The 288358-nt window shown below is 45.0% G+C and overlaps 6 protein-coding genes, 2 long non-coding RNA genes and 1 other non-coding gene across 15 annotated transcripts; 6 read left to right on the top strand and 3 right to left on the bottom strand.

Moving 5' to 3' along the window:
* The first annotated feature begins 1616 nt into the window (after window positions 1–1616).
* ADGRE1 (adhesion G protein-coupled receptor E1) lies at window positions 1617–40759 on the top strand. 4 transcript variants are annotated; one of them, XM_014553143.2, is made up of 20 exons: window positions 1617–1689; window positions 2767–2829; window positions 7692–7838; window positions 9611–9766; window positions 10550–10696; window positions 15419–15559; window positions 15747–15893; window positions 17028–17116; window positions 18426–18509; window positions 21723–21900; window positions 23242–23361; window positions 24763–24962; window positions 25414–25584; window positions 27768–27962; window positions 29257–29492; window positions 30000–30066; window positions 32005–32096; window positions 34727–34895; window positions 35008–35112; window positions 37710–40759. In XM_014553143.2, the coding sequence occupies exons 1-20, from the start codon at window positions 1641–1643 to the stop codon at window positions 37713–37715; spliced, it is 2562 nt and encodes an 853-aa protein (XP_014408629.1). In that variant the 5' UTR covers window positions 1617–1640; the 3' UTR covers window positions 37716–40759. The 4 variants fall into 4 exon arrangements, with proteins under 4 accessions (XP_014408629.1, XP_014408633.1, XP_014408631.1 ...); XM_014553147.2 differs by lacking the exon at window positions 10550–10696; XM_014553145.2 differs by lacking the exon at window positions 15419–15559.
* Window positions 40760–44763: 4004 nt separating this feature from the next.
* LOC102510972 (putative adhesion G protein-coupled receptor E4P) lies at window positions 44764–74438 on the top strand. Of its 2 annotated transcripts, none has more exons than XM_032465740.1 (17): window positions 44764–44827; window positions 49161–49261; window positions 50118–50168; window positions 51917–52036; window positions 54151–54303; window positions 57010–57050; window positions 57687–57822; window positions 59035–59139; window positions 60787–60971; window positions 61591–61758; window positions 63628–63822; window positions 65600–65835; window positions 67706–67772; window positions 68349–68440; window positions 69652–69832; window positions 71857–71952; window positions 73537–74438. In XM_032465740.1, the coding sequence occupies exons 2-17, from the start codon at window positions 49207–49209 to the stop codon at window positions 73615–73617; spliced, it is 1962 nt and encodes a 653-aa protein (XP_032321631.1). In that variant the 5' UTR covers window positions 44764–44827; window positions 49161–49206; the 3' UTR covers window positions 73618–74438. The 2 variants fall into 2 exon arrangements, with proteins under 2 accessions (XP_032321631.1, XP_014408628.1); XM_014553142.2 differs by having other exon boundaries at window positions 73533–74438.
* Window positions 74439–93895: 19457 nt separating this feature from the next.
* Window positions 93896–100005, top strand: LOC116659046. Its single transcript, XR_004314327.1, has 3 exons — window positions 93896–94126; window positions 97614–97744; window positions 99533–100005. It is a non-coding gene; the product is annotated as an uncharacterized LOC116659046 (long non-coding RNA).
* A 24244-nt stretch (window positions 100006–124249) lies between these two features.
* LOC102510736 (adhesion G protein-coupled receptor E3-like) lies at window positions 124250–143738 on the top strand. Its single transcript, XM_032466376.1, is given in 11 exon segments — window positions 124250–124372; window positions 127927–128121; window positions 129392–129556; window positions 131563–131757; window positions 133141–133155; window positions 133157–133377; window positions 134257–134323; window positions 135306–135397; window positions 137670–137850; window positions 141835–141930; window positions 143090–143738. Coding segments are annotated over 11 exon segments (1392 nt in total). The 3' UTR covers window positions 143132–143738.
* A 3086-nt stretch (window positions 143739–146824) lies between these two features.
* LOC102510499 (heterogeneous nuclear ribonucleoproteins A2/B1) lies at window positions 146825–148430 on the bottom strand. Its single transcript, XM_014553141.2, has one exon. It carries the CDS (start codon window positions 148312–148314, stop codon window positions 147283–147285), a length of 1032 nt encoding a protein of 343 aa, XP_014408627.1. The 5' UTR covers window positions 148315–148430; the 3' UTR covers window positions 146825–147282.
* A 7010-nt stretch (window positions 148431–155440) lies between these two features.
* On the bottom strand, window positions 155441–158565 carry LOC102510273 (methyl-CpG-binding domain protein 3-like 2B). Its single transcript, XM_006177576.2, has 2 exons — window positions 158524–158565; window positions 155441–156040 (listed from the first exon to the last, which is right to left on the bottom strand). Exons 1-2 carry the CDS (start codon window positions 158563–158565, stop codon window positions 155441–155443), a joined length of 642 nt encoding a protein of 213 aa, XP_006177638.1.
* Window positions 158566–160027: 1462 nt separating this feature from the next.
* LOC116659108 lies at window positions 160028–170392 on the top strand. The gene is made up of 3 exons (XR_004314416.1): window positions 160028–160106; window positions 160884–160976; window positions 167345–170392. It is a non-coding gene; the product is annotated as an uncharacterized LOC116659108 (long non-coding RNA).
* TRNAA-AGC lies at window positions 168945–169016 on the top strand. Its single transcript has one exon. It is a non-coding gene; the product is annotated as a tRNA-Ala (tRNA).
* A 619-nt stretch (window positions 170393–171011) lies between the features above and the next one.
* INSR (insulin receptor) lies at window positions 171012–285502 on the bottom strand. Of its 3 annotated transcripts, none has more exons than XM_032466237.1 (22): window positions 284828–284927; window positions 268812–269363; window positions 215972–216293; window positions 210353–210501; window positions 209555–209699; window positions 207320–207534; window positions 206215–206341; window positions 205070–205320; window positions 203785–203952; window positions 199190–199391; window positions 197487–197522; window positions 192806–193080; window positions 191767–191906; window positions 187618–187777; window positions 184139–184241; window positions 182937–183004; window positions 180077–180321; window positions 178942–179052; window positions 178694–178853; window positions 177131–177260; window positions 176699–176833; window positions 171012–176056 (listed from the first exon to the last, which is right to left on the bottom strand). In XM_032466237.1, exons 1-22 carry the CDS (start codon window positions 284925–284927, stop codon window positions 175702–175704), a joined length of 4149 nt encoding a protein of 1382 aa, XP_032322128.1. In that variant the 3' UTR covers window positions 171012–175701. The 3 variants fall into 3 exon arrangements, with proteins under 3 accessions (XP_032322128.1, XP_032322129.1, XP_032322130.1); XM_032466238.1 differs by having other exon boundaries at window positions 175702–176056; window positions 184139–184238; window positions 284828–285502; XM_032466239.1 differs by lacking the exon at window positions 284828–284927 and adding an exon at window positions 280862–280881 and having other exon boundaries at window positions 175702–176056.
* Window positions 285503–288358: the final 2856 nt, after the last annotated feature.

Raw genomic sequence — 288358 nt, 5'->3', positions numbered from 1 at the left:
GTCATGGGGCCCATTTTACAGATGGGAGTGTTGAGGCATAGAGAACTTGAGAACTTGCCCAGGACCACACATGACTAGCAAGTGGTGGAGATGGGATTTGAACCCCTGGCGATCTGGTGCCTGAGTCTGTGTTTATCATCCAGTGCTTCCCCCAGACATAACACAGCTCTGTTTATCGTTCTTCTTGGCAGACTTTGCTGTGTTTTCATGCTGGCTCCTAACTGCAGCCTCACCAGCTAGGGTCTCTGGATGCACAGGTGGAACCATTAATGAATCTTCTTCAGTGACCGTAACTCCAAGGTGGATGTTTTACCTTGCATGGAACAAAAAGCAGAATACAGAAACAAGTGTGGCTCTTCATCCCAAGAACTCGGGCTGGCCTTTGCACCTCACTTTTAGCTTCTAGGGGATGCCTTTGGTACCTGCCCACAGCTGTGACCCTCAACCCCTCACGGCACACTAGACCGACATTTGCCAGCCGTTGTGTTTTGTTATCAACAGGATTACTATCTGGAGTTCATTCTACCTGCTTGGAAGCCGAGCCTGAGGTGTCTTGGGTTGGCACAAGCCTCGTCAGTGACTGACAGTAGCTGGTGGATAAATACCTGAGCTCCCTCAGCCCTGAGTTTGGTTAACTCTAAAGTGTGTGCTCTTCCAAAAGTGCCTAACCAGGTTAAGTTTCAGTTTTGTATTGGGTAACTTGCTTGATAACACATTTACTGTGGGGGTCTCTCTCCTTCCCACTCTCACTTCCTCCAACCCTGGCTGGAGTTTCTTTGGGTCATTTCCCTGATGAACTACCTTACTAGAATCCTTGTCTCAGCATCTGCATCTGGGAGACCCTAACTAAGACATTCCTAGACCACCATATTTGTGAGATGGAGCATGCTCGTGTGTGTGTGTGTGTGTGTGTGTGTGTGTGTGTGTGTGATGCGTTGGGGGTGAGTGCTGGAAATGAGGGGGTGTCACTGTCCAGTGATGAGATATAGTGGAGAGCTGAAGGTAAGTAAAATAATGAGAGCTCTAGATCTTGGAGGCAAAGGGTCCTGGATTCAAATCTCAAGTCCAGGCAATCTTGGACAAGTCACATGTCCTCTGCAAGCCTCAGTTTCCTTTTTTTTATTGTATTTTAAAAAAAAACATCATGGGTGGGGGTAGGAATCCTTACTTTATTGACATAATTAAATTAAATTTTATTGGAAACATGTCTAGCTTGGTGCCTGGTACTTGAAGGCTACGGTGGTTATTTTTATGGGACAGGCTGGGAAGGCACCCATGAGTTTGGGGCTCGCTTCATTGGGGATGGGTAGCAGAAACCCCTCTATTACTGGGTGGAGTGGAATAAGGTGATGAAAGACGGGAGATAGATGTTGGTGGGGAAAGAAAAAAGTGAGCAGGAAGGCAGAAGAGAGGGAGGTAGGAACACCCACACAGGGATCCACCAGCCAGAACAACTTCTCTTCACTGCGTAGAAAGGGGAAAGTGAGGGGTTTACCACACTGCCTTTCTGAGCGGTGGCCACTCAGCAAAAAGCCGTGGTGCTCTGGCTGGGTTGTGCAATTCTGGGTCTGTCCTTCCCCTCTCTGCACACCCTCTGTTATTGAAAACCCTGGGAACAGAGAGAAGGTTCTCCACTCTGAATGACAGAACACAGCGTGATGCGGGGCTTCAGGTTCCTCCTCTTTTGGGGTGAGTGTGAGGCCGAATGGGGGATCTGGGAGAAACCTGCACCGGAAACAGATTGTAGGGGAAAAGGAGGGCCTCAGACTGTCCAGCTAGGAGATCATAATTCTATGCTGGACACTGCAAACGCTTTCATGGGGGAACCTTTGACAAAAATCATTCAGTTCAGGGACTTTACCTGTCAAGGCAGAATTTCATCATAGTCATTGGTTTGATGTGGGTTTCCCGAGCACCTACTATGTGACGGCGCTGTTGTAGGTACTGAGGATAGAGTGGTGAACAAACAGACGTGGTTCCTGCCCTTGCGAGGCTGGCTTACTGGTAAGATGAGGCAGGCAGAAAGGAAGCCGCTAGTGTAACAGCCTCTGCCCACTTAGCACCGTCCTAAGTTCCTCAAACAGAGAACGTATTCAGTCTTCACTAAATCCCTCTGATGCTGGGTCATTAGCAGCTCATTTTACAAAGGAAAAAATGAGGTGAAAGGCATTAAGGACCACTTAGCTAGCAAGGAGGAGAGCCCGGGGTTAAGCCCAGGCAATCGCAGCTTTATCTACAAAGCAGAAACAGACTCACAGACACAGAGAAAAACTTACGGCTACCAGGGGTTAAAGGTGGTGGGGGGGAGGGATAAACTTGGGTTTTGAAAATTGCACCTCTTGGGGGAGTGATGGAAAGTTAGCCACCTTGATTGTGGTGGTGGTTTCGTGGGTGTAGGCACCTATCAGAATTCATCAGTTTGTACACCTGAAATATGTGTAGTTTACTGTACAGGAATCGTGCCACAATAAAGGTGTTTAGAAAAATAAATAAGTGTATTTTTGAGAATTAGCTGGAATTCTTTCTATTTGAAAAGAAAATGAAGATAATACGAACAAAACGAGAAAGAAAAAAAAAGCTTAGAGCAGGAAAGCAGGAAAGGTTGCTGTGAAGACTGTATAAAGTACCTTAGGTTTGTCACTCAGTTGGGGTTTTGTAGGCTCATCAAAGCTGATCCTTTGAGGCCACACCAGGCATAATTGTTCAGGTTGAGTCCAAGGAGCTTCCTGATGGGTTATGGTGTTTTTTCCTTTTCTTTCTTCATAGGGTATTGTGGCGTGTGCAGCTGGGGAATGTCCACGTTATCCCCACTGGAATCCGTGACATGGGGTAAGTCGGACAAAGAGAATTCACATGCCCAGCGTGGTGGGGAGGAGACCCTTCTCTCCTAGGAGGCTGAGCCGCAGCTGGACGCTTGCTAGGAGCTAGTCGGTGGCCGAGCAAGGGATAACATCCAGGTCTCCTGGCTCCCACCCAGGCTCTTTCCTTTGTGCCTTAAACTGGCTGTGTGACCTTAGGCAAGTCGCACAACCTCTCTGATCTTCAGTTTCCTCAGCTGTGAAATACAGGTAACAAGAGATCTATCTCACTGGGGTGTTGTGAAGCTTAAAAATCAGAAGAGGCCATTTTGTAAACTATCTAGTATGCATGATAAGATAAATGCCGGTGAGGTGGGAATGGGGTTGGAATGACTCAAACTACAGCTCAGTGTGAGAAAAGTTGTATTTTTTAGTGTTCTGTTAAGTATTCTCACCTTTCACATAAGCTCCTGCTGGACCCAGGAGGAGAAACCTTGTCGGTTCTCAGCGTTCTCAGTGCCTCAGTTTCCGGGCTCAGTCTCGCTTGGGAAACTGTCTACATTGAGTAAAGAGTTGCTCTTTCAAACTGTCTACTCTTGTCCCTCCCAAGATGGCGTGTGGGTGTTGGCACAGGGGCAGCTTGCAAGTTGGGATCTCGGGGCTGTGGAGTGTGGACTCAATGAGGTGTTTTGTCCTGGTGGGGCCATGGTCCCATCTCATTTGTCCAGCAATCCTCTTGGAAGCTTTTTATCTCCCAGGGTCCATGTAGGAGCTCCTGGTTTCCATGTTCAGGCTACAGCAAACCGGACAGGTTTTCTTGGGCCACCTGCTAGCTATCTCCTTCTGCTGGTTCTAACCCTTGGCTCACACATCATGTTGGATGCAGCAATAGCAGGAAGCAAGATTCTGTTGGAAGAGGTTGGCCCCTAGCCTTGACATTCCTAAATGTATCCATTTCTATCTGGAAGTTTCTGAGGTGACCCATCTCATCTGACATTTAACCCTGGGGCGAGGTGGCAGAAGATGAGGAAGTCCTCCTCCTTCTAACTCTCCATCAGCTCCCCGCAGCTTTCTTCCTTCCTATATTACAGGCATTTCCCTTACAGCTCACCCCGAGTCTGCTCTACATCACAGCTCAATGCAAACTCTATCTTCCACTCCTTCAGTCCTGGCAGCTGAAAAAAAAATTTTTTATTGAGATATAATCGAGATACAACATTGTGCAAACTTAAGATGTACACTGTGTTGATTGGATACACATGTTTTGCAAAATGATTACCACCATAGCATTAGCTAATATCTTCATCGTATCATATAATTACTGTTCTTTTTTTTTGTGTGGTGAGAACTTTTAAGATCTACTCTCTTAGCAAATTTCAAGTATATCATACAGTATTGTTAGCTATACTCACGATGCTGTATGTTAGACCCCCAAAACTGATTCGTCTTATTTTAAAATTTTTATTGTTATTTATTTTTGTTGTTGTTGTTGTTAATGGAGGTTCTGGGGATTGAACCCAAGACCTTGTGCGTGCTAAGCCTGCACCCTACCACTGAGCTCTACCCCCAACCCCTGATTCATTTATACAGCTTTGCTTTCAAGACTATTCTCTTGCTGGGAATGCAACATCCAGTTTGGTAATTAAAACCTGAACAATACTGTTTTGCTCTCATTGTGTGTCTGCTGCTAAGACTTCTTTTTTTTTTTTTGTTTGACAACACAACATGATTATATTTCAATACACAACCAAAATATAAAACACTATTGTAAACTGATGGTAAAAAACATGGTTGCTAAGACATCTTAATTTTTCCAGAGTGAGAGGAAATCTTTTGGCAGAATGGGCTTGGGGAGGGGGCTCACATCCATATAAGTGGAAAACAGAAGTCACATCAATGTATTTCCAAAGAAATATATGTGTTTTAAATCAAGTCATCCTTGATTTAAAAAAAAACTATCATTATTATCACATTTTTTCTGCTGTAAGCTACCACAAGATCTTGTATATATTTCCCTGTGCTACACAGTATAGTCTTTATGTATTCTACATATGCCTGTCAGTATCTACAAAGTTTGAACTCCCAGTCTATCTCTTCCCATCCTCCACCCCCTTGGCAACCACAAGTTTGTATTCTATGTCTATGAGTCTGTTACTGGTTTGTATTTATGTTCTTTTTTTTTTTTTTTTTTTAGATTCCACATATGAGCGATCACATATGGTATTTTTCTTTCTCTTTCTGGCTTACTTCACTTAGAATGACAATCTCCAGGAGCATCCATGTTGCTGCAAATGGCGTTATGCTGTCGTTTTTATGGCTGAATAGTATTCCAATATATATATATATATATATACCACAACTTCTTTATCCAGTCATCTGTTGATGGGCATTAAGTTACTTCCATGTCTTGGCTATTGTAAATAGTGCTGCAATGAACATTGGGGTGCATGTATCTTTTCAAATTATAGTTTTCTCCAGGTATATGCTCAGGAGTGAGATTGCTGGATCATAGGGTAAGTTTATGTTTAGTTTTTAAAGGAATCCCCATACTGTTTTCCACAATGGCTGTACCAAACTACAGTCCCGCCCTTTTCTCCACACTCTCTCCAGCATTTATTGATTGTAGGCTTTTTCCCCCTAATCTGCAACCTCAATTCCCCCATCCCTGTAATGTAACATATTCACTGGTGCCAGGGGTTAGGACGTGGTCATCTTTGGTGCAGGGTAGGGGGCATTGTTCTGCCAACCATAGGAATGATAGTACTGGATGAATCTCTTCCCAGCTATGGCTTTGCCCTCTTTCAGCTCATAGTAGGGTGAAGATGATCACTGAAAAGTTAATCACTCAAAGAATTGATCAATTATAATTGTGATAAGTTTCATAAAGAAGGGACACAGGGAGCTATGGGGGAGTCAGGGAAGTCTTCTTAGAGGAAGTGACATTTAAGCAAGACCTGAAGAACAAGTAGGAGCTGGTCAAGCAAAGCAGCGGCAAAGGGAACAGCATGTGCAAAGGCCCTGTGGTGGGAAGGCTAGAAATGGAGTGAAGGGAGACACAAGATGAGGCATAAGGATGTGGTTAGGTCTGGTCGCTGGGGGCTTTGTGGGTCATGTTGGATTTTAATTCTAAGTGCATCAGAGAGTATCATAGGCAGTGGTGGAGGGTAGATGATCACATTTGCATTCAGAGATGATTGCAGGGGACAATGGGGGATGTAGGCATGTGGGATCTAGAAGAAGATCTGTACCAAGCATTGGTGTGGAGATGGAGAGAAGTGGGTAGATATCAAACAATAATTGGGGGAGATCATCAGGCCTTGGGGACCAACTGGATGTGAGGGTGAGAGCTAAACAGGTAAATGGAGGTACAGAGAGGTGAGATCACATGCCCCAGGGCTGGACTGGATAGGATGTAGTTTTAACTGTTTCTGTAGAAACCGAATACTAACATCTGAGAAGTGTATTTCTTAGAAGTTTATTTCTCTCCCTCTGATAAATCTCCAACTCATAGATGAGATGAGTTGACAGGGCAACCCTGCCTAAGAGATCATCCTGGCTCCCAGGTGTCTTCTGACACATTACCTCTCCATCCTTTGGAGTTTTAACAAGTCATCACTCCCGTGGTTAAAGGATAGACCCCCTCACTCTATCCTGTTCCAGTCCAGGTGAAAGGGGAAAGAGGAAAGGGGAGGTGGGGAACATGCTCTTCCTTTGTACAAAAGGTGCTCAAGTCCCTTCTGCTTATTTCTGTTGGCCAGAATTTAGCCACATGTTCCCAGCTAGCTGCAAGAGAAGCTCAGACTACAGTCTAACAGGATGGTCATGCTATTAAAAAGAAGAGGGGGAGATGTGTCTGCGGGGGTAGCCATCAATCTCTGCTTTGAGTTTTACTGTTGGTAAAACAGGGCTAACCCAGGTCACTCTTGCTCCAAAGGCTGCAGTTTGGACTCTCATAGTCTTCTGTCTAGAGCTCTGATGCTAATGGCATGGTCCAAGGACCAGTGTCCTCAACATCATTCAGGGGCTTGTTAAAATTGCAGGATCCCTCCCCAGACCTTCTGAATCAGCATCTGATTTCCCATGATCTCCTGGGGGTTCCCGGTGAAGCAGATGCTCCTGGTCTGTGGATCCCGCCTGGAATAGCAAGTGTTCAGGACAGTGATCCTCACACTTTCATATGCGCAAAAGGCACCTGAGATGTTGCTAAAACACAGGTTCTGATTTAGTAGACCTGGGGTGGGGCCTGAGACTTTGCATTTCCATCAAACACCCAGGCGATGCTGACGCTACCGGCCCATGGACCACACTTGGAGCAGCAAGGGTCTGGGGTCTACAACGTTTTTCACTGAGCATGCATAGTCACTGCGTCAGTTTCCCAGGGCTGCTGAAATAAATGACCACAAACCAGGCGGCTTACAACAACAGAAAGGTGTTCTCTCACAGTTCTGGAGGCCAGAAGTCTGAGATCAAGGTGCTTTCTCTGAAGGTTCTAGGGGAGAATCTGTTCCAAGGTCTCCAAGTGTCTCTCCGGTGTTGCCTGTAATCCTTGGCTGTAGAAGCATAGAAGCAGCCCTCCCATCTCTGCCTCCGTCTGCACGGGGTGATCTCCCTGTCTCTGCGCCTCTTCTCTTCTTGTAAAGACATCAGTCATATCAGATTAAGGGGCCATCCTACTCCAGCATAAACGCATCTTAACTTACATCTTAATTGCATCCACAAAGGCCCTATTTCCAAATTAGGTCACAGTCTCAGGGATCAGGAGTTAGGATGTCAGCATGTCTTTTGAGGGGGACACAATTCAACCCACAGCAGTCACCTTCCTCTTCTCACGCTGGCTTCCCTTGCAGCCCCGCTCAGTGCTCTAACCCCACATCTTTCTTCTACGCCGCCTAGATCCGAATGGGTGCAGAGATACCACCGTGTGCCCAGCGTACGCAACCTGCACCACCACTTCAGATAGTTACTACTGCTCTTGCAAAAACGGCTTCCTGGCCAGCAATGGACAGAAGCAGTTCAGGGGCCCAGGAGTGGAATGCAAAGGTGAGTTCCTGCCTCCTCCACAACGCTCCCCTCCCCCCACGCCGCATTGGGTAGGAAAATCAGGTGGAAGCTGGCTAAGCTGCAGATACAGGTACTTTTTCTTTTTTCTTCCTTCCTTCCTCCCTTGTCTGTCTTGTCTCTCTTTCTTAATTTCTTTCTAGTATAAAATGATCCCTGGTCTGTGAAAAATTCCAATGCTAGAGATTAGCAATAGAATAAAAATAAAATTATGCTATTTGTCAATATCCAGAAATAACCACCAAATTTTTTTTTCTGGTCGCCTCTCCATGCAAATAAGAATTTTCTACTGTTTCTGGAGTGTCAGGGCCCCAGGGAAGGGCTTTATGTGCATTTTCACATAAAACGGAGTGTAGACATTGTGACGGTCTCCACTAAACGGATGAGGAGATGGAGCCTTGGAGAGCCTTTATGATACAGAAATGAATGGAGGTGGCTGTGTTCCAATAAAACTTTATGTATACAAACAGGCAGTAGGCCTGGATTTGACTCAAGGGCTGTAGTTTGCTGAGTTCTGAATAACATAATTTATTTATATTATTACAGTTCCCAGGCTGCCCCAAACTTTTTTTTTTTTTTTTTTTTAATCTTTGGATTACACTTGATGGGTTATTCAGTAAACACAGTAGTGTTGTTGGCCACTGGCTTTAAAACATAGGGTGGGGTGGAAACAACATTCTCCATCTAGAAAATGATGGATACTCCAGCACAGATTTTGTCCTCTCTGTGTCCTTGACCCCTAGTATAGTGCCTAACACATTGTGAGTATTGAAGATATTTATCAGATGAAAGAACGTGCCACCTTGTGCTTTATGTCAACTCCAGATTCAATTACTCCTGTACCTGACGGACACTTAGGTCTTTCTGATGTTTTGTTACTTCAAACAAAGGTGGAATGAACATTCCTGTGATCTTATCTTGATGTATAGTGGCCGATGGATCCAGATTTCTCTCTAGCAGAGGAGTAGTTTGCTGGGAGGGCATTACAGCAGAGTTGCCTTGAAGTTGTATTTGCATGGCAAGTGTTTCTTTAGGGTGACTTGCAGAGTAGGGCTGAAGGATATTTGGGAAGGACCTCCCCGTGGTACCCTGACTGCACAATTTTATGGGTGCTTTGATGAGCAAATTCCTAGAGGATGGTTTGCAAAGTGTTCTGATTGTCCGCTGCTGGGTAACAGCAAACTTAGTGCATTAAAACGCAAGCAATTGTTTATTTTTGCTCATGAATGAATCTGCTTTTGGGGCTGAGTTTGGTAAGGAAAACTTTTTTCCACATAGCATCAGTTGAGTTGGCCCAACCAGGGACTAGAGGACCCACTTTGAAGGGGGCTTACTGATGTGGCTGGTAAGCAGGTGCTGGCTGCTGGCCGGCTGTCCCACCAAGGCCGTGGGCTGGAGGTCTCAGTTCTTCTGTATGTGAACTGCTTTTTCATGGCTGGTTGAGCTTCCTCACATTATGGCAACCGAGTCAAGCATGAACATCTCAAGAGAACAAGGTGGAAGTGTAAGATATTTTTGTGACTTAACAAGGTATTTTTATGACCTAGTGTCGCCACCACCATAGTCACAAAGACGCTCAGATTCCAGGGGAGGAAATATAGACACCCCTGCTTGATGGAAGGAGTACCAATTGAAGGGTATTGAACGAAGGGCATATGGAATGGTAGTCATTGTTTCAACCATCTTTGGGAAGTACAACCTGCTACACAAGATGAGGCAAATTTGTAACTCTGTAACTCTCTTTTTCTGTTCAGACATAGATGAATGTTCTCAAAGCCCCTCACCATGTGGTCCTAACTCAGTCTGCAAAAACCTGCGAGGGAGGTACAAGTGTAGCTGTTTGCCTGGTTTCTCTTCTCCCACCGGAAATAACTGGTCCCCAGAAAAGCCTGGTCATTTCGCCTGCACAGGTAACGCTCTCGGGGTCTCGGCACGGGGCTCTGTTGGACAGCTCCCGCTGGGTTGGGTGCGTGTATTTCTAACCTTAGACACTCAGGCTTTTACCTGCTCACTCTCCTCTGCTGCTCGTCAGACAGTAACAAATGCCTCTACAGCTGGGTCTGCCCAGAGCGTTCTAAGTGTACTAGCTCTTTTGGAAGCCACAGTTGCAGTTGACAAGTTGGACTCATCTCTAACAACTCCATCTGTGAAGGTATAGCGGACCTGGTCTTCTTTATTTACCTACTCGATTTGTTAAGAATTACCTCATTTGATGATCCTATGTGATAGGGATTATGATCCTTGTTTCAGGAATGGTAAAATTGAGGCTCAGAGAGACAAAGTCACTTGCCCGAGGGTACACAGCTATTAAGTAGAAGAACCTGGCTTTGAACTCCTGTTGAGAGTCTACTATGAGTTAAGAAGTGGGTCCTGCAGTATGAAGAGTAACAGGGGGCTCTCTCCCTAGAGTGATTCCCCTCTCCCAGGTGGGGATATTAGCAATGTCTGGAGACACTGGTGTTGAGGTTGTTTGTGTGCTGCTGTCAACTGGTGGGCAGAGACCAGAGATCCTGCTAAAAATCCTATCCTACAGAATTTATCGCTGTGGCCAAGCCTAACTGCAAAGGAGGTTAGGAAGAAGGGGAAACATGGGTGCTGGGGGCATCAGTACTGGTGCCATGGGCAAGAATGGGTGGTCTCCTGTCCTCACTGCATCCTCTGCCTTGACCCGGGGTTCCATTTACTCTCACCAGATATGAATGAATGTGCCAGTCCCAGAACTTGCCCAGTGCATGCGACTTGCCACAACAGTTTAGGGAGCTATTCTTGTGTTTGCAACCAAGGATTTGGATCCAGCAATGGAAAAATGAGTTTTCAGGGCCCAGGAGAGACATGTGAAGGTAGGTGCAGAGGTCTGTTGGGCAATCAAGTCCTATCTGCTTGCAAAGACAGCAGTGGTGGGGGAGGAGTTGAGGAGGGTCTCAGCCGAGTTCAAAGCCCTCATCTGCAAAGCTGAGGCCAGTGATCATTCAGTCATGCACTCATTCAACATACACTTCTTGAGTACCAGGCACTATTCTATGGATGGAGGATACAGCAGTGAGTAACACAGACAAAATATTTGTTCTCCTGGAGCTTATTATCTAGTGTTGGTGGAGACAGATAACGAACAAAATAACTGCAGGAACATACTGTGTGTCAGGGACAGTTAAGACAGATGAAGGCAAAGAAGGCAGGAAAGGCGGGTAGGGAGTGCTGGGGGTGCGGTTCCCCTCGTAAGAGAGTGGCAGGGAAAGGCCGTGCTCAGAAGCTGGTATTTGAGAGAAGATCTGAAGGGAGTGAGATATTGGGTATCATGGGGACCGACGTTCCAGGAGCGGGGAACAGCAGGCACAAGGGCCTGGAGGCAGGATCCCAGGCATGGCACTGAGCTCTTCCGTATGTAGCTCATGAGTTCTCCCAAAAGCTTGATGCTACCAGTGATATTTTGTTATACCCATTTTACAGATGGGGAAACTGAGCCTCCACTGCGGTGGAGTCACCTCTCCCAAGGTCAGATAGGAAACAGGACAGTCAGGATTGAACCGTGCCTAGTGTGACTTCCGACCCCAGGCTCCCAACCACCACCATGCTCTTCTGCCTCTGAATGGGGCTGAAGCCCCCGGTAACTCAGGGTGGACTTGTGCAGGGCAGATATCAATGTAATCATCAAATTCTCAGACTCTGAGACTTCAGATAGTATGGAAATCTGTCCTCTAATAGTTCCAGAGACAAGTGGAACCTGTATTTAAATCCTGGTTGTGCCTTTCATAAGCTATGTGACTGCACAATTTTTTCCCATTTTTGACTTGGCACAGTTTTGAAGCCTCACTTTCCTTCTCTGAAAAATTGAAAACATTAGTTTGCACCTCAAAGGGCTACAGTGAGCATTTGTTGAGTGGATACATGTAAAGGGTCTTCCTCATCGCCCGCCATAAAAAAAAGTGCAACCTGTTTGCAGTTAAGTATTTTAAAATTTAGTTAAGAAATACTTACGTGGCTCTTGTCACATCCCAGGTTCTGTTCTGAGTGTTTACAGGTACTGTGTCATCTGACTTAATCCTCTCAACAGCCCTGTGAGGGGGGTTCTATTATTATTTCCGTTTCCCAGATGAGGAAGTGGGGACTCACAGAGATGAATTCTCTTGTCCAGTGTGTTATTCAGCTCAGGCTGCTGTAACAAAGCACCATAGCCTGGGTGGCTTAAAACAACAGAAATTTATTATCTCACAGTCCTGGGGGCTGGGAGTCTGAGTCAGGGTGCCAGCACGGCAGGGTTCTGGAAGGAGCTGACTTCCTGGCTCGCAGACAGCTGCCTTCTTGCTGTGTCCTCACACGGCAGAGAGAGCTCCTGTGTTTCTTCCCCTTCTTGTAAGGACACTCATCTCATCATAAGGGCCCCACCCTCACGACCTCATCTAAACCTAAAGATCTTCCAAAGATTCTGCATCCAAACGCCATCCCATTGTGCGGTAGAGCTTCAGCATGTGACCCTAGGGGGAGGTACTTCCCTTCACGGCACCCGGCAACACACAGCTCACAAGGTGGCAGAGCCGGGCTTTGAGCTCATGACGCCCATGCTGTCCACCCCTCCGGTCTGATACAGCGATTCCTTGGAGAGGAATTGAGATTCATCAATGTAAGTGGGGAGCAATGAGCTTGAGGCTGAGGGAACCCAAGGAATCTGGACCATGAATTACGAAGGACTTAGAAGCAAAAGATGAGCTCAGCTGGGAACAGACCCTCAGGGTCTCATATGTTCTAATGAGGAGTGTGCACTTAATCCTGGGCCATGAGGAGCCTCATCAGGAAGTTGGCATAAACATGCCCCTGGATGCTTCCTTTTCCTAGTGATGAAATGTGTTTAAGAAGGAAATCCATTGGCTTTAGTCAGTGCTGGGGCTCTGAATGGCTGCTGTAGCCTCGCATCCTTCATCCTTTTGATTTTCTGCTTCGATGTGGATGAATTTTCCAGGAACTCAACTCTCTGTGGCCCCAGTGCTGTCTGCACTAACATCCTGGGAACATACAGTTGCTCCTGCTTGCCTGGGTTCTTTGCACCTGTGTTTTGGAGCCCTCAGAAACCTGCGGCTTTCAAATGTACAAGTAATTCTTCCAGCCGTTTTGGGGACTTCTCAGTGGATGTCAAACTACTCTGAAACAAAGTGGTTTACAACAATCATTGGTTCTTGCCCTTGAGTCTGTGGGTTGACCACCTGGTTTCTCTGGGGCACTGGGATGGTGGGCGGGTCCAAAAACGGCCTTGCTTACATGGCTGTCGTTGGCACTTGTCTCTGGCCCCTCAGTTTTCTTTATGGACTTTTCCTCATGGCTGCTTGGGCTTCTCAGAGTATGGTAGCGGGTTTTTAAGAAGCAAAAGCTCCAAGAGGAAGAAAACAGAAACTGCCAGTCCTCAGAAGGCCTGGGCTTGGAAGTCCCTGAAGATTTTTTCTATCACACTGTGTTGATCAAGGGTCAGCCTAGATCAGGAGGCAGGGGGTGTAAACCCCCCAGCTCACTGGGGGGATACCATGCATGTAGAAAGCGGAAGGATCGATGGGTCCATCTTTAGAGTATCTTCTGTATTGCAGAACACAATTAATATTCTTGAACCCCCAGAGGAAATGCATGCTTCTTCCCATTTAAAACATTATATTTCTTCTTATCTGTTGCTTTGCACAAGCTGCTGACATTGTTAGTAGCAAAACAATGGAGGGGCCAAGCTGAAAGGGCGCCTTAGAGAGATTACTCCGTCTCTGAGGGCTCCTGGGAGCCAGTTCAGAATCCCCATCGTGGGCAAGAAAGCAGGGCTAAGGACTTCCACCTCTCCTTCAGTCAAATGCTTCACCCACACAGGTTTTACCCATACAGACTTCCTTGACCAAAAATGTTTTGGAAGCTATGCACCTAGTCCAGATCCAAGTGCAGAAAATGAATTCCATCTTTTCTCTCTGACAAGAGCTCACCCAGTCGATGCTTCACTGGTTGTGGATGTGGGGAGCTTACTGTTAGATGAAGTCCACTCCTTGGTTAGAGGTGTTTTCTGTGATACTAAGAGAAAACCACTTCCCCATATCTTCCAGCTATGATCATTCTTGTGTCCTTTGAAGCCTCCAAATTAGTCTGCATTCATATCACAAAGACTTCTCATCCCAGCTCTCCATGGTAATGGCCAGTGCAATATACCATATACCTGCGTAGGCTGCTAGAGCGGGTGTTGCCTATTTATTCTTCGTGTTTTGTGAGTTGACATAGAAATTTGAAAAATTGTGTACTTACCTCCCTCTAATCATTTTTCCCCTAGGACGTTGTATTTCATATATCCTCTATAAGCTCAGAAACCCTCAGAGGGAGAGGTAACTATGTTGCCACAGTGACCTGACATCACGCTGTATTGTTAGAGCAGGGTTTCTCAGCTTCAGCACTAGTGACTTTTTTTTTAAATTGAAGTATGGTTGATTTACAATGTTGTGTTAGTTTCTGGTGTACAGTATAGTGATTCAGTTACACACACACACATATATATGTGTGAATATATATATATATATTATTTTCATTATAGGTTATTACAAGATATTGATTGTAGTTTCCTGTGCTATACATTAGAACCTTGCTGTTTATGTATTTTATATATAGTAGTTTGTATCTGCTAATCCCCAAATCCTAATTTTTACCTTCCGCCAACACCTTCCCCTTTGGTAACCAGCTTGTTTTCTGTCTGTGAGTCTCTTTCTGCTTAGTAAATAAGTTCATTTGTATCATTTTTTTAGATTCCACATATAAATGGTATCATATGATATCTGTCTTTCTCTGCCTGACTTACTCCGGTTAGTATGATAAACTCTAGGTCCATCCATGTTGCTGCAAGTGGCATTTCATTCTTTTTTATGGCTGAGTAGTATTCCATTGGCTATATATACCATATCTGCTCTATCTAATTATCTGTCGATGGACATTTAGGTTGCATCCATGTCTTGACTATCATGAATTGGCACTATTGACTTTTGGGGCTGGTTAGCTTTATTGTGGGGATGCGGAGCTGTCCTGTACATTATAGGATCTTTGACAGCATTTTTGGGCTATACCCATTGGATCCCAGGGACCATCAAAAATATCTCCAGACATTGCCCAAGATCCTCTGTGGGGCAATTCTCCCTCAGTTGAAAATCACTAGCTAAACATAATAGAAATTTCTTACTCTCATAATAATTCAATATGGGTATACTTGGCCAAAGGGCAGCTTTCCTCCACAAGGTATGTAGAGATCCAGTCTCCTTGTATCTTTTGGTTCTTCTGTCCCTTAGGACATTGGAATTCCTGGTTCCAGCCAGCAGTGGGGAAAGAGGGAGAAGGCACACCCACTTCTTAGCCACCTTGGCTCAGAAGTGACATATGTCACCCTCCCTCACATCCCATAAGTGAAAGCTAGTCACATGGTCCCACCTGGATGCAGAGGATTCTGGGAAATGTAGTCCCTGGTTGGGTTGCCATGTTTTAGTGACAACTCTATGCTTTGGAAGGGGAAGCATGACTTTTGTTGGATTGGTGGCCCACTCTGCCCCGTGCCTAATTCTGCTCCGCAGATATTGATGAGTGCCGTGATAGGTGCCTTTTCAATGCAACGTGCACCAATACCCCAGGGAGCTACTACTGTACCTGCAACCCTGGCTTTGCAGCAAACAATGGAAAGCTCAATTTCATAGGCCAAGAAGCAGACTGTACAGGTGAGCAGAGGATTTGCTGGACATCCCTGGGGAGAAGGGTCTACATGTTCCTCTGGATTGTTTGATATTCTTGAATTCTTTGCAGGTATTGATAAGTGCTTCCAAGATCCATCACCAAGTGTCCCAAATTCTGTCTGCACCAATGCCCTGGGCTCCTATTTGTTTGACATTCTTGAGTTCTTTTCAGATATTGATGAGTGCCTCCAGGATCCATCACCATGTGGCCCAAATGCTGACTGCACCAATACCCTGGGCTCCTACAGCTGTAGCTGTGCTGCGGGCTTTCATCCCAATCCACAAGGCTCCTGGAAACACGGCAACTTCAGCTGCAAAAGTAATAATCTCCTTGCATGTCTTGGCAATGGAATCTGGGTCTTGCTTTGGGTGTAGAATCTTCACTTTACCCAGCCTCTGGATCTTCCTCTTCCTTTCCCCTCATCCAATATTCTCTTTTCCCCCCTATTCACTTATTCATTAATTCACTCATTTGATAGATCATTTTTGGAGCATCAGTTAATTAATTAATCAAACAGTCCTCCACACTAGGTACTAAAGGTTTAATTGTGGATGTGATGAACATGATAGTTACCGTCGTGTAGCTTATAGTCCAAGGAAGGAGGCAGAGAGCACATGCATAATTATTTAATAACCACAATGAGTATGACAATAGAAAAATCGCAGTGCACTTTGGAGTGACTAATAGGATATTTAATATGCTCTGGGGAAGGACAGTTAAGCCAAAGCTTGAAGAGTAAGGATTATCCAAATGAAGAGTGGAGATCAGTGTTCCAGATTATAGCATGTGCAAAGGCCCTGAGGCTAATGCAGAGTGAGGGCATGGAGGAAGGGCATTAGCTGCATCTGAGGAGTGGGGCAGAGGTCAGATTCTGCAGGACCTTGTGTGCTGGATAAAGAATTTTTGAGTCTTTTTGCTGGGAAATAAGAAAGTTTAAAATTTTTTAAATTATGGATTTTTTGACACATTAAACACATAGGTAACTTATATGAAGTTGGTGAAGTATAATAATGAGTATATCTGAGGCTCTTGCCAACATTAGAACTAGAATATCATCAATGCCATTGATTTTCTGCAAGCTTCTTTTCTATCTCGTATCCCTGACTCCTCCCCAGAGGGAAACACTTGGAATGTTGTGTTTGCAATCCCTCTACTTAAAATATTTTCCCCCTAAACTGTCCTTGCTTGGTTTAGTTTGCTTTGAAGCTTTATAAAAATGGTATTATACTACCATTTTTATACATATAGTCTTTTCTGATTTTCTCTTTTCACTCAATACCACGCTTTTCAGAGTTGCTGGTTTTATAATGTGTAGCTGTAGTTTGTTCTTTTCCACTGTTTTGTAATATGACAATGGATGGATTTCGAGCAGAGGGTGATGAAATCAGACTTGCCTTTAATCACATCTTGCTGTGGTTAAATTTGGTGTAGTTACTTTTGTCTTCTCCATAGGGGCTCCCTTCAAGTGTAGAGAAGATGTGATACCCAACAATGAGTGGGTCCAGCTATGCCAAGTGGGAGCAGCGGTGGAGGCTGAATTCGTAAGTATTTTTCAAGGTTCCTAGCTCTTGAGGTTTTCCCAGAAGGCACTTAGGTAGGATGTTGTTTTGCAGCTTTAACAGAGACAAAAATAACAGTATCCTATACCAGATAGAAGTTCATTTCTCTCTTTGTAACAGTCTGAGTGTAGGCTGATGAGAGCTGTTATGATGGCTCCAGAATACTCTGCCATCATCAACACAAGACTCCCTTGCTATGGTCCAAGATGGCTGCTCCAGCTTCTGCCATCAAGCCTGCATTCCAGCTGGTAGGCAGGGGCAAAGGGGGAAGTGAAAGGCACAGTACTTTCCTTTTAGAGTTTGACCCACTATCATGTCTGCTTATACCTAACTTCAAGGAAGGCTGAAAAAGAAGGATATTTTCCTATCTAAAGCTTGGGGATTCATTTACTAAAACAGGAAAAGATGTTGCAGTCTCACTATTAGTGAAGCTTTATGTGCTGCATCTGTGTGATATGGAATGGGTGATACACAGCCTCCAGGTCAGGAAAAGATGAATCTGGATGTCTTGATCCTCTAATGAAGTCATTCTCTTGAGTAAAGACTCCATTAGCATCTTCAGGAATTGATGTCACTATTTTAAATCTGAGCTTGTAAATTAGCTTTGGAATTCCCATGCACTTTGGACTGCTTTTAAAAAATTGTGAAATACACATAAAAATTCACCATTTAAACCATTTTGAAGTGTATGATTCGGTGGCATTTAGTACACTCACAGTGGCCTGCAACCACAGCTTTGATTTCCAAAATGTTTTCATCCCCAAAGAAACACCCCCAAGAGAAACCCTGTGCCCATTAGCAGTTACTCTTCATTCCCTTCTGGCCTTAGCCCTTGGTAAATGGTAATCTACTATTATCTCCATAGACTGACCTATTCCGGATATTTCATATAAATGGAATCACACACTATGTGTTCTTTTGTGTCTGGTTCTCTTGTTGAGCCTCATGTTTTCAAGGTCCATCCAAGTTGTAGCGAGTGTCAGTGCTTCCCTCCTTTTTATGGCTGAACAATATTCCACTTGGACCACTGGTCTTTTCACACATTCCCCCATCTTTTTTACCCAACTAAATAGTTCTGCTATTTGTTTATATTTCCATTTCTTATTCATGGAAGAAAATGGTGCTGTGGTTCCAATTCTGGTCAAAGGGTGAGTTTTCATTTTCCTGAGAGTTCTAGAGACTTGTGACAGCTCAGGAACTCGGGACCACCCTGAATGGTGGGCTTGATGGACCAGTTTGTACATTTTATGCTTGATCAACGCTCACAAATGCTCTTCTCTCTGGGATACAGATTTCCTTTTGTTCACTAATGAATGCCACCTTCAATGTTCTGGATGATGTCTGTAAAAAGGAAACCACCGTTGTTTCTCTGAAGGTAATGATAAAGTCTTTGTAATCTTTGTTGAGTTTCAAACATCTTGGGGGTACAACTTGGATGCAGGAAGTCCTCTTTATAATTAATGAGTGTGAGTTAACATTTAACCTATTCCGATTGTAAGGTTTGAAAAATTAACATGCGGTAAAACTGTCCTTTTCTGTACAGTTTGGCGAGTTTTATTACCCAAATAGATTTGTGTAACTACCACCAAAATCAGATAAAGACCAGTTCCATTCCCCCATCTTCCCCCAGCTCCCTCAGGCTTCATCTTTATAGTCAGATACTCCCTCCACCACTGGCTCCTGTAAATCTCTGATCTGTTCTCTGTCGTCATGGCTTTGTCTTTTTGAGAATGTTATATAAATGGAATCACAGTATGTGGCCTTTTGAGGCTGGCTTCTTTCACTGAGCACAATGCCTTTGAGATTTCATCAAAATTATGTTTACCAACAGTCCTATTGCATTTTTGCTCTTTTTTGAGTAACCATTGGTGACGATTAATGCATTCACAATGTTGTGCAACCATCACCACTGTCCTGTTCCAGATCATGTTCATCACCCCAAAAGGAAACTCCCTACCCGTAAATAGCTGTTTCTCATCCCTCCCCCCTCAGCTTCCTGCAACCACTGTTCTAATTTCTATCTCTGTAGATTTGCTATTCTGGGCATTTTATGTAAATGGAATTGTGCAGTATGTGGTCTTCTGCATCCAGCTTCTTTCACTGAATGTCATGTTTCCAAGCTTCACCCACACTGTGGCGTGTGCTAGTGTTCCAGTCCTTTTCGTGGCTGAGTAGTATTCCACTTTATGGATGCCCCACCGTTAATTTATCCATTCATCTTTGAAGGATATTTGGGTTGTTTGCGCTTGACCAAGATCTCTTCATTCTCCCATCCCCACCCCAACTTTTGGCGATTGCCAATAGAGCTGCTATAAACATTTATGTACAATATGTATGTATGTGTGTGTGAACCTGAATTCTCATTTCTCAAGGGTAAATACCTAGGACTAGGATCACTAGGTCATTACAATTGCATATTTTAGGGTGAGGGGGGGTATAGCTCAAGTGGTAGAGTGAGTGCCTAGCATACATGAGGTCTTGGGTTCAATCCCCAGTACTTCCACTTAATAAATAAATAAATAAATAAATAACCTAATTACCCCTGCAACAACAACAACAAAAATTTTAAAAAAGATAAAATTAAAAGAGAATAACATTTTGCTTGTATTTTGATTAATTTTAAGTTGATTTATTAGTATAACATGTTTATTCATGAAATGTATACATTCATAGGGTTTTCAGACTAAATTTCTATAAATAATAACAAATTTATTTAAATTTTGACAAATTTATTTAAATTCCCTCAAACGTTTTCTACCATTTACAAATATTCTCATTTCCCTCTAAATTTCAAATACCTAATAGGCACGATTTAAAACCTAAAAGGCAAGGTCGCTATGCCCTTAAGGGATTCATAAATCGAATCAATCAAATGTATGAATATAATAATTCAGAGTTTTTAAAATGTTCTATACAGTATATATACAACCACCTTCTCTTAAACTGTTTGTATCGAAATCACAGGTCTAATTGCTTTTTGCAATGAGATCATGAGGTTAACTGGTTCACTTCTCTAATGTGTCAAATTGTTCCAACCCTTTAAACAACAGGTTTATAAATTATTCCAAAGATTACAGAACCTTCTAAAATTAATGCAGAAGTGTTACCACTATGGAGTTTTAGCTTGCCTATGCTCTTTTCTTTCCTGAGGATATAAAATAACCTTCCCAGCTAAGGAGAATAGATTTAACACATCAAAGAGGGTTTTAATGGGATTTCAACACCATAAAATTCAGGGCCGCTTTTTTCCAGGGTGATTCTAGCTGAGAGTTTTCCGCTGTGTTGGTGGGAAGGGACCCCAAAATTATGCCGTTCAGTTGGGACGTGGTTACAGAACTCAGCATCCTGTTTTTCCTGGACAAACCTTTCTCAAGTTTCACCCTGACTCAGTTCTTCTTGAAATTCTTTTCATCTTCTTATGATCAAATTTGGATAGATAGAAATGTACCTCTGCCAAATTTCAGTTAATTTCCTTCACCAGTGGGCTGGATTCAAACCAGGTCCTCAGAAATAACCAATGTTAACATTTCAATGTGTGTCTTTCCACATCTTTTTACTTTGTGAATGCATGTATAACACACACACACAGACATTGAACCCATTTATTGAGTACCCACTGTAAGGGCTTTAGAGCAGTGATTTAGGATTCCCCTCTGAAGCCAGACTTCCAAGTTTCAAATCTTGGTTCCGCCATCTACCAGATATGTATCCTTGTTTCCCCAACCAAACTGGAAATAATAGCCTCTATTTCATAGGTATCTTCATAAAGTTAAATAAGTTAATATATATGACACTTCATACTTGGCTCACTAGAGGAATTAATTACATTTATCTTAAAATCTCAATTAGTGCCAGAAACATAAATACCATAAATATAAAATTTTAAATGAAAGTGCTTATTCTTTAAAATTCAATATCTTGTAATAACTTTAATGCAAAAGAATATGAAAATGAATATATGTACATATATGCATGACTGGGGATATTATGCGTACACCAGAAATTGACACAATGTAACTGAATATATTTCAATTAAAAAAAAAACCTAAATGAGGCAGCATATACACGATATTCTGTAATTTGCTTTACTTGACAATAGCTCATGGACATGCCGGCTTGTTGATACATACAGATACTCTACATCAGTCTTTTATTAACAGCTGCATGCTACCCCATGATTTGATTTTATCATAATGTATTTAACCAACCTGTTGGACATTTGGGCTTTCTGAATTCTTGCTATCACCAGCCACACTGAAGTGAATATTGTTAGACAAGACTCTTGCACAATTTTTAAGCATTTCTGGGAGGATTGATTCCTGGAAGGGAAATTGCTGAGTCAAAAGGGTACGTGCAATTTGTGCTGTGACAAGTGCTGACTCTCTGCCCGCCTGTCATAAAGGTTATAAAGGTTATACCAATTTTCATTCCCGGTGGGGCTTCTTCAATCAGGAGAAGGCAGCTAAGTGAATGTCCTTTTGATTCCTTGTTTTCCTAAACTGTCAATCCATTCTCTTGATGAGAGAGAGGGGACAACTGCTGTTTCATTGATGGGAGAGAGAGAGGGCAAGCACATCTTTCCTTGCAGAGTACCGCTGAGAGCTTCGCCTCTGTGATTGAACAAACATCCACATGGTCCAACTTCACTAAAGAGAAGACATCCATCCTGGCCACAGTCCTGCTGGAGAGCGTGGAGAGCACCACACTGGCAGCTCTTCTGAAACCCTCGGAGAACAGCAGTCAAAGTATTCAGACGGAATACTTGGGTAGGATATTTACTTCATGACAAGGTCACACTTGGGCACTGCCTTAGAGGGGTGACTTTGGCAGTGTGAGTCTCCATATACCATTTCCCCAACTGTTTCTAACCACTGAAATCACAGCAAAGCAAGTCTAATCATCTTAACAACACCTTCCTTTTATCAAGTGCCTGGCATTGTGTTAAGTGTGTATTACTGAAAAAAAAAAAGTGTATTACCAGGCACTGCTTGCAGTGTGTCATTAGTTCATTCAACAAATATGTGTTGACTGCCTGCGATGTGCCAGGTGTTCAGGTATGATCGCTATTTTCCAAGTTCAGATATTCCCAGCTCCCTCTTCCCCTGCAGGACTGTACTTTCTGGCTTGGGTTTAGGTGGGGGTCGTGACTAGTTCAGGCCAATTCGTTGTGACTGCAGTTGTTGCTGGCGTGAGACCATGAAGGGCTTTCTTCCCTCTGCCCTAGGGACTGGCCGTGCTTCAGATCAGTTTGTCCATCTGCCTGGGTCTCAGGGTAAAGCTAACACAGAACACAGCCCCAAGTCAGTGCATTAATGGGAAATAATTGTTATTTTTAATCCACTAAAACTTGGGGATGTTTGTCACTGCTGCTTGCCTGACCCTCTGCTTACTGGCACAGGTATGGCTTCACTGCCCTGAACATGCTTGATGGGGACTGCTTGCGAGTACTGGGGGCTATGCCTGCTTCACGGCAGCACCCAGCTCCTGGTACTGCTTCCAGTATCAGTCACATAACCCTAGGAAGTTCCGTCCTAACAGGTGCCCAGGAGGCCAGGGTGGAAAAAAAACATTTGGTGGACTGCCACCAGGAGTGAACAAAACTGGCCCCATGCGTCTTACAGTTTAGTAAGCTGAGTCAGGCAATAGACAAACAAATGGCTGGTTTACCCGGCAGAGCGTGCGCGCTTGGGAAAAATCCAGCAGGGCGCTGGATTAGGAGGAGGCTGGCCCCTTGTCCGCTGCGCTGTGCTTGCTCCAGACCTTTCTGATTTCCTTTGGCTTTTGGAAAACTTGTCTAAATGTGGAGTAGCCCGAGGGTCATAACTCCGCTGCCCTGCATCGCTGCTGACTTCTCCCCCGCCTTTCCCCCGGGCGCCCCCGAGACGTGAACACTCACTCCTGATGTTCCTGCTGCGTTTCTCGTTTGTTTGCTGCTCCCATCCTCCTGTCCTTCATCCAGGGGCTCAAGACCATTCCCGCGGCGAGCGGCCCTTTCCATTCTTTGCAAGAAAGCTACACTGGGGGTGTGTGCCTTTCCTGGCCAGAGACCACATTCAGGATCCACTTTCTTGGGTGACTCCGGGCAAATTCTCCCTTTCTCCTTTCAGATATTGAGAGCAGAGTTATCAGTGAGGAATGCTCTGAAGAGAGCGAGACCTTTATCTTGAAAGCAAAAGGGGATGAGATGAAGATCTGGTGTTCCACCATCAAAGAATCTGAATCCGCAGGTACAGGGCCACTCCTGACAACAGGGGAGGGCGGCTGTGGTGTGTTCAGTCAGCGGATACGGACTGATGCCCTGCTAGGTGACAAGCCCCGTGCCAGGTGGTGAGGGAGTCAGCAGTGACGGGGCCAGAAGGAGCCCGTGCCCTCTGGGGGTTTCCATCTGTGAGGGGAGTCGGACATTGGACAGATTGTCTCACAACGCTGGGGCGCCAAGACATTCGACTGTCCAGTACGGCAGCCACTGGCCACGCTTTGTCACTGAGCCCTTGAAGTGTGGCCAGGCTGCGAGTCTAACACACATGCCAGATTTCAAAGGCTTGGTACAAAAAAAAAAAAAAAAATGAAGGATGTAAAATATTTCATTAATAATTTTTATACTGGCTACATGTTGAAATGATAATATTTTGCAGGTATTGAGTTAATATGTAATTAAAATTACCTGTTTTTTTTCACTGATCTAAAAAGTGGCTACCATACATTACTGTATACAAAACAGGTAAAATCAGGGACCTCTTGTAGAGCACAGGGAACTATATTTAATTTCTTGTAATAACATATACTGGAAAAGAATCTGAAAAAAATATATCTATGTGGATGTATAATTGAATTCCTTGGCTGTATACCTGAAACTAATATTGTAAATCAACTACATTTCAGTAATAAAATTAAACACACACACACACAAATATAATGTGGCTACTAGAAAATTTAAAATTACACCTGTGGCTCATAGTGTATTTCCAGCAGTCAGCACTAATCTGTATCGGGGATTGGCAAGCTTTCCCTGCAGAGGGCGGTTAGTACGTATTTTAGGCATTTTGGACAACACAACCTGTTGCAACTATTCAGCTCTGCTGTCGTAGTGCAAAAGCTTTCACAGGTGACATGTAAATGAATGGGTAAGGTTGTGTTGCAATGAAACTCTTATTGACAAGAAGAGCCAATGGCCAGGTTGGCCTGAAACTCCTGTTTGTCACCTCCTGGTCTACATGCTGTCTTGAGGGCCCAGGGAGCAAGGTGAGGACACATCTCTGGGGACCACCGACATTGAAAGGGGAAGCCCACCAAGGAGATTGAACAAGAATAACCGTAAACGTGGGCAGGAAACTAATTTCCCACTGCAGAGCTGAATTGTTCCTTAAAAATGCAAATTTGAATTTGTTTTTAAATGTAGCCAAGATTTCTCCAGGTAAATAGCACCTCAAGATTTTTTTTTTATGGTTCTGGTGAAGGTCACCCACCTGGAAGTCTGCTGGTGTTTCAATCCTCAGAGAAGGCCAGTGATGGCATAGAGATAAATGGGATATTAAAATGTGGCTGAGTGTGGATGTATTGGGTCTTCTGTAGTAACTACTAAGCAAATGATCTCCTTTTTTCTTCTTTGCATTTGGGGGAAATTGCAGATGTCAACGGGGTGGCCTTTGTCTCCTATGTGGGTATGGAGGCTGTTTTAGATGAGAGTTACTTCCAAAACCCTCAGACTCCCTTCGCCAACTCCCAGGAGAAGCTGAAGATGAATTCTCGTGTCACTGGGGGCATCATAACAGGAGAGAAGAAAGATGGGTTCTCTAAACCTGTCATCTACACCCTGGAGAACACTGAGGTCTGTGAAGAAGTTTCCACTGGGCCCCCAACTAACTATTGGGAACTTCCCATCTTCTAATGGACTTAACTCTCATTTTTGACAGGGACTCATTAAGACATCAAGTGTCCGCAATTTCTAGCAATTTAAGCTGATCCTCAAAAACCCACCACTAGAAGGATTAGTTCTCCTGCTTCTGTGTGGCGCTTTCCCATTCATCAGTGGACAAGGTTTAGGTTAGATTAAGTAATACCGATGCAGGAACATTTACACAGACTTTATTTACACGAGCTATGACTAAGTCAGTGGTAGAGACAGGTCTGGCACCCAAGATGTTTCTTTTCATCACTGCATGTAGAGACAGCAGCATTTTCCCCATTCCTTGTAGGACATACCCTCATCTTCTTGAGGTTGGTCAGATTGAATCCATTCAAGAGGGATTCTCAGGTAACCAAAGCCTTTGAATTTTCAGCGAAAGAAGAATTTTGAGAGACCTTTCTGTGTTTCCTGGAGCACAGATGTGGAGAGAGGTAGATGGACAACTTCTGGCTGTGAGTTGCTGGAAGCTTCTGAGACGCATACCGTCTGCAGCTGTAATCGAATGGTGAATCTGGCCATCATCATGGCTTCTGGGGATCTCACGGTCAGTACTGATGCTCTGGCTTTGACTCCTCAAATCCGATGGCTAATATTGACTAAACATTCACTGGGCGCCTCTCATGGCATTGGGTGTTGTGGGAGGGGGCCATGGCGGACAGACAGGGTGTGTGCCACACCTTTGCTCTGTGAGAATTCACAGTCTGGTTGGGAAGCCATGACACGCATATATTGAAGTGAGGAATGACCCTAAACAAGTGTGGGCACAAGAACAATTACGACCCCATTACTGAACCTACTCTATGCTGGACTTTTTAAGTTAGATGTTTTCAGACCCATTTTACAGCACTGAAGCTCCGTAGCCTGTCTCACCATGAAACTAGTAATCGGTGGAGATGGGGTTTGAACCCAGGATGGTCTGGGTCTAGAGGGCTCTTCCTGCAAAATCGCCCACAGGCATACCTTGCTTCATTGCACTTGGCTTTATTGCACTTTGCATATACTGCATTTTGTGTGTGTGACAAACTGAAGGTCTGTGGCAGCCCTGTGTGCACCAAGCAGGTCGACCAGCATCATTTTCCCAATAGAATGTGCTCACTTCATGTCTCTGTGTCACATTTTGGTAATTCTTACAATATTTCAAACCCTCCACCAGCAAAAAGATTATGACTCAGTGATGGTAGCATTTTTTTTTAGCAATAAAACATCTTTAAATTAAAGTCTACATTTTTTAGACATATGCTATTACACACTTAGTAGAGTAGGGTGCAGTGTAAACACGCGCTTTACATGCACTGGGAGAGAAACAGTGGTGTGGCTCACTTTACTGCCAATATTCGCTTTATTGCAGCGGTCTGGAATTGAGCCTTAATATCTCCGAGGTATGCATGTCAGTGGTGCAACAGGTTGTACCACAGGAATTAGAGTTATGCAGTGAGAACTGGGGATAGATTGGGGCGAGATGGGACCTGAAATGAGCCCTGGTGAGTGACTAGATTTGGTAGAGAGGAAGGACCTGCTCATCAGTGCTGTGGTGAGCATCCTTGCCTCTCACGCCAGATCTGAGGTTCAGTTCTCTGAGGGAGGTCCTGAATGTATTTAGAGGAATGTGAGACTTAGGACTTAAGAGATTTGGATTCAGTGCAAGACTGACTTAGTTTCAAGTCTCATCTCGATCACTTTCTAGCTGTGTTTCCTAGGGCAAGTCACTCAACCTCTCTGAGCTGTGCCCAGGTCTCTCATCTCAAAAATGAGCACAACAGAAAAATAATGATGAACACTAATGTTTATAGAGGGCATAATATGCTTCCTGCTCTGCTGTGAGTACTTTCGGTATTTTCTTTGAAGTCTCCTGGAACAGTCCTGTAAGGTAGCTACTGTTAGCAGCTATCCTCTTTTTGACAGATGAGGAAACTGAGGCACACAGCAGTTAAGTGTCTTGCCCAAACTCATACAGCTAGAAACTGGCAGAACCGTAGTCATCCTGAGACCATAGAGAAGAGGTAGTGAGATGGTGCCTGGCATATCTTTAGCACACAGAAAGCACCCAAATAAATTTAAAATTTATGATTAATGATGGCATAGGGGGAGGACTCAACTGGTCATGTCCACTCTCAGAAGCTGGGGCATCTCTGAATGGCTATAATCGGTCCTGGTCCAGTTCAGGAAACAGGAACCACTCTAGGTATTTCAAACAGAAAAGGATTTAATACAGGGAACTAAATGCTCAAAGAATCGTGGAAGGGAAGGAGGAGGCTGCCACTTCGATTTTGGCTTCAAGATCACCCCTCTGCAGCTGTAATCCAGAGGTCAGAAATTACTGCAGACAGGTCACCCCACAACCACATAATTAAAGACTGGACAGTTGGAATGTGGAGTCCAGCCACAGCTCATTCCTGTCTGCAGAAAACTGGTATCTGCTTCCATTCGGCCTTTCAAAACTTTCATGTGTGCATCTCACTGGAAAATCTAAATGACATGCAGAACCTTAGCCCCAGGAGATTATGGGAAATGTGGTTTGTAGACACCTGTCCTACAGGGAAGGGGCACAGGGCAGGGGTGAGGATGGGCGCTGATGGATGCCAAAGGACGATGGTGACCAATATCTAGTTCACTCTGAGTATCAGATGGAGACAAGATCCCCAAGCAAGGAACCTAGATAATTCTTTTTTCTGCCTGGGGGAATATTAGTCCCTCTCTGAGGCCAACAGTGTGTCTCTTTCCTGACAGATGGAGTTTGCCTTGTATGTCATCAGCCATGTGGGCCTCATCATCTCCCTGGTGTGTCTCGCCATGGCCATCATCACCTTCCTGCTGTGTCGCACCATCCACAACCAAAACACCTACCTCCACCTGCACCTCTGTGTGTGCCTCTTCTTGGCCAAGCTTCTCTTCCTCACCGGTGCAGACAAGACTGACGGAAAGGTCTCACAGCCCTCAGACTGTGTCCCCATTCAGCCCCATCATCCCCACATCTGCCTCTGCTCATCCCTCCCTAACTCCTCTATGCTTGCTTCCACCTCAGGACCTTTGCACATGCTGTGCCCGCTTTCGTTACTCATTCCCCAGCTTCTCACCTAGTTGACTCCTCTGAGTGATAGGTCTCAGCTGAAAATAATTTTCCTGATCATGTTATGTATTGTGATGGCCCGTCCTATTATTCTTTAAGCCGTTGGTTCTCACCCAGGATGATTCTGCCCCCTTGGGGACACTGGGAATATCTGGAGATATTGTTAGTTGTCCACACTGGGAGAGGACGCTGCTGGCATGTAGTGGGTGGAGGCCTGGGATGCGGCTAAACATTCTGCAGTGCACAGGACAGCATCCCTCCCCAGGACAGAAAAGAATCTGGCAATAGTGTTACAAATAGTGGTGCTGCCGCAGAGAAGTTCTACTGCTTCTCATTCTAATTTGCTTCCTTTCCCAGCACTGATTTGAAACTATGTTGATTCTTTGTTTCACTTGTGTATCTACTTCCCCCAGTAGCCTATGTGCAGGAAAGCAAGAGCATTACCCAATTTGCCCCCAATAACTGCCAGAGACAGTAAACTCAGCGTTTTTCCAAAGGAAGCACTACCAGCATTTGGGGTGGTGCGATCATCCTTCCTGCAGAGCTCCCCCTCTCACTGCGGGATGTTTTTCTCTCCAGGCCCCTTGAACTCTAAATGCTAGTTGTGCACCCCACTCCCATCATGTGACCAAAAGTGGGCAAACTTCTTCTGTTAAGAGGCCAATATAAATATTTTGGGCTTTACAGATCCTATGTTCTCTGTCAAGACTATTCAGCGCCATTGTTTCACTGCGAAAGCAGTCATAGAGGATGCATACATGGGGGTAGCTGTGTGACAACGAAATATCATTCACAAAACAAGCAGCCAGCTTAAGGCTGTAGTTTGGGGACCCCTCCCCTCCCCCCCCATATCATCAAACATTCCCTAAAGTCGGGCGATCAACTATCCATTTTCCCCCAGGCTCTCCCAGTGTTAGCACTGAAAGTTACACGTCCTGAGAAAGCCCAGTTCCAGGCAAACCAGGACGACTGGTCCCCCTACCAAAGGGATGGAACCACCTGTGGTGAAGAATTCTCTCTAAATATTTGTGGGATGAATGAAGGGACCGTTCTGGGGAGCTCCAATCAAAGCAGCCCCTGCTCTGCCCTCTTACTCTGAGCACACCGCCTGGCCCCGGGGAGCCTGAAGGTGCGGCCTCTCCCCTGTAGGTGGGCTGCGCCGTCATCGCCGGCTTCCTGCACTACCTTTTCCTTGCGTGCTTCTCCTGGATGCTGGTGGAAGCCGTGATGCTCTTCCTCATGGTCAGGAATCTGAAAGTGGTGAATTACTTCAGCTCTCGAAACATCAAGATGCTGTATCTCTGTGCCTTTGGCTACGGGCTCCCAGGGCTGGTGGTGGCTGTCTCTGCCAGCATGCACCCACGCGGTTACGGGACGTATAATCGGTAAGTGACATCCTTCTATCTCCCCGAAAATTCTCCCCCTCCTTCTGCAGCTCATAGTCTAGAAGGGGAAGATGGACAGTTTACAAATAACTGAACAAGGTAATTTATGATACTGATATTAGATGTTATTATTATTATGTTATTAGATGTTATTATTATTATTATTTTTAAAGCAGCAAGTTCTGCTAGGGAAGGACCAGGGGTAATGGCTTTTCAGAGGAGGTGACATTTGAGCTGAGATTTGAATGACAAAGTGTTTCAGTGGAGGGGGATTATAAAGGTGATGAAGTGAGAAATGAGCTCTACCCAAGGCATTAAGTGAATATTTCAGGAACATTCACCCAGGAAGAAGGTCTGAAAGAGGAAAGCTGAAATCTGGCCCATCATGAAAATGTTCATCTCAGTCTTACCTCCTAATATTCTCTTCCATGAGTGCATTTGACAGGGCGTGAGTAATTTTGGGGTTGGGACTCTGAGACAAGCACTGACTCCTGTTTCTCTCCGTAGCTGCTGGCTGAATACAGACAGAGGGTTCACCTGGAGTTTCCTGGGGCCCGTTTGTACAATTATTGTGGTAAGCCAGTTGCTCGGTGTAGTGTGTTCTGGAGAGGCAGCCGGGAGACCCGAGGGATCAGGAAGTGCCAGTGAGAACTGCAAAGCTCTGGTCACTTATTTCTCTCAAACGTTCTCCTTTTGGACCCTTGATTCCTGAGATTTCCAAGTTAGAGTGTAATTTCTTTGATTTGTGATTTTTTTTTTTTACATCAACTGCAAATCCCCTGGGAGGGAACACTTCTTATCTGTACTTCGTGTTTCAGTAAAAATGAGTCTATAAATCTCTTTTGAGTAAAGGTCTTGAATAAAAGAAGAGGCAGGAAGAAATTGAGAACAGTTCGTTGGTGGGTGGTGTTGAAGGGAGGTAAATGTGGGGTGGCGGCCAAAGGACGCCTGGAGATTCTTTTTTCAACTTTATGAAAGTTTAATTGACAAAAATTGTATATATTTAAAGTGTATAATTTGATATTTTGACATATGTATACATTGTGAAATGATTGCCACAATCAAGGTAATTAACAGATCCATCACCTCACATAGCTGCCATTTTTCTTTCTCTTTTTATTTTCTTTCTTTGTTTCTTTGTTTGTTTCTTTTTTGGGAGGTGGTGGTGAGAACTACCCTTTCAGCAAATTTCAAGTAAATAATACAGTGTTGCTAACTGTGGTCACTATCCTGCACATTAGACTCCAGAATTTACTCATCTTGCATAACTGAAACTTTGTTTCCTTGAAACTTAGACCAATGTCTTCCGAGTTCCTCCTTCCCCAAGCCCCTGGCAGCTCCATTCTACTCTCTGGAAAGCCTGGGGATGCTGGGCACCATCTCCTTGCTTCCTTGCCTCCAATCTAGATTCTCCAGTCCTGCAAGATGAGAATCTTCTGACTCTCACTCATGGTGGCTTGTTTCTTTGTCACTTGTAATTGTTAAATTGCGAGCTCGTATTTGACTGATCTAAATTTTGGGAAGTCTTGAGGTTTTATTCCTTCAGAGGGGTTTTGCTCTTATTTCTTTCAGGTTTGGGGGGTCCATGTATCACAAAGTGGGTAGCTTAGAACAACAGAATTGACTCACAGTTCTGACGGCTTAAAGTCTGAAGTCAAGGAGTCAGCAAGCCACGCTCTGTCTGAAGGCTCTAGGAAAGTGTCTCTTTCCGTTCTGTCCAGCTTCTGGTAGCCGCAGGCATTTCTTGGCTTGTAGAAGTCTGTCTCCTCCCTGAATCTCTTCGCATTGTCTTCCCTCTGTGCATGTCTGTCTCTGTGTCCAAAATGCCCTGTTTTACAAAGACATCAGCCATATTGGATTAGGGCCCACCCTAAAGGCCTCATTTAAGTTTGATCACCTCTGGAAAGACTGTATCTCCATAAAAGGCTGCATTCCGAGGTGTGAGGGTTAGGGCTTCTACATACCTTTTTGTTGGGAAGGGGAACAGCCCCATGACAAGGAACTAACTGGTCTTGATTCTAACTTCCTAGATGCATCCAATGAAAATAAAGGAAGATCATTCAAGAACAAAGAAAGGCTGTTTATTAGGAGGTTGCTATAGTAGGGGAGTCAGTCTCCATCAGCACTTGTCAGAGACTCAAAAGCAGGCAGAGGAGTAGGAACGCACCATAGAGGGAAAAAGGGACAGCTTCAGGTGTGCCCTGATTGGAGGCTTAAGGTAGGCATGGGACGCTATAGGTAGGCTATCAAAAAGCGGGGCGTCCCATGTGTTTCGTTAGGGGTCCATGATTGCTTTCTCCGTTTGGTCTTGCATCGGAAGCAAGGGCAGAAATTAAGGAAGCTGTCGATTACTAGTCAAGTTCTGGTCTTTTTTGGGTCAGTTGCTACACGAGTTAATATTCGGCTTCCTGGAATGGTTACCACAGACTGTGGGTCAGAGTTCTGCTTTTACAGGTGGTCTGGTCATTGTCCATTTCTATATCTTCTTGACTCCTTCTGCTTGACTTTGTAGGTCAATTCCTTCCTCCTGACTTGGACATTGTGGATCCTGAGGCAGAAGCTTTCTAGCGTCAATGCTGAAGTCTCGACACTTAAAGACACCAGGTTTAGTCCCTCCTTCCTTTTCCTCTCCTCTTCTAGTCTCCTTTCCTTCTTTCCTCAAATGTTTATTGAATACCTTTTGTAAGCCTGGTCCTATGTCCAAAACAGAATAGCACAGTGTTAGATCAGGGGCTCTCAAACCTCAGTTCTGCCATTTAAAACTGTGTGACCTTAGGCAAGTTACATAACCTTCCTGAAACTCAGTTTCCTCATCTGTAGAATGGGGATATTAATACCACCTACTTCATGTGGCTTATGAAGCATTTAGCCCAGTTACTAGGAGGAGTGAGTGTTTCATATATTAAAACTATTAATAATTTTTCTAATTCTCCTGATACTCATGTGTACATATTTACAAAGTCAGACTCATACTATCTTATTTTCATAGCCATTTCCCTCTTAATAACATATTTCTGGGAAAACGTTTCCATTTACAGTAGTGTTTTTTTATCTGCAGCTTTGCCAACACTAGGATTTATCATTTTTGTTTTTTGCTGATTTAATAGATGACATTTACAATCTCATTATTTTATTTTCATTTTTTTAATCTTATGGGTATAGAACTTTTCCGTATTCCTGTAGACCATTTGCTTTCTTAACTTCTTCATTCAACTAAGGGTCACTTGAGGAACCAGCTAAACCCACACGGTGTCCAGGTTTTATTGTCAGGAACCTGATGGTGTCCTTTGCTTGATTTCCTATCAGTGTCTAATTCCTCACCTTTCTTGAGTGCTTGTTTCTAAAAGCTATTTTTTAAAAGTTAATCAGAAAGTTAAAATGTGCGATGGTAAGAAAAATTAAGTAGTAAAAAAGTACTATGAAGTCATTCCCTGAGCCGCTGGGTCCCCAGATCCCTCCTGTCCTAAGCAACCATTATCATGCTATTTAAGCTTCCTTCTAGAATATTCCATACTTACAAGTCCGTCTTCTATTACATAAGTGGTAGGATACTGTACCTATTATTCTGCACCTTGGCTTTTTTCCACGTGATATGTAGCTTACTTCATATCAATACTTAAGGTTAAAAACAGCTAACAAAAATATTTATTTTGTGCCGGATCCTGTTCTAAACATCCTTAGGGTCTTCCCATCTGATAATTTAATCTGAAGAACAAGAAGGCCGGTGTGTAGGTGTTGTATTAGTATTGCTGTGTCTGTTTGAGGAAACTGAGGCACAGTGAGCTAAAGTAACTTCCTAGGGCCACAGAGTTCATGAATGGATTAGTTACAATTTATTTATAGGCAGTCTGACCCAGAGCCTGGACCCTTGCCCACTCCAGGACACTGTCACTCTCATCTCATTTAAAAAATGTTTTTAGAGGAGGGCAGAGCTCGGTGGTAGGGTGCCTGCTTAACATGCACAAAGTCCTGGGTTCAATCCCCAGCAACCTCCATTAAAAAAATAAACAATGAACCTAAAATTAAACCCAATTACTTCCCCCCCAAAATTTTTTTAAAAATAAAAATAAAAAAATGTTTCTATAATCTACTCCCTATCTCTGTAGATTTGCCTATTCTGGACACTTCATGTAAATTGAATCATGCACTATGTGGCCTCTTGTGACTGGTTTTTCTCACTGAGCATCACGTGGTCAAGGTTTATCCATGTTGTAGTGCATGCCAGGGCTTCATTCCTTTTTATGACCAAATAATATTCCACTGTAAGGATGGATCGCATTTTGTTTACCTGTTCATCTACTGATGGACATCTGGGTTGTTTTAGTTGGCAGAGAATGGAATGGAGGGTTGCTTAACAGGTACATAGTTTGTTAGGGGGGCTGATGAAAATGTCTTGGAATTGGAAAATGGTGCTATTTGTATATTGTGAACGTGCTAAATGCCACCAAATCACACACTTTAAATGGCTAAGATGGTTAGTCTTATGTTATGTGTCACCTCAATAAAGAGGAAGACTTCGTAGTATTTCATGCGATGGCTTCACCATTCACTTAATGTGTCCCAAATTCTTGGACCAGTAGGTCCTTCTAGCCCTTTTTTTTTTCATTTTTCATTTTTATTAGGTAAAGTTGATATAATTTGACTGCACATATGCAATGTACTGCATGTAAGTACATATATACAATGTACTGCACATATTTAAAAAATTTACATGTATGTACTGTTCATTGTTTCTAAGGACAGTTTAGAGCTTTAGCTTTTTAAACTTACATAGTCATCAAGGAATAAAGCCACCCACAAAGTGGGAATCAACAGAATGCAGTAATCCAATCATAAAGGACCGTCAAATGTGCTCACACATATTTAAAAATCAATCATCTAAGTTAGAAATAATAAATAGTTCATTTGTGTCCATTTTTTTAAGATTCGACATATAAGTGATATCATATGACATTTTTCTTTCTCTTTCTGGCTTACTTCACTTAGAATAACAATCTCCAGGTCCATCCATGTTGCTGAAAATGACATTATTTTATTCTTTTTTATGGCTGAGTGGTATTCCACTGTGTGTGTGTGTGTGTGTGTGTGTGTGTGTGTGTGTGTGTGTACCACTTCTTTATCCAGCCGTCTGTTGATGGACATTTGGGTTGTTTCCATGTCTTGGCTATTGTAAATAGTGCCGCTATGAACACTGAGGTGCATGAACCTTATCTGCCTCAAATCGTCCCTGCCAGGTTACTGACATTCAAAGCCTTTGCCCAGATTTTTATCTTGGGGTGCTCCTGGGTGCTGGGCATCTTCCAGTTTGGACCCATGGCCAATATCATGGCCTACCTGTTCACCATCATCAACAGCCTGCAGGGAGCCTTCATCTTCCTCATTCATTGTCTGCTCAGCCGCCAGGTACGTAGCTGCTTCCCCCTAGACCCTCTCCTTCCAGGGGACACGCCTCTGCCCACACACTTCCCTGCAGCTAAGAGTGATTCATCTCCCCCTAATGTGCCTCCACCTTCAGGTACGGGAAGAATGCAGGAGATGGGTCACCAGGAAACCCAAACCCAGCTCCCAGTCCATCACCTCAGGGATCTTACTGTCATCCATACCCTCCACTTCCAAAACGGTGAGAGACTGTGTGTTTCACTCAAGTTCTGGTCAGATGGAGTGTCTGCTTCTGAGCAATGCTAGACACCACCATACACTGAGTACCTATCAAGAGCTGACCACATCCCCTGTGTATTAGCTCATTTGATAAAGTACAGGACCTAAGGGTAGGGATTTAAGAGCCAGGCTGCCTGGGTTTAAATCCCAGCTCTACCCCTCAGTAGCTATGCAAACTAAAAAGATAAAATCATGACTCATAAGGATATAAAAAAAGCGTACGTTAAGGATTTTATCCTGCTCATTAATCAGTGAGGGAAACAGCAGATGTTATAATTGGCTCAAAAGAGAACCCAGAGGACAGACATACATATGTCTTACATCATACATATAATGCATGCAGTGTGTATAATGTATGCATAACACATAGCACACATATAACGTATACAATGTACACAATGTTTGTAATGTATACACAACACATAGTACACATATGACGTATACAATCTATACAATGTTCATAATGTATACATAATACACAAGATATACAAATGGTCTTTGTGTTCTCTTTTGAACCAATTATAACAGCTGCCTGGTTCCCACATTGATAATTATGTATAACTACATGTTATATACATATAATTATATGTTATATAAATATATATAAATATATTATATAATTATACATAAATATATGATATTATATAATTATACATATACATGTATTATATATTATATAATTATTAACTATATATAAAATTCATATAGTATATGTAAATTATATACATAATTTCAAGAATATTGAAATGAATGTGCAAGTAGAGGCAAAACTGATTTTTCCATGAAATTGTTTTCCATCCTTGTCAGTTATTTAAAATTTACAGCATTGTAAAATAACTCCACTGTAGGTCAGACTCGAGTAACCTGGAGGGGTATCCTTTGACAATTGCATCATTTTTCCACCGAAGCACACACTTCTCTCTACACAGTGGATCTCATCCAATCTCATGGCTACAAACATCATCTGTTAGCAGTGACCCCCCCAAGTTTTAAATAATGTGCAGTCCAGTCCCCTCTCCCGAATTCTAGACTCATACAACCTACCACATACCAAACATTCCTGCTTAGACATCTAATGGATGTCGCAGACATGACATGTTCCAAAGGGAGCTTCTGACCCCCCACCTTGCATTTCTGTGAGGGTCTTCTATTTTTCTGTTCAAGGCGAAGCCATGACGTTAACCTGCCTCTGCTTTCCTTCTCACCCTCCCCCATCTCTGATCCATTAGCAAATCCTGCTGACTCTTCCTCAAAATGGATCCAGAATCTGGTCGCTTCTCTTTCCCTTCATTCCTTCCACTGTGGTCCACGTCCTATTGTCTCTACCAGGATTATGGAAACAGCCTCATAAAGGGGGTCTTGCCTTTTCCTTGCCACATCTTTGGCCTGTTCTCCCTGCAGCAGCCAGAGGGCGCTCGTGAACACCTGACTCAGATCATATCCCTTCTCTGCCTGCAACACTCTATGGCTCCTACCTTCCTCGGGGTAAAAGCCTGTGTCCTCCTGTGGCCCACAAGGCCTTGTCTGATCTGACTCTCTTTTCCTTCCTGACCTTGTCTTCTATTAGTTGAGCCCTCACTTCACTGGTCCACCCACACTGGCCAGATCAAGATTCTTCAAATGCACCAAATACTCAAGGAACCTTGAATGGGATGCCCACTCCGCCTTGAATGTTGTTGCCCTGACACCCACATGGCCAACTCTCTCACTTCCCTCACCTCCTTCAAATCTTTGTTCCAGTCATTTCTTATTAATGAGATTTCCTCCGACAACTCATTTTGTAGTTTCCTACTCTCCCACCCTGATATTAATGCCTCTTCTGCTTCCTTATCTTCATTCTCTTTTCATAGTGCTTTCCAGTTTCTAACATACTATAACCTTTTTATTTATTTCATTTATGGTCTTCCATCCCCTACCAGAATGTTTTATTTTCTCACTGATGTATTCCAAGCAAAGGTAACTAAGCTCCAGTGGCTTAATTAAATAGGAAATTATTTTTCTTGCAAGAAGAGAAGCCAGAGTTAGGTGTTGCTGGATTGGTTCTATCCCTTAGTGTTGTTCTTAAGGATCTAGGCTCTCCTTAGATTTCCATTCCACTGACAGTATATTGGCTTCTCATCAATTATTTTCATGATTGCAAGGTGGCTGCCATAGCTCCAGACATCAAGACCATATTCAAGGCAAGAAGAAGAGGGTTGGGGCAGAGTGGCAAACTCTCCTTCCAATCCTCTCCCTTTGACAGGAAACAAAACCTTCCCAGAAGCGCCTTAGCGATTTCCCTTTCACCTAATTGGTCAGCACAGCATCACATGACCACTCATAGTGACAAAAGAATTTGACACAGCAAGTGTCTGGCTTTCCAGCTTGGAGAGTGGGAATACCAACGGTGAAAAGGTTGAGGGATAATCCCTGCTAACATTTTGATGTTTATCCTTCTCATTTTTGTTGCCATATTCACCTCCCTCTGTATTTATAAGACCCATGTCCATATAGATATGACCCCTGAACTTGCATTTATAGTAAGCCTGCCACTGATTCAGATTCTGATTTCTCTCACAGGGTTAAAATCCTTTCTTGCTTTCAAATATGCAGTGGAACAACATTTCAGGAAAGCAGGTGCCTGCAGGAACCTACTCGGAAACCTCCTCTTCTCAGCTTACTGTGGAAACGCAGGATCCTGCCAGCGCCACAGCGCTCTGGGCAGCTCGGAGCGCAGATGCGTGGGGCAGCCTTCCCAGGGCTTCACGCCCTGGTGAGAAACAGGAGTTTTTGTTCCAGGTCACCATTCTACTTTCTGTGTTCTGCAGCTCCTTGACTTTGGTGGGTTTTGGGAAGATAATAGAGCGCAGGGCAATAATAGTATTACCAAGGACTTCTGGCTGCCGAAGCTTGCTGATGCCTGGCTCCAAGCAATGCCTCTCCGGCACCTGTTACGTGCTTAACACACAGGGTAGCCCTCAATACGTGACTTGTCTTATGACTGGCTGGCTTACTTTCAACAAAGAACCCTCCAGCTTTTAAAGAAATGGTCAGTAAAATTGTCTTGAGAGCCCCAGGGGGGTAAATAAAGCTCGTGGGCTTAGAGGGCGCTTTGGCAGAAACACTTGAAAGTGTCGTGTCGGTAAGTAGAAGTGGTCGGTGAAGCAGACTTCCAGCGTTTCACAGAAAGCTGAGCCACTTGATGACAATAGCCTTTGGAAAATGTTTTGGTTTCCTGAAACCTTGCAAGGAACCATCTCCTCCCACCCTTCCAGGAACATTCTTATAACTTGGTGACGATTGACACTGCTCACAAAGTTACTGCCATCCCATCTTGCCCCCCCCCGTGCCCCCTCCCCAAAACCTTGAGTCCCAGGGAAAGAAAAAGGGAATTAAGAGGTACAAACGACTAGGTGTAAAATAAGTAAGGTTCACGAATGTAATGTTCAGCACAGGGAATATGGTCAATGTTTTATAACAACTTTATATGGAGTATAATTTATGAGAATATCAAATGACTATGCTGTGCCCCTGAAACTAATGTCATATTGAGAATCAACTACACGTCAGTTGAAAGAAAAAGGAGATGAAAATTTAACATGTTGATGTCCTCCCTTCCGTGGCCAGGAGCATTAATACCTCCCTCCCTGCTCAAAGTGGGCTCCGTGAGCCAGGAGCATCGGCGTCACCTTGCCAGAAAAGCAGGATTCCAGGCCCCACCCCAGATCTGCTGGACCAGCGCCTGCGATTTAACCCGACCCGCCGAGGACTTGTGTTCACTCATGAATGTTCTAGCATATTCTAGAATATTCGGTTTGCCATGCTGATAGTCCTGCTTGTCTTTAAAACCAGAAAGGAAACATTGACTTGGAGATTTTACACCTGCCAGTCCTTCTTCCTATGACACCTTTTCTCAAAATCTTACTCAGTACTACCCTCCCTTTGAGTGTCAGCTGAGTCATCACTTCCACCAGGAAGCATTCTTTGAATCTCTCTCTCTCTTTTTTTAAGTTAAAATATAGTTGATTTACAATATTATATTATTCTTTAAACCTCTTGAAGTAGGATTAGCTGTCATGTCTGTGTGTCTACTGAGGCTTTGTTGAGCTGAAGCAAGTAGACCGCCAGATATTTCTCTAGCGAAGATGAGTTTACTCAGAATCAGTGGAGAATTGCAGTTCAGGGTCTGCAGCTGTGGTGAGCCATGTGAGAGTTCTTGAACGGCAAGGGAAAGAGAACAGTTTTGCAGAGGGGAAAAGGAAGTTGGGAGAGCTATAGTGAAAAAAGAGCCCAAGGCTCTTCACTGGCTGCGTCCTTGCCAGGAAAGAAGAGGAGACGTCTTCTTGGGGACTGCTGTCATCACAGGATGTGAGAGCTTCCCTTTCTGGTCTTCTGACTGTATTTACTTGAGGTTTCTGTTTATTAATTTTTTTTTTACATCTTCGTGCTTTTAGCGTGTGTTATAATTTCTCATTTTCTTGGGTGTCTCCAACTTAAACTTTGAGCTCCATCAGTACAGGGAATTGTAATTAGTAGGTTCTCCATAAATACGTTGAATGAATCAGTGAATGAATGATTTCTCTCTATTTTGAAGAGGAGGAATGTGAGGCCCAGAGAGGTTAAGTAATTTTCTCAGCATCACACAGCTGTAGGTGGCTGAGCTGGGTTTTGAGCTCCTGACTGCAGAGTTCCTCTTGCAGACCTTTAGACCCTCTCCTTCTTTTCCTTTGACCCCAGGAATCCTTGGGGATACAGAGAAGAGACTAAATATTTGCTTTGAATCAACTTCCCACTTGGGATTCAGTTAGCTCAGTAATGCTCATGATTGGGACAACTTGATAACAACATTAAACCTGGTTGGCAGAGGCTGGACTTTTGCTCTTTGTGACAGCTACAACTTGGGAGGGGGCTGAGACGTGTTTACAGACAGGAGCGTCGTTTATGAGACTGGGCCGGTCTAAAGTACCCCATACGGAGGTAGCAATTCTAAAGGACATTGAAACAGGAGACCGCGCAGCGCTTACCAGAGCCAGCTGCGATAGATCAGTTGCATCGGTGGCCTCAAGAAGGGTCTCTGTGTCCCCACACCCCTTCCTTGTAACTTCGTCACCCCTTCCTGCTCTGGCTCTGGCTTGGTCTTGAGACTGGCTTTGGCCAATGGGCTTCAGCCACTGTGGCTCCAACGGAGGCTCCTAAAGTGAGTCTGTAATCCTTTTTGTCCTTTTTGTGATTAGTCTTGCTTCCTCTTGCATCCCTGCCCCAACTGTGAGAATATGCCCAGGATAACCTGCTGGAAGGCTGTGAGAAACATGCGGAGGAAAGTTTAGACATCCTCTCATACGCCTGGGGCTCTCCCTAATCGGCCACTCAGCCAGCTTGTAACTGACTACAGTTACCTGAGTGAACCCAGCCACGATCAGCGGAACTTCCCAGCCAAACCACAGACTCAGGAGCAACAATCTAGCCTCCTTGCTTTAAGGCACTCAGTTTCAGGAATGCTTTTCTAGGAAGCATTATTTGGGGGCAATTGCTAATTGATACAGTAGCCAATGGATTATCAACATTTTGCGATTGATTGCAATAACTTGGAATATAAAAAGAGAAGGGTTTGGATTTTCATTTCCTCTTAGTCATCAGGGTCTATAAATCTGTGATGCTTGAATTAAAGTTCTCTCTGAGGAAGACCTGCACAGGGCTTTATCTGTGTCTGCAACAGTGTTACATGTTGGTCTAATACAGTTGCCTTCAGGAATCACATATTTCTAAGGTAGACGGATAAAGTTGTGACCTCTACAGCAGGACTTTTTCTTACTGTAAACAGCAAGCCATACTTGGTGTTCCTTCACCCCCATGGTCTCATATACCACTAGAGGGAGAAAAAAGACTTAGAATAAAATATACATGGTTCTTAAATCCTATAAAATGAAATAACTTTGTCCCCTGACAATCTAAATAACTTATGGTTTCCCCCCCATACAGATCCATTCATTTCAAGGAATGTTTTTGGTCACCTACAACGTGACTTTTCTCCTCAGAACACTGTAGTTGAAAAAAATTGAAAAGTTGAAAAGAAAAGATATTAGAATGTAAAACATTTTAAGTTTAAATATTTTATTTATCCCTAAACAGAATGTATGAAATTTTCTTGGTTTTCATAGGAGCAAACTCATCAGTAATATTTTCAAAATCAAGTTCTAGGAAAAATTAACCATTACGAAGCACGTTAAGGGGGAGAGGGATAAATTAGGAGTTGGGGATTAGCAGATGCAAACTACTGTATATAAAATAGATAAACAACAAGGTCCTACTGTTTAGCACAGGGAACTATATTCGATACTTTGTAATAACCTATAAAGAAAAAGAATATATATACAGTGGAAAATATTTTTATTTCTTGTTTTTTAATTGAAGTACAGTCAGTTTACAAAGTTGTGTCAATTTCTGGTGTACAGCATGATGTTTTAGTCACACATATGCATACAATATATATATGTTTTTGATGCCCCCTTAAATTTTGTGCCTGAGGCAGGTGCTTCCTTCTCCCCACCCTGGTGGTGGCCCTGGTCACGGGCTTTAGGGGGCAGATTTATAGCTGTTTTTTAAGGAAACAGGATAACATCCCTGTCACCCCTTGCTTAAAAACACTTGATTATTAAAGAATGAAATAATACCATTTGCAGCAACATGGATGGACCTAGAGATGATCATACTAAGTGAAGTCAGTCAGACAGAGAAAGACAAATATTGTATGACATCACTTGTATGTGGAATCTAAAAAATGACACAAATGAACTTACTTACAGAACAAAAACAGACTCACAGACATAGGAAACAAACTTATGGTTACCAGAGAGGAAGCGTGGGAGGGGTAAATTAAGAGTTTGAGAGTAACAGATACAAATTGCTATATACAGGATGGATAAACAACAAGGTCCTACTGTAGAGCACAGGGAACTATATTCAATAGCTTGTAATAGCCTATAATGAAAAAGAATATCTAGACATTTACAACTGAATCACTTTGCTGTACACCAGAAACTAACACAACATTGTAAATCAAGTACACTTTAATTTAAAAACACCCGATTATTAATAATATTCCATTAGTGACACTTTCCTGCACGTACAGGGAGAACTATGAACTATATTCAGTATCTTGTAACCTACGGTGAAAAATAAGAGAACGAACGTATGTTTAAAAAAATTTTAATGTAAAAGTCACGTAACATAAAATTCACCATTTTAGACAATACAGCTCAGGGATAGAGCATGTGCTTAGCATGTACGAGATCCTGGGTTCAGTCCCCAATACCTCACCATTTAAACTATTTTAAAGTGCAGAATTAAGTGTCTTACAGAAAAGTCAAAATGTGCAATCATTACCTTGTGGGGTCATTTAAAAAAAGTAACCTTGGGTTCCAAGCATACTTGGCACAAGAGGTTTGCAGTGGTCTATTCTAAGGGCAAGCTTCAGTTGACTTCCAGTGAGCCAGGCAAAAAAAAAAAAAGAACATTTGTGTCAGTCACTAACCAGGACTGTATGGCATCAAATCTAAGCTGCCCTTCTGATAAGACACATACTGGGCTCTACTTGATTCTCGTGTCCTACAGGGTGTCCCCCAGGGTGAACCACCATCACCCTAATTCCAGCCAATTCCCACACCAGACCCCACCATTTCAAGCTGTGGGAAGTTTGCTGAGAAACCATCGTTTTTAGGTGACTGGCAAAGGAGGAAGTGGCATTTGTGTTTTATGCTTCAGGTCTACGTGTTGCTAAAAGGATAATATTTCCTCCTTCTCTTGAAACGTGGCTTCCTCTTCTGTGACAGTGAGGAGGGTTTAGCATTTGTCAGAGTGGGTAGAGCTGATTACAGCGCTGGGGTGTGTGTTAGCTGACGACTTGGCGAGCAGCAGCTGGCGCGGTCAGATGGATTAAATGAAGAGGGTTTCATGAAGAGACCATCTAAGTGTGGGCAGGTAAAAGTGGTTCCGGACCCAATTCCAATGTGTGTGGCTTTCACAAAACAATTCTCTGACACCAACAGGGTGTCCAACAATTCAACTCAGTTGTGACACTCTCCACCCAGAGGTAGCACCACAGGTTAGAGGCTTGGTCCCACAAGACTGCCTCTCAGCCCCTGACCAGCTTCAGATGCCAATCACAAGCCCCAGTGTCCCCTGTGCGTCTGTCCCACTGGCTGTAGACCAGAGGTTCCAACTTCTCTCTCCTCGAGTTCCATTAGTTTGCTCGAGCTGCTCACAGAACTCAAGACAACATTTTACTTACTAGAGTACCAGCTTATTATAAAAGGATACAACTGAGCAACAGTGAGATGGAAGAGATGCGTGGCTCAGAGTATGAGGAAGCAGCATGGAGTCGCTGTGCCCTCTCCAGGCACGCTGCTCTCCCCAGATCTCCGGTGCTCACCAACCCGGAAGCTCTCTGACCCCTATCCTTTTGGGTTCTCATAGAGGCTTCAATACACAGACACGACAATTAGATCATTGGCCATTGATGATTGATCTGACCTCCAGCCCCTCCCCCTTCCCTGGAAATCAGGGGGTGGGGCTGAAAGTTGCAACCCTTTAATTACGTGGTTGGCCCCCTGGCAACCAGCCCCCATCCTTAGGTGCTTTCCAAAAGTCACCTCTTTAACATAAACCCAGTTGTGTTTATGGAAACCCATGGAAAGGGGCTTGTTATGAATAGCAAGACACCGGTTCACCTCTATGGCTCTGAAGTGGTTTCAGGAACCGAAGACAAGATGTTTTAACACAAGACGGTTTCCTCACTCATCACTCAGGAAATCCATGGGTTTTTTTTGGAACTCTGTGCCAGAAATAAGGTGAAGCCCAAATACATATTTCTTATTATAAAACACAATATCCCCAGCAGGTTTAAGGGAAACCAGTAAACAAGTTTTGGCCATTCCTGAAAAAACCTTTCTTGCTGGTAAAATGATTGGCAGTTTTATTTGAAGGTGTGCAGGGTGATAAGGCTATCTTCACCAAGGTATAGAAGCAAGCCAAGGGGCCAGTCACTAGGTGTGTGTCTGGACTTGTCAAGCCAGGAGGTGTTTGCCGTGTTTGTGCTGGACCTTATAAAAGAGTCTTTTAACGTGGGTGAGAAGGCAATTTCAGGACCCCTCGCTAATGGGACCAGTCAAGAATTTTACCAGCCAAGTAGATGAATGTAATTGTATTGGGTGACCCTGTCTCAAAGATCAGGAATTATTTTCCCAAGGTGGTGAGCCGAGAAGTGATAGGGTCATAGGGAACTGGGTAAATACAGGATTGATCGCACTCTGGACTTCAACCCTCTCCCTAACAAGTTCATCACGTTAAAGGAGCCTTCTCAAAACTGGATCCACCTTCTTGACATAGATGGTGGTTGGCACTCGCCGTTACCAGGTTTTCCCCACTGGCCACCACCAACATCTCCAAATTCATTTTTGAGGTGCTTTAATACGGTCCACACTGGTGATGTACTATTTAAATGGCTCAAATGAAAAGAGAACAAATGGACCCTGCATTGTGCAAACTCTCCAACCAATGCCCCCAGCCGTCACATCCACCCACAAGACTCCTTGAGAAACTTGAGTTCAAGATAAGAAGCCGTGCACTTCCTTTTTCTGGTTGTTGTTCACTCTGAGGAGCTGCCAGACGGGGTGACAAGCCAAGGGCTTTTCGTCTTGTGGGTAAGGAGGAACTGGTTTTGTGTCTTTCCACGGAAAATAGAAAATGTTTCGCTTGTGACCTTGGGTCTAGAAAAATATCCTGGCTCTGGAAAGGTTTTCAAGGCTACCTTGTTACATGTACAAGGCTGCTTTGTTTCTTGAAAGCTGCTCTAGGGGCATCTGCCTCATGTTCATTTTCCCATCTCCGCTTGGGCAAGGGCTGTGTGTGTTGCATGGCGGGGTAGAACATACTGGGATGCTTAGGCGCACTCAAAAGAGGTGGTGAATTGAATTGTAAGGGGTTTGAAGAGAACTGAAACAGGAAAGTTTCAAGAACAGAGTCTGAAGCAAATGCTGGTTTGTGAAGCTTGGTTCATTCTTCTCTCTGTCTCTCTCTGTCTCTGTGATGTAAAATGTATTTCTTCCAGTGGGTCATGGTAAAAAAAAAAAAAAAGAAGACCCCCAAATCAGCATTGCTAGATGTACGAAATAAATCAGGCACAAGGACAAATGCTATAGGATCTCACTCATGTGGAAGCTACACTAATCAAAGGCACAGAAGCGGAGAGCAGAATGGTGGATTCCAGGGACTGGGGAGAAAGGAACAGAGGAAGTGAGGTCGAAGGGTTATGAAGTTTCAGTTACACAAAACGGATCGGTTCTGGAGATGTGTGATACAGAAGTGCCTGCAGCTAACAATACTGTATTGTGTGCTTAAAATTCCCTAAGAGTGTGGATCTTCTGTTAACACACACACACACACACACACACACACCATACAGGGGCAGGAGGAAGTCCTGAGAGGTGATGGATATGTTCATGGTCTTGATGCAGTGATGGCTTCATGAGTATATAGTTCTTCCCAAACTCAACGGGTTGTATACACAAAATATATACAGATTTTTCCACGCCACCCATAGCTCAGTAAAGTGGTCCAAAAAACCAAAAAACCTAACTCAGCATTGCCAGGGGTCTCAGCTGTGCTGAAAACATTATCACTTCTTTTACATAAAATACTCACTTCAGTTAAACTGGTTTCAAATGAGTCCTCAAAAAAATTACCCCTATTTAGACTGGGTTTCTTTATGTTGGGAGATTGCACAGTGCATTTTAGAGTAGGTTTTTGGAAGGGAGGATCAGTGCGAATGAAAAAGGGAAATGAATTCTGGGGGAAGAGAAAGCATCAGGAAATAGCCAAGTGTAACTCCTCAGAGATTCCAACACACAGGACTGAATTTTCAATCAGGCAAATCCTGTCTGCTGCAGAGATTGCAAGCAGTCTTTGTGGCCCGCTGGCTCTGCATTTAGGGGAAAAGTGGATCTGAATGTCTTCAGGCGAAGGCCAGGGTCTCCACATCTCCACTGTCTCCTGACTCGCCTCAAATTCCCCGGTGGCCTCCCTTACTTATATTACAAGTTTAGATCTAGGGGGCAGTGGGGTTTGGGATCTTGGTGCAGGAGTTATGTGTGGTCTTTGGACTCAGACTGACTTTTTCCAAGTCTTAGCTTTGCATTTTATGAGTAACACCACTTTGAGCCAGTGGTATAACTGAGCCCTCATGTCTTCATCTGAAAAATGGGAGGATAATTATGAGATCTACATCATAGGGTGGCTGTGAGCTTTCAATGAGATAGTACTGTCAAGGCATTTAGTTGGGTGCTTGACACACCATAGAAGTTCCATAAGTGTTTTTAGGAACTGATAATAGAAAGGTTGAGAGAACTGTCTGCAGCAAAATTTGATCTACATACTAGATACCAGTGTGTGAGTCACAAATGTGTGACTAGCCCATTGAGGGCCATCAGAAATAAGAGACTTTTTCTGGGATGGGACTTCTCAGACCACTGCTTTGTTCCTGTGGGGGCTTCATGGGGCTCTTACTAATTCTCATCACCACTGGGTAATGGATATGTCCTTAGCATGCAGAGGCCTGGTTATACATAACGGGAGTCACGGAAGAGGCATGAGAGCTCTCCATGACCACCATCATCACTGCTACCTCCACCACCACCATCACTACCACCACCATCCCCATCATCACCATTCCCACCACCATCACCACAACCACCATCATGACCATGACTACCACCACCATCCCCATCACCACCACCATCACCACAACCACCATCATGACCGTGACTACCACCACCATCACCGTTACTATCGCATCCACCATAATTACCACCATCACCATCATCAAAACCATTCCCTTTGCTGTCACTACTTCCAAGTACATTACTTTCACCATTACCACCATCATCATCTTTATCCCCATGATTAATATCACCACCACCACCACCATTACCGCCATCATCATATCCTGTTCTCATCGGTTAACTTTATTCAGCACCTGCCCCGGGCCAGGCAGGTGTTGCATGATCTGAAAGGTTATTTCACTGAGTCAGCACAATTCTGTGAAGTATACGCTCTTTCTTTGCTCCAGTTTGCAGATGAGAAAAACTGAGGCTCAGAGGCATGGTCCTTACACCAGAGTCACTGAACTAGTAACTGAAGATTTGCAATTCAAACTCGGGGTTTCCTGGGCACAAGTTATGTCATCTAACTGTGCATGGCCAGCATCTAACTGTGGATGAGGCATTGAGAGAGAATTGCTCCACAGTCTGGCCTTAAAGGATTCCAAACGAAGAGATCAAAGCAGAATGGAGATATAAAAACAGCATAGAAAAGGCAAGGAGCTGCCAGAGAGAAGCCAATTTTTAAAGCCATTTTGTTTTCCCTTCGATTAAAATATTTTGATTAAAATTTTATCATTGTTTTCTTATTGCTAAAGTAATGTATAAAATTTAGAATTACAGTTAAATAAAAAAGAAATTTAAAATCACTCACAATGCCATTTCCTATTCACATTTATAGTTCCTTTAAATGTAATATTATATATTTTGCTCTACTACCTGCTTTTATCTTCATGCCGTACCACAGTCACTTTCCATGTTATTTTAATAGCCTCCTGCAGCGTCACTTTTTATTATAATATTGAATTATTTGCATTACACATTGTTAAATACTGTCTTTCTTCTTACTTACATTTTATGAACTATTTTCTTCAAATTCTTTAGATATATCTTCCCAATTGATGCCTTTATCATCCTTTGAGCATTATGTACTGTCTTTCTTTGTCTCTTGTAATAGTCTTTATTTTATGATCTATTTTATATGATATAAGTATTGCTACTCCAGCTTTTTGTTTGTTTGTTTTTGGTTTCCATTTGCATGGAATATCTTTTTCCATCCCCTACTTTCAGCCTGCATGTGTCTCCAGCCCTGAAGTGTGTCTCTTGTAAACAGCATATATATGGGTCTTGTTTTTGTATCCATTCAGCCAGTCTATGTCTTTTGGTTGGAGCGTTTAATCCATTTACATTGAAGGTAATTATTGATACATATGTTCTTATTGCCATTTTGTTAATTGTTTTGGGTTTGTTTTTGTAAGTCTTTTTTCCCCTCTCTTTCTTCTTTTTGCTCTCTTTTCTTGTGGTTTGAAGACTAGAGAAGTTCCTTTAACATTTATTGAAAGCTGGTTTGGTGGTGCTGAATTCTTTTAGCTTTTGTTCATCTGCAGAGCTTTTAATTTCTCCATCAAATCTGAATGAGAGCCTTGCTGGATAGAATATTCTTGGTTGTAAGTTTTTCCCTTTCATCACTTTAAATATATCGTGCCACTCCCTTCTGGCCTGTAGAGGTTCTGCTGAAAAATCAGCTGATACCTTATGGGAGGTCCGTTGTATGTTATTTGTTGCTTTTCTCTTGCTTATTTTAATATTTTCTCCTTATCCTTAATTTTTTGTCACTTTGATCACTACGTGCCTTAGTGTGTTCCTCTTTGGGTTGATCGTGTGTGGAACTCGCTGCGGGTAACTTTGTCATCACTGGCACCACTTTTTGAGTGGTTTAACAGAGCATATTACAGAGTACATTGTGTTTGCTAATATGCACTGGAAGTTCTTACACAGTGTTGTTTTTTGTTGTTGTTGTTGTTGTTGTTGTTGTTGTTGTTGTTGTTGTTGTTACTGGAAGAAACTGGATAGTTTGTCCTGTGGAGTTTCTTACCGTCTGGATCTTGCTGATTCCAATAGTCCAGGATTTCAAATTCTAGCAGAATATTCCATCGGAGACATGTACTCTTTCCCACTTGTTGGGTGGTAACACTTGCTTCCTATAAGCCACCTGCTCTGATCATCCTTGCCGAATCTTTCCTTGAGATAATTTCCCAGAAGTGACATCATTGAGTCAACAGATGGGCAGAAATGGAAGAGTTTTGGTAAACACCAGTCACCTGGCTTCTCAACTTTGTGGCCATCAGAAATTGATTCTCATGGGGCTGATTCATTCCAGGAGCACTTGCCACACCTTGCGTGAGAACATTTCTCAGATCCAGCTCATGGTTCCTGGAATCTCAACTGCTATGGGAAACAGGTGCCTGTCCCTGCTCTTAGGTGAGTGGAACCAAGAATTCCCCTCTCTTCTCCCTGTGCCCTGGATATCCAATTCCGGCTTTGGTTGCTCTCTCAAATTTGGCACTTTCTCCAGATAGTACTGTGCACACATATCCTATGAGAAACTCTTATATTGAGTCTCTAAGTTGCTCTCTCTCAAGGCAGAATGGAGACAAAGACTTGGGTGTAAGTAACTTACTGGGGAGGGAGAGGGGGATGTCAAAGAGGGAAGGGAGAAGAGTGAATGAAAGGAGGGCTAATGAGGGGTTACCACTGTCTGTAACTGGCACTCAAATCCTACTGGGGACCCTTCCGGTATGTGAGGTGACTTAGAAGGGCAAGGAGCCCTGATCCTGGACCACTTGACCTTGTCACAGGCTGCAGGAAAATGCCATTTTCTAGAGTAAAGCAGTGAGCTTATCTGAATGCATAGGAAAGCTCTCTGGGATAGGCGCAGGGGACACGTCAACCGTCTGCTATGCTGACTGACCACCAAGTGGGTCCATGCCACGGCTTATTACATTACAGTGACCTGGACCTACCCATCCTTCTGCTCTGGGCTTGAGGGTCCTCAAGGTCATAAAAATACCCTCAGAGGACTTGAACACAGACTAGAAGTCTTGTCAGGAGTTGGGTGCAGAACCTCTTATAGCTGTAATCAGATGCAGCTCACGTTCCAATAGTGTAAGATGCCCTCCTGTGACTCTAGTGTTTCTAGCCTGCCAGGAGGAACCCACAGTGAAGCCAGCACACGGATGACTTGGCAGGAGACAAAGCCCCCAACTCACTCAGGTTTCAGCCAAGCAGAGCCTCAGGGCATCCCCCATCTGCACCATCCCCCCTCTCTCTGTTCCAGGTCTCAGTGTCCTGCTGGCTCTGTCAGGATCAGAAGCAAAGAATTCCGGAGGTGAGTTTACTCGTTGTGAGTTGGGATGTGGAACCTGCCTCCAGGGGAGAGCAGGAGCCCTTCTGGAGAGAACACCCAACCTCTGCTACTCTCTGCCAATTCCTGTGGGGCGCCCAAGCACTGTTACCCTTTCTTCATCATCAATGTCACCACCCCCATTTGTTAGCTCTTGCATTGCACTGGGATCAGTGCTGAGCAAATTACATGCACCATTGCATTAAATCGTACTGACGTTCCTTCAAAGGAGGTTCTGACGTTAACCCCGCTGGACCAATGGCCCTGTAGAGAAGTAGCTGGTTCAAGGTCACAAGGCTGGTGGACATTGGACTATCCCGTTTCCTTCCCCAAAGCCCACCTTTCAACTCATGTTGGGAGGTACCTTTGCCTTTATCCCATTTCATGGGTTGGGTCTCCCCAGAAGCAGATTCTGAGATCAGGACGTGAGAACAAGTCATTTACCTGGAAGGCAATTCCCAGGAAGCACCAGCTCGGAGGGGAAAATTACAGGCAGAGGTGGGGCGTCAACACAGGACCCGCTGTCAAGCAAGTGGCACGTGGTGACCGGAGCTCGCTGCCCTGGAGACTGCTGGACAGACCAAGGACAGTGCAGCTCAGTGGATAAGGAGGCTGTTTTCTTACTGTTTATTTTTTAAAATGGCTGTACAATACAAATCACACAAAATTTGCCATTTTAACCACTTTAGGTGAGCGTGAAGCACATTCACATGGCTGTGTAACCACCACCGTCGTCCATCCACAGAACCTTCCTCCTCTTGCCAGACGTAAACGCTGCGCCCATTAAATAATGAATCCCCATTCCTCCTCCCAACAGCCCCCAAACCTACCATTCTGCTTTCTGTCTCTATGAATGTGGCTGCTCTAGGTACCTCATATAAGTGGAATCACACAGCAGTTGTCCTTTAGTGATGAGCTGATTCACTTATAAAAACGTCTTCAAGGTTCGCCCATATTGTAACATGTCAGAATCTCCTTCCTTGTTAAGCCTGGATAGTGTCCCATTGTGTGAATGGACCACATTTTATTTACCCATTCCTCCACTGATGGAAACTTTGGTTGCTTCTGCCTTTTCGGCTTTTGTAAGTAGTCCTGCTGTGAACATAGGTAAATATCTGTCTTCAAGACCCTGCTTTCAATTTCTTGGACTATGTACCAGGAGTGGAACTGCTGGATCCCATGGTAATTCTAATTTAAAAAAATTTGGTTTACAAATTGCCACACAGGTTTCCACAACAGTTGCACCATTTTACATCACTACCAGCAGTGCACTAGTACAATTTCTGTACATCCTGCCAACACGTATTTTTCTCTGTCTATTTTTGATAATAAGAAAGATGTTTTTTTTTCAATCCACTGTCATTTAATACATCCAGTCAGTCATTGATCGAGGGAGCTGCTCCTGGGTGAAGAAGGCATTGCTAACCTGCCATGTGGTGAGCAAAGAGGATGCTGGCGGCCAGAGAAAACCCTCGGTAGAGAAACACAGGTGCCGGCAGTTGGAAGTTGTACTGTCAGGCAAATGCGGTGTTGGTGGCAGAGGTGGGATAAGGGTGGGGCACTGCGAGCATCTGTGTTCAGCAGTAAGATGGGTGCGAAAGGGGTGCCAACAGAGCTATTCCCAGGAGGACGTTGTTCCAACCACAGCATGAGGAACATCATAGGTGTTCAATGAATATTTCTTGAATGAATGAATGAGCAAATGAACAAATGGATCCCATGTTCAATTGCAGCTTTCTGTCCGCCGTGCCCAGAAAATGCCGACTGCTACAACAGCACCCACTGTACATGCAAAGGTGGATTTCAGTCCACTTCTGGGAGGAGATACTTCAAGCCCAATGAGAAATGTGAAGGTAAAAAGCAGTCCACACTCACCTTGGAGTTTGGAAAGGGTCAGGGACATCCTTCCTGGCCCCAAATACTGTGTTTCATAGGGGTGCTGGTATTGTAAAGATGCAAAAATATTACAAGATGAAAAAGTCAGGGCTGCCTCAGTGGCCTTAGGGAAGTCCCTAGCCCTTGTCTCCTTCTCACTCTCATCTTAGTACTGGCTTGATGATCCCTGATACTGGCTTGGTTTTTCTTGAGAGGAAAGCGGAGTTCCCAGGACCCTGGGCTCTTGAAGGCTGAAGCGCTGATTTTTTGTTTTTTGTTTGTTTGCTTGTCTGGGAATTCCACAAGGGCAGGGATCTTATCTGTTTTGTTTATTGCTGTACGCCTAAGACAGAGAATCATGTCACAGAGCAGATACCCTACAAATGTGTGTTCACCAAGAGAAAAAAATGAATAAATTATCTTGGCACTCCATGTCCTCCATGATCTGGTCCCACTTTTCACTACTCCCATCTGCTTGAGCCAAAATCCTTTTTCATCTCCAAAATTCTAAAGGTCTATTTGAATACCAAGGGAAGTACCACTCCTGAGCATCTAATTGCTGGAACTGGGTATCTGATTGATGGAGTTGTAGTGTCAGTTCAGAAGGTGAAGCAGAAAAGAGTAAAGCATTTAGGATTTATTTTATTTCATTTCACTTCATTGTTTTTTTAGTTTTTGTGGGGGGAGGGTAGGAAATTAGATTTATTGATTGATTGATTGATTGATTGATTGATTGATTTTTAGAGGAGGCACTGGAGGTTGAACCCAGGACCTTGTGCATGCTAAGCACACACTCTGCCACTGAGCTACACCCTCCCCCTCAGTTCATTTTTATTGTGACAAAATATACATAACTTACAGTTTACCATTTTAGTCCATTTTTAGGTGTGTCTTTCAGTGGTACTAAGTACATTCCCATTGCTGTGCAACCATCGTCACCATCCATCCACAGAATTTTTTCATTATCCTAAACTGAAACTGTATTCATCAGGGACTAACTCCTCCCAGTCCTTAGCAACCACCATTCCTGCCTCTGTTAATATGACTCCCATAGGGACCTCCTATAAGCAGAGTCATACAATACTACATTTATTTATTTAAAAATTTTTTAATTGTAAAATATGCGTAACATAAAATTTACCATTATAACCATTTCTAAGTGAACCATTCATTATTATGAGGTACATTTACTCATTTTTGTGCCATTATCACCACCATCCGTCTCCAGAACTTTTCTATTTCCTTTTTTTTTCCCCCGCTGGGGGAAGTAGTTAGGTTTATTTATTTACTTTTTTTTTTTTTTTTTTTTGATGGAGGTACTGGGGATTGAACCCAGGACCTCATGCATGCTAGGCATGTGCTCTACCACTGAGCTACACCCTCCTGCCTTCCAGAACTTTTCTCATCTTGCAAAACTGAAACTCTGTCCCCATTCAACATTCACTTCCCACTGCCCTTCCCCCAGCCCCTGGTACCCACCACCCTACTTTCCATCTCTGTTAGTTTGACTGTTCCAGAGACTGCATATAAGTGGAATCATGCAATGTTGGTTGTATTTATTTTTTTAACTTTTTGTTTTGAACTGTGTTTTTTAATTGATTTAATAAACTGTGTGATTCAAGCATTAAAAAAAACCAAGCCTCTATCCTTACTGCAGTGTTTTGACTTGCCACCATTGTTGTATTCCAAAGCCCCACGTATACGCGGGTGGGTCTACTTCTGGATTAGTTGGTCTGTTCCACAAGTCTATTCATGCACCAGCAACTCATAGTTTTATTGAAGTTTTATAGTGTGATTTAATGTTTGGTAAGGTCAGTCCTCATCTGGTAGTTTTTCTGATTATTCGTGTATGATAATATCAAGGCATCTCTCTCCATAAAATACATGTAGAAATTTTTTTTTTGTCGGGTCGTATTGGCTTTATCAATTAACTTAAGGAGAACCCACGTCTTTATAATACCGAGTCATCTTAACCAAGAAGAGACATCCTGGGTACGTCTCTGGCTGATGTTGGATAGTAGAGACGTCACAGGCAAGGGAAGGTGGTATGGTTTTATGAGAATAGAAAATGACATTTTCTCTTGATTCACAGATATTGATGAGTGTGAGACTGGACTGGCAAAGTGCCAACAGAAGGCATATTGCAGAAATCAAATTGGAAGTTACTACTGCAGCTGTGTTCCAGATTTTCCCATCTTCAACTGGGTGGCTAGCATCGTTAAACTGAATCATGACAAATGTTATGGTAAGAACCTCCGAATACTCTCGCCGCTGTGAAGAGGGAGGCAGGGGGAGAGCTTTTGAGAGTTCTGCCAATTTCAGGTCAGGGTAAGAGAGCAGAGATCTGCCCTGGCTTCTGTCACGCTTCAAGCCACTGTTGTCCTTGGTAATCTTTTCCTGAGAGATCTCATTCAAGCCCATGGCACCGACACCCATCTCCATGTAGATGCCTTACAAATTTCTGTCTCCTGCCCGGACCTCTTTCCTGGCCTTCCTAAACGACACTTCTAATTTTCTGCTGGGCTTCTCTACATGTTCCTCTCTGACTCTCGTTAAGTTCAGTTTCTGCGTCTGCCTGCCTGCCTGCATACTAACACCTGTGACTTCCTGCCGGGACCTCTGCTTCCAATCCAATGCCAAGGTTGATCTAGTGTTCCTCTTTCCTTATTTGTAGCTCCTTTCTCCAACACTGAGAAACCTGGTTCTCACTGTCCAACCTGTGTATTAATTTGCTCATTCCTAGTATAATTCCAAGTTTTGAGTTAGATGGATTGGATTTAATTTTTGGCCCTACCACCTACCAGCTGCATTTTGGGCGATGACTTAACTTCTGTATGCTCCATCTGTAAGTGAGAATGCTAACAGTGTCTGCTGTATTGGTTATGGGTTGTGATGTAACAAATTACCCTGGCGCCAGTGGCTTTAAACAACATACAGTTGAATCTTGAACAATGTAGGGGTTGGGGCACTGGCTTTCTGCACAGTTGAAAAATCTGTGTGTAACTTGACAGTTAGCACTCCTATCCATGGTTCCACATCTGCAGATTCAAACAACCATGGATTGTGTAGGTCTTCCATACATATTTGTTGAAAAAAGTCTGTGTTTAAGTGAACCCATGTGGTTTAAACCCGTGTTGTTCAAGGGTCAACTGTATATTTGACCTGCATATTTTACAGAGTCTCACAGCTTCTGTAGACCAGGAAACGAGGTATGGCTTACCTGGGTTCAGGGTTTCTCACAGCTGCAAAGTGTTGGCTGGGGATGCAGTCTGATCTGAAGGCTTGATGTGGGGGCAGATCTACTTCCAAGCTCACTCACGTGGTTGCTGGCAGGATTATGTTCTTTGAAAGCTATTGGCCTAAAGACCTCAGCCCCTTTCTGGCGGTTGGTGAGAGGCTGCTCTCGAGTTCTTACACAGGTGGGCTTCTCTAGTTTGCTGTATTACAGCTAGCGCAAGAGAATAGCCACACAGAGACAGTAAGCAAAACAGAAGTCAGTTTTTTTTTAACCTAGTCTTGGAAGTCACATCCTCTCACTTTTGCTGCATTCCGTTCATTGGAAATGAATCACTGGGTCCAGTTAGGAGGGGAAGATTACACAAGGGTGTGAATAAAAGGGTGTGAGGTAGGGATTGTTGAGACACATTTCAGAAACCTGCTCATCTCAGGCTGTAATGGGTGGAACGTCACCCCCTGGCCCGATTCCTGTCCACCTGGAGCAGGTGAACGAGGTCCTATTTGGTGACAGAGTCTTTGCAGACAGAGCCAAATCAAGACGAGGTCATGCTGGATGCAGTTGAACCGAGCCCAGTAAGCCTGATGTCCTTATGTGAAGGGGAAATGTGGGCATCGAGACATAGAAAGACGTGCTGAGCCAAAAGCAGAGGCTGGAGTTACAGCGCTGTCAGCCAGGGACACTGGAGACGGCTGGCAAGCCCCTGAAGCCGAAAGAAACAGAGAAGGGTCTTCCCCAGAGGTGGCGGGGGGACCACAGCCGTGCTGACATCTCGATCTTGGACTTTCAGCCTCCAGAATCTTGAAAGAACCCACTTCTGTTTTTTTAAGCCACCCGGTCTGTGATACTTTGTCTCTGCAGTCCTGGGAAGCGAATACACCCCACTTGCGATGATTAAGGCAGGCAGGAGAATTAGCACAGTGCCGGGAACCTAGGGGAGCGCGATAAATATTAGCTATTATGCTATGCATATCTTGGTTCTAGAATCTTCTGTGTTCCTTTAAATGAGATAGTGGATAAGAAGGCACTTTAAATACCATGCTGTTGAGGGGAGGGTTTAGATCAATGGTAGAGCGCATGCTTAGCACGCACGAGGTCCTGGGTTCAATCCCCGGTACCTCTGTTAATAAACAAAAATCAAACAGACAAACCTAATTACCTCCTCCCCCAAAATAAATAAAATCAGAAGTTGGAAAAAATAAGTACCATGCTGTGCAGACAACAGCAGGCATTATTGCTGCCTGTATCTTATTATGTCAGTTAACACTCATTCCTTTGGGACACCTTCTCTGTGCCCCCAGTGTGACCCTTTTCAGTATGTTCCCAACTCATCTCATCCTATTTATTAAGAACATGTTGACTCTTGCAATAACTTAATTATTTATTTGTCATTATTTGCTTGGTGACTTTCCCACCTGACCTGCAAACTCCACAAGGAAACACCTTTTGTCTCTTTATTAACTTACATCCATAAGATTTAGCCTGGCTTTTGTAGGTGCTCCATAAATACTATCAACTGAATTGTTTAGTTGGAAACTCCATCCTAATTCCTTTTAAACTTCTACTGTGGAAGGCATTTGGGCCTTCCTAAAGGGGAGTTAGGAGACGGTGTGGACACCTCGGGGAAACAGCCAACGCGAGGATGGTTGGAAGAAGGATGTGTATCCGGGCGTGTTGTCTGTTATAGTCCATTGAACTGCTGATTTTCTTTCCCAGAGGATGCTGGTGAGCAGCCACCGCTACCAGGGAAGGTTTGGGTGAGTAAGGTGTCGCCTAGGTTTGGAAAACAGCCGATCAGTCTTACTATGTCATTCTCCTGCTGAAATACTACCATGGCCCCCTCTGGCTTACAGCACACAGCACTCCTCACCCAGGAGTGATCTTGTCCTCTATCCCAGGGGACAAATGGCAATGTCTGGGGATATTTTGAGTTGTCACAACTAGGGTGCTACTGGTATCTAGTGTGTAGAGACCAAGGATGCTGTTAAACATCCTACAATGCGCTGGGCAGGCTCCCGTGACCATTATCTGGTCTCAGATGTCAGTAGAGAAACCCTGGGGAAGGGTTTAAATGCCTCAGCTGTCATTCAAACACCGGTATCTAGAGCTGTGTTCCACCCCCTCTCTCCATCACCACTTCCAACGCACTCTTTGCAGGTTCCAGACAGCTCACCCTTTAAGCCTTCCTGTTCTCATAAACACAATGGACTGGTGATACACCCTTATGGGCTGTGTGTCATAGACGAGAAAGTACATATCCGCTTGATAGCACAGAGCCCAGCGGCACCTTAATACATGCTATTGCCTTCTGGGCTCACCCAGCCACGTTTAATGTGTCTTCCTGCTTTCTTTAGTTTCAACGAGTCTGCTTAATTAGCTTTTTTCTTTGAAAGGAAATTCTAAGGAACAATGGCAGCAAAAAACACATTGCAGAAAAGGCTACCCAACTTCTTCAACAAATAGAATTGCTCATATGGAATAAGAGTTTTGTTTCTCCCGGAAAGCATGAAAATGCTACGCTTGACATAGGTAAGAAACAGTCAGCATCTTCCTTATGCCCCGAAAAGTGTTTGAGGGTGACCTTCCATCAGACCTTGTGTTTATATATTTATATGACATGGAGAGAGTTCACCCAGGGGATTCTTCCCAAATGCAGATCTGCTTCTAAGTGATGATTTCCTTGGAAAACTTCTATTTTTTATTTTTAAATTAAAAAATTTGAAATGTAGTGGATTTACAATATTGTGTTAGTTTCAGGTGTACAGTGTAGTGACGGGTTTTTTTTTTTTGGCAGATTATATTCTGTTATAGGTTATTACAAGATATTGGGGGTAATTCCGTGTGCTATGCAGTAAATCCTTGTTGCTTATTTATTTTATGTATAGTAATTTGTTAATCCCATATTCCTGATCTGCCCCTCCCTGTCCCTTTGGTAACCATAAGTTTATGTTCTGTGTCTGTGAGTCTGTTTCTGCTTTGTATTCAGATTCATGTGTATTAATTTTTAGATTTCACATATAAGTAATATTATATAGTATTTGTTTTTCTCTGTCTGACTGATTTTACTAAGCATTATATTCCCTAGGTCCATCCATGTTGCTGCAAATGACAAATTTCATTCTTTTCATGGCTGAGTAATATGCCACTGTATACCACATCTTAAGCCAATTGTCTGTTGATGGGCACTTGGGTTGTTTCCATGTCTTGGCTATTGTAAATAGTGCTGCTGCAAACATTGGGCTGTATGTGCCTTTTCAAAGTAGAGTCTTTTTTCCAGATGTATACCCAGGGGTGGAATTACTGGGTCATATGGTAGCTCCACTGCTAGTATTTTAAGGAAATTTCATACTGTTTCTGGGACACCTTTAAATGCTTAGCTTTTCTTTCTTAAAAATTAAGTTCTCCCCTCCCCAGACACTCCATTACACATTATTTTTTTTTTAATTTTTGCCCTTTAAATATTCTATGGTAAAGGCTGAGTTTGCCTACCCTAGCTCCAGCTCTGGGAAGCCTGGCCATCTCCTCTCTCCCCCTGAGCTGTGTGGCCAGTGCAGGATACTCATATCATGTTAACCACTTCATCTCCCTTGGCCAGAAAGGAGAGAGTAGTACCATCTGGTCTACCTTGCCTGCAGTAAATGAAATCACCAGTAGGGGGTCTTCCAAAGAAGAGTGATCTTCAGCAAGTTTCTTAGGCAGGAGATGTGCCCGAAGCAGGACTCACTTTCTTACCGTTTTCAGTCTATGAAACCAAGAGGTGCAACGAGACAAGTGAGACTATTCTGGAGGCTGGAAATAACACGATGAATATCGACTGTTCTGCCGCCTTCAAAGGAGCCACAAGAGGTACTGTGTCTAAGACGGACTCTCTTGACCTCCAAATTCTAGGCACTGCTGTGTCATTTCTGGGTGGCTGGGCCAAGAGATGGGGCTTCTAAAGGTTTCAAGGTAAGGAGATGCTGTGTGGTGGAATTAAAAGGTCTACCTTGACCAGTAACCAGGCAATTTGGAGGACACACTTGTGACAAACACACAGGTTCAGACAGAGATCCCTTGATATGCTTCCTTAAAAGGGAGGGGCTGGTGCATGCTGTTTCCACGTGATGATCCAAAAAAACTCCCTCTTGATGGTGGCAGATGACTGTCGCCTTAAACACTCTTTCCCTGGGGAAGCATTTTATGATCCCTCTATTTAAAATAGCCATCCAGTCTTCCTCTATCCTGCAGGTTGGCAAACTTCTTTTTGTAAAAGGACTAGGTAATAAATATTTTTGATTTTTCGGCCAGATGCTTTTTATTATACCTACTCCACTCCGACATTATAGTGTGAAAGCAGCCATAGATGACACATAAATGAAGGGACCCGGCTACGCGCCAATAAAACTTGATGTGCAAGAACACGTGGTAGGCGGGATTTGACCCCCAGGCCATAGTTTGCCACCCCTGCTGTATTCCATCACTTTATTTAAGTCTCTGCATCACATCCACACTATGCGATCTTTTTCTAATTCATTTATTTGCTTGTCCATCTCTCCCACTACAACATCGGCTCTCTGATACAGGGACTCTTTTTTCCCCTGTCATGTTACAAAGTCTGGCACATGGTAGTTGCTCAGCAAATATTTGATGAATAAATAAATTAATTCATGCATGAAAAATATTTTAAAGAGAAAGACCCAGTTGCCTTGAGAGTGTCTTCACTACCACTGCAGTTCCTCTAGAAACATTCCTGGCTACTGATTGATCTTCACTCTTTACTGTGAGCTTTAGAATATCAGAGGGGGAAGGAAAAGATCTTAAAAGCAGTTGATTTTTTTTAGCGGAGCAAATAAAAGTGCAGGTGGCAAGTGTCTCTGGGTAAACCTGAGATGGTGGCACATGAGTGACTGCAGCTGAGGAAACACTGCAGCACGCTGTGCATTGAACTTCTGGGACTTAATTATTCTTGCGTGAAGGAGGGGACGGGAAGAGGATGGGAGGGAGATAGAGGGAGAGAAAAAGAAACAGAGGCAGATAGAGACACAGAGAGGTAGAGGAAGGGAGAGAGGGGAGGAAATTGAGAGAATGAATTAAATAGAGTGAGTCATCCTGCGAAATTTTCCATTAAGTTAGACACCCCAGAGTGAGCTTGAGATGGAAGAAGGGAATGTTTGGTTTCTTCATCCCACCTGAGTTTCACCTTCTGAGGATGAACATCTTGCCTCATGATTCTAATTTTGATGTCGAGGGCTCATATACATTTTTACCACACATCAATGGGATATTTTGAGTATAAATCCCTTATAATGTGTGGTGCATTATAATACATATTACACAGGCAAAACGCTACTCCCCAAGCCACATGTGATAGGTGAATTAGGCAGTGGAAGGGATTTCCAAGGAAGATTTTGGCTATACCTAACGTTTGCCGTATGACCCTCACACAAAACACTAGCGTACCCATTCCGCAAATTCTAGACACCCTATAAAATGATTTTTCTTCCATTTTCTCAGATAGCAATGTTGTTGCACTGATCACTTACCGGTCTCTTGGGAATATTCTAAATGGATCCTATTTTGGCAATAGAAGAGGGGCAAAGGGAGTCAAACTGAACTCTCAAGTGATGAGTGGCTCCATTGGTGTGAAGGAAAGAAAGGATCTATCTAAACCTGTGTTCCTGACCCTCCAACATACTCAGGTGAGCAAAACCTAGGCTAGTTCTGTGTGCATTACTTTGTGTGTGTGTGTGTGTGTGTGTGTGTGTGTGTGTGTGTGTGTGTGTGCATTACTTTAAGGGATGTATCACCACAGTCCTGGTAGGAAACTGAATTCTGTTCTGATCATTCAAAGAGAACCAACGGGAAATGTTGAGGTACTGTGGGAAACTATTATCACATTCAAACTTAAAATTGCAATGGAGGAATGAGCATTGCTGAGCCCAGGGCAGGCTGGAGGCATGGAAGAGGGATTGCCCTGGAGATGGAGGTAGCCTGCAGCAGAAAAGGAGTCTGCGAAGAAATACGCATTCTGCCTCTCCTATCATCCAATGTTCTCTCACCAGTTCCTCTCATTGGTCCTACCAATGACAAGCAGCGTGAGTCAGGTAGTTCATAAGGGTCAATCCTGGGAGATCTGAGATGACCAGAGATGGGCAGAATAAAGGCAGAATAAACCCCACGGTCAACATGTGCTATGAAACTCTTCCCCACAAGCATTCCAGAGGAGAGAATTTTCCCAGTCCAGGTTCCAACCCAGTGCATCCATGATTAGCCTGTAAAACCAGAAGGAGACCCGCTTTTATGCTATTCTCTTTCCAGCCTGGCGGTAGCAGGAAAAAACATCTCTGTGTCTACTGGAAAGGATCGGAGGAGGGAGGCAGCTGGTCGACAGAGGGATGCTCTCACTGGGGCAGCAACGATTCTCACACCAAGTGCATGTGCTCCCACCTCTCCAGCTTTGCTGTCCTCGTGGCTTTTGCTCCCAAGGTACCACGAATCATGGGCGCGTCCCGTGAACGTGACTGTGTCCAGGAAGCTGTGAGGTCTTCCTCTCCGTGTCTTAGAAAAAGACTGTAAGATAAGGAGTCAAGCAGAAGTAGCTTACTTGAGAGGTAATTCCAAGAAGTACCAGTAGGGGGCTGGGGAATGGACGGGAAAAGGACAGAAGCCAACGCAGAGAGCATTGCCAAGGCAGTTACCGCTTTGGGTAACCGAAGGTTACTTCCCTCTGGGGGATGCTTGGAGTCCACGCAGGAGACACACCTCAGACTCATCCTAACTGAACAGTGAGAAAGCTGAGGTATTTACACACCACCTCCCCTTCAGCCCTTTGCTGAAAGCTGCATCCAGGGGCTGTCCATTCTCCGACAGCTCATTCAGAGTGGCCAGAACGAGCTCAAGCTGACAGAGGAAGCCCTCAGACATTGAAAAGCGGGGTTGTCAGCTCCGACAGTGGGAAAGTTCAAGGTGATCTGAGATCAAAAACGCCTGTTACTCTGCTAGAGAGAGTTAGAGAAAGCCCCTCCGTAGAGAAGACGACTGACTATCATCAATGAAAGAGCCTAGCCCCCCGATCTTCCCAGATCCCAACCGTGTCTCAGATAACTCAGGATTAAAGAAATCTACCTAACTTCTTTCCCCATTTCCTTTTAGCACCCATTTATTGAGCATTTACTATAAGTCAACCATCATATTGCATATTTAAGTGCACAGCTTCATTTTATTCATTCAACAAATTCATGAGTACCTACTATATCAGATGCCACCCTAGGCACTGTAGATACAGCAGAGAACAAGACAGATAAAGAAATCCCAGCCTTCATGAGATGACTTTTGAGTGCCGTTGCCCAAAAGGACCACCGGTCACATGTGGCTATTGAACACTTGAAATGTGACATGTGGGACTGAAGAACAAAACTAAATTTTACTTAATTGTAACTTATTTAAATTAAGAAGCAGTGCAAAATATTTTTGCATTAAACTCAACTTTACTGTTTGACCACGTTTTACTTTAACCATTGAAAGCAGAGCATCTGAGCTGAGAAGCACTCAGTGTAAAATATACACTGAATTTCTAAGGCTTAATATGGAAAAAAAAGGATATCAAATATCTCATTAATAATTATTTTGCATTTAACAACAAGGTCTCACCTGTATAGCACAGGGAACTATATTTAATGGTTTGTAGTAACCTTGAATGAAAAAGAAAAAATATATATATATATAACTAAATTGCTATGTTGTACGCCAGAAATTAATACAGCATTGTAAATTAACTATACTTCAGTTTAAAAAAATAATTGTTTTACATTGACTGTAGTTTGAACTGATTATATTTTGTTATATTATTATATTAATTATATTACATTCAACACGTTGAACTCAGTCTTTTGAACATATACTATTAAATTAATTTGGCATGTTTCTTTTTACATTTTCAAAAATATGGCTACCAGAAAATTTAAAATTGTGCATGTGGCTCACCTATTTCTTTTCTTTTAAAAAATATTTATTTATTTAGTTTTTGGGGGGGTTGTTATTAGGTTTATTTATTTATTTAATGGAAGCACTGGAGATTGAACCCAGGGCCTCGTGCATGCTAAGCATGTGCTCCACCACTTGAGCTCTGCCCATGTGGCTCACCTACTTCTATTGGACACTGCTGGCTTTAGTTTTTCAACAGCCCTGTGTGATAAATGCTATCGCTGCCCCTATTTTGAAGAAGGGATCACCAGATCTCAGTGAGATTAAGCCACTTGTTTGGGAGACTGAACTGGGAAGCCCATCTGATGCTTCATTAGAATCATGACAATAGAACTGGAAATTATAATGGATTCCTCCTTTGGTGGCTCATAGGAAGATCCTGTGCTGACTGTGATCACCTATGTGGGGCTGAGCCTCTCTTTGCTGTGCCTCCTCCTGGCAGCCCTCACCTTCCTCCTGTGCCGGCCCATTCAGAACACCAGCACCTCCCTGCACCTGCACCTCTCCATCTGCCTCTTCCTGGCCCACCTCCTCTTCCTCACAGGGATTAACCAAACTGAGCCTGAGGTAGGTGATTTAACCAAATTGCCTTGTTGTCATAATCCAATCTAGCCATCTTGATTTGAGGAAAGATGGGGAGAGAGGCAATGATCAGCAGTGATGGTGTAGGGGGAAAAAACAAGCATTTCCATTTCAACTCTCCTCCTATATAACTTTGAACAAGACCTGTACTTTCTGAAGAGCCATTTAGCAAAGTGACTGAGCGTCAGACTGATGGTGTTAGATAGTGTTACAACAGCTGCTGTAACAAATAAACTCCAAAATCCCAGTAGTTTATCAAAAGAGTAGTTAATTTTTTCCATATGGATCAGTAGAGGGTAAACAAACAGGTTTGAAGGGTGTCTCTCCTCCAACTTCAGGCCAGTGGAGGCTCTTTTATCTTCCATGCACAGCTTCCAAGGTCATCCTGGGGTCCTTTCCATCTTGGCCAACTGGCCAAAGAGAAAAAACACGGTGGAGTCCTAGGAGAGAGATTTATATGGACCACCTCAGGAAGTGGTGCATGTCACTTCCTCTTAAATTCCACTGGCTAGAATTCAGTCACATGGTCACACCTAACTGCAAGGCATGCTGGAAAATGTAGTCTCTGGCTGGGAAGGCATGCCCTAGTGACAAATCTATATTCTAGAATTGGGGCTGGAAGGAGGCTTGAATTTTTGGTGGACGGTGGCTTTGCCACACTAATCTACCCGTGAATCTCAACTCTTCATCCTACTTGCTCTATGTTGTTGTTAAAGTAGTTTTCCCATTTAAAACTTCCTCTCCAAAACAGAAGCATTGTCATAGAGCTTTAGTAAGGACCTAGCAAGATAAAACATTGAAATCATCTGGATTAATCCCTCAGGGAATGTTACCTTTTATCTTCACCATGATCATGATCATCATCACATACAGGAAGATTTGGAACTAGATGTTCTCCAAGGCTCCTTTGAACCCTAAAACACTATCATCCCATAGTCTGAAGGTTATGAAAGCACAATAATTTTTTTGAGAGGCAGTATAGTGCTATGGTTATGAGTAATTATGGTCTCTGGAGATAGTTAGGGTTTCAAATCCATTTTTTTTTTTTTTTTACTAGCTGTGTGACCTTGGGGGAGATTTTAACCTCTCTGGGCCTCAGTTTGTTTATCTGAAAACAGGCAGAGGTTGTCAAACTACAGTGCTCAGACCCAGTCTGGCCCCTACCATCTGTTTTTATAAATAAACATTTACTGGAACCATGACCTCTGATGTCTGAAGGCTGGAGAAGATGGATGTCCCAGCTCAAACAGAGAGAGCAAATTCTCCCCCTCTCTAACCTTATGTTATATTCAGGCCCTTAAGGATTGGATAATGCCCACCTTTACTGGTGAGGGTGATCTTTCTTAGTCTACTGATTAAAATGCTAATGCTAATCTCTTCTGGAAACAGCCTCACAGACTCATCCAGAAATAATGTTTTACCAGCTATCTGGACATCCCTTAGCCCAGTCAAGCTGGCCCATAAAATTGACCATCATATCCACCCTAAAGGCTAGGTCAATAGAGTATTTATTTACTACCCTTGCCTATTATGGCTTTGTGGACTGCTTCATTTCTTGGCACTTCTGGCCTGCCCCATGCATGGGAAAAGCACATTTCAATGGCCAGTGAGAGCCCCCAGAAAATGTACTGCCTGTGGGCAAAAAGCCACAGGTGCTAGAACTGAAATCCCAGACCAGCATCCAGGAAATAACAAGTGCCAAGAATATAACCAGGGACAGACCACATGAGCTCCACACCCCTAACTCTTGCCTCTCTTCCAGGTGCTGTGCTCCGTCATTGCAGGTGTGCTGCACTACCTCTACTTGGCCTCCTTCACCTGGATGTTTCTCGAAGGGCTCCACCTCTTCCTCACTGTCAGGAACCTCAAGGTGGCCAACTACACCAGCGCAGGCAGATTCAAGAAGAGGTTCATGTACCCTTTCGGCTACGGGCTCCCAGCTCTGATTGTGGCTGTCTCTGCAATAGCAGGACACAAAAATTATGGAACGTATACTCAGTAAGCAAGATGAATTCATTTATGGTGGAAGTGGTGTCCATGGCCAATACATAATCCGAAACAATTTTTTTAAAAATAGATTTTCCAATTATGAATTATAGTTCCAACTAGTCCTTCCTTAAGCCTGAATTCTATTTTCTCTTGGAAATCCCTAGAGCAATATTTCTCAGCATCTTTGGGTTGGATCCTTTTGAGAATTTTGGTGAAATCCAGAGGCTATCTCCCCAGACAAATGTATGTACACACTAAATATTGAAATATAACTTTGGGAAATTCAGGGATGAAAAAAGCAAATCCATGACCCCACGTTAAGAACCTGTGAGCTCTATGTTTGTAGGATTCTGAACGAGTAGGTTGAATAGGTTGAGGTGAATCTCCAAAATATACAGAATAACAAAGTCTTGTGATACATCAGAGATAGTGCTTCCTGTAGCTAGTGTCTCATCTCATTCTCTTCATTATCTTACAAAGTTGTCACTGTTCATTATCTCATGCACAGGAAATCTAGGGCTTAGTGTATCTATTCAAGCTAAAAAGAGAGTAAGTCAGAATTCCCAAGGCAGCGTTCTGCAGGGCAATGTTTTGCTGCTTCACTAAAGAAGTTTTCAAAGCTCCACAAAGTTAGTTGAAGAGGTTAGTATTTTGGTAATGAGGCTTGAGTTCAGAAGCAGGTATGCCTGTGCTAAAACATGTGTGAGAATGTCCCTCTTTAAGTCCAAGAGATGCCCTGTCTCCAGCTTAAGCCCTCTGTCTAGCCAGATGATTCTGGCGATATAACGATGGGGTAGATCAGGGGTTGGCAAACTTTCTATAAAGGGCCAGATGGTAACTATTTTTGTTTTGCAAACCATTTGTGGCAATTACTCAACATTGCCCTTGTAGTGTGAAAGCATCCAAGTCATAGACAATATGTGAATGAATGGGTGTGGCTGTGATTCAGTAAATTTTTATTTACAAAAACAAGGGGTGGACTGGATTTGGCTTGTGGGCCATTGTTTGCAACTCTTGGAATATGTCTAAGTGTGGGAGGTTTTCTGCTGACTAAGTGTTGGCAATTGCTTGTTACTTTTACCAGCTTCATACCACTATGTCCCCTTTCAGAATAAATTATACCACCTTTGCAAACATAAACCATGATAGAATAAGAAATATTTGGTGACTAGAATACTTGGTACATGGACTATGCTTAATTATTAGTGTTGATAGTTTTTTGTAGCTATCGTTTGTTATTTTTACTCTTTTTTATTTTAGCAATCATTTATTATTAAGATACCTGCATTTATTGATCTTAACTCTGCCAGGAGCTGTACTCAAAAACTGTATGAACATTATCTCACTTAATCTTTCCAACAAGACCTATATGAGAAAAACTTTGATAAAAGAAATCAAAGAAGATTCAAATAAATGAAGAGATAGTCTATGTTCATGGATAGGAGGACTCAATTTTGTCAAGAAATCAGTTTTTCCCAACTTGATCTATAGATTTAATGTGTTCCAAATCGAAATCCCAGAAAACTATTTTGCAGATATTGACAAACTGATGCTCATGTTTACGTGGAAAGGCAGATGACTCAGAATAGCTAACACAATGTTGAAGGAGAGAAACAGAGTCAGAGACCTGATACTTTCTGACTTAAAGGCTTGGTATATAACCATGGTAATTATTTAATCTTCCCAATACTTCTGGGGAAACTGAGGCTCAAAGCATACAGCTTGTATGAGATGAGGATCTATGTCTAATCCCATGGAAAATCCGAGTCTGAAATAAACAGCTGGACGTACTGCTCAGATATCACTACAGGAGCCTGAATTCAAGTCCTTTGCCGTCTCCTAAGGAGTAAGCAGCTAATGCTTATCTTTCTCTCAACAGCTGCTGGCTCAAGCTTGATAAAGGGTTCATCTGGAGCTTCACGGGGCCAGTGGCCCTCATTATCTTGGTAGGTGACCAGTGATATTTACTGGTGTGTCCAACCTGGGTCAGCCAAGCATAGAGGGTGTTTCTTATCTGTGAAGGTGGAAATGAGATGAAGATAAGGGAATATAGCTTAATGTGATCAGCCCCTCTTACTGGAAATACTGTCTTCACATGTCTTTCCTCCTCTTCCCCCAGCCCACTGGTTACTTTGATATAAGATAACCCTCTGCAAGGGATTCTTTCAAAAATCTGGTACTTGTTCACTTAACAAAATTTAGTAATTCTTACTCTACATAGAGTGATGTTGTTCTGTCTGCCGGGAGCTTTCTGATTCCATCTGTTGTCCTGGTGTAAGTATGAATAGCATCCTTTTACTCTCAGGGCGTCCTGGCTTGAATGACAGGTATGTCGTTCTCATCGTCCATCGAGGGCCACAGGTTATACGCGTGTGCTGTACCCAAGACCAGAGCCTGTGTCCGTATCATCCTTATGAAGCCTGCATCTTTTGGGAAAGGATTCTTAGGTTTACCTAAAGTTGGGTTGCATGACAAGGATTTAAAAGAAAATTCCATGTCAATTTTCCATGCTGTTTCTACAGATAAACTTGGTGTTCTACTTCCAAGTTCTGTGGATTTTGAGAAGCAGACTTTCCTCCCTCAATAAAGAAGTTTCCACCATTCAGGACACCAGGTAAGACGGTACCAGAACCAGTGGCATCCACAAAAATTTTTTTTCCCTACAGGACCACACTGCCTGGGAAAGGAAATCCTATATAAAAATATGATATGAAAGTTCCTAGTACTAGAGAAAGAGTATATGAGGGCCAACTTATCGAGGAAATAAAAACTATAATTTTCAGTTAACTTAATGTACAACATCATCTCTTCAGTCAACAAACCCTGCATTGGGTGCCTCCTCTGTGTCATGTACTCTTCATATGAAGTTAATGCCCAGAGCATTGAGAAAATACTTCATACGAAATGCCCAGAGTATTAGCTTTCTCCTTCCGGAGAGTTTACCCCCTTCTGCTCTCCATTCTCCTTGGTTGTAGTAACTCAGTTCTCACCAATCATGATCTAAAGGCTTAAAAATAGTGCTGACAACTAATATGAACTAGGAACTTAGATGCTGGGCATTTATCAATATTATTTCACTGCATGCTCACAGCTCACACCTGTGTGTGGGCACTACTAATATCCTTATTGAGAAGAGGAGCAAACTCTGCACCTTGCTCAAGGGCAGGTAAGACTGTTGCATCAGAGAGTCACATGGACATGACTTAAAGGAATATCTGCTCAATTTCAGACCCTGGCTTCGATCTCATCTACTTAACAGATCAACTTAATGTTAATCTCTTAGCCTCGGGGTCTTCCATCCTGGAGAGAGAGGGCGTCACCTTTCTTCATGTTTCCTCCTCCCTCTGTACCTCTGTGGATGAATGCAGGCTCACACACGTGCACACACACACACTCACACTCACACACACACACGCACCAGCTCTCCCAGTCTCCATCAACAATACCACTCCATTTCACAAAACACATGTTTTTTTTTTTTGGAAGAAACCCAATACTATATTATATTCTGGTCATGATACTATCATCATCTAAAATTTTCAATAGAAATTTCTAGAAAGCCCTTTCCACGAATATTTCGATAGGTCCAGGCAAAAGGCTTTGCAGAGAAATCATTTCCAAGAGAAGGAGAAAGCATTATTCCCAGAGGCAGGGATTAGAAACATGGGTTCTACTTTCTTCAAGTTGCATGACTTTAAGTCACTTCGCCACATGAGGGTGTGAGGTTTACTGAAGGCAACGTGTGCAAAGCATCTGGCATGGTGCGCAACATGTAGTGACAGTGATAAATGATAGTTATTGTCATTCTTTTTCTTCCCTTCTCAGAGCCATGACATTTAAAGCCATTGCTCAGCTATTTATCCTGGGCTGTTCTTGGGGCCTTGGTTATTTTATGGTTGAAGAAATTGGGAAGACAATGGAATCGGTCATTGCCTACGCCTTCACCGTCATCAATATCCTGCAGGGAGTTCTGCTCTTCGTGGTACACTGTCTCCTTAATCGCCAGGTAAGGCAGATTATTTTTTGTGTCTCACCAGCCTCATCCCAGAGTCTTCTTGACTTCTTGTTCATATTCTTGCTCTTCTCTGACCTTTTGTATTTGTATTTCTGGTGTTGCCTTGATTCTGGGAAGAGAGTTTAGAAGCACATGCTTGGGTAGGCCATCTGCTCTGAGTCTCATCCATTCAGAATCCTAACATATCTCTTAAGAGCATGCAGTGTCTGCTGGCGCTGCCGTAACAAAATACCATAGACCGCCACAGTGGCTCAGGCAACAGAAATTTATCTCCTCACAGTTCTGGAGGGTGGACGCCTGAGATCAGGGTGCCAGTGCATTTGGGTTCGGGTGAGGACTCTTCTTTGTAGATGGCCACTTTCTTCATGTATCTTCATGTGGGAGTGAGAATGAGAGTGAGCTTTTGTGTCTCTTCTTATAAGGACACTAATCCTGTTGGATCAGAGCTCAACCTTTATGACCTCATTTAACCTCAGTTACTTCCATAAAGGTCGTATCTCCAAATATAGTCACGTTGAGGGGGTTAGGGCTTTCACATATGAATTTCAGGGGGGACACATTCAGTTCATAGCAGAGCATGTATCAGTCTGGATAAGGTAGATTATGCTGCAGTAACAAACAGCCCCTCCGTCTCTAATTTCAGTAGCATACGACAACAAAGGTTTATTTCTTGCTCATGTTCAGAGCTACGGCTTGATCTATATTGTCTTCACACTGTGATAGAGGCTGAAGGGGCAGCCCCTATTTAGAACATTGGTGTTCTCATAGCGAATGGAAAGGAGATTGTGGCAAAGCACAGCTTAGCTCTCTTTCATTGGCCAAAGCAATTCACGTGGCCATTCCTGGATTCACCAGAGAGAGGCTGAATAACCATCCTGCAGTCAGGTGCGCTATCGGAGGGACACTGGAATATTTGGCATAATCTACTACCAACTCAGAAAAACTTCAGTTCTAATCCCAGTATTTCCACTGACTGGGCTGCTATGTGACTCTACACAGGTTCCTTACTCTCTGAGCCTCAGTTTTCTCATCTGCAAATACGGCACTACATACCTTGCAAGATGGAGAATTAAATGAGATAATGTAATATAAATCTCCTAGAAGTTTGATGGTCCACATTAAGTTCTCAGTGAGGGCCATTGTAATTTTGCTCTTTATAAAATAAAGATTGGGAATAGTTTTCCTGGTACCCCCTCCTCCCCCCTTTGCTGTTGAGTGGAGCTACCGGCAGTTCAGATGCTGGTAACAAAAAGACCATCTTAACACATCATTAATTTCTATTTCACCTTTTAGTTCCTTTTTAATGCTTGGGCCTCCTCACACACAGAAGAAGTAAAATACAACTTAAGTGTCCTGGTGAATTAATGTCGAGTATGAAATATTTAGATGTATTTAAAATAATATGTTAATGAAGTTAAACGGAAGCCATTCATGGAACCAGTGGGTGATCTAGTGTCAGGGCTCTGGGTAAGAATGACAAGGTTTTGCATGCTGGCTATGTGACCTTAGACAAGTCAGTTTACCTCCAAGAACCTCAAATTCTTCATTAATTGGGAGTAAGAAAAGTACCTTTCTCATTGGATTTATGCAAGTGTTAAATGACATATTGGGTATAGAGTGCATCAAACATAGTTAGTGTTCAATAAAGGATGACCTTCATCATTGTCATCACCACCACCACCACCACCAGCATCTTCATTATCATCATCCTTATGACCATAATTCCCTTCATCATTACTGCCACCACCACCACCATCATCAACACCATCAACATCCTGATTATCGCCATATATAGAATCCTTATAGAGCCTGTCATTTAGTAAACACCTCTTCAACAGCCAAGGAAGTTGAATTTAAATCAAATGAATCAACATGAGCACGGCCAGGATTATGCAGAGAACCAATGGAAAGGCAGTAGAGAGCAGGGCTTGGCCTCTATGCCTTCAGTTTCTTATCTGAGAGTCCTTCCTCCCACACCAAGCTCTGCATGTAACACGAGCCTCTGTATCCCTTAGGTGCGAATGGAATTCCAGAAATGGCTTAGAGGGTTGCGGAAAGAGGCCGAAACTGAAAGCACTGAGGTATCGCACGTCGCCACCCACACCAAAACGGTACGATGTGCTCTCCTGCAATGCCGTGCGCCTGTCTCTGCCCAACATCTTGTCTTAGTCTTTAAAGTGTTTTGGTCAATCTCCTCTTCCTGTAAGTTTCATTGTTTTGGCCACTGTTGTTTCCTTTCTGCCTAGATAATGCCCGGCCCATGGAAATTGCTCACTTAATTTGAGTATCTAAATTCCTTGCGTAAGGATGGGGAACAGAAGCTGGGAAAGCTCAGGTGGTTTGCTCACAGCTGCTCAGCAGTCAGAGGAATTCAAAGTCAGATCTGTTTTCCAAAAGTTGACAGCTTTCCTTGGTTGCCACCAGTTGTTCATTCCTTCAGATGGTCAACACATTTAGGGACAAGCTGTTCATGGGACACACAGTTTCACACTGAGGATAATTCTGTTTAGTGGCTGCTGACTGTCCTAAAATTTTTCTATTTTCACAGCTAAATGCCACTGGTCACGCCTTGTCTGGAATCACCAACGGTCAAAGGATATGTCAACTCGAACTGTGTAAATGAACTGTCTCAACAACAGTGGTCACCAAAAACATGTCACATGGATTCTGGGGTTCACCAAATCTGAGTTCGAATCTTGGCTCTTTTGTATTCTCCTGGTAGATGCCTAGGAAGCAGCTTAACCTCTCTGAGCCTCAATTCACTTGTCATTGAAATGTCTGATTGGTTGGGGATCAAAATAATATACCTGGGATGTGAGGGCGATCTGGCTGCAACATCTGTCACCCCATGGATCGCCAGGTTTGATTCGGTTGATCTGGCTGGCTAGGCAGGTGTCCCCTTCCTCCCTCGCCGCTCCATGTGCGTGCCTCCTGAAGCTGCCAGCGCTCAGGTCAAAGAGGACGACCATCCTCAATAGAGGAGGCCCGTTCTTCTCGGTCAAGGGCACACGAGTAGCTGCCTTCCCCTGCTAGACCCTCCAAACAAGCTCCCAAAATAATGTACCTGGAAACACTTCGCTGTACACTGAACTGCATCAGCATCACTTTTTATTAATTCCAAGTGATCAAGAGTCAACTATGTAGAAGGTCCTGAGCAATAATCATAATCCTGTATCTTTGGGCAACACTTTACATTCTGAAAAGCATGTAGTCAATTTTATGGTTCTCATTAATCCTCCGTAGTGTTTCAGTGATCCATCACTGTTGTGTTTAAATGGAACCCAAGTGCCCAGGTTCCAATCCCAACTCCACCACCTCCAGGCTGTGTGACTTTGCACATGCCACTTAGCATCTCTGAGCCTCAGTTTCTCCATCTGTAAAATGGGAATAATCATGGTATCTTTCTCATCATGATAATTAAATGAGGTTATATATGTTAAGTGCTTAGAAGGCTGTCTGCCACACAGCAAAGACAGGAAAGGTTTGTGAAAAGGTAAAGTAATATAAAATTTTAAAAACCCCATCATAGTTGGTGTTTGAGGGGTGGAGGGGAGGCTGTAGAGTCAGATATTAGGGCCTCATTCCTGAGCTCAGAGAAATTCTGACTTATCTCTAGGCATGCTAGAATTTTTGGTTAATTTCTGAGGTGTTCATTTCTCTTCAACGTTTTCTGCATTTTGTTTTCCCCAAGCAAGAAAAACTGGACAAGTCATCGGAGCTCTTCTGTGGGAGAGACCCTGCGTCTGTCCAGCCGCAGCCTAGAGCTCAACTTGTGACTGTTTATTGGCAAAAAACAGAAAGTTGAGCGGCGCGTGGACGACGCCCCCTCGTGGTCACACATGGATTGGACAAATGGCACCGTCCACCTACCATTCCCGTGAAAATGACTCCTTCCCCTATTTTGGCTTCTGTCTCCATAGAGAGAGGGCACATAGGGGAATTCTTAGATCCAGAATCTGTATTGTACATCACGTGCAATTAAATGCTCAAGGAATCGTTCTTAACGATGAGGGAAAATAAGCGGATTTTCTTCTTCCAGCCATTATTACCACTTAGTGGAAGACGAATTGGCTGACATCTGCATTCAGCTTACAGATCCCTCTCTGGCCTCTCTGTTGCATTCTGTGCTCCCAAAGATCTTGCATCACTTGGCATTTGCATAATGCAATAATTTCCATAGGGATTCATATTTAAAATGGGGTTGCAGTCTTGCAATGCAAAAATATACCACCATCCCCACTTAGGGGTGAATTGTCACCAGGAAGGATTTTGTGGTCAGGTCGCCAGACCTTTCCTGTTTTCTTTGCCTGATAACTGTTTTGAACCTACCGGAGAATTTTGTTTTCTTAGTGTCGTCTCCAACATGTCCTAGTATAAATGTTCCCAAATCAAAGCAGTGTGGCACGTCACAGCAGTGATTTGATCTCATTTGTTTTGTTTCTATCTGAAATGTTCCTATTTTACTATTATTTTTAACCCCCTTCATTTACTAACACTGAGATGCATGTCCTAATATTTAATATCCTGTTCTATGGCTTTGATTCAGTTTATTTTTAAGTTTATTTGTTTTTCTTTTCTCTCCCCGGCTTTTCTTGATTGACAAATAAAAATAATGTATATATTTAAGGTGTACAATGTGATGATTTAAGGTGTACAATGTGATGATTAAGGTGCACTCTATACATACATATACATGCTATATATATATCACACATATATAGTACACTTATATATATAGTAAAATAACCATCATAGTCAAGCCATGATGATCATAGTCAAGCTAAATACCTATCCCCTTAAATAGTTAGCATTTTTTATTCTTGATGAGAACAATTAAGATCTACTCTCTTAGCAAGTTTCAAGTATACAACACGGTATTGTTAACTATAGTCCCCATATGGTACGTTACACCTCTCAAATTCATTCACCTTGCAGTAAAAAATTAAAACTTTATATCCTTTGACCAACATCTCTCCCCACCTCTCAGCCCCTGGCAACCACCACCCTACTCCCTGTTTCTGTGATTCAACTGTTTTAGATTCCACGTGTAGGTGAGATCACGCCATGTTCGTCTGTGTCTGGTTTATTTCACTTAGCGTAACGTCCTCTAGACTCTTCAATTTGTCATAAATGACAAGAGTTCCTTTTTTAAGGCTGAATCACATTCTCTTGTATATGTATTACAGCACATTTTCTTTATCCATTCACCCAGGGATGGGCACTTAGGTTATATCCATATCTTGGCTATTGTGACTAATGCTGCAATGAAAATGGGAGTGTAGATAGATATTTTTTGAATTGCCAAGCATGCAGTGTTGGCATAGTAGTTGCTGGCTTGGCTCCTTAGCACCCTAAATTTGTCAACAGACTACCTGCCTAATCCTTATCTCTGGATTCATTGAGTGGCTTAGGTGATCAGAGAATTCTGCAAAGGAAAGGATGTAGAAGCTGATGGCTTACAGATCTTGCACTCACGACCCTGCCTTTAATTTGACTTCTTGTTGACCCATGAATATTACACCAACGAAGACTGCCCTTCTTGAAACCCCCAAGACTCTTTAAGAAATAGGAAATAAGGCTTCGTAGTTCCCCCTCTGTTATCAGTTAGAAGCTGGGGGAGCCATGGCCAAGAGTACAAACGTTTTCCTGTGTGGTGAGTATTAAACATTTTATTTTCTTTGGTTCTAAGACAGTTACATTGTATTATTCAAGTAGAGATGGTGCGAAGAGTTCAGATGGAGTTGACTTGTGCTCAACCGCAACTCTGTAATTAAATAGCTGTGTAACTCTGGGGAAATTGCTTTAATCTTCAAAGTCGGACGTGGATGGATATTCATAGACCCTCCTTCCCTGTGGCTCCCATTCGTCCTTCGCTAACACCTCGTTGGGACAATGCAGGTCGCTTTGCCCTGGAGATTTTTCTCCCATGGCGTCTGTGCAGTGGAAGCAATGTCTTTAGCATCCGATGTATCACTTCGGAAGTTCTGTGGGTCTCTTCTCTGGGCTCCATGGGACTGGGAATCTTCACACAAGCCCTTCACCCAAATGCCCATAATGTTAACAACTTAGGGAACTGTCAGTGAAAATAATCAATAAACAGCTTATAATAGGAATAGAAAAGTTTTATCTGAGCCAAACTGAGGACTACAGCCTGAGAGGCAGCCTCTCAGAGAACTCTGAGGAACTGCTCCAGAGAAGAATGGTTTTCAGCACAGTTTTATGTTTTGCCAGAACAAGGAACATCAGACAAGTCAAGGATACATTACTTCAAGGTTTCAAAAAAAACCAGATCAGTATGTACACAGGGGGTCAGTATGGCCTTGGTACCTGGGAAGGGAGTCGTATCATCCAGAGTACCAGCCTTGGTGCTTCAGGAAGGGAAGCACTTAATCTTCAATTTTAACGTGGACGGTCTTGACTTCTGGTCAATGCACCTTTTTTCTTTAATAATAGAAGCAGATGTACATTGTATGTTTGATAGGTCACAAACAAGCTATTCTAGAAAGCATAAAATTCAACTTAACTCATGTGTGAGCCTGGATGACTTCCCCATACCTTAATATGTGAAGATCTCTTTGATCAGAATCCTAGTACAACTCTTAAAACAGGAAATGAACACTGATACAATGAAAGCTATATTTCAAAATCTCTAAATACCATATGATATCACTTCTATGGGGAATCTTAAAAAAAAAGAGACAAAGGAAATTATTTACAAAACAGAAACAGACTTACAGACGTAGAAAACAAACTTGTGGTTACCATGGGGAAAGGGAGGGGTGGAGGGACAAACTGAGGGTTTGAGATTTGCAGATACTAACTGCTACATATAAAATAGATAAACAACAAGTTGCTACTGTACAGCACAGGGAACTGTATTCAATACCTTGTAATAGCCTATAATGAAAAAGCATATGAAAAGGAATATATTCATGTATGTTTGTATAACTGAATCACTATGCTGTACATCAGAAATTAATGTAACATTGTAAACTGACTATACTTCAATTTAAAAAGGGGAAAAATTCTTAATAGGGGCCCAGTGACAGCCTTCCCAGCTACTTACTTATATCCCCATTTTTGACTTTTAGAATGTAGGATCCTGCAAAGATTGTGGAGACAGAGCTCTTCTAATTAAAGTAGCAAAGCACTTTCTTTCCTGTGATGAGTCTGTGTCATTAATCTGCCTCATCCCTTTTCTGTCCTAGAAATCAGAAGTAATAACTGCCTTAAACTTGGCCAGAGGGATGCATTTTGACAAAACTGTGAGAATCAGGTAAGCATCACAACTTGATGAATTTGCATCTGCTTGGATAAAAGGCACACGGAAGGAAGATACTGTCAGAATGGAGTGGGGTACTGTTGAGTGGGCTTTTTTTCCATGGTGCCCATGTGTATTCGTCATATATTGCTGCATAACAAGTTAACCCAGAACTTACTGGCTTAAACAGCAATCATTACCCTCCAGTTTCTATGGATCAAGAATCCAGGGGGTACTCAGCAGGGTGCCCTGGTGCAGGGTATCTAAGAAGGCCGTAATCAAGGAGCGATGAAGACATGGAGAAACTGGAACCCTCATCCACTGCTCGTGGGAAAGAAAAATTATACAGCTCCTCTGGTAAACAGCCTGGCAATTCCTCAAACGTTTAAATATGGAATTACCATATGATCCAGCAATTCCACTCCTAGGTACACACTCCAGAAAATTGAAAATGTAGCTCCACACAAAAACTTGTACATAAGTGTTCGTAGGGACATTATTCACAATAGCCAGAAAGTGGAAATAACCAACACATGCATTAATTCATGAATGGATAAAAGAAATGTGGCCTATCCATATCATGGACTATTACTCAGCCATGAAAATGAGTGAAGCCCTGACTTGCACTACAACATGGATAAGCCTTGAAAACATGATGCTCAGTGAAAGAAGCCAGACACAAAAGGCCACCTATTATATGATGCAACTTATATGAACTGTTCAGAATTGGCAAATGCCAAAGACCCCGAGAGTAGACTGGCAGTTGCCTCAAGACTTGGGGGTAGGTGGGTGGAAAGGCTGAGGAATGATAGCTGGGGAATGCACGGTTCTTTGGGGAGTGATTAAATTGCTCTAAAATTGATGGTGGTGTTGGTTGTACAGATTTGTGTATATACTAAAAACCCATTGAACTGTACACTTCAAATGGATTAATCACATGGTATGAGAGTTATATCTCAATAGTACTGTTAAAGGAAAGAAAAGACATTGGCTGGAATTGGCCAATGTGCATGGTTGGTCCCCCTAGTATCATCCAAGATTTTAGAGCCTGAAGATACAATCAAGACCATCCATTCTACCCCTTGTGTTTTCAGATGGGGAAACCGATGCCCAGAGAGATTTAAATGACTTTTTCAAGGTCACACTGCTGGATGGTGGCAAAGCTGTGTCTTGGTTGCATGTTTCAAGGTGTGCGTTTGGAGCTCGTCCGCAAAAACGACTAGACGGACAGTACAGCTGATGAAAAATAAAAAAAATAAAAAGGAAAAATAAATCATCTTCTTCTCTCTTAGTTAAAGGAGACCAATTCTCAGAACAACAGCAGAGAGACTTGCACCCGTTTGTCAAGGCTGTCCCATGACTATGGAGCAGGGAAGACTGTCCTTACAGGTCTGAGGTTCCTTGGCTCTGGTCTCAGATGGACAGTTTTTCCCCCCTACCCTTTGAAGTAGACTCTATGTTTCAGAGCAGTGGTAGGTTCACAGCAAAACTGAGCAGAAAGCACAGAGAATTCTCATGTGCCTTCTGCCCCGACATGCACGCATCCAGCACCAGATGGTACTTCTGTGAACCAACATTGACGTATCAGTATCACTCCAAGTCTGCAGTTTATGCTGGGGTTCAACTCTTGGTGTTGTATATTCTGTGGGTTTTGTCAAATGTACCATGACATATATGCATCGTTACAGCATCATACAGAGTAATTTCACTGTCCTAAAAATCTTCTGAAAAAGCCACCTATATATATATATATTTAATGGAGGTACTGGAGATTAAAATTGGGACCTCATTCGTGCTAAGCACGTGATCTACCACTGAACTATTACCCTCCCTCCTCACATAAGTTTTAAGAAATGTCTTTGAATGACCATTTTACCTATCTCAGGAGTACGACGCGGCATTTTGATACACATATACATAATGAAATGATTAATTAGCATGACAACAGTCAAGCTAATTAACATATCCATTTCTTCACACATTTACCTTTTTTGTGTGTGTGGTGAGATGCCCTGAAATCTACTCTTAGCAAATCTTCAGTATATGATACAATATTCTTTTTTTTTAAAATATGGTATTCTTAACCATTTTCATCGTGCCGTTCCTTAGATCTCAAGACTCCTGCATCCTGCCTAACTGCAACTTTGGACCCTTTGACCAATGCACAGGGATATTTTTAACAAAACAAATACTATAGGTCTGAAAAGTGTTGGAAGACTCCCTGGGGGATCGTCTACTGAGACAAAGTTTAGCACACGAGTCCTGTAAAAGTTCTCAGAATGGGTCATGACACAGGGTTTGCACATTCGGGGCAATCTCATCTCAGAGAGGTACCTTGGAGTTTATGTGTAGAGGTGGGTGGGGTTGTTCAGGCAGAACTTTGAGCCCCCTCAAATCTCCGTCAATGAGCATAGATGCCTCTTCTTTTTACACTTTAAAATTTTATTTTTTAAATAAATCCTGTGGCAAAATGTCAAGGAAGTGTCCTGCAAAACAAAATCTTCTCCCTCCCCAGACCAGAAAGGCGCTCTACGAAAGTAGAAGAGAAAGAAATCAGTTTTATTATGGAATTAGTAGGCTGGAGGGGTGGGGGCTATTGGTGGATTTGTTTGGGTAAAACTCAAGTTCAGATTTATTTGAGTAAAGAATCTGGACCTCACAAAGCCTCCTGTTCTTATAAGCAACCTTGTTTCTAACAGGGGATAAAGGACTCGTATCCGATCCTCACAAACCTCACTTCCCAGCTAACCGCTGGGAAGCAAAAAGAGAAAGCTCTGCTGGTGATGCTGTACCTGCAAAGGGTGGAGGAGGCTGTCTTTACAGCTGCATCCGGAGATGGGAAAGGCAGGCAGAAGGTGGAAGGGCAGTTTATGGGTAAGGAATCGCAACGCTGGTGAGTGCAGCTCCGGTTGTGTGTCGCCGGGCTGTGTCCTGGCCAGTTGGTGCCTCACCTCACAAAATCCCCCCAGCAGTGCTGGGACACAGGAGTGGTCACCTCCTCCACTTCACAAGGAGTCTGAGGTCTAGAAAAAGGGCATGAGTTCCTGGCTTCCTAAATGGCAGAAGAGCCAGGGATTGGACCTTCCAACCAGGTCTGAGCACAGACTCTTCTCTGAACCAGCACACGGACCGCCAGCGTTCACTGTCGGGGACCATTTTGGATTTCATCTCTTTGATTTTTTTCTGCAGGGACCCACCGTCAAGAGTTTGGAAGTAGCTCATTTCATTAGGCACTAAAAATGCTGCAGGGAGTGAAGAGGAGGTGGCTTTAATTTTGGAGTGGGGAGATCTCTTTAGTTCTTATTGTAAATAATTGAGGAAGCACAGATGGCTATTGTCAAAAGACAGAAAATAACAAGTGTTGACAAGGATGCAGAGAAACCAGAACATTTATGCACTGCTGGTGGGGATGTAAAATGGTGCAGCCTCTAAGGAAAACAGGATGGTGGGTCCTCAAAATTTTAAACTTAGAGTAATCACAAGATCCGACAATTCCACTTCTGACTATATACCCCCGAAGAACTGAGAGCAGTGTCTTGAGATGTTTGTACATTGATGTTCCGTATTTGTAATAGCCAAGAAGTAGAAACAACCCAAGTGCCCATCAACAGATGACTGGATAAACACAATGTGGTCCATCCACACAATGGAATGCTCTTCAACTTTAAAAAAGAAGGAAATGCTGACACCTGCTACAACATGGTTGAATCGTGAGGACATGATGCTCAGTGAAATAAGCCCATTACAAAAGGGCAAATACTGTCTGTTCCACTCATAGGAAGTCCCTAGAGGACTCAAAATCATAGAGACGGAAAGTAGGATGGTGGAAGCCAGGGGCTTGGGGAGGGGCTGGGGAGTCAGTGTTGTCCTGGATAGAGTTGCGGTTTGGGAAGATGAGAAAGTTCTGGAGATGGAGGGTGGGGACGGCTGCACAGCAGCATGAATGTGCTTAATGCCACTGAGCTGTGCACTTAGACATGATTTATATTATGTGTTAGTCCCTAGTTCACTGTTTGAACTTGGCCAAACTCTCACTGGGTTTGAACTCCGTTTCTCCAGAATAATCAGGAGGCAGACTTCGCTCTCCTGTCCCGAGCTGAGTGTGATCACACTGGAGCAGGTGGGTAAGTGGATGCTGGTGTCGACCACACGTGCTCTGTTTTTTTAGCCATTGAAACGCTGAAGGTTAAGCAGAGCTGCTCACCGGAGAAGACATTCAGGCTGAGAGCAGAAAATCAGACGGTGACCATTCACTGCGCCACCATCGCGGAGGGGCGCGTGGGAGGTAGCGCAGACGGGGCCCTGGGACTTACAAGAAACAGCCCGACAGCTTCCCCAGTGAACTTCCATGTTGCTCCTTTATAACACATTCCCGGAATCCGTTCATTGTCACCTAAGTTCCACGCTTTTGTAAAGCCGCCAGGATCTAAGTCCACATGCAGCCCTCACAGCCAGGAAAAAAAAAAAAGATAATAAAGCAATTTCCTATTTTGTTTATTTGCAATGTTTCACAGTAGGAATAGAATGCTGGGTTTCTTAATGACTTCCTCTGTCTGTTCTTTGCGTTAACTCGCCTTTAACCTTCACGATGCTACAGGGTAATGTCCTTAAAACACATGTGTTGGGAAGGGGGGTATAGCTCAGTGGTAGAGTGTGTTCTTAGCATGCACGAGGTCCTGGGTTCAATCCCCAGTACTTCCAGTGAAAAAAAGGAAAAAAAAACAAACTCCCCCCCAAAAACAAAACAACAACAAAAAACACATGTGTCATTCCCCTGCACATGAGCAGTGAATGGTTTCTCATTGCCTACAGGAAAACCCCAGAAAAACTAGCCTTTTAGCTCATTTTTTAAAGTCCTATCTTTGTAGCAACATGGATGGACCTAGAGATGGTCATACTAAGTGAAGTAAGTCAGACAGAGAAAGGCAAGAATCATATGTCACTTATGTGTGGAATCTAAAAAAGTAATACAAATGAACGTATTTATGGGACAGAAACAGATTTACAGGCATAGAAAACAAATTTATGGTGACCAAAGGGGAAGGAGGGGGAACCTGTAAATTAGGAGTTTGGGATTAGCAGATACACACTACTATATACAAAACAGACAAACAGCTAGGTCCCAGTATATAGCACAGAGAACTATATTCAACATCTTGTAACAACCTATAATGGAAAAGAATCTTAAAAAAAATATATATATATATATTTGTATAACAGAATCACTTTGCTGTACACCCTGAAACCAACACAACACTGGAAGTCAACTGCACTTCAGTAAAAAAATGATAATGCAAAAAAATCCTAACAATTTTAGTATTTATTATTTATTGACTTATTTATGCTTTGTTTTTAATTTAAACATTTTAAATTGAGGTGTAACTGACTATTAGTTTCAAGTGTGCAACATAATTATTTGATATTTGTCTGACTCATTTTTATTAAAAAAAATTTTTTTTAGTGAAGGATAGTTGATTTACCCTGTTGTGTTAGTTTCAGGTGTACAGCAAAGTGATTCCATTTAAAATATATATATATTTTTTTTCAGATTCTTTTCCATTTTAGGTTATTACAAGATATTGAATACAGTGCCCTGTGTTGTACAGAGGTCTTTGTTGTTAATGTCTTTGACCTTCATTTTCCCCGAATTATAAAACTAAACTGTGATTATTTATGTGAGTGACTCACTCAGAACACTGTCCCAGAGCAGAGGCTCAACAAATGGGAACGCAAATTATTTTTTCCAATGGCCTGGCATCCCATTCACAAGTGAGATTTAACATGATGATCCCTTAAATTGTTGACCTGGCCACCAAGTGGGCATCACTGAAACCCAGTGGGGCCTTCTTCTTTATCTCAGGTGCTGTTGCATTTATATCCTATGCTTCGATTGGCTCCATCATCAATGAGAACTTTGTGTCTGAGGAGAACCTAAGGATGAAGGAAAATCTGCATAATTTCTACCTGGACTCCAAGATAGTGAGTGGTACCATGGGATCCAGGAAGAATGCCTCGCTCTCCAGGTCTATTAATTTCACGTTTCAGCATGAACAGGTGTGTTGAAACCAGGTAACTTTATTATTACATCTGCAGGGGTTTTGTCATTAAATGGGAGTGTTTCCGTGTTGATAATTTCACGGGTAGAAAGTCTTTAAAAACAAGTTGGGTTCTCATATCTCTAAGAGAGTTTGGAACATGGTGTTGAAAAGTCCAAAATGAGCCAGAAGTATGATGTGGCTGTCTGGAAAATTTGCATACCCATTGAGGCGGATTTTCAGAAGAAGCCTCTCAAGGGTCCACCAAGGCTCTGGACTGGTCACACCCAATCTGGAGCAAAAGACTCAGTCCTGGGGCCACACAATTTTAAGAAGAAACAAACATGGACCAGCATATGGGATGAACGATAGTCATTAAATTTTTTGAAGTGCTTACTGAGTAGCCACACCAAGGCATCATACCAACGACGTTTCAGTAGAAGAGCATCTTAGGTTTCAGGACAATGTCTAAATTTAAAAATGATTCCATCTTCTTCAAGGGGGTTATATTTGCTGTGTCACAATGACCTCAGAACTCGGTGACTGAAGGCAATAAACATGTATTAGCTCATTCAGATTCTGGGGGTCAGGAGTCTTGCAGTGGCTTAGTTGGGGTGGTTCTGGCTCAAGGTTTCTCGTGAGTAAGTGCTGTAGTAAATGCTGACCTGCCTCCAGTCACCTGAGGGCTTGACAGGGGCAGAAGCATCTGTTTTCAAGACGGCGCCCTCACATGGCTGGTGGCAGGCGGTCTCAGCTTCCTGCCGCGCGGGGCTTGCCAAAGGGCTGCTTCAGTGTCCTCACCGCATGGCAGCTGGCTTCCCCCCGAGTGAGTAATCCATGAGCACGAAGGTACGAGGAGGAAGTCTCCTTGTGCCTTTTATGACAGTCTCAAAATTCACACTCTGTCACATCTGCATTCTAGTCATTACAAGTGGCTCGCAAAGTGCAGCCCACACTGACAGGGAGAGGAGTTAGGCGGGACACTTTGGAGGGAGTGTCAAAGAATTTATGGACAGGTTTTAAACCACCACAGGGATAGTATAGCGTCTGGAACTGAACAGTCTGTGTTCAAATCTCAGCTCCCTTCCTGCTCACCCATTAGGCAAGTTATCCAAACGTCGGTGCCGTGCTCAGCCTGGCAAGCGGAGGTTCTGCTTCTGATAATTGCCATGTGTCTTGTTGACACGTGGGTTAAATGAGTTAATGTATATAAAGTGCTTAAAATCATACTTGCCATCAACAAAGGATGTTGAGAAGACTGGATATCTCCTGCAAAAGAGTCAAGTTGGACCCTCACACCAAATACAACATTAACACAAAATGGATCAAAGACATAAGTGTGAGACCTAAACCTGTAAAACTCTTAGGAGAAAACATAGTGGAAAAGCTTCATTACATTGCATCTGGCAAGAGTTTCCAGGGTATGACACCAAAAAAAAAAAAAAAAAAAAGGTGAAGTAGAAATAGACAAATTGGACTGTATCAAGCTAAAAGCATCTGTACATCAAAGGACACAAACCATGGAGTGAAAAGGCAACCAACGGAAGAGTAGGAAATATTTACAATTCATGTATCTGATAAGGAGTTAGTATCCAGAATACATAAAGAACTACTACAGCCCAACAGCAACAACAATGAATAAATTAATTTTTTTTAAAAAATACGCAAAGGACCTAAATAGACATCTCTCAATACACAGATGGCCAAGAAGCACATGAGAAGATGCTCAGTATTACAAATCATAGGAAACTGTCCATCAGAACCACAGTGAGATCTTACCCCACCCCCATCAGGATGGCTACTATTTAAAAAAAAAAAAAAAGCATGCAACAGAAAATGATAAGAAAGGAAAGTTGCTTTTAATCAGAATGCCTGCAGTCTGGGGAGATGGCGGACTCAGTGTCTCTCAAAGGCCATCTCCCCAGATTCTGCTCATCCGTGAAAGTTTTAAAGGGAAAAGGGGAAGTAATCTCAGTTAATCACTGAGACAGGAGGTCAGAGCTGTCTCCACCCCCACTGCCTGCAGGCTCGTCAATGTCTCTCGTGATCTTTCCTTGAGATGCTGTTTTGTTTACGACAGTCTTTCCCCGAGATCACTGGAGGCATGGGCTCAGGATGAGATCTGGTCATCTGTTAATGCCTTAGTCTCCGTTCCTCCTTCTTTTATCTGGGAAAGAACCAACACATTAGGCAGGGTAGGGTGATCAAAAGATTTGAAAAGTGTGCTTGGGCTGGAGGTGGGTAGACCATGCGGGCACCTAGTTCAAGGTTAGTGACCAGACAACAGGGACCTCCTGCAGAAAGCTCTTTCCCACAAAGAGCTCTTTCCTGCCAAAAGCTGCTGACAAGAGGCGGTGTGATTGTTCTCCAGGGGAAGAAGGAAAGCGAATGGGCTCTCTGCGTTTACTGGCATCGGTCATCTTGGTCTACAGAGGGCTGCCAGGTCTTTTCTTCAGACGAAAATCAAACCCTTTGCAGCTGCAACCACCTCTCCAGCTTTGCTGTACTCGTGGCATCAACTGAACTGAAGGTAATCTCTGCTTTGGGTAAACAAAATGAACTTTCATTGACATAGAACATTATCAAGTTCCATAAAGAAGAGGGTTGATTGCATTCTAACACTGAAAGGAGATGAGGTTTTCTTTTGAACACTTTAATTTTTTTTTTTTTGCTTTGTTTTGGGGGATAAGGGGGCAGTAATTAGGTTTATTTATTTATTCATTTTAATGGATAAATTAGGTAATTAGGTTTCTTTATTTATTCATTGTAACAGAGCTACTGGAGATTGAACCCAGGACCTCGTGCATGCTAAGCACACGCTCTACCACTGAGCTATACCCTCCCCTCCCAACAGATAAATAGGACAGATAAATAACAAAGACCTGCTGTGTAGCACAGGGAACTATATTCAATTTCTTGTAATGACATATCATGGAAAAGAATCTGAAATATATACATATGTATGTGTATGTATAACTGAATTGCTTTGCTGTACACCTGAAACTAACATTATAAATCAACTACACTTAAATAAAAAATAAAATTAAAAAAAGAAAAGGAACATATACATATATGTGTAAGTGAATCACCATGCTGTACGCTGGAAATTAACACAACATTGTAAACCAACTGTACTTCAGTTTTAAAAAATGAAATTAATCCTCTGAGCAGATTTCAAGTGTACAATGCAGTACCGTCACCATATACCTGAAACTTTGTACCCTCTGACCACATCACCTCCTTTTCCCCTCCCCCAGCCCCTGGCAACTACTATTCTGCTCTCTGCTTCTGTGAGTTTAACTAGCCTTAGATTCTACATACAATTGATATTATGCTATGTTTGTCTTTCTGTATCTGGCTTGTTTCAGGGTTTTTTTTTTGTTGTCTTTTCAGCATTTTTTAATTACAAAAGAGTTGTCAGCAACTGGGTATATCCCCCAAAGAGTTGAAAGCAAGATCTCAAAGAAATATTTGCATGCAAGCATATCCACGACAGCTAAAAGGTCAACCGGTAAACAAAATGTGGTCCATCCACACAACAGAACACACTCAGCCTTAAGAAGGAAGGGGATTCTGACACCCGCCACCAGGGGGATGAACCTTGAGGACTTGATGCTCAGTGGAACAATCCAGTCACAAAAAGACAATACCATGTGATTCCACTTCTGTGAGGTCCCTGGGGTCATCAAAACTTCAGAGACAGAAAGTAGAATCGTGGTTGCCTCTAGGGAGGGCGGAGGGGGATTTGTCGGTTAATGAGTGTGGAGTTTCAGTTTTACGAGATGAAAAGAGTTCTGGAGATGGCTGCCGGTGAGGGTCACAAAACAATATGAACAGACTAAACATTCCTGGACTGTCCCCTCAAAAATGGGTAAGGTGGTAAAATTTGCATTATGTATATTTTACCACAAATTAATAATATAGTCCCCAGCATTTAAAAATTGAGAGATTTTGCACAGCCATCCTGATTTCCAGCTTTTTTGAAAGGATGAAAGTGATGGCCATTTGGGGCTCAATAGAAACAGTCGCTTTTTTAAAAAAATTGAAGTATAGTTGGTTACAATGTGTCAATTTCTGATGTACAGACCAATGTCCCAGTTATGCATATACATACATATATTCGTTTTCATATTCTTTTTCATTAAAGGTTATTACAAGATATTGAATAGTTCCCTGTGCTATACAGAAGAAATTTGTTTTTTAAATCTATTTTTATATACAGAGGCTAACATTTGCAAATCTCAAACTCCCAAATTTATCCCTTCCCACTCCCAGCAACCATAAGATTGTTTACTATGTCTGCAAGTCTGTTTCAACAACAGTTGCTTTTGATACAGGAAAAACGGGGCGAGAGAGGACGGCCAGGTCCCCGGTCCCCGGTCCCTGGCGAGTCCCTGGAATGTGCCCCGTCAAGCGAGGGTCCTTGGCTTCACGCAGGAAAGGATTCAGGAGCAAACCATAGTCGAGAAAAGGTAGATTTATTCAGAGAGATGCACATTCCATAGACAGAACACAGATCTTCTCTAAAGGCAGAGAGAGAGAGAAGGGGGGGGGTGGCTCTGGGATGCGGGATTAGACGCTTTTACGGGTCAGTAGCTTCATATGCTAACAAATGGGAGGTTTATTCAACTACCTTGGGGAAGGGCTGTCGCCCACTTTTTGACCTTTTTTGGCCATCCCTGAAGCTGTCCTGGCTTCTGTGGGGGGACCCTTTATCAGCTTTGTATTTCAACGAGTGTATATTAAAGTTCAAGGTCTACCGGGAGTTGAATATTCCACTGTCTTGGTGCTAATTGCTCTGTCATTCTTTTAATGGCTGTGCCCTGCCCCCTTCCCTCCTGTCTCACTTTTAAGAAGGGTCATGGAGCACAGTTTCAAACAGTGCCTATCCCCTAAATCTAGTCTGCTTCTCAAATATATTCCTCCTCCCTGACCCTCTGTGAGTATTTGAGGTTGAAACCTGTAGGCTGACTCTAAGAAGTGCAAGAACTCAATCTAAGCATGTTGCTCTGGACCACTATGTTCTACGGACCTTGTATCCCATTTGCCCAAAGAATGGTGGGCATTGCTCTCCACGTCCCCTCAAACGCCCCTCCCCTCCAGGTGCTGTGCTCCGTCACTGCAGGTGGGCTGCACCACCTCTACTTGGCCTCCTTCACTGGATGCTCCTCGAAGGGCTCCACCTCTTCCTCACCGTCAGGAACCTCACGGTGGCCAACTACACCAGCGCGGGGAAGTTCAAGAAGAGGTTCCTGTACCCTTTCGGCTATGGGACCCCAGCGGTGATTGCAGCTGTGGCTGTCGGTGTGGGACACGAACTCAGTAAGCACGATGACTTTGTAATGAGGAAGTGATCATCTCCGTATGAATTCATATGTATCAAAATTCTGCCACCAGCATCGTTCAAGGTGCTGTGGGTGCCCCAGGAAGCAAAACGGACAATAATCAAATAGACATGCCCTATAACGTTAGGTACCATTGAAGAGAAGCAAACAAAGAAATGAGAATAGCAGTGGGGTGGTATTTTAAGTAGTGTGGTCGAGGGGCGCCACTGAGAGGTAAACTTTCAATGTCACATGTTACTTCATTTTTTGTATGTCTTACTGTACTAGTTTCCTATTGCTGTGCTAAGAAATTAGCTCAAACTTGGTGGCTTAGGACGGTGCAAACTGATGCCCTTAGAGTTCTGTAGATCAGAAGTCCAACATCGATCTCACTGGGCTAAAAATCAAAAGTGCATTCCTTCTGGGGGCTCGAGGGGGAAAGTCCATTTCTTCTTTGTATGAAAGGCTTTTCCAGCTTCCGAAGGCTGCTGGCGTCCCTTGGCTGGTGTCCCCCTCCCTCTGTCTTCAAAGCCAAACCATTGCATCTCTGTGCCCATCCTTCACATCTCCTTCTGCCTCCCTTTCCACTTCTAAGAAAATCTGTGATTACATTGGATCCACTCAGGTAATCCAGGATAACCTCTCCATGTCAAGGTCTGGAAATTCAATCACACCTGCAGGGTTCCTTTGGCTGCATAGGGCAACATAGTCACAAATTCTGGGGATTTGTTCGTGGACATCCTTGGGGTGGGGAGAGGGTCACGCTATTCTGTCTACCACACCTGCAAATTTACTTCTTTCCTAATTTCTTTTAATTTGAAAGATTACATTTAGTAACAACTGAGCACTCCTGGGTTGAGGGTTGAGGTAACATTCGGAAAACACACAATGTACAAAAGACTATCCACTGAAGCAAGCAATCAGCAATTTATTTTTGAAGTCCCAACTGGAGAAAAAGCACACTGTCGTTTATGGATGAAAGTCAGAGTTAAATCTAAATATTACTGTTAGTAAAAACCTGTTAGTGGTCTATCCCAGTGGTTCTCAGTGAGGGGTGATTTTATCCCTCACCGGGGATATGTGGCAGTGTCCAGAGACATTTTTGGTTGCCACAACTTGGGAGGGGGGTTGGCCAGAGAGGCTGCTAAACGTTTTGTAAGGCAGAGGGCAGCCTGACCATGAAGAACCATCAGCCAAGGTTGAGGGACTATGGTCTATTCAAAACCACTGCTCTGATTGCCATTGAATTCTATAATATAATGACATTGCAACTCTCAGTGGATCTTATATGCTTAATCGAATGGCTTGGTCCACAACGCCTAGAACATAATATGTCTTCAGTGAACGTTAATCACTAACTTTTCCTTAGTGTTACTGTTGCTACTATTATTATTATTATTTCTTCCTCCCTGACCCAGTTCCTGTGCCAATGTTTCTTCGTAAGTTTCAGTTTAGGAAAGCTTTTTTCTTTTTCACTGAAGTACAGTCAGTTGCAGTGTGTCAGTTTCTGGTGTCCAGCACAATGTCCCAGTCACACATATACGTACATATATTCGTCTTCATAGTTTTTTAGGAAAGCATTATTTTGAAGTTTCATTGCATTTGCTTCTTCTTATGAGGAGATGGGAAATTGTTGATCTATTTTTCCTTTCAGCTGCTGGCTTAACTTCCACAGAAGTTCTCTCTGGAGTTTTATGGGACCAGTTTTTGTTATTATTTTGGTAGGTTTCTAATTTTCATTTTACTTTGGATATAAAAAATACCAAATTTAGTTGATGTGGTAGAGGGATACTTTGAAAAAGACCTATTTAAACTTCCTGGTGCATTCTTGGACTTCTTAAGACAGCACATGCCAAGGAATTATAAACCTTTTTATTTGTGGAAAGAATCCCACAGAACCCGACTGAATCAAAACTGAGATGTTCCATGAATTGAAGTTTCTGACATTTACCTTCCTTACATCACTGATGCTTTGACTTAAAAAAAAAAAGATTTTAGGCCAAGGCCAATCAGCTTTTTAAAAATTTTTGGTGAGACCATTTAACAGGAGATCTACCCTTTTAACAAAAATGTAAGTGTACAATACACTGTTGCTAACTGTAGGGGGTGGGGAGGTAACTAGGGTTATTTATTTATTTATTTATTTATTTATTTATTTATTTATTTATTTATTTATTAATTATTTACTTTTTAGTGGAGGTGCTGGGGATCGAACCCAGGACGTCGGACATGCTAAGCACATGCTCTGCCCCTGACTGGACCCTCCTCAATATTATTAACTTTAGACGTGACCACAGATCTCTAGGAGTTACTAATTTGCATAACTGAAACCTTTTACTTATTGAAATACAGATCCCCAATTCACCCTCCCCCCAGCCCCAGACAAACACCATTCTACTCTCTGCTTCTGTGAATTTAATTTCTGTTTGACTATCTTAGATACCTTGTATAAGTGGACTCAGACAGTATCTGTCTTTCTGTGACTGGCTTATTTCACTGAGCATCATGTCCTCAAGGCTTGTCTCTGTTGTCACATACTGAAGGATCTCTGTCTTTTACAACGCTGCATAGTATTCCACTGTGTGTGTGTCTGTCTGTCTACTATCATCTATCTCAGTCCATATCACATTTTCTTAATCCATTCATCTGTTAATCCACATTGAGATTATTTCCACTTCTTGGCTATTGTGAATAGTGCTGCAGTAAACATGGGACTGCAAATATGTCTTCGAGATTCTGATTTCAGTTCTTTAGGCTAAATACCCAAAAGTAGGGGTGGCGGAAGCATAGGGCAATTCTATTTTTAATTTTTTGAGGAACCTCCACGCTGTCTCCCATAGCGGCTGCACCAGTTTGCATTCCTACCAACAGTTTACAAGGTTTCCAATTTTCCACATCTTTGCTAACACTTGTTGTTTTTTTCATTTTTCAAATAATTTAAGACTCACAAGAAGTTGCAAAAACAGTACAGAAAGTGCCAGGTACCCTTCCCCCAGCTTCCTCCAGTGGTAACATTTTGCATAACCGTGGCACAGTATCAAAACCAGGAAAATGATTTTGGTACAATAATACTGACTGGACTCCAGACCTTATTCAAATTTCATCTATGATTTAACAGAATGTGTTTTGCAGACAGAATTTGATCATCGATCTTGGGGGTTTTTAATGGTCATGCAAAAATGTTTAGTACATAATTAAAACATTTTAGTATGTAAAAGGAATAACAATGACAAAAAGAAAAATTGAAAAGATATAACACCAAAATGAAAATAGTGTTTCTCTCTGTGTATGGAAGGACAGATAAGTTCTGTATGTTTTTCTGCATTTTTCTGACTTTTGATAATGACCATGTATTACTTCTCTGATCAGGAAAAAAAAAGAAAGAAAGAAAGAAAAGGAAGCGAGTTTAAAGAATCACTGTGTACATCCAGGGAGTTTCAGAAATCTTAAGCACATATTGTATGTTTCTGGAATAAATTTCTATATCGTTTCTTATTGAAGCATTGGGTATGAGCCTACGCTAAGCTCCATCCTTCATGTCACTTCTACAGATCATCTTGTCCTTCTGTCTAACCACCCTGTGGATTTTAAGATACCATCTTGGTTCTCTTAATAGTGAAGTTTCCAGAATGCAGAACACAAGGTAAGTAGGCATAGAGCCAGAAAATGCAAAGGAAGGAAGGGGTTTTTTGTTTGTTTGTTTGTTTGTTTGTTTGTTTCTTAGAAATTTTCACTGTACAAATTTAGGGCAGTGAAAAGTTAGGGCAATTTTCTGGGGATATTTTTGGTTGCCCTGACGCGAGATGGGGGATGAAGGGATGGGTGCTACTGACATCTAGTGGAGGGAAGCCAGGTTTGCTGCTAAACATCCTATAAGGCACAGGACAGCTCCTCCCCCTACCCAACGTCAATAACACTGAGGTTGAGAAACCCTGAATTAGGGGAATAATGCCTGTGCTGTTTGCCCCATTTTTATGATTTGGGAAACTGTCGACTGAGAAAAAAGAAAGTATAACCTAAAAGTTGAGAATTATGTTTTATAGAGAGGACAAAACTGAGGACATGAGCCCAGAAGGCAGTCTCTCAGACCAGATCACTCTGAGGGACTGCTCTGAAGAGGTAAGGGAGGAGACAGGATGTACAGGAGTTTTCTCAACAAAGATCAAGTGGTCAGAACACCAAAAGATTTAGCGCTTTTCTATGAATGGGAAGATGCAAGAGTCTGTGAGCACTGAAATCGTTCCTTTGACGTGCACCTCAGCTAGCTGGGGCCAGCATCCTGTTCTCTCCCACCCTGAGACCCCTCAGGGTGCGCTGTTAGGGGCGGCTGCAGTGGCTGCGGGCTTGGCAGTGGGCAGCTCCTTTGTCTCCATCCTGAGTTCCCTTGGGGCTCACCCTCAGGGCGGCTGCAGTGGCTGCTGGCTTGATGACCACAGTGTCCTTTGTTTGCTGATATGGCAGGAAACTTCTTTCATTCACAGAACTGTATGGTCCATGGGAAAACTATCTGAACCTCCGAGGATGTATTTCCACAGTACTTAATATTATGAAATATACATTGTAATTAATATGATTGTGTTAACTTATTGCTGTATACAGATGTTTATTAAGTACAGTAAGGACAACCGATCAGGAGATGGTTGCACTGAAAAGATAGCTTGTTATACTCACAGATCCCAAGAGGAAGGGCGTGCTATGCTGGGAGGACCTGGGGAAGCACCAGAGTCTGTTAGGAGGCGAGGGAGAAGGAGAAATTGTGGACAAGAGCCTTTACTGTGGTGTCTGCGGGAAGGGACGGACGAGGAAGGGGAAGCAGGTGTAGCACTGGCTGGTTAGAATCATTGCAGCAGGCTGTGGGGTGCAGGGGCTGAAATGAGTTGTCTGGTGCCTGGCTCTGGGACGATCAGGGCAGCAGGACAGTGCCTGGGACTGCGGGAGCCGGACAAAGGAGGTGGGTGAGGCCGTGGTCTCTGGACTGGTTTATTTGCATTTGAAAGGCATGCAAGTGGCTGAGCTGTTTGTTCTCTCTGCATTGGCTAAGCCCCAGGAGGGAAGGGCAGCCCCTCGAGGGCAGACCCGCTGTTAAAGCAACAGAGTATAAACTTTAAAAATAATAAAATAGAAATAAAAGACATAGTTAGTACACTTATAGTATATAATTATAATACAAAGCCATTGTGTTAATATTATGAACACTAGAACAGAAGCGACTTCATTATACCCAACACAAATATGTATGTCTCTGCATGTACGTATTACCTTCTGAAAATGCGTACTCAACATATATTATCCATTATATGCCAGCATGACGTACCAGTTAATCTCTTTAATATTCCTGCCAATAGTAATCATCTTTAACAGTCTGACATTCTAAGGCAACCCAAGCCTCGAAGCAAGTAGAAAAGCATCGTATCGTGTGATGCGGGTACTGAGATGAAGCTCGGAGTTGTGATGGATGACACCCTTCCGTCTTGGTTTTGGCAGGATGCTGACGTCTAAAGCCATTGCTCAGCTCTTCATTTTGGGCTGTTCTTGGGGCCTTGGCTTCTTTCTGGTTGAAGAAATCATAGACCCCATCAGAATGGTGATTGCCTATTCTTTCACCATCATCAATGTTCTCCAGGGCGTCTCCATCTTCCTGGTCTACTGCCTTCTCAATCGCAAGGTAAACCCATCTGCCTATCTAGCCAGTTTGATTGCCTCTGGGTGTCTCACTTTTTACCAGTATTTTCTTTTCTCTTGGGTTTTTCTATTTCTTGGGGGATGGGTGGGGGCTCTTTCTTCCATACTTTATAATTGTCCTGGGTACCACTTGTTTCTTGCTTCTGAGACAGGAGGGAAGGTGGCAGGGCACATCTATTAGGGGAATAACACAGCAATTAGTACCAAGGTGGCGGAAGATTCCACTCCCAGTAGACCTTGAGACCCAAGATGGCGGGAGAGTTGACTTCCAGTAGACCCTGAGCTTCATTATATGCTCGTTGTAATATATTAACAAGGTAAATGACACACCACAACTGCCATGACAGTTCTGAGGCTGACCATAAAAGGTCAAAAGCGGGTGGTGGCCCGATGCCTGGGAATCCCCGTCCATTCCCTAAAATAGTTGGAGTAATCCTCCCACTTGTTAGCATATGAAGTTACCCAGCCCCAAATCTAACAGCCCTGCACCTTGTATTCACTCTCTCTGGCCTTCTACGGTCCACACTCTGTCTATGGAGTATGTATCTCTGAATAAATCTACCTTCACTCTACTATGTCTCACCCTTGAATTCTTTCCTGTGAGAAGCCAAGGACCCTCACTTGTTGGGACGTGTCCCAGGGACTCTCCTGGGGCCTGGGACATAGCCATCCTATCCTATCATCCCATTTTTCCTGTATCACTTCCAGTCATTTGAATCTGCACCAAAATAGCAGAAACTAACTAGAGCCACATAAAGTCCACATTATCTGACAAGAAAAGAATAAAAAATGGGGACAACTTAGTAAATACTAAAAAAAAAAAAAGCCTTTTACTTGGAAAATACTGAAAAAGACTTTATCATGGGGGAAAAAACCCTACACTCTGAAATAAGTTTGGGTTGTTAAATTTGAAAACTGAGTTTAAATCTGAGCTAATTCTTAAGATGAAAAGGGAATTAATTGAATGCTGATTTTGGAGGGGTGTAATTTTATGCAATGATGCGGGAGTAATGATACAATCTTTTTAATGTGATGCTCAACTTTTGCAAACTGCGGTTTTGCATAAGCATTTTGGGATTTATTAATTTTCCAATGGTCTCTGAATCCTTTGATAGTCTTTAACTTTTTGTTTAGCATGTCTATCTTGTCATGATTCTTTTTAGAATTTCACTTCTTAAATGATCTGGTGTAATTTGCCAGATTCTTATTTGCTTCTAAGAAGGGTTGACAAGTGCTTCTTAAAGGATCAGATAGTAAATATTTTTGACTTTCCAGGCAATGAGACTTCTGTGAGAGCTCATTCTGAGTCCATTCTTCTCTTGCAGCATGAAAGTTGCCATAGGCAATATATCAATGAACAGGCAAGGCTGTGCCAATAAAACTTTATTTGCAAAAACAAGTGGTGGCGTGCATTGAGCCTGGGTGTGTAAGTTGCTGACCCCTGGTCTATTGTGTCTTAAGCAACTCTCCGAGATCACAGTCAATGACTTCATGAGCTTGTGCGTGCTTTTTAATAAAAATTTCCATTTCTCTTTGCAATCAATTTGCATTGGGATTCATGGATTAGATGTTTTACTGTGCGATGGGATTATAGGTGTAAAGAACCAAAATAAGCACTGCATGGGAGGGAGGGTGTAGCTCAAGCAGTAGAGCGCATGCCTGGCATGCGCGAGGTCCTGGGTTCAACCCCCAGTGCCTCCTCTAAAAATAAATAAATAAATAAACCTAATTATCTTCCCCTGCCCCCACCCCCATTTTTTTTTTAATTTTTAAAAAGCACTACTTGGAATGCAGTTAATGCTCAATTATTAAACATATCTACCTAGTCATCAAATTGAAGTAAATTAATTTTCCTCATTTCATTACAATTTAAATTTAAAATACAACTACAAATTGAAGGCAATTAACCTGTTAGAAACCATGAAAAATAAAACAGCAGGCAAAATGCACACAAATACAACTATTACAAAACTTGTTAAGTTTAAATGTGTTTTAAAACACTAACACCAATGTTCAGTTATGCTTTTGAATAACCCTAGACCTGGTCTTTAGTTTCCAAAGGCTATGGTAATGTTACACTGTACTTATCTTGATAACTTCCTAGCATTATGGTAATTTTATGAGATCCAAAAGGATAAAAAATACTCGGTCCTAAAAGGGAATCCTCCTACGCTGCCGGTGGGATTGTAAATTGGTACATCCACTATGGAAAGCAGTATGAGGTTCCCTGAAAAACTAAAAATAGAGTTACCAAATGATCCAGCAATCCCACTCCTGGGCATATATCTGGAGAAAAGTCTAATTTGAAAAGATATATGCACCCCAATGTTCACAGCAACATTGTGTACAATAGCGAAGACACGGAAGCAACCTAGGTGTCCATCACCAATGGGTGAATAAAGAAGATGTGGTGTATATATATAATGCACTGTGTGTGTAGACACACAATGGAATATTACTCAGCCTCATAAAAGGATGAAATACTGCCATTTGCAACAACACAGATGGACCTAGAGATGATCATATTAAGTGAAGTAAGTCAGAGAAAGACAAATGGAGTCTAAAATATGACACAAATGAACATATTTATGAAACAGAAAGAGGCTCTTAGACATAGAAAACAAACCTATGGTTACCAAAGGAGAACGAGGTGGGGGAGGGATAAATTAGGAGTTTGGTATTAGCAGACACAAATTACAAAAAAAAAATAGATAAACAAGTCTTAATGTATGGCCCAGGGAACTACATTCAATATTTTGTAATGACCTATAATGGAAAAGAATCTGAAAAGGAATATATATATATGTATGTGTGTGTGTGTGTGTGTATATATATATATATCACTTTGCTGTACTCCTGAAACTAACACAACAGTGTAAATCAACTATACTTCAATTTAAAAATAAAAAAGAAAGAAAGAAAACCAATTTTGAAAGATTAAAAAAAAAGTGGGGGGAGGGTATAGCTCAGTGGTAGAGCGCATGCTTAGCATGCACGAGGTCCTGGGTTCAACCCCCAGTACCTCCATTAAAAATAAGTAACTAAATAAACCTGATTACCTCCCCTCAAAAAAAAAATTAAAAATGAGAGAAGTTACAAGAGGCTGTGGGAGTGGAGTTGGGAATTTATTGCTTAATGGTTACAGGAGTTATGAAACATTTTGGAAGTAGATAGTGATGACAGTTGCCCAATATTGTGAATGTAATTAATGTCACTGAATTGTGCACTCAAACATGGTTGCAATGGCAAATTGTGTGTTATGTATATTTTACCACAGTAAAACTATAGGAAAAAAAAAAGAAAAAGGAGTTGACAATAAAATGCATTTTAGAAAACATTTATGGGAGGGCCATTATGGCCAGTGAAAGAGATTGCAAAGGTGACCTAAGGAACTTTTGAGAGAGGGGAGGCAGGAACGCACGTCTCCGAGCTGCTGCTTTATAGCTCTCATCTCTAACTCACACTCCCAGAAGCGATGCCCACCTCTATGTGCTTGCGTGCTCGGGTTCGAGGAGAATACAGAAAATGGTTCAAGCAGATGGAGGAGAGGACAGAAACTGATAGCTACGACTTGCTTGGCTCCACCACCCGCAGCAGGACGGTAGGATTCTCCCTCCTCTCATCTCCCACTGCCTCCCGTGTCTGCCCCTTGTGATTTCATTCATTTGAGCATCTTGGTCCTTGCTTTTCAAGAAAGAAGTGGTCTTCACAGACCAGTACCATCAACCAAGGATAAATCTTTCCAGAATCACTTGTGCAAAACTCTGCTTTCCTATTTCATGTCATTGTGAGCTGTTCTGGGGGCCAGAACATGGAATTTTTCTCTTTACGTCCCGATGACCTAGAGCTGGTCTGGTTCACAAAAGCAGACACCCGAGGGCCATGAGCAACAGAAACATTAAAGAAAAATTTCTTATTTAAGTGCAATTTCTTCGCAAGTTCAGGATGGTTACTAACCTTGATGGATTCAAATAAAATTGATCTGTAAATTTTCTTAAAAAGAGAGATTGGGTCTCAAGACAGCAGCCATGGAAGGGACATAACATAGATGCCATTCCTGGTCCCTCGATATTTTACTATGAAAAAATTCAAATGCAGAGAAAGTTTTAATAATTCCACCATGAACACCCATATATACACCACTTAAAGTTCATAACAGTTTAATATAGTGGCTTTATCTCATATCTGTTCATCGACCCCTCCCTAATCAAAGCGTTAACCTTTATTTTTACATCATCTGTATTTTAATTATTCAATCTGTAGCCTTCAGAAAGTGGAATCTGTTGCTTTGGTTCCTTTGAGGCAAATTATCCAAGAACACATAAATAAATCAGATATATATATAAAATAGCCATGCATTGTGCTAAATCCTGGGGAGTCAAAAATTTCCCTGAAGATTAAAATCTTCCAATGAAATGACTTAACACTAGGAAAGCAGGTGGAGTAACGCTGGCACACCGTAGGAGCCGTGTAAGTCTTTGTTAGATAAAAGCAACAAAAATAACAAAAGTTGGGTAAAACAGCAGTCTCCGCAGTGAGGCTATGGGCAGTGACGGCGTGTGCGCCCCGCTCGGTATTTCTGTCCCCGGCTCTCTCATAAAGCCGAGGAGGCTGGGATGCCTGAAACCCACGCATGCGAGTTTGTTTCTACATGAGGTACATTTTTATCTTTTGACCCTGAGTCCTTCAACGATTGGCCAAGCATTTCTCCCACTTTTGCTGTTTCAGGCTTTGAAAAAGGTCAGTGAGGAGTAAATGGTGTCAATCAGAGGCTAAGAATGAATGCATTGCTATCTATGTGCACAAGCTAGAGCAGCAAACTGGGAACGGTGCGGTTTAGGGGACAGCAGAGTGCAGGCGAAGTCGCATACAGAGAGAGGACTCCAACGGGAGGTCCTTCCGCTGAGAATGGATCTCACCAGCCGGAAGCTGTTGCAAGTGAAATGCTTCTAGTTCAGCCCAGCAAGCCTGCCTTTCCCTGACCTTGAGCAGGTGTTTCAGCTCCGGGGTCCTCAGTGCCGTCTGTCCAGTGAAGAGGCTGAAAGCATTTGATCTGGTAACAAGTACTCAGGGACAGCCTTCTCTGTGCGAGGCATCGTCCTGAGCCTTGAGAGGACAGTGATGAGGGGCAGAGGCTGTTCTTGCCTTCAGAGAGCTCAGAATGCGTGAAAAGATGGAAACGGAGTAATTCCCACACAAGCAAGGGCCCCATGGGTTATCACTGTAGCAGCCAAATTCCTTGCAACCTGCTGCAGATTATCGTTTGATGCAATAACTTCTATGGCTCTTAGATTTTAATCTGGCAAACACCGGCTCACTTCTTATTTCATTTATAATTTTCACACTTGTAACGTGTTTTCTTTCCCTTCTGTCAATTTCCCAAGTGAAGATGGTGAAAATGGTGGACTTTCCTGGGAAGAGCAGCAATGGATCCTCATAACGTAACTTAACAAATGCTCCGGATTCATCACCTGGCTTCCCTGGTGGTAAAAAGGAAGACTGAGTATCAAGCAACTTGTTAAAATGTGTTTGGAGAACTTTGCATCACACACTGGCTGTGTGGACAGAAATTATGTTTTCGTTCTCTAACGTGGCTTGTGAAACTTCGTCATAAAATCTTGACTCAGACTCTCACACTTGTTACATATTTAGCTTATTTTTTTGTGGAAGCAAACTGTTTTCTTCCTTTTTAAAAAAGATTAAGGCTCTCTGCCCACAGATTCTCCCAACATGCTTGTCTGGTTTAGCACGAGTTTCAGCTCCTCGGTGTATTTTTCTGTTCTCCCTTATTGCTTGTAAATTAGATATTCTGATCCTTTGAAGAAGGGTGGGTCTTTGATGCTGGAGACTCAAGAGGAAAATATAAGGGAGAGAATTTTTTTAAAAAGCACTGGTTGATTGGCTGACTTGCACAGTGTTTTCTTTTTTTAATTGAAGTATATATAGTCAGTTTACAATGTTGTGTTAATTTTTGGTGTACAGCATAGTGATTCATTTATATATATTTCTTTTCATATTCTTTTTCATTATAGGCCAATACAAGGTATTGAATCTAGTTCCCTGTGCTGTACAGTAGGACCTTGTGATTTGCGCAGTTTTGAGGAACTGGGAAATACCGAATACTGACATCATTGCTACTCCTAGCAAAGAGTGTCTCCAATTACTTTTACATTTTACTCGCATAATATTAGAACTTGAAGTTATCTACAGTGTGAAATTTACACATCTGTGGCACGTCACTGAGGTATTTGACGTGAATTTTTCCCATTACTCAGGACAATGCAGTTCTCCAGAATTAACACAACGTTGTAAATTGACTATCCTTCAATTAAAAAAAAAAAAACCTTTAAGATTGGGATTAAAAACAAACAAAACAGCTTTAAGATTGGGATAAAAAATGCAGTTCTTTTTTTTAAAAAACAGTTTATAATAAGAACTGAATGATGTATAGTTTTTCTGTAGCCACTTGCTCACGTAGTCTGGACGTGCTCTCCTGTTCTTAACTCTATTTACAATCTAAATTTGTCTTCTTTTATCAAAGCCTCACAGAATTGCTGTGTGTGTGTGTGTGTGTGTGTGTGTGTTAAATTTGCCTCTCTTACAGTGCTAAAAAGTGTAGCACCAGCTGTCGAAAACCATCTTGCAAGTTATCATCATGGCCAGGGTGATGACCCTAATGTATATGCTGATAAAGGCTGATGTGACTTGAGTAGGGTGTGTGTCTGTAATCAGAACTGATGAGGTTCGTTCTTTCACGCACTCATTGCTAAAAGAAATACTGTTTCTTATGTTCCTATTCTACGTTTTTCCCACATATAATGTTTAGGAGGGTGGACAGAATATATAATAAAACTATACTAATCTACAAAAATCAGTGTATTATTTCTACCATTCTATGGCTATGGGTCACTTTTTTTTTTAAGTGTTTTTTTAGAGCAGTTTTAGGCGTGCAGAAAAATTAAGAGGAAGGTACAGAGATTTCTCATGTGCCCTCTGTCTGCACACACGCATAGCCTCCCCTGTAATAAACATCCCCCACCAGAGTGGTACTTTTGTGACAACTGATGAACCAAGATGGAGACATCTGTCACCTCCAAAAGTTTCCTTGGATCCCTTTGGGGTTTTTTTTTTTTTCCTCTGTGATAAGACCACTTAACAATCTACCCTATTAGAAATGTTTTGGGCCTACAAAACAGTGCTGTTAATTACAGGCACCAGGCTTATACAGCCACTCTCTGGAACACATTGACCTTGTAGAATTGCAACTTTATACCCACTGAATGATTTCCCGTTTCTCCCTCCCCCAGCCCCTGGCAACCACCATTTCGTTTCTGCTTCTCTAAATAGGACTGTCGTTACGCCCTTATCAATGGAATCATGAATTACTTGTCCTGCTGGGACTGACTTTTTTCACTTTGTCTTTTGGGTCCCTCCATGCTGTTTGCAAATAATAGGATTTCCTTTATTTTTTTCAGGCAGAATAATATTCAATTGTATGAGCTCCCAAATAGAAGATTTGTTTCCTCTTTGTTACAATCACTGTTTATTTTTTAGATTCCATATACAAGTGGCAAGTATTTGTCTTTCTCTCTGTGACTTACTTCACTTAGCATGGTAGCCTCCAAGCCCATCCACGTTGTTGCAAATGGCAAAATTTCATTCTTTTTTAAAAAAAAAAATTCTTTTTAAAAAAAAAAGTATGTTGATTTATGATGTTAGTTTCAGGTGTACAGAAAAGTGATTCAGTTATACATTTACATATAATACATATATATATTCTTTTCAGATTCTTTTCCATTATCTGGTATTACAAAAAATTGAATACAGTTCCCTGTGCTATACGGTAGGTCCTTGTTGTTTGTCTAGTTTATATACAGTGTGTGTGTGTTACTCCCCAGCCCCTAACTTACCCCTCCCTGCTCTTTCCCCTTTGGTAAGTGTAATTTGTTTTCTATGTCCATGAGTCTGTTCTGGGTTTGTAAATAGAATCTGTATCATTTTTTTTTAGATTCCACCCATAAGTGATATCATATGATACTTGTCTTTGTCTGTCTGACTTATTCCAGTCAATATGATCATCTCTAGGTCCATCCATGTTTGCTTCAAATGGCGTTATTTCATTCTTTTTTGTGGCTGAGTAGTATTCCATTGTATAAATATTCCACATCTTCTTTGTCCAATCATCTGTTGATGGACATTTAGGTTGCTTCCATATCTGTTTTGGGTTTTTTTTTTTTTTTTTTTTTCCGATTCTATACCCAGAAGTGGAATTGCTGGGTCAGATGATAGTTTTCAAATGGAAGACCTTTATTTCAAAAGTTATCCAGGTGACCTGGGACATAACATAATACCACTCAGAGTCAGTTCTCCTCTGCCTCCACCCCAAGACCAGATAAAGATTCTACAGAAGGAGAGGAAGTCTTTGAGGAAGTTAGACCATGAGACATTCGTGGGGCTCTTGTCCACAACCACTGCCTGGGGGTTGTAGCACATGTGCAGAGCAATCTCTATGTAATTTGGGAGATGCAGGAGCAGGAGGAATCTGTTCCAGAATTAACTGGCCACTGCCATCCCAAACAGGGTCCCCTGTAACCAGGATGTATAGGAGTTTTACCACCAAGACCAGGTAATCCGAACATTGAAAGATTACTGTTAGCTAAAGAAAATCAGACATCTCAAGAAAGAATTTAGCGCTTTTCTATGTATGGGAAGGAGCAAAGGTCTGGGCTCATTGAAATCATTCCTTTGACAAGCACCTGGCTCTCTAGGGCCAGTATCCTGTCCTTTCACATTCTGAGTTCCCTCAGGGGGCACCGTTGGGGGTGGCTGCCTGCTTGTCTGCATCCTGAGCTCACTGTCAGGGGTGGTGGCAGCGGCTGACGACTTGATGGCTTCAGCATCCTTTGTTCACTGATGGGTCCTGCAGTATTTTTTGTTACATAAGCACTTGTTAAGAGCTCCATCAATGTTTGAGAAATGACGAAAGAAGAGAGAGCGTGAGGAGGAAAGGAAGAGGAGAGAGAAGCAGCTGAATGATACTTATGAAATCTCGATCTTTGGTCTCTCACTATGTTGGGAGTTTGAGATTTGCAAATGTTAACCACTATATATAAAGACAGACAAAAAACAAATGTCTTCTGTATAGCACAGGGAACTATATTCAACATCTTGTAATAACCTTTCATGAAAAAGAATATAAAAATGAATATATGTATATGTATGCATGACTGGGACATTATGCTGTATGCCAGAAATTGACACATTATAACTGACTATACTTCAATTTAAAAAAAAAGAAAGAAAGAAAAGGAAAGAGAATAACATTTTACAATTAGAGCAGCTCCTTCTAACTCCCCAACCCTGAGTTCCATTTCTCTTCTTTCCCTTCCTCCAAGCAGGCAACTATCATTATTTATGTAGCGTACACCCTTCCCTTCTGAATTTCACATGTATATGCATTATATACATCTAAACACGTATGCATCTAAACATATATTCATGCATAAAACATCCATATTCATGAACAATATGTAGCATTGTTTTATGCACTTACATTTTCACCTGTACATACCTACACATGTGTAATGAATGGATTTATTTATTTTTCCTTTTTAATTTTCTTTGTCATTATAAGTTATTACAAGATATTGAATGTAGCTCCCTTCTAATGAGTGTATCAACATTTCATCCTGTTCTTTTTAACTGAAGTGCAGTCAGTTACAGTGTGTCAATTTCTGGTGTACAGCACAATGTCCCAGTCATGTATATTAATACATATATTCATTTTCATATTCTTTTTCATTAAAGGTTATTACAAGATATTGAATATAGTTCCCTCTGCTATACAGAAGAAAACTTGTTTTCATCCTATTTTTTTTAATTAAACTAGTTTTTAAAGATGACTTCTGTGGAAATGGGACTTTCATGCCCTGTATTATAATGAACACAGACACGTATTCATGACTGGTTTGCACCCAGTACCCACAGGAAGAGAATGGGGGAAGTGGGTTTTTGCAAGAGCATGCATTGAGGCTCCACCCTTACAGAGCTAAACAATGTAGTCTGGGAGGTAACCCCTGTCGGTGTCCAGGAAACAAGGTTAGCAACCAGATAACACAAAATTAAAGCACCACTTTTTTGCAGGAGGCGCAGATCATTTAAGAAATGTGGGAAAAGACTGAGTGTTGGTATGAAAACTTTGAGAAATTATTTGGCTCCATCTACTATATCTCTATGGTTTCTCTGTCTATTTGTAATCATCTCTACCTCTGTCTCCACCTATCTATGTATATTTTGTGCTCTCTTTCTGTATATATATACATATATGTGTGTGTGCGTGCACACTCATGTGCATGCAAATTCATTCCTGGGCACAACCCCAAGAGAAGTGCGTACCCATCTACACCTTTAGATATGTATGAATATTCACAGATAAATAGATGATGGCATAATCATGCAATGGAATACCACACATCAATGAAAAAGGACAAAGCACAGCTACATGCACCAGCACAAATAAATCTCACAAACAATGATTAGCAAAAGAAGGCAGATCAAAAGGACAACAGAGTTGGGGGAAGGGTATAGCTCAGTGGTAGAGGGCATGCTTAGCAAGCATGAGGTCCTGGGTTCAATCCTCAGTACCTCCATTAAAATAAATAAATAAACCTAATTACCTCCCCACTAAAAATTTTTTTTACTTTGAAAAAAAGGTCAACGGATGGTATGAGTCTCTTTATATGAAGAACAGACAAAAATAATCTCTGGTGGTGGAAGTCAGGAGAGTGGTTAATTCCAGGGTTGGGGGGATGGGACTGACCCATAGACTCGGTGCCTGTGGGGAGAGGGGCAGGAGCTGCTGCAGAAGTACCATCGAGGCCAGGGGAGTGCAGTGGAGGAGGCCTCCAGCCAGCTCTGGTTTTGCAGACCTCGTCTCTGGCCCGGACCTGGCACTAGTTGGCCACACGTGGAAGCTAAGCATGAATGCCAAGAAGAACCCAGGGGTCTTCTGGCCACGGGTGGCAGTCTTTCCCCCGAGACTCCACAGCCCCCATGGCACTGGGACAACTGGTGGCAAACATCTCCTGTCCCCTCCCCTTCTGGGTCATGAGCCCAGGCCTCTGGCCTCCCTCCTGCCCTTGTGCCACCCACAGACTGGCCTCTCCCTCCCAGATCCGTCCCCCTGGCAGCCCACAGACAGGCTGTAACAGGGAAGAACAAATCTGACTCCGTAATGACTCGATTCCTTTAGCTCTAAGCTTTGTGCTCTGCTGCCTGTGCTTAGCCGTGGTAGCTCTGCACCTCCACGGACGAGTGTTGCCTCGAGCCTGAAATATATAGAAGAGCCCATTCTCCAGGCTCTGACCTTTAAAGGTATAACACTTTTCCATTAAAAAGTTGCAGAAGTGAGAATAGCATTCATCTTGTTGGAGGTTTACAAGGACATCGTGACCTGACCTGCATGGCTAGCTGCAAGAACAAAAGATTCTGAAACCAAGAAGTTTGCAACAACCAGCCACATGCCCTCCCCTTTTAGTATAGAAGCCTGAGCTCTAACTCAGGGGAGATGGTTCTTTAGGGACACCAGTCCACCATCTTCTCTGTCTGCTGGCTTTCTGAATAAAGTTCGCTCTTCCTTGCCCCAAGAGCTAGTCTCTCGATTTATTGGCCTGTCATGCAGCGAGCAGTATGATCTTGGACTCAGTAACAAGGCCAGCAGAGCTCTGGACTACCCAGTCCCCCTGGCCTGGAGGAGGATGGCCCCAGGATCTGAGGATTCTGAGTGTGCAGCCCCTGTGCTGTCTCCTAGCAGGTTGACCACCTCCCCAGCTGCTCCCTGGGTTCAGAGTAGCTGTCAGCCAATCTGCTCTCAGTTGCCAAGACACGGTCCCCAAGAGGACTTGCAGGGAGCTAGTCCACCGTCCTCCCCCACCCTCTGCCAGCCAGTGGGGGAGCCAGCTGCACCTGATGGGTCTGCCTCCTTGTCTCCCAGACCCAGTCAGCACCAGCAGAGAACTGCTCCTGTGAGCCCCCAGGGTGGGAGGACACACACTCTCCCCAGGACCTGACAGCTCCAGGCTCGAGGGCCAGATACACAGGGCAAGTTACACCTCTGCTGAGGGCGGCATTCCCAGCCAGGGCTGACCAGACACTAGGAGAGGCCTCCCCACAAGAGCCAGGGGGAGTCCCTGGCCTGGCCTTTGAGATCCACTATCATTTTGTTCCAATAATCCAATTCTTTCACTTACATTCTGCTCTTTTAAGAAAGATGACTTCATAGCCTCAATTTCTTTTCTTTTTAATTGAAGTATGGTCAGTTACAATGCTGTGTCAGTTTCTGGTGTCCAGCATCATGTTCCAGTCATACTTACACATACATATATGCGTTTTCATGTTCCTTTTCATTATAGGATACTGTAAGATACTGAATATAGTTCCCTGTGCTCTACAGTATCTATGTTATATATAGTAGTTAGGATTTGCAAATCCCAAACTCCTAATTTATCCCTTCCCACCCCCTTTACCCCTGGTAACCATAAGTTTGTTTTCTATGTCTGTGAGTCTCTTTCTGTTCTGTAAATAAGTTCATTTGTGTCATTTTTTTAGATTCCACATATAAGTGATATCATACCGTATTTGTCTTTCTCTTTCTGGCTTACTTCACCTAGTATGACTATCTCCAGGTCCATCCATGTTGCTGCAAATGGCATTATTTTGCTCTTTTTTATGGCTGAGTAGTATTCCATTGTATAAATACACCACATCTTCTTTATCCCATCATCTGTCGATGGACATTTAGGTTGTTCCCATGTCTTGGCTGTTGTAAATCGTGCTGCATAGCCTCAATTTCACATGTTGTACCCTTCCCAAGCCCACTGTTTTTCCTTGTCATAATTTTCTTGGCTAGTCTAAGGCATTTAATCTTTTTATACGAACTTAAAAGGATTTTGTCCTATCCCACCACTAGCAAAAAACCCCCAAAATCCAAAAAACAAAAATAACAGCAAAAACAAAACAAAATAAAACAAAACACTAGCACCATGTTTCAAAATATAATTTCATTCACTTTTCATATCAGATTTGGTCCAATAGACAAATGCATTCATCCTAGGATAGAGATGTCTTTCTTTTTGTTTAAACCGTATTTAGGTTTTTAGTTAAGATTGTATCACTTTCTTGCAGTGTATATGCATTTTAATGTGGAAAGGCATTTATAAGTTAGAACACTGGTTCTCAACTAGGAGAAGAAGCGGTCATTTGGCCACGTCAGGAGACACTTTTGGTTGTCACAACAGGGGTTGGGGGAGGGTGCTTCTGGCATCTAATGGGTGGAGCCCCAGGGCCGGCTCCGCAGAGCAAAGAATAATCTGACCCCAATGTCAGTAATATTGAGATGGAGAAACAATATGTAGACCACAATTAAATTTTTCTAAAATACTAGTAGGAGTGCTGAGCTTAGAGATTAGATATAACTTTTTTTATTTTCTTCTTTCTAAAATTTCTATGATCGGCATTTTTGACTTTAAGATTTTTTAGACAATATTTCATTATGAACATTTGCAAACATAGGGCAAAGCTGAAAGAATTTTACAGTGAACTCCCATATACTCACCACCTGGAACTTACAATGAGCCCTTTACTTGCATTTTCACGTGTGTCTCCATTCCTGCATTCCTCTGTCCATCTATTCATCCATCTTATTTTTTTAAGCATTTCAGAAGAAGACGCTGCCTACAGTAGACTTGCCCTGTTTCCCTATTAAAAAAAGAAAAGAGAGGAAAGGACAAAATTTGCTATTCTCTTCAATTGCCCATTACAATACTAGAAAACTCTCCCATAGCAGTTGTTACAAAATCCCCAATTCTCCTTGAGAAACACCAAAGAAAGATAAAAGACGATGCAAGTTCCTATTTTTGCTTCCATTTCGTCGTCATGGCTAGAAGTCACTTCTTGCCTTTGGGTGGTAAGTCTTTCAAACATTTTATTCTCTTCAACTAGAAACAGCAAGGACTCTTGGCTTCTCATATTCTACTTCGTTTTCGACGTTGTGACCTGGGCAGTGGGGGGCCGGGAGAGGGAATCCACTTTCTTTGTTCTTTGAAACCACAGCTGGGGTGTCTTCTATGGAAATACCTAGAGGAATTAAGAAGAAGAAGTAATTCAGAATGATTCCTAAGGAAATGGGAATTTTTTTCAAAGCCTACAATCTCTAATATTCAGTCAAACAAGGATTGGATGGAAGTGAACCCCTAGGCATCACCCTTCAAGACATGAATCGCTTTACCCTAAGAATGGATTCTTTTATGTCAGGGCCAGACTTTCGGCATGGAAGGCTGCCCCGCACTCATTTTTCTTCCTGAAACTGAGATAGAATCTCCGTCTTTGGGACCCATTTACTTAGACAAGCCAGAATTCCCACAGTGTGTGTCCTCCAGGTTTTAGAGCTGACTGCAGCATCCAAAGAGCTCATCAAAGCACTGCTTTTCTCTTTCCATCTGAACATCCTGCGGTTGGAACTGAAAACTGAGAGAGAGCCTTCCTCTCTTCCAGGGAAAGTATAGTTGCTTTCTGCTCCTGATTTTGGAAGCTCCCAACCTCCCAATTATATAAAACATATTAAAATTCTTTCTCATTCCAGGCTATGGTTGGGGGGGAGGGGGTTTTGACTATAAATACAAAGAGGTATATATAGTTTTCTATGTATTTCTATATAGCATTTCCATAACTTTATTTTTTAATTTACTAGCCAGGTGATAAACTCACATCTAATTGTTCAAGTCCTACGACTTTTATGAAACACTTGCCAGATGAGAAAACCTGACCTATGTATTCTTTTCTTTTTTTAAAAAGTTTTAAGTAAAAAATTTTTATTATCATTTTTGTTTGTTTTGGTGGGGTGAGGTAACTAAGTTTATTTATTTATGTATTTTTTAACAGAGGTACTGGAGATTGAACCCAGGACCTGGCCCTCGTGCGTGCTAAGCACGCGCTCCACCGCTTGAGCTACACCCTTCCCCTCTATTTTCAAATATAATAAAGTGTTAATGCCTGAAAAATTCAACAGTTGATTAAGTCACATGACGTTACCTTTTGCAGGCATTAAAGTGAACATTTATCTATTGATGTTGTTCAGTTTTCTAATTTTACCCCCTATTTTATCTATTTTTCCCCATGAGGTCTCAAATATTTTTATGGATCTGTGAACACTTTTAGCTCTAAATGATAAAACCGTCGCTAGAGGGCTAAAAGTACATTGGACGTACCCCGTGCCTTTGGAGGAACTAAGCACCCAAGAGCTATTTGAGGGAATAACAAAAAGTCAAGTCAGTCTCAAGAGAGTCAGATCCTCAGAAAACACTTAAAACATTAAATTCCCCTTTTGTTTTCTCTCCCAGGGCTTTCCTGCTTCATTTTCTTCACGAGCATTCATAATTCATTCCAAGGTACGTGGGTGACAAGCAGAGGGAATCCGAAATGACTCATGGAGCTTGTGTTTCTAAGATACTTATTTACAACGCAGTTTGGGGATAAGCAGACCAACTTTTGCTGTCCCCCAAATTCACACCTAGAAAGAGAAGTATGGAAATGGTGAGCACTGGCTCAAGTTCATGCAGCCATCCAGGGACACAGCCAAGTGTAATTCCAGCCCTTGTAAGTTTTCTCTCCACACTGTACTTACAGCATTTGAAAAGAAACAGCTTCATTGGTTTATTCTTACTATTCCTTTCTTTCTTTCCTTCCTTCTTTCTTTCTTTCCTTCCTTCTTTTTTCTTTCCTTCTTTCTTTCTTTCCTTCCTTCCTTCTTTCTTTCTTCCTTTCTTCCTTCCTACTTGCCTTTCATTCTCCGTCCTTCCTTCCTTCCTTTTCTTTCTTTCTTTCTTTCTTTCTTTCTTTCTTTCTTTCTTCTTTCTTTCTTTCTTTTCTTTCTTTCTTTCTTCTCTTTCTCTTTCTTTCTTCTCCTTCCTTCCTTCCTTCTTCCTTCCTTCCTTCCTTCCTTCCTTCCTTCCTTTCCTTCCTTCCTTCTGTCTTTCTTGGTTCTTTTGTGGAAGAGGTAATTAGGTTTACCTTTGTTTTTCTTTTGCTGCATAAAGCTTTATTGTTTTTGTTTGGTCCAAGGCTTGGGAGAGGGCTCCAGGACGGTTAACAAGCTGCCTGGTGACTGCAGAAAGAGGCTCCAGGCAGAAGCCCTGACACCAGAGGGGCACAGAGGCCGCTGGGGTGCAGAGGCTCCTAGTCATGCTCGAGGGTGAGCCTTTCAAAGAGATACTCGCCCAGCCCAGCCTGGGGACCAGAAAGCCTGTGGGGGTTGGTCAGGTGGTTGCCCATCTTCTTGATGAGTTTCACCTCCTCATCTAGGAAGTGGCTCTCCAGGAAGTCACAGAGGCGTGGGTCTGCGTGGGCAGAACCCAGGGCATGCAGATCCAGAAGCGCCTGGTTAGGGGTCTTCTCCATACCTACTCATTTTTAAGAGAGGCATTGGGCCTGAGCTCAGAACCTCGTGCATACAAGGCACACACTCTACCACTGGCTGCGCCCTCCCCCCTTATCCTTACTGTTTAACTTACACAGGCTATTTACACAAAGAATCCACAAACATCAGGAGAAACGTTATATGGAAATAACAGATGACCACTCTTTTTATTACAACATTTATATACATATATACCCATTTAGCTATTTATATATACCTATATATGTGTGTATATAGATACCTGTATGTACTTATTTACCTATTTATGCATGTAAATGTATAAAATATGTTTATTTGCATATATTTATATAGATATATAAAATATATAAAATATGAATATAATTTATATTTATATAAATCAAATATATAAATGTATAAAATATATTTATATTATAATATATGATAATATACTTTTATGTTAATCATATATTTATATTATAATATATTAATATATTATTTATATTATTATAATGTATACTGTATAATATAAATGTATAAAATGTTTATATATTTTGATATATTTAATATATAAATATATATAAATTTATATATATTTATACAGATGTAAACATATATTTTATATATACCTATTTATGTAAATATATATAAATAGATAAATAGGTATATATAATATATACATATTTGGCATAGGAATATGTAAACATATATTACATATATTTATAAGTAGATAAATGGGTATATATTTAAACTCTTTAAAGCTCTAATAAAAAGTGACATCTACTTATTATTTCCATATTATTTTTCTCCTGATTTTTGTGACTTCTGTGTGAATAGCTTGTGTATGCTAAATAGTATATGCACAAATATGTACATGCATTTTTACATATATAAACAGGTATAAATACAGACCGAGATTTGATAGATGCAGGTTTGACCACGTACATATTATTTTACCGAATGCGGTCACAGTTTATAAAGTGTCCTACAGTGGGCTTTTATTTCACCTATTATGTGCTAAAAATCCTCTCTTGACAATAATCAGTGAGCCGTCTTGTCGTTAGAGGCTGAGTAGCATGATATTGCATCTCTCTATTTATTTATGAATATATTAATCTCATAATATAGAGAAGCATAAGATTCCATACCGCGCAAAAAGAATCTAGGCAAAACCCACGCAGAGAGAAGTATAAAGGAGTACGGCAGACTGGGCCGGCGTGGACGACCCCCCTTCCTCACCCCCACCCCAAGATCCCATTGAAATGCTGGGCAAAATTTAACATTAACGTTACCGTCTGTAGACAGTCAGCCAGACATGTGCTGCTTTCTGCTTTTCAGTTTTCTATTTTCACTGTGGAGCCAAAGACGGAACGCAAGGAGGAGGAAGGGATGGAGAAGGAGGGGGCGGGGAGGCTCACCAGGCGTCTGGCATGTTTTCCCTGTGACAGGCGCCGCGCGAGCTGTGCTCGTGTTTAATTACTGATACTCCTGTCACGCAGGCACACACTGTGATTAACCTATTTGGCAAATTTAACACAGTTACTAAGTAGAGAAGGCAAACTTTGAACCAAGGTGGATTGGTTCCGGGGTTATTTCTCTTCAAATTTCCATCCTCAATTCTCATTCCAAGACAAGTAACATAGCGTTGTGCTGACTTGAGGTGAGGAGCTCGCTCTGGGTGTTCTAAATTCCAAAGCTTCCAAGGGCTATCCTGTTCACTCAGAGTGAACTAGAAAAAACCCCATCCACTAACCCAGAAGGGCAAAAAGAAAATTTTCTAGTGGCCCCTGCCCCTAGGTGGGGGGGAAAAAAAGAAAGAAAGAAAAGAAAAATCCACTGAAGCCTCATGCATTGGCCAGGATCGGGTCTAAACTTACATATTCAAATAGCAGGGATCACAAACTATCACAATAGCAGGAGAAATTCACACGCCGTGGGTCCGCAGGGAAACTTTCAGGACCCAGTACGTGCAGAATGCCAGCAGAAAGAAAACAAAAAGTAACAATTCTCACTGCAGAGTCATCACTTGTAACGTGTTTATTTAACGAATCCCCTCGGCATCGGTGCTTGGGTTACGTCTTGTTTCCCTCTAGGGGGCAGTAAGCCTTCTTGAGTACACATGTTCACGCACTAGAAATTAAACTTCCTGAAGTTAACCTGCAGAAAGAGGAAGGACTTACATTTAAGACCTCTGATAACTATTATGAAATTTCCTCTGGAAGACTCCTTATCAACTTAGGCTTGCAATTGTGTCTTCTGTAGCATAGGAGGGACACTTTTGCCTGGTGGCTAAACAACTTCTCTAGGGTTCGATAGAACTGACTTTCCCATTTACCTGCTATTCCATCTCAGACAGGTCAGATTTTGGCTTCATTCCACCCTCCCCTAACATTTTATGAAAATCTTTACGGAAAACTTTTAAAGATCCTGCGAAAGCGAATGAATTAGATGCACTCTGAAACCCGGCATCATGCACCTGATTAATTACAGAGTTCTCTGTCTGTTTCTTTTTCTTCTCCTGAAGTCAACAGAACATACGATGAATTGCCAAAACCTTAAGTGGACTTATTTATGAGTTCTTCATGTAACTGTGCAGCTCAAGCCCCTGTCAATATATAGAGCATCAGAATTACCCCCCAGAGCTCCCTCGCGTCCTTTCGCAGACAACCTCTGCCCGTTCCACCTAAAGGTAGTATACCTGGAGGCGACCACCGTACACTAGCTTTACCTGTTTTGTAGCGTCATATAAATGGATTCATGGAGTATCTAATCCATGCCTGGCTTCTTTCATCCCGCATAATGTTTCTGAGATTTATCCACATGGTTGATTGCACCAGTAATTTTTTTCCTTTTAATTTTGAGTAACATTCCGTTGTGTTAGTAAACCACCATTTGTTTATCCATTCTCCTATTGGTGGAGTCTTCTATTTGCTTTCTGATTGTTGACAATTATGAATGGGGCTGCTATGGACATTCTTGTACAAGTCTTCCTGTGGACATGTGTTTTCATTTCTCTGGGGTAAACTTCTCTAAGTGGAATCTCTGGGTCATGGGGTGAATTTATATATTTAGTTCTATTTTTTTTTAAGTCAGAACTTTATCCTCATCTGCAGAAACTTTTGGTATTGTCTGTCTTTTTAATTCTAGCCATTCTGGCAGGTGAGTAGTGGGATCTCATTGTGATTTTTAATTTGCATTTCTCCAGGCTGATTTTTTTTTTTTTTACTTTCATTTGATCATTTACAAGATGGAGTAAATTATTCTGCATAGTTGGGGGAGTTTTTGTGAGATTTCATGGAAACCACACAAATTAAGTACTGAACATAATGGCTGACACCTAGTACATTTCAAATATGTGCTGTTTCCCCGATGCTTATGGTACCCACTGGAAACTGTCAATAGTAGGGAAGAATTATTTTCAAGAATATTTAGTGGGAGATTGCCCTGGGACATTAACTTTTTAAAATTACATTTTGAACTCAGGGATGATCGTTCCTTCTCTCCCTGTTCACTCCTGTCCAGCTCTACACTCTGAGTTGGTCTCCATCACAGCTTCTGCCTCGGCTCAAAAAACCCTTCTGTCAGATTTTCCCATTCTCTGCACAAAATCATCTCCACCACACTTGCTCTGATCCTCCTACGGACTCTCCCCTCCTAGCTCCCTCTTAGCCTCTGGCTCCTTGCACTGTGTTTATTTGCGGTCCTTTCCACACAAGATAATTTGTTCACATGCCCCCCATAAAACTGTAAGCTCTGTGGAGCCAGGAACTGGAGTGCTTTCATCAACTGATGGGTCAGAGAGCAGTAAAACTTAGTGCCTGGCACCGAGCGACTGCTCCATCAATATTTTTTTTTTCCTGTAGGCACTCTTCTTTCCATTTAATTTTTTTCATGATCTTTTTTTTACTGACGTATAGTCGATTTACCATGCTGTGTTAATTCTCATGTACAGCACAGTCCACCAGTATTTGTTGACAGAACGCCTGCATGACAGGTTGGTGACATGGACTGAATCCACCAGTTTGACCTCTTATTGATTCTTAGTCACAGATGTGAATGAATGCCTGAATGCCGCGACCTTGCCCTTCGAAATCCACCTGCAGTAACACCGTGGGAAGCTACTTTTGCACCTGTAAACCCGGATTTGAGTCAAGCAGCGGGGAACAACATTTCACTGACATCGGAGTGACTTGCAAAGGTGAATGCCCTTTAAGAATGTTCTCGGAAAAGTATGTAAACTTATCCCACATACTTGAAGTTTGGACCCAGATTTTGATAATAACTGATCAAATCAAGACCTTTGAGAGTGGAGACCTACATATTACGCCTGAATAATATTTTTTTGTTGATTATCATAAAGATTCCTTAAATCCTTTAGTTCAAGGATTTTTGATCAGATCACAGTCTTTTTTTCCTTTTTAAATTTTTCATTACATCATTCTTTTTCTTTTTTTAATTCCTATTTTTTATTGAAGTTTACAGAGTTTGTTTCAGGAGTATAACAAAGCAATTCAGTTATACGTACACATACTTTTTTTTTTTTCAGATTCTTTTTCATTATGGCTTGTTACGAGGAGTTGAATACAGTTCCCTGTGCTATACAGTAGATGCCCGTTGTTTATCTGTTTTCCACATAGTCTTGTGTATCTGCTAATCTATCCCTCCCCTCCGTTTCCCCCTGGTAACCACAGTTTGTTTTCTGTGTCCAAAATCACATAGTCTTTTGATCTCATGGGCTATCTGCAAACAATAGATGGGGGCTGCCTGGATCTACTCTCTTTAGCACCGAGGGAGAAGGAATGTTAGCCAGGAATAAATAAAGGGGATTTGTCCTCAATTTGGAATACTTTAAAATTCCATATTAACAAGTTCATAGCAAGCCTGTTTATCATAATGATTTTTCTTCTCATTTGGAAACACATCTTCAAGTATTCAACTAAAAATGTATTTTCTCACCAGTTTCCTAATACATTCAAAAAATACAGATTATACAAAATTTTATTGTTACCATTTTGCATCCGGGGGTTTTCAAAAAACCTCTCTCAGTGCATAATGTATATTTATAGAAAAAAAATGTATTTTTAGGAAATATATGTATTTATAGGAATATATTTATAGGAAAAAGTACATGAAAAAGTTATAAAGATTTGTGCATGGGAGTTTGTTTTCATTATATTTTCTAACACGCTATGGCTGGTGTTTAGAAAATCATTTTTTTTTTTAAGTGTTTTCCTGGAACTCAACTCCTAAAACACAGTAGTGATTTTTCAAATGTTGCTCCCAAATTTTTCATATTGAAAAATCAAATCATATAAAAAGGATTATTTATATCTTTTTTTTTTATGTAAAGAGAGTTTTTGTCTTCTCAGCATATTGACTGGACCCTTCAGAGCTCATTTGGAAAAATGGCTGCAAGTAGCCAATTGTATTTATCTGACTTCAATCGGAAAATCACTAATATTTATTTTTAAATAAGACATTTTCCGGGTTTTTTTTGGGGGGTTTGTGTTTTGCTAAATACTCTTTTTCATTTCAAGGTCTTTCCCCCTCTATTATTAGTTTAATAAGATTTTTTTGATTCTCAGAACCATGCATTGAATTTTGTGCCACTCTTGTTGACCTGAAGATGTTTTCATTGAATATATAGTCAAATAATCCTAAAGACTGCCTCTGTGAATAGCTAACTTTATCTTGTTCAGTATCTACAAGGGATATGGCTGCAGCTTACTTTTTGCGGGTTCTCTTTCCCTGGAAATTCTCAGATTCCCAGAAGGCAGCCCTCCATCCACGTACAGCCTCCATGCACAGTGACAACACTGTGCTAAACTGGGAAATGTCCACAAACGCCCACACACTAATCTTTTGAATTGGTGAATGTATTACTGTCTTAGTCTGTTTGGGCTCCTCTAATAAACTATCGTAGATTGTGTGGCTTATGAACAACCAGCATTTATTTCTCACCATCCTTGAGGCTGGAAGGTCCAAGGTCAAGGCACCGGCAGACGTGACGTCTGGTTCCATAGGTGGAACCTTCTCGCTCAGGGAGCTCTCTGGGGTCTCTTTTCTAGGCACTAATCCCATTCATGAGGGCTGCACCCTCTTGACCTAATCACCTCCCAAAGTCTCCATCTCCTAATATCATCACACTGGGCATTCAGTTTCCAGCAAATGAGTTTGGGGGCAGGGACACAAACAGTCAACCTATAGCAATTACCTTACACGTCAAAAGGGGTTTTCACAGATGTAATCAAGTTAAGGATCTCAGATGGGAAGATGATCTGAACTATCCAGGTGGACCCAGGTAATCAATGGTCCTCAAGTCATGGAGGAAGGAGGCAGAAGTTCAGAGTCTGAAATGAACTGAGTGATGCTCAGCTGCTGGCTTTGAGGAGGGAGGAAGGCGCCAGGAACTAAGGAATGTAGTGGCTTCTAGAAACTGGAAAAGGCAAGGAAATAGATTCTCCCTTGGAGCCTGTCGAAGGAATGCAGCCCAATTGACACCTTGATGATTGCCCTGTGAGATCTATGTTGGAATTCTGACCTCTCAGACAACAAGATAATACATTTGAATTGCTACAGAAATCATGGGAGGCTCACACAACCAGTGACCTCTGTAGATCCCTTGTATTTGATTCAAGCTGGTGAGTCTCAGAACTGATGACCATGTTTTTCCTCCTTCCCAGACATAGATGAACGTCAAGGTGTATGACTTATATCTTCCTACCTGTGCCTTGAAGAACTCTTGTAATTCTTAAGCATTGTAGCCAGCTCCTGCAACCATCTTACACTCTTAAACACAAGCCTACCACCTGTGATCAGGACACAGAAAGCAGGGACTCATCCCTAAAGCCTTAATTCTTCTGCACAGGCGTGCTCCGTTCTGCATCCTGACTCTTGCATCACTGTTCCTTTTGTCTGGGAATTTCTTGTACAGTGTTTTCTTATCCCCTTACATTTTGTCTTAAGTGTCACCTCTCCAGATAGACCTTTTCTAAACTTGCTCTCTAAAAATCTCTACTCATTCACTCTCTTCTGCCTTCTGCTTTTTGATCTTCCTTTCTGGTAGTTGCCCTTCATTAACAGGGACTCCTTGTCCCTGTCCTCACGGTGAGCCTCCAACATTAGAAAATAAATGCTGATTATCCTGTTCACTGTGCTGTTAGTGGCTGACAGTCTTGGTTTGGCTGGTACTTCGTGGATTTCTGGATGCAGAACATTCCACTTTATACCAAGACAGGCTTGAGCAAATTAAAGTGAATTGATCACCCCAGACATACATAGGACTGTGACTGGTGTGAGGTGGACATGCCACAAGCATGTGAATGCAGATTAGAGAGACGCCTCAGAGCGCTGTCATTGATCCCTTTTTCATCTCTTTCCTGCCACAGATAAGGATGAATGTAAGAACTCCACCTTGTGCCCACCTACAGCCACTTGCAAGAATGTCCCAGGAAGATACTTTTGTGTCTGCAAACCTGGATTTGTGTCAATGGATGGGAAGAATCGGTTTACTGGCCCTGGAACTTGCAGGGCAGATTCAACGACTCCTTCAGGTGAAAATTTTCCTAAAAAAAGAGTTGAGCAAAACAAAGAAACGAAAACAAACCAACAAACAGAAAACTCATCACTATGAATTTGACTTCAGTTACTCTAATAACCTTTAAGTTCTTCAGTTCTGAAACATTGTTATTTGATGCATGTTATGTATGTGTGTGTGTATAGATATAGATATAGACACATAGATGGAGTTTTAAAAAAACACCCTTATGACACATGACCTCCATCACTGGAGCACATAGCCAATCACTAGGTGTATGAGTGAGGCCATCTGAAATCAGGCAACACTCAGGCAACCTGCCAATTTCTTAGATATTCATAAGTGAGTCCAGGTCGGTTGATAGCAGACAAGCCCAACTCAGACCAGAATAACTGCCCAGCTGAGCCCTGCCCAGATCACTGTGTGCCTGTCTAACTAGAGCCATCAAAGTTTTCTTTCTCTATAATATATAAGAAGATCAATGCAACCATGACCTCTATGAATTATAGTGAAATAAAACAAGAGTATTTTCATAGGAAAGACCAAATAAACAGAGGCATTGAGCTAGCTTGAAAACAGCAACTGAAAAAGCAGACTTTCTGTTTTTATCTAAATCACGCCTAAATTTTTAGGCTATACGTTGCTTACAGTGTCTTTTTCTTCTCCTCCTTAATTTCCTGTGCTAGGAAAAAATAAGTGTCCTCCTGTTGTTTTCCTGTCATTAAATTTTCCTTTTCATAGCATTTTCGCTATTATTACTTCTTATGTTGCAATATACAAACACCCCTACATGGGTCTGAGTTAAAATAAATCTTATCCTGAGAAATCTCTTTCCCAACTATGAAAGATTGAAAGAGGTATGAACGTTAAAACCTGAGGTAAAAACCCAACTTTAGTAACTACATAGGCCAAGATTATTAAATATTTATTTTAACAATTTGGTTAGTATTGTCGACTGGGGCGGGGTGGAGAAGCACAGCCTAAAAGCTGAGAGTTAGCTTTCTGCAAGGGGAATTTCTGAGGACTTAAGCCTGGAATGCTGCCTCTCAGATCACACTCTAAAAGACTCCTCTAAAGAAGCAGGGGAGGAGCAAAGAGCAGGTAGTTGAAACATCAAAAGATTGCTGTTAATTAAAGAAAACCAGACTATGTCAAGTTGAAGAATTTAGCCCTTTTCTGTGTATGGAAAGATGCAAGAGTCTGGGCTCATTTGAAATGATTCCTTTGACGTGCACCTCCACTATCTAAGGCCAGTATCTTTCCCTGTTCTTTCCCACCCTGGGTTCCGTCTGGGTGCGCTGTTGGGGATGGTGGCAGAGGCCGGGCTGCCTGCTTGTCACCATCCTGAGTTCCCTCTGGCTCACGGTCAGAGGTGGCAGTAGTGGCTGACAATTGATGTCTGCAGCGTCCTTTGTTTACTGACATGGCAGGCAATGTTTTTCATCCCCAGTACATAAGCATGATTTTCCTGTTGCTTGCATAGCAAATTACCAGACCTCTCATTGCTTGAAACAACACAAACGTCTTATTTTACTGAGGGCTGTAAGAAATCACGTGGAAGTCTGAAATGAGTCTCACTGAGCTAAAATCAAGATATCTACAGGGCTGAGTTCCTTCCCTGAGTCTCTAGGGAAGAATCCATTTCCTTGTTTATTCCCCACATTCCTTGGCTCACAGCCTCTTCCTTCATCTTCAGAATCAGCAGTGCTGCATCCGTCTGGCCATTCCTCCCTAGTCATCTCTCCCTCGGATTCCTACCAGGAAGTGTTACCACTCTTAAAATCCCTGTGTCAGGGTATTAATATTGGATCCATCTGGATAATCTGGATAATCTTCCCACATCACAACACCAACCTAATCACCTCCGAAAAGTCCCTTTTGCCACGTAAGATACTATAGTCCTGGGTTCTGGAAATTAGAACTCGGACATCTTGGAGGGAGGCAAATTTTGCTGACTGCAACATGTTAGACAGGTAACAGAAGGGACATACAACAAATTGCATTTTTTTAAACTTGTCATCTGATTCTAAAAATCATTGTCAAGATAAAATGAATGAACTCATAATATTATTGTTGATAAAATCACATTGTTAACTATACACTGTTGGCTTCCTAACAGCACGACTCCCTTCCAGACACGCAGCTCCTGTTACAGTAACACCAATGACTCCCCCTAGTGGCTGCCAATGATGTATTTTAACTTGTCATCCTGACTCCTATTGAAAAATCCAAAGATGGAGCAACCCAGTTAAAAAATGGGCCGAACACCTGAATAGATGTTCTTCCAAAGAGGACATACAGATGGCCAACAGGCACATGGAAAGATGCTCAACATCACTAATCATCAGGGAAATGCAAATCAAAACCACAATGAGGTATCACCTCACACCTTTCAAAATGGCTATCATCAAAAGAACACAAATAACAAATGTTGGCAAGGATGTGGAGAAAAGGGAACCCTCATACTCTTGGTGGGAATGTAAATTGGTGCAGCCCCATGGAAAACATGGAGGGTTCTCAAAGAAGTAAAAGTAGAGTTACCATATGACCCAGCAATTACACTCCTGGGTATATATCTGGAAAAAAAAAAAAACCAAAAACACTAATTCAAAAAGACATATGCACCTCAGTGTTCATAGCAGCATTATTTACAATAGCCAAGATATGGAAGCAACCTAAGTGTCCATCAACAGATGAATGCATAAAGAAAATGTGATATATTTACACAATGGAGTACTAGTCAGCCATAAAAAATAACAAAGTTTTGCCTTTTGCAATAACATAGATGGACTTGGAGGATGTTATGCTTAGAGAAATAAGTCAGAGGAAGACAAATGCTCTGTTAGCACTTATATGTGAAATCTAAAAAATGAAACAAATGAATGTATATAACAAAACAGAAACAGACTCACAGATATACAGAACAAACTAGTGTCTACAAGTGGGGAGAGGGAAAAGGGGACCAAGATAGGGGTAGGAGATTAAGAGACACAAACTACTATATATAAAATAAATAAGCTACAAGGATATATTGTATAGCACAACGAATATAGCCAATATTTTGTAATAACTTTAAATGGAGTATAATCTATAAAAATATTGAATCACTACATTGTGCACTTGAAACTAATATAATATTGTAAATAGACTATACTTTAATTTTTAAAAATAAACAAACATAGGGCGACCAGCAGGCATGACTGAGAAGCAGGAATCCCATTTGGAAAGAAAGTTGGGAGGGAAGTTGGGGAGAATTTTCCATCTCTTAAGGTAAAGTCACAATTTCAGACCATGAAGAAACATCTCTCTCTCTCTCTCTCTTTTTTTTTTTCTGCTCTCTCATTCTATTTATAGGAATCAACCCTACTTCCTCTACCCTGAGCCAAGATACATTTTCAAGAGACTATAGCCAACCGGTAAGCTTACATCTTATAAATGTGTGTATGATGCACACCATCAGTATGTGGAAGGAAGCAATAATTACAAATAAAATACTCTCTAAGTATGAAATACAAAACAAGGGTTCAAAGCATCTTCCCCCACATATACACATAAAAAAGTGATCTCTGGGGGAAAAAAAGTTTCCTGATACTTAATATTTTTACATCCTCTCATATACCTTCCATATTTTGTGCTTTATCAATTGCTTCCATTTTGAGCAACAAAGTATTATTTGAGAATAGATCGGAGCCACTAAATGTCCTGAGTCAACACTAGTTTTGTACAGGATTAATTATTTAAAAAGAGGCAACCCCAGGCACCCCTACAATTTAAACATCCTTATGGTGGATATAATTTCACTGTTGCAAGTTGCTGTGTGTTATTATAAGCAAATCTTTAAAATGTGACTTACAGAATAAACATATGTTACACCAAGATATTAGGGAAATCAGGACATACACCCATAAGATGAATTTTTAAAAATCCAAGCCTTTGCTTCATTAAAAGTTATTTGTAGTTTGGCCTAAATTGTCCAAGCTCAACATCATATGGGACTTAAAAATGCTGCCTTTTAGGCTGTTTAGGTGACCGCGTGCTTTTGGAAAATAGTGTGTCTCTAGTCACAGCCAAGAGTAAAGATCATTATGCTTATGAAGATTGTTTTTATTAAAACTGAGAGTGGAAAAACATTTCTAAATTATTATATTTTGCATACAAATATTATAGAGAAATATGAACATATTAAAATATTTTTATAAAAATACAAATAAATTTTAACATATTGATTATTATGAAAGGCATTAGATCTTTTTACCTCCATCCCCCAGCATTGAGATATTTGAATTGCCCCTCCTCCAATTTTAATTTGTTTCAATTTTCTCAGTGAGAAAACAGAGACTAGTCTGATAGTTGGGATTTTATTATATATATCTTATTATATACATTTATTGTAGATATTTTTAAACAGAGGTACTAGGGATTGAACCCAGGACTGCGAAGCGTGCACTGTACCCCTGAGTTATACCCTCCCCTCCGGGGATTATATTATATCTAGACATTAGCTTTCCAGAAATTACTTTTGGGGATAATGAGGTAGTTACTGAACTAATTTACCTTTTGCAAATGAACATCTACTTGTCCTAAAACAATTTATTGAAATCTATTTACATCGTGTGCATGTGTTTATACTCCCAAACCCTTTGCTTATCACGTTAAATTCCCTTAAGTTATTTTTAATTTTGCAGTCTTGCATTCACACGTACACCAGAGTATTTCTCCACCAGGACCAACTGTTTTCATAAAGCCTATATGAATTTAAGAACAATCTCTGGATGCTTTTAGCTTAATGAAAACTGATGAAATGTTCGTACTCTTTCCTTTTCGGACACCACTAAGGACCAGCGTATCAGCCAGACGACTTCCTCCGGTTCAATGAAGATAAAAGATGTATTTGAACATAGAAATGCTACAATTTCTTTACAGGTTTGAAATCGTTCCCAGTTTTGGTTAATGTTGTCTCACGCTAGATAATTCTCCATCTTTTCCATCCTCCAGTACCCTGAGGGAACTGACGATCAGGTAGGTGGGACCAGTCCTTTTTCCCTTCTGTCTTCCCATCGCGGGAGAAGTGCAATCCCCACGTGTAGATTTCTGCCTCAGTTCTATTGGCCATAGAGCGCTCCCTTCCTAGTTCTTCTCTGAAAATAAACGTCTTTCCATACTGGATGACGATTGAGCGTGTCCCCCTGGGGTTTACCAGAAAGCCGAAAGAGAAAGTACAAACGCAGGGAAATGAAGAAGAAACACAAAGGCGAAACAAGATAGAGGCAAAATCTAGGACAGGTGGATTTAAAATGCTCAATTACTTCACACTGGAAGGGGATGACTGTACAAGGTCCGAGTCCCTTCCTGCCGTGTGTAAACGTTCACACCTTGCTCCTAAGCCGTCGCCTACATCTCATCCCCTTCTTCCGCTGTTAGGAAACGGAAGTCGCCCCAGAGAAAGGTTGCAGTTATCTAAGCTTTCAGAAACGGTCTATTCGCCCCCCCCCCAAGTGTTTTAATTAAAATTTTTTAAAGTTTAAAAATTAAAATTAAAAATTTTTAAATGTATATAAAAAGATTTGGAAAATTGGATCTGTAGTCTATTTCCTTCTACCATTTCTTCCAAAAGAATAGGCATTTTTCACACTCACTATTTTTTTCAATGTGAGCTTCTGAAATAAAACTTGTCAGTTGAACTGAGCCAAAACATACTATTTTTTTTCACATTGTACACATGATTTTTTAAAATTGAAGTATTGTTGATTTACAATGTAGTGCTAGGTTCTGGAGTACAGCAGAGAGATTCAGTTATACATTTATATACATAATTTTTTAATTGAAGTATAGTTGGTTTACAATGTGTTAATTTCTGGTGTTCAGCACAGTGATTCAGTTATACACATATATATTCTTTTTGATCTTCTTTTTCATTGTAAGTTATTATGCTATTGAATATAGTTCCCTGTGCTGTACAGTAGAACCCTGTTGTTTATCTACTTTATCTCTAATAGTTTGTACCTGCTAATCCGAAACCCCTAATTTATCCCTGCCTTCCGCTTTCCCCTTGGATAACCAGAAGTTTATTTTCTGTGTCTGTACACTTGATTTTTTTATGGCAGGAAATAGCTAATTCTATTGGCCACATCAACAACATCATGACCCAGTCATCTTTGAAAAACAGAAAAGAAACTGCCCTTTTAGCGACGCAGTATCTTCACAGAGTCCAGCTGGCGGCGTACGAATCTGCCCTCAACCAGTCCACAGAGGGGATACAGAGGGTAGCGTTGCCATTCGTGGGTAAGCTATGGTTATCCATCCTCAGGCTGGCATTTAAATTTAATTTGGGTTCAGGAAATGCTGGTGGAGATAAAATTCAAAAGCCACGACTGGCATGAAACAGCCTTCTCTGTTCTTACACTGGCGAGATCCCTGTGTGTACTTGGTGCAAAATATCCTGTTTCTCTCTAGAATCCTAAGTTTGTGTTGGAGGAGGCTTAGAAGTTCATCCTGCTGAAACATCATTCAAGTCTAACTTATTTTCAAAATGACTCTTTTGTGGCTGTATGTACTGTCCCTTTTAGTCTAAGAGTCACCGTACGGTTGTCATGGACACATCTTTATCAAGGATACATTGAGGGATAAAGCATTCTGGGCTTTTAGAGCTGACAGGTGTTTCCATGGGGGGAGGGACTAAACAGTGCCTGATAAAGTGCCTGATGCCTGAAAGTGTTTAGTAATTTTCCAATGAATGAATGAATGGCTAAATACATGGACACAAAAAAAAAATATGGTGCTGTCATCAATTAGAAGACAACATCCTGCTTTTTTAGGTTAAAAATATCCCAGGGAATGTCAGAGAACAAAATAACAACAGATTTTATCTCCCCCAGGATGAGTGAATGTTGTGCCTTGTACAGTATTTAACTACAGTATTTTCTATATACGAAGTAGAAGGCTATAGAATAATTCAGAATACTTTTCCCCTCGCTCCACCCTATGCTCTTTTCTTCCTTCTCGAAGGCATGTAGTAGCAATTTTGCGTCCCTTGAGTCTGTGCGTTTGTATTTTTTATTACACATTTGTGTTCCCGGAGTAACTGGTGCTACCTATGGGTGCTTGTAAATTTCCATAAATAACCTCATAGCGTATGTTTCTCCAAGCTGCTTCCATTAGTCTACATTCTTTTTTGCATTTTTATAGTGGTAGGAACACTTAGCATGAGGTTTACCCTCTTAACAGAATTTTAAGTACAGTATTAACGATAGGTGCAACATCGTACAGCACCGCTCCAGAACTCACTCATCCTGCATCACTGAAACTACACACACACTGAGCCCCATCTCCCCAGGCACCTGCCCACCCGACCCCTGGAAACCACCATTCTGCTCTCCGTTTCTTGGTGACTATTTTAGATTCCTTGTATAAGTGGAATCATGCGATATTTTTTCTTTGGTGGCTGGTTTACTTCACTTGGTGTAACGCCATCCAGGTTCATCCATGTTGTCACACATGGCAAAATGTCCTTCCTTTCTAAGGGTAAATAATATTCCACCGCGTGTATATGCCACATTATCCATTCATCTGTCAAGGGGTGTTTAGGCTGTGTCCATATCATGGCTGCTGTGAATAATGCTGCAGTGAACGTGGGCTTGCACAGATCTCTTTAATATCTTGATTTCCATCCTTTTGGATTGAGTAGTGGGATTGCCGAATCATATGGTAATTCTATTTTTAACTTTTTGAGGAACCGTCATACTCTTCCACAGGGGCTACACCATTTTGCATTCCAGCCTACAGTGCACAAGCATTCCAGCTTCTCCCCAACAGTCTCATGTTTAGAAAAGATGACAGGGGGTCATGCCAGCCCCACCATATTGAATTTGTTCCTTCCAATGAGAGACTGGGTCCCCAAGTAAGCCAGCACTCTCAGGTGTCCACTCTAATTCCATCACCCAAGCTCCAGTTTTTAGTTGAACCTCCAACTCTCATCATTTTTTAATGAGATCGACAATGAGATTATATTTTTAAATAACTGATTACAAAGATATCCAATAGTCACATTGACTCTCTGTTTTGTTTGGGTTTTTTTTTAGTTATCAAAACACTGACCATCAAGAATGGCTGCAGAACAGAAAATGAGATGTTTAAATTAAAGACTGAAAAGGAGTCGATGGACATTGCCTGCACCTCCATCACTGGAGGAGGAATGGAGGGTAACAGAAATTTCTCACATTCTCTAGAAGTCTCTAGAATTGGAGGGAAGGGAAATTTACTGTTTTTATTGAGTTATGATTAACATACAATATTCTGTTAATTTCAAGTGTACAACATAGTGATTCGATATTTTTATACATTATGAATGGTCACCACAATAAAACAAGTTATGATCCGTTACCATACAAAGTTGTTACAATTTACTGACTATATTCCCCTCGTGTACATTTTATCCCCAGGACTTACACATTTTGCAGCTGGAAGTTTGTACCTCTTAATCCTCTTCACCTGTTTTGTGTGTCTCCCTTCCCCTTTCCCCTCTGGCAGCCACCTGTTTATTCTCTGGGTCTAAAACTGTGTTTCTGTTTTGTTTTGTTTGTTCATTTCTTTGTTTTTTGGATTCTGCCTATAAGCGAAATTTTACACTATTTTTCTTCCTCTGTCTGACTCATTTCACTTGGCCTAATACCCTCCAGCTCCACCCATGCTGCTGTGAATGGCAAGGCTTCATTCTCTTTTTATGGCTGAGTAATATTTCTATATAAGTACATATAAATTTATATTTAGATTTTATAAATGGAGTTTATCAATTTCTTGCAGTGGCTTAAAAGTAACTCAGTGCTTAGTACATTCAGACAGCAAGTCGTCTCATTTATTTTGGCATACTATTTACAAAAAGAATTTTTTAAGAGAATATTTATAGCAAAAAGTTACACTAATGAAAGGAAGTATTGGAGGCACTTTATTAAGATATTTTTTCCTTTACAGCTGGGGTGGATGTTTGAATTAATCTAGTTGGAGTTCTGATTAGTATTTTGTTAAGAATACAGTAGGAGATATATACATACACACACACACACACACACACACACACACACACACACACACACGTATATATGTATATCACATCTTTTGGGGGCGATTTTAAAAATTTTATTGAAGTGGAGTTGATTCAGTTTCAGGTGTACAGCAAAGTGCTTCAGTTGTACGTACACATACATGCAGATTTTATTTTCAGATTCTTTTCCATTACATGTTATTACAAGAAATTGAATATAGTTCCCTGTGCTGCATGGTAGGTCTTGGTGTTTATCTATTTTATGTATAGTAACGTGTGTCTGTTATTCCCCAACCCCTAATTTATCCCTCCCCACCCCTTTCCCTTTGGTAACCATAGTTTGTTTTTTATGTCTGTGAGTCTGTTTCAGTCTGCAAATAGAATTTGTATCCTTTTTTTTTTAGATTCCACATATGAGAGATCACATCTTCTTTATCCATTCATCTGTGGGTGGACCCTTGGGTTGCGTCTATATTTGGCTATTGTAAATAGTGCTGCTATGAGCAGAGGGGACTTAGCAACTTGGAAATGGCAAGACTTCAGAATCTCCCCCAATCTGTTTTATACGGATTTATGGTCTAATAAAGTAGGATTCAGAATCCTACATTCTGTACACCAGAAGTTGACACACTGTAATTGACTATTCTTCAATTAAAAAAAAAAAAAAGAATCCTACATTTTGTGTTTGACTCCTAAGAGACTTGCCAGATAAACCCTTAACTTTGGCTAGACCGTCCCCCACTTCCTCCATAGGCTGATGGGTTCCTTGTTTCATTTCAGGTGCCTGTGGCCTTTATTTCTTACAAGTCTATCGAGTCCTTCTTAGACAGCTCGTTTGTATCTAAGGAAAACCTAATTCTCGATGAAAAGGTGGATCGCTTTCAGCTGAATTCCAAGGTGGTCAGCAGCACGACGGGGTGCCGGAAGACCTGCTCCCTGGCCACCCCCGTGAACTTCACTTTTCTGCACACACAGGTGGGCAGTTACCAAGCTGCTTGTGCACCAAGACGTTTCTTATGATCACACCTGTAAGCCCAAGGGTGGGAAAGTGTTGTTTTTCACAGTCGGTGCTTTCTGCCTGAGCTGGTCTGCCAGAGGACTGCGCGTGGAGGCTGGAAATACAGCCGGTGCTTGGTTAATGGCTACTCCACAAACATTTGCATGATGAAAGCCATTCTTTCAACAGACTGAGAAGCTGTATATCCTGTAGCCGTATTTTTTAGGGAGGAGGTAACTAGGTTTACTTATTTATTTTTGGAGGAGGTACTGGGGATTGAACCCAGGACCTTTGTGTATGCTAAGCATGTGCTCTACCGCTTGAACTATAAACGTCCAGGAAAGTGAAGGAAAAAGACACATTTGCATCCTGGCAGTAGAGTACCTATCAAAAGTCAGAAAATATTATCATCATTCATGATGGTAAAGACCTCGAGTGGAAGTTTCTGGTTTGATTTGGGTTTGATTACTTTTTAAAATTTTAAATTTATTGCTGTATCATTGATTCACAATATTGTGTTCGTTTCAGCTGTGCAGCATAGTGATTCTGTGTTTTTGCAGATTATATTTCACTATTGGTTATTACAAGATATTGGGTATGGTTCCCTGTACTATACAGTAAATCTTTGTTTCTTATCTATTTTATATATATTAGTTTGTATCTGTTAATCCTATACCCCGCATTTGTCCCTCCCCTTCCCTCTGCCCTTTGGTAATCATAAATTTGTTTTCTAAGTCTGTGAGTTTGCTTCTGTTTTGTATATACATTCATTTCTTTTTTGGATTCCACATGTAAGTGATAGCATAGAATATTTGCCTTCCTCTGTCTGACTTATTCCCCTAAGTATAGTGTTCTCAGTAGAGTCTTCTCTAGGTCCATTTGTGTTGTTTCAAGTGGCAGTATTTCATTCTATTTTATAGCTGAGTAATATTCCTTTGTAGATATATGTATATATACGTTGTATATATATGCACACACACACATTTCTTCTTCTTAAGCCATGTTTTTGTTTTTTGAGAGGGTAATTAGGTTTATTTATTGTTATTATTTTTATTTAATGGAGGTGCTGAGGATCGAACCCATGACATCCTGCATGCTAAGCATGTGCTCTACACTGAGCTGTACTCTCCCCCGCCAATTGTCTGTTGATGGGCACTTGGGTTACTTCCACATCTTGACTGTTGCAAATTGTGGGAAGTTTCTGATTTTAAATGATGGTGTCTCATGAATGAGCAATTCTCTTTCCAGTTGACAGGGGAAAGCAAAAAGCCTCTCTGTGTCTACTGGAATGACATCTCATTGGGCTGGTCTAATGAAGGATGCCACGCCATCTTTTACAACGGAACTCAAACCATTTGCAGCTGCAGCCACCTGTCCACCTTTGCAATTCTCATGGCCTCGGTGGTGCTGACGGTATGTGTATAAACGCACTTAACGCTGAGATTGGCTCCCCTGCAGAATGGTGTTGGGCTGGGTGGGACAGGCGACTGTATCTTAAAAAAGAATGATATTTGTGTAGCCCCTTCTCTTTTCTTCTTCCTTTTTTGGTCTTACTTTAAAAATTGTCTCTTTTTTCTTATTAGAAAATATAGCCCTTTCAGGAGTGTGTATGGTATCTCTGTGGTTTGAGTTTGTGTTTCTTTGATGACTAACGGTGTGGAGCATCTTTTCATGTGCTTTCATGGGGAAGAGCTTGTGAGCGAGAGCAGCACCCCTTGTGTCTGGGAACCCAGTCACTCAAAACTGATGGAATTCGGTGATTCCACCAGCCTTTTGGAATTTGGTGAAATGCTGGTAGATTCCTTCACACTCGCTCCTGGAACAATGACCGCTTCCCTCTGTGATCTGTCGGAAGTGAAATAGTTCATCTGTCTCCTCTCTCCTTGGAGGATCTTGAATAATATCGCTTGTTTGCTGTGTAGATGCAACTTTCTGATGGACTTGAGAAAAGTTAATGATTTTGTCGGTTTTCTCATTGTTACGATGGGAGCCATGTTCTGTTGTGACTTTCTACATCTTAACCATCATAGAACCCTCTCTTTCTATTTTCAACGTTCACCTGAAATTTGTTTTTGTTAATTTTTTAAAATGTATTTATCCTTTAATGGAGGTACTGCGGATTGAATCCGGGACCTCTTGCATGCTAAGCGCACACTCCACCACTGAGCTGTGTCCCACACCCCCACCTCAAATTTATTTTTATGTGTAGAGTGAATTAGAGTTAAATTTTCTTTTATTCCCAATTTTATTCAGTTGTTGCAGTGCTACTAAGGCTTCGTTTCCAACTGGTTGAAATTTCCAATTTTTGAAGAAGCACAAGCTCCTTAAGGAGGTTATCCAAAACGCTTAAAAATTGGAATGAAATGGAAAGCTAGCCCCGCCCCTTATGCAAATCTGTACTCCTATGTTAATGTCCTTGCCCTTCAGACGGCCACCTTCTCACTTGTCCTTCACTCAGCAATAAAACTTACTCTGAAAACTCCCGTCTTCACCTCTCCCTTGTACTCACTGCCTTGAATTATCTTTTTATCTTTTCAAGCCATCAGCACACTGGGGAATTCGTATTCGGCAGGGGTTTTCCTTACGTGGATGATAAATAATGAATCTGCTTGAAGGTTGCACATGTCATCAGATGTGTACCGATTCCAACTGGAAAGATATTCGTGGGCAAAATGAGGAGGACAAAGACAGCAAGGATAAAGGAGAGGCAGATGTCCAGGGAGGAAGCGAATGCTGGTATGTTTTCTGCTCATTGACATTCTGTCTTGGGCATGTGCAAGATGAACCAAATGAGAAAAAAACAGACTGCATTCTGAGCTTGCTATAGCAAGGAAGTCTGTCACCATCGCTTGTGTTTTGGCAGAGACTCAAAGGCAAGTCGAAGCCTAGGGGAAATTTATAGTGGAAAGAAGGGACAGCTTCAGGCGTGCCCTGATTGGAGGTTGATGGACCGGTGAAGCTGAAGGCAGGCTATCTGGAAGTGCGGCATCCTATGTGATTGGTTAAGGAAGTACTTTTTGTTTTCTCTGGTCGGTCCAAGTTGAAAGTGGGAACAAAATTGAGCAGAATTGTCAGTTACTAATCAAGTCTTGGCCATTTGGAGCCAATTGTTCTGGAAGTTATTGCTGGACGTCCTGAATTGTCACTAGAGAGAGCCCCCTGGATTCCTGCCTGTCTAGCACACAGCAGGCTGGCTTGCTGGCTTGTTCATTGCAGCTAAGGGGTTTGGTTTCCTGGGCACGTGGCTGCAGGCTGTGGGTCAGAGTTCTCTTTTTATCTATGGTCTGGCCGTTGTCTGTGTGTTCGGTCTCTCAGGAGGACATTCCTACTAGGCGATGCAATTGCTAACCTGGGTTGTTAGTGACCACAGCATCCCAAACAAAACTGAGTTGGAATCTCTTTTCTTCTGCTGGATCCAGGAGGATCCTGTGCTAACTGTGATCACCTACGTGGGGCTCAGCCTCTCTCTGCTGTGCCTCCTCCTGGCAGCCCTCACCTTCCTCCTGTGCCGGCCCATCCAGAACACCAGCACCTCCCTGCACCTGCATCTCTCCATCTGTCTCTTCCTGGCCCACCTCCTCTTCCTCACAGGCATCGACCGGACGGAGCCCAAGGTAGGAGAAGTAGCCAAAACTCTTTCTTCTTTAAAAAACAGCTTTATGTGTTGCAGAAAAGTCTGTTACAGCTCAGTGTTACAGCTCGGTGTTACAGCTCAGTTGTAACAGCAACCTGGATCCGGGCCAGAGACCAAGCAGCACGTGGAGAGTTAGAGAACTCAGGTTTATTACGCCAGCGGGCCCAGAAGAGTTAACACTCCAAGCTCTGGACCCCGTCTGCAGGTTTACACAAGCTTTTATAGGCTACCAGTCTAGACTTTGCTGACATTTTGTAAAATCATATGCAAATAAAGTATAATAAAAGTGACTAATTAGGAACAAGCTTTGTAGAAATGAACCAATGAGGAGTGAGAGAAATGGACCAATCAGGAGTTAGCTCAGGGAACCAAGATTTTTAGGGGCAAGTTCCACTTTCCTAGAAGTAAGCTGTTTCAGAGGCAAAAAGTGAGATAAAGCCGCTGGGCCAGGGAACCAGATGGTGACAGCAGGAGAGTAGTGGCCCTTCCTGGGGGTCCTGCTGGTCTTTTTTATGGGGCTTCCCACCTCATATTGAGATATAATTCACACCTATCTAATTTGCCCTTTAAAAACAGTACATATCAGCGGCTTTCAATATATTCACAGAGCCGTGTGCCCATCACCACAACCCATTTTTTTTCTTTTTGCTAAATCTGTTGCCACACAGAATGTTTAATTGCATTGTAGTTACCCTTACACACTTTCTCTCTCTCACTTCTCTCTCACTTTTTTTTTAGTTGAAGTATAGTCAGTTTACAGTGTTGGGTCAATTTCTGGTGTACAGCATAATGTTTCAATCACACATGTGCAGACATATATTCCCTTTTATATTCTTTTTCTTTCTAGGTTACTACAAGATATTGAATATAGTTCCCTGTACTGTACAGTAGAAACTTGTTTATCTATTTTATATATAGTAGTTAGTATCTGCAAATCTCAAACTCCCAATTTATCCCTTCCCACCCCTTTTCCCCTGGTAACAAGTTTGTTTCCTATGTCTGTGAGTCTGTTTCTATGTTGCAGTTCATTTGTGTCTTTTTTTTTTAAGATTCCACATATAAGTGATGTCATGTCATATGATAGCGTTTTTCTTTCTCCCCTCCCCCCCTCACTGAACTTGAAACATGATTCATTTTCATGTTTCTTCCGTGGCCTCAATGACACCCTGCCTGAGGCATGGAAACAGATCAAGGGGCTCCCTCCAATCCATCTGAGGGCCAGACTCTAAATAAAAGAAGCACATGCTTAGCAACACCTCCCACTCAGTGTGTCCAGAGGCAGCCTTAGTGACTAGCGGATGCTGGGACGGCCGTGCCCATCAAACGCTCCAGGGGCTCTCCTCTCCCCGCCCCTCCCCTCCAGGTGCTGTGCTCCGTCACTTGCAGGTGTGCTGCACTACCTCTACTTGGCCTCCTTCACCTGGATGTTTCTCGAAGGGCTCCATCTCTTCCTCACCGTCAGGAACCTCAAGGTGGTCAACTACACCAGCGCAGGCAGATTCAAGAAGAGGTTCATGTACCCTGTTGGCTACGGGATCCCAGCAGTGATTGTGGCTGTGTCTGCAGGGGTCAATCCCCGTGGATACGGCACACCTTTGCAGTGAGTACGACGCTGAACTCATGCTGATGGGACCATGTGGACACAGCCGTCTCCGTGTGACAGTGAGGCAGAAAGGGAAAGTTGAGCTCATCCTGCCTCAGGTTGATAATAAACATGCTCACCATTTACTCTTCCAGCCCCCGTGTGAAGTGTTTCATAGACACCATTTCTCATCTCTCTCCAGGGAGGAGGGTAAAAGCTCAGTGGTAGAGCTCATGCGTGAGTCCTGGGTTTCATCCCCCACCACCTACAGAAAGAAAGAAAGACAAGAAAGAAAGAAAGAAGAAAAGAAAGCAGAAAGAATAAATAGAAAGAATAAAGAAAGAAAGAAGAAAGGAAGGAATACTGATGATAGTAGGAAGGACGTAATGAATTAACGGCACTTATGAAGTACTTAATGCGAAATACGAAAGAAGGAAGTGACGAAAGACAGAAAGAGAAGAAAGAACGAAAGAGAAGAAGCCGACGATGAGGAGGGTGGGAGGAAGGGGGGAGGGAGGGAAGGAATCTTATCTTTCATGAAACAGCTACAGGGGAAAATACTCCTATTTATTTTGTAGGCTAAGTGAGGTTTAGAAACAGGGTGAATGACTGGTCTAAAGGAACACAGACAATAAACTTGGAAGAGCATGAATTCTGGGCTTGATTGCCTGGTTTCATGTTCAAGGTCCCTCACTCACTAGCCTGATGACTCTGGGGGAAGTTAGTTAAATTCTTTTCTGGGTTTTCTTATCTTTGAAATAAAGATAATGATAGTATCCACTTCATCATACTTAGACACAGTGCAAATGCTCTATAAATATTATCTATTACATATCATTTATTTTATCACATTACCTTTTTAAGTGCTACTAATATCGTTTGTTTGGTTTTTATCAGTTGCTGGATCAACCTACAAAAAGGATTTATCCTGAGTTTCATAGGACCCATATCGGTAGTCATCCTGGTAGGTTTGTAGTATGTGTGTGTGTGTGTGTGTGTACACGTGCTATGGGCACTAAATGTGTATACAGTATGTGTGCGTAGTTTGTAGTGTTCAACTTAATTTGAAGATCAAAACAGGTACTATCTTAACAGTCATTTGTTTCCTTTTAATTGCTGACATTTGAGCATATTGACTGGTTGATTTAAAAAGATCTTTGAGCCTATTTAAATGCTGATGTATAGAGAGGAAATCAGCCCTGTCTCTCTAGTACCTAGCATATCTCATGTACTTAATAAATCTTTCTTGAATAAGTGAATGAGTTGATGTGAGAAAAGACCATTGTTTGTATAATCAGTTTAACGTGATCTGGAGGAGATACCACTCATGTCCTTAAATTTTCTTCCATCTTTGTGCTTGTTCTACTGTTAGGATAAAGTCTGATGATTAGTCAGTATAGGCTAAAACATGCTGCAGCAACAAATAAGTCCTGACTACTCAGTGACTTAACACCACAAGTGTTTGTGTGTCTGTTCTTGCAAAGTCCACTGTGGATCAGGAGGCTCTTCCCCTTTAATTTTGTGGCTCTCTTATTCTGACACGTGGCCTCCTGGGTTGTTGCTGGAGGGGAAGAGAGCTGGAAGACTGTGTAGACCTCAGGCATACATCACTGCCACCAACATCCCACTCACTGGAATTCAGCCACGTGCTCCAGGCTATCTGAAATGAGCCTGGAGATGTCTGCCTGTGACCCATGTGCCCAAGGAAAGGAATTGATGGAGACATCACATTGCATTGTCCCTGGACCACCTGATCATCCATTCATAGTTCTTTTGTGGACTTCCAGGAGTGCTTAGCAGTATCATATAATATCCACAAGCCACTGAAATGAGTTTCAACATCTTCTAACTAAAAACCTCACACCTTTCCCATACCCACTCTCTATACCGACTGTAGGTATTTGTCCACAGCTGTTTGTGTTTTATGTGTTTTTTTTTCCTTTCAGATAAACTTAATCTTCTATTTGATAACCCTATGGATTTTGAGAGATCGACTTTCTTCCCTCAATAGAGATGTGTCCAAGATACAAAGCACAAGGTAAGACAGTTTTCGATAGTTAGACGGGCTTAGCATGAGTTGCATTTCTCTAGGATTTTTTTCTGACACTACTGCAACATGGATTTTCCAGATATCCATGAAACTGAGTGTGTGTCTGGGGATGGAGATGAGTGTAGGTGGGAATAGGAGAAGGGAGGGAAGTGTTACTGAACACCTACTGTATGCATCAGACACTGTATTAGAAGCCTATGAAGCAAACATATGTATGCACATGAATGCCTGAAACATGATGCTGTACACCAGAAACTGACACACTGTAACTGAGTACCAGAAAAATAAGTACACTGAGATAAAGCACAGGATGTTCACAGACACAGCCAAAAAATATAAGCCTATGAAGTAAATACATTTATCCCACTAAACAGATGGAGGTTGAATACATTTAAGGGTGACAACAACCTATGTTAGAGGATGATTTCCACTCTACATAAGGATTCTTCCTTTTTCCTCTATATTCCTTGAAATCCAGGTCTAGCAAACTACAGTTCATGGACCAGATCTGGCCCTCTGTCTGTTTTTGCACAGCCTTTAAACTAAGAATGACTTCTGTGCTTCTCAAATGGTTGGTAAAAATCAAAAGCAGAATATTTAGTGACATGGGAAAGTTATATGCCAATCAAGTTTCAGTGTCCATAAGAAAGCTGAATTGGAAAACTGCCACATGTATTTATGGAGAGTTAATCTATGGATGTTTTCCCACTACAATGATAGAATTGAGTAGTTGAGACAGGGACCCTGTGGCTCACACAGCTGAAAATAATTTCCTATCTGGCCCTTTGCACAAAAATGTACTAAACCCTGCTTTAAATAACAAGGCAACAATTATTGGACCTTATTTAAGGATACAATTAAATGCAACCACATAAACAGTCATTTATAGAGAGTTGGCTGATATGTCAGGAACCAGTATTAAAAGAGGATCAACCCTAAAATCATGTGTATTTGACAAATAATAAATGCTGGAGAGAGTGTGGACAAAAGGGAACCCTCCTACACTGCTGGTGGGAATGTAAATTGCTGCAGCCACTATGGAAAACAGTATGGAGATTCCTTAAAAAAACTAATGATAGACTTGCCACATGGTCCAGCAATCCCATTCCTGGGCATATATCTGGAGCAAACTCTAATTTGAAAAGATACATGCACCCCAATGTTCACAGCAGCACTGTTTACAATGGCCAGGACATGGAAACAACCTAAACGTCCATCAACAGATGATTGGATAAATAAGTTATGGCATATTTATACCATGGAATACTACTCAGCCATAAAAAAGAATAAAAGAATGCCATTTGCAGCAATATGGATGGGCCTGGAGATTGTCATACTAAGTGAAGTAAGCAAGTAGAGAAAGAAAAATACTGTATGGTATCACTTACATGGGGAATCTGAAAAAATGACACAAACAAACTTATTTACAAAACAGAGACAGACTCACAGACATAGAAAACAAACTTATGGTTACCAGTGGGGAAGTGGGTGGGAAGGGTTAAATTGGGAGCTTGGGATTTGCAGATACAAATTACTATATATAAAATAGATAACCAACAAGGTTCTACTGTACAGCACAGGGAACTATATTCAGTATCTTAGAATAGCCCATGATGAAAAAGAATATGAAAAGGAATATATATGTATGTATTTATGACTGAATCACTATGCTGTACCCCAGAAACTAACACAACATTGTAAATTGACTATACTTCAATTTTTTTAAATGTATATTTGAACCCTTAAGATTAATGAGAAAATTCAGAGAGACAGAACGTAGAATTGTTGTTGCCAGGGGCTGGAGGGAGAGAGAAATGGAAAGTTATTGTCTACTGGGAGCAAAGTTTTGGTTTTGCAGGTTGAAAAAAGCTCTGTCGATGGGAAGTGGTGGTGGTGGGATAACAGTGTGGATGTTCTTAGTGCTTCTGAACTGCATTTTAATATAGTTGTGATAAACTTTATGTGTCTTGCCACAAATTTTTAAGTCCTGATTAGACACCATTCCAGTTGCAAACATTCACATTAGAGGAATAGACCCAAGGAAGAAACACATGATCATTTATTATAAGAGTTTTCACATTTAAAGGGACAGCCAAATAAATATTGTACACACCACCAGAGTTTCTCCAAGTCCATCCCAGCTTGAGAAGAGCTCACCAGTAATTGTAGGGAAAGGCAGATGGGTACCTGAAGGCAGGACAACAGACTACTCAGGGGAGAAGGTGAAGAGGTTGGTGACTCTCCTTCTTGGTGTTACCAGGATGCTGACGTTTAAAGCCATTGCTCAGCTCTTCCTCTTGGGATGCTCCTGGTGTCTGGGCTTCCTTCTTGTTGAGCTTATAGAGGAACCATTCAGGTCGGTCATTGCCTATGCTTTCACCATCATCAACGTCCTGCAGGGGGTCTACATCTTCGTGGTCCACTGCCTCCTCAGTCAGCAGGTAACGTGAACCGCCACAGTCTTCTCCCCAGCTCCCCGCTACAGTCCCTTCCCGTTGCTCACACGGCTCATCCTCCTCTCCCACATTCGAGCCCTCCTTTCTGTCGCCTACATAACTGATGGCCTGTTCCCATTTTTCCCATTCCTCCTATTCTCCACTGAGTCTAGGGAGTTCATGCCTCTGTTTTCCAAGTTTCCAGTTTCCCGATACATGAAAATGCAGTGGGGATTGGATGGTAGCTTTCCCGTTCATCCTCCCTGGGTCAGAAATATGGGGTCTGAAAGTAACAACACAAAGGTTTGGGGGACAATGGTTTCCATTTCTTAATATCCAAATTATATTTTAATGATTATTACAAACCTGGCTTTGAGAGGATGCAGTGGCTGCTTCCTGAAGAGGGAAGAAATCAGAAACAAGACAGAGCATAAGCAGACATTGAATTACCATCTGTGATTTGCACCATGGGGAAAAATGTAGGCAACATTAGACAACCACGTGAGGCTTCTTTAGACTTGAGAGCGAGGGGCTTAAGGTGGGTGGGAGTCAGCCAGGCAAAGAAGGGAAGGAAAGCTGGTGTGGAAACTTGTAAGAGTTCCAGAACCCAAAGAAGGGCAGTGCTGTGAGCATAGGACAGAGTGGTGGGGTGACGGTCCAGATGTCAGCGTTGGCTGGACCACATAAGACTTTTTAAGCAGTGATATTGCATTGCATTTGGACCAGATAAATAGGTAGCTATAGCTAAGTTTCGCTCCATAGGGGATGTATAATTTTGCATTTTGACTAGTAATGAGTAAGAATCCTTGTTTTCAGGGGTTGGGTGTGTAAGTAAGTGGTAGAGCATGTGCTTGGTGTGCATGAGGTCTGGGGTTCAATCCCCAGTGCCTCTGTTAAGGTGGGGGAAAAAAATCCTTGTTTTCCTCCAGAAGCACCAATGGAGGGTTTCATCCAAGCTTTGAACAACCAAAGAGAAATAGAGAAATGCAAACTAAAAGTACACTGACAGATGAGATAATATAAAATATTATATAGAAACATATAAAATATTATATCATGTATCAGTGATTCCTCTTACTATGAATGATCTTGTTTATCTTTTCACATATTTAAAGGTCATTTCTTTCCTCTTCATCATTTTTCTATTGGTGTTGGCCCTTTGTCCTCTTGATTTCTAGGAGCTCTTTACATGTTAAAGACACAAGCTCTTTGTCTTTGATAAGTTACTGATACTTTTTTTCAGTTTGTTGTTGTCCTTGAGATGTTAAGTCTTGAGAATTTATTTTATACCATGTTCTTTACAAGATAAGTCACTTCCCATGTGACCTCATCCTTTGTTCCCCACACACACTTCCTTCCAAGAGAGACCATGGTTTCCTCTGCCTCTACTGATGATTTATTTTGCGTGTGTCTTTTTTCATTATCATGTCACTAAGAGGAGGGGGTTCATACAATTTGGTCTCAGCAACTTTCTGCACTTGATCAAACTTCAGTTATGTTCTTGGCTTGTCTCTAATGAGTACAAACACATAAACATATAAACCTGCCACTATCTACGCTTCTCTCTCCTGGTTTTCCAAATGTCTGGGTAGACAGGACATATTCTCCTAGACTCGCTAGCTTAACAAGATTATATTGCTACTGAATTTTAAGTTACAGATCATATCTCTACAAACCTAACAAATGTATTTTCTATATATGTATCAGGGAACATAATTGCATTCATTTCCTAGTGCTGCTATAATAAGTCACTGCATACTAACTGGCTTAAATAATACAAATGTATTATCTTAAAACTCTGGAGGGCAGAACTCTCACTGGACTACAGTCTATGTGTCGCAGGTCTGTGTTTCTTCTAGAGGCTCTCAGGGAAAATCTGTTCCCTTGCCTCCTCTGGTATCTAGCAGCTGCCTGCATCCCCTGGCTCATGGCCTCTTCCTTCAAAGCTGGCTATCGTATCTCTCTGTCCTCTGCTTCTCTCTTCTCGTCTACTTCTCTGATGCTCCTGCCCATTCTTTCCCTAATCAGGACCCCTGAGAATATATTGTCTCACCCAGATCATTCACGATAATCTCCCCATCTCAAGAGCCTTCACTTAATCCCATCTGCCAAGACCCATTGCCGTGGAAGGCAACATATTCCTATGTTAAGTGAATTAAGATGTGGATTGACTCTTAGATGTGGGGGTCATTATTCTCTGTACCACAAATCCATAGGATGTTTCCTTTTTCCCAAACACCATATCTCCCTATGGATTAATACGACCCACCACGAAGAAGACCTAGAATACGCATTAGGTATGGTTTTATGTGACATTTTAATTTTGTTATCTCAGCAGCCATTTAGAAAGAGCTATTAAGTTACCAGGGTTGCTCTGAGAGATTGGCTGGTGGCTATTGGCTCCAGAAAATCTGCCAGAAATTAATATGCTTGCATTGATTTGTGTTGAAATCTATAACCCCATTCAGATGAGTTTCTAGTGATTTGCTGGATTCAGAGACAGAAAAGGACTCTGAGCCTAACCTCTGTCGTATATTTTATCAGCGTCAAGGTTTAAGCCTAAGACCTAAAATTTGCATTTATTTGCATTTCTCATTTAGTTTTTTCTTTTTAAAGACTTCATTTGCATTTTATTTTTTTTTTTACTCTCCATCTTGTATGAAGAAAACAGAGTAGGTCTTCCTTAAATGAGACTCATTTTTCTGAAGCTAACATTTTTACCAAAAAAATTTTTTTAAACAATACTCTGATAATATTCTGAGCATGTCTTTCTCCTAACAACTGAAAGGACTGGAAACATTAACGTCGTTTTACAAAGGAAACGTAAGACTGGTCAGGTAAGCAACTTGGTCAAACTCGGTGAAAATCATTCCATAGAGACATCCTACCATTTGTGCTCCCAAAAATCCAAGCACAGACTCCATACATCCTACTCATCTTGGCGCTGGTGCCTTATCTCCAGTGACGGGGGTCACTCTGTCCTCCTGGTACAGGAGATGGGAGGAAAATATCTCTCCTTCACAAAGGGAAATTTATGCCCCCGTTTTAGGCAAATGAGGGGAGGGCAGAGAAATCTTCTTGCATTTATTGATTCTCAGTTGTCTTGAGCTCAAAATTATCCATGTGCCAAAGTGGCTTATTTGTGAACCCCCTTCGGGATCTCTGCTGAGCACAATACTCAAAATCCATTAGCGCACATGCGTTGAATGAAGGAATACGCCTGCGCAATGAGAGACTAAAATCAACAAAGAATCCCAATTCACACGTATTCAATATCTGTTCAGCTAAACGATGGATGTCTGCTGTGTACTGGGCTCTGTGCATAGAAAGAATTCTTCCTCTGAAAAGTTAAGGAGTTAAACCCATAATGTCATTAGGTAGAGGCATAAATTAAGGTTGAATATCCATCATGGCTATCCATTTGACCAAGTTCAATAAGACCCAGAAAGAAAGAGATTAAAAAATCAGATCTCAGGGAGGAGGGTATAGCTCGGTGGTAGAGTGCGTGCCTAGCATGCACGGGGTCCTGGGTTCAGTCCCCAGTACCTCCACCAAAAGAAGTAGGTAAATAAATAAATGAACCTAATCACCTCCCCCCCACCAAAAAGAAAAATTGGATCTCAACTTCCAGGTCAGTGTTTCTACTAAGCAAGATTTGAAAATGTATTGATTTTCATTTAATTACTAAATTATTTATCTTGTCATTTGAGGTTGCTCTGTTAAGAGGAGGTCGCAATTCTCAGTGGTTACAGAAAAGTGCTCAGGTTCTTAGTCATACATCAGTGCTGTGTGATCGTTAGCGTAAATAATGCACAAATAATATCTCTTACCCACTCTTGGATAAAACTCTTGAATATAGCCTATATGAACCATTGGCAAAGATTAATGGAGGAAAAAAAGCCCTATTTTTTGGTAGCATCCTTTTGTAGTCTTCGTGCCTATAGCAGGAAAGCATTTAAAGGCAAGATTTTCAGTTACAATCTTTTTCAGGTGAGAGAGGAGTATGCCAAGTGGTTTAGGATGATGAGTAAAGTGCCCGAATCCGATAGCTACGTCCTGTCCAGCTCCACCGCCCACACCCACGTGGTAAGGCGATCCCTCTCCCCGTCCGTGCGGTTTCTTTTTTGTGTTTATTTTTCTAAATTTCTTTTGTTTATTTGTGTGTGGTGGGGGTAATTAGGCTTTTATTTATTTGTTTGTTTGTTTGTTTGTTTCAATGGCGGCACTGGGGATTGAACCCAGGACCTCGTGCATGCTAAGCAGGCGCTCTGCCCCTGAGCTGTATGTACCCTCCCCCCCACCATGCTGTTTCCTAGTTGGAGATGCTCTCTCCTGCCTGCAGCTGGGTCTGCCACCCCGATAGTGATGGAGTCACACAGTGATTCTTGGTAGAGGAACCTGTTAGCATTTCTGTCTCAGCTGAGTATCTCCCACCTGACTGTGAGCGCCCCTACGTGGGGGGATGGTACTACACTGTCTGCACACCGAATTATTTTGCTTTTCTAGAATATGGTTCTATGTGAGTCCAAATCTTGGAGTTATAGAAACATGAATGAAAGTCTTCCTTGGTTACATGAGATTGGTTCATGAGTTCTACAAGGTTGCCAAACAGGTGTTTTATTATGGTTTCCTATGAGCCAAAACCATGCACACATTTTGTAATCCTCCAAAGGGTCCATGGGATTCTGGACTTTCCCAAAGTATTTGTCAAACTTTTTTTTTCCTGTTGAAAACGTCTTTACACTTTGTGGAACACTGATGTTTGAAAGAGCATAATTTAAGGATTGGTATACGCAAAATAGTACATGAAGAAAGAGATAAGATGTTACAAGCCGCTTCTTTTATTTGATAATGATGATGGGAAAAATGAAGGAAGGGTTATATTGATGGGTTTAGATGAGATTTCAGAGCAGGAGACCTAGGTTTCAGTGCTACTTCTGCAGTGAATTTGGTATGACTTTGAGGTCAGCCTCCTTATTGGTGAGATGAGAGGACCAGACCCCATCATCTTATCCTTACTCTCCAATCTTTGACTTTCTGAGATACAAAAAGCAAACTTAAGAACATTAAGCCTGGAAGAAAGACCCTCAGACTTTACCTGGGATCCGCACGTTAAAATGAATCTCATCCTTTTGCCAGGAAATTCCCAATGAATGATTTCTAAAAATGACTTTACTGAATATTTCAACATTAATTCTCTTTATGTCTCTCCCACAAACTCACGTATGGCTCCTTGATGGAAAAGACATCCAATTTTAGGGGGAAAAGAAGCAATACTTCAGACTGAAAATTTCAGGCCACTCTGTGTCATCATCCCAACCATCCTGGAGAAAGAATCAGTCGTGTTACTCAAACATCCATGAGAACCGCTTCATGGTCCAGGAGAATTGTTGGCAGAACGTATGCTTTGGTTGAATGATATTTTGTGCCTTGCTTCGCTTACAGCCCTTACGTTTTCAATTAAAGTATTTTACACGCAAACATATAGATCTTAACACATACATTTTGATGAGTTTTCAAATGTATATACTTGGATAACTATCCATCTTATCAAGCAAATCAAGATATAGAATGTTTGCATCACCCCTGAAAGTTCAATCGTTTATCCCATCTTCCACCCCTGAAGCAGTCACTCTTCTGATTTTTATCACAGTAGATTAGTTTTGCCAATCCTTTAAGTCCATAGACATGGAAATTCACAGGTATGTCCTCCTGGTATCTGCTATGTTTTGCTCATCGTGATTTTTTTTTTTTTTTTGCAATTCATCCATTTCATGCATATATTGTTAGTCTGATCCTTTTATTTGCTGGGTAGTATTTCACACTATTATGTCTTGCAATTTGTTTATCTATTCTCCTGCTCATGTACATTTGAGTTATTTCCATTTTTTCTATCATAAATAAAGTTGCTATGAACATTCTTATGGCATTATTTTATTAATTTTTATGGCTGAGTAGTACTCCATTGTATAAATACACCACATCTTCTTTATCCAGTCATCTGTTGATGGACATTTAGGTTGCTTCTGCATCCTGGCTATTGTAAATAGTGCTGCTGTGAACATTGCGGTGCATGTGTCTTTTCAAAGTAGAGTTTTCTCCAGATATGTGCCCAGGATTGGGATTGCTAGATTATCTGGTAACTCTATTTTTAGTTTTGTAAGGAACCTCCATACTGTTCTCCATAGTTGGACTAGCCACGTTTTGAATGCTCAGTAGTGACATGTAGCCAATGGCTACCAGATTTGGGGAAAAAAAATCATTAAAACGTGTCTTTTCAGAGCAGTTCTAGATTTACAGAAAAGCTGAGTTGAAAGCACAAAGATTTCCCGTGTACTCCTCCCCTACCCCACCCCACAGTTTCCTCTTTACAGTGTCTTGTGCACCTTCTCTGCAGTTCTGTCCTGAAAGGGTTAAACAGAAACCCCAATATATGAGTGTTACCAGCATCCATCCCACATCACAGCGCTTGAAAACACAGTCAAAGGTCTGGCGCAGAAGAGTTTATACATTTGTTCAGGACTCATCAGAAACGCAGGCTGCTGTTGAAATCAAAAATCTGTAACTTGGTTAAGAACTGAATAACACTTTGTTTCAAAAAGGACTTCCCTTGCCTCCCCGCTGCTGCCCAGACAGCAGGCAGGGATGGACAGGTCTGTCTCACTGAGCTTCCAGCCTTGAAAAGGGAAGACTAAAAAGAAAAAAACAGCAAAATGTTAAAAACTCTCTTCCCCACCTCCTCCGTTGGAAATAGCAAAGTCAGCGAGAAGCGAAGAAATAAACGATGGATGGTTCGGGGGTGGGGGGAGGAGAAAGCACAGGACAGGTGATGCAGAGAGCTTTGGTCCATCTCCACCAGTCCCCAAGGCACCACTCATCACAACCATCAAGCAGAAAATAAAGAAGTTAAAATGCACTTACTGCTGGAAAATGACACCTTTGCTAGGTCTCTGGTTCCTGCTATCTGGGAAAAACGTATAAAGGGGGAAAAAGTCACTAATCACCACACCTCCATCTGTGTATACACTGCGTTTCATTCTCAGAAAGCAGTTGGGATCAGCCAGTCTGCATGCAGAGAGGAAGCTACAGGAGCAGAATGGTAAAAATTAAGAGTAACGTATTAGAAGCCTCGCAAAGCCCAAAGTCCGTCTGCGAGGTGCGAGGCGTAAAGAGTGTAAACATGTCCTTACACTGTGTATTAAATCGTCATTTTCCAACTTATTGAAATGCTAACTTCATCATATACTGATCTTCAATATACACAAAAACCTGTGTCTAAACCCTCTGAATCACTCCCTCAATCGTTTGTATTTGATGATTCTCTTTCCTCCAGTAACAAACCTTACCGAATGTTTTGGTATATCACTTCTTCCATATTCCCCACCACAGTTCTTCGTTTTTCTTAAATGTTCTTATTTCTCCTTTTAAATTTTCTATTCTATGTGAATTTGAGAATCAACATTTCCATCTTTTCAAAACTACATCATGGTTCTAACTTTATTACAATGAATCACATGGTTAGGGTGAAAGTTACCTCTGTACAATGTGGTAAGCATTGATAAATTTGGCATTTTCCTATTAAAAACCAGAATTCTTATTTCCTTTCATAATGTATTATCATTTTTGTTTTATTTTCCCTATGTATTTGCTTTAAATGCACTGATTTTTATTTTTTCCATCCCTCTACTTGCTTTATTTTGCTCTTCTTTTTCTAATTTCTCAAGAGGAAACTTTCATTATGGATTTGAGACCTTTTCTACTTTCCAGTGTGTGCCTTTAGTGTTATAAATTGCACTCTTAGCACTGCTTTAGCTGCATCTCACAAATTGTGATACATTGTATGTTCATTTTTATTAATTTCTATGTATTTTTTACTTTCCTTGAGAGTTCAGACACTGCGGGATATTTATATTCTTTCATGTTTTAGTTATCACAATGATGCTAGAAAATGCTAGAATAAAATTGATTTAAAACTTTAGTAGGGAAAATGATGTGGGAGAAAGGGAAGTTCTGTGCACTGTTGGTGGGAATGTAAATTGGTGCAGCCATTAAGGAAAACAGTATGGAGGTTCTCAAAAAATTAAAAATAGCACTGCCATGTGAACCAGCAGTCCCACTTCTGGGTAAATATCTGAACAAGACAAAAGTCACTATTCTGAATAGTCATCTACACCTCCATCTTCACTGCAGCATTATTTACAATAGTCAAGACATGGAAATGACCTAAATATCAAAAGATGAATGGATAAAGAAAATATAATTCTACATTTTATACATATATATGTATGTGTACACATGCTCATATCCATACACACACACACACATATGTACATACTCTTTAGCCATAAAAAAAAATTAGAAAATCTTGCCGTCTGCAACAACGTGGATGGCTTGTTGAGGGCGTTACACTAAGTGAAATAAGCCAGAGAAAGACAAATACTGGAGGATCTCATTTATATGCGGAACCTAAAAAAATTTTTTGTATTTTTAAAATCTCATAGAAAAAGGTATCATATGTGTGGTTACCAGAGGTGGAGAATTGGTGGGAGGAGAAATAGGATGAAGGCTGTCAAAGGCACAAACTTCCAGTTATAAGATGAATAATTACCAGGGATGTAATGTACAATGTGATGACTACAGTTAACGCTGCTGAATGATATCTATGAAAGTGTTAAGAAGGTAAACTCTAATTCTCATCTCAGGAACAAAGCATTTTCTTACATCTTTTTTTTTTTTTTTTTTTTTTTTTTTTTTTAGTATACGAAATGATGGATCTTAAAGTTATTGGGGTAATCATTTCATGATATGTATGTCATGTAATTACACTGCACTGCTCTAAATAGTGTTGTATGTCAATGATATCCCATAAAACCAGAAAAAAATTGAAGATAAAAAGTGCAAAATTATAAATGAAAAAGGACAAATTACACTGTTTTTCTTTTAGAATTACTTTATTAAATCATAAATGTACAACTGCTTCTTAACTCTACACATGAACTTTTTAAAGGAATACATTATGTCTTATTACACCATAATTCTGGCTAATAGTTTTTCAAAACTTTGAGAAAACCCTTTAAAACAGTTTTACATGTCACCCAAAATGCATACATTTAACATTATCAAAAGAAGAATGCTTCTACCTTCTTACAGAGACTCCTAGAAAGAAACAATTAAGAGCCTAAGAAACTGTCACAATGGCATTTTTTTCTAACAATCTTTCCTCCTCGGTCAGGTAATGTTATTAAATAATCCAACCCATTCACAAAATGCCTCTCTGCATCTGCTTTTGTGTCTTCTGCTACATCACCGCATAATTATGCATGAGTGAGATGTGTTGCCTTAACATGGTTGTTTCCATAACCTGAAGCCATTCTGTGACCTCTGGGCTCTCATCCTCTCCTATTAATACACTGAAGCCCATGGCAAATAGGAAGAAGCTCAATATGCACTTCTCCCTCCATAACCCTCACTTCCTCCACCATATGGTCCCCTCATGTTCCTGCCAACACCAAAGTTCCCATTCTTCATTGGACCGTAATTACAAGGTTGCTGGTTATAATTCCCAAAATCACTGTAATTCCCACTTCCGTAACTTTCACCTCCATAGCTGTCAGAACCACCTCCAGAGCCCCCAGCCTGGTTGTCATATCCAGGTCCTCCACCACCATGTCCTCCTCCTCCTCCACTGCCGGGGATACCTCCAAAACTCCCACCTCCAGGTCCTCCTCCATAACCATAATAACCATCCCTAAATCCAGGACCACTTCCATGTCCATCAAACCCTCCTCTAAAATTCCTTCCTTGTCCTGGTCCAAAATTTCCATCACCACCAGGAGAATCTCCAAAACCAAAATTACCTCCTCTTCCACTTTTAGAACTTTGGATTTCCTGCATTTCTTGTCTAGACAAAGCCTTGCCTACTTCCACATGATGACCATTGATGGTGTGGTGTTTCTGCAACACAATCTTATCCACGGGGTCATGGTCATCAAAAGTAACAAATCCAAAGCCTCTTTTCTTTCTAGACCACCTATCAGTAATTATCTCAATGCTATCAATTTTTCCGTATTTCTCAAAGTAATCCCTAAGATGATGTTCCTCGGTATCTTCCTTAATTCCACCAACAAACAGCTTCTTGACCGCTGCATGAGCCCCCGGCTTTCCAGACTCCCCTCTTGCAATAGCACGTTTGGGGTCCACCACTCTCCCATCAATTGAATGGGGTCTGGCAGCCATGGCGGCATCGACCTCGGCCGTGGAGGAGAAGGTCACGAAACCAAATCCTCTGGATCGTTTGCTTGCAGGATCCCTCATTACCACGCAGTCTGCAAGGTTCCCCCACTGCTGGTAGTAGTTCCTCAGACTTTCTTCTGTGGTTTCGGAGCTCAAGCGACCAATAAAGAGTTTCCGGAGTTGTTCCTTTTCTCTCGTGTCCCCCTTCACAGCGGCCGATCTCAAAGTCGGCTCCATCGCGGACCCTGTGGCTTCCGCGAGATTTCCGACTCCTCGCCGCTGGGGCGGACAAGGGAGATCTCGCGAGATGAAGGCAGACGAACCGGCCCCCGCCCTGCGGCGAGGCCGTCCGCTGGTCCGGGAGCGGCGCCTGCGGGAAGCGCCTGCGGGGGAACCCGGCGCTGCTGCTCCTGCCTCTGCCGCCGCGGCCGCCCTTGAATCAGTCTCGAGCTCCTTTCAGTTTTCCTGCAAAACACCGTTCCACAGAGTGACCTTCCTGATACAGTCATCAAAATCAGTATTACATTTTCTCTGTTAATTTTTTCAGTTCACGTATGTGTATTATTATCTGTTTTTTTATATTATTTTTCTCACTAAGTTGGATCCTTAGTGACGGGAAGACTAACGTGGACTTCAGTGCTTTTACACTGACACTCATTTATTCACTTTGCCCTTAGAAGGTGCTCAGATATGTTTTTTGAAACTAGTCAAACTCCAAAAAATAAATACTTTCTGAATTTTTCTAATAAATTCATTCAACTAGAGTCATACAATGATATAATCTCTTGTGGTAGACTGCAGTTGTCACTATAATTTCAAATCCTTTCTCTCTGTAATCCACTCTAAGACTCTGTTCACAATGATCTGGTTAAAATGTAAATCAAATCAGTGCACCCTTTCTTTTAAATCTCTCATTTCTGTCTTCAGACGCTATTTTTAAAGGAAGAAACTAAAAATCTTGTTTTATTCCTGTTGTCCCGCCACAATTATTAATACTACCTCTTTCGTTACTCAAGACGTCTCAGTTTGGGAGGAAAATTACTTGATTCTCCCATTTACAGAGCACCTACTATATGCCAAGTTGTGAAATGAAACCCAGGATTCTGAATTTAACAAAAACAGTGCCCCATGTTATTTCAGTTTTGATGAGAGGAAGGGGTTACAGACTAAAGAATGTCTAATATAGTGTTAGGTACAATTGAGTGCTGTGATAACCAGTAAGACCAACACAGAGACAGAGAGAAAGAGGGAGATATGAAGGAAGAGAAGGAAGAAGGGAGAAAGAAATAAACAACAATTATTGATGAAGAAATTGCGGAACGTCTTAACTGATGACATATTTGAAGCAGAAAACAGAATTTTGAAAAAAAGAAAAAAAAGACCGAGCACATTGTGGGTAAAGAGCTTTTCAGAGACAGTTATTTAAACAGCACAGTCAATTACTACTTCCACAAATAGTGATTTTGTTAAATAATTTTTTAAAACTCTGGCCTATTATCCCAAAAAGTGTCATACACAAAAATATACAAACCCTTGAATATTTCTTAATACTAACACTATGTAAATAGCTTTCAATAAGATAGCTTCTTGTTTTAAAAGCTAGCTCAAAGAGATTTTTACACCACCCCCCCCAAAAGAGAAAAAAAGGATACAAATGGGCTCTCTTGCCATCAGTATGGATTCCACACTCACCAGAAGAGTTTGGCTTGGAAAACAGGCGGATGCAGCTTCCCCTACGTTCAAAGGGCTGTCCTCTGACCCACTCCTGAGATGCAGAGAGCCTGAGCTTGCTAGAAAATGAAGTGACTTCTGCCTCTGTTCCCCCTTTATATCGGAAAAGGGTGGGTAACCCAATCGGTGGATAATCCAAAGGACACACCCTGTCTCAGATTGATGGGATTGGAGAGGTCCCTAAGTCTTTATACACAAACACAAGAACTTGAGGCTACCAACATGGTCAGATACTGACGTAGATGAAAAAATTTAATACATTTGTGTATGGGAGTGGTATTTGCAGTGTCTGCCAATATTTTAATGTTTTCCTTCACTCAGTGTGGATACATTCTACAAAAATAAGAATGGAAGTTTCTATATACAAAAATATCCATACAACTTATATTTTAACAGAATAAAATGGAGACCGTTTAAATGTTTATCAGTAACAGAATGCCCAAATTTTTATTAACAAATCTGCAACGTCTATATCACACACAGCCGTTCAAAAGAAATTAGTGTTTCATGCATTCACGTGACACCAAATCACCGGTAAATTTGAGATGATCTCACCCATTTTATTCTTTCTTTGCCCTTTGACCTAGATAGTCTATTAACTCTCTTCACCTCATTATGATTTAATTCTTTCATTATTTCATTTTCCCTCTGTCATCTTATTTGAAATTATACACAAATCTTGGTGTAGTTACATTAGTGATGGTGATTAGCTTGTAAAGCCTTGATTCGATGTAGTTGAACACAGATAATCACTTTTACTACCTTTCCCGAAGGCTAATACCTTAGAACACTTTCAATTCCATTTTAATGTTCCTGACTTTTCTACGTTTTTTTTTTAATGGAGGTACTGGGGATTGAACCCAGGACCATGCTTTACCACAGAGCTATTTCCCTCCCCTGTTTCATGCATTCTAGTTCCATATATATTTGTACACATAAATATATAATATATAAAATACATGTATTTTTATCTTCAAGAGATTATTTCTAGAATTGCCTTTTTTCCAAAAAATTCATTTATATTTATGTCTAAATTATCTTTTCCCTTTATTCTTTATCCCTTCCTGTGTTCCTGGTTTTCGATCTGAAATTATTTTTCTTTGGAACTTAATAATTCTCTCTAGTATGTTATCTTATTCAAGGCTGCTAACAATGAAATGTTTCATTTTAAGTATTTCTAAGACATCTTTATTTGGGGCAATGTTGATGCTGGTTATAGAATGTTTGAAATAAAATTATACTTTGTGTGATATTTATTATATGTGACAGTGTCACTGGGCTAAGGGATACCCAGGCAGCCGGTTCAGAATTATTTCTGGGTGTGTTCTTTAGGGTGTTTCTGGAATAAATTAGCATTTGATTCTATAGACTGAGTTAAGAGATCCACCCTCACCAGTGTGGGTGGACGTTATCCAATCTGCTGAGGGCCCAAATGGAAAAAAAAAAAGAAAAAAGGTCAAGGAAGAGTGAATCCATCCTCTCTTCCGGAGCTGGGATGTCCATCTGTTCCTGCCCTTGGACTCAGAGCTCCTGGCTCTCAGGCCTTTGGACTCAGACTGAATTACACCACTGGCTTTTCTGCTTCTCCGGCTTGCAGGTGGCAGATTGTGGGACTTCGCAGCCTCACAACCACGTGAGTGAACTCCTAAATAAGTCTCCTCTTCTGTATGCTTTACATCGTGTTGGCTCTGTTTCTCTGGAGAACCCTGACTGATACACATTATTCAAGTAAGAAAAGTGCATCTGGAGGAAATTTTCCAAGGCATAGGCGTCTCCCCCACACCCTTGAAGGAGGCAATCCATCCTACCGTGGCAGCTGGTGCACATGAACATGCAAAAAACACACAAAAATGAATAGACGCTCATGCTCAAACTAACTCTGACTCTCTCTCTCTGCCTTACCGTTGATCACAGCAGTGATTTCTATACAACAGGTTATAAACTTTTTACTCTATTTATTGTCTCTTTCCTCTTATGAAGATTAAATTAGAGGGCAGTTGATTTCTGGATCAAAGATTTTATACCAGAGCTTTGCACATAGTAGGTGGTCTATAAATAGAGTGACCAAATGATTTTTCTCTCCAAACTGGGACACAATGGGGAGCAAAGAAGATAGTGTTAATCATTAGAACAGGAAAACAGGATAAATATCTGCTGAAGACAAAAATGAAGGACTGAAAAATTACAGTGAACCATCAGGTATTCATTTTAAACAGATCACTGTGATTAGAATCTCATGATTGGATTACAAGCAGAAAGAATTTGGGATCTAAACTGTCATTGCAACTTACTGCAGTCTATCACTCAAAAATGATTATCTTTGCATAAGTGTAGTTAAGTAGATGGATTTTAAATATCTCAGGAAGTAAAGGTTAAGTGTTTGAATAGTTTATTACATAAACGGGTCTGGATTTGGCACTGGGTAATGACCTTCACTTTTCTGTCCTTGTCACACATCAGCTTGACATCCCAGAATCCCATTCTCCACGTGTGATGCTGGTACCTGCCGCTGCTTCAGCATCACCTGGGAACCACTTAGAAATGAAAGTTCTCCATCCCCACCCCAGACCTACTTGGGCTGAGGTCTACAATCTGAGTTTTTAAAACCCTCCACTATATATAAAATAAACAACAAGATCCTACAGTATAGCACGGTGAACTCTATTAAATACCTTACAATCACCTACAATGAAAAAGACTATAAAACAAAATATACATGTAACTGAACCACTATGCTGTACACCAGAAACTAACACAACATCATCAACCAACTATACTTCAATAAAAAGGAAAAAAACCCTTCAGATGATTGCGATGCACTCTATAATTTGAGACACATTTCTCCAGGGAGAGGAGGGTAGACTATCCAGATGAGCTGAGAACATTCTCTGTGGGCGGCAGACTTTGTCCCATATTTTATTCAAATTTCACACTTCTTTTGCTTTTAATGGGAAAGCTCAGAAAATATACCCCAGCTTTAGAGAGGAGACCATGAAACTGAGGCCAAGCAGAAAACTGGTTTAAACTCTCCACACCCTGTAAGGCTGACCAGCTGCCTATTTCAGAGTTCAGTCGCTAGAATAATTTTCCATCCTGACAGTAGGTCAGGGACAGTCAATGGGAGGAGAGCTTGGGGGAGCCCCAGCAGGTCTGCGGGAACAGGAGATGGCAGGGCCTCCAGGCTTGCAGCAGTGAAGGAGAACTTGAAAGTCCTTTGGATTTCGCAAGTACCTTAAAAGCATTTGCACTGGGTGGTCCAGGCGAATCCCTGGACCAAGCTGGGGGTGGACGGGGGTCTGCACACCAGCCGTGACTCCACTGGGCGGTGTCTGTGTTGGGCAGAGATGAGTGCAGAAATTGGTCTGGGTCTCTTACAGCCCCTCTACAGGCAACGAGTAACTACTGCAGGTAACGGAGATCAGAAGCCACGTGGGAAGTGAAAAAAGCACAGGAGGGCCTGACTGTGATCCTGAGGGCAGATGGGATTGTCAGGCAGGCAGAGGGAAACAGGAGGCAAGAAAAACTGCCTGAAAACACAGGGAGAAATAGAGTCTTTGCAGATCTGATTAAAGAAGTGAAGATGAAGTTATCCTGGGTTGAGGGTTGGGACTAAACTGAATGACTGGTGTCCCTCTAAGAAGAGGACATGGAGACGTGGAGGCAAGAAGACTGTGGAGATGGAGGTGGAGGTTGGAGCTACGCTGTCACAAGCCAAGGAATGCAGGCGCTTCCAGGAGCTGGAAGAAGCGTGGGAGGGTTCTCTGCTGTTGAAAAACTGTCAGTCAGATGTGGGACTGCCCATTTATTCTCACTCAAACCATCAAAACCTGATAGGACTTTGTCTATAAAATCCTAATGACCAGGGGGCCCATCTTATGGATAGCCTGACATCGCTGACAGGACAGATGCCATCATTTAAATTCCTCAGGTCCGCAGTAATCACACCTGAACACCTGCATTTTTCCACTAACTCCCGGAAATCATAGGTCACATCTGGGAGGCGCTCAGCAATCCTTCTAATGCATGGGAACAGAAAATCCAACTAAAATTAACATAGGATAAAATGACTTAGTAGAACATGAGAGGAGAGAAGAGAGGACTCAATGAGGGAAGAAATCAGCTCCTGTTAACCGGACTTGGGGAGTAGACTGTGTCCAGGCACAGATACACACAGTGCACAGAGGGGGCAGGTCTTGTCCTGACCCTCCTCCCTGCCCACACCCATCTTGCTCTCCTCCTGCTTGGCCTCAAACCCAGGCCGCCCCACCTATGCTGTGACCTCACACAGCTCCACTCCCCAGAACTCCAGGTCTGGCAGATGAGAACCAAGCATATACCCGGCTCCACCTCCTGTTCCATAAAGAACCGTGTTGCTGGTCCCTGTGGGACCAGACAGGGCCATGTGACATCCCCTGTCCCAGGACACTGGGGTTGGAATATGCAGATTACCTCACACTGAAGAGCTGGAATCTGTCCTGGTCCTGGGATGGAGTCGGCCCCACACCAACGCTGTGGGCTCTGGGAGGGACCTGTCACTCAGTTAAACCCAGAGCCCGTGGTTAGGGGCCCCAAGGCACAGCTGAGGACTCAACGCACGTTCTGCCCTTCTGTTCTCAGTCACTCTTTGGCCCTCTGTAATCAGCCTTCCCTTCTCCACCACTGATAAAACTGCTCCATCAAAAGTGTTCAAGGAAATCCAAAAAATGCCAGATTTTTCCTAACCTACATCATACTCTTTCCTTCTTGATCTAGTGAAACAGTCTTCCCCTCTGACTTCTGTAACACAACACCTTTATTCCACCATTTATGTGTTTGGCACAAATGATTAATTAAGACATCTATTGAACAAATGGTTTACAAATAAAATGAACTGTTTATTAACAAGCAATGTTGTGTTTATTGAATAACTACAAATTACGATGTACCCCACACTGTGAGGTGGACAAGTTTTGGTGACTCAGGACCTACTTCAGGGCAAAGGCAATAAGTTTGCTGGCAAGTCATTTGCAGCATAAAATATTTCCAAAGAATATGTTCCTTCTTAAGGATTGAAGGTCAAATCTCTTTTAAAAAATCAACCAGGAAATTTTTAGGTAATAGATAAGGATGTAACACATAGCTTAAGTGCTAATTGAATTACATTAAAATGTCTTATACCTGATTTAGCATTTGGCACAACAATGACCAAAAAAAAAAAAAAAAGGTTGTAACTCATGTCAGAATGAGAAGCAAAAGCAAGCTTAATAAAATAAGATTTTTCTCAATTTAATATTAAAAAAAATAATCTCTTTAGAGTAAGTATCATTTCCTCCTTGAGTGTAATTAATGTAAGCAAATATTATACTAAAAACACTAAAGAATCCCTCAGGCTAGGTTACCTCCATAGGCTTCAATAAAAAAGTCATGATAAACAGAAATTGAGGACAGCAAAAATCTTTTTCTTGTCACATGAAACCCCATCTCTTAACACAAGACCCTTTACTCTTCCCATATTTGTCAAACACAAGAGTTCAGTAGAGTATAATGTTAATATCACAGAGCATCTTGGTCCAGAGCAGGAAGCAGGGTTGACATCCAACCTTCACAGGGGTCACACCACTCGGCTACTTCAGGATGACCTTCTACTTTTCACCTAGTTCTCAGGACCTTCTTTTGGGCTCCTGGCTCTCTCCATCTCCCTGGCGAGCCTGTCTGCCCTCAAGGCCACAGCCAGTCTCTCCCTTGCTTTCTTCACTTTCCGAGACTGTCGGCGAATATCTGCATATGTGACTGGTTGTCGGCACAGGGGCTGCGGGAGGAAAAGATCCAATCCTGGGACCGTCTCTGACCCATCTGAAGACTGGACAGTGATGGGCTCAGGGCTGGTGGGCAGAGACCCTGCGCCAGCGTCACCCAGGGATTCACCTGCCACACCCGCTGCGATTATTTCTAAGATACTTGAGGAGCTTTCCAAAGTGCTGAAAGGTTCTCCTTCAGGGCTGCAGGCCTGGAGTCCCTGCAGTCTCCTGTATGCACAGACTTGCTGGGGTTTCTCCAAGGTCTCCTCCCACTTCCTGCACTTGACCACATTGCCAGGATGGGAGGTAACCCTTGTGACCGGGCTCTTGAAAATGCAGCTGGTCAGCCTCATTGGAAACGCAGCTCTGTCCCGTTGTCTCCACTTGGCTCTGGCTAAATGGACTTTTCTTTTCTTCTCCAACATCTGGGGCATCAGACTTCTTCTGAGCTTCCCCTTTGAAAACAAAGTGAAATGTAAAATTTGAATAAAATTGGGGGTGGAATGACTGCCAGTCAAGGAGAATGTTCTTAGCTCATTGGATAACCACCCTTCTCTCTCCCTGGAGAAATGGGTCTTGAACTGATCTGTGCATCACAGTCATTTGGAGGGCTCTTAAAACTCAGATTTCTGGATCTCAACCCAAGTGAGTCCAGCGTGGGGACAACAATTTGCATTTCTGTGTTCCCAGCTGATGGTGACACTGCTGGTACAGGCATCACACGTTGAGAACTGGGGCATCGAGCAGATATGCGTCAAGGACAGAAAGCTCAAGGTCACTCCCTAGCACCAATTCCAGACTCTTGCCCCTCCACCAGCCTCCTTTGAGGATGTTCTCCTCTTCCCATCTCTGTCACTGTCAACCACACACATGCTGGTATCCCTTACCCACCATAATTTGGACAGAGGGATCACAGTATCATTTGTATCCCAAGATATTAAACTTTTCAGTATCTCCCTTTCACTTTGCTTTAAGACACACAATCACTTAGTTTTCATCGTCCTTTAGTGCCTCATCTCCAGCAAAATCGTGTACCTCTCAGCCCTTAAACTCATTTTCACACCCAAGTCCCACCTTCACTCAAATATTCTCCTGCTCCTAAAGCAACTTAGAAAATCCATATTTCCATCACACAGTTCCATTTAAGCACAAAGAACTCCTCTGTAAACAGTCATTTTTACTCCTCTGACTCCCTTCCTTCCCTGCTCCTCCTCCTCTCTGTCAGTCTGGGCTCTACCATCTCACTTAACACAACAACCAATGCTCCTTAGAAGTCGGTCCTGCTCACACATCTGTTCCAGATCTATACCTTCCTCTAGACAATCCCATCCATCTCCCTGGCTCCAAATATCATCAATGAACTAGAAACGCACACAGAATCGGCACCGACCTGGCTTTAATCATAAAATCCAAGTATCCCTCTGCCCACTCACCATATCGTTGATAAAATCAATGACTCAACTCACCAATCAGTGACCAAGTCCCATGTTGAACCGGGTGGTTCCCCAAATCAATCATGCTTATCTCAGTGTCCCCTAAACTCATTTTTTGGTACTAATATCCCATCTGCCCCTGAATGGCATTCTGGACACCCTACCTTCCCACACTCTTATTCCAATTAATCATCCATTTGCCTTCCTGAATCCACCTGAAGTTTCTCAAATTTTGAATAATTCTTGCACACCTTTCATTTGACCTAAAAAATGCCATTTCCACAGAATGACCTTTCCTGATCCAGCATCGAATTAACATTACATTTTCACTGTGTTAACTTTTTTCAATTTTTAATTTGATTTGTAGTATTATCTATTTATTTTCTATGTCTTCCTGACTAAGTCGGGTACTCGAGAGGACACATGAGGAACTGAATGTTTACACTGATGCAGTCACATCACTTTCACGGCTGAAGGAGCTCAGATATCTTTTCTGAGAGAAGTTATTCAAACTCCAAAAAATACTTTCCAAATTTTTCAAATAAATATACAGAACTACCAATATTAAATGATTTCATCTCTTTTCTGGTAGACTGCAAGAAATTATTCCTAAGATTTCAAATCCTTCCTCTCTGTAATCCACTCTAAGACTCTTCACAATAATCTATTTAAAATGTAAACCTAATCAGTGCACCTTCCTTTTAAATCGCACATTTCTGTCTACAGAAGATATTTTATAAAATAGAAAAGCATAAATCACATTTTATTCCAGTTGTCCTGCTGTTATTAATACTACCCCTTTTATTACTCAAGATGTTCTAGTTTGGAGGGAAAATCACTTGATCCTCCCATTTATAGATCACCTATCATATATGCCAAGTAGTGCACTAAAACTCCCCACTCAGAATATAACTTAACAAAGTCATTGCCCCAGACTATTTTACTCTTGATAAGAGAAAAGGGTTATAGACTAAGGAATGTCTAATAGTGTTGGGTATAGTTAAGTGCTATGATAAACAGTAAGATCAACACAGAGACAGTGGCAGAGGGAGATACGGAGGAAGAGAAGGAAGAAGGGAGAAAGAAATTAACTACAATTATTAATGATGATGAGATTGGGGAAAGCCTAACTGATGACATATCTGAAGCAGAGAACAGAATTTTTATAAAAGAAGGAAGAAAAAAAAAAAAAAGACCAAGCACATTGTGGGTAAAGAATTTTCTGTGAAGGAAAATAATTTAAACACCCTAGGACCAAATACTACTCCCACTACATAGTGACTTGGGTTTAAAAATATTTTATCTACTATCCCAAGAAAGCAGCATATATAAAAATATACAAAATCTTGAATTATTTCTTAACAAATATTAACACCTAGGAAATAACGTGCAATGAGGTTACTGCTTGTTTTAAGAGCCAAAGTCCACTAACTTAAAGAGATTTTACAGAAGGAAAAAAGCATACAACCGGACACTCTTGTCATCAGTTTGGATTCCACACTCACCAGAAGAGGCTGGCTTGGAAAGGTCGATGTAGGTTCCCCCATCTTCCAAGAGTTGTCTTCTGACCCACTCCTGTGATGCAGTCTGTGGTTTGCTGGAAAGTGCATTGACTTCAGCCTCTTATTCCCCTTTTATAGAGGAAGAGGGTAGATAATCCAATCGGTGGATAATCCAGAGGAGACACCCTATCTCAGATCAAAGGGATTGGAGAGGTTTCTAAATCTTTATACACAAGCACAAAAATATGGGGCTGTTGACACTGTGGCATGCTGTCCTAGATGAAAAAATGTAATCCATTTGTGAATAGAGGTGCTATTTGCACTTTCTATCAAAACTTTACTGTTTCCTTTTTTATTGATGTACAGTAACAATTTCTGGTGTACAGCACAATGTCCCAGTCATGCGTATATTAATGTTTCCTTTTTCACTCAGTATGGATGTCTTCCACAAAAAGTTATGAAAGTTATGCATCTCACAAATTTTGATGTTGTATTTTCATTTTCACTTAGCTCTATTTATATTTCCTTTGAGAGGTCCTATCAGAACTATGGATTTTTTAAAAATGTGTAAATTTCCAATTGTTTGGTGATTTTCCAAACAAAATTGACTTGAAGGATGGTCAGAGAACATACTCTGTTTGATTTCAATTCTTTTAAATGTGTTTATGTTTATTTCATGACCCAGAATATGGTCTATCTTAGTGAATATTCCATGGTGCTTGATTTGAGTGTGTATTCTGGTGCTGTTGGGCAGAGTATCCATTACGTCAACTGTGTGTCTTATAAACGTCAGTAGATACTGTTGTTTGATGGATTGTTCGGTACTTACCTATTCTCACTTTGTCTAACAGTACTATCAACTGCTGAGGGAGATGTTGAGAGGGGCGTGGAAGTTCCCAACTATAATTTTGGATTTGTCTACTTGTCCTTTCAGTAATATCAGTTTTTAATACATATATAGATGCTGTGTTGTAACTACTGTCTTCGTGGTGGATTGACCCTTTTTTCATGATATAACATCCCACTTTGTCACTTGTAATTTTCTTTGATCTGAAATCCACTTTATCTTACAGCAGTATAGGCACTTGGCTTTTTTTAATGTTTGCACCGTGTAAGTTTCCCTCCGACGTTCTGTGTAGAACTGAGCCCCAGCCCTTCGCACATGCCAGTCTAGCCTTATTCTTGCCACGTGTTCGCCCAGCAAACTCGCTACCCGCTCACAGCCCCGCCCCCGGAGAGCCACTCCCCCAGCTCCAGGGGCCGCCCCCGGGCCGGTCGCCGCCCACGACCTCCGCTTCCCAGGCAGATGCTGGTCCCCATTCCCAGGCAGATCCGGCTCCCGCCCAAGTTTGCACAAAGTAAGCAAACGAAAAGCCCTCGGCCGGAGGCTAGGGTGCGCGGCCGCTGCCCCCGCCGGCAGACTCAGGTGGGAAAGCCCGAAGATCCCCATCTCCGCCCGGCAGCCCGAGACCGGAAGCGGAAATGCGGCGCGGCGGGGGCGGGGAGGGGGCGGAGTCTTGCCTACGGCGGGGAGTCCAGGCCGGTCAGCACGTCGGGGCGGAAGCCCGCGTGACGCGCGGGACTCGGTGAGCGGCGGGAGGGCAGGGGCTCGGGGGAGTCCGGGGCGGGGTGGGCGGGCGTGGACGGCGGGCAGTCCCTAGTCACGGGCTCTCGCGTCCCAACGTCCCTCTCGGGAGCCCCTTTTCCTCCCTAGGGGCTTCGCATCGTTTCCTCGGCCTGGGAAACTTATGTTTTCACGCTGCCCCCTCCTCAGAGTCCCCCGCATCACTCTCACCTGGGGGCCACCCTTCCCACAACCCCAGGGTGCTTTTGGCCACGTCCGAAGATGCTCTAGGTTGTCACCACCTGGGAGGGAGAGAGAGGTGTGCTGGCACCTGGGGGTGGTGGCCCGGGACGCTGTTCAACCTCCTGTAATGTACAGGACGGCCCCCATGACAAGGAATTTTCCAGCCTCGAATGTCAGCAGTGCCCCGGTTGGGAAACCCTGCTCAAGGGTCTTAAAATCTCTGAAGTTTTGAATGAACTGTGGAAATCGTCTACAATTCAGCTGTCACTTGTAGGGCCCGTAAGTGACAAGTCGTTTTTAAAGTGTCTCGAGTCGCCATAAAATCTCTGTCCAGCCAAATGAGCTGAGCTAATCAAATGCACACAGTGTGAAGCTTTTTGTCCCATTTGGGGAGCAGATGGCTGGATAGAATTCAGCAAAAGCTAGCCACGTCCAACAGTTAAATCAGTAAATACACACGCACAAAAGCTGAATGGGGTGGTTTTTCTATCCAGTAATTGTATTACACCCTATTAAAAGCCTCAGAAGCAATATTTGTACTTTTTTCCCCCCACAGACAAGAAAAGCATCTCTGGATCTAAAGTTTCTGTTGACAACGGCCTTAAAGGTCCATGTGTCCTGGGTGATCTGTGGATTTCTGTGTGACCAGGTGAGTAGTGTATGGAACTTGTAAGATCAGGTTCCAGCAGCTTCAGCTGTGCGGAACTGCTCAGGGGCCTTACCGTGCTCAGGTTGAAAACACAAGGAGTCGCTAAGAGTCTGGGGCTAAAAATTAAATTACTCAATGTCCTTATAAAATATTCAAATGTTTAAAATTTTGATTAAAACTTTTCTTTGCAGTTGGTTCAAAACTAAGATGATATAAAAGGTTTACCTTACGAAGTCTTGCCCTCACCTGTTCGTGCATTCTATTCTTAGCCACCTATGGGTAATTACTTTTATTGGCTTACCATGCATTTTTAACCTTACAGGTTTTCTTTAAGTAAACGCAAGCAAGCAAATATATTATCATTTCCACTTTACTTACACAAAACATTGTGGAACTGTATGCATTTTTCCTTGCCTTGCTTTTTTTTTTTTTTTTTTTTTGGCTTAACATATACTGAAGATTTTTCCATTGTTAGTGCATAGAGTACTTTGCTCTTTTTAACTGTGAATAGTGTTAGAAACCAAAATCTAGACACTGGGTGTGCTAAGCGCATCTGGAGTATCATGGCTTTTAGGACCTTTCACTGGATATAGCTAGGAAATACACATTTTTTTAAACCATAAGTTTAGCATATTTCTCACTCAAATTTAACTTTACAGTGGGTTTTTTCCTTATCTTCTTTGATTTCATATTAATCTCTCATGTGTTATATTAAAAATGTTGGTTCCTAATAACACTAATCTGTTTACTTGGTGGTATTCTCCATCAGTGTATGTAACAAACTACTCTCCGAAGCTTTGCTGTTCTTTCCTAGCAGTCTCGCTTCTGGAAATATGCTCTGAATGTAAACCTCCCAAAATACAAAACAACATATACACATGAGGTTATGCATGGGAGGATTATTTCCAACAGCAAAAGATGAGAAACAACTCAAATGTCCATCAATAGGAAACTGGCAGAATTGGCAATATACTTTGTTTTAATCGTCATACGAAAGCATTTTTTTCCGAACTGTGTTGTGATCATGTTTCCAAGTTGATGTGCAGTTAGGCTCATTTGGTTATTTGTTTTCAGTGGGAAGGATTGCAGTTGTGTTTTTAAAATATGGTTCCAAAGTCAAAACTATATAAAAAGTCATGTCTAGGGGAATCTAAATTCAATTCTCGTCTCCTCAGTTATTCTTCTGCCCTTATTGGTTACCATTTACATTCATTTGTTTTATCCTCTCTGCATTTCTTGATCTGGTAGATAAGAAATAGCATCAGTGTGGTTGCAACATGCATCTCTGTTTCTGTGAATAAGATCTCAGTGATTCCACCAAAGGCATTGTCCTTGAAATGTTAGTGGTAGAAACCAGAATGTGCCATGTAGAGTGAGCAGGAGGGGAGAAAATGAGACCGAGTGAAAAAACTGGCTGTGATGAGGGAGACTGGGTGATAAATGGGAAGAAAGCTGTGCTCTTGGGGTAGATTTATTTCGCTGCTGAAAATACTACGTTGGGTTTAAATGGTGTGAGGAAGTCTGGTGGAGTGGGAGAGCTTGAAGAGAGGGGGGACTAGACATAACTGATAGTGTACAGCTCCTAAATGTGGGCGGGATGGAACACAGAGCAGAGCTGCAGAGCCTGGCCCAGGACCTCATGCATGCTAAGCACGTGTTCCACCACTGAGCTATACCCCTACCCCCCTGATTTATTCATTATTTAATTACTGCATAAAAAATTATCCCAAGCCTTAGTCCCTCAAAACAACAAAAATCACATATCATCGCTCACAGTTTGTGTAGTTCAGAAATTCAGGAGCAGCTTAGCTAGAAGGTTCTGGCACACTGGAGAAAAACCTTAAGAAGGTAACGAGTGTTTTCATGTGTTCTGCACTAGATGTATCCTCAAAAGGCACAAGAGTTCATATTGGGGAGAGTCATTATGAATGAGATCAGTGTGGCCAGGCCTTCAGCGTGAGCTCCTCCCTCACTGTGCACAGTAGAATTCATACAGGAGAGAAGCCTTACGAGTGCAGTGCTTGTGGGAAAACCTTTAGGAAGAGCTCACATCTGACACAGCACATGAGAACTCATACTGGAGAAAAACCTATGAGTGTAACCAGTGTGGAAAACCCTTCAGCAGTAGCTTTCCTCTTACAGTGCACGAGAGAATACACAGTGCAAGAAACTCTATGGACGTAGTAACTGTGGGAAAGCCTTTAATAGTCTGTCATCTCGTAAGAAACACGTGAGAGCTCCCACTGGAGCAAAACCCTGTGAGTGTAATCGTTGTGGAAGGGCTTTCAGTAGTAACTCTTACCTGTCTGTGCACAAGAAAATCCATAATAGGTAGATACGGCTGCAGTAACTCTGGGGGAGCCTTTGCTGACTTCTCATCCCTCAGACACCTTGGGAACTCTCACTGGATGTGTAAATTGTCTGTTGTAACAAATTGGCCCCAAAACTTAGTGGTTTAAAAACAGCAGGCATTTATTATCCCACAGTTCATGTAGGTCAGGAGTTCAGAAGCATTTTGGCTACGTAGTTCTAGCTCAGGCTCTCATGAGGTTGCAGTCAAGGTGCCACCTAGAACTGTGCTCGTCAGAAGTCTTTAGGACTGAAGGGTCCCTTCTGAAGACAGCTTACCTCACGTGCCTGACCAGCTAGAGCCAGTGGTTGGCATGGGACCTGCAGTTCCTCACCATGTAGGCCTCTCCACAGTGCCGAGGGTCTTTACAATATGGCGGCAGGTAAATGATCCAGAAAAGGCGATGCAGAAGCCGTGATGTCTTTTATGACCTAACCTCAGAAGGATATATTCTTTCTTCATCTGTATGGTGTTGGCCACCCAGAAAGATCCTGACTCAGTGTGGAAGGGGCCCACACAAGTTATGAATACTAGTAGGAAGAGATCACTGGGAACCATCTTGGAGGCTGGTCATGACTCAGTGAAGAAAAGCTCTCTTCAGACCTTCACCCTCCCAATTTAATCAGTATGGAGTGGCATTCTGTAACCCACATGTTAACTTACTCTGGAGAGAAACCTTATAAATGCGGTCTATGTGGTGAAACCTTCAACTCAACTCAGAATGTTTTTGTGCACACATGCAAAAAATTGCCTACTGGGGAGAAACAGGAGGAATGCAGTTCTGTGATATCTCTGGTGAATCAGAATGGTTCACACCAAGAGAAAACCCTACAACTACCATCAGAATGGAAAACCCTTGAGAGAACGCTCACCCCTTAAGATCTATGTGAGAAGTCACACTGGAGGAACACTGTGTAAGGAATGTGGGATGGAAACCAACTGGCCCTGAGCCTGGGGAGGTTGATGGACTGCATCAGTGGGCTTATTTGTCGTGATACAAATATTCTCCAGTGAACTATGGTGATAGCTGTGCATTTCTGCGAGTCTACTGAAAGCCACTGAATTGTGCACTTTAAATGGGTGAATTTATGTGGTCATGTTACTAAATCCAGACTCGCTCTGCTCACCGCATGACAGGCCAATAAATTGGGAGATGAGGTGTTGGGGCAAGGAATAATGACTTTATTTGGAAAGCGGGCAGACTAAAAAGATGGCAGACTAATGTCCTGGAGTACCGTCTTCCCCAAGTCAGAAGTCAGGCTCTTTTTATACTAAAAAGGGGAGACACTGTGGTTGTTGCAAGCTTCTTGGTGTTGGAATCCTTTGTTCTTACAGCTGTTCACGTGGGTCAGTTCATGGTGTCCCTGTAAACTTCCAACAAAACGTGTTATTTTTTATTCTGCAACTTGTTATCTTTGTGTGAATGGAAACGTCTTAATACCCTTAAAGGTAGAGCCTTGAGAATGGTCCATCCTGTCTATTTCAGGCTATAGGCAACAGTCTTTTACAAAATGTGCAGAACCAGCCCAGGAAACAGCACAGCATTAAAGCCAAAGGAACACATCTAATATGGAGTCAGATTTGTTCTTTTCTATTACAGTATGGCATTTGAATTATATCTCTTAAAGTTATTTGAAAATTTTAAAGAAATGAAGGAGATAAATGGACCAGAAAAATACACATTTGCTAGGGCAGGTTTTACTCATCAAGCAGGAAGGTTGTGGGTACAAAGATGCTCAGATCCACCCTAATTCTCAAGTGGAGAATTGTCCCATGAACCACTCGGTGGCTTCCAGGAAATAGGTCTCTGGCTCCTGGACGTTGAGAGAATGGTTGTGACGTTGGCCCTGAAAGGAGAAGAACAGTTAGAAGGGATAGGACTTGCAGGGGACCTGAGCTGTCCCTTGTAGGAAGCTGACTGATGGGTTGAAGGCCCTCTCTGGAATCAGTAGGGGCCAGCAGGCAGCCAAGCCATCCTCTGGCTAGCTTTAATTACAAAAGAAAGATTCTGAAAAGCGCACTAGCTTCACAAGCCCAGCCCTTGAGGTCAGTACCCACCCTTGTTGGAATGACAAATGGCATTTAGCCACCTGAGAGTGACGAGTGATAGGTCAGACATGCCCTTAGATGTCCAGGGCTACACTGAGGGCCTCCGTGCTAGGCATTGGGAGTATCACCAGTCACGAGTCCTTCCTATGTCTGTAAAAGATGATCCGACCCAGCCACCCCCAGCCCCTGCAGCGGACGTGGCCATGTGACTTATTCTAGCCAATGAAATCTGAGCAGAAGGCTGGGCAAGTCTCCAGTTTTTCTTCTCTTACTGGCACAATCCTGGCCTCAGAGACCCCAGGCTGGGATCTCTGACGCCAAATCACAAGGGAGAATACTAAGCATCTGCAGCCGTTTCCAGCAGTTCAGTGGGGCATCCTGAGGACGCTCTCAGTTTGAAGACAAACTGGGATGTGGCACTGATACTCTAAATGGTAGGCAGACAGGAAGGGAATCTCCAGTTCCTCACAGAACTGATGGATGGCATTTTTGGAGGGAGACCAATGACTGTACCTGGGTGATGCCCAGGTATTTTTTTTTGTTACTGACCAGGGTTCTTGGTCTCCTTAATCAATGGAAATTGTTAAGAGAGGTCAGACGAGAAATTCAGGCAAGGCTTTGTTGGGACTCAGCACAAGGGAGCAAAAACAAGTCACAGGCTCCCTTGCTTGCTCCTTGGAGGGGGTGGGTAGTGAGCTGGTCCCTGAAACGAGGTGAGGATAGGGGCAGATAGGTGAGCGAGGCTGGAGGGGCGGCTTAGATGATCTGCCCACCCCCTTGGTGGATCTGTGTGCAGGGATCACATGCAGGACTTGCTTTTGCTCCTGGCACCTCTGAAGTGACGGGTTTTTGGTCTTTTCGTATCTTGTTGTTCATAACTTGGTCCAGCTGCACACAGTTATTTTTAGGCCCTTGTAGTTTCTTTGTATTCTGTTGCTCGAGGAGACGTTTGTCCAGGTGCAAGCATTGCAGCAAAAGGCCCCAGGTCCCAGCCTGTCTCATTTTCATCAGGTCTGGTAAGGTGGAGACAACTGCCTTTGAGAGATGAGTGTATTACTCACAGTGCCCAAGAGGATGGGGTAGTCCGTGCCACACAGGGCAGCACAGGGAGGCGCCGGGGGGGTCAGGTGGCAGGAGGAGTGGCAGGAAGCATGGGCATGAGCCTTTATTGTGGTCTCCATGGGAAAGGCAAGGCAGGGTAAGCAATATTAGGACTGGCTAGTTTGAATAATTTTTGGGAGCTCTGGGCTGTAGGGATGGTCCCTTGCTCTCTGATACCGGCCCTGGGGTGACTGAGAGCAGGGAGACTATTAACTCATGTGAGAGTCAAAAGAGGTGGGTAGGGTATGGACCCTGGATTGGTGGGTGTGCATATGAGAGGCGCACTCCCAGGAAGGTTTGTCCGCCGTCTACGAATTGGCCAGCCCTGGGAAGGGTGCCTCTTCCAGATCAGCAAGATATCAACACATCCTAAAGTACAGGAAAATTTTAAAACATGATCAGTACATGCAGACCCTAAATACATCTCTTCAGAGCCTCTGGGCATTATCCCTGTCTCTTGTTCCAGCTGCCCCTACAGTAACCATTCTGCAAGAGTCAAGCTAGCAGACCTGAGTTAAACATGTATTAAAAAAAAAATTGAGGGGGATCATATAAAAGAAGAGCACCCTACAGTCTGTCTTTCTAAGAGAATGTGAAGGAAGTCCAGAGGTAGACATTCCAAAATGGAACATGCTTTTTAAATATACAGCCCCTCTGTCTGCTAATTCCCCGACTTCTCCACGAGCCTGGATCCTGGACAGAACAGGACGTGGAGCGGAGCTAGGGGCAGTCTGCAAATGCCACGCGGCTTGGGAAGAAGGAGTGTTGTAAGCTGCTGAGGCCAAGCCTGGGGCCAGAAGTGAACCAGGAAAATAACCATCTCGCCCTCATTCTCCTCCCTCTCCACCCCGCCCCCCCCCCCCGCCAGGTCTCCACCCTGCCGATGAGGAGGAATGTCATTGTCAGAACCCACCAAAGCCAGAGGGCAAGGGTCCCTGCTGCATCCACTGTAGGTCAGCCTTCTGGGGTCAGAGTACAGGGTGAAGCAGCATGCGGAGGGACAGACAGAAGCCATCGGCTCGGCATTTGATCAAAATGCAAACTCCCTTCTGAAAAAGAGTGAATAAACTAGGAATATGCACTGCTTCCCCAGTGCAATAGAAAAACCTAAAAACTCACACTTCATAGCCAGGCGCTGTGCGAAGGGCTTTCGGGTATTAACTCACTCACCTTTCACAGCATCTCTATGAAGAAGATACTGTTACCCCCGTTTATGCTCATCACGGAAGTGCACTGCTCAGATCTCACCCGATGGGGTGAGGGGAGGGTACCACAAACTGACCACCTCCAGCTGCCGCATCTTCAGACCTGCTGGAGGTTCACGCCAAAGCCATGTTGTCCCTGGGCTGTTCCCAACCAATGCCCGAGCTTGAGGGATGGGAGTACCAGAGCCAGGTCATTTCTCACCAAGGCAGGGCTCCTCTCACAAGAATTCTGTGCTCTGGGTGCCCCCATCGGCTTTATGGAGACTTTCTCAGAACGGTCCTGAGAGCTACTCCTGCTCCCTCTCCCCTTATCCACACATCCGATTCTGTTTTAGTGTCTGCTTTTCAAAGAACCTAAGTTACGGCGCTATTTTTCAGATGAGAAAACTGACATGAAGGCACAGAGAGGTTAAGTGACTTACTCAAGGTCACACAGCTCCTAAAAGATTAAAAAGCTGACAGTCTCACTTCAGAATCTGTACTCTTAACCATTCCACTATGAGAGAGAGAGAACCCAAACAACATCTGAAATATTCCTCCTCATCTTGATTTTGTAACCCCACTGGCCCATCTGAATTATGATTTTCTGCTACTTTGATCCATTTTTCCAAAGGCTGACAACAAAAACATCTCTGGAGTGTCCTTTTTAATTCCAAAATAGTCCCTGAAGATGGCAGTGTTTCATCAACAAACCGAACTGTTCCTAGAACCAAGGATCACAACCAGTGAGGCAGTACATTGTTTTATAACCTGCAGATCTTGATTCCACGTAGTGTACACATTGGTTAACTAGCCCACGGAGGAGTTTCAACATATGTAGCAACTAATCAGAGGACCCAAACCCAGAGCTACAAAGCACCAAATAAAATTCCCACCCCCCGCGTCACTCCATGCGCTGGAACACGCACTGACTTTTACAGAACAGCAGCAGCAGAGCAGGAGCAGGAGATGGAAATGCTCTGTACAGGCATCAGTGTGAGGGAGGTGAAGTCACATTTTGGTAACAGGTGGTCCTAATGGACGTGGGGTGGCTGAAAAAGAATCTGGGATCCTAGGATGTGGTGTCAGCGAGCCCTGAAAACTGGTTACAGAGTATGGGAAGCATCTGCATTTCAGGCTCATTTCATTGCTCACAACCCAGATAACAAAGCAAGAACAGTTAATGATTGCAGTGAACTGTATGTTGGCGCTGGCCAGCAGGATCATCTGTTCATCTCCTCGTGACTTCAAGCTCTTATCCAAATGACTCCCCTGGGACAGGGGGGAGGTATAGCTCAGTGGTAGAGCGCGTGCTTAGCATGCATGAGGTCCTGGGTTCAATCCCCAGTACCTCCATTTTTAAAATTAAATAAGTAAACCTAATTTCCTCACCCCCACCAAAAAAAATGACTCCCCTGATGGCTAACATATGTCCACCTTCTGAAACCAATCATCACCAGTTAGACATTTAAGCCAGTTAGCACTTGACTTCTTTTATCCTCCCACTCAGAACCATAAATTGATCTTCTAGAATCCAGTTATACAAGTATTCACTCTGAAGAAGGGGAAATCTCTTCAGGGTCACAGCCGTGGTAGCCATGACACTTGTGATCACTGATCACCCCAAGGGATGGAAAATCATAGTCACTTGCTCAACAACCCCTTGTCCGGAGAGTAGGACTTGCATGTATCTTTTGGAGGGGAGGAGGTTGCAATTGGACCCATAACATGCATTTAGGCACAGGGGTCCGGCATTTGTACCCCTGGACCATTGCCAGATGTGGCTGCCCCTAGGGAGGGGATATGACCTTGGACAAAGCAGCTCCCTTGAGCCCAGGAGAGTGCTGGCAAAGGGACTCAGGTGTGAGCCCCCAGCAGACAGCCTTCCTGGCAGCTGGAAGTGTGAGCACCTGGGTTCTGAAGACGTGGTCTGTGTGGTACTACAGCATCAGCTACGGTGGGTCACCGCAGTGGCGTCCTGCAAGGCTCTGATTATAACGAGGGCTTCTAGAGGTGCCTGGGGTTTGTGATTCTGGATGAGTCACCTTAAGGACCCAATTCCAGGCAGCACTGTCAGCTCCCTGGGGAGAAGGGGCCCCAGCGGAAGGGTTGGCAGCATCCAGAGAGGTTGGAGATCAATGGCTAGAACCTTTGGATCTCATCACACATAGTCTGGACCACCCCACAACCCTGTCATCCCTTCCAGAGTATCACTTCCCTCTTCTATGGAGTGCTTTGGAGAGACCAGAGTTCTCATGTGCTTCCTCTTGCTTGTGCACCAAGCTGATGACCACTGTCCCACCTGTTGTGCTGTTCACATCTGGGGCAGAGCCAGGGCCCCTGCTAAGTTGCACTGACATCACTTAGCCAGGAGTTTGAGGAGTCCAAGTGGCCCCTCTGGGCCTAGAGCCCACCACCCACCTGCTCACCCTGAGACTGAAGCATCCCTGGGACTCTTTCCTGGGGAGACTCTTTCCAGCCTCCGTTGTCCAAGAGGCTTCTACTGAATTTAACAAACCCAGAGAGGCACAATTCAGGCTACCACCTAGCAGGGGCACCAGCTTCTTGGAGGACGGGGATCCTGGAGGGGTGTGAAGGTGTGGGAAGGACATCCTGGAGGGAGCGTGAAGGGTAAACGTTACCTCATTTGATCCTCACTACGGTCACATGAAGGAAGGTCTATCATCTTCAGTCATAGAAGGGTAAAGTGAGACGTGTGGGCTGTTGTTGACTCTCAGTTGGTTCACGCCTCCCTGTATCCAAACTAATGTATATAAACAAGTTTATACTGTACAGCACAGGGAACTATATTCAATATCTTGTAATAACTTGTAGTGAAAAAAATTAAGAAAATGAATATATGTATGTTCATGTATGACTGAAGCATTATGCTGTACATGAGAAATTGATACAACATTGTAAACTGGCTATATTTCAATTAAATATATGTATACAAAAAAATTTAGCATCTAAGTCTCCAGCATGGTGGAATGGAGCAAGGTCCTGGTGTGGGGGGGGGTCCCCCTGGCATTCTTCTGGTGAACCACTTAAGTGTTTGGATTCTTGGAAGGTTGGAGTCCTTGGGGGAGCAGTTACTTACCAACTAGCATAGAAATAGTTCAGTATTTAAATGGTTGGTTCAACTGTACAGGTATGTACCAATGGAGCAACAGCCCTGCTGGTAACAATATTTAACTTCCTGCTTCAGTGTTTTGATGAACCGGGGGGGTTTGTCCCCTCTCCAAACAGACACCCACAACCAGCCAGAAGGTGTCGGGTAACAGCCCATCCCATAGTTACAGCTCCACACTGTTCACAGGTCCTTGCTTGGACACCACACAGAAGCAAGAGTATTCTCAGATAATTTATTCAGAATTTTCATATAAACAGGTAATTATCCCATATTTTACATGCAGAGCAATTTCAATATCCAAAAAACAAAAAGGCATATTCTATACATGGTGCTACTTGCCTCTTTTAGGAAAACATTGAAAAAAAAATAAGAATTGAGCTTTTGGTGGGTTTTGTGTCTCCGAGTTGTTTTCCGCCTAAGCCGAGGCACATTTGATCCTGCGTGGCTGACAGCGGATGGGTGTCTGCTGCAGACACGCAGGGCCTGGACCCCCCACCAGGCACACAAGGTCAACAGAGTAAACAAGCCATTCCTGAACGTGTGTGTGGACACACATTCTTGGCGGGGAGATGGGTAGGTGTTGCCTTCCTTCTCAAATGGGACCAGGAGCCCCAGAGTCATGATCTGAGTTTCAACAAGGATTTTTAGGGGCCACACCCAAATAAAAATGTGGCTGGAGGCTGGTTCTGAACCTTGACTGCTATGAGGTGACAGTGAACTCAAAAAGTCATTATTTCCCTCTCTTTCTGGGGGACCCCATAGGGAAACATTTACCTCCAGTTGCAGCTTCTGAACATCCATCACATTCTTTCATGTGTTTGAAAGAATGAACGCCAGTCTGTTCTTTGCATTCCCAACCTCAGCTCTGGGGTAAATCAATACTCTGAAGAACATTCTGGAAGGTTTTCTGAAGGGACACCATCCTACGTGCATCATTTCTAAACAATCAGCATTTTCCCATCCCCCACTCCCAACAAAACCATAATTTCTAAGTAGCCTGAGGTGTCAACGACTCACCAAGTGGCATCTGATAGACATTTAACCCCCAACTTCCACCCACCACAAAGTAGAAAAAAGATTGTCATTGAGGGCGCAGCACACAGATCACTTATGCAGGTGGCTAGCACGGGCCAAGCCCTGATGGTGTTCCTGCCCACTGGCCAATGTTATTGCTGCTGCCAAGAAACATCTCCCAACCCAACAAGCATGTTTCACAGCAGACCGTCTGCTCTGGCTGGAGGAAGTGGAAGATCTGTCCCTCAGCTTGGTGGCAGTCTCCAACCATCATGGGATTGTATGTGCAGACCTTTGCATCAGTTTTCTTTCAGTTGTGCTCGCTGTCTATCCAGAGAACCAGCAGCATTTCCCCCCTTTCTTACCAGCTTAAAATGACAGAAAAGCACCCTGGACAGCTCCCAGGATACAAACATTTCCAGATGTGTGTTTGACATCACTGGTCCAGGGAGAAACCACTATGTGGATTTTGCCACACAAATAAAAAAGGGTTTTAAAACCAGCAAGACATCTTTAAAAACACAAACAACAAAAAGGGTCAACCAAAGCTGGCTTTGTTGCTTTTTTTCTGTAGCACATCACTACAACCCTCCAGGACATCCATGACTTTCTAGGACCAAAACTCTGTTGTTACAGAGCGAGTCAACATTATCTGATGTAAAAAGGGGGCTGTTATTCCAGGCTGCTTGCTCTTTGACTGCAGCAAGAGAGACAGCTAAACGAAGGCGGGGAGATCCCGTTCACACAGGGCAGGCCCAGCGCTCTGAGCTGCCTCTCCAGGACGGGTGGGGAGGTACGGTAAGGGCGGTGACGTCTGCTGAGGATGACAGCATCCCTGCTGGCCCTGCCCAGACTTAGCATGTGGGCTCTCAAAGCCCCACAGGATCAAATAGTATCATCTTGAGGTCAACCAAACCACAATACAGGGGTCCAAGGTTTTGTTGCTAAAAAAATGTGTTCAGCATGGTGGGTTTTGGTTTGAGATTTCTCAACGTGCCCCCTTTTCACTCAGAGAATAAAAGAGACACCACGTTGGGTGTCTGTGCAAGGTGCCCATGAGTGTGATTGGTTCCATGCCCCTCTCCAAAAAAAAAAAACAAAACAAAAAAAAAACCTCAGCCTGAAAGGAATGGAAATAAGCCATACAGAGCCCAGGGCACCTTGGTGCTCACACCAGAAGGATGCTGTGGGACAGTGGGGGTGCTGGCCCTGCATCACAGCCTGTCTTTGCCCCAGCCGGGGAGCTTCCCTCACCAGAGGGTGGCACTCAGGCCAGGGTGTCCCCCACACATCAGATACATCATGATGGCCTGGAACTTGGTTCATGTTTGGAGAGCACAGTGTCAATGGATGGAGGATTTAAAAAAAAAAAAAAAAAAAAAAAAAAGAGGAAGATTAAATCCAGAGAAGAATATTATCAGCCAGAAAAAAAGGATCTGTGTTCATATGAAAGCCACACTTCAGCCCAACTCCCTCCCTCAAAATTCTTACTGGTCCCTGGCATTCGGAATCAGCTGATACAATTTTCCCTGATTCAGATTGGATCCAGGCAGAATTCTGAAGTCTCAAAGATGTTGATGATTGAACCACATCCTAACAGTACACTGAGGTAGACTGTGCTGGAAAAAAAAAATCATTAGCCCACATTCACCTGTTTATTTTTTCTTTGAAAAAAAATTTACATGCACTCCATTTTTTACGAAAGTGATTTTTACAGTGATTTTTATATATTAAAATAAATAATTTTTCCCCTAATATAAGAAAACCTTTCTGAATTAGAAAAATGTGAAAATTGCTGCTAGTGTAGTATATGGCCACTACAAATTTACTACGGAAAGAACAAAATACCTAGATCTACGGGTATGTGTTTTTTTTAATTTACGTACAGACCCTCTTATATGTACAAAATAAATTTGGCGAAAATAATTTCTGTACTCTTGCTCCTTGTACCCAATCGCTGAGACTCCCCAGAAGTATTTTACATGCTGAGATTTCTCAAATCATATAAATAACAATAGGCAATTGGGATGTGTGTCTACCTGTGTCCTTAATCAAGAACTGAGAAGGTTCAGAGGTCGCCATTGTGTCTCTATCCTGTTCTTCAGCCCGCAGCTCTTAAGAGAAGGAAGCAAGCAAAACTTTGTGAGAAAGTGCACTCAAGGGATGACCCAGGGGTGACGATTTCGATGAACCAGAGTGAGGAGTTCACCATGTTCTCTCTTTGAGCAGCTGTCGTCCTCTCCCCTGAGGGAGGAAGCTGTGGACTCATGCCCATTCGGAAGTTCTCGGTAGCGCTGAAGGTCCTTGGTTTCTCCTGCAGACTCCTCTCTCTTAGGGACTGCGACATTGTAAGCACCTGAGGGTTCGGCTCAGGCCCCACACCTGGCCCAGCTGAGGTCCCTGGGCACAGAGCAGCTTCTGGGAGGTCAGTTTTGAGGACAGTCAGATGCCCTGAGGGCGGAGGGGACCGCAGGCACATCTTGCTTCATATTGCTAGTGTTCTCAGAGGCCGTCCGTGCTGTCCCACTTTGGGGTCTGATTCTGTTGTGTTTGCACAGTAACTGTAGGACGTGCCCACCCAGTTGAGGAAGCCCAAGAGGTACACACGGGACCAGAGGATCCGAGAGCCACACGCGTGTTCGAAGGCAGGGCTCAGCTTACCCGAGCAGAAACCAAAGCATCCATCAAACCCAGTCGCCCACACCCTCCGCGTGGCCTCACCACGACGTCCAGAAGGGTTAGCAGCTAACGTGGCTTTATTCCCAGAAAAGCAGATGCCTTTAAGACCACACCGAGAGGCCACTGGTGCCTCGTTCCCCCTCCCCACACAGGCAGACCAACCCACAAGCCCTACCCCCACCCCGGGGAAAGGGGCAATAACTTAGGAGGCTGATGCTGGAGATTTCTTTCAAAAATTAAATATGTTACAAATATATTCTCAAAACTTATCATCTCAGTTTTTTTTTCTTATTTTTTTTTCTTTTTTTTAAATGTCCTGGCTTTGTTTTGGTCTTGTAAAGATCCATTATCACTCCAAAGGACTCCCTCGGCTCCCGGAAAACGTTTTTCACCAAAGTTAAGGGAGAGAAGACTCCTGAGGCTAGACTTGGGACAAAAGAAAAACCTGTTGAGGGCACAGTCTCCCAGTAAAGAAGAAGGAAGGAGGCGGGGGACCAAGGGCTCACATACTTGAAAAGCAGAACCTTCATGAGCTGATCCCCAAAGCAACAACTCAGCCCAAATGATTGGCGTGCACACACACTCAGACACACACACGCCAGCTGCGCCTAACCTGGACACACACCCGCACACACACGCCCGAGTACACACGTGCGCCACACACCCGGACTGCAGGTCCTTATCGAAAGTACAAAAGCAGCAGCTATTGGTCAATTTGAGGAACTGATTTTTGTGAAGGAAAAAAAAAGTCCTTCAGCCTGGATGAGAAAAACTTTCTCGAAGCCCACTCGACAAAGCTTGGAATTCTACTTGAACAGGGTTTTCTTTCTTTCTTTCAAACTTTTGTTCCACAAACAAGTGTTATGTTTTATACTGTAGCTCAGACACCAGCAAAAAAAAAAAAAAAAAAGTAAAAACGGGTGCTTTCTTTCAATCTACCGAAAAAGTAGCATCTTGGCTTGAAACCGCGGTGGCCAGAAGGGACAGCAGCGGTGGAAACCTTTCCCCTCTGTGTTCACAGTTAACTTCTCAGACGAGTCAAGTTGGCAATGGAACCAATGTGTTTTGAAGTCATCAGATGAACAGAAATGGATCGCCATGATCTCCGAGCTCCGTTTGACACTGTGGCAGAGTCGTGTGCAAGTCCTGAGTTTTCTGCAGGCCTTCAAACCAGGAGGAAGTGAAGCCGGGAACCCCTGCCCCCCGCAGGGGCCGTTAGGAAGGGTCGGACCGCGGCAGGGTCAGGATGCGGCCGTTCCTCTTGCCCCCGTTCATGTGGGTGTAGGGGATGTGCTCCTCGTAGCCCCGCTTCAGCCCCAGCGCCGACCCCGCGTCCCGGCCCCCGGCCTCCTCCCGCTGCGAGTGTGCCGACCGGTCCAGCGGGACGCTCTCCATGTCCTCAAACTCCATGTCCAGCTCCTCGCTCTCCGGCGCCTTGTTCTCCTCGCTGTGGAAGAAGGAAACTTCGGGAAAGCTGGGGTGCAGGTCGTCCTTGAGCAGGTCGACGATCTCCAGGAAGGTCGGCCGCATCTTGGGGTTGAACTGCCAGCACATGCGCATCAGGTTGGTGCTGTGGGACGGAGGGGCACGTGGAGGGTGAGCCCCGGGGTCCCCCCACCGCCAAGAGGCCCCGCCCCGCCGCGCGGTCCACACCCACCGCGACCGCCGACGGCAGCAGGCAGAAGCCGCAATTCTACGGCGGCTGAAAGATGATTTTGGCAAGAGAGCCACGGGCCCTGCCTCATCCCAAAACCAAATCCAGAAAGGCCTGTCCTGATGTTGCCACTCGGTGAGGACTGCAGCTCATCACTGGACGTGTCCCTGCCCGCGATGGGTGTGTGCAGCTGCGTTGACTGACCCTAGGGGTCCGCCCTGCACTCCCAGCCCTCACTCTCCGCAGGGGACCTTGACTTTGCTCAGGACAGGCACTGTCCTGCTCCCCGGCTCCCTTCTCCCAAGGCAACCACCGCTGCGGGGTTTCCTGTACAAGCTTCCAAAGATACGATGTGCAGTAAAGCATCGCGTGCAAAGATGCAATACACACACACAAATATGTACAGTGACACGATGTGCAAACACAAGTGCGCGTGCAGAGATACAACGGGCTAACACAAGCACACGTGGACACAGGACACGCAAACCCAAGTAGCCATGCAAAGGGCAAAGGCTTCTGAATGAGCGGCCCACACACTGCACCCTTTTCCGCACTTACACTCTGTCTGGACAGTTGTCAGGTTGATCCAGATACCCTCCATCCATGACGAATTTCAACACCTGCTCATTAGATAGGCCTTGGTAAGGCTGTTCTGCCAAGCTGGTAATTTCCCAGAGGACCACGCCGAAGGACCTGCCAAGGACAGCTGGGAAGTAGTACCAAGGAAGCCATTAAAACACACACACAACACACCTTCTTGGTGTACGAGAACCTGGCCGGCCAGTTCTTTAAACAATCCATGCTGCAGTTCAGAAATGCCTGTGAGATTAGTTTCACAGAAATGTCACAGTGGCTGCAGAAGGGTCCCCAGCCCTGACATCGCCTTCCGCGAGGAGGGCAGTTTTTGCCTGACTGTCTTGCTGGTCATTCCAGTAGAGCAACCTGGAATTCAAGCCCAGCGTTCTGGCCGTCAGCCCACCCGCGACTCACCACATGTCGGAAGAAGTGGTGAAGACCCCGTCCTTCAGGGATTCGGGTGCCATCCACCGCACGGGGAGCAGGCCCTTGCCCCCTTTCCGGTAGTAGTCCGTTTCGTAGATGTCTCTGGTCATTCCAAAGTCTGCCAACAAACAGTTCACATGCTCTTAACCTTCAGCCTGTGGCCCTGCTGTTTGCCATCTTTACTGCTCCGCCCCGGCGTGTGCTCACCTGGGTCATGGTCAAATCCACTGAGAATGGATTCTGAGGGCACTCATGAGGATGTGGGGGGAGAGAATGGTCCGCCATTTAAAGGGAAGGAAAAGGAGCCACCAAGTGGCAAAGAAATGACGTTCTGGCCTGCAGCTTGGGAATCCCATTCTCAGCAACGCTTCCTTCCCACCCATGACCTCACAGGCATCTCAAACAACTTCTCACTCTCTGCAGCCAACCTACTGTTCTCCATTGGATACGGCCCCACCAACCACCCAGCTGCCCAGCTGGAAACCCAGGTTTGGGTCCCCCTTTGGCCATCTCCTTTTCTCCCATCCCCCAGCGGAGATAGTGGTGAGTTCTGCCCGCTCTCCCTCCACATCCCTCTCTAACCTAGTCTGCTCCTCTCCATTGCCCTGGACGCACACAGGCCCACCACCATTTCTCACCTGCAGGACCCTCCCTCCGCCCTGACCCTGACAGCCCACTGCCCAAGAGAAGCTACATGAGCTACGTGCCGCTCGCTGCGTCACACTGGTGATGTGGGATGTAGGGTGACGTCTGCACAACTCACCGGGACTCGCAAGGTCCTCCTGGGTCTGGCTCCCGCCTCTCCCCTTAGCCTCACGTCTCATGCTGCTCTCTGCTCCCCTCTGCGTTCATTTTATTCACACCACATCAGCCATCCTTCCAACCTCAGGGCCTTTGCATGTGTTCTAACTCCCCCAGGTCAACATCCAGTCCTGCAAGTCTTGCCTAAAATGTTGCCTCCTTACAGAGAGAGGCCTTTCCTCTCTTATCACGCACCTCTTACTTCCTTCAGGGCTCCTTCCCGTCTTCATTAGCTTACCTAAGTGTTAACTATTTTACCATTCGTCCAGAACAGCTCTGGCCAGGAGAACTTTCCGCAGCGATGAGCATGGCCTATCTCCGCACTGTCCCATATGGCTCCAGGTGGCTACTGAACACCAGAAGGGTGGCCAGTGCGACTGATGGGCTGAGCATTTTATTTTACTGAATTTAAATTTATGTAACTGTAAATGGCCACACGTGGCCAGTAGCTACCGAGCTGGACAGCGCGGACAAAGGCTGCAGGGGGCACAGGGGCAGTAAAACCGCGGCAGGTTATTCAGCCCTGCGCCCGGCGCATGTGCCGCAGCGGCTTGCCCAAATACTGCTTAAAGAAGTGAACAAGTGAGTTAATGAGCAAATGCAATTCGATTACAGTGTCAGGATGGGGCCCCCGTCCAAAACCCTGCCCCTTTGCACTATTAGAAAAGATTCCAGTGCTCATCACAGACAATTCCTTCTTGAAGTCAGAAGTCCTGGGATCTACATTTCAAAGCAGAAAGCCAGACGCACCTCCGATTTTGACGGTAAAATCATGAGCGACCATGCAGTTCCGAGCTGCGAGGTCCCGGTGCACGAACTTCTTGGCGTTCAGGTACGCCATCCCATCGGCAATCTCCGCCGCCATCTGAATCATCTCTTGCAGCGTAGGGGGAGGGCGACCAGGGTTATTCTAAAGTCAAAACATGGAGTCGTGTTCAGCGACACTGGTGCCCGCAGCCCAGAGCGGGCGCCCTGCCCGGTGCCTCGCGGCAGCTCACCTCGGCCTCCGGCCGCAGGGAACGGAGGTAGCTCTTTAAGTCTCCGTGAGCCATCAACTCCATCACCACCAGTGTCGGCTGGCCTTTGGACACCACCCCCAGGAGGCGGACCTGCAAAGCAAGCATGGGTGGGAAGGGGGCTTCTTGAATGAGGGTCTGTGGGAAGATTTCAATGCAGCCATCTCTCCCTGTCTGGTACCTCCATCACACACAGCATCCTGCTGCTGAGTGGACTGTGGGAAGCCCTGGTCTGTCTGGCTGAAATGCCAGGGTCAGCATCTTGCTGGGTGGGGGCTTTGGGGGGAGGGAGATTTCAGGACTCACAGTCTGGTGGGTGAGGGGAGCAGAGAGACCTGCCCACCCATAGCAACATAGCGGGGCAAAGCCCTGGATATCTCCATGCCTCTGAGCACTCAAGGCACATTCTCACCTCTGGGCCTTTGCACCAGCTGCTTGCTCTGCTTGACCCTCTGTTCCCTATTTGCAGCTCAGTCCCTACATCTTTAAGTCTCTGCTCAGACAAGCCTTCACTGCGGCTGCATTCCCAGTTCCCCAGCTCTGCCCTCCTTTCCCATTTTGCCATAGCATCACCTCCTAAAGTATGACATAATTAACCTATTGTGTTTAGATTCTGTCTCCACCCGCTGGATTGGGAACTCCGAGAGGGCAGATGTGTGCTGCATCCCAGAGAGGGGAACAGGGCTCAGTACAGAACAGGTGCTTCGTTAATATGTGTGGGGCAAGGAGACATTAAGGGACCACTGTGGGAGCAGAAAGACAGGGAATCTGTGCTGACTTGGCGGGTGGGGGAGGGAGATAGGGGTGGGTGGACCACAGTGTGTTTAAAGGTTACAGAGGAGCCAGGAAGATAGGAGAGATGGAGGATCCTGGAGAGTGATGGGACAGGAAAGGGTCTGGCTCTGGGTGAGACGGGAGAGGATGGGACTGGAGAAATGAGAAGGGAGGGACCCTCTCCCCAGCTTAGGATGCTCAGCAGAGAGGGGGGCCAGGCAGGGGGGTCCATACCCAGCCTCCTCATGCTTTGTGCCCTAGGAGGAAGGATGGAGGCGGCGGGATGAGGGAACAGGCTTAAAAGGAAGCCTTGTTCCCCTCCCAGGGCCAGTGCGGGACTCACCACGTGGTGGCAGGTGAAGCCCTTCATGACCGAGGCCTCGTTGAGAAACTCAATCCGTTCTCGCAGGCTGGCCGACTCGTTGACCGTCTTCACCGCCACGCGGGTCTCCGCCTCGCCCTTGACGATGTCCCTGGCGTTGCCCTCGTACACCATGCCGAAGGAGCCCTGCCCGAGCTCTCGCAGCAGCGCGATCTTCTCCCGGGGCACCTCCCACTCGTCCGGCACGTACACAGAACACGGGAACACTGCTCCTCATTATCTACACAGCAGCCTCAGTGGCTCCCGCGGGGGCCCCTGGCCACCTCCCACCCAAGCCCTGCCTCGCTAACGTTCATCACTAAGTGACGTGTGATGCAGTATCTGTGCCGGGCAGTGGGCACACGGCCAAGAACAGGACAGGTGGAGGCTCGGGAAGGAGCCACAACTGGTCCAGGGTCCTGGCCAGGAAGTGCCGGGATGGGCCTGCATCCCCATCCTTCCTGTCTGAGTGCAGAGCCCTGCCACCAAATGACACTACTCTCCACCCGAGCCTGTTTTCTGCAAAGTGCCAAGGGGACGGGGGAGCACCCAACCTGCCAACCCACAGACATGTGAGTGAGCCCATCCAGGACCACCCAGTGCCAGTGGATCTGCAGACCGGCCTCAGCCAACTGGGTGAGACCAGGAGAACCAGCACTGCCCAGGTGGCAAACCCACCAAATTGTGAGCTAAGAGATGGTGGTGGTTTTAAGCCACTAAGTTTGGGGTGGTTTGTTACACAGCATATGATTCTCAGACAAATGCACAAAGTCCTCATGAGAAAAGCCAAGATGCACCTGCCTTCCTCTGCACCGGTTGTGGGCTGAGCTGTGTCCCCTGCAGATTTACATGTTGAAGTCCTAACCCTGGCATCTCAGAATATGGCTGTATTTGGAGACAGGGTCTTTATAGAGGGGATCAAGGTAAAATGAGGTCATTCAAAGAGGCTCTAATCCAATCTGACCGGTGTCCTTGAAGAGGCGATTAGGACACAGACCCACGCACAGAGGGAAGACCACGTGAAGACACACGGAGAAGGCGGCCGTCTCCAAGCCAAGGAGAGAGGCCCTGCCAACACCTCGCTCTCAGACTTCCAGCCTCCAGGACCGCGAGGAAATCAAATTAAGTTTCTAAGCCTCCAGTCTGTGAGGCTTTGTTACAGTGGCCCGAGCAAACACAATACAGTGACCAATGCCTCCTGCAAGGACACTGGGTCAGACAGGAGCTCTGCACCTAAATGACTCATAGATGGTCACTGGGGTGGGGGTGGGGGCACTCTGCCCCCTGGGACCCTGAGCTTGGACCATTCCGTGTGTTCCCTCTGCCCAGATCTTCCTGGCCTTAAAGACTCATGAGCCCCAATTTCTGGCTTTCACCGAGCACCTTTCTGCCCTCAGCCATCGCTGCATCCCCAGAAGGAAGCAGGCCGGTGGGGGGGCAGAGGCAGCCACGAGCAGACAGCCTGGCCTAGCCTGACTGTGAGGCCAATGGCAGCCTTGGGGTCCAACTCCCCCGTTTCTGATGTCATTGACACCATTCCCAAGCAGGTGAGGGGGCTCTGGATCCACATTCATCCCCTCCTGCTCCTGGGCTCTGTGCATATTCCCCCTGGGGTAGCCGCCTCGTCTAGTGTCTCTGCTCTGATGCTTTGAGGGCCTGCTGACTCCGGAAGCACTGCCTGTCCCGGGGCAGCCAGTTCCCACAGGTAGTAAATGGCTCACCTGGGAGTCTGCCTTTCATACCTGCACCAGCCAGTTCAGAGCCCACACCCCAACCCCTCCCTGATCTGGGCCGCTATGCCCCTGCCCTGATCACCCCAGGGCCAAGGAGCGGACATGCAGGGACAGCCCCTGTGCCCCAGACTCTGCCAAAATGGTTCAAACTAGTCCCTCCCCCATCTCGCCCTGCCCTGCCTCGCCCTTCCCGTGGGAGCCACAGTAGAGGCTCTCGCCCACAGGCTCCCTCGCACTCTTGCCTCCTGACAGGCCCTGGTGCTTCCCCAGTGGCCCTGCCTCCCGTTCCTAGGAATCCGTGAGGATAAACTTCTTCCTCATGACAGGCACCTCCGTGACTGCAAGTCTTACCAGACTTGTGTAAAGCAAATCCCAGGTGCCCTCAAACATACCACCCCCGTATCCCGAGGCAGCCTCTCGCTGGGCAGTGCTGTTCATGCTTTGAAAGTCACTTTTTGATTTTTTGCTGCATGAAGCATTTTAGAAGCTTGTAAAGCAACAGCTGCCTTCACGTCTGAAGGAGCAGCCAGGCCTTATCCACAGGGGTCACTCACTGGCCTTTGGTTCAGTCAAGGGGAATATGGCCATCCGTCCTGCACTCCTGCCACCAACATAAGCATCCCATCCATGTTCCACAGATGTGTCCCTGGTACCCACCCAGCCTCCCGTCTGCCCCCTCTCGTCCCTGCTCCTTATCTCCCCCCTCCCCGACCCCCAGGCCCCCCTCTTGGCTTCCGACTCTCACCGCCCTGATGAGACGGCCAATTTGGTCACTGCTCTCTGGCTCTGACCCTTGGCACTCTCTGGCACGAGCCTCAGACCGCACAGCCCCCACGGCTGGGGGACCAGGTTCTTGGCCTCCCAGCCCAGCCCGCAGATCCCAAACCAGCTAGATCAGCCCATCTAAACAGGCGCCAGACAGACAGCAGGTGTCTGTCTGCTCCCAGTAACAGGGTTTCTGAAGCAAAGGGCAGGTCTGCAAGCGCAAGTGAACAAGAGGACCCTTCTCAGCATCCCGGGGGTCAAGCCCTGAGTGTCACTCGACACGGTGGCAAAGGGAACTGCACAGCAGGGTTCTGGTCACCCGTGGGGAGGGGGCTAAGACTCACCATCGCTGGCACTGAGGTACTCGGGGTTCGAAGAAGCATACAGTGGTCCCAGTGGCCCATCCGGCTGCCTGGATGAGAAAAACAGAGGCACCCTCATAGGACTCTGTGGGTCACTAGTGGGAGGGCAAATGGCCACCCTTATTAGCAGCATCCACATAACCCTGCATACACTCTGGAGTGAGGATGTGGGACCCTTTTTTTTTTTAGTGGAACCCATCAGATGCCTACTTAAGTGTGCCACCACAGAACTGCTCACCCATAAACTGTAATTTATGGTTGTTCCACGTGACACCTTTTAAAAACCACTCACCCACCGCTGTTCTGAAGCCATCTCTTTCCAGCTTATAAGAAACAATTTTCAATTTTCAGGAGATTTGCAAGCCAGTTGTTAAATACAGCCATCATTAACATTGAATCGCATGGGCTTATAATTAAATAAATTGTATACGAAGCAAAGGTGACGGTTATTCAAGACCCACCACTTCCTGATAATCATACTACACTTTACTAGGATCCACACTCTTGAGCCCGCCTAGTTACCGCACGTATTTACATTATTGCATCCGTGTGGCAGAAACACTGTATGACAGTGAGCGGCTGCTTATCTCCTCCCGACTCTGCGCTCAGTGACATCACTTCTGGAGCTGGAAATTGGCCCCGGTGGGAACAGCCACACCACAGAAGTAGGCAAACACTACAAACCAAGACTGATTTATCACTCTGTTGTATGTCCAGGCTTGAGAAAGTGATGGCAAAAATGTTAATAATGCAGACGAAGCTTAAAAATATGTCATCTCCGGAGCCATGACATCGCAAAAGGCACAAAAAGATTGAGAAAATGTGCTCTCAGAAAATAATCTCAGAATTATTCTCTGATTCTGCAGAGTCACTCCTATTACCGATAAGCATGTATGTACATCATTTTTGTCTCGCTCTTTAATGCACAGTATCAGTCGACACTTATCCTGGAACTACACTCATTCGTGAACTGCAACCATACGTTGGCTACAAAGGTTTGGGCGGGGAAAAATTGGCAAAGACATTTGGTGAGGCTCAGCTGGCCAGAGAGTTTATGATAAAGAGTACTGTATGCTGCATTATGACCATTATCCGTAAATTACATGCTATGCGTCCTTTGCACCAGTAAAACGCATAGCAAGTCTAGATGCAGCGCGAGCCGGTTGTTAACCTTTTACACTCACCTCTTTCTCAGGAACAGATAAATACTCCCAATCACAACACTGAAGAGAAATACAAAGATGAGGGGGCCGATGATAATCTTTGCAATATTTGATGGGACGTCTACTGAAATAGAATAAGAAAATACATGTTTCACATCAAAATGCGTTCCCATCAAATTTCACATCAGAACTCACATCTGCATGCTTTAACGGTGGGCCGCACAACCTCGCTGTCCCTGTGCCTCTCCTGCTGGTGTCCACAGGGCTGGGCAGCAGGCTCAGAGGCCCGTATTCTGGAAGCAAGTCCCTGACCCCAGACCCCTGCCCACTACCAGCTTTCTCCCTTTGCCACCGACGGTCAGTTTCCATCAGCCACATCCCCAGGTTTAATGCTTGGCTGTCACAACCTTGAAACTCTTAACAATTTTTAAGCCAGGGGCCCTGCATTTCACACTGGACCCTGTGAATTAAATAGCATATTTTAATCCCAGCAGCACCCATGGTAGATGAAAAATTCACCAGGAAGTGCCCTGAGTATGCTGGGGGCTCCTCCCACCAAAAACTAAACCAGTTGAGGAAATGTTATGCAGCCTTAATTTTTTTTTTTAATTCACATGCAAGGCCAAGTTGTCTGAAATTATAAACATGTATTCAGACGCTTCCAAGCCCAGGAGGAAAATGAGCTCTGAAAAGTCAGAGAAGAAACCGGGTCCTTTGGGTCTTTCACTAGAGCAGCTTGCTGAATGCTTGCCACCACACCCGGCGGTGTTTAGACTGCTTTGACAGGTGATCTTAATTAATCATCCCATACGCCAGCGTGTGAGATGCTACGACCAACACCAGTTAACAGAGGCTCAGAGCTGATCCACAGGGGAGCAGGGATTTGAACCCGGGCAGTCTGAGTGAGTTCTTGGCCACTGCCCTGAGCTGTCTTTGGTGGCCAGCTCTATCCTGAGATATCTCATCCTCCCGGACCTCCCTGTATTGACAGCCAACTGCCTCCTCCCATCTCCGGTGGCTCCTAGCATTCAGAAAGCCTCCGTAAATATTTGATGATTGAATGTGACTTGAGAAATGGAAACCATCTGGTCATGTGCAGTTGTCGGCGGGGTGTCCCTCCTCTCCGCCCCTTAGGAGGTGGGAAAAGCTGGAAGCTACCAAGTGCTCAGGACCCAGCACATCTCAGGGCAGAATATGAGAGCCATGCCGTCCCCCTCTCTCCATCTCTGCCTCCCCGAACCCCGCTGTCCCGCTTACTCCCCAGGTTCCAGGAGCTGCCAGAACTAGGCTGAGGGAAGGGAGGCACCCAGGGCGGAATTTGAGAGGAACCCTTGCTCTGGGCCATGACAGTGAGCGCCTCTCTAAATTCTGCACCCCGGGTGTCTTGCTGGCTTCCCTATTATTTAACAAAGAGTTTTTCTTGTAAGTAATCTAATGAGTCAAACATTTAATTCTCCAGATGTTTTGCTCTTGTTAGTAAGCTGTGCTGGATTTCCTTGAACATTTAGCTTTCTTGGACATCTACGATCACTTCCTTAGGATAAATTTCTAGAACCCAGCACCACTGGCTGAAACAGTGAGAGCCTTCGTAAGGTTTTTTTGATAGGTATTATTAAAGTACTACGTTTTAGCAGTCACCTGCCATGACAAAGAAGGGCCATGTGCTGGCACTCTCGGACAACACTACGTAGGTCATTAAAAGACAGAAATAAACAGAAATCTTGCCAATTTGGTAAGTTAGAAATTACACCTTGTTTTAATTTGCTTTTTTGTCTCTTGTTATGGTTTTGAGTGAGGCCGGACATTTTTCTCTTGTGTTTCTTATTTTTCAAATCTTCTTAAATCGGTTATTTATATTCTTTGCTTATTTTTATGTTAGGACATATCTCTTTTACTCATATGAGATACATATATATACACATATATAGTTATTTTGTATTAAGGATGTTAACTCTTTGTCAATGATATTACAAATATTTTTCCCACCTTGATATTTGCCTTTGAATTTTATTCATGGTGTCCCTGGTTCTTAAGACAGGGACTCCAAATCCTTGAAATACCCTGAGTATTAGAAGTGTCTCTGTTACTGATGAGCCCCCGGGAACACACCTGAATTTGTTCTGAGAGAGGAGAGGGCCCGGGATGGGAGCTGACCGCCGCGAGACCAAGCACGCCGCCGGAGGCGCGAGGCTTTCAGCCTGACCTTCGCACGGAGGAGGCGGCTGGAGGTGGAATCCTGTCACGTGGTCAACGATCCGCTCAGTCACACCCATATAATGAAACCCCAATAAAAACTCTGTTCACCAAAGTTCAGAGGAGCTTCCGGGCTGACGAACGTCACCGCGCCAGGAGGGTGATGTGATGTGTCCTGATTCCGTGGGACGAGGACAAGGGAGCTGGGTCCCGGACCCTCCTGGCTCCCACCCTACAGGGCTCTTCAGCTGGGAGGTCCTGACTTACATCCTTTATAATAAAACTGTCACTGGAAACCGCGTTTTCCTCGGTCTTGTGAGCCATTCTAGCACACAACCAAATCTGAGGGGGTCGTGATAACCCCCGAGTTTGTAGCCAGTCGGAAGCGCTGGCGGCCTGGAGGACCCAGACTTGGACCTGGCGTCTGACGGGAGGGCGGTCTTGCTGGGAACTGGGCTCCTTAACTTGCAGAGTCTGCGCCACCTCCGGCAGACAGCACCCGACTCACAGCACAGTGTGTCCGGCTGGTGTCACAGCACTCACTCTCTCCCTGGCCTTGGCCAGAACCACGGCAGCAAGAAATCACTTCCCATTTTCCACCCTCCCCCCATGCCTAGAACCTGAAAATTCCACCAGCCAAGCAGAGGCTCCGTCTCCCCCCTCCCACCCAAGTTCCCGCTCCTCCTGGTCTAGAGTCTTCCCTCCTTCCAAGTCATGTGTTTGTTCACTCATCCAAGTTCCTACCACGAGTTGGGCTGAACATGTTCTTTTGCCCCGACTCAGACATTCTTCCAGGTTTCCACCAAGATGTCACCACCTCCGGGAGGAACTCCCTGACCAGCTCAGCCTTGCCCACCTCTCCCCGCCCTGCTGTCTACAGTGGGTCCAGCTTGTCCAACAGCAGCACTCACGGCCAGCATGTTGAGAGCACACCCAAGGCTGAGGAGGTGAGCTCCCACAGCCTCCCTCGGAGGGCACGGCCCATCTGAAAAAAAGGTTCAGACACCAGGAACAGGAGCGTGTTTATCAGATGTGCCCTGGGCCAGCCACTTGACAGTCACGTCATGGAAACCTCCCTTCTTCTCCAGAGGTGGTCCTATTATTACACCCACAGCCAGATGAGGGAGCACGGGCTCAGAGAAGGCAAGGACCTTGCCCCGGTCACACAGCGGCAGCCGGTGGAGCCAAGGCTCAAGTCAGGGCCAGTGCCCACGGCCTCCACGCTTCCCCATCCATCCTCTGAAATGCTCTGCTGTGCCCAGAGCCAAGCACAGACCCTACCGGTCGAAGCGGCCGCGCAGACTTACAATAATCTGTCACATAGAAATAAGTGGCTTCTGTCCAGGAGCCGTTGCCCGCCAGGGAGGTGGCCCGAACTCTCACGCTGTAATTCCCGGGCGGCAGCCCGCGCAGCCTGCAGCCCCGCTCCAGAGCGAAATGCCTTCGAGAGACGCACAGGTGCAGCTCCTGAAACACAAGGACGCCTCTCAGAGGTGGCACGGAGGGAGCAAAGCACAGTCAGTGTCACAGGAAAGCAACTCAAGGAGTCCCCGAGCCTTGGCTCTACGGATAAGGCACAGACGCAGAGGTCATGACGGTAGCAGCCCATCTTCCCAAACCACAGCCAAGCACGTGGCCGCATCCAGTCATTTAATCCTGACAACAGCCTTGTGCTTAGCCTCAGGTTAGAGACGAGGAAACTGAGGCTCAGGGCAGGGGTCGGTGAACTTTTGCTGTAAAGGGCCAGATAGTAAATATCTTCAGCTTCAAGGGGCCACAGGATCCCTGTCACCAACTCCACCCTGCCATCCTGGCTCAGAAGCAGCCAGAGAGGAATCTTGAATCCGTAAGATTCGTTAACAGCTAGGCGCACTGGATGCCCAGTGAGACCCTGTGGATGCTGAAAGCAGACCCTCGTCAAAATTTACATGTATCATGAGATACTGTTCTGCCTTTGATTTTTTTTTCCAACCATTTTAAGATGTGGAAGTGATTCTCAGCTCACGAGCTGTACAAAAATAGGCTTCCATAAGTAGTTTGCCCTCTCCTGGCCGGGGAGCCGAATGGTCTGGCCCTGACCTCACAGCTGGTGAGTGGCAGGGCAGCCCTTGAGCTTTCTGGCTCCTAAAGTTCTCCTTGAAGCCACCAAGAGGTCTCCAGAAGCGGGGGAAAGAAGGGACCTTCGTTGCTTAAATCGCCTAAAAACCAAATGGATACACAGGCTTAATGTTAAAACGCCTTCCTTCTCCTGGTGCAACCTTTCGATCTGATTTTATTTATTTTGCCATCGTTGAAAGAGTTGGGATCTACCTAAATGTCTGGTAAGAAGAGAGGAGGTAAGTAAGCAGCTACAGCCCAGCAGCAAACATGTAAAACAGAGGAACCCAGGGCTGATGACAAGAGGCGTGAGGCTCGCTGGGCAACAGGACCACGAAACCTGCACGCATCGGCCCCTGAGGGCTCCCCTCCTGTCCTGACTGTGAAACATTTCCAAAACAGCTCCAGGCTAATGGTGCATGCAGAGAACTGGACTGGAACATGTCAGGGGGGCGTGGGGGCAGAGAGAGCGACGTAAAACTCCCCATGCTTATCATGTGACAATAACAGCAAGAAAACAGACTGAGCTGGCGGCAGGGGTGGGGACTCTAGTCCAAAGGTCCTTCCAAGTAGGATGAGTCACCAAGTGGAGAGGGACAAATAAGCAAATATAGAAACCAAAGGAGGCTGCTATCCGGGATAAAGGGGAAATGCGTCCTCCAAAGCTGCCCGTGTGCCCCGGACACCTTGAGGGCGGGAACAGAAAAAGCCAGAACCTCTCTCCATAGGCACCAAAAAACCCAAAGAAAAAAACAGCAAAACAAGAAGCAAATCTGATCAAGAGTGAAGGAGCCAGTTACAGAAAAGTCTGTGCAAACAAGATAAAAAAGCTCAAACCTGCAAAAACATACTGAAGCGAAGGATGTAAGTGCACACACGAAAAGACTGAAAATCGATCAATGCTCTTTGCAGGGAGGGAGTGGTCTCTGGGACCAGGCTTTCCCGGGGCAGGGAGGGGAAGGGGTGAGGGTCCTAATGTGAGGTGTGAGGGAAGACAGCTGTGCCTGAACTCCTTCCGCTGCTCAATTATGGGAGCTAAGCAGCTCCCTTTGGTCATAAGCTAGTTTGGGGGGGGGGGGGGGTTCTTAGATGCTGGTGCCAAAGGAAGGAGAACGGCTTGGAGGAGCTGAAGTCCAGAGCCTGTAACCTCAGCCTCTACATCACACTGCACAAAGAGCTTCCCAGACGTGGTTTCCGAATGGCGTCCATCCACCAGTTCCAGGGCTATACCGTCCTCTACGTTTCCATCCTGCAGTGGGTAGACGTCTAGCGGCCTGTGATTTTTGCTAGTGGTGAAATCTTATGCATAAAGCTTTGCCACCACCCCCAACTTTGAATTATTTCCTTGGGACATATGGGTTTTATATATAGGGGCTAATGTATTAATAAGCTCTGCGATCATGGCCCCTAAGAATCATGCCTCCCGTTAACGCACCCCTGAGGGCTCCCCTCCCATCCTGATTCTGGGCTTGGCCACTGGACTCGTGCGGATGTACATTCTTCCTTGTTCCTCTGGATTACTCTCTGCAGGACATACAAAAACTAGCCGAGGGGTCACCGTTTGCTGGTTTCAGTTCTAAATCATCATCAGAGCGGAGTATTTGGACATCAACAGCAGACGTGGTCGAGGAGGGAAGACAGAGGGAGTTCAGCCGCCCTCTCTGACTAGGGGAAGCCATGCTGAGCCCACCTGGTTACAGAATGACTCTCCCCCAATGTCCAGGAAATCAGGCAGTTTTGTTACAACCTCTGTTAGGCGTTGGCAAACTATGACCCGCAGGCTAAATCCAGCCCACTGCTTGCTTTTGTAAATAAAGTTCTACGGGCACAGCCACTCCCGTTCATTCTCTGTACTGTCTGTGTCTGCTTCGGAGCTGACCAGTTGATCCAGAGACCGTGTGGCTCCCCAGGCTGAAAGCACTGGCTCTTTGCCCCTTATAGGAAATGCCCTCTGACCCGCGTGATCACCCTCATTGTAGACGGCAGGCGCCAGAGCCCAGTGGTCTGGGTTTGAGGGCTGAGTGTGTGTGACCCTGAGCAAGTCCGTTCAGCTCCCCGAGTTTCCATCCTCTCAGCCGTAAATGGAGACACTGGCAGGTTTCATTTCCTGGGGTCATTGTGAGGTGTAAATGGATCATTGCAAACGGCTCAACCGAGGGCCAGGTGTTGCCTCTGGGTCAGGCCCAGGGAGGTGACCTGACTTATCTGCCTGAAGTCACCCAGTAAAGGGGGAAGCTGTCCTCTCTCAGGTCCAAGCCCTGGGAGTGCCTCTCCTGGCAGGTGTAGACCCCAAGCCCTTTCTGGGGATAGAGAGCTGCCCCATGGTGTTACAGGCTAAGAGCAGGGGCCAGCAACCAACGGCCATTGGGCCAAATCCAGACTGCTTGCGGCCTGTTCTTGCAAATAAAGTTTTATTCACACGCAACCATACCCCTTCCTTTATGTGTCACCCCCGCGGGGGCTCTCACGGTGCAAAGGCAGAGTTGAGTATTTGCATCAGAGACCACCTGCCCACAAAGCCAAACCTGTTTCCTCTCTGGTCCTCGACAGAAAAAAGTTTCCAGCCGCCGGATGAGAACATCAGACGGGCTTGGGTTTGAATCTCGACTCTGTGCTGAGAAACCTTGGTGCCACGTAAACTCTGGATGCCTCAGCACCAGGCTCACGTGGCTCACTCTGAGGTGTCACTGCACTTCGCTGATTCCAGGAGGCCTGTTAGTTCCACGTTTTGACATTTCTGCAATTGGAGCGCATCTTACAGTTGGCAGCGCCACCTTACGATTAGAATTGGCAGCAGCTTTTCCTTTCTTAGCGGTCCAGAGGGGTAACGGGGCCTCTTGTCAACGTCTCACGTGGTAAAATAGGGTAATGAGATGCTGCATGAAAAGCGCTTAACGCGCTCGGGCGGGGCACGCAGTGAGCCGGCAGGACACCTTAGCTTCTCCTTAAGAGTCCGCACCTTGTGCACCTCTGCGTTGGCCCATCACCTTGCAGACACCTTGTGTCTGGGAGTAAAGAGAGGCATCCAACAAAAAGTCCTTTATCGTTTTCAGTGATTCATTCCAGACTCAGACGGCTGTCTCTAAAGTGAAATGAGTCTCCTGTCAGGTCGGAAGGGCCGCACATGCAGACAGCCGTCACTCAGCGTGCGGAGGAGGGCTAGAATTCAACGTGAGAAACTGAGGCAGGAAATCAGATTTGTAGGTTGGCATTTCTGACCCATCTCCCTGGAAAGTCGGGGCTTTGAGTCCTAACGACAAAGCATCTAATGAAAGGAGCATGAGGACCAGAATTTAAGAAGAGGAAGGAGGTACCGATGACAGCCCTGAAGGCACACGGCCAAGCACCAGGGGCCTTACCTCATCGCCGTATCGTCGGTAGCTCACTTCATAGAGCACGATCAGACCGTTGGGTTCCTTGGGCTCCTGCCACATCAGGTGGACGACGTTGTTCTCGAAGATTTCGTGGGTCACGGGGCCCACAATATCATCGGCCTTGGCTGTGTGGAGCGGTGGTTAGAGGTTGAGACCCGTGCCCCGGCTTAAATCCCACCTCCACCAACCAGCTGAGCCACCTCGAGCGGGTCACGCGACTGTCCCGTGTTCCATTCCCCTTGTCGGGAAACAGACATAAAACTCACCCCACGGGATTACCAGCATCTCTATGTCTGTCTGTCTGTCTGTCTCACATCCAGTTGGTTCTCTTTCTCTAGAGAACCCTAATACACTACACATGTGTATTTCTTAATTTTACTTTATTTTTCTCATGATTTGTGTGTACCTTCTAAAGTTTATATAATGGCTATGCAGGACTCATGTCATTAAAAACTAATAAAAGCAAACATGCATGCACCTTCAGGGCATTATGTCAAGTGAAATAAGGCAGAGAAAGACAAATGCTGTATCACCTCACTTATACGCGGAGTCTGAAAAGGCTGAACTCATAGAAACAGAATTGAATGGTGGTTGCTGGGCGGGGTGAGGCGAGGAGGTGCAGCGGGGAACCGGGCGATGCTGGTCAAAGGGGACAAAATTCCACTTGTAATATGAGTAAGTTCTGAGGATCTCATGTACAGCATGGTGTTTGGAGTTAATAATACTGTACTGTATACGTAAATGCTGCTGAGAGAGAACTGAAATGTCCTCACCACAAAAGAGAAATGATAATTATGTGATGTGACAGAGCTGTGAGCTAAAGCTACCGTGGTCATCATGTTGCGATATGTCAGTGTATCCAACTGACACACGGTACATCTTAAACTTATGCACTGGAATATGTCCACTGTATCTCGATAAAGCTGGGGGAAATTTTAAATGATTAAGGCAAATGAGTTAAAGTCGCATGTCTGCTGACGAGAGGGTGGAGAGCTGCTTTTGGCCCCCCGATGAGCCAACCCACCTTCGGGCATGGTCCTGGCGCTGACGTAGGCGGCCACGCTGCACCGCTCCTCGGGGGCATCTTGGTTGCAAGCCTGCAGCTCGATGCGGTAGCCGGTAAAGTGACGCAGCCCCGAGATGACCAGTGACTCTTTGCTCACCACTTTCTCGAAGGGTCTGTGCTCCTCCGAGCTGGTGGGTGCGCTGGTGGAGGAGGCGTTGGGGAACCCCGGGAGCGTGGGCACGGCCGCTGTGCCATTCCCTATGTCAGCCAGGGCCCTGCGTCTCCGCGACGGCCTGTCACAACAGTAGGACACACGTGGTCCCTCAGTCACCATCTCTACGTGCTGCTGGGGAATAAAGGCTTAAAACCAAGGACCATGGTGCAGCGATATTCAAAGGGGCCCATAGGTTAAAATGCAGATTTCCAGGAATTACAACCCAGAGCAGCTTTCAAAGAAGGACAGGCAGGTTCACCCCAAGATGGGGGGGAGAGGGTCCCCAGGACCATCCGTCATAGACATCCCAGTAGTCCCCTCCACATGCTTGATTTCAGATTTTCATTTTGCAGGTTAATAGTCCACCCAGGGTCAGTGTTAAAAACAAAACGCCAAAAGTGTGCAAGAGTCTGGCTTTTCAGGACGCCCTGCCGAATGGTCCCAGCTATTGCCATCACCAGTTTAAACAGGAGAAGTGCACCTACTGATCCTTATGACCACTCGGGACATCTGCCTAACTTGAGTAATTAAACTTCAGTTCTTGGTAAAAGACTCGTATCACACAGGTTGCTAGGGGTAACGGAAAACAAAACCCGCCTATGCCATTGGCATATTCTGCCCCACCCCTTACATAGATACATGAAGAAAAATGTGATAGCCTAAAAAATAATAAATACAAAAAAAGTCTAAATAAAATTTAAATTACTCATTATTCCACAGCCCACTGGGTCCTAGTGTTACTTTTTCTGTAAATACTCTGTATGAGTGTAATGGGGACCAAGCCAGTTTTATAATCCACTTGCTCACTTGCTGTATTGGAAGCATTCTGAAATAGATTCCTTAAACCCTAATGTCTTAAGTAGGACAGAATTTATGCTTTGTTTTTTTTTTTCAGCGTGAGGTTTTCCCCTCTTTGTTAGGAAAGTACCGCAGGCGTGTTGCAGAAAACTTGGAAAACGGTAGAATATTCCATTTAATGCATGAGCCACAAGCTAACTTAGTCATCCTCTCCCTTTTTTAATATAAGCGTAGCCCTAATTTTTTTTTCTCTTATAAATATTGCTTTGATCACTGTCCAGTTGTCTTATTAGTCCCTGAAGTCGATTCTAAGAAGAGAAATGAGTTGATTGTGCCTCCTGGCCCGCATGGCTACGCTGCCCTCCAGACGCTTCGCGCGGACCTGTGGTCTCAGCGGCAGCCCAGGAAACCGCGCCCCGGGCTAATCTCAGCCGTGCTGAAGGTTAACAGGAGTTTTTGTTTTGTTTCTTTTTTCCCTTTTTCAGATTTGCAACCTGACGCTTTTTTTTTTTTTTTTTTTTTTTGGAAGCATCACTCTGCTGCTTTATTGGCTCCTCTCTGTACTGCTGAGTGTAAACTCTTTTTTTCCTTTGTTGATTCTTTTGTGTTTCTCTAAGGAATAGCCCACCCTGGTCCTCTGTTTTTCCATGAAGTTCTAGGACCTTCCGCCTTCCTGTTCCTGCACTGCTCCCTCAGCAAAGGACATCAACCTTTTATCGATCTACCCTGATTTGCTGTGTGCCAGTGAGTTTTCTTGAAATGATCTGAAACAATCTTTCTCATTTATCTGTAAAAGTTTATATCTCAGCAATTTAGAATTGATTTTTCTCCCCAGGTAATTCTATATGGGGTTACTAAGGTTTTAGGGCAGTTATAAAAAGGGACCTTTCCCCCTGATTTATATCGTAATTATTGCCAGTGTATCTACTGGCTTTTTACTCATTTACGCTGTACCTACTTACCCAAACTCTCCTTCTGAGAGTTTTTATGATTGATTTTCTTGGGTTTTCAAGGAACACGCTAGAAAAAGGGTCAGCAACCTTTTCCCATAAGTGCTAGGTAGTAAATATTTGGGGGTTTGTGGGACATGTGGTTTTTGTCACAACTACTCAACTTCCAATGGCTTTCAAGCCATTGCAGATCGAGCAGCCACAGACACAATGTCAACAGATGGGTGTGGCCACAGTCCACTAAAACTTCCTTCAGAAAAACAGGCAGCAGCCGTCTGCCCACCTTCCCACTACAGGATTTGCAAATATCAGTCATTTTATTTCCCTCAATCCATTCTTTACAATTCTACTTTACATCTTTACTGCACTGGCTAAATGAAAGAGAAGTGTTAATTAGTGATGATAAGATTGGCTTTTCCTTCCAACTCCAACAGAAATAGTTTTAAGAAAGACATCAGCTTGGCTGTTGGTTTCATTTAGGTAGTATTTATCTTGCTGCAGAAGTTCTCTCTTCCTAGTTTTATAAAAGGCCTCTTTCCCACTCACTCCCCTTTCTCTAGCTGAGGAATTTTTAATTAATGTTATTGAATGAGGTGATTATGATTTTCCTTACTTGGCCTCTTGATGAATTACATTATATCATCAGAACTCCTGATCTTGAACCATCCTTGCACTTTTGAGATAAACGATGCTGCCAGCACAGAGTTGTACTTAGGACATTTGGATTTAAAGTCCCACACTAGCTAGTCCTGGGGTTTTCTTTCAATGTAGCATCTTTGTCAGGTTCTGCTAAGGGGTGCTGTGTCAGTTTTATAAAACTGGGAAGAGTTTCATAGACTTCTATGCTCTGGAAGTTTCTATATTACAGAAAAGAGTTGCTCTTAGAGAGTGTGGAAGAATGTACAACTCTCTGAGCCTGGGGCCTTTCTGCAGGGGTGGGGGTTAATTGACACTTTTTTTAAAGTCCTTTCCTAAGGTTATTAGGATATTTAATCATTCTGCTTCTTCTTGAATTCGCTTAGACAAGTCAAAATTTCTCACCTCTCTGAACGTTTCAAATTGAATGGCTCATGGTTATCCAGAGAATTCTACATATTAAAATCTCCCCCAGACCTTAATTTTATGTCACCTCCTTTACTTCTAGTTATTGTGCACATTTCCCTTTGATTATATTTACCACAAGTTTTGCTATATCGGTTTTCCACTCCCTCCGTGACACATTACACTTTACATTTTGAAGTTTTTTCTTAATTTATGAAACCATTCAAGCCTACTAATTTGCATCGAAGTCCAGCTTCGGCAATATGCTTACAAGTGAAGGTATGTGAGATTCACGTGTCCATTATTTTCCAAACGGACTTTAATGAAAGTTTCCATTTTTACTTTCACCCAATAGATGTCTAAGTGATCCACTGCTAATTACCAGGAAGGAGAACTTTCTATTCAAATTTTGAAGTTTACTTTTCGTTTTCATTGCTCTGTGGTCAGAAATCAAACCCTACTTTGGCAGGAGGGTCCCCACTAAGATTTTCTTTGTGGTCTTTTTATATGAAAAGACCAATGGATTGGAAACCAAAGCTGTGAAACCAAAGATACATCCATATTAGCAAGATTCAGAACATTTCTAAACAACCACAGATGGGCCTTCCAAAATTGACTGAGAGGCTGGTTCTTCATGAGAAACTAATGAGAAACTGGTATCTCAACAAGCGGAAACATCCGTGCTCTCCGCAAATAGGCCAAATATGCATATGTGAAGAGGTTTATATCCAAAAAGACCACCACGTGGTCACGAAAGGCCCCCGCCCCCACCCACGGGGCAGCATCAACTGATCTTCCCACTGGCGACCTACACAGCTTCTTCTTACCCCCCAGTCTCACCCCAGGAGTGATTCTGCCCTCTGGTCCCACCACCCAGGGGACATCTCGCCCCAAATGTCAAGAGGTCCGAGGTGAGAAACCCTTGTCTGGATCAACGCCTCAAATTTCTAGACCTTTCTTTCCTACAGATTGTGTTCCAAACGGCCACTAGAGGGCAGATCGGGGCCGCAGGCAGGGCTGAAAGTGAATAAATAAACCCTCCGCTCCAAGAACAGAATCCGGCCGCCTGGCCGCAGCCTGCCTTTCCGTCCCCCCTGCCTGTTTCTCCCCCTAGGAGCCCCGGACTGGGCCCACCGACTTGGCTCTCCGCCAGTTCTCTCTGCCTGGCCTCTCCTCCAGGACAGCCCTCCTTAATTCTTGAAGACGCGAGTCAAAGAGGAGCGCCCTTGTCCTCAGCGGAATTAAGGGGCTCCCGTCTGTCATGAGGCACTTGTCATGCGGCGTAAACCCGTCCCGCTCGGCCTCGCCCACTCCCTGCCGCACGTGGCTGAGGCTCTGGTCCCGGGGACGGGTCTGCACACACGCTCGGCGTTGATAAAATGAATGTCTAGTGAGTGGCTGCACGGAGAGACACGTGTGGCATCTGGCCGGTGCCCAGAAGTACTCCCTGGGTTCTGTGCTTTGGTTCAGAGTGTGTTAGTTAAGATTCCCCACCCCCGACCCCCGACCCCCACATTCGTGCCCAGGTCCCATTTCCGGGTGAAGGCGTTTAACGTGCGGGTTTGTGCAGCGCCAGGCCTCGGCGCAGCGGCGCGTCGCATGCATCAAGCCACAGAAGCCCCCTGCGGTCCCCAGGGCGCACCACATGCTTCCCGCCCCGCGCGCCCCGCCCGCACGTCCCACAGGTGAGTCGTACCTGGTGTCCTCCGCGCCAGGGCCTGAAGAGGATTTTCTGTGAAAACAAAACCAACTGCTTTTGAGGACAGACAGAAGTTCTTTAGACAGACCTCGGCTTCTGACAGCCCGGTAGCCACATTCTGTACCAGCAGCCCGAGGGCGCCCTGCCCTTGCCTATGGACCACTGTTTCCCATCACCTGAATCACGTCTTCCCAGCAGGTGCAGAGAACACAGCAAGGAGGGGTGGGGGGCAGTCAGAGAAAACGCACCCCCCTTCCAGAGACCTGGCCATCTGGGGTTCCCTCTGGATGTCGGACTCGACTACCTTTAAACACCACCACTGACCCAGCCTCTTCCTTAGGTCTGGCAGCTTTTTAACGTGTGGAACAGTAACCGCCTCAACGCCCGGGCTGGGACACTCAGTGCTCTTCTGAGCTCAGGGTGAGGGATGAGAATGCAAGAAAGAGGGAAAAGGAGAAGTGTTACGTGTTGATGGTGCCGGGGAAGCAGCTACCAAGCGCAATGGGAGGTATCTGAAGACACCCCGTCTAGAATCTTGTTCTATCCCAGTGTAAACCTCTGGGGGTCTCAGTCCACTTTGGAAACAGCCAATTGGACCGGACTTTTCTGGGTAGCTGTCTGGTGAAGTCTGTAAAGGGAAGAGGTCAAGGGTGGAGAGGGAGGGGGCGGGTCAGAGTCCACATCACACATTTACTGTGAAAACCTGGGCAGTCACTCATCTGCTAAAAAAAATAATAAAAATAAAAACAAAAACAGGTTTCGGACCCAAAACAGGGAGATGCTGCTGCTTCAGTGGGTTACTGGGAAGGTTCGCGAAACCATCTGATGCAGACGGTGCTACCGGCGTCACGTGAGGAGAGGCCAGGGGTGCTACCCAACATCCTGCAACGCACAAGATGGTCCCCGTCACAAAGAATGAACTGGCTCCAAATACCAGGAGTGCCAAGGCTGAGAATCCCTGTAGGACTCGTGCAGACTCATAACCCTGACAGCAGGGACTCGTCTGCTCTCCACTTTACAGGTAGGTCAACTGAGGCACCGAGAGGGGCGGGATAACCTGAAACCCACACAGCCTTCTACCTAAGTGTCTGCACAAAAGGCAAGGACATATGGAAAACTGGGAGTCATTTTTATCACAAACCCTCGCTCCATAGATCAGGTGTACATCAGCATGCGAGCCCCTTCACTCACTAAGGGAAGTATTTAAATAGGAGCAGCCTCTGGGGTTTTGAAGAGGCCATGGAAAGTTCTGGAAGGATGAGAAGGTCACACAGATTTTAAAAAGAGAATGCACTGTGCTTGAGACAGTAACAAGTCAAGCACGGGGCCAGGCAGGCATTCCTCGGTAATCTAACCTAATAATTGAATCTGTCGATTATTAATTACTGTCTATAAGAATCTATCAGATAATAATTAACCACCAGTAATCTAATGGAGTTGGTTCCAGAACTCAGACTGAGGCCAGAGGCTGGGCTGAAGCGTTCATGAGACATCGGAAAGCAAGTGTGGAGTCTTTTCAGCTTTTTCCCCTGTTCTGATGGTCACGTGCTCTTCCTGGTCAGGAGCCTACGGAAATCACAAGATCTCGTCCTTCACCCCGGGAAGCGGCTCAGCAAGGACTCTGCCCGCCCTCTGTGTCCCCACTTCATCTTGGTCCCTAAATAAGGTTCCCCAACCCCAAGCCAATGGCAAACCCTGACCTGGGGATGAAAACCACATTGTGCAGGTAATCCTCAAATGTCTTCCGGAACGAGGATTCCTCCAGCTCCTTCAGGATCTGAGAGTCGGTCTTCGGGCAGGAGCAGCACTCTCCGGCAGCCTCCTCGTACTCGGTCTGATTGTGCTTCTGGGAGCCCTCAGACTCAAACGGCGGAGACCAGGTCCGGGACGGCAGCTTCAGCCCTAGAGGAGGGCAGAGCAGGTGCGCTCAGGTCTCTGCCTGACACACACCCCTACCCTGAGCGAAGGGGGCTTTCTCAGAGCGGCTGGGCACCCGGGCCAGAGCTCTCCCAAGTTCGACTGGGAAAAATCAGATCGCTCACTGGAGGGTCCTGACACTGTCAACTGAGAAGGTTCTTGTCAACGTGCAGCGGGAAGCTGTCAGACACCATAACCCCACAGGGCTAGAGGCTGAAGGAAACCAGGCATGTCCCTGCCTTCATGGAACTTACATTCTAATGGGTGAGCTGCATCAGGGCAGCGGGGGAGGAATACAAAAATAAAAAATAAATATAATAGAGACATATGCCGTGGATCAGAGGGCAAGGTGAAAGGACACAGGGTGGCTGGGGGAATATTTCAGAGAAAGTGACCACTAAGCAGTCTCCAATTAAGTACAAGAATGAGCCATGCACATATCTTGGTGTAAAGCAATTCAGACAGCAAAGAGCATGTGCAAAGGCCCTGAGGTAGGAGTTTCGTTGGCATATCAGAAGACACCAAGGACCCAGTGTAGGTAGAAGGGGATGAGGGAGAGAATGGTGAGGGATGGGATTAGAAAAGGACAGGGGGCCCAAGTCACAGTTAAATGGATGAATGATGCAATCATCAATCAACCACGTTAAGTGTGGAGAGGGCAGAGCAGAATTCCACATGGTCCGACTTACAGACCCAGTGGTTGGACTGAGCAGTCAAACTGTGCAGCACAAATGAAAGACTCTACAGTCATTCAGGAAAACAGAAGTCAGATTAGGGCAGTGGTTCTCAGGGGGCGGGCAGGAGGGGGGAGTGATTCTGCGCTACACCCCACCCCCTACCACTGGGCAAGGTCTGGGGACATTTTTTGCTGTCAGGGCTGTCTGGGGAGACAAGGGGACGAAAGGCATCCAATGGGTGTCAGCCAGCGATATTCAACATCCTACCTTACACAGGACAGCCCCCACCACAAAGAATTATCCTGCCCCAAATGTCAACAGTGGTGAGACTGAGAAACTGTGGGCTCAGGACATGAGAGAAAATTGGGGGAAGAAATTTTTCAAAGAGGCACAGAAAAGGAAATTTTAAAAAGAAAGAAAGAAAAAAAAAAAGAACAACTTCTCAAGGTAGTGCTCTTAAAAATACCACACTGCTTTTTCAAGGACCACAGCTGGTATGTCTTGACCCCTGAGGTCGGGTCCGGGGAATGCTTGCCGCCTGTCGTGTGAGCACAGCCACGCGGTTGGTTCAGCCTCAAGGATGCAGGCTACTCCTTAAGGGCAAAAACAGTGCCCTCAGTGCTGGGCGGCTACTCAGCGAGGGGAATTCCATTCCTTCCTCTCTCCTTTAATGGCTCCGGCAGACAGTGAGCTCTAAGTAGCTCCCTGAGGATGGTGAGTACCCACTCGGAAGCCCAAGTATTTATACAGTTTTGGAAATACTTAAAAATACTTCTTACGTTTATTAATAGGCATGGAATAACCCGTCTGGTTTAGCTGTTAGAAGGGCTATTGATGGCACTATGGATGGGAAAAAAAACCTTAGGATTTCCCTAGTAAAGGGGGTTCCTGACATTTTTTTCTGGGGAGGAGGGGTCTTTTGATCAGGCACAAGCCTAGCGTCTGACACGTGTCACTCTTCCCAGCACCCACTGCACGACGCTTGGGGCCCCTACGGATTCGCTGTGACTATAAAATATAGTGAAGTATCTAAGACAGTCACATCCATAGAGACAAAGCAGAAAGGTGAGCGCTGGGGGGTGTGGGAGGGGGAGGGGGAGTCCATGGTGACTAGGGACAGAGTTTAAGTTTGGGAAGATGAGAAAGTTCTGGAGTTGATGGTGGGGGTGGTTGCACAACAATGTGAATGTGCTTAATGTCACCGAGCTGTGCACTAAAAACTGGTTAAAACAGGGAGTGGGGAGGGTGTAGCTCAGTGGTGGAGCGTGTGCATAGCATGTGCGAGGTCCTGGGTTCAATCCCCAGTACCTCCATTAAAAATTTTTTTAAATAAATAAACCTAATTACCTCCCTCCCCCAAAACAACAATAAAAGACTCAATAAATTTTAAAAATGGTTAAAATGGTAAGTTTTATGTTATGTGTGCTTTACAATAGCCAACACAGAGTTGGTAAGACCACTGTACAGTTGGCATATGCTGAGGGAGTGGAACCTAGAAGTTCTCACCAACAAACAAAGAAACAAACAGTAAATACGTGATGTGGTGGGTACATGAATTCACTGGACGGGAGGAATCCCTTCACAATGTGTATGTGTATAAAAATCATCATAGTTTACACATTAAACATCTTGCCATTTTACCTGTCAATCATAACTCCATAAAGTTAGGGGGGGAAAATCACTTGTGATACGAAAGGAAGCTACTGCTGGTCGCGGTTAGTAAGTGATTTGTCTCGTGTGTGTTAGGAAGGTTATTTCTTTGTGTGTGTATTTGGTTTTTTTCAGCCATGGCAAAATACACATCACATCAAATTTACCATCTTAATCATTTTTAAGTGTACGATGCAGTGGCATTGAGCACACTGATGTTACTGGGCAGCCATCCCCACCCTCTACCTCCAGAACTTTCTCATCTTCCCAAACTGAAACTCTGTCCCCATGAAACTCTCATCCCCTCCCCCAGCCACGGCCCCACTGGCTCCTTCCTGTCTCCATGGATGCGACTCCTCTAGGGGCCTGATATAATACAATATCTGTCCTTGGTACCTAAGTTTATTTTTAATGACATAAACTTTGGCATCATTACGAATAAAGCCATGTTGAAATAGTCATGTTGTAATGATAGATTTCAACTTCCAGAATAAAAGCTGTTGCTCTTAAAAAAAAAAAAAAGCTTTGCCTGCCCGGCTGCTGGTGGCGGTTTCGGTTACTCGAAGGCAGGGCCAACGGCTCACAGCTGAGACCATGACTTTGCTTGCTCTCGAGTTATATAAAGCATCCAAGGAGATAAATCACGTTTGCAACCCTCTGCTCAGGCGGGAGATGAGGTCACAGGCACACACATAGCACATGCTCTGACAGCTGGGACCTCTCCCGGAGATCATCTGGCCTCCCGCCCCTTCTCCCCAAAAGGAGGCAGCCGATGGCAAGCCGGGTGACCGCCCGAAGCCCTGCAGCGGGTCAGAGGTCGTCGAGCCGGGAGCAGACCTCAGGTTCCCGACCTCACCCACACCTCGTCCGCGGCCCCGAGGCCTGAGGATACCGCTAACTCAAAAAATCTAAAGGAAAATATATACAGACAAACAAAACCCACTAAAGAGAAAAAAAAATGACTTCTGTTTCTCCGATTTGATGGGCTTTTTAAAAACCCAGTTCTAAAATAAACTAATTTATACAAACTCATTTGAGGCTTCAAATAGTTTTCCATTTTTCTATAGATGGATGGAAGCCCATTAAATAAACAAGATTAAAGACTGGAAAAAACCTGTCATGAGGGTACATGTTTAATGGGAAGCACAGGAGGGAACCGGTTATCACCCTCTGCTGTCTCCGATCCTTAAAGCTTAAGGGTCTACGATGCGGGGCCAGACTTCCGCCCTGACTTTGTCCGTCACCGCCGCACACATCTGCGGGTCTGCACCTTAGCAGGGGAGCCTTGCGTGGGTTAACACAGCTACACTCCCACTGGGGGAGGCGGACGAGGAAGGGGGGAGGAGAAAGTTCCACAGGGAAGTGGTGCCAAGACGTAGGGAGTGTCTGATTCCGACCCGAGTCTTCAGAGCATGTTCTCGGGCTGTGATCTTTAGAAATGTGTGCAGACCTCCTCTTACTGAGCTGCGCAGATACGGCGTTTTTCCACAAACCAGAGATCTGCGGCAACCCTGCCTTGAGCAAGTCTATAGGCACCATTTTTCCAACTGCATTTTTTCCCTTCATGTCTCCACGTTATGTTCTAGCAATTCTGGCGATGTTTCCAACTTTTTCATTGTGATTATATTTGCTTTGGTGATCAGTGATCAGTCATCTTTGATGTTACTATTGTAATTGTTTTGGCAATTTTTTTAGCAATAAAGTACTCTTTTTTTTTTAGCAATAAAGTACTCTTAATTAAGGTATGTACCCTTTTTTTTAGATCTAATGCTATCGCATATTTAATACACTTCAGTATAGTGTAAACATAATTTTTATAGGCACTGGGAAACAAACAAAAAAAAATCACACGACTCGCTTTATTGCGGGGGTCTGGAACGGAACACACGATGTATCTGAGGTCTGCCTGTGTGTGCGTTTTCGCAGGAGACCAGAGGGAATGTGTGCACCCACATGCACTCGTACGCACACTGGGAAATGGGAGGAGGGGAGAGAACAAAGCAGGTCCAGTGTGTAAAACCAGCCCCTCCCGCGCCTCTGCCTGCACTCACCTTTGAGGCAATAATCCAATTCATACAGCTCGCTGTCTTCCGCCTGCCTCTCCCAGAAAACCAGGTAGTGTGTGATGTTGCCGTTGGGGTCAGAGGGAGGCTTCCACTTCAGAATAATCTGGGATGAGGAATTAGAAACCGAGATGGGATCCAGTGGGACGGAAGGATCTGCACAGGGGAAAGGAAACAGGTCCACGGTGAGGAGGAGGACGCATGGGTTACAAAATTTCAGTCCATTCAAACCACAGCTTTTGTAGATGACATAGCCATTCGTGTTCAACCACTGATGCAACCAACATTCATCGCGCTCCAACTCTATGCCAAGCTTTCTCTGTTCTGGGCCCTGGAAAGGTGCTGGGGATGGTAGAAATAGACAAACTCACATTTTCTGGTTATGATTAGCCCCAAATGGAACCCAGTCATGACAGGGCAAATTCCAGCACTAAGATGTCACTCAAGCGTGTCCCTGAGCTGGCAACCCATTTAACATCCCCCTAAAACGCACCACCTTTGGGTGGTGGAAGGAGTCGGTGAGGGATGGGGCCAGGGCGGGGGTGTGGTCTCAAAGCAGAGGACACGGTGTATCCAAAAGCCTGGGAGATGGCAGTTCCTGGAAACTATTCATCCTTTGGTGTTGCTGGAGGGTACAGGATGAGAGGGCAGTAACCAAAAAAGCTGGGGCTGGTGCATAAAGTTTGGACTCTATCCTACAGGACAGGATTTCTCACCCCCGGCACTACTGACGTGCAGGGCTAGATAATTCTCATGGGGGCCGTCCTGTTCATTGTGGGGTGTTGAGCAGCGTCCCTGGCCTCCACTCACTAGATGCCAGCAGCCCCACCTCCGCAGTCATGACAACCAAAAATGTCTCCAGACATCGCCAAATGCCTCCTATCACAGTGGCCGGAGAGGACTTAACGCTTGATGGAAATATAACTGAATTGCTATAAAATCCTCCAGTGCGCCACCCCCCCCCGCCTCAAAAAGTGGAGATGGGGGAGGGGCACAGAGGTGAAACCAAAATGGCAAGGGGGAGGAGGGGTGTCATTTTCTTCTTCTTTTGTAAATACTTGACAATTTTCCAGAATGGGAGGAAGAAACACATGTCCCCCTCTCGTGTCTTCCTGCTAACGCCTCATCTTCTGAAATCATAAACCTCGGTGCCCGTCTCTTTCAGAAGCCAGCAGCCACGCCAAGGGGCATTTTAGATGACGTCACTGCGTCCGCCTGTTAAAGGCAAGACGTGTGACTCACGCACGGGTTCACATCCACGAGAAACGCTTACTAGTGGCATCTGTCTGGACATAGATGATGTCGCTCTTGGCCCCGTACGTGCGGCGTTCGTCAGAAAAGGTGACCAAGGTCTTGACAAAGATGGCGTACTGGGTCCAGGGCTTGAGACCCCGCATCAGCCACCCGGGGTGGTTCTGTGACTTGGGGTCATTGGACCTCATCGGCGGGTCAATGTCCACCACCGTCCAGCTGTTGGAGCCGCACGCATCCTGTCCATCGAACTCTGTCACGTTCTGATAAGGGCTTTCAAGACAAGAACAGGAAAAGGCGGTTACCGTTTCTTAATTACAGCCCTGAAGACCAAAGAGATGTGGCCAGGGGAAGTTACATCGGGTAGGGGTGCGTCCTGTTCGCCAACGGTCTTGTGCCACAAGGGAAGAGCACACAGGAACGGCCAAAGAGAAAGGGACCACATCCCTCGTGTCTCAGTTTCCCAACAAGAAGAATGATGATGGTGATACCAACTGCCTGACTTATAGGTAAGATGACACGAGAGGACGCGTGTGACTTCTCGGCACACAGCCTGGCACCTGGTCAATCTTGAGAGATGGAACAATCATGCCTCTTCACTCTCACCACTCCCATTATCTTCCTTTAAAATTTCAGCACAGTCAAAACTCAAAACGACGGGCTGTTACTGAACGGGGACCGAGTTTCCGTGTGGGGTGACGAATAAATTCTGGAGGTGGACGGCCGTGATGGCTGCACAACACCGTGAACGTATTTAACGCCACCAAGCTGTACCCTTAAACCTAGTCAACACGCTAAGTTTTACGTTGCGTATGTTTTACCACGACTTTTTTGAATGTTGAAAAAAATAAACTTTTTAAAAAATCTGCTAAGTAGACAGAGCAACTTTTTGTGGAAGATGCCTGGTGAGAGGTGCATTTAGGAAACTAAATGGAATCTCGCTATAGGAAACTGCCCCATCTGGACTTCCAAAAGAAACCCGTCTGCTTCAGTTTTCTGGCTCTTGGCAAAGGGCAACGTTCCTGATGGCACACCCCATCCGCCGGTGAGACCCGACAGAGGAGCCTGTGGTGTTTCTCCCCGAGTACGAAGGCGACAGAGAGGAACCTCCAGCGGGGCCGTCTGAGCCCAGAAGCGACCAGCACGCCTCTTCCACTTTCTACTTACGCCTCTTTGTAGAAAAGCATGAACCCCAAGAGATCTCGGAAGTCAGGGGGCCAATAGGGCTCCCATTTCAGCAAGATCTTGTCATGAGATGTCCGAATGTAAGAGAATTTAAGTAATTCATTTTCACCTGGGAAGGTAAAAAAAAACAAAAACAAAAGAACTCAGTATCAGAATTAAATAATTTGTTTCAGCCCGAAGTTGGGGACCCTATACTCCCAAGAGCGTCCGTGAGAAGGAGGCTGTCAGTCTGATGTTCCCTCGACAGGCCTCATCCCCACGTGCCTCCCCCGGGTTCAGAGGGAAGACTGGGACATGGACGGTGGTTCCAGCTGCAAGCCAGTCACTTGGCCAGAGGCTCAGAGGAGTAGCAGCGGTCAGCACCGACATGAAGACCAAGGGCCAGTAGTTACTGGGAAAGGAGGCTTTGGAGAATAACGTTTGTCCTGACACAGTTTGTCTTGCATATGCGACTTCCATGCCTGACATACGAGAAGTCGTAACTGCAGGGCAAATGGACACATGCCAAGTGGGTTTAGAGAGTGTGGAGGTCATTATACTTTGGAGGGAAAGTTCTTTGGAAAGATGATGCCTTGGAGAGAGTAGTTCCCTCTGCCCGAAGGCAAGCCCTCTCTTAAGTTCCACCCTAATTGCTGTCTCTCCCTCCGTCCCCCGAATTCCCTTGGACCACATTCTAAGGAACTGACTGCATGGAAGCCCTGGCACCTCAGCGCTCAGATATCCCCTCAGGAGAAAACCTGTGAGCGTCCTGCATGAGAGGACTGCAGTCAGCTGACGATGTCTGGCTGTGGCAACTGCAGAATGTGCTGTCACATTTGAGCCAAGGCCACATTTAAGGGAGGTGTCATTCATTCATTCATTCAACGCTTATGTGGCATCTTCCAGTATCAGGCACTGGGTTTTGGTTTTTGGCAAAGAGGTAAGATGTACAACACCTGTCCTCAGTGTCAGAGAGCCTATCACACACACAGTTGTACTAGTTCGTTGTGTGGAAGTGCACTTCCCCTGGGGACCAGTGTGGTGGGGGGTGGGGGGCAGCCACATCATCTAGTCCATGAGCTGGAAAGAGCACAGCATCACCACTTACAGGACGCCTGGTCCCCATTGGTCTTCAGGGCAATGTCGTTTCTCTCCTGGCGCCCCTTGGTTCCTGAAACTTCCTCCATCTTGTGAATTTCTGACAAGCAGAGCTTGGGGTTATAGTGGAAGAACAGTTTCCCCTGCGTGATGGTGAGGTTGTGTTTGCTCCAGTCCCACAGCTGCCTTAGGTTCTGGTTGTCCAAGGCGTAGAAGGAGTAGTTCCTGCGGGGACACACAGACACGCCTAATCAGCCAGCTTGGCGTCTCCAACTCCAATCGGCGGGGCCGCAGCTGGAGCTGATCTCGCTCAGGGCTGCGTCCTCAGTCCTGACCACGTGCCTGACACCTACTCGCTCCCATGGTGAATGGAAGGCAGGAGGGACGGGGGAAGCTGGGGAGGTCTTCATGGCCGGGAAGGTGTCTGAGCTAAGTCTTGTCGGGGAGGAGGGTAAGACTGTGATGGACTGAGACATGGGCTTTGCAAAGGGGAAAGATTAAAGACACGGAGGCATCCGAGCTGGGACCAGGGGAGAGCAAAGGCGCCTGCTCTGGCCGACAGGTGACAGGCAAAGCTGGAGAGCTGCAGTGGGCCAAGCCCTCTAGGGCCCTGCACGCCAGACCGAGACCCAGAACACACGGCCTTCCTTGGCAGGCAGAAGGGGACCACTGAAGGTTTTATGACAACTCAGTAACTCAATCAGACCTGTGCCTTGGAACTATTAGTGGGCCACCAGCACATGGGGGACAGAAGACACAGAAGCCACGCCTGGCTGCTGAGCACCTGAAATGCAGCCCTTCTGAACTGCACTGTAAGTGAAAAACACAGATCTCAAAGGCTTTGCATGCAAAAACAGAATGTAAAAGATCTTTATATGTATTTTTTATATCGAGTCCATGTCCAAATGACATTTTAGATGTAATGGGTTGAGTAAAATGCATTATTAAAATTCATTTCACTTATTTCTTTTAAAGTTTTTACCATGTGGCTGCCAGGACATAGTCTCACATGTGACTTGCATCATATTCCTGTCGGATGGCACAGGTCTCGTGCTAGGACCGGCTAGGAGATCACAGGAACAGTCCAAATGAAAGGGCTGAGCTTCAAGAATCAACATGAGCCAGTGATTCAAGAATGGAGTCTGAATAGTTCAGTGGGTTGGCTTCTCAAAAGCCGTTCACAGCCGCCTCTTCCCTTGCTTTCCTCCACTGCACAGACTGGAAGAGGTAAACAGTCGCTCTCCCAGCCGCCCTTGCTGCTCGGGCGCAAAGTCTGGGCCGCACCCCCTGTGGCTCCCCAAGAGAGACTATGAAATGGGTACCGTTTTCCTTGGCTGGATCTTTAGATGTGTTCTTACCCTCATTCCTTCCTCTCAGGACTTTTCCAGACACTTTCTCCTAGTGGATGTTTTGTTTGTTTGTTTGTTTGTTTTGTTTTTAAAAGCCCCTAAGTTACAGCGTGGTGACTATAGTTAATAATACCATACTGTGTATTTGAAAATTGCTGAGAGAGTAGATCATAAAAGCTGTCATCACAAGGAAAAATAAAAATGTAACTATGTGTGGTGACGGATGTGAACTAGACTTATTGTGGTGATCATCCTGCAATATAGACAAAATAGTGAATCACGATGCTGTTCACCTGAAACTAATATAATGTTATATGTCGATTATCTCATTAAAAAAAAACTCGGGTTTTCTTTTTCCTCCAATTTTACTGAGATATTATTGACATATAACGTTGTATTTGTCAATACACATATATTGTGAAATGATTGCCTTAATAAGTTGAGTTAACCTCCACCGTCTCATATAGTTTTTAAAAAATTGTTTCTTGTGATGAGAACTTTTAAGATTTATTCTCTTAGCAAGTTTCAAACATATAACGCAGTATTGTTAACTACAGTCACCGTGCTGTACATTCCAGCCCCAGAATTTACTCATCTCACCAGTGGAAGTTTGTACCTCTGGAATCCCTTCACCCATTTCCCCCACCCGTCAGCCCCTGGCGCCAACAATCTGTTCTGTCAGACTTGTTTCACTTAGTCTCATGCCCTCAAGGTCCGTCCATGGCACTGCAAATAGCAAGATGTCCTTCTTTTTATGGCTAAATAATATTCCAGTGTATATATAGACCACACCTTCTTCATCCATTCGTCCATCGATGGAAACCCCTAAGTTTTTTCTAACTCATGAACTTCCTGCTGAGCGACTGGGCCACAGTGACAAAGTCAGGCTCACATACCCAATCTCCAAGGTCTCTCCTCGAATCAGACGTAACTTCCGGAAGAAGGAAAGTGACACGAGGGCGTAGGACCGGCGGATTTTCAGGTACCCTGAAATTTCTTCAATGAGTCCAAGGTTGGCCTCCAGCTCAGCTGCCAGATTGTCTAAGGAAAGGAGAGGATATCGGTGGGTTTCTGCTGAGATACATTAACCTTCCTGTAATTCCCCTTGGTGAAGACTTAACCCACAGGCTGAGGATGACTCTGACGCACCCTGCTCGAAGCACACCTGCAAGGCACAGGTGAGCAGTTACAGCAAAGACCGTGCTGCCCACAAAGCTGAAGGTATCTGTTATAGTCCCTTCATAAGAAAAGGTGGCCGACCCTCACCCCCTCCGTCAGCCCACTCTGGTGCCCTTCGTAGCGTGGACCACCGCCTGGGTTTACATTATACGTGCATTTGTTTATTTGCAAGACCCACCACGTGCGGACTTCGCCTCGTTCATGGTGAGTATTCAGTAAATGTTAGCTGGATGAACAAGCAAAGGAACGCCTTTCTGCCTGTGACAGAGTTTCTAGAAACACAGTCCCCAGACCTGCATGTTGCCTGCTTGTTAAAAATATAAATTCCTGCCACCCCAACACACAGCTTGGAAATTCAGAATCTCAGGGGGGAGGGCAGGACTGAGCTGTGAACTTCAGACTTGGAACTCCTTGCGTGCCTCCGCTGAGGGGCATCTGGGCTGTTTGCTTTCTGTGCTCACAGGGAGAGTGGGTCCCCGCAGCCAGCGCCCCTGCCACCCCCCCAGGGCACTCACTGCCCCCTCGAATGTTGATGATTAAGCTCCCGTTGACAATGGTGCAGCCTCGGAGCTCCTGGGCGGACGTCACTGAGTCGATGGTCTTCTCGCCTTCCAGGAGGTGGCAGACCTTGGGACAGGGGCCCAGGCATGGAGTGCACATCAAGCTGCAGAAAGAGTGGGGAGAGAGAAGTCAGGGTACACAGGAACACACGCACACATACGCACACGCGCACACACGCACGGCAGGCTGCACATGGTCCCAGGTGACGGGACCTCCACTGTCACCCTAAGGCAGGGTGCTTTGACCATCGATAGCGCTGCTGATATTTGGGGCAGGAGAAGTCTCCACTGTGGGGGACTGTCCTGAGCATTTAAGGGTGTTACGCAGCAGTCCTGGGCTCCATCCACTCCAAGCCAGCAGCACCCCCAGCACGGCACGACAGCCAAAACTGTCTCCAAACATAGCCCCTGGGGAAGGAGGGGCAAGCCGCTTCAGGCATCTCTCTGTGCCGGCAAGTCCTACAGCACTACTCTGAAGTCGAAGGACTCACGCTTTTACCACAAAGCCAGCGGGACTCGTGGCGTTATCATGGTGATGGGAATCATACAGAGCTTTGCCGCTATGTGGACGTGGCAAAGCTGATGCTGTTACCCCAACTAGCAGAACTCAGGCTGCTACTGCAGGATGATGGGACATTGGCTGTGCTATGTGGGGTTTGACATGAACTTCCCGGAAAGAGAAACTGTCTTCCTTCTGGAGTATTTAAGAGGGTATTGCTATATTGCTAGCACGGGGCAAGGGGCGAGGAAGAGGCTGTCTGAGAACAAAACCAGCAGGGAGAGAAATAGAGCCAAGAGCGGAATGCAAGTGATCAGGTACATCCCTTGAGCTCCTGGATACAGCTGAACCTGAAGCCGTTCCCTGAACGTTTTGGTTTCAGTCACCAGTAGACTCATTTAATCTTGCTTAAGCCAGTTTGAGTTGGGCTTCTGTCGCATGAAACCTCAAGATTCCCAGCTGTTACATCCTCCAGGTCTGTGGCCTCATCGGTAAAATGGAGTCAATAACAGAGCCTGCCTCACAGGCGGGTGATGAGGACGAGGTAACACATACCACCTGAAGCACTTGGCACATAGAAAGCAAACACCATTAGTCCCTTGCGAGGACATCACTTTTTACTATGGAACTGTCACTACTGTCGTGTCCATGCTCCTGCATATTCTTAGCTTTGTGATGCTGGTATAGTAAAGAACACATCTGGTCTTTGTCCTGAGTCCTGGCACAGAGCTTCAAAGAGCCCTTGGAATTTCCTGAGTAATAGGAGCATCTTAGTTGTGTTAATGAGGAGTGGCGGTCCCTACTCACTTCAGGATGGGGGTTGGTTACCAGAAAGACCAAGTACTTGACCTCCAGAGAGAGAAGAGGGGCTGGGAATGGAGTCCAAACCTGTGGCCAGTGATTTAGTCAATCACACCAACGTAATAAGACCCCAGTGAAAACTCTGGACACCAGCCGAGTTCAGTTTTCTGGCCAGTGAACACACTGACGTACTGGAAGGGCAATGTTTCTGATCCCACGAGGGCATGGAAGCCCTGTCTCTGGAATTCTCCCAGCCCTCACTACGAGCATCCTTAATAATAAAGGTATAAGTGCCTCATATGCCGCTCTTTGACTGCTGAGGCCATCTTATTTCAAAAGACATCTGTCTTGAATAAATGTCTCACCAGCTCTGTGACACAGCCACTAGCAAAACAACCAGATAAGGAACGAGGTTGCCCCCATCCTTCTTCAGAAACCCTGGGGAACCTAGATAATGACCAAGCTTCTCCTTCCCTGTGCCCAACTCCTGCTGTTAAGCTTTAAATTGACCATCAAGTGAACCCATACAGCCCTCGACATCCCACCCTTGGACCCTAACAAAAGCAGACCCAGAGGTGTTTCTCTCTGCTCGGGACTGAAAGAGGATAGCCCCCCCCCCCTTTTTTAAGCTCTGAGTGTTGTTCTAACAAATTACTGAACCCAGAGGGTTTGTGGGAGCCCCCAAAGTTGTAGCCAGCTGATCAGAAGTGTGGGTGGCCTGAGAACCGCCCCCCCCCCAACAAAGCGTGGCTGGTATCTGATATAAAGCCGGCCTGGTAGAGGACCAAGCCTTTCCCTCGTGGCGCTGACGCTCACTCCAGGTGGCTGATGTCGAAGTCTACTGTAGTACACCCAGCTGGTGTCAGAACAGCTGGGGTGGAAGCGGAAGACTGACCAAATGTTTGGGTTCTTTTGTTGGTTCTACAAATATTCCCTGAGCCCTTATCATGGGATAGGTGACACTCTAAGCCAGGGATAAGCAAACTATGGCCCGTGGGCCACTGCCAGCTGGCCACCTGTTGTTCTAAACAGTATTATATTGGAACACAGCCACACCCCCTGGTTTGTGTATCATCTATGGCTGCTCTCATGCTATATGGCCAGAGTAGAGGAGCTGCAACAGAGACCATATGGCCCTCAGAGCTGGAAATATTTACTATCCGGCCCTTTGCCAGTGCCCATTCTAAACTGCAGGCACACAGGAGTGGACAAACAACCTGCTTTCCCTGTGGGAAACGGCTTCTTTTCAGCCCTTCCCACTGACAGGTGGAGTCCGCTTCCTCATCCACTGAACTTGGACTTGGCCATATGAATTGCTTTGGCCAATGGTACACGAGCAAATGTGATACAGCAGAGGCTTAAAAAGGACTTGCACCTTGAAGCATGCCCTTCCTGGCTACACATGGAGAGAGGCCCCAGCTGCCCATCCAGGCTATGAGAGGCTAGCCTGTACCAGCTAATCAGAGCTGATCCACCCCAAGCCAGACAAACTGCCAGTCAACCCATAAAGTCATTAGAAATCATAAGTGAGCATCATCTTAAGTCACCAAGCATTGATGTGGTTTGTTACACAGCAAGAGCTAGCTGATACACTTGAGAAGTGTGTGGTCTAGTTGGAGAAAATTAATAAATTGACAATTAAAAGATCAGCTAGTGGTAGATGCCATGAAAAGAGTTAAAATGGAGTGGTATGGCAAAGAGTAGTTGGATGGCTAATACAGACAGTGTGGTCACACAAGGAAGGATTCTCAAACAAAGTGACTTTTTAAAGCTGTGACCTGGATGACAAGAAGAAGCCATGTAAAGATCAAGGGACAGAGCATTCTAGGGAGAGGGGACAGGGATGCCCCACACCTACTGCATACTTAACATGCACCCCAAATATCAAGTCGTCCTCATCTCACTACAGAGCGCCCCACCAGGAACCTCAGAGCGACCACAGTTGGCAAGGTCTCTTCATGAACCCACGTGGTTTCCCAGACCTCTGGTCTAAAAACACCAAGAACTATTTCCCAGATAAGCCACAAGAATGGAGGAAAACATATCTGGCCCTATTTGATATCAAACCACATTAGAAAACATGACAGTCCTAAAGTCTTTCACACACACACAGAAAGCTTCCAAAGGAGAAAAAGAATTTTTTTTAGCCTACAAAGGAAAATACTGCCATGATGGCTCATAATTAATATCCCTCACTTTCCCCTCATTAACTCAGTAAAGGTCCGAAGCATTAAAGGATGAGCTGTCAGTTTCCTGGGGCTTCAATCCCGGGGCCCCTGCCATCAGCAAGAGCATCAAAGGAGGTTGCTTTATTTTTCAGGTCTTAGTGATGATCAGAAAAAAAAAAAAAAAGAACAACTTTCATTTAAAGCCAATGTCTTTTAGACAAACATCTCACAGGATGTTAATACCCATGCTTTATTTCAACGTGGAAAAAAAAACAGAAATAAATCAAAAGGAATATGGTCATTTTCCCAACCTTACTGATAAACTGACCCAAAAAAGAAAAAACAGCTCTGTCTGGCACACAGGTGATTTATAGAAGCCTATTTTTGGTCAACAAAGCCACTCGATAGGTTTTATCAAAAACGTATAAAACAAAACATATTGTACTTGCAGGTTTCACAAACACTCCAAAGAGGCTCATAAGAACCGAAATATTGTTTTCCTTCCCACCCTCCCCACCCAGGGAAATAAAATTTCCCACCAGAACACTCTCACTTGGCTAATTTTCAAGTCTGAAGAGGAAGATTTTTTACGTAAGCAGGTCAGCTCAAGGCCCCTCAACATGCGTCTGTTTCTGATTTGTTTTTGTGTTGTGTGTGTGTGGGGGGGGTGTTTTTCAAACCCTCAACACAAAAACCAGGAAACAGATTTTTTAAACTTGGTTACAGCCCCGAGACACCGAAATAGCTCATCTGAGAAGCTAACAGCCTGAACAAAAAGTCTCAGATATGAGTAGGAAATCTGACTCACCCCCAGGGGAGAGAAAACCCTGCTATTTCTTACCCAAATAGTAGGAAATGGTTTGACGGTACTGTCCTTCAAAATACAATAAAGCCTTGAGAATAATCTAGAAGTGAGTCTGTTCCTGCTCGTACTCCAGGCTAACCTCCGCACACCATCCAGCTCCAGCTTAGAGAAAACATTTTAAAAAATCTGAGCTCTGATCTTGCTGTGAGAGTCAGGCAGCTACACAAGAGGGGACAGGCCCATCTGTGTAAAGGACTATATATGAAGCCAAGGAGTTCTAGTCCCAGTGCTAAGCACAGAGAGCTTTAAAAATAGTATGCAGCAGATGACTGGATAAAGATGATGTGGGAGATATATACCATGGAATACTACTCAGCCATGAAAAAGAATGAAATAATGCCATTTACAGCAACGTGGGTGGATCTTGAGATGATCATACTAAGAAAAGTAAGTCAGAGAAAGACAAATATCATTATCACTTACATGTGGAATCTAAAAAAAAAGATACAAATGAACTTATTTGCAAAACAGAAACAGACTCATGAACATAGAAAATAAATTTATGGTTACCATATGGGACAGAGGAGGGCAGGGATAAAGCCGGAGTTTGGGATTCGCAGATACAAACTACTATATATAAAGTAGATAAACAACAAGGTCCTACTGTACAGCACAGGGAATTATATTCAATATCTTTTAATAACCTCTAAGGAAAAAGAATATGAAAAAGATAATGAAAAGTATATATATATATATATATATAACTGAATCCTTATGCTGTACCACTAGAAATTAACACAACATTATAAATCAACTAAACTTCAATTTAAAACAAAAAAAATTTTAATAGGTATGCAAGATGCCAAAAATATTTACTCTCTGGCCCCTTGCAAGAAAACGTTGGTAGAGTCCTGCTCCAAAGGCTAGCACAAAAACAGGAGGCACTAGGGGAGGGTCTAGCTCAGTTGGCAGAGCACATGCTTAGCATGCATGAGGTCCTGGGTTCAATTCCCAGTACGTCCGTTAAATAAATAAATAAAGCTAATTTATTCCCGGCAAAAAATAAATAAAACAAAACAAACAAACAAACAAACAAAAAACCAGCCAGGAGTCATACATGGTTTCTAAGAGGCTCGAGCAGATCCCTCGCCATCAGTGGCTCCCTCGCTCATGGCCAATGAACTCAAGGTTTTCACACAGTTTTAACAGGCGGCACAACCAACACCAACTCCAACTCCATGCTTTTTTTCCCTCTTTGCTACCCGCCCACCCCCCGCCCAGAACCCACACCCAGGACTCACTTGCTGGAATTCATCGTGTACCCAGAGGGACACTCGGGGATGCACTTGTTATTGTGAATGACGTACTGGTGGCAGCCCTGCCTCCGAGAGTTCTTGCATTTGTTGTGCAGATCCTGGCAGAAGCTGAAGTTCACGCAGCGCCAGTCTTGGAAGTGGTAGTAGGGGGGCGGGCAGGTCTCCACGCAGCGGCCGTCCAGGTAGAAGTTGCGGCAGGCCACGCACTTGGTGGGGTCGTCGGGCTCGGAGCAGTTACCCAAGCACTCGCTGTGGCAGCAGAGGCCCTCCGCGGTGCAGCCGTGCGACTTGCAGATGGTCGGACAAACTGGAGAGAAAAAGAAAACAGCTGGTCAACGGCTTTGCCCAAATCCTGTCTTCACGGCAGCAATCCTGAATGAGGGAGTGCAAGCCAAAGAAAATAGTAACAGTAACAGCTCGCTTCTACAGCATTTGCTACCCGCCAGGCACCGCTATTCACTCACTTCAGCCCCCAAACCAGCGATGGGCTCGTAAATGTTTAACAGCCTCTTCAGGGAGGGGGAGAGGGAGGGGACAGGGCGGGCGGAGGGCAGAGAGGCTCCGCTTTATAGCATTTGCTAATTTCCATGCTGTAAATACTGCCCCCCATGGTCCCTGTCAAGCCACCCACCTACAGCTACTGGATGTGGAGCCAGTAGGAGTTACATAGCAGCGCAGTATTAAATAGTCCCCAACGCAGGGCTACAATAGTAGCAAACGACCTCAAAGGCATAAATAATGGGGGAAAAAAAGAAGAAAAATGCAGCAAGATGATTAGGAAGTGGTGAATTTTGACTATTACCTTTGCTTTGAACATCATTTGGTTGTAAGTTCCTATCAGTTAAATTTTAACAACAGCTGGTTTAAGAAATAGTCTGCAGGTTTCCTGAAAATCACCCAGTTGGCTCTAACATGCAGCTGTAGGGCCGGCATAAACGGAGAAGTTGCCATCTCCGTTTTCTCCGCTTTACAAATGGGGAAACCAAGGCACAAGGTGGTTAGGCAAATGGCCCAAAGGTCATTTACTGCTTCAACAGACGTTTGCTTGCACTGATCTGATCTAGGTTTTGCAGGCACTGTGGGAACAGTTTTCGAAGACCCTGCCCTCCAGACCACGTGCTCTAAGGGAGGAGGCATTTTAGTTACTTTAAAGTTTACCTGTATACACTGCAAGTGCTGAAGGTGAGAGGGGGTGGCCGTTCTGCTGTGACCTGAAGGAGCTCATGAATAGGAAAGAAGGAGGGGGCATGGATTTCGTGGCAGAAGTGTATCTTGTGTGATGCGACTGCACTTGTCCGCTGAAGGCTGGACTCCGCGCTGGCTTTCTCCAGAGGCGTGTGGCGCATCCCCTCTCTCCCGATGTCTCACTACTCATCCCTTCCTGTTTACCCTTGACTTTGGTCCCTCAGCATCTGGCCTGGACCTCAAGGACCAGCCCTCCCTTCCCAGACTGCCGGCAGATTTGTCCGTGGACAGACGGCTTCCCTGAGGCTGGAAGACCTGGGCCACGGTAGAGTCTTTTCTCAGGGTGCCTTCTTGGCTCACTGCCTAGACAGCTTGAAACACGGTTTGGAAGCTGGGGAGTGTGATTCACCCCAAATCCTCAGGCCCTTTGATTGTTGCAGGGAACATCACAGCCCAAGTGGACCCCACCCACCAGACCCAGGGAACCGAAGTGGCTTCAGAAGCCACATTCTCATATGAGAAGCAAGCACTGTCTGATGGAACTCACTGCGATGACGGAAACGGGCCGGCTTGGCGCTGTGCAACACGGTAGCCATTTCTGCCCCGTGGCTGTTGTAGGTGGTTAGTGCAACGCAGAACCAAGTATTTTTTTTAATTGTGGCAAAATATGCACAGCATAAAATTGACCATTTTAACCGTTTTTAAGTGTACAGTCCACTGGCATGAAGTATATTCACATTGCTGTGCATCCATCCATCTCTGGAACTTTCTTATCTTCCCAAACTGAAACTCTGTCCCCATGAAACACAGACTCCCCACCCCCTCCCCCAGCCCCTGGCCCCACCGTCTACTTCCTGTCTCTGTGGATTTAACTCCTCAAGGGACCTCCTGTGAGTGGAATCACACAGTATCTGTCCTTTTGCATCTGGCTTATTTCACTGAGCGTCACGTTCTCAAGGTCCCTCCATGCTATAACCAGTGTCAGCAGGTCCCTCCTTTTGAAGGCTGAGTACTATTCCATCATGTGTATACACCACATTCTGTTTACCCATCCATCCGTCAGTGGACACTTGGATTGCTTCCACCTTTTGCCTATTGTGATTAACACTCCTGTGATCATGGTTGATTGACCATCTCTTTGAGACGATATTTTCAATTTTTTTATGTATATACCCAGAAGCTAAATTGTTGAATCAGAGGGTACTTCTATTTTTAGTTTTTTGAGGAACCAATGTGCTGTTTTCCACAGCATCTGTACCGTTGGACATTCTCACCAAGAAGACGCAAGGGTTGTAATTTCTACTGAGGAATCAAGCTTTTAACTGTGTTTCAATTTTAATAACCACAGGTGACTACTAGCTCTGGCATCGGACAACAGAGGCTTAGAGAATACAAATAAACTCCTTGCCAAAGCCTACAGGTCTCATGCGCTCCCAGCCCCGGGAGCAGGGACCCCCCTGCCCTGGAGCCCCCCTGCCCCTCACGCACCCAGGCTCAGCCCCACGGCAGGACCTCTGTGTCTGCTGCTCTGGCTGCGGAACCTGCCCCTTTCTCTCCTGTAACTGGCTCTTTCTCGACCCTCAGGTCTCAACCCCAAACTTCCCTGACGTCCCCACTCCCTCTCCTTCTCAAGGCACATTCTAACACATGATCTTACAACATTTTTCTTACTTACCAGTCTCGAAAATTATCTTGGGTGCTTGTTGACTGTCTAGAGGGGAGCTGGGGGGGGGGGCAGGGCCGTGTCGGCTCCATTCGCTGCCCTGGCTCCCGGGACACCCAGTCCGAGGACGGAGCCTTGGACCAGCAGGAGCTCCGTAGACACATGTCCAAAGAGACAAACAGGAGGCCAAAGGAAGACCTTTGGGGCACTTGTAAGTCCCCAGATTTTAGCCAGTGGCTCAGGAGTTCGCCCAAGACCCCCCGTTGCAAGAGCCCCGCAGACACCACAGAAACTTACACGGAAAATCCAGAGCATCTTTGCACGGGTGCACATTCTGATTCCCTGCTTGGATCCAGAAAGAACAGGAACAGGATAAGGGCCAAACCAATAACGTCTGTGCAGCTTTTTTAGGGTTTACATACCTCCCCTCTTTAGATTCTTACTTCATTCTAACACAGACCCTGGCAGGGAAGGGGGTAAGCAGCATTACCTCCACCTCACAGCGGAGACAAGACTTGCTCAGCCGAGAAGCATCAGGGCCCAGACCAGAACCTCAGGCTCATGGCTCTGAACGCTACGTTCCTGGGTCAAAAGAATGACAGGGTCCACCCAGTCGGGGGGGGAGAAGTGACATGTATAACGCTTCCCACCACACAGGCACGCCATGAGGGTTTCTCTAAGGAACTACTGGGAGCCTCAGTTTTCCTGTCTGTAAAGTGAGTCCCTCGACTCCTTCTCACACCTAAAAGAGAAGCTGTGGGTAAAACACTGGACCCTTTCAGAGGCCCGCTGCAGGCTTGATATCAGGTAGCCGCTGTGGACACTATTATTACTACTATTACCATTATTAATCATCTGTCTGCAGGGACCCAAGGGCTGGAATTCAATGGCAGGAAGCAATATGGAAGGCAGACAATTATCTCGGACCCACAAGGACCCCACCCTCGGGGAAGGCCTACGTGAGGGCAGGAAGGGGCCTGTTTCCTGGGCTGGGGCTGCATCCAAGGGTCAGTCCTTAAGTTCAAAGGAGGTGTCAGCAAAGACCTAACAAAAACTTCCCGAACACATAAGCCTTCCGGCCAAGACAATGGTAAGAAAAATTATCCAACACTCGCATACAAGGCCAGAGGCTGACTGTAGGGCCATTCAGTTTTCCTCTGGAGCCCTGTGGGAGAGACCCACCCCGGGGCGCTGTGTCCCATGCCCCAGCACAGGAGGCGGGGCGCTTTTTCTGTAGAGGGTCAGCAAGCAAACGTTCCTGCCACACGCTCCAGGCCACTCAGCTGCTGGGCGGGAAGGCATGTGGCCAAAAGCACGTTGTGTCCGATAAAACTTTATTTACAAAAGCAGACGATGGGCCGGGTAGCTTGCCAACCCCGCAGCCAGGGAAACGCACCTGTGACTGACATTCTACCATTTCTGTTAAGGCCTCAGCTCCAGGGAGCCAGATGTCCTCGTACAGACAGATACACTGTAAGTCATTTTTATCCCGTGAAGAAGTCAGCTCCAAAGATGGCAGGTTTATTGCCCCCAGGACACTGAGCGTCCCCAAGCGGACCCTCGCAATCCCGCTTGGGTGATCACGAACGCTGCGCTTTTACCACCCTGTCGGCGCCCTCGCTAGCGGGTCAGAAGTGCTGCAGGTGTTCCTCTCTGACTTTTTTTTTTTTTTTTTTTTTTGCCTGAGAGTCATGTTTTTTTACCTTTCAAAGACTGTACTTTGATAACCATAAGCCAACCCTGGTGTGTCCCACTCGGTTTCCAAGTAGTTTATCTTATTTAATAGAAATGTCACTGAGGGTGCCCCCCACCAAGTTTGAATTATGAAAACCATGTATTTTGCAAGATGAAAAGGGGCCCCGATTTAGAAGGGGGCTGGCTCTCCTCTCCCTGTGACCCGTGCCCCCTGTTACAGACACCAAATGAGCCCTAGCCACAGTCCCAGCAGCCAGGCTCAGAGGGCCACCACCGCCAGGCTGTTTCTGCCGCAGAGAATGGCAATTTTTTCAAGACAACACTGAGCAGTCCGAGAGCTGCCGACCTTCCAGGACAGGTGACTGTTGTACGCGTAGGAAACATCTGCCACTTCTCAGGGACAGCAAGCACCAGCCCTCCCCCTCCAAACACACAGATTCCTTGTCCCCAGCTCCTACCCAAGCTGCCTTGGGCTGCTGGCCCCAATTTCTTCCAAATTCTCCCTAAAGTTTCTAAAAGCCCCTGGCTTCTAGTTAAACACTAGCCAAAGCAGCCACTACCTTCCTCAAACTTTCAACTCAAGTAGCTTTTTCACTAGACTCACTGAGAAGATTGAAAACTGAACTCTAAATAAGCCATTGGAGTGGGAAGGAGGCAGCAGACGCAAAGCCTTCCAGTTGGACCCTCTAAAGCAAGCAGAATGTGCCTCACCAAATGATGCCTCCCCCCAGGGAGAGCTCTACAGATGTGCCAACCTGCTTGAGAGGTGGTTTCACTCCTGGGCATATAGCTAGAAAAGATGAAAACTCTAATTTAAAAAGATTACAAGTACCCCCCACGTTCACAGCGGCACCACTTGCAACAGCCATGACATGGAAGCAACTGAAGTGTCCACCGACAGACGACCGGACAAGGAAAATACGGGCGATCTATGCAATGGAATGTTACTCAGCCAAGGAAAAGAATGGAATACTGCCATTTGTAGCAACATGGATGGCCCTGGAGATGATCATACTAAACGAAGTAAGTCAGACAGAGACAAATATCACATGATATCACTTATATGGAATCTAGAAAAAAAAATGGCACGAGTGAACTTATTTACAAAATGGAAACAGACTCACAGACATAGAAAACAAATTTGTGGTTACCAGGGGAGAAAGGGGAGGAGAGGGATAAATTTAGGAGTTTGACATTAACAGATACAAACTACTACATATAAAATAGATAAACAAGGACCTACTGTAGAGTACAGGGAACTATAGTCAATATCTTGTAATAACCTATAATGGAAAAGAATCTGAAAAAGAATATATATGTATCTATCTCTATATATATATACACATACACATACACATCACACACACATATATATACATATATACACATATATATATAACTGAGTCACTTCACTGGACTCCTGAAACACTGCAAATCAACTACACTTCAATTTTTAAAAAGAGAGAGGTGATTTAAAGCAAAGGAGGCAGGTACAATTTGACCCCAGTATTTCTACTGCTAGGAACTATCCTGCAGACAAGAGAGAACATGTGCACTTAGACACCTGGGCAAGGATATTCTTTACCCCACGGGAAATTAAACATTCCAGTTTACAACAACAAAAGGCCAGAAGACGGGTGTAAATAAATAAATGACTATGGATGAAGGAGGTGGAATAGTACGTAGCTATAAAAACGCAGGTGGCTCCTATGCATTCTGATGTTGGAGTCAAGTTCAAGATAGCATTAAGTGGAAAAAAAAAAAAAAACCAAAAAACAGTGTCTAAAGAACATAACTTGTTAGTGGAAAAAGTAAAGAGATATACATAGTGCAAATACAAAATGGACAGCTAGTCTGGAAAACAGTTTGGTTGTTTCTTATGAAGTTAAACATATACTTCTGACCCTTACCACACAATCTAGGGATTTACCCAGGTGAAGTGGAAAAAATATTTTTTTTTTTTCACAAAAAGACCTGTTACCTGAATGTTTATAGTGGCTACATTTGTAACCACCCCAAAATTGAAACGTCTCTCAGCTGGGGAATTGATAAACATTGTACCTCCATACAATGAATTCTACTGATCAGTCAAAAAAGAATGAAGTGCTGACTCCCACAACACATGGATGAATTGCAAATGCATCGTATTGACTGTGAGAAGCTGGTCTCAGAAGCTACACACTGTATGATTCCATTTATATGACATCCTGTTAAAGGCAAAGCTAGAGGGACAGTGGACACATCAGTGGTCATCAGGGGCTGGAACTGGGAGGAGCAGGGACTGACTGCAAGGGGCACAAAGAAATCTGAGGGATGATGGAACCATCCCCTATCTTGACTGTGGTGGTGGTTACATGACTGTATATATCAGTCAAAACTCACAGAACATTACACCAAAATGGGTGAATTTTGCTGTATATAAGTTATATCTTAAAAAGAGAGGGAAAGAAAAAGACAAATGGGACATATGTTCCTCTGGAAGGGCCACAAGATATGTGCCGGATGACTGCCTGCAGGGAGGGGGACACAGATGGAGGGGAGGGTGGTAGCAGTGTCCTTACGTATCAGCACAACTTGATTTGTTTTTCCTGTGCATGTGTACTGCCCTTCTAAAATTTACATCTATTTGAAAGCACATTTTTGAAAACACATTTCCTAAAAACCTCTGACAGATGATTAATAAATGTTATTAATCAATTATATCATCCTACCTGCAAATATTCCAGTAGTGCCTGTGTAAGAATAGCTGACAGAGAGACTTCACAAAAGTTCTTTTAAGATCTTTGTTGCCTCAGTACAAAATCAACAGTCAAAGCAACTAAATACCACGTGTGATCCTAGATTGAAATCTGGACCAAGAAGAAATATTATTGATGGTGAACAACATTTGGGACGATGGATGAGATTGATCTAAGGGACTGGGGATTAAAACATTGCTTCAGTGTTAATGTCCTGATTTTAACCATACTGCGGTTGCCTAAGAGCATTTTCTTGTTCTTAGAAAATGCCCCACTGAAGAATTAAAGGTAAAGGGACAAAATGCCTGCAAACGACTCTCCCATGATCAGGGGAAAAATAATATGTATTTAACGTGTGTACATAAATAGACAATAAAACATCAGGATACAATCTAAGTAACTGATGAATCTAGGTACAAGTCTTGCAGATTTTCTGTAAACTTGCAAACTACATCAAAATGAAAAGTTACCAATTTATATCCAAGCAAGGTTAAAAGCTAGAATAGGGGGAGAAACAAAGGCTGTACCGTGTGGTAAATGACATGCCTACAAAAATACAGCCACTTTTTTTTCCTTGGCGTTTTTAAGTTCAAATCAGTTTGGTTTTTCTCAATTAAGAAGCTATACGGTAAAAACAAAACAAAAATTTAAAGAAAAACCCACTATTAAAAGTCTCCATAGCACAGCATATGTTAACAACATTTTGCTACATTCCTTTCCGAAACCTGTAGTTAAAAAAAAAAAAAAAAAAAAAAAAAAAAACCTCAAGATTTATTATTTCAAAAATTACTACTTTCCAGAAATTTCCAAACGGAACAGTTGCGTCATGGGCCTGCAGATACATTCACCACAGAGCCTTGTGGCTCTCCCTGAAAGTGTGAATTTTATAAACTCCTTAAAGTAATTTACTTTGTTTCCATTCAAAGACTTTCTCTCTGGCGCTGGCCCCAGACCCTGAGAGTGGAGGTTCGAGTCCCCGGAGCCCTGTTGTTAGGAAATTCCTCCCCTTGTAATCTGTTGATTTAATGGTGGGGTGGGGAGCTGGGTGAACTTTTGACAGCTGGGTGGTCAACAGACTGCCTTTCGAGTCTGCGCTCCCGGAGAAGCGGCGACCGCAGAAGTGCTGTCCTTGAAGAAAGGAAGCTCCGCTTTTCCTTCCCCAACCATGCCGCCCCTACGCGCGAAAATAGATTCGATTCCCAGACGCGTTTGGACTCTAGTTGCGGAGCTCTTCGGGGAAATACGGCGCGCGCAGGCCAGAAAGGAGGTGGAGCCCCAAAGGGATGGGCCGGAGAGGGGGGGGGGCTTCCTCGCAAAGCCGCCTCAGGATTGGTCGGTTCCAGGCATCTCTGTGTTTGCTCATAAGGGGAGGGCCCAGGGCGGGCGATGCCCCACCCCCGCGAGCCCCCGGCGCCTGCGAAGCACAAAGCCTGCGGCGCGCTCCGCTCCGTGGAATCCAGGCCGGGCGATGGCGGCGGCCGCAGCGCCGCCCTCGCGTTCAGCCAATGGGCGGGCGTGCTGCCGGGGCGCTGGCCCCGCCCCCGAGCGCACGGGGCTCGGCTCGCCCGGCTGGCGCTCGGGCCGTGACCGCCGCCGGGCGGTCCGCGCCGGGGGGCCCCGGGAGGGCCTCTCTAGGGTGCAGACCTTGCAGGGCGGGCCTGCGAAGGATGGCGCTTCGGAAAAAGTTAGAAGTAGAAACCGAGCGTGCTGGCCGCCTGAAGCAGCCGCTGGGCGTCTTGGGCCGCGCGCGGAGCTGGGCGTGTTCCCGGGAGGAGATCGGGTCACCGCGTGGCGGGCAGCGCCCGGCATGGCCGAGGGGCGCCCTGGCCCCAGGCTGCCCTCGGGAGGGGCCCAGCGAGGTGCGGCGGCTCGCCGGGGTCGCACAGCGAAATCTCCCAAGTAGGGGCGAGGGGGTGTGGCAGGGGCAGAGTCCGCAGCACGCCGGGGGCCGTGCTTTCAGACCCTGCCGTCCGTGTTTCCACCCACCACTCGCCCAGAATACTCGCTCATAAATTACGTTAAGAAAACTTACAAGGTTTCTTTTTGGGGTGCCCTCCAGCGAGTGTTACCCCTGCATTTGAAAACGTCAAACTTGTGCTCCACATATGTCTGCAATACCAGTTGACCAAGACATCAAATGGGCATTCTCCAACCCCCTCCGGGGGGGGGGGGGGATACACTAAAATGTATATTCCGTTTCCAGAACACAACATTCAACCCATATCGGTTAATACGCTCTTATTAACCCTACTATTCAGACAGCCATCTCCATTACGGATGGAGAAACTGAAGCACAGAAGGGCTGTTGATAATGCCAGCTCAGATGGCAAACAGCAGGGCCAAAACTGGAACCCTGATCTCCCAGGTAGACGGGGACTGGGTGTGGCATCATGGACTTACCCTGTGGGTTTGACTCATAGGGTTTGCCATCCTGGCCCACCTGCCTTTGGCCCCTTCCTGGCATTGGGATGCAGAAACGGATGGAGACACTGTCTCTACTCTCCCAGGAGGCACAAAAAAGTTAAGCTACATTTAGGGGAGGCTTGGTACTGTATCTGTCTTATTACTGCATCCCAGTGCCATGCACACAGTAGGTGCACAATAAAGCTCATAGGGGGAAAAAAAAGTGAGGGGAATCAGGTGACTGGCTTTATCCCAGCAGGACAGGAACAGTACATGCAAATGTGTGAATCATCAGATCTGTCTTTAACTATAAACAGTTCAGAGTTGATGAAGGGCAAAGTACAGAGGAAGCAGTGTGGGACACCAGGCCGGACAAGAAGGTTAGGGCGCCGAGGGGCTTGGACTTTGCATCACAGGACAAGACAAAGAAGGGCTTTAACCAGAAAAGACAACACCAGATCCACATTTGGAGCCAATTTTCTGGTTTTTGGTGGATGGCTGAAGAAGGCAAGGGCAGAGGGAACAGGGAGGAAGAGTCTGGCTCCTGAAGCCATCAGGGAGGTGGAGCCATCAGGACTTACCACGTGGATGACTCCCAAGTTTCCACCTTGGGCAGGTGTACGAGCTCACAAGAAGAACTACAAAGAAGCTAGGTACTCAGACCTGGACGACCTGGATTTGAGATGTGGAGTCCAGGACATCAGGGCTTCTGCACATGATTGACTGTGTTTGTGGCTGCTAAGTCATGTCTCAAACCACCCCAACCTGCTCCTGAAAATCATTCTTACTAAGGTGCATGGGCCCTTGTTTGCTGTGGACAGTTTTGAAGTTTTCCCTCATTTACGTATGCAATACATACACATTTTAGGCAATTAACTAGAGCAATAACTTTTACAAAGTTGAGTTTTCGCCTACTCACGTTTTCTGATTCTTGAGCCAATGTAGATTTTACAGGCTATTTAGAAATTAATAATGGTGAAAGAATGCAACTTATGAGATGCTGGCATAGCTGTTCTCAGGGGCAAATTCAGAGCCTTAATGTCTTGCAAAAGGAAACAATTAACCTAAATGAAATAAGCACTTAAACCAGTAAATGAAGCTATCTTAATAATATTTCCCACATTATTTTTTACCAGAGCTGTCTTTATAACTTTTTCATGGATTTTAAGTTACATTTCCATTTCCATTCTTAATTTTATATATTTGTTCTTCCCGCATCCTTTTTCCCCCCCTCAGTTACACTATCTGGAGTCTTCCTGCTAAAACAGCACTGTCCAATCAACTGTCAAAGTTCTGTATCTCTGCTGTCCAATTTGATAGTCGCTAGCTACATGTAGCCACTGAGTGCTGAAAATCTGGCTAATGTGACTGAGAAACTGAATTAACTTTCCTGTGTCTAGTGGCTGCCCTCTTCTGCATTGCAGCTTCAAAAGGCCTAGCTGTTGAATTTGTCACTTCTATCTGTTTTCTAGTCATTTAGTCCCTGCTCATTTGTTTCCCTCGTCCTGCATAGATTAGTCTCATGATTTGTTATCTCATTTTTGTGATTTCTCTATATAATTATTTAAGGCTTTGCCTTTTACATCTGCATCCACATTCCCCCCATCTTCTAAAGAGACTGTCCTTGCAGTGTTGAGATCCTCCTTTGACCAAAGTTAAGAGTTGTGTTTTTAATTATCACATGGTGGGAGTTTGTCTTGCATGCTTGTTTGGTTAAGCTTTTAAAAATTAATTTCCAGTTACGTTTTCTCACAGCCAGAGATTAAGCTGTTCAATGTCTGCTTTTGGGAATATATTGGGTTTTGGGGTTGGGTGTTTTGTTTTGTTTTGAGATTTAACAGATGATTAGTTTTTATAAATACTCCAAGAGCACTTTAAAATGTGTACTGTTTGCAGAATACAAAGTTCCACCCATATCTGTTACCACAATTTTATTAGCCGTATTATTCAAACTCCTTGTTGCCTAATTGAGGTTTATCTACATGATCAAGGTGTTGTTTGTGTCTCCCCTGAGGTTTTGCAATTCCCCTTGTATTTCCTACAACGTGCTCTCTAAGGCTGGTTCTCTGGGTATTTGACTCTTACCAAGGACCTTCCCTTTACCCAGTGACAAAATCTCTCTCCGATAATGCCTTCTGCCTCGAATCCTTTGCATGCTTTTCTCATTCACATTTGCCCACATGTTTAAGTTTTCTGTGCCATTTTTTGGAATTAGGTAGAATCATTTTCTAGTGGGGAGAGGTGAGAAAGAGAGAGAGAGAGAAATGCAGCCTCTGTGGGAACAAGGAAGTGGGAATGGGAAATGTCAGGGTCTGAAATCTGTCACTGTGGAAGGTCTGAGTTGCAAGGAGGATTTCCCTGGGGACAATCTTGACCATAAAAAAGGTTCGCTCACATGACCGATGGCTTTTCAATGACAAGCACACAGTGGTCTTGAATGTGTACAGGTTGGCAGAAGCCAGTTTCCCGGGAGCTGCTATGCCCACGAGTTGGCAGAGTTTAGGCACAGGGACAGAGGATGGAGAAAATGTCCTCGGTTCCTAAACGACAAAAGTAAACAGTAGGTGTACTGCATTTCTGCAGAGACACTTGAAATAGAATCATTCATCAGAATGAAAGAGAAAAAAAGAACAAAACACCTATTTCAAATTCCATCACGACCAAAGAGAGACAGCTTTTCGGCTTATTTCCTTTTTAAGTTGGTCCCTAAATCCAGTCTGAACCTGTAGTGAAAAAGAATATGAAAAAGAAAAGCGTATACGTATGACCGAAACATGATGCTGTACACCAGAAATTGAGACAACATTGTAAACTGACCATACGTCAACTAAAAAGTACAAAATTAATTAATTAAAAAAAAACAAAAAAAAAACTAAAGCCAAGTCTGGCTGCTTTACTTTCCATCTAGAAGAAATGAGAAGCTGCATGGCGTGCCCACCCCAGGGAGCCTTGGGGCTGTTCCTGGGACACTCCCCTGTGCTCACGTCAGACACCGCTGTTCTGTTAGAAAAAGACGGCATTCTCTGATGGGGAGCGCCTATCTCCCGCCCATGTGTGTTTCCACTAGAGAAGAGAATGAGTTTTCCCTCTTTGCCACTGGATCCTCAGACTCTGCTGGCTCTTTGGGTCCACTTGGCAGCCCTCCGTCTACCTGAGTGAAAAACCCATCCACCTGAAACCCCATGGCTCCAGCTCTCTTGACTGATGCCAAGCCCCAGTGCGCACTTAGGGGAAAGCGCACGAAGGAAGCTAAAGCTGCTCCAACGCCTTCCCATCAGACGGTACGCAAGGTATCATCCAAGAAATTTCTAAGAAAGGTGGATAACGTTTCAACTTCCCAAACCGGATGGAGAGAAAGGTCATTGGTAAAAAGCTTTTTTACATGCAGACTGCGTCTACGGAGGAATTTTGTTTCCCCACCAGCATCAACAACCTCCACACCCTGCTCTCCAGCCAGTATTTATTCACAGGTGGATGTGTTCTGCACCGTGGAGATGCCCTAGAAACCCCTTTGACCTTTACAGACAGGCTCTTTGACTATGAACTCTTAGTTTCTTAATTAAAAAGTTGACTAGGCAGCAAAACATCTCCTCTCACCAGTCCCATCATCATCTTCCTTCTAGGTCCCTCAGTCAACGGCCCTGAGCTCCCACTGAGTGGCCAGCACCATCCTAAGCTCTGAACACAAGCTGCTGAACAGAGCAGACATAATTCCGCTGGCTCCTGGGGAGACAGATGGACGTCAGTGCACCGCCTCTTGGGGAGGGATGGAAGTGTTAGGTATCTTGATTGTGGTGGTGGTTTCTTAGGTGTATATACATCTATCAACAGTCATGTGTGTAGTTTACTGTACAGGAGTTATATCACAGTAAAGTGGTTTAAACATTTTTAATAAAAAATAAATAAATGTTGCCAACCCCCCCCCCAAAAAAAAGAAAAGAAATCAGTGCAGCAGCACAAGGACATTTAGTTACAAATCGTGCTGATACTCTGAACAAGTTGGCAGTGGGGCTGGAACACGCCTAGCATGTTAATTTCCTCAGAAGGTTATCCTGTAAAAGCTACAGTGTTTCTTTCTTGCATTGAACAGCCAGAGAGTCCAATGCCATCTTCTGGCTGAACCCTCTGCCTTGCCTGAGGCCCCCCCAGTTTCCCTCTCTGTCTTTGCCATATGATTAAGCTGATAGTCAGCCACGCATCCCAGTCCCTCAGATGCCCAGCCTGTGATGAGGAAGGTGTGATGGGCTCAGAGAAATTCTGCATTGTCCAAATCTGCTCTTTCGAGGCTCTCCCTTCAGATCTGAGGTCTACAAACTTCACATCCCCCAGGTGTGGAGCACAAGGAATTATGGAGCCAGGCAGACCTGGGTTTCCAGTGGACGCAGCCACTTCCTGGTCACATGACTCCACTTTTTGTGCCTCGGTTTGCCCATGTGCACATGGGCACAGTAATGGTACTTGGGGCTGTCCTGAGCATCGGATGGGATGATGCACGAAACATGCTCGCCACAGCAACCAGCCCCTTGCAGAGCCCAAGAAAGGGTTTTCAATGGTGTCCTCAGCACCAGCAACAATTTCAGGGACCTCATCTCTCAGCCTCCTCCACCAAATGGCTATAATAATCCCCAACATCTTATGGAGGTTAGATGACCAAATTTAAAGTGCCCCCCCTGCAAACACTCATTTCCTTCCCCCTGAGGCATTCTTAGAGGAACTGCTTTTGCGTGATGCTCCTCAAATCTGCCAGGTATGGGAGGAAGGGCAGATGGAGACTTGGCATCGCTCGTGACCCTGGACTGATGGCTGCTCCTGCAATTCCAGCCCATCACTGTGCTCCATCCAATTCAACAAATGCAAATATATACTTTCTCTGGTCAGTGCAGCCCCAGGCCAGGTACAGGAGGCAGCAACAACCGAGCTGTCCCTGCCCACCAGGATCTGCACAACTGAGCACAGACAGGTCCCGGCTAGACACTTCTGCGTGTCCATCCAGATCCGAATCCACATTCCCATCAACCTCACGATGACCTGTTCCTCCAAAGGAAATAGCCTCAAAGAATTGTCCAGGGCTCTCAATAAAGCACTTTGAGTGTTCTTTCCAAAGCCCAGCTCCTTTGTAAGATAACCAAGCTTCCTGACCATATCTAAATGGTCTCTGAAGTCACTTGGAAGTTTCTAGAAGGGCTCACCCACAGCAGCAGAACACTGGGGACTGAGAGGGAAAACACAAGATGCCCAATTTTCCCCTCAGAAATCAGGATTTAACAGCCTTCCAAGGAAACCATAATTGGAGGGCGATTGGGCGCACTCCTCCCCGAGGCCTGTGATTACGGAGCGCGGGGAAAGGCTGGGAATTTGGGCCACGAGCAGCTTTGGGCTCAAACTAAACTGAATCTGACCCAAAGCAAGAGGGGTCGCTATGTCTCTTCACACACACACAGGCACTGAGAGGAAGCCGGACGGAGCACAAGGAGGTTGGTGGGGTGAGGGGGGAGAGAAATTCTCACTCAGAGAAACCAAGCTCCAACTTCAGCTAAAACACGTGTCCCCACCCCGGCAAAGGAAGGATCATTGCACAGAGTTTGGCCTTGGCCTTCGTGGGGAGGGATTTATGATGAAGACCTGCCCCCGTCCCCCTTCCTGCTCTTGCGTCCCCCAGAAAAACCACCTCATGCTTGGCTCGCAAACTTCTGCTTCTTGGAACGGGTGTGAGGCAAAGACAACACCCGCTCTCGGAGACACCCACTGACCCCGTGCCACGTAGAGCTTGCGTGGCCGCCAGGAGGAGCTGAGCGTGTTTGGCGGGGGGTTACTCCTACACGCCTAATCCCCGGCTCCCACCTCACCTTGTGCTCCTCACTTTGAAATGAGACGATCAAAGGTGCATCTCCGTGCTGAAGCAGACGCCCCCCCCCCCCCCAGTTCCCTTCCTGTCTGCTTCCTCGGCAGTCCTCGCCCCCCCCCCCCCCCCCCGCTGCCCATTATTCGCAAGGAGTTCCGCGGGGTGCAAAGGTAAAACGTTACGTGCTTTTCCTTAGCGGAAAAACGGGGGTAAAAAGAAATGAAAAGGAAAAAGCCTCTTGGAAAATTAAACAGCAGGTATCTAAATAGAAACTTTGCATTGCATTGGTGTCACACACACACTCACACACACACACAAACATATTGACCAGCTTCAGAGGACAGTTCTCACGTATGTGAGAAACCAATGGTCACAGCCATGGAAACGGGGGTGGGGGAAGACCCAGCGGTGCCGAGCCAGCCAGGCCTCCGAGACAGGGGGGAGCAGGCAGCTGCGAAGCTGAGGGAGGGGAGTCTAATGGGGGGTGAAATGTGAAGCAGTGCTGTCTTTACACCCCACTTAGTACTCGATTTAGGGTAGGATGTGCCAGTGATTAGAAACAAAAGCCAAGGAATAAGAGCCAAAGAGGACCTTGCCACTCCCTGACTCTGGGCCCTTGGGCAAATGTCTTAGCTCCTCCAGCCTCAATTTCCCCTGTTGTATAAGGAAGATCACTAGGCCACCCACTTTGTAGAGTTGCTATGACGTTCTTTCTATGCCTCGGTCATGGCGCCGAATAACCAAATAATAAAAATCTTTTCCTTCAAGATCACCAGGCACAGGAGAGGGTATAGCTCAGTGGTAGAGCACATGCTTAGCATGCATGAGGTCCTGGATTCAATCCCCAGTACCTCCACTAAAATAAACAAACCGAATTGCCTCCCCCCTCCCCCCAAAAAAACCACCAGGTGACCTCAGGGCCTTTGTACATGCAGTTCTGACCACCCAGAACTCACTCTGCTGCCCCTGTGCCTCCTACCACAGCTTCCACTGCATCCTCTGGTCTCAGCTCAAGCATGAGCCTTAGAGGGACTCCCCAGCCTCTTTTCATCTAAAGGAGACCCCTCTCACCTCGCCTGTCTTGTCGCCCTGACATACTTCCTTCCAGGACATAAAGCAATCTGGAATTATCTTGTCCACATGTCTCTGGACATGTTTACTGGCCCCAAGCCCACGGAAGCATCGGCTGCCAGAGAGGAGGCCCCTTGTGTTTTTAATTCACTGCCAGACCCTAGAGACCACCACAGAGCGAGAGCTGCCCACAGTAGCCGTTGTTTTAATGACATCCTCATGCGGGTAAGAGGTCTGCCGGCCCACAGTAAACACGGGGGCCGGTCACAGACCTGGAGGTGACGAAACTGAGGCCTCGCAGGTGATGAGCTGGACCCCAGGCCAGGTCTCAACTTCCCTGTTACCATCTGACCAATGAAGTACAGCTCATTCTGCGATGGGGTGATGTAAGCATTTTTATATAAAAATCACATTTATGGGGAAAACGGGGTTAAGGCCACCGAGGTCAAACAAATCTTCGGTGACACATAATAAAATTAAATGGGAATCTAATTTTTTTTTAAAAGAGTAACAGTTTTACATGTGTTCCATGGTTAAGAAATACACAACTACAACAAAACATTGACACTTGACCTTGAAAGGGCCTGAAGTTTGCTTGTGCGGAAGTGGGTGTCAGAGGGCTGTGAAGAGACAGAGGGAGGGTTTTCTGAAATCAGATGCAAAGTCGGAACCTCCGATGTGGATGGCGGCAGCTTGTTACCCACAAGGGGTGCTGAGGGGGCCAGGAGATATTTGAGATGCGAGCCCACATTCTGTGGACGCCCACGTGGCTTGGTTTGGCTGAGTGCAGTTTTCAGAGTTCAGTCCCCCTAGCGTTTCTCAGAGATGGGGTTGTGCAAAAGCAAACTCAAAATCTGCACCATGCTCAGATTCTTCCCTCGTGTCACCACAGTGCTGGAACAAATTCAAGTCTTCAAAAGGAACGTGACAGCAGGGCTGACTGTACCACCTCGGGAACAACTCAGGCCAGGAGGGAGCGTTGATGGTAATGACCCACACCTGGAGCTTGGAGGCATGAGCCACCTGAGGCTGGTGTGGGCCTCAACACGAGCCTGGCATCACCTTAACAATTAGGGCCAATTCTTCCGCACATGCCTTGCACAGAGCAATGAATGTGTAACACACCTCACCGCCAGAAGCCTGCAGAGGCCAAATGTTTTTTAGAATTTCCAGTTTCTGCTCTTAAATGTATGCGAAGGTGGAGATCAGCTCTGTAAAAGTCATGTGTTTTACTCCGTCAGATTCGTGTGGGTTTGAGCAAAAGATAATGTGTGAATAACTTAGCAGGTTAAAATACAGGACGTTCTGCATCAGCCCGCATCTTTGCATACTAATTCAGCCACGCTCCTCCAGTCCCAGAGAAAGGTCTAGGATGTCTTCAGCATCCCCGCCCCCCTACACCCCCCTCCCCAAACAAAACTCCAGTGCATTTCAAGTGTGAGGACACTCGGCTCCTTTCCCACTTACAATAACAAAGGGCTGGAAATGTCCATTGATTGCGGGTTGGATAAATACACTACAAATGAACATGGCCACAAAAGAAAAAGATTTAGACGATTTCCAAGAAGTGTTATTATGAGAGAAAGTCGAGGCGCAGAGCAACCAGCAAAGAGCATTTTTGCAAAAGGGGGGGCAGGCAGACGTGTGTGGCATCCGCACACATACACATAAAATTCCTCTCCACGGTGAACCGGGAACTCAGAGGGGTGTTTGCCTCTAGGGAGAGGGCGGACTTGGAAAGGCCTTGCTTTTCCTTGTAAATCTCCTGAAAATGGTTCTGACCATTGCATGTACAGTACTCTTTTTAAAAATCAGTTGGATTTGGAGGGAGGGAAATCGCTCAGTAGTAGAGTGCATGCTTAGCATGCAAGAGATCCTGGGTTCACTCCCCGGTACTTCCATTAGGGGAAAAAAAGGAAGCAGTTGAATGGAGGGAGCGGGGAGGAGCAATATATGGGGGAGGGGATTAAAGGGCACAAAGAAGTGTGTATCAAATAAGCTCCAAGGATGTACGGCACAACCCGGGGAATGCAGCCAGTATTTCATCATAACTATAAATGCAGTACTGCCTTTAAAATTGTGACTCACGATATTGCACACCTGTAACTTACATAATACTGCACATTAACAATACTTCAGTAAATTTCTTTTGAAACACTGCATTGACGACTGTAGCTCTATAGCAGTGTCTGAAGTCTGGGAGGGTTATTCCTCCAGCTTCGTTCTTTTTCATCAGTACATTGCTTTGGCAACTCTAGGTCTTTTGTGATTCCATGTAAATATTAGGGTTATTTATTCCAGTTCTGTGAAAAATGTCCTAGGCAATTTCATAGCGATGGCATTAAATGTGAAGGGTGCCTCGGGCAGGACGGCCATTTTAACAATATTGATTCCTCCAACCCAAGAGCATGGGGTATCCTCCCATTTCTTTAATTTCCTTCATCAGCATTTTGCAGTTCTCCCTGTATGTCTTTCACGTCCTTGGCCAGACTTATTCCTAAGTATTTTATTGTTTTGGATATGATCTTAAAAAGGATTGTTTCTTGACTTTCTTTTTCTGATATTTCACTGTTAGTAAAAACACTGCACTGAAATACTGAGGGTTTGTTTGTTTGTTTGTTTGTTTTGATGCCACCAAATATTTTATGCCCTGGGGTCCCTCTCCAGAGACCTCAGTCAAACTGTCCTTGATACAATCAGGTAATTTAAGAAAAAATCGCCCCCTGGGGATCATGTTGTTGGTTTCCTTAGCAAATAAGCTAATTCCATTTCAGGAGCCGACCCTGCCATCGAGGGGCCAGCCCTCCTGTTCCAGGGAAGGATTTTACTCCACCCTCTGCTTTTCCCAAAGCAAGGACCTGCCTGCCACCCAGCTTTCTCGATGACCGGAGGCTTCAGGGCCAGGTAAGTTCCGGATTTTATTACTAGTAACAAATTAAATTAGCTAACAACAGAAGCAGAGCACGCAACCCAGCGACCCTCTGAACCAAAACGTGCCCACGCACACGTACTCGGGGCAGAGCGCTAACAGCTGAGCAGCTGCCTCCTCTCCCACAGGCCGGGCAGCTTCGGGGCCAGCGGCCGCGGGGAAGGAAGCTGTCCCTGTCGACGCAGAACTGGAACAATCCACAAAGCTTATCAAGGGAGGGACTGGGGACAAGAGGCAACAAACACATCTGCCAAACAGGGCTCTGGAGGGGATCCCGGGCTGCGAGGCAGGACGGGACCCCTGCCGGCTCCCAATCCTGTATCCTGGCCAATTCCACACCTGGCAACCACGGGGAACTTTCCCAAGGCACAGACTCGGTCCGAGGAGGATCCAGGACTGTCAGTTCCATCGCTGTGGTCCTAGAGCACAGCTTCTCAACATCCTCTGGGGGCAGTGGGCGTCCTGGGCACTGCAGGGGGTGGAGCAGCCTCCTTGGCCCCACCCACTCAAGGCCAAGAGCAGACCCTCTCCCTCACCCAGTTGTGACAACCACAGATGTCCCCAGACGTGCCAGAATCACCCTCGGGTGAGAACCACTGCCTTCACACGTGACCCATGGCAAAGACGGAGGGAAATCCTCAAAGCGGATGGGGCTGAATTGGCTGAGTTCATCTGTCTGTTCACCCAGCCCTGAGTACCAGCTTCGGAGTCGCCAGCACTCCTCCCCCAGGCTTCCCTGCAGTCACACCACAGTTTCCAGTCGTCCCCACAGCCCAAGTGTTGCGACGCCAGCTCGGCTCCCACCTTACCCATGTGCATGGAAGCCACGGCACCATCCACCTGTCCGAATTTTGCAGAGAGCTGGCCACGTGCAAGGCCATGGGTGTCCTCTTACTACTGCCCTCATGATGCTCCAGCCTCACAGGCAGGCAGAGTCAGAGAGAAGTTTCTCCTTCCTTTTTAAGGCTGAATAATATTCCGTTGTATGGATGGACCACACTGTGTTTATCCAGTCATCTGTCGATGGTGCCCCTTGGGTTTTAAAGCCCAGCTTTGCACTGACATCTTGCACACATGTGCGCAGGCAGTGGGCAGCTAGTGGTTTCCCACCACATGCAGGTACAGAACAAAGCCCTGCCTTCCCACCCTCTGGCTGTGTGTGCCCTCAGTCAAGTCTGTCTGGGAGAGACGAGAAAACCCAACCCATTTCGCAAAATGGCCTCAGGAAATGGGATGAAACAAGACATGTGAAATAGTTTGGAAATGTCCAACAAACGCGGACCTCAAAGTGCCTGCTTCCTTCCTCTTGCACAGAGCCCTTCTGACTACTTGACTTTTTGTTCGGAAGCCTTCCCCCCTGGGTCTGGGTTGTGAGTGGTGGCCTTTTTCTTCGTGAGTCATTTGTACAGCCCATGCACCGGGCTAAGGATTATCCGGCCGTAAAGGTGGGCGGATGATTCGCAAGCTTTGCTTCTGAAACCATCCTCTCCAAGCTGCTCCTTGTCTTGATGAATGAAGAAGCCGTAAAGGAGAATTCACCCCAAGCATCCCCGGTGAGAGACACAAAAGGAAAATGAAGCTTAATAATAGCCCCCTGCCCGCTTCATCGAGGGCGGGTTCTCGCAGGGCCCTGTAATGCTTTGAGGCATCCTCAGTATCTGTTCCAAGCCTCGCATTTTAAACGGAGCTGGATGCACAGGAGAAAACCTGTGAGCTCAAATAGGACCCAGAATAAAGAGACAGAATTCTCTGAGTCTGAGAAGTCATCCTAGAAGAGAGCCACGTAAATATGGGTTTTTGGAGGAAACAATGGCTGATGCGCAGGACAGAGGCACTTGAACTTCCTGAGACCCAGGCAGGTGGGCTATTAACAATTCCTTTTCAGGACGGCTACCAGGGGAAAGTCTTTTCTTTTTGTCATTAAACTACAAACTCATCCAAAGAGGGAAATTCAGTTTATAAAGCGAACCAGGTAGGAGACGAAACATTTCTACCCGGAGGGAGCAGTGACCTCCTGCCTCCTGGCCCCTGAATTCATTTCTTCCAATGCCTTTTCCTTTACGTTTGGGCAGTGCCTGAGAAAGCAGGCTTGGGTCATATTTCCACCTGTGCCCGCCCTCCATAAATGTTTCCTGAACAAATAAACCAATGGGTTGGAGGCAACAGAAACCTCAAGACGGTGGGTCGCCCAGCCACCTGACCGGAGGAAACCAGTCGTTAGCACTCAAGTTAAAAGTTAAAAGCCTCCCCAAGGTCACGGAGCCAGGTCTCTAACCTGGCCTGAGGTCTTTGTTCCTCTCTGCTGGGCTTACCCAGGTTAGAAATGCACCCCCCCACCCCGACTTTCTCTGCAGGTGGGCAAACGTTGGGGGGGGCTGAAACCTGCCACAGCTAGAGATTTTCAAACGCTGTCTCATGAAATCCACTCAGCAAACATCTGCAGTGGATGTGACTATTATCCCAATTTTGTAGAAGAGGAAACAGAGACGTTAAGTAAGTCCTGAGGTCACACAGCAAAGAAGTGGCAGAACCTAGATTTGAACCCAGGACGAGGGCCCCTGTCCACACAGGTTAACGTGAGCACCGGCCAGCTTGAGCATGCCCAGGCTTCTCCCGGAATGTCAGGAGCTTCCAACCAAGACACAAGGGACCCCGTTCCACTTTGCTGTGTCTCAAAAGACACAGAAAGACTCTCAAGCGGGATGCTTTGCAGGAACAGTCAGCGAGCCCTGGGACAAAACCCGAGCCTCCTTTGCCAAGGAGGTTCCCCTTTCTGTTTCCCCATCTTCCTTCTAAGACACACTCACACCAGGAGGCACAGCTCCTTCGGGAATTTGGATGAAAAGTGAAACAATTTCTTGAGGCACATAGCCTCGTTTGAGGGGAAAGAAGAAAACATAGCCGTGTGCCCAGCACACAGCAAGCACAACAGTCAGGGGAACAGCCAGAGCTCTTCTGCACAATCGGGAAAGGCTGCTTCAGAGACCCCGCGGGTTAAAGGCTGGAGGACACGCGGAGCGCACATCCTCGGTAAAGCAGCAGGGCGGCTGAGCGGCGCTGGGAGGGGAAAGATGGCCGGGGCGCTGGGGAGCAGAGGGGTTCTTGACCAGCCCCTGACCCCGCTTGACCCTTTGGGCTGCAGCCGCACTCAGATCCCTGGTCTCTGATGACCTTGAGCTGTCTTGGCCCCGAATCCTAACCTCAACCTGTTTCCTATTTACTCTGCTAAGACCTGACACTCGACACAGGCGGCTTCCCTCATTGATGGTGATTCTGCTTACTCCTTGCTCTTGAGGGGAGACAGCTCTGTCCTCGAGGAGGGCCAGGCTGGAGGAGTCAGGCTTCCTTGGCAGAGGCTGCAAGGGGGCCCACCTGCTCCAGGGACAAGGGTGCCGGCTCCCACGCAGGGCAAAGAGGAAAGTCGACAGACAAGAACGACTAAAGTCCCAGGGTTGCCAGGTGCCAGATGCTTTGTTTTGCTTCACTCATCTAAGCACTAAATACCTCACTTAATTCTCACCCAAACCAAGAAATGGAACAGACTAGAGAAAGAAGCCAAGCACAATGCTACAGATAGGTGTTTGGGGAGATGACCGGAGTTCAGGGTGCGGCAAAGAGAATCCAACGGGTCTCCAGGCTCCAGTGTAAGAGTCTGCCGCTGGGTGAGACCTAGGGTGACCACCTGTTCTGGTTTGCCTGGGACTGACCGGTTTCCCAGGGACTGACCGGTTTCCCAAGAAGCAGAGCTCTTAGTACTAAAACTAAGACAATTCTAGGCAAATCAGGACAAGTCAGTCACCCTAGTGACCTAATTCTGGTTTCTAGGTATTGGCCTCTGGTCAGTTTAAGGAGGAGCAGGAGGCCGAAGTCATTACAGGATGCATGGCTTCTTCACCAAACTCCTATTCACCCTTCAAAACCCAGTGCAAAAGTCCCCTTCCTCTATAAGGCAGAGTATAGCAGGAAAAGCTGAGGATCTGGAGCCAGATTCTAGATTCAAATCCCAGGCACATGGAAAGACTATCGTGAGGGCCACGTACCTGGTAGATGGATGGTGCTTAATAAATGCTGGCTTGTGGATGTTCCCAGGTGCTCCAGAGTCCCTAATCTGCTGTATCTACCTGTCCTTGTCCTTCATTAGACCCGGAGTTCCCATCTTCCCTTCCCTGAACCACTCAAACAGACTAGCACACAATTAAAAAAAGATAAAATCTTGTAATGTGTGCAAACCAGTTAATGCAAATCTCCATTTCAGTCTTTCTCCATCGACCTCAAGCCCTGACACCAAGCAGGGCTGTTTTTCACTTGGCTTTTCCTCTCCCAGTGATTTCACAAGAGCCCACAGAGAGGCGTGCAGCGAGGTAAACAAGAGAAGCTCTGAAAACCCATTCACGGGCAGCTCAAAGGTGTCGGGCAGTGCAGGGGTGCAGCCGAGTCTTCAGCCGTGGGGACAAGGAGCCTCCGTGAAGCCAAGGAGACTTGCCGACGGCCCCACTCCGGGCGACCAAGCCACATCTGGACCAGGGGAGCCAGAATGCACAAAGAAAGACAGTGTCATGGCCAGAGGACGGAGGTCTCAGGCAGCACCCTGCGAGGGGCAGAGAGACGTGCCGTCCCGGGGAGACTCACTGTGGTTAAATATAGCTGCAAGCGTTTTGATGAAGCTCGTGTTTGAAAGTGGAGATGGTCCAGGCTGGCCAATAGTGGGTGGGCTTTTGAGCAAACAAATCAGGGACTTTTTCACAGAGACATGCGCACAGTGTGAAAGACTCTAAGCTCTGTTACACATCTAGGTGACACTTATCTCTCAGCTGGCTGGCTGAGAAAAGCCTGCAGCCAAACTACATCAGAGATGGGGGGAAAGGAGGAGAAACGGCCAGGTTAGGGGGCAGGAGTGGGGGTGGGGAGGTCACAGCTGACAGAGGAGACAGAAGAGGACAATGGAAGGAGAAGTCAGCGCCATCAAGACAGCAGGGGAAAGGGGAACCCGTGTCCGCGTGCTGCCTGCGCACAGGGATGCCTGTGTGCCCAGCCCTGCCCCAGCGGTTAGCCATTTATTCCTCCCAACAACCTTAGGCACTGCTTCTCCATCTTACAGATGAGAAAACAGAGGCCCAGAGAGGTGACGTCACTGCCCATGGTCCCACAGCTGGTGAGTGGTCCAGCCACAGTCACACAATCCGTGTTGCCCTGAGCCAGCTGCTGTCATGGGTGTAAGATGAGTCCTTTTGATTCCACCCTACTGTGTGTGAGGCACTCACGGGAAAATGCTGAAAGTCCCTTTCCCTGACTCTTCCTCCGGATCCAGAAACTTCCTCGAGTTCCCAGCACCCACCCTGAACCAAACGACCTGGACCTGCACCCTGGGCTCTCCCGGTCTACAGCGTCAGTGACCAGGTGTTGAGCGGACGGCTTCCAAGAGGGCAGGCACCTGCCTGTTCCGCTCCCTGCTGCTGCGCCCCCGCCTCCCAGCGCGGCACCGGGGAAACGCGTAAACCCACCGGCCTTGGCCTGTAACCGCATTTCCTCGGATTTCTCGGTCTCCCAAGGGTGGAGATGTGGTTTTTGTCAGCAGGTGGCATCGTGATGCCAAACCACTGATTCTACACACACGTGGCTGACAGCTGGCTCCTGGTTTCCATTTTGCTGTGAAAAGCAGCAGAAAACACCTTCAGAGGGCCCTCCCCGCCCCAGATTCCATCATCCTTGTCCAGTGGTCCTCAAACAGGGCGAGCCTGCCCTCCAAAGGGACGCTGGTGATGTCTGGAGATATTTGTGGTTGTTACAACTGGGGGGAGGGGTTTTTTTTTAAATACAACATAACAACTTTATCTAACAAAAGTAACAAGTAAAGTCAAACAGGCACTCACACTAAGAAAAAGACTGACCAGAAGAAATTTTATCTTAAACACCTTACAGTAACCTACTTGCAGATGCATTTAACTGAGCTCTGCTGCTGTGAAGAATAGAGCTCTTGCACACAGAAGGATGAACAATTTGTACACTTTTCAGCATTCACTGAATACTACCTTATATACACATATACATTAAACTTGAAAAAGGTTTCATTGATGCTCCCCAGAGAAACTTCATTTTGTATATGCTCCTGGCATCAGAGAATGGGGCCCAGAGATGCTTCTGAACACCTCACAGTGCACCGGACAGTCCCCATCATGAAGGACTATCCCACATTGACTATCCTAAGTGCCGAGGTAGAGAAATCCTGTCCCCGAGTGAGAAGACCCCGTCTCAATGGTACCACAGCCAAGATCTCATCATTTCCAACTCCAAAACAAGCTGAGGGGGAGAAATGTCTTGTCTTTCAAACAGCTGGCTGCAAAGCTTTCTTTAAAAAAATGCCTGAGAGAGGAAGTAAATCCTAGAAACCAGCACAATTTACCCCTACTCCAAACAGGTTTCCCAATTTCAAAAACACCGATTAAAAAAAAAAAAAATCCCTTAAATCTGATGTGATCCGCCCCCCGCCCCCCGCACACCCTGCTGCTCTTGAGCAATTCCACTTGGACACTGAAAAAATATGCCAGAGGAGACTTACTACGCTGATTTCCTTCAGTAAACAGTTCAGATCTTACCTTGGAAACCCATGAAACAAGGAGACCCAGCCACGGGGCCAGGCAGAATCCTTTCCTCTCAACGCTAAGCATCAGACATTCTGTGACTTTTGCGCTTGAGGTGGTAAACACAGATGTTTCTAGACATGGCATGAGTTTGCTCTGCAGCATCTGTATTTTTCGTTTTATTTTTAAGAGGCTTTAGTGTGAAAGATGAGACGACCAGGAAACAAGCAACAGAGAAGATTAGAAAGTGAATGTAATCACTGTTGGCCGCTAGACAGCCCCTCTGGGGCGAGGCGAGCTGCGTGTTCAATAACCATTTCAGAATCGAGCGAAAACTTGCATTCTTGTCTAAGGGGCACTTGTGTTTCCAAAAGCATATTAGAGCTTCGTATCGATTCCAGCCAGCTCAGAACAGTTCCTGACGCTGGTCTCCCCTTTCACCAAGAGGACCAGCAGTTCTTGCACATTCTCTTGCAAGTTGCACAACAATTTCTCCACGGAGCCACACGGGGCTATGGACGAGAAAAGCGGCCGCCTCCATGAAAACCACAACAGAAGCCTAATCGCTTTGGTTTCGTTCAGTTTTTTTTCCTGAAAACCAACATGGATCGCCAACGCTTAACATAACATTCTGAAAGGTGTCTTTCCTGTTTCTTAACATACCTGGAACAAGGTAGTCTGAGATCTGTACCTTCACACGAAGATCCTATTTCAACCCAGGAAATAGGGTGGCATCACCTAGAAAAACTGCTGGCACACTGGACCAGACTGTCCCAAACCTGGGGCCTCTCTCAGGGCACAGGAAACAGCCCTGAAGGGCCCCAGTAGGTCCTGCTCACAACGGCAGCTTTTCTCTGGCCACCACCATGCAGGGCAGTCCTGAAACCTATCCTCACATTACAGAGGACACGGGGCTGCAAGATTTCCCAGGCCTGGAGCCCACCAGACCACCCCCCCCAACCCACCATAGAAAGCTGCTCCGGAGTGGATGTGGCCTCTTGGCAGGAGGCGACAAACCGATACTCCGCTCTGCTCACAAACTGGGGTGGGGGGGTTTAAAAGCTATTTTCACAGCTTAACAGCTTAACACATTAAATCTGCTGTCCTCAAAAGTGGACAAATGCCATTTGTACCTCTTGGATATATGAGACAGTCAAGAGTTCATGATTGCATCCCATTGACTAAGCGAGGCTAAAAACAGGAAGGTCAAGAGTCTTAACAATTATATAATTATCCTCCGCAGTGAAACAATCGAAGCATTCCACCCCAGTCAGAAGCGAGCCTGGGCTGAGCACGGCCGACTCTGCCATTTAACACGGTTCTGAAAGCTCCCGCTCTACCACGGCTGAGAGCAATGACGGCATAATCGCTGGTAAAAGGCAGCAGATCATTGTTACCGGCACGTGCTGTGATTATGGAAAATTGAAGGGAACCGACTCCCTGGCTTTTAGAATTAGTGAGCACTTAATAAAGTAGCAGAGAGCAGAGAATACACAATCCCTGTCCCATATTCTGAAAAATTGCCACTTTGAATGCTTTTTTTTTTGAGGTGTAGTTGATTTACAATGTTGCATTAGTTTCAGATGCACAGCAAAGTGACTCAGTTACGTATATACACATAGATTCTTTTTCAGATTCTTTTCCATTACAGGCTATTACAAGATATTGAACATAGTCCCCTGTGCTCTACAGTAGTTCCTTCTTGTTTATCTGTTTTATATATAGTAGTGTGTATGTGTCCATCCCAAACACCCAATTTATCCACCCCCCCCCACTTCCCCTTTGGTAATCATAAGTTTGTTTTATATGCCTGCGAGTCTGTTTCTGTTCTGTAAATATGTTCATTTGTATCTTTTTATTTTCAGAGTCCACACAGGTGATATCATACAATATTTGTCTTTCTCTGCCTGACTTGTTTCACTAGGTATGAAAATCTCTAGGTCTATCCATGTTGCTGCAAATGGCATTGTTTCATTCAATGCTTTTTAAAAATCTCTCTCACATTAGATAGACAATAGAGAGATTAGATAGGTAGGTAGGTAGGTATGTAGGTAGATAGACAGACAGACAGATAGATAGATAGATAAAGAGGTAGGTAGATGGATGGCTAGATGAAAGAATGGATGGGTAACGGTGGATGAGTAGCTGGGTAAACAGACAGATGGATGGATAGAAAGCCAGCCAACCTACAAAAAATGCTCGTAAGAATTAGATTCTGCCTGAAGAAAAATCATAAATCATTTCTAAGAATAGAAAAGAACCCTTGGGAAGACAGAGAGGTACAAGAAAATATTGTCAAGATGTCACTTCTCTCCAAATCAACCTACAGCCTTGACATCCCACAATAAAACTCTCAAAGGGCCTCTGGGTCTGCTTTTTTTTTTTTTTTTTGTCTTGCGCTTTCTCTCCTTTTTCTTTCTTGGAACTGGGTTACACTTTCTACATTTTGAGAAGAATAAACAAAGTGAGGGTGCATTTCAAAAATGGGAAGGAAGAATGACCTAGAAGCTACCTTTAGGATCCTTTTACGATCATTTTTATTGTGACGTGAAGGCCAAAGAGGAATGGGAAGATTGATGGTTTAGAGTACGTGGCTCTAAAAGCAGACTTCTGCTCTATAAGTACACTGCCCCTAAAAAGCAAATAAATAAATAGAACCAATGTGACCCGCTTACCCGCCCATGAGATGGACCATCGCTGCACAAATCTGAGCGTCACGGTCTCACTCTGTGCCACAGTGTAGCAAACCCCAGGTGTTTCATACACATGGTGCAAAGCAGAACTTCTCAGAATGGAAGCAATGGTAGAATCTCAAATCTGAGGGCTGGCGGGAGCCCAGGTCCAAACTTAGGAGACTCAAGAGATGGGGTGGGGGGAGCAGGTAGGGTAGAGCTCAGTGGTAGAGCACGTGCTTAGCATGCCCAGGACCTGAGTTCAATCCCCGGTACCTCCATTTAAAAAAAAAGAAAAAAAAAAAAAGGCAGAGAGGAGCGTAAACTTCAGGCCCTGGCCACTTGAACCCTATTGCGGCTTCCAACCCACTTCTTTTCAGAGACGGAGCCTGGGTCAGCTTGCTAAGCCTGCTCAGACAAAGCGCCCCATACAGGAGCGGCTAGGACATCAGAAATTTGTCCTCCTCAAAGCTCTGGAGGCCGGAAGTCCGATATCAAGGTGTCGGCAGGGTTGGTTCCTTTTGAGGAAAGGACCTGTTCTGACCTCTGTCGGTCCCTTAGAGATGACCGCCTTCCCTCTGTCTCTCGTCGCATCACTTGCCTGTACACGTTTGTTTCTGTGCCCAAATTTCCTCTTCTCATAAGGACACCAGTCACATTGGATTGGGGCCACCCCGGTGACCTCACTTTGACTTAACTGCCTCTCTAATGAACCTATTTCCAAATAAGGTCACATTCTGATGTCCTAGGGGCCAGGACGCCAATGTTTCTTCCTTGTGGGGCACACGATCCAACCCATAACAGAGCCCACTGGGGCGGGTGGGGTCCCAAGATGTGGCCCACGCTACTTCTGGACCACAGCAAGCCCACTGGTGACGGAACCCAAGCACCTACCTCTCTAGTCTCCACTCTCCTGTCTGACAGCACCCCCACCCCCAGCCCTGGGCACACTTAATGCCCACTTCTTTCCCCCGATGGACCCGAAGTCCTCACACCTCCATCCACTGAACGACACTGCTACTTACCACGCTGCAGCCACCAAGCAAATACTGGAGCCACCAAAGATGGAGGGCACACAGCCCTCCAAGTGAGACAAGACGCTTCCTAGCCTGCCAAGGGCTTCGCGGTACCTGGAATAATATCCCAACTTTCCCCCGTGGCCCATGGCTTTTTTTTTTCTTTCTTCCTTTTTTAGTTTATTTTTTAAATTGTGACTTAAAATATAAATAATATAACATTTACCATCTTTATCCATTTTAAGCACACAGTCTGGTGGCATGAAGTACGTGTACGATGTCATGCAAACATCACCACGCCCATCTCCAGAACTTTCTCATCTTTCCAAACTGAAATCTGCCCCCATCAAATAGTAACTCCCCATTCTCCCCTCCCCAAAGCCCCTGACCCCTACCATTCTACTTTCTGTCTCTATGAATGTGACAATTCAAGGAACCTCCTACAAGTGGAATCACACAGTATTTGTGTCCTTTATTGCAATGGCTTTATTTATTAGCATGAAGTCCTCAAACTTCATCCACGTTGTAGTCTGTGTCCCAATTTCCTTCCTTTTCAAGGCTGGATAATATTTCACCGTGAGGATACGTTACACGTCTCCTAACTATTCATCCATCGATGGGCATCTGTGCTGCCTCCATTGTTCGGCAATTGTGAACAATGCTGCTATAAACACGAGTGTCCAGTCATCTCTCCGAGTTTCTGCTGCCCAGTGTTTTGGGTGTATGTTCAGAAGTGAAACTGCTGGATCATCTGGTAAATCTACGTTTAATTTTTCTGAGGAACCACCGTACTGTTTTCCACAGTGGCTGCACAGGTAACCCCCCAACAGCGCACAAGGGCTCCAGTTTCTCCACATCCTCACCCACATTTGTTATTTCCTGTGTTTTTTGATAGGAGCCTTCCTGGGGGGGGGGTGCAGTGGTATCCCACCGGCCTGCAGCTTATCAACAACATCTACCATTTCTCCGATGGAATGTCAACCTCAAAAGGGCAAGAACTCTTACCTTTGTTGTTCTCAGCCACCCCCTCAGAGCCTAAAACAGTAACTCCCTTGGTAGGTGGATTGAAAGTGAAGGTCAACTAAGAAGCATCTTGGGCTGGGAAGATGGATTCGAAGGACACTTAGAAGTCAAAGATAGTCTTCGATAACTGATTAGGAAGAGGAAGGTTCTGGACCAGAAGATCTGGGTCAGGCTCCCTTGGGTGCGGAGGGAGCTGGAAGCAGCTGGGTCCCCCTGAGTGTGGTCCTGATCTTTCTCTGAGCCTCAGTTTCTTCCTCTGTAAATTGGGGGTGATAATGGTGTCCACCTCATTGGATCACCAAAGAGCTGGTGAGATAAGCTGCCCAAAGGGTCTGGCACAGTGCTCTCCATCAGTGTCAGCTCACAACCTCCCCTAGGAGAGATGAAGTCACACTGCGAGGCCCTCCAGCACGCCCAGGAGCCCCGGAGGTCTGCGCAGAAGAGAAACCATCTAGGGAATGTGTTTTCAACCAAGCATATGCCAAAGGAACACGTGTCTACAACCGGGGCTATGGCCTTTAAAAGCCTCCAGCTTCCCTGCCTGGCTCGGGGCACTCACAGCCTTGGCTGGCCCGAGCCCTCGGGCGGCCTCCGGAGCCGGAGCCAGGAGCCGCGAGCCGCGCCACCAGCCTGCTGAATTGCAGAAACTCAGAATTGCCCACTTAATCTGCACAGCTTGCTCCGAGAAAACAGAAAAAAAAAAAACATCTCCGTGGAACATTCTGGCCGTTCAGCAAAGAGGAAAGTAAAAGTTCCTGATCGTGAACTTGCCTGTGCGAGTTCAGACGCTTCACATTGTCCGGATAAAGTTCAAAGTCATCAGGTGTCCGGGTGTCTATCTGCCACCCAGCAGTCTGCCAAATGTCCTTCCCGCTCCGACCACCACCAAATTCTGGGTCTTCCGATCTTAAAGGCTCACGGCAGTGAATTTCATCGACTACAGCCTGCCAACAGCTCTCAGGCTTTTCCCAACAAGACTTTCGTGAGGCCACGTCTCATACACTTTGTTTTTTTTTTTTTTTTTTTTGCATGAGAGGTACGAGAGGTCTGAGTGACAAGGAATTAATTGGAAAGGGATACGAGAGGACTCCTGGGGTGATGGCAGCTTGTTTGCGGCAGTGGTTACACGAGTGTATATGCTTGTTAAAACTCACTGAACACTGAAGTCTGGTGCATTTTATTGTATGTGAGGTGTTGCAAGTATTTAAACTAACTAAAAGGGATTACACAACAGCAACATTATGAATACAATGTATAGTTAAAATATATTATGATAATAGTAACAATGTAAGTACAATGTCTATCACCCCTGTAATGTCTTATCTGATCCTCACAGCCCTGTGATATATTTCCATAGCAGTCGCCCCTTATCCACGGGGGGTACGTCCCAAGACCCCCAGTGGATGCCTGAAACCAAGGACACTACGGAACCCTGAATATACATACTATATTTTCCCTATACACACACACCTATGATAATGTTTAATCCATTAATTAGGCACGTAAGCACATCCAGATTGCCAGCACCCCTACTCCTGTGCTTTGGAGCCATTATTAAGTAAAATAAGGGTTACTGGAACGCGAGCCCCGCGATACCACACTAGTCGGTCTGATAACTGAGATGGCTACCAGTCGTGTATACAGGATGGGTACTCTGGGAAAAGGGATGATTTATGTCATGGGTGGGACAGAGCAGGACAGCACAAGGTTCATCACACAACTCAGCACGACACACAATTTTAAATGAATGAATTGTTTACTTCTGGAATTTTCCATTTACTATTTTCCGACCCCAGTTGACCACATGATTAACTGAAACCATGGCTCGTGAAATGGCAGATAAGGGGTCTGGTGTGTTCCCATTTTACAGATGAGGAAACTGAGGTACCATGGAGAATTCCAGTAACTTGCCTGGGGTCCCACAGCTAGTGAGTGGCAACACCTGGTTCCAAATCATAGCAGCTCCCTTTAAGCCCTGGTATGTGCTTGTTAGGGGAATGAAAAAATACAATGTGACTACAGCTTTTCAAGAAACGTCCCCACGGAAGTCATAAATCCAAGTGCTGTGAGCCACTGCCAGTGACAAAACCTCATTAGCAAAGACAGAAACCCCATCACACACACACACACACACACACACACACACACACAGTGCCACTGAACTTCCCTACCACCCTGGACACTCAACACATTCAGACCAAGGATGTCCAGTCCCTGCAAAGTTAAGCAGCCCAGGAAAGCTTTCATTTATTTCTTTTCTTCTAACTATTGAAAGATCTATTTATTATTCTGACTCTTAACAGAGTTGTTCAGTAATCCAAAGCTACAGTATGCATTTGTGTGTGTGTGGTTTTGTTCTTAATAAAACAAATATAGACCACTTGTTTTTTAGCAGGGTCAATAGTCTCTTGCTTTCTCCCTCACACGCCTTAGTCTGAACTGTGATGTCCTCGCGCTAAATGACCGCTTGCTAGCTTACAGCTCCAGGGGAAACTTGGATTGTATTTTATCTTCTACAAGTGGGAAAGCAGAGGCCCCCAAAGGATAAACAACCTGCCCAGAGTCGTTGTCAGTTAACAACAGGCTCAGATTTAAACTCACTTGAGCCCTTCATCACAACAACAAAGTGGCTTCCTTGAATTTGACTGCGAGTTGCTTCATCTAAAAAAAATTATCTTTAATTTTGATAATTTGATGCTTGTGGACAAAATCTTGTTGATAGAAACTTCTGAACAGCTTTAAAAATATAGCCTTGGATGCATTAAAAGATGCTCAATACCACTAACCAGAGAAATGTAAATTAAAACCACAATGTCACCTCACACCTGTCAGAATGCCTATCATCAAAAGGACCACAAATGACAAATGTTGGCGAGGATGTGGAGAAAAGGGAGCCCTCCTACACTGTTGGTGGGAACGTAAACTGGTGCAGCCACTGTGGAAAATAGAACGGAGATTTCTCAAAAAGACTAAAAATAGAACTATCATGTGACCCAGCAATTCCACCCCTGGGTATTTATCTGAAAAAAAAAAAATGAAAACACTAATTCAGAAAGATACATACACCCCAATGTTCATAGCAGCATTATTGCAATGGCCAAGACATGGAAGCAACGTAAGTGTCCATCAATAGATGAAAGGATAAAGATGTGATATAGATAGAGAGAGAGAGAGAAAGAGAGAGAGAGAGAGAGAGAGAGAGAGAGAGAGAGATCTCAAATGGAATATTACTCAGCCATAAAAAAGAATGAAATGTTGCCACTGCAACAACAAGGATGGACTTGGAGGGTACTGTGCTTAGTGATATAAGTCAGACAGAGAAAGACAAATACTGTATGCTATCACTTATATGTGGAATCTAAAAACAAAACAAACTGTTAAATATTATAAAAAAGAAAACAGACTCACAGATATAGAGAAGAATCTAATGGTCACCAACGAGGAGAGAGAAGGGGCAGGGACAGGATAGGAATAGGGCACTAAGAGGTACCGACTACTACATATAAAGCAAAGTTACAAATACAGCCAGTAGTTTATGATAACTCTAAATGGAGTATAAGCTTTAAAACCTGTGACTCAGTCTGTTGTACACCTGAAACTTATATAATATTCAGGGCTTATTACTTTACGTCTTTGCTCAGAATTTCTTTGGAACTTAGCAACGGTAACATTTTAATGTGTCTACATGCTCTGTGTTTGAAATGTGATACTAAGTTATGGTCAGCATGGAAGCCTTGTAAAGACCCAAGTCCCTGATACATGAAAAGAACAAACACAGTAAAATTCATCCAGTTGGGTTGCAAACTTTTACACAGCGAGTAGGATGCAGTTTGATCCGCTCAAAACGCATGCAGCACTGTGCGTAGGTCAACATTTAGCTGTTAAGAATACAGTCTTGGCAACCATTTAAAGACACAGTTACCTCTGGGAAGAGAAAGGGGATTTTGACTGGAGGGACGTGCAGAGGGACTTCCAAAGCGCCCCGGGGTGTTCCGACACTTCACCTGAGCCTGGCGTTCTTTATAATTACTTGCTAAACTGCACAAATGTTCTACACGCTTTCCTGTCAGCATGTTTCAAACTACAAATAGAATCAGAAGGAAACGAAAGTGAGAAAATTGAGAATTCAGACTGTCGGGACCTAAGGATAAGATTTTAAAACACTCCCTTTCATATCTTCAAATCACGAAAACAAGGTTTTTTTAATCCCTTCTTTTAAATATATGCATGTCTGTATAACTGGATCATTATGATGTACGCCAGAAACTTACACAACATTGTAAATCAACATACTTCAATAAAAGGAATTTTTTTTTAATTTGTTGAGCCATAGTCTTCAAATATGTGCATTTTATTGTTGGTAAATTACATCTCAATAAAGCTAGAAAAGTAGAAGTTGAAAACAATCAGAAAAGTGAACAAAAACATTTGGGGCGCAGTAGGCTTCCATGCCAATGACAAACTGGAAGCAACCTCAAAATGTGCACCAATGCCGGGATTTAAAGTGGGATGTAGGTTCATATCCACACAGAAAGAGTCGGAAGCTCCCGGGGGAGGCGGGCGGGGACCGGCAACACGGCTGTCACACGGCATTGCATCGTCTCATTTCCCTCCATGCACAGTAGGATTCCACTTGACACATAGATGTTTGCAGACACAATTATGGAAGACTTTGCATCAAAATTAAGAAGTCATAGCTCTGGGGCAGCGGGTGTTAAGGTGCCCTGACGCTTTTCCTTTTAGCTATATTTTCCCAAAATAAACATGGATAACTTACGGAATAAAGAATATGTGTTTCTAAAAAGACATAATACAAACTTTTAAGTGGGCAAGATAAAAGCACAGAATCTAGGGATGCACTCTGGCTGGTAAAACTACACAGAAGTGCAAGGCAGTGATCACTCTACGTCCGGACACCTGCTACTGTGGGAGGAGTGAAAGGCACTAAGACCACCATAGCTCATGCAGGGGGCTAAATGGGAACTGGCCAATTCTTGGACCGGGTAAAGGAAACGAGGCTATTTGCCCTAGAGCAGTAGTTCCCAACCAAGGGACATTTGGCAGCGATGTCTGGGGATATTTTTGATTGTCACCACTTTGGGGGGCGGGTGCTACTAGCATATAGTGGGCGGAAGCCAGGGATCCTGGTCTCCATCCTATGATGCACAGGACAGCCCCGCACAACACTGCAAAATGTCAGCAGTGTTGAGGTTGAAAAACTCTGCCTAAGCTCACTAAGTTTAAAAACAAAAACAAAAACAAAATACAAGAGACAATATGAATAGGACCAACTTTGTGACCAAGAGAACACATGTTAAATGCACCCTAATGTTCACAGCAGCACTATATACAATAGCCAAGACATGGACACAACCTAAATGTCCATCCACAGATGACTGGATAAAGCTGTGATACATTTATACACTGGAATACTACTTAGCTATAAAAAAGAACAAAATAATGCCATTTGCAGCAACATGAATGGACCTAGAGATTGTCATTCTAAGTGAAGTAAGCCAGAAAGAGAAAGAAAAATATCATATGATATCACTCGTATGTGGAATCTAAAAAAGAAAAAGGAAAAAAAGGACACTGTGAACTCATCTACAAAACAGAAACAGACTCGCAGACATAGTAAACAATCTTATGGTTACCAGGGAAAGGGGGTGGGAAGGGATAAATTTGGGAGTTTGAGGTCTACAAATGTTTGCCACTATGTATAAAAATAGATTTTGTTTAAAGTTTCTTCTGTGTAGCACAGGGAACTATGTTCAATACCTTGTAATAACCTTTAATGAAAAAGAATATGAAAACAAACAAACAAACAAACAAAAATGCATGTTAAGGTCACTATATTCCTTTCCCACACCCTCCACTAGGACCCAAACTAAAAAGTCTGACATTGTTAATTCGGGGAAAAGATGTGGAGGGGAAAATGGTGACTTTTATTCACTACAGCCGTGTTCAATATTTAATTTTTTAAAGTTTAAACCTGTCTATGATCCTATGTTAAATAAGACAAAATTCATGATGCAAAAACAACACTGAAAACACTGAATGTTGTGTGTCTTAGGAACTATTAGAAAATAAAAGATTTGGGGGTGAAAAGAGATTTTGGCCTAAAAATAAAGAGGAAAAGAACATAAATTCAAGGGGACACTCCTTTAAGATCAGCAACCCACCCGCAGTTTCTGGCTGCAGCCAAGACAGAGAAAATGAGATTTTTTTTGGATGATAGAGCTGAGCCTCTGGGTGGATGTTAAGGCTATGTCGCCAAACCCACCCGCCCCAACACCACTCTTAGTCATGAGCAATTAAAAAAAAAAAGCGTCAGGAGCACAGATTCCAGATGGCAGATTAAAAACCTTTATTAGATCTCAAATGAACATTCCTACTGTAATACTTCGAACGTGATGCAGTCCCATAAAAATAAAGATGAATCACAGGCCGTTTTAAAGGAAAGGTTTGGCTGCATTACGTCACAGCAAGCCGCACTGCCTTTCAGCATCCTCATGCTGAGAGCAAGACCCAGAAATAGACACGGAGGCCAAGCAGCAGGTCAGCCCACAGGTCAAGTTCAGCCCTGGACCAGCCCTCGCTCTTTTAAGCCAGCATCACAGAACTATAAGCACATGATGAGGGAAGGAGAGAGAAAGTGTGTTTGGGAAAACTAGTTCCAGCTGTCTCGGGTGGCGGGGCAGCTGGAAGAGCAGGCAGCATGGAGCACGAACTCTCCAGAAACAGTTCCTAACTCCGGGAGGGCAGAGGTACTTTGCCAGTGAAATTAAGCCTTTATTTTCACTCTCCACGTATATGTGGGTCCCAGGGGAATTCTTCTGTGTGGAACTGTAGATTCTGAGCTCTGATTCTAAATTCACAGGCTCTTCCAGCTTCTGTACAACATCTACAGAAGCCACATTGAACAGTTACTCAGCTACAAAGAAGCCACAAGCAATTATAAAAGGCAGAAACTCTACGACAAGTTAATTTTTTTTCAAACCCCATCAACCGGAAATTGAGACAACCTATTAAAATGAACAGTTAATTTTTTTTTTAAACCCTAACTACTAGTGATTAAAACTCACTCAACTGGAGAGGCAGTGTAGCAGAGTCAAAAAGGCACATGGTTTAGAATCAAAACAGACCATGGGCTAAATTCCAGCCCTACCCTGCCCCCACACCATTATCCATGTGACCTTGGGCCAGTCGCTTTACCTCTTCTGGAGCTATTAAACCAGGGTAAAACAAGGATAATTCTTAGGGAGGCTATGAAGGTTGATTGAGATAATTTATATAAAGTGATTAAAAAATGATAGGCACTCAATCGCAGCTTTCATGATACTAATTATCAAAGATAACAAATCAAAGCTATCTTCACAAACTCTCTAGAAAACAAGAATGTTATTCAGTCAAAACCTGTGAGGGCAGCCAAAGCTGTGTTTAGGGGTGAATTCATGGCTTTAATTGTATTAAAATTATGGTATTAAATTCTTCACTTATTTATTTATTTGTTCCCCAACTTATTGGATTTATTGGATTTTAAAGGATTTCAGTGTCTGGTGAGTTATCCAAACACTTCACACCAAGGGGAAAAAAGCAAAATCATGGCTCAGAATAATCTAAAAATGAAAAAAAATGGGAAAAAAAATAATTGAATAATAAATCCAAGGTCTGCTTTTCTGAAGAAAAAAAAAAGGGAGAGCAAAACTGGCAAATCTAAATAGACACAAAGAAGAATACACCAAGATATAAAAGCATGCTATTAAATCTGAAAATTTCAATGAAATGATCCCTAAGAAAATACAAATCACAAAAGTTGACTCCAGAAGATCTTACCAGAGGTTAAAACAATTTTCAGCTGAATTCTATAAACTAGCATGAATTTTTTTAAGTTATTAAAGAATGACTTCCTTAAAAAGTTATTGCACCATATGATTTTTCCAACAAATTTCAAGGAACCATTAGTCCTAATGTCATAATTCTAAAATATTGAAAATGGAAACTTGCCTAGTTCACTTTATGTGGTTAGAATATCAGATAATAAAACCTGATGGAGATTGTAAAATAAAACACACCAAAAACATAACATGATTTCACTCATGAATACAGATGGTAAAAATCCAGAAAAACAAAATAAACCTAGCAAATCAAATTCAACGTTATACTAAAAGAATAACTCATCACAACCAAGTAGGGTTTACTACACAGGAAAGCAGGGGTGATTTTATATTATGAAATCTATTAAACATGATTGTCAGGTAATACCACTGTTAAATATTTAATATTAGTCTTGAAGTTCTTTTCAGTAGAATAAGATTTAAAGTAAATGAGAGGTCAACATTTAGACATGATTAAAAATTTTTAAAATGGAGGGGGTATAGCTCAGTGGTAGAGCACATGTTTAGCATGCATGAGGTGCTGGGTTCAATCCCCAGTATCTCCTCTAAAAATAAATCAACCTAATTACCTACCCCCACAGTCAAAATAAAATAATGAAATAATACAATAATAAATTTTAAAAATATAAAGAATAAAATCTTAAAATTAAAAAATAAAATAAAAAATAAATTTTGTAACAGATAAAATTGTATACAATGAATAAAAATATTAAAAACCTACTAATCAATTTCACTAAAGGATCTGGATTCAGGATTCAGGATAAACATGCTTACTCACGGGAGCAACAACTAACCACAAAAACTCCATGTTACAGGAATTAGGAATCATCATAGTAAGAAATATATGGGATAAATATTTTTAAAAGCACAACATGAAAAGATTTGAACAAACAGAAAAACTGATCACATACCTGCATGAAAAGGAAAAACATTAAGGCATCAATTTCTTATGTTAATTTATCAATTAAGTACAATTTTTAATCAAAATCACAATGACTTTTATGTGTACTAAAGGATGTTGATTTGGAGATTCTTAAGTTCGACAAGAAGAATAAACATTTTGAAAAAATGTAAAGGAAAACACTGGATCTATCATTAATAAAACATGTTCTAAATCTATAATAATTAAATCAGTATGTTTCTGGGGGAAGAACAGACACAGATGCATGAAATAGAATTGATGTCCCTGAAGCAGATCTTGGTTTTTGGTTGAATTTAACAAATGATAAAGAAAACATCAAGAGTCTTTGGGAAAGGAACTGATTATTCAATAACTGAAATTCAGGAAATTAAATAGCTCCTGCGGAAAACCATTTTAGATCCTCAGTTATACCATACACAGTCTTGGGTGTCTGATCAAGCTCTAAGTCCTGGCTAAAATATTTCATGAGTTCCACTGTGTTTCCCGTCCTGAGATTCTGTGTAGGTGACAAAGACAGCCACAAATGCTTCCTCTCCATCCAACAGGTGGTGTCTATATCCACACTCTTCCTTCAAGCTTGCCTTGGTCATGTGACTGGCTTTGACCAATGGGATATTAGCACACATGAAGCAAACGGAGATTTGAAAAGTGCTTGTGCACTGGGGATTGATCTCTTGCTGATCTTGGAACCTTGAGACCACCATATGATCCAAATCTTAGCTAGGCTCCTGCAGGATGAGTGACCATGTGGAGAAAAACCAAAGCATCCCAGCTGACAGCCAGCATCAACTACCAGTCACATGAGTGAGGCCATGTTGGGCCATCCAGCTACCAGCCATCCCACCAGCTCATTCCAGACGCAGGGAATAAGCAAGCCTGTGTCTGTGGTGAGCTGTGTGGGAGGGCATGTCCAGCCCAGAAAACCTACTTAGAAAACCTACTTCACAGAATCATGAGCAAAATAAATGACAGTTGTGCAAAGCCATTATATTTGGGGGAAGGTCTGTTACACAGCAAGAGCTAGCTGATACAAGTTCCAAGAGAAGACCTCATGTCCTCCCAGTAAACCACCCCCTTGTGGTTTAAGTGAATCTGAGTAGATTCCCATCACCAGCAATCATGAGTTGACTTTGATGCTCAATGCCGAGCCAGGAAGACAAGCTCAGGCTGAGGCCTCCCTCGGTGTCCTACCCATCCTGAGTCTATTTCCTCTCTGCCCACACTCATTCTATTCTGCTTAGGCTGCAAAGCACTCTGTTCTCTGTTCCCCAGAGAGCGAGGAGAAGCCAGGAAGGAGCTGACACATTCCTCGATCTTGGCCACCCATAGACATGATGACACCCTCAGCCCCAGTCGACATTCTCAGCCCTGGTCGACACCATTTCCCCTTCCTTGTTCCTCTTCTCCCACAGATGTACCTATAATGGCCTCTTTGTTGTGCTCAACTTTCTCAAGCCACTCCTGCCTCTATTCCTGGGACTCTCAAGGGCTTACAAAGGTTGAAAAAAAAAAAAAACTCATTGTTATATTTCATGTTTAAGGGGGAAAATATCAAACTCAAAGTCAGAGAAGAGGAATGAGATTTTTACTTTTATCAAAAGAAGATGTATCGGTTAAAAGTCGAGATTAAAAAAAAAACTTTGAGGCTGGTTCCCTTACAATTCCTCATTATAGATGAGCAAACAGAGGCTGAGAAGAGCTTGGCAACTTGCCCAAGGTCGCACAATTCAAAACCAGGCCCGTGTGACTCCAGAGCTGCCCTTAACCATCAAATGAAATGCCCTAGAGCAGTGCTGCCCAGGAGAACTCTCCGCGGGGCTGGACATGTCCTCCATCCGTGTTGTCCAAATGTGGTGAATGTGACCAGGGGACCAAGGCTTCATTTTTTTTTTTTTTTTTCATTTTAACTCAGCTACATGTGGCTAGTGGGGTTACCTTTTTGGACAACGCTGCTCTAGAATGTCACCAAGTTGGTTCCACGCCACCACTCAAGCTGGGACCTTCAACCAACTTACCTTTCCTGAATCCCACCCGCAAACCTAGGAGAGGCGGCAGCTGAAAGCGGATGAGACCTTAAGAGGGAAACAGCACAAGGGAAGCCGGTGACAAGCAAGCCCAGCAAGGCCCCTCTACAGATATTCTAATGTCCTCCGAAATAAAACCAACTGACGACCAACGTCACGTTGCACGCAAGGCGTGAACAAGAACAGGTCCTGAAGAACGGATTCCCACTGGTCCAGCTGGCTGGCTAGCTCCCTCCCTAGGTCTCCTTCACGGAGCCAGGAAGAACTCAGACATCCACTGCCCCTGTGTAGGCAACATTTTCACTTTGCATCAAAGGGGAAAGAATTGATGTCATTTTCTGACTTCTTTGATTCTGAATTTGTAACTCATCTGACCTGAGTCTGTTTTAGCTCCCTTCAGCCTTCCTTCCAAGACCTCAAGGCCAACACGCCAATGTGTCCTTCATTTTCTTATGTCCCTCCAACTCCTGTGTTTCATTCCACCAGATGCCCACTGCTGTTATTTCCAACCCCCAACAGGAAACACTTGTAAATGTAACGCTTCAAAGGCCAGTAGTCCTCAGATCAAGCCAGGCAGTGCATCAAGCTTGTGGGTCTCAAAGACATCCTTTCAAAGCTGTGCACGTCTACGCAGAAGTGCAGCCTCATCTGAACTACATGGGAATCTTCAAGACGTTTTCCAACGTTTTCCTCATCAAACTCATCCCCACTTGGGGTATCTTTCCTTTCTCGATTTGCCTACTGTTTTCCCTCTGACATGAGCCTCAAGGTCTTGAATTCGTGCTGCCTTCTGTACAACCACAACTCCTAAGATCAATTGCTTGTATTTTTTTTTTCTTGCCCTTGTAAAATTCCTTTGCAAATAACCCTCATACCTCACTCGCTTATAAAAATAATTTTCCTAGCAAAACTTGCCTTGGTAAAGAACACAGAGTTTTGTTATGAAGTTCAGTCTGTGCCTTGTTTATCGTAAACTAAAAAAGGGAGGCCAACGAGTACCTGACTGTATAAAAAATTTTCAGATTTGTGAAAAAGAAAAAAACAATAATAATGGAAGCGCACACCACTACCCATGGCCATGTTTCAGGGGAAGAGGAGCCAGTATGATCATCTCTCAACACAGCCTGTTGCAAACAGTGCTGGGGCTGGGGGTGTGGATGTTAAAGAAAGTCCACAGAAGGAATAGAACCCATGTTTGACCCTGGCTCTGGGTCCATAGGACAGAGGACCATGATTAACTCCACCGGGAGAGGGCAGTCAGTGACACTCCGATTGGAGGCATGCCCCAGGGTGGAAGAGCCCGGTTCCCCAACAGGGAGAGGATAAGGAAAAGAAACGGATGGAGGGGAACCTGTAGGCTAGGGGTTCTCACCCTCAGCTCTACTGACAGTGGGGCTGGATCCTTCTTGGTGGTAAAGGTTTTCTCTGCATTGCAGGGTGTTGAGCAGCACCCCTGGCCTCCCCCCCAATGCCATGCCAGGAGTACCCCCACCCCACAACCTGTGACACCCAAAAATGTCTCAAGACATTGCCAAATGTCCCCTGGGAGGCGAAATCACCCCCAGTTGAGAATCACGTCTGTAGATCCAAAGGGACATATCCATTTTTTTTTTAATGGGCAAGACTAAACAATATTGTCTAAAGACTCACACTCGAGTGATAAAAATATACAGAAGGAAGTGACCAGCAGAAAAGAGAGAACAGTGACCATTTTGGGGGGAAGAAGGGGGCTGTGACTGGGATGGGGACCCTGCAAGGGTTCCGGAGGCAGGCAAAGTGCTATTGATCAACCGGGCTCGGGGAGGGTGGAGAGACGATTATAAGGTTGTTTGCCTTAGAGTAATGCATTAGGCTGTACATTTGTCTTGTGCGGTTTTTCTGAATCTGTGTTTTCTTTGATAATAAAATGTCTTTTAAAAAATAAAATCAAAAGCAAAAAACAAGAAAACAAAAACAAAAACCCTTGACTCTTGACTCTAAACAAAAACATAGAACATCCTTAAATAAAGCAATACCAAATTAGTACTAGGTACGCCAAATACAGCACTGGCAACACAGACCGAGCAATTCTGCTCCTGGGCACAGCCCCCCAAGAGAACTGAAATAAGTATTCAAACAAAAACGTGCCCACAAACGTCAGCGGCAGCACTATTCACCATAACCAAAAGGCGGAAGTAACTCAAACGCCCACCAGTTGGTAAATGGATAAACAAGACACAGTGTATCCATACAAAGGAATATTACTCATCCAGAAAAGGGAATGAAGTCCTGGTGTGTGCGACAATGGGGATCAACCTCCAAACCACACGTAGTGAACGCAGCAACACATAAAAGGCCACATCTTGTGTGATTCCATTTATATGGGACATCTACAACAGGGAAGTCCACAGAGACAGATGTAGATTGATGGTTGCCAGGGGCTGGTGGAGAGGAAATGGGGAGTGACTGGTAACAGGCACAGAGTTTCTTTGTGAGGTGATGACAAGTTCTGGAACAAGACAGTGACAATGGTTGCCCAGCACTATGAACATGCTCAACCGTCACTAACGGTAAATCTTAAGTGCATTTTGCTACAGTGAAAAACACCGTTTCTAAAGAAAAGAAATCTTGAATGCTTCAGCTCAAGCATGCTCTGCCTATCGCCTGTTAGGCTACTCAACTTCTTTGCTAATGTGGAAACCTTTCAACTTGTCACCACTAACGAGGCATCCGCGATGGGAGTCCCATCCACCCGCAGACAAGCACTGCGGGTGGTTAACAGACAATGTTGTGCTGGGCGCGCTTGCTACCAACTGCGACTAAGTGCCAGGGCGCGACTGAAACCCTGTCCTTATCAGATCTTCCAAAGAGAGCAGTTTCCTGCATAGGTGAGGGCTTGGAAACACCCCACAGGTAAAGCCTGGCAATCAATCTCCCTTTCTGGACTGCAGCCATCATTCAAGACCTTCTTTGATGGAGCAAAACAAGAAATGAACAAACAAACAAACAAATAAACAAACCTCCTATAATACAAACGTCAAGTGATCCTCTTTCCCAAACCCTCCAGGCACTTGACAATGACGGACTTTATCCAGCAGGTACCACCCCCTCCCACCCAGAGCCAGTTTGATGACCGCACTCCATTCTGTGCCTCTGTGTCCTGTGGCTTAAGTCCAGGTTGGGAGAGTTCAGTCCACTTCCCAAACCTGGAACTGGAGAGAAAGAGCCCACTCTGCTGCTATTCACGTGACCCACCCATGACGGACAAAGGGGGGACCCAAAGGAAAGCAATTTTTCATTTGTTTGTTTCCCACTCTTGACATCACTTATCTCTAAGTGTGGACAGACATTTAGCCCGAGAACAGACTCGAAGCCCAAGACAAAGAGAAGGCAGAGAGAGAAGGGGAAGTGGGAGGTTGGACTGGGGGGAAATGGAGGGAGAAGTGGAGAGAGAGGAAGGAGAGGAGATAAAGGATACAATTTTGAAACCCACTACCCACATCAGGTCTCTTTTACTGGGAAAAGGAGTGGTCTGTCAGGCACAGGTGCAAGGAGACAGAGGGACTGACCACAGAGAGCACCTGACTCCCAGCCTGACGGGAGCTGAGGTCCCCGGGACCTCCCTGGGGCATTTCAGGTGTTCAGTCACAAAGAACAGATTTTAATGCCGACAAAGGGTCTGGTGACATGGTGGGAGATGACTGGTCAATGAATTTCATCAAGTAGGAGGGAGAACAAGGAAAACTCGTCAGACCAGTTACCAAGTTACCAGACCTTTCCATAATTATGTATTTAACTCTACCCCACCTTCTGCCAAAGGATCGGGCCAATTTATTTCTCTAGGCGAAAAGGTGACTGGATAGGGTCCCAAAGCCCCCTCCGGGGAGCTGGGCACTTGTTAGAACCATAAGTCTGCATCTTCGCTAATAAATTCTTGGCCAGTTCTGTCCCCAAGATGTCAGGTGTCTATGCGGACAGCCAGCCTACCTGTCTTCAGTGCACCCTTGAGCCTATGGAAACACTTCCTTGCCTACCTAAGTTTATTTCCCTATAGTTATCTCTTCGACTTTCTCCCAGACTCAGCAAGGACGTTGGGGCCCCAGCAACATGCCTGTCTCAGCACAACCGCCCGCTCAGTATCAGTGGAAGCAGCCTGTGCTGCACGTAGAGCCCCAGATGGAGCCTCCGTGAGCTCTCCATCGCACCTGCAGGAGAGCTTCCGGCATTCAGAGCACCTGACGGCCCAAGCCTCTCTTCACAGCATGAGGCAGCCTCCTTACCCTTGCCCGCGCAGGTACCATGTGCTTTGGTCGCTGCCTTTCCACGCACCTGGAACACCCTTCCCTCACACCCTCTTTCTGAGCATCCTTTGCCACACAAACCAAACCACATCTGATGGACCACTCCAATCCAGAACAACCTCTCTCCTTCTCCAAATGCCAGTGGCAACTTGTCATCAATCCTGGAGAAGGGAGGAGGGGCTCAGAAAATTACTCTCTGGAGCTCTTGCTCTTTCCTGCTACACAAAATCCAGTCATCGCCAGAGTCAGAAGTTCGTTTTACAAATTCCAATCATCTCAGTGACAAAGAAATTACAAAGACCATGGAAATTTTTTCAGTATGGTGCTTTCAACTCTCTCCTAGATTTTTTAAGAAGAGATCTTTGACAAAACCCAAAGGAATAAATAGGAACGAAACATGCAAATCGCCCACTATGCTATGCAATCTACCGTCTTTTGTCTTTTGTTAGTATCATTCAAGACTTTTCCACTTTCTGCATGGACTACAGTGACATAGCCACCAAGGAATTTAATTTATCAATATTCGGCAGTGTTATCTGGAGAACATCATGACTTCCAGGTGCCCTGGCACCAAACGTGTCTAGAACCACTGGCCCAATGACTCATTTGCTGGGGAAAGCAGCAGGGGGCGGGTGGGGGGGGGGTTCCTGTCTTGCCTTGTGACATCTCCTGCTGGCTGGGCTGCCTTGAATGGCTAATTCATTACTGCCTTTCAACTCCCCAGCCACACTGAGAGCTCCTGAGGGGCAAGGATGATATCCTCTACTTTGTAGCCCCTTCCCTTGGTGCCAGCAAGGGGCAGAGGGACCATGTTGGACTGCTACTGAGATGGTCCCAACTTCCACTGTAAACAGCCTCTATCCCTAAAGATCTCTCTCACCTTCACAAGCTGCACAGCCAAGAACGGACGTCGGCACACTTTATTTTCTGTAAAGAGCCGTATCAGCTCTGTTGTAACTGCCCTTAGTACTACAGCAACCCCAGGCAAGATGTAAATGAGCAAATGACCGAGCATGGCTCCAATGAACTTCATTTAGCGACACCGAAGTGTTCATTTCATATCACTTTCACCTCTCACAAAATACCATTCTTTATATTTCCCCCCTCAATATTTTTAAAGTATAAAAAGCATTCTGAGCTCACAGCCCATGCAAGCGCTGCCAGAGGGCTGCACTTGACCCGAGGATCATAGTTTGCTGATTTCTGGTCAAGGGCTTTACACCAGGCAAGTCTGAGATCAAACCACTTCCCAGCAATGTCTCCTAGTTTCTTAATTACTATCTGAGCCTCAGTGTTCCCTTCTGCAAAATGGGAATAACATCTTCTCACAGGCTCCGGTGAGGATTCCAGGAGGCAGAGCCTGTCCCATTCTCGGCACAGGACTTAGCACATAATAAGTGCTCAGTAAGCCTTAGCTAGTGAAGAGCGGTCAAAGGTGGCCTTGTTTATCTACGGGACACAACAATAAACGTCCTGGTCCCTGTATTCGAGAGAACGTAGTCTGAAGGAGGAGGCAGCTAACTGAAGACTGAGATGAGAGGGGCTGCAAGAGAAGGCAGCCAGAACGCTGGCAGGGGGCAAATCCTAAGGGCCCTCTCCCAACCCCAGATTTCTTTGTTCTCTGCAGTTCCGCAGCTTTCCGCAATGAGCGCAGGAAAAGAAAGCACAATGCTTAAGAGCTCGGACTGTAAGCCAGAGCACCTGGGTTTCGGGTTCGAAGCCCATCTCTACTGCTTACTACCCCCGTGACCCGGGGCCAGCGGTGTAGCCCGCCGGGGCCTCCGGGGCCTCGTCTGGGAGAAGGAATTGTTGCAGCATCAGACGCAGAGCGCTCAGAACCGCGTCTGGCACGAAACTAGCGTTTGCTGCCAAGAAGATTCTGATGATTAGGATATCAAAGGGAAAGTTTTAAAAAAAAAATGGAAGAAGGAAAAGAACATTTCAATAGGAAGTGCAAACCTTTGCCTAAGAACAAATCCTTCAAGGGTGGCTGCGCATGCATTTAAATACCTGGTGTTTACGGTAGAAATGCAGACAACATTGTAAACTGACTACACTTCAATCAATCAACCAATCAGTACCCGGTCCTTAATGTAATAGTGCATCCCACCTTCCAGAGGCCCTGAAACACGGACGGAAGGGCAAAGTCAAGAAGGAGAGACTGGCCTCCCTCTGCACCCCGCTCCTGCTTTCTTGCTGATGTCCAGAGACGGCATCGCTGACCAGTTCCCTGGCGCCCAGCAGGCCCCGGCTTCACCCACCCATCTGACTGGCAGCGAGCAGCTGGGGTGGCCTCCCAGAAAAAAAATGCCAGTGGGTTTGGCCAGAGCAGCTGGTCAAGCAAGCCTCGTGGTTTCTGGTCCCCCCTCCCCAAAAGCCCAGAGCTTGGGGTCCCCAGAGTGTCGGGAGCCGAGCACCAGGTAAGCGTGAGTCCGAGCGCCCAGCCCTCCTCAGCAGGTCACGCGGTGGGCCTTTCCCTCTGCCTGCCCCCAAGACCGAAGTCGGAAATGGAGCCAAGCTTTGGCAGACACTTCCCCAGCGGCTGGTCTGCCCAGAAAGGGTAGTAGCCTTATGGTGCCTGAGAGAAGCTTCCAGAACCTTCACAAGTGCCAGGGGCTGGACTTAGTGCACCCTGTGTAGAATCTCATTCCACCCCCAAACCACAGCCCTGACAAGCAGGTCCCATCATCATCGTGGCTCTTCAGATCGGGAAATGCAGGCGTGGTCCAGCTCGTGAGCAGCAAACGGCAAAGCGAGACTCGGAACAATTCTCGTGACCACCTGGAAGCGGGGCCAGCAAGGCCGGCCCTCTGGATCCTAAGGGCTCACGAAGGTGGGGGGCGGGGAGGTGTTCTCCGACCCTGGAGACCAGTTAGGGCTTCGCCCCAGGCTTTCGCCCACAGACCTCCCTCTTGTAACCTTCCCCACAATGTCTGTATTTGTCACCAGAAGGTCCTCTCCAAGGAGGCAGGGGCTGTTCCCTCCTGTGGCCCCGAGGACCCCAGTACCTGGCACATAGCCGTCTCTCAATAAACACATTTTGTGGCCCAGCGTACATGGACTCTGCCTGTACTCTGCCCATCCAGGACTCCTTGCACTTGACCTCTACTGGCACCTCCACCCTGAATACACAGACACAGTGATGGAGAGGGAGCATCTCAAGCCACACAACACAGTGACTTTTTTTTTCCTTTTAATTACTTTAACCATTGTGAATTTTTTTTTCTCTCTCTGCCAAAAGCATCATTGTTGGGGTCAGGTGGAAGAGGGGACACTGTAGAAAAGGCTTAAACTGGGTCCAAGGACCACCCAATGCATTCATGCCAAATGCTGACCAGACCTTTGATGTTTCCTGAGCCTGGCCATCGTGCAAGAAAAAGGCTCGAAGAGACCTCTAGGAGAATGGAAGACTTGATGGATAGCTTTCACAGGTCTGTGTCTGTTGCCTAAGACAGGGGAGTATTCTCCAAAAGCTCATTTCAGTCTGTTTTGCATTCAAATGTCCCACACCATGTTGTATAAGCCTTCTAAAGCCACAGTAACAAAGTAATATTTTAAAAGCTGGAGGTGTACACTCATGTTCAGAGCAACCTTATTCAATAGCCAAGAGGTGGAGGTAACCCAAGTGTCTATTGATGGATAAATGGATAAGCAAAATGTGGTTCATCCACAGAATGGAATATTACTCAGCCCTAAAAAGGAAGGAAATTCTGACACCTGCTACCACATGAATGAACCTTAAGGACATTATACTCAGTGAAATAAGCCAGATTTAAAAAAAAAAAAATACTGTATGATTCCATTTATTTGAGGTCCCTAGAGGAGTCAAATCCACAGAGACAGAAAGTGGGATGGTGGGGGCCAGGGGCTGGGGGAGGGACGGTGAGTGAGTGTTTCATGGGGACAGAGTTTCAGTTTGGGAACATGAGAAAGTTCTGGCAATGGATGGTGGGGATGGCTGCACAACAATGTAAATGTGCTTAATGCCACTGAGCTGCATACTTAAAGATGGCTAAGATGGGAAATTTTATGTTATGTGTATTTTACCACAATTAAAGAAATGGAAGGGGGAAAAAAAGCCAGAGATGAGTTGTACTCAATAGACAAGAGTGTCTGTTCAAAAAAAAAAAAAAAATCATATCTTGACATCTGTTACCAGGACAGGACAATGCCTTGCCTAGGGGACCCCATCACTGATTACAAACCAGGGGCAGCTGACATCAATGCCAGACGCCAGGATCTGGTACCTGGAAGGTCTCAGCCGCAGGAATACGTGCAAAGCCACACCTTCCCTGGTGGCGAAACCCCCAGTGCTGGAAAAGCAAGCCCTGTTCTCAAAAGCACAAGATTAAAGAAAAAAAAAAAAAAAAAAGCACTGCTCAAAACATTAGGGACATTTCTGCAGATAATACCATCCTGGATATTTTGACTAAAATCGGTACAGAAATAAATCCACAGAGGAATGTCTTAAATTATATCTCAAGACGTGTGAGCCTGGAGCATTTCAAACAAGAATGTGAATTTGGAGGACGGAGCACTGGGATGAAAAAGTGTTCGCTGTTTTCCTGGTGCCCCAGCTAGAAGTGGCTTAAGCAGCTCTAAACAGAAGGGGCAACCCCCACCCGCCCCCCCACTCTTCCTCCAAAACACACATGCTATTTTTGTGTCTCAGACATGCTACAAACCCTCACTGTATTTTATTAGCTGTGTGGTCTTAGCAAATTAAGTAACCCCTCTGGTCTCTAAAGCAAGGATAACAGAGCTCCCCTTGCAGCTGTGTGTCCACATAACACAGGAGGTCCTAGGCAGCCTCTCCTCCCCACCCCCACCTCCAGATTCTTCGAGATCATCTCTCCCACCCGGTTCATTCACCCACACCCCGAATCCTACCCATGGCTGAGAAGTCTCCCTGTTCTCATACAAAATTCCAAGTCCACGGGTGGTCCTCTACTTCCGCCAGGACTTTGCCCCGGCTTCGATCCTTCCTCTCGGGCATCACTTGGCTTCTCTGTGTCCCTGACCTACCGACGTTCTCAAGACTTTTCCACAGTATAATGATCATCATTCCTTCCCCATCCACAAACCACCAGGCTCTCGTTCCCTTCATCGCTCAACCTCTTAAAGAGCGGTGTCCACTCTCACCTCCTGTTTCCTCCCGTCCAGCATCCCAGACCTGAAAGGGCCCCTCCCCGGAGGTCAATGGAGTCCTCCCTACTGAGTCCAGGGATGCTACTTAGGACTCACCCTGTGTGGCTTCCTCATAGCTTTGAGCTCAGGTAAGAAGCCCCTCCTTTATCCCTTCCCGTATCTTTTGTGATACAACCCTTAAACCATCCTCTCACTCTCTCTCGTTCCGTCTCACATTCGCTAATTCTTCCCCGGGAATTCCGCAATGTGGGAAAGAGTCAATAAAACAATCAACAAGTAACACAGTGTGTGTGTGTGTGGAACTAGTCTTCCTGGAAACCAAAACATTACAAAACAACACTGATTAGAACAGTAACAGCCCCAGAGAGAGAAAAGGCAGGAGTATTTACAGAGACCCAGAAACAGACCCCAAATCAATGACAAAGGCGTAAATTTCTTCAATAAATGGCATTGAGACTCTGACTAGCTTTTGGGGTGGGGAGGGGAATGGATACTCTTTTGAATCATGAGCACAAACAAATCCCAAATACCCAGGACAGTTTTTTTAAAATGATAATAATTAAAATTAAAATAGAAAACTTGGAGGGAAAAAAAAAGCATTCATTTTTATGGATAGAAGGGAACTTTCTCAGCATAAAATAATACGAGAGGCATGTGAAAATCCAGCTCTGACCTCCATAAACATTTTAAGCTTCCCGAGCAACTGACACCCAGAGTACTTTCACCACTGAACAACAACGTCTGAAAACGTAATTGGCAAAGAGTTAACAGTCTTCGTCAAGGAAAACCACACACAGATTAATATTTCAAAAACCACTAAAGCACAAAAAAATAAACGGACAAAGGCTACGAACAGGAGGAAGAGAAAACCCAAATGATAAACAAACATGTTTTAAAAGGTTCGACCCTGATAGGAATCAAAGAAACGCAAATAGAACGATGACACCACCTCAGCACCTCCCTCCGGGAAGTTAGGAAAGACTTTTCAAACAACACTCAAAAGCTGGCCAAGGTGTTCCCTCTCAGCCAATGCGAAGAGTAGTGCCCTCTGGTACAACATTTCCGGAAAGCCATTTGGCAATCTGTATCAAAAAACTTTGACCCAGAAATTACACTTCAGGAAAAGCAAGATGTGAAGGGAAAAAAAAAAAAAGTTCCATAAAGCTTTGACCCACCCCAAATGTTCACCCTTCTTTGTGAAAACTGACAATCATCCAAATGCCCCCAAAACAGGGAGAGTTAGTTAAGACAGAACAGAACCACTAGCAGGAAGTACCCCCAATCATTGTGGAATACGGATGGCTGTTTTGGTTTTTTAGCTTTACACAGTTCTTTTTTGCAATCTGCAATCTCACTTCTATAATCAGATAGAAAATAAATTTGGGTTTTTTTGACAACAAAGTCCATGCTCATCCGCTTGCTCGAGCAAGAGGAACATTCAACTGTCTAGCCCAGGATTTGGCAACATCCGGCCCCCTGCTTGGTTTTGCAAATAAAGTTTTATTGAAACACAGCCACGAGCACTTGCTTATGCGTTGCCTGTGGCTGCTTTCCCACGCCAATAGTGGGAGGCTGAGTGGTTGCCATGGAGACCAGTGCAGACTGCAAGGCTTAAAATATTTAATTTCGGAGGCTTTGCAGGAAACTTTGCCACCACCTGGTCTCGTGAATGCCTCCAGCTTCTTTCTAACCAACAAACCATGAGAAACGGCTTAGGCCCCCGCAGACCCCGGTGTACCTTTCTGACAGTGGCTGTGCGTCCAACACCGCTCGACAAATTGCCCATTGATGACAGTGGCAGGGCAGTTGGTTTTGCCCTTGGCAGTGCCTGGACAAATGTCCCCACATTCCTCGTTGTCATCTTTGTTCAGCACGATGTAATTATCCTCCACGGAGTCCAGGATGCGCGACCAGTCGATGGTGGCCAGGTAGCAGAGCTCATTGTTCTTCTCGATGCGGACCGAGCCCCGCGTAATGTTCATCAAATTGTAGAGGCCAAGCTCCTTCAGATGAACCATCTCGAAGATGACCAGCGCATAGTTGAAGAAGAGGCGGGAGCCCCGGATGACCGTGAGGTTGGGGAACAGGTCCTTCAGGCTCTCCAGCCCGTAGACCCGGAAGAGCAGCAAGTAATCGGTGATCATGATGAGTTTGGGGAAACTGAGGTCTCGGAAATCCTCAGGCCTCGTTTTGAACATCAGCAGTATCTGCAGATGTCCTTCGATGACGGAGCAGTTGGCCAGCTCGTGCAGCCGGGTGAGGTTGTTCCGGATGTCCATGCCGGGGCACACTGCAAGTGCAGACAAGCAGAGAGCGGGACAGGTGAGCAAACCCCCCAAGGATGGTTTGTAAGAATCAGCGGCAGAGCCAGCTACACGGGCATGTGACCCGGGTCCTGCACCCGCTCAGAAGAGCCCTGCGCTTGGCTTAATGCTCTTCCCTCCACCTTGAAATCCCTAATCGTTTTTGACCGAGGGGCCCCAGGGTTTCATTCTGCGCTGGGCTCTGTGAATTCTCTAGCCAGCCCTGATCGGTGGCTTTCTCTGTGAAGTGTCCATGCCTAAGTAATTACTCTCAAAGGGCAAAATAATAATAATAATAATTCCTTTGGCAGTACCTGTGAGAAGCCTTAAAGTCATTGCATCAAAGATGACGCAATGGAGACACTGGGATTACGAGGGATTGAGTAATGCAGCAGGTGCCAAAGGGGAAAGGAGAACCGTCCCCAGTGAGTCAGTGGCGATAATCTTCAGGAAATAGATTTATGGGGGTAAAGGTGCCCGCCTCAGAAACGGGACAAGGAGAACTGACACTGTTTTGTCAATTCTCCCACCTCAATGACGCTCCTTCTCAACCTGCCTCCCTGGCAGGCAGCCAAGGCCTAATTACCTTTACCTGGATGTGGCAAGGGCTTGCCAGAGAGTCTGATCTCCCCTGCACAAACACCCTGCATGCTCATTCTCCCGCAGGTGGCCCCTCCATGGCTCCCCAAGGCCCTGCACTTTCCTCTCAGGGCCATGGAGGTTCTGCTCCTGCATCTGCACCATGTGACAAGGCCTGCCCACCACTCACACAATTCTGCCCTCCCTGTAACGTGACCTATGAAGAGGAGTGAGTGAAATCACGCAGTGGCTGGCACATAGTAGGTGCTCTGTTAGCGTCAGCTGTTTTGTTTCGCCATTGTTTGTTTCTCCTGAACGTATCACAGCCATCTCTAGGGGAATACGCCTTCATTCCTCTGGACCAGAGGTGGGCAAACATTTTCTATAATGGTGCAGACAATAAATATTTTCAATTGTGCGGTCAGACAGCCTCCATCCAGACTACATCACTCTGCCGTTATAAGCTCAAAAGCAGCCAGAGACAATGAGTGGCTGCGGCTGTGTTCCAATAAAACTTTATTTATAAAAGCAGGCTGTGGGCTGGTGGTTTCGCCCTGCCACTGTAGTTTGGTGACACTTGCCCTAGTCCAACACAGTCCAACAGAACTTCTAGAGTGATAGAAATGTTCTCCATATGCATGGCCGCCGTGGAAGCCGCTGCCATTTGTGGCTGTCAGGCACTTGAAATGTGGCTAAGACTGAGGAACTGGAGATTTGATTTTACTCTAGTTAATTTAGAAAGAAATAGATACATGTGCCTAGTGGCTACTGTACCGAACAGGGTAGCCCTACCCCCTTGGGCTGTCAAAGTCCTTTATACCTTAGCTCCCTATTTCTAAATCCAGCCCATCATCCTCCAAGATCCAGTTCAGACACCACTCCTCCAGGCAGCCTTCTCTGATTTCCTTTCCTCCATATACCTATTTGGATCTTACCCTCATCCTGTGTTCCTAATACTGGAGTTAACCTTCAACAGAACTGGATTCTTTAGACAGCTTCTCCTTGCAAACACACACACACATACACTCACTCACTCAGAAATTAGGAGCAAGCTTTGAGGGGACTGAGATGCCAGTTCCAGCCCCACACACTCATGCCACTCAAGTCTGGTCTGGGGCTCTCAGCTTCTCACATACACAGCAGCCACATACAAAGGTCTGGACAGGTACTGCTTCACGGACACCCCCCAACAGGCCCCCTCTGCACCCCACAGGTGGGGAAACTGGACCTCTGAGAGGCAAAGCCAAGGACACTCAAGGACATATGGCCCCCCGGTGACAGTCAAGGTTGCCAAATTTAGCAAATAAAAATGCAGGACACCCAGTTAAATTTGAATTTCAGATAAGCAACAAGTACTTTTTAGGATAAGTATATCCCATGCAATATTTGGGCCATACTTACCCTTAAAAATTATTCATTTTTCTATATAAAATTAACATGGTGCCCTATATTATACCTGGCAACATACAGCTTAGACTCGGCCACAGGTCTGGGCTTCTGAAGCCTGAGCCTCACACTCTGTATTTCACACAAACACACAAAATTGTGAAATTGATGCAAATACAAAGAACACAAGCCCACCGTTCTCCCCAAGCTGTGGGAGGACCAAAATCAGATATGAATGTGCATTCAAAGATTAACCAGCTGTTGGACATCAGAGAAATGCAAAAACAAACCACGATGAGATACCACTTCACTCCCACCAGGATGGCTAAAATTAAAACAACAGACAATAGCAAGTGTTGACAAGGATGTGGAGAAATCGGAGCCCCCATACTTTTCCGGTGGGAATGGAAAATGGTGCAGCTGCCACACAAAACCATCTGGCAGTTCCCCAAAAGGCTAAGCAAAGAGTTACCATCTGACCTAGCAACCTACCTCCACTCCGAGGTAGAGACCCAAGAGAAATGAAAACACAGGTCCACCCAGAAACATGCATACAACTCCACAGCAACGTTATTCATGACAGCCAAAAAGCGGGAACAACTCAGATGTCCAGGAACTGATAAGTAAATAAACAAAATGTGGCGTGTCCATACACAGGGAGATTACTCGGCAGGAACACGGGAGGCAGCACTGACACAGGCTGTGACACAGAGGAGCCTTGAAAACGTCACGCTTGGTGAAAGAAGCCAGACACAAAAGACCACATGTGGCGTCATTCCTTTTACATGAAACGTCCAGAAGAAGAAAACCCATAGACACAGAAAGCAGGTTAGTGGTTTCAAGGGGCTGGAGGAGGGGGGATGGGAAGTGACAGCCAGAGAGTATGGGACATCTGTGGGGGTGATGAAAGGGTTCTAAAATTGATTGTCGTGATGGCTGCACAGCTCCGTGAATGGACCAGTGCACTAAGAGCTGCCAAACTGTAAACTTTACAATTGTAAAGTGAATTGTATGGCACTGAATTAGATCTCAATAAAGCTGTTATAAAAAAATTAAACAACTACAATTGTACAGGACAACAAAGAATTGCTTTTTTTTAAATCTCCAATGACTCTAACAACTCATTTAAGCCATGTGTGTCTCTATGAGTCTAAGACAATAGAGCAATTTATTCTTGGGACAGGAAACACTCAGAGGATGTTAGAAATGGTGCCAGCGATAGATGTCAGGCCTTCTACTGGCTTTTAATTCCTCGGGGTGGGAACTGAAAGGTGCATCAGGTTCTTAGCAAGTGGCACCTGGCTAATCACCACTCTGCACACAGGTAGGGAAGGACCACATGGAGCAGGGGGAGGAGGGGGGTCCTGGTGACAGCTAAGGCACTTACTATGTAAAGCACTTGGCCACTTTCTGGAGGACATGTTCTCTGGATTAATTCTAAAAATAATCCCCAAAATAAAATTAAAAATAATCCCAGGGGAGGTGCCATTTTCACACCCATTTTTGTGATGAACAAATGGGGACTCAGGCTGTTTCAAGTGGTAAGGCTAGGATTTCAACCAAGCATTCGAGTGCCAAGTGTATGCTGTAACTATGTTACAGTTTTACTGTTTTTGTTCTCTAAAAAATATCCCAAAGGAAGAAGCAGGTGAATGTGACTTGGAAACAATAAAATAAGGAAACAATGAAATGATTTTCATGTAGTGGCAACCTGGAGGAAGCTTGTGAAAGAGAATTGCCTTCCATCACTCCTCTTTGACACAGCCTGGGACAACCAAGGAGGGCTTCCCAGAGGAGGTGATGCCAGGACTAAAACCTACGCAAACAGTGCAGTAAGAATTATTCAGCTCTGCCTGCTTCATTCTAAAATCAAGCCACAGCTTGTTGCTGTCAGTCGCCTGGGCGTGAAGGGTCTAGAGGAGCCTCATCTGATAGAAATACAATGTCAGCCACACATAAAATTTTAAATTTTCTCTAAAAAGGTAAAAAGAGACAGATGACATTAAAGACACTTAATTTAATCCAATGTATCTAAAAATTTCACTTCAACATGTAAAGCAATACTAAAGAATTATTCAAATGATGTTCTACAGGATCATTTTCAGACTCGCCTCCAAATACTGTTTCACACTTACACCATGTCTCACTTCAGTTGCTAAACTTTGATCAGAAATACTCAATCCATAAATGCAGATTTCATAAAATGAATCACTGAGTATGTGGGTCCTTCCTGTCCCCAAGTTGTTCCAAACATATTAGAGAGCTCTCCAATAACAGAATCAAGTCGTGCTTTCTTTTTTTAACATTTCAATCCACTAAAGTGAAATAAAACTTTACATTGACATTTAGATGAATTAAAATTAAGTAAAAGTACAGTTTTAGTCACTCTGGCCACAATTTCGAGCGCCCCACATGGACAGTGGCCACCAGAGTGGATGACATAGCTATAGAGACCATTTCCATCAAAGCGGTATGTTCTCTTCAGCAGTGCTGGTTCGGAACTTCCCCCTCAGCTGGAGGCATCTGAGAATTTTCCAGAAGGAGAGAAGACTGACGTAAGACTGTCCTGGAAAGTGTCCCCCCTCTCCTGGTTTTCTCTCCACCACGAAGGAAGCAAAGGAGAAGTATTGAGCTGGGAAGGCGGTACCTAGAAGATTCTGAAACTCCTTAAGAATGCTAAGAGTTTCAGAACTTCTGCTTTCAAAGTGATTCCTTAGACTGATTCCTTAGGCTCAACATTCTTTAAAGGCTCCCTGGTGACCAGTTCTGGGGCCACCCATTCCTCTCCGCAGTCTTTCCAGTCTTAACATTGCTTCCTCTGAAGTTCAGGAGTCCTGGCCAACAAGCCTTGGGTTCAGGTGTCAGGCCACCACCCTGCCAGTTTCAGGGCACGCTAGAAACCCAACGGGTCTGGCTTCCCAGACCCGGCACCTCCCAGCTACATAATCCTGGGCCACATGCTCAGATGTCTGTGTGCCTCAGTTTCCTCACCTGTAAAGGATAGTGATCGCATCATAAAAAGTATGAAGGAGTGGTGAGACCTGGGGTCTGGCCACATCCACGTATTAGTTCTCCACTCCAAGCGACACGACCCCAATTCCCAGATTTATTCCCTTCAGAAATTAGAATGCTGAGGTATCAGATACCCTTAAGATTCTCCATCTGCCTGAGAGACTGGCTCTCCGAACAGACCTCCACAGAGAAGGGAACACGGAGGAACTGCGGCAGGTGGCGGCAGCAGGAGACCTGGATCCCAAAGTCGGGTCTGGAACCGGTAAGTCACTCTTTTATTCATTCAATAAACAAAGGCTGGCTGGGCATCCTGGTGTGCCAGGCATCCTGCTGGGCATGGGGACTATCAGGATGGATAAGGTGCCTTCCAGCACCCAGAGACTCCTGTTCTGGAAGTCTGCTGCAGGTAGGTTCACACATGCAATATGACCTTGATGCCAGCCCACTGAACCCCGCACTGTCCACAACGGCCCAAGACTCAAAACAACATAGCTGTCCATCAAAAGGGGATCAGTTAAATCAACCATAGTCCATCCACATTCTGCAATGGTTCTTAAAGTGAGGTCCCTGGACTGGCAGCATCAGCATCACTGGAGAACCTGTTAGACAGGCAGATTCTCAGGCTCAACCCCAGACCTCCTGGATTAGAAACTCAGATGGAGGAGCCAGGAATCTGCATTTGCCACGCCCTCTAGGCGATTCTGATGCCCACTCAGGTGCAAAAAAGCAATGATACAACGCAGGGGTCAGCAAACTTTTCCTGTGAAGGGCCGGACAGTAAATACGTTTGGTTTTGTGGGTGATGTGGTCTCGGTAGCAACTACTTAACTTCTTATTTGCAGCACTAAACCATGACAACGTGGTGTGGTTGTGCGCCAGTAAAACTTTATCTAGAGATACTGAAATTCAAATTCCATAAGTTTCATGTTTCGTGAAGTAATAATTGGAATTTTTGTTTAATCACTTAAAAATATGAAAACGATTCTCAACTCAGGAGCAGGTGATGGGCCAGACTTGGCCCGTGGGCCATAGCTTCTTCACATCCAATGCAATGGAATGTTATGCAGCTGTTAAAAGGAATAAAGAAGCTCCTTAGGGGAAAAAATCTCCAGGATAAATTGTCAATAGTAAAGAGCAAGATGATTAGTCTGAGTGATATGCTATCACTTATGAAAAATGGGGGGAGGGAAATAATTACACATATTACTGTATATGCACTGTTCTCTAGAACGGTAAACATGCCCTCCCCCCCCAAAAAAAAATGCAACACTGATTGTGGAAAAGGAGGGAGTAGCCAGGTGACAAGAAGGGAGAAAGAATTTCACTGCCAATGCCCTTCATACCTGTGAATTTTAGCTCTGCGGCTGGATCATATAACCAAAGTCACAAAAGGGTTAAAAGGAAATATAAATGAATAAGAGGTAAGGAAGTGAGGCTGCAGGATATTCTTTCCAGGGATCTTGTGAAAGGAAAGAGCCAGCATGACTCGTGGGGGCATCAGCTTCAGGGAGATTTATGGATGGGTCAAAGACGGGAGCTGAAGCATTTCCCAGTATTTTCACAAAAATTCCCAGCAAAAGCAAGGAACAGTCCACAAAGAGAAGATCTCAGGAGGCTGGTCTTCAGCCCAGATGGAGGGATGTGACTTGAGTAGAAGGGAGGGTCCCTCTGCCACCACTGAGGCCAGTCATGCAGGGTGGGAGCCCCCAAGGAAGAGAGGGATGCAGATGAGAACCATGGACCATCAAAGATGGAGAAGGGGTGGGGGGGATGGTGTCATCAGTGGCCCAGAAATGAAAAAGGGCCACGATGAGACTTTCACCATCCAGACTTCGCCCGATGCCACCAGTCTTGGGTACTGACAGCATCTTTTGAACAAACGAAGAGCCAGCAAGGGGCTGTGGGGGATGTGGAAGTGGAAGAAAGTTCCAGGGAAAGACAGCACCCCAGGGGTCCCCATAGGGTTCCCTCACCTCGGGTGGGAAAGGCAGGTGCCTGAGCCATGACATTCACAAGGCAGGGGCATCACAAGGCTGGAGGAGACCTGAAAATTCCATGGACCGTGGGTCTGCTGTGGGAGACGAGCTCAGAAAAACAGGCTTTGAAAGGGCAGCCCCCGAAAAGCTACAGCAGGAAGAAAGGCCAGCCGGGGCGCGGGACGGGCTCCAACGGGAACCGCTGGGAGGGCGCGGGGGGCGGGCAGTGCCCAGCTGGGCTGTGGCTGATACGCAGAACGCTGTCCGCTTGTCTAGGAAGAGGAGAGGAATCAAGGCAGAGAGAGGAACACGTCCCCCTCAAGGTCACAAAGCAAGGACAAGACAGAGCTGAGATTTGAGGCCAGGATAATAGTCTCCTGAGGCCACCCTAACAAGGGGCCACAGGCCAGGTGGCTGAAGCAAGGTAAACTTATTTTCTCCCAATTCTGGAACCTAAAAGTCCAAGATCAAGGGGTTGGCAGGCTTGGATTCTGCTGGGGCCACTCCCTCTGGCTTGCAGATGGCCGTCTTCTCCCTGTGTCCTCACGTGGGCTTCCCTCTGTGCGTGTCTCAGTCTTAATCTCCTCTTCTTATGAGGACACCAGTCTTACTGGATTAGGGCCCACCCTGAAGATCTCATTTTACCTTGATTACCTCTTTACAAACCCTGTCTCCAAAGGCAGTCACATTCCGAGGTGCTCGGGTTAGGGCTTCAACCCGTGAATTCTGGGAGGGGACACAGCTCAGCCCATCACACACAGGCCCCCAGGACACCGGCACCTGCACCCTTAGTCATCACACAGGGTTTCTCAAAGTGTGCTCCGTGGACCACCAGCATCAGAATTCCCTGGAGTGGGGAGGCGGGCAGATTCCCGGGCCCAGCTCTAGGCCCAAGAATCTGCATTTTAAGCAAGGTTCCCCGAGGATGTGTAAGGGACTCAAGCAGGACAGACATATGGTCTACCCGGCCTGGGCCACCTCTCCAGCCCGCGTTCCTCTGAGCTCTTTGCCCCAGGACCAATGCCATCAGATTCCTTCTTTGGGGTTATTGATTGTTACTAGAGGGAACCCCATAAGCCTGGCGGACTGGCTTCCACGAATTTCAAAAAAAGCTGGACGCACACCCATTTTACCTGCCTGAGCCCCCGGCAGCCGTGTCTTCAGAGCCACTCCTGCCCTCAGTTCTTGTCCTGGTCAGCTCGGGCCGCTATATAACAAGATACTGTGGCTGGCTTCAGCAACAGATGTTTATGTCTTACAGCTCTGAGGCTGGATGCCCAAGATCAAGGTAGGCAGCATGGTCAGTTTCTACTGAGAGCTCCCTTCTCGGCTCGCAGGCGGCCACCTCCCTGTGTCCTCGTGTGGCCTTTCCTTGGTGCGTGCATGCCAAAGGGAGAGAGCTTTCTCTTTCTCCTTCTTCTTTTAATGCCACCAGTCCTATCAGTTTAGGGCCCTCCTCTTATGATCTTGCTTAACCTTCACTACCTCCTAGAAGCTCTCTCTCCAAACATAGTCACACACGAGGGTTAAGGTTTCAACACATGAATAGGGAGGAGGGAGGTGGCAATTCAGACCATAGCAGTTCTTTTCCAGCCAAACCCTTCTGCTCCTAACTTCAAGCCATCCCATCCTCTCCAGGACTTGGCCCCTCTGGGCTAGACTTTGCTTCCTGCTTTGGACAAACATGTATCAAGCCCTTCTCTGACCCACACTTAGAGTGTGGTTTCATTGATCCACACAGTCCATGTTTCACTGGAACGCACCTCCAACGGGCAGACCAATGTCTACGGGGACCCAGACAGATACTCGCAGTCTGTACTGACAGGGAAGGAGAATGGGATAGGTGATGAAGCAGAGAGGGGAGGAAGGAGGCCTCTGACCTGGTTCCGTGAGGAAGAAGCAGGTGTCCATGGGTGAGAAGGGGGAAGAAGGGTGCTTGGGGCACAGGAAGCCAAGGCAAGCACGCGAAGAACAGAGAAGCCCAAGGAACTGCAGCCCCGAGCTTGGGGAAGTGAGATGCACATCCCACAGCTGGGGCCAGGCTCAGCTGCCGGGGGCGGGGGGGTGGGTGGATTTAGCTGGCAGCTGCGGGAGGACAGAAGCAGGAAGTAGAAAAATCTCTCCAGCAGCAGGGAGGAGAAGGTTCTGGATGGGACCCAATGGAACCACCTCTATGGCGTGGTCTAGGGGCCTATCGTGGGGGTGGGTACAAGGGAACAGGTGAGACCACAGAGATACTAGGGAATGAGAATCCACGGGATGTGGTCCCCAGGGACAGTAGAGGAGCAGGGGGAGAAGTGAGGGGCCACCGCTAATGGACTTGGAGATGATGAGGTAGGACCAGTGTTGGGTGGCGAGGACAATAGGCTCAGTTCAGGGCACACTGAGTCCAAGGAGGCTCTGCGATGCTCCCCAATGTGGGTCCAGTGGGCGTTGGGAAGATGTGGGTCTGGAGCTTGGGAAGAGGGGCAGATGCTGACAGAAGTGAAGACAGAGGGTGATATAACCAGGAGGGGCCAGGGCAACTGAGACAAGAAGAGGATGGAGGGTGGGGGGAGGGGTTGGGGGCACCTGGAGAGCACAATATTTAAGGGCAAGGAACTAGAGAGAGGACCAAAGACACACAGCTACCCCAACACCGACACCTTCTACAAGCCTGTCTAAAAGTTCTGGGACGTCTGGGCTAATTCTTCCAGTCAATGTCCCAAGGACATCACACATCCAACCACAGGATCCTAAGGGGCTTCCATGCCATTTCAGGAATCCTGCCTTCTCGTGGCTACAGATAAGGACGAACAGCGCCACAGAAGACACAGGAAAGAAAACCAAGAGAGGTCTTGCAAGGTCAAAAAAAGTAGCAGATGTCTTTGATACAATGTAACCGGATATAATTAGGAAAGATCCTCCATGAGAACTCATCCCGTTTCTAATCTTCTGCAAGGAAACAGGATCCATCTTCGAAAACAGACGAGCGACAAGAAATCACAGAAAGGCCACCAGAAAACAGGTAGGGCCCAGCCCTTTTTACGCCTTTGTGTCCAACCACCACCTTCTTCTGCACTGTTAACAAACGCAGCTTTTTGGAAAGTACCTATGTTTTCCACGGTCCCTCAAAGGCAAAGGAGAGGAGAGAGAAGCTCCTGCTAGCAGGCTGCTATTCCTAAACACAGACCAGAAGCTACCATATAAACCTGCTGTGACACCATACCCTTATGGAATTGGAAGAAAAACCCAGCTTTGAAATCAAATTTTAATCCTCACCAGTCTGCCTTGAAATCCAACTGGGACTCATATCCAGCTCTACTGGAAACAAAACATGCTTCTGAAACCCCTGAAAGCCATGGGGCACCTTCCAGCCCAGGGTCAACAGAACACAGGAGACCCACCGCCTCCCTGAAGCACAGGCCAGGAGCTTTGTGCCGTCTCATGGAATTGCCACGAAGTAACCAAGGATTTGTGCCCAGATGAAAATCTGACTATGCATGGGGACCATGCTAAACAGCAAAACCACCACCAGAAAGCATATAAAATATGCAAAACCTGGCACTAAATACATTGCCAAAGAGGATACTTGCTTTAATCCTTGGGGTTGGTATGAATCCACATTGGAGACCGTATGAATCCTGCTTGTAGCAGAAAGGCAGGGTGTCACCTTATTTGATCTGAGCTGGAACGTGTGTGTCAGGTGAGTCTAAGTCTTTGCCACTCAGTGCATGTCCAGGAATGACCACTAAAGCGCCGAATACTGATGGTGGAGTTACAAATACATTTCAGCGAATAGGCGAATTCACAAACATGGAATCCAGGAACAACGAGAAACGTATGAGCACTGAAATTTAAATTTTTTAAATTTTAAGAATACTGATCCAATGCTAAGATACTTCTTAAAGCCTGGAGCAAACTACAGGGATGGACAAGGATCAGCGTTGCCGGGGTTCGAGGTGGGGATGTTGTCATAATAAGAGGGTGGCTGGAAGGAGTTTGGGTAGTGATGGATGGGAACTCTTCTGCATCCTGGCTGTGGGGACCACCACCCAACTCTGCTGGGGGCTGAAATGCAAAAACTGTGCACCCCAAAAAAAGGCAACTTTACTGTGTGATCATTTTCAAAAAAAAAAAATGTTTAAAGACACACACCAAACTGGTAGCATAGTCACCTCCCAGGACAGAAATGTAATGGTTTTAGGGACAAAGTGTTGAAGGAGGACTTTTGTTTTTTCCTCTCTGTACTCTTATAAAGTTTTTTGCAATGAGAGTGCATTACCTTTTTTTTTTCTTTTTTAATTTAAAAGCCATAAACACAGTCCGACTGCAAAACAGAAACCAAGCCACCCTCAGGTTCTTAATAGAAATTAACATAAGGGGTCTCAGGAGAGCATTTCCTAGCAGACACCACTTTCTTTTGGTACCAGAGGCAGAGCACAGAATCCTCATTCAATGCCAAGAGGATGGTTTAAATAAATAAATCCTACGATCACACACACACACACACACACACACACACACACACAGGGAGGGAGCATCACCGTTACCTTCTCACCATCATGCCCTTGCTGCAGCTCGCTCTGTAAGGGGAAGACACAGCATCCCTGGGCCGTTCCTTCAACTGGGTTCATTCGAAGTTGTGCAGGACTACACGGGCCATTAGGCACGTCATCATGACCCTCAAGGAGTTTGTTCTGAACCAGGAGTCGGCAGACCTTCTCTGGAAAGGGCCCAAGTGTCAATATTGTTGGGAGCCACACGATCGCAACTCTTCAGCTCTGCCGTCAGGCACAAAAGCCGCCACAGAGGATGCATGAACGGTGGGGCATGGCTGTGTGCCAGCAAAACTTTATTTACAAAAACAGGTGTGGGCGGGCAGGACTGGGCCCCTGTTCTAGATAAAGACGGTTGGCTGCATATAAATTAAAAAGGAAGTGAGAGAGAATCAGAGGAGGGAATGCAGAGGGGGCGAATATCTTAGCCCAGGAAAGGAGCAGAGGAACAGAAGAGAGAGGCTGGGGAAAGCCAGGTGCAGGGGACAACGCACTGGGAGGCTCCCCTCCCAGTGGGAGGCCGTGGGGAGTGGCAAACCCAGAGAAGTCAACTGGGGTGAGGCTGCAACTGGGGGGTGCGGGATGGCTTCTCTAGAGCCATCAGGGAAGCGATGGAGACACAAGCCAGATGCCGTGGGCAGAGCAGCGGGTAAAAGGTGCCAGAGCAAGGGTGGTGGGGGCCTTGGAGGCCGGGGGCAGGCTTGGCAGGGGACAGCGAAGAGGTAGGTAGTGAGTAATAGGTTCAGGGGAGTATTGAGTATTTACGGGCTGAAGAGAAAAAGGCTCCTGGGCGATGGAGATCCCTGAACAAACAGAGGGGAGAGAGCAGGGGATCCAGGTGGGTAAGTGTCCTACACAAGGAAATCGTTATCTCCCCAAATGCAGTGGTTCTCAAGTCAAGATGGTTAGCAAGGTCTGAAGACACTTTAGGTTATGATGATTTGGAACGGGGAGGTGGCATCTAGCGAGCAGAGACCAGGGATGGTGCTCAACATCCCACAATACACAGGACCGCTCCCCTCCACCCCATGCTTCCTGCCACCAAGAACTATCCAACCCCAAATGGCAAGGACACAGAAGCGGAGAGGTTCTGCTCTAACCAAGTAAGAATGGAAGTCACTGATGGAGTGGGGTGAGGTGGGGACCCCAGGGGGACTCACCCCAGTGACCTTTATGAGTGAGTGGGGCAGGGATGAGAGGCAGGTCTCCAGTAGAGAAGCAAAGACAAGGACTGGACTAACCCCAGGGAGGTGACCGAGCGAGCGGAAGCTGTGCTCTGAGGGTCCCGGATCTTGTGCCAACCTCGAGAAATGAGGGGGGTCTGGGAACATCTCACACCTCAACTAACCAAAGCACTGGGTGGCCCCCACCAAAGCCCGGTCGGTTTTCACTTTACTTAATCCCACTTTGCCTTCATTCTCTGCAATACCCCGGGGAGTCTCCGGCCAGAGGCAGTCAACCGGAGCAGGAGCGGAGGAGGAAACCATTGCCCAGTTCGGCAAAGCAACAGATCCCCCACGGGAGGATGAAGCCGGGTGGCCCATCCACACGACATCTCCGAGAGAGTCCTCATTCCTTAAAACTTCCCGTTGATTTCCCTCTATCCCCCGTCCCGCACCCCTGCCCAGCGCAAAATGCCGAATTGGTTGATACTGGAGATGAACGATGTGTAGAGTTTCTCACCCCTCCCCAAAGCCCCAGAGGGCATCACGTGTTATTCATTGGGTAGTATTTTCTTAACCTTTCCCACAGGGCTGGGGTGGGGGAGGCTCGGATCCAAAAGAAGATCCTTTTATTAAGAAACCGGTGCTCCACAGTCAAACTGAGGTCCTAATCTCAGCTCTGCCGCCTCGCTGAATTTCCTCACCTTCAAAAGGGATGATAAACTTTACCTCAGAGCGCTGTGATGAGGATTAACTGAGGTCATCTACGTACAGTGTGTAGAACAGCACCCCCTGAGTGCGTGCTCTTATTTTGTTTGTTTATTGGGGGCAGGGCGATTAGGTCTACTTATTTATTTATACATTTATTTCATGGAGGTGCTGGGGACTGAACCCAGGACCTCATGCATGCTAAGCAAGTGCTCTACCACTAAGCCATATACCCCTCTGGTTAGTTAGGAATTATCTCGAGAATAAAGGAGCCGTGGCTTGGTGAACTAGTGAGAACAGGAAGGATAGGTGTTGACTTAAGAATAAATATTTATCAAACACCTATTAGGTGTCAGTCACTGTTCTAGATTCTGGAAATGTAGCAGTGAAAGAAAGAAACATAAGCCTCCGCCCTTGTGGAAACTGTAAACATGTATGAAGTTGTAAATCCATCTACTGACCCCCAAAAGCCCAGGCACAAATCCACAATTAATTACCAAAGCTGCAAGGAACAGAAGAGCAGGGAACCACACGTACATATGGGTGTGCGCACACACAGAGGCAAAGCCTGACATAGGTCTAACAACTGGTCTGGGGTTTTCTTAACAAGAACCTCAACCAACTGCCACCCTGCCCTCACGGAGCACCCATTGTATACCAGGCACCTGGAGACATTGCCTAGTTGGCAGAGATGCTCAGCAAACCCAGTTTGTCAACTCACAACCCTCTGTGTGCTTTCCCACACACCTCAGTCACCATCAGCGAACTCAGGAACTTTTCTTTCCCTCCCTGACCCATTCCTCATCACAACTGATTTCCTTTTATGGAGAAATCTGAAGTCACCCGACAGATATTTTTTGAAGCAGGGTCTCAGCCATCATGGTGGGAAACCCCAACTACATTCCCTTAAACGACTCTTCAGTCCCTGACCCACAGCCAGAAAGACGTGCTGTCAACCCCAAGAAGGATGCTAGGATTTGCCTGGGTCTGCTGCCGGCGCAGAGACGCCCAAGAGGGAGGCTCCCTCCCTCAGGGCTAGGGGCTGGGAGAGGCTGACCACGGGCTGGAGACCCCTGGGGGCTGACACGTGAAACTGCGGAATGGAGGAGGGAGGTTATCAAGGAGACATGGGGTGTGGGCAGCAGTCCAGAGCCTCGAGCCCGCGCCACACACAGAGAGTTCAAGTCCTCCCTGCGGCACTGACTTTGGGGCAAGTGAGTTACGTATCCTCCCTGAGCCTCAGTTTACTCCTCTATGAAATGGATGAATAACGGTATCCGCCTCCAGGCGCCGCTGCAAAGGTACGGAGAAATAAGACTGACTAGCCTGTAGCCTGGAGGGGGGGGGGGGGGGGGCAGATGCCCGCGCCAGCAAGACGGAGCCCGTCTTTAACGTTTTGCTATTTTGTTCATCGTGGACTTCGGAGGATTCATCCTAAAGCCCGCAGTTACTACCGCTACAACTGTGCTGTCGCCAAGGCGCTAGAGTTTGCCTCTGGAGATCTGGAAACAGAACCCAAAAGTGTAAACACGGACCTGAAGTCAGAGGCAGCCAAGGGGCTAGATACCAGGAGGGGAGGGGCGGAGTCTACAGTTCCCCGCCCTGGGCTGCGACACCTACCAGCTGGGACCCCCCAGGCGACCTCCAGTCCGTCTCCCTCGACTCTGGCTCCAAACTGTGTGCACCCCAGGCATTTGGCTGTCCGAGGCTGTCCAGTGACCCCGCTTCTCGGAGACGACCCAAAGAGGACGTGTGTCGCGTCTCCGGAGCCAGCTGGGCTGGGAGAGGTCCAGGCACGGGTCCGAGGCGCGCTCGGGAGAGGCGCCCGCCGTGAGGCGGGCACTGGGGCAAGGTTCCTCCAGCCCGGGGCCCGCACGCGGGGCGTGGAGCCGCGAGCCCAGGAGGGCAAAGGCCAAGGTCAGCGGCTTCCCGCCCCCCGCAGGGCTGGAGCGACCGTCCCGGTCACCCGCCCCCCGCCCCCCAACCCCCACCGAGGAGGGTTCTCAGTCCACGGCGGGGGTTCCATTTTGGCAAGCTGTCCCCTCCCCACCGCGCTGTTCCCCGCCCACTCCCGCGCCCCCAGACTCACCCTCTCCAGGGTACAGGTGGCCCGCGGCGCCCACCAGCAGCGCGGCAACGGCCACCAGCAGCGGCACGGCCGCCGCCCCCCGCCCGCCCCCGGCGCCCATGGCTGCGGGAGCGCGGGGCCCCGGAGGATCAGAGCGCGCGGCGCCGGCCCGCTGGGGACATGCTCCACGGCGGCCGCCCGGGAGGCGCTGGGGGCCGCGCGTCCTTCTCGTCCACGCCGGCGGCCCGCGGGCCGCAGCCTCCGCCCGGGAGAGCCCTTGGAGCAGCCTCGGGAGGGGCGCGCGGCCTCGGCCGCTGCAGATCGGGCGGCGCGGCCACGGGGAGGCGGCCCCGACTCCGAGCCACTGAGGCCCGGGCCCCGTCCCGCGATCTCAGCAGGGCCCGGAGCCCCGCGCTGAGCCCCTGTCTCCCGGCTCTCGGCCCCGAGCGCTCGGGGGCCGCGGGCGTCGGACGCGCGAACAAACGGACGAGCGGATAAACGGACGTGCGGCCAGGCGGGCGGGCACCTGGCCTGGCGGGCGGCGGGCGGGCAGGCGGGCGGCGGGAGCGAGGGCTGCTCGGCCCGTAAACAACGCGGCCCGTCAGCTGGGCCCTGTGCGGGCCGCGGGAAAAGGCGGCGCGGATCCCGACTCGGAAGGGACTCTGCGCCCGGGTGAGGCCCGAGACGGGTGGAGGGAGGGCCGGCAGAGGGGGAGGCGCCGCCCCGCCCCGCCCCGTCCGCCCACCCGCCTCCCCACCCCGGGCCCCGCGCCGGAGGCCCCGCGGCGCCCCAGATCCCTGCCCAGCCCCAGCGCCTCCCGTCTCCGAGCCGGGGAGGGGGCGGGGGGAGGGGGCGGGTCCAGATGCCCGCGCCCGCAAGACGGAGCCCGTCTTTAACGTTTTGCTGTTTCGTTCCTAGTGGGCTTCGGAGGATTCGTTTTTATTTTTTTTTAATATTGCGTTAAAATACTGCTTATCTTGGTTCCTCGGTTTTTTGATACTCCCTTAAATGTTGATCTCGCCTCACCCTCGTCCCAGTCCTGCCAGCGAGTGTCGTCCTGGAGCGCGCGGGCGCCCCAGAGGTCCTGCCCCGAGCGCGCCCCGCCCAGCGCCAGGCCCCTGGGGACAGCCACGTGCACGCGCGCCCCGAGCGCTCGGCGTTCTCCGTGGCCGGGGCCCCTCCGCTCGGCTCAGGTTAGAGAAACGACACCCGGGAGAATGCACACCAGGCGCTGGGGACGTTGGGGTACAGCGCAGGTGGGCACACCCAGCTTTCAACCCGCAGCCCCAGAGTCCACGTGTGTTAGAATGTCCAGCAAATGCCATTCACGGATAGGACATGACAATGGTCAACCGGCCATGCTGAAGAAGGACGAGGGGCCTCAAGTACAGGAAAGCCAGAACCCAGTGGGAAACTGGTTCCTTCACCCTTCACTTCCTGGGTGACCTTGAAGGAGTAATTTTACTGTCGCTGGTTTGGCCTCACCCGTGTGATGCTAATAACACCTGCGTGCCGGATCTGGGGGAGCTGCAGGGGAAATAAAGCCTGCGAAAGCACCCAGCACAAGTCTCGGCTGAAGGCATGCATTCCTCCTCTATTAAACAAAGGTTTGTTGGCCCGAAGCAGGGCCCACTGTTCTTCCTACCCAAACCTATCCCTGCTTCCTGGCCTTTCCCTGGGCTGTTCCCCCAGGCCATCTTTCCAGCGCCTGGCTCCACCTCTCTGTTCCAATAAGCCACCCCTGACCACCCTTTGCAAATGCTCCCCGTCCCCTCCTTCCTTGGTGCTGGTCCCTGTTTCTACATCCCACCAGTGTCTCCATCTGAAATTTGGAGTTATTGTGTGTGTGTCTTTGTCCCTTCCCAGGAAGGCAGAAATCTTGTCAGTCTTGTTCACAGTTTTACACCCCGGTGCCTGACATCTCCATGGCTTAATAAATATTTGTTGAATGGAAGGATCAACATGCAGTAATGGGGATTTGCGGTGAGCAAAATAAACACAATCTATTTCCTTGTAGACTTCACAGTCTAGCGGGAGAGAGTGCTAGTAATTAAACATCGTACGTGTTGTAAGGTGGGGTGGGGAAGGAGGGAAGGAGGCTCCAAAGAAGTGATTTTGAACTGAAATCTGAAGATGAGGAGGAGCCGGCCAAGGGAAACATCACAGAAGTGTTCCCGGTAGAGGGAACAGCACGTGCAAAGGCCCAGAGGACAGGCTGGTGTTCTCACAAATGAATCAGGCACTGTAGCTGGAGCACGGGCAAAGAAGAGGGGAAGCTGGGCTCATAGGCAGGACTAGAAGGGGTAGAACATCGGATACACGATGTGAAAGGTTCTCCCCACCCCTGCTTTTATCCTAAAAGCAACAGAGAGGCAATAGAGGGTTTAGACAAAAGTGCTAACATAATCGGATTTTCTTTCCAATGTATCTCGGTCAAAAATGGAGCAAGAATGGACCCAAGGAAGGGGAGAGGGTATAGCTCAAGTGGCAGAGTACATGCTCATGCATGAGATCTGGGAATCCCCAGTGCCTCCTCTAAAAATAAATAAATAAACCTAATTACCTCCCCCCTCCAAAAAATCATTAAAAAAAAAAAAAATGCAAGAATGGATCCAAGGAGAATGAATAGGAGGAAGTTGCAGTCCCAGGGTTTCAAGAATTGTGGATTAGGTAAATGTTCCCCTTCCTTCTTGAGCTTCCCTCTGATGCACCAGAGTCCCCACAATTCCAGACAGGCAGCCCACGCTGAAATTCCAGGCCACATGCTGCCCTCTGGAAATCCTTCTGCATGCAGGACTTCCATGCTGGGTGTGAAGTCAGAAGAATCATTCAGTTGGGACTTGCTGGGAGAAGATTAAGACACCACCACTTCCTACAAATACTCACTGTTTCTTTTGTGAATTCCCTTCCTTCCCCCTACCCCCAAAAAACCCAAGCATCTAAACACTGAAAGTCAACCTCTGCCTTTTATTAAAATCATGAGAATGGAAGTAAAACATCACCATTCGCTAAAATCCAAAACAACTGACTCCTGCACGAACCACAATGTATGCTAAAACGAACAGTTGGAGGTTTGAGAAGTAACACGATATTTCCACGGTCTCCAAGTACCTCTGCACAGGACACTTGCCAATAATGAAAGAAAGGATAAACAGTAGCTTCATAGAGGAGAGACCTGGCAGGCATTACCCTAACTCAGCGATCAGAGTTGTTCCTGGATTTTCTTTTGGAGCTGCACACTGAATGATCAATGTAGGGGTTAAAAAGCTTAATATCTGCAACTTACTCTCAAATGGTTCAGAAAAAAAAGAGAGAGAGAGAGAGAGAGGACAAAGCAGATTGATAGAAAGCGTGAGAAAGTCGGTAAATCTGGTTAAAAGTGGGCATGCAAGGATTGACTGTACTATTGGGGCAGCTTTTCTGGAGGTCTGACATCAGGTCAAAATAGAAAGTTTTAAAGTTTTGATAAATTGTTTGGGACTTTTTGTTTGGCTTTGTTTTCTTCGTATTAACGTTTTAAACACACTACTTGGAAGGCATGGGCTAAAGAGA

Source organism: Camelus ferus, chromosome 22 (genome assembly GCF_009834535.1).
Source record: "Camelus ferus isolate YT-003-E chromosome 22, BCGSAC_Cfer_1.0, whole genome shotgun sequence".
Lineage (NCBI taxonomy): Eukaryota > Metazoa > Chordata > Mammalia > Artiodactyla > Camelidae > Camelus > Camelus ferus.
Note: the sequence above shows the minus strand (reverse complement) of the source record. Positions and strands in the feature narration are given on the sequence as shown.

Coding starts and splice junctions, on each gene's coding strand:
- LOC102510273 (XM_006177576.2), bottom strand. CDS start 158,565: ATGGGGGAACCTACATCGACCTTTCCAAGCCAGCCTCTTCTG. Junction 156,041..158,523: donor TTCCAAGCCAGCCTCTTCTG/GTGAGTGTGGAA, acceptor TTGTTTTCAAAG/GGGAAGCTCAGAAGAAGTCT.
- LOC102510972 (XM_014553142.2), top strand. CDS start 49,207: ATGGTTCCTGGAATCTCAACTGCTATGGGAAACAGGTGCCTGTCCCTG. Junction 52,037..54,150: donor GCCCAATGAGAAATGTGAAG/GTAAAAAGCAGT, acceptor CTTGATTCACAG/ATATTGATGAGTGTGAGACT. Junction 59,140..60,786: donor CTTCAAAGGAGCCACAAGAG/GTACTGTGTCTA, acceptor CCATTTTCTCAG/ATAGCAATGTTGTTGCACTG.
- LOC102510499 (XM_014553141.2), bottom strand. CDS start 148,314: ATGGAGCCGACTTTGAGATCGGCCGCTGTGAAGGGGGACACGAGAGAA.
- ADGRE1 (XM_014553143.2), top strand. CDS start 1,641: ATGACAGAACACAGCGTGATGCGGGGCTTCAGGTTCCTCCTCTTTTGG. Junction 15,894..17,027: donor CGGCAACTTCAGCTGCAAAA/GTAATAATCTCC, acceptor TCTTCTCCATAG/GGGCTCCCTTCAAGTGTAGA. Junction 18,510..21,722: donor CCACCGTTGTTTCTCTGAAG/GTAATGATAAAG, acceptor CTTTCCTTGCAG/AGTACCGCTGAGAGCTTCGC.
- INSR (XM_032466237.1), bottom strand. CDS start 284,927: ATGGGCGCCGGGGGCGGGCGGGGGGCGGCGGCCGTGCCGCTGCTGGTG. Junction 216,294..268,811: donor GCACAGCCACTGTCAGAAAG/GTACACCGGGGT, acceptor TTTTCTCTCCAG/TTTGTCCGACCATCTGCAAG. Junction 179,053..180,076: donor GCTTCACCTGCCACCACGTG/GTGAGTCCCGCA, acceptor CTTGCTTTGCAG/GTCCGCCTCCTGGGGGTGGT.